Below are 244,354 nucleotides of genomic sequence, written 5' to 3'. Positions count from 1 at the left end.
TCTGCTGCTTTCACATTTAATATATCTTTTTTATTGCATAATCTTTGAATAATGCTAGAAATTCAAGAAAGCTAAAACACTTTTACCTGAGTGTCTGAGTTTATTTGCAGTGGTAGGTCTATGATCAATATTCTATGACTAATGTACAATTAATGTACAATGCTCACTTAAGACTGACACCTCCCAGAAGAGAGCAGCCACAAGGTCATGGGAACATAAATTACAGTTTTCCTTTATGTATAGTCATACAGGTATAATTGCTTAGCGTACTTAGCATGCAAAACACAGTGGGTTTGTTCTGAAGACTAAAAGCTTCTTGTATGATTCATCTTTTGGCAAAGGATGTTCCCTGTAAGTTGATATTTGGAGCAAGACTGCCAGGGTGTAATACAGCTAAACTCAGCATACAGAAAGTTTGTTACAATTGATCCATTTCTGTTGTTTTGATGTTTATCCAGCTGTGTGGGTGCCATTAGAAGCAAGTGACAATGTCATCAGCTTAAAGCCCTTTGCAGTTCTTGAGTTCCCCAATTCAATTCTGAACAAAATTGCAGCTGAATGGTGCATTCCAGTTAATCAGGAGTGAAGTTAGGCTGCACATGGGCTCATTGGTAATTGAAAGTAGCTGACCAACTGTCCACACCCCTGTAGAGGGGCTGAAAGTGTCGCTGTCATTAAGCACAGCCAGTAAAGTTTGGCTTTCTGATATACGTGAAAGCTGCACGCTGCAAGACAAAGCCATTCGCTCATTTGTCTCTTGGACTTGCAGGGGATTAACAGCCCTCCTTTGTGTTTTTCCCCTTTTGGTGGAAAAATAAGGAGACAAGGAAGGAAAAAAATAGTCTTCAACTAATGGAATCTACCATCAACTGAAGAGAAAGACAAATAACTTGTTAGTACTTCTCCAGCAGATGAAATGGGGCAGGTTTTATATTTTAACAGCAAAATTAAATCATCAGAATCACCTTGTTATTCCCTACAAAAATCCCTGATCATGCAATGCTAAGTTATTTTGTTGCTTTTTGCTGGAGTGCGATTAAAAAAAAAATTGGAAATGGGTAAATCTAATTATGATTCCATATGTGGACAGAAATTTTTCTGTCAAAGATCCTAACACAACAAAAGGCTGCAGTTCCTGACTCAGAAAGGTGTGAGATTGCTTTATGGAAAAACAAAAAAAAGGAATTAAAAAAGAAACCCAAAAAAATTTATTAAAGAAAAACCAACGGAAATCACACAGAAAGAAAAGACACAAATAGGATTCAATAGCAATACTGCAGCTAGCACAAGAATCACTGAGGACTGGTTTCAATACAGAGAAAGGAGGACACTTTGAAACTGAAGTATTAAGTCCTCAGAGTTTGAAGGGAAAGCTCTCACATCTGCTTCCCAAATATCCAAGCTATAATAAAAAGCATTTTGCAAGAAGAAAAAAAAAAAAAAGGCTTTTTAAACATTATGTAAATGGAAGTGAAAAAGTCTCCAAATGACCATTATTTAGTTCTGCATCTCAAATTATTCAACAAAATCACAGAGGCTGAATTAGGAGCTGAAGACCAAAGACAGAGGGGAGACAGAAACTCACCTACTGACATGCAGAACAGTCTCACCAAAGTAATCAGGATTCAGGATTTTCTAGAAAGGGTCATGATTTACAGAGCTATCAGAACTTATAACTGACCACTTAAGGTTGCATACAAAAATGTGCCTCTGATCTGATGATTTTGGAGTCATAGCATTCAGTTATAATACCTGTTTGTATCCTCAGGAAGGCATGGAGAGACGTGCTATTTCTACACAGACTTTCCTACCAGTAACGTAACGACCTTAGCAATTTCTGATATTTAGCATAGAAACCAGAATTTTCAGTATCTTTTTTCTTCCCCAGGGGTTGGTTATAAAAAAATAAACCTGAAAAAGAAATCACTCAAGTCATAGCTCTGTGGATGAAGCTTGTGGGGTTTTGTAGCAATGGAACCATGGATGACCAAAGGAAGAGTAAGTTACAGAAGCAATACAAAAAGAGGCCTGAAGTGGGGGTAAAGTGCCACCCACAGAATTCCACACACTGGTCTTCACTTCCTAATTTTGCTCCACTGCTATGAATTCAACCCTTGGAGTCCAGGCTTTTCTGCACCAAATTCTTTACAGCACTTTTAACACAGACCCTTTCATCATGTCTGTGCCATTTTTTGGTACCTGATTTTGTCTATGAACTCTTTGAGCCCAGACAGCCCATACCCGTGCTAGCAGGTATGAGACAGAGCTCTGCACTTCTGCCCAGAAGTTAGGGCAACACCCAGTAAACAAGCTGGGTAATTCCTTCCCCCTAGAGAATACATCATGTTGTCAATGAAGGGGAGTAGATTATGTTCACCTAAACAAAATTAAACCTAATTAATTTTGCTCCTTTAGATACCTTCCTCCTTCAGAGCTTCACCCACAAGCAAGTGACACTTCCCAGATTTGTAGAGATACGAGCAGATTTTTTAAGTTCTAGCAGGTGTTGAAACCAGAAAATAACAGCTTTACAGTCATGAACACCATTTAAAAAACCCAGTATCTCTCAACTCCTCTCTCAAGGGCACCAAAAATACTTCACATTCAAGTTTAAATTAAATTTAAATTAGTGCTTATATTTCTATGATTAAAGGGTACTAAAAGGCAAGGTGTAAATTTATCTGTAAGGCTCTGGTGCCGACAGTGAGAGGACTTCACCTGTACACCCTACACAGTCACATCCCTGAAGTCCACATGGGCCATGTAATAGTGCATAAAAAGCTGAGCAGTCTTCCCCAGCCCACCTGTACCTGTCTCTTCCATGAGGACTCATTATTTTACCAGGCATCTCTGACCTCCATCAAGAGCTCCTGCATCAGGAAAATCTCATTGTGCTGGAAGCCATAGGCAAACACAAGAAGGGGAGGAAAGCACTGCATGTTTCTGCTCCAGAGAAAGTGCTTTAAGTTGAGAGCAGACTGTGTTACCACAATGAATCCTCCTTGGTGGGTAAACTAGAAGCTTGCCCAGTAACAACGTGTAAGGTTCCTCCTGAATAAATAGAGAAAATGGCAAAAGGAGTTCTCTTGAGTCTGATTAAGATGAAGCTAAGTCTAAATGCTAAACAAAAACTTGATATATAGCAGCTGCCTGGGGGTGAGGAAGGTATATCCTGTGGAGATCATAGCTACCCCTAGGGCAAGCAGAGTGACTAAGGTGGAAAGTGGCTTTAACAGGTATCAACACACCTGTGCAATTGTTTCAGCTGGAGGCTCTTAACAAAGGAATTAATTTCAAGTGCAAATCACACTTTCAATTAAAAAGAAAACATATCACAGAGAGTGCTGATTTTAACATTTATTTTTTTTTAAATCTCCAATTACCATTTTTTTTCTACAGACTTTGTTTAACAATAGTTCAAGAGGTATTATAATGCTAACTACAGTTCGAAGGAAACATTTTGGCACAATGCAATAATAAAATAACAGAATAAATAACCTGCTTTACATATGCTGAAGAAAACAAAATAACATACAATAAACTTAATGAAATTCACACTCTATACAGCAGCTCAAGGTAGACATTACTAAACAGTACTCATGTCCTATCAGTAACATACACACATTAGTAAAAATAGAAACTTTAACAACATGCTTAACTCAAGCAAAACAGCGATGCAATATGAATCAACTCAAGAAGTGCAGTTCCAAAGAAGCCGGAGTTGGATGTGAGTGAGCACACAACAGTGTACAAATCATCTCAGCCGAGAGCCTAACCCAGTGCTTCTTCAGCCACTTCTATGTTTAGCTCCTTGCTGGAAACCGAGTCAAGCTGACATCTTCCTCAGCTTGTGGCTGTTAAAAGGAAGAGAGAACACGCATAAATAATGACCTCAATTATAGTTTTCTCTTCTTCCTTGAGAGAATAGCTCAGGTGGAAGAAGGGACATGTGATATGACTGTCCCTCAGAAGACTCCAGAAAGGATTAGTTAAATCTGACAAGAGATGGAAGGACAAATGTGTTCTCCAAGGCTGTCAAAAGTGGCATTCAGGAGATGTACGAGACAGGCTTTCATACATGCCCTGTTTTCATCAGCCTGGAGTTTCAATTCCTACCTCAGGAAAAGGAGATGTTTCTTCACCCAGCCTTCCTTAGGATTTACACAGGCCTTCAGCCCACTGGCAGTGTGGAAACTGGAAAATAAATAATAATAAAGAAATCAGAAATCCCTGCCAATAATTGCTGCAGAGAGTACAGTTACTCTATATAATGGCAAATAGAAACTGCTTTTGTAAACACCAGTTAGACATGGAATGCTCCAAATTCCTCCAATATTACATGAAGAAAAAGAAAGTTAAACATAATAGCTACTTCAGCCTCAGGGAACATTTTTTGCACCATAAATTTTTTTTTCAGTTTATTTGATCTGTTTAGGCAAAGAATTTTGTTAGATGCCAGAAACAGTTTGTAAAGTTAAGGAGAATAGCTGCTATCAAGCTAAGGTGACAGATCAACACCTAGGCCAACATCTTGTAAGAAAAATGTCCGATCCCTGTGAATTAGAAGAAGTCTTGTCACTTATGTGTCTGTTCACAGGTTTTGGCAAGGGAGCACTCTGTGTTGGCCAGAGTGGCCTTTAGCTGGAGACAAAACCTGTCTTTATTTGCACAACTGATTCCTAAAAAGTCAGAATTATTATTTACATTGTATGACTGTCCCTTGGGTTAGAGTCCCCATCAACTAGAGGTTGTGTGTTTTGTTTACAGGTGTGATATACAATTTATTCAGTTAATTTAACATTTTCAAAAGGCAGGAAAAATCACACTTTCAAATCCTTGTTTTAGCCCAAACAGACATCCCCAGGTTAATGCATGTCAGAAAAACCAGTGGAAATTCAGAAAGTAACTTACATGATGGCAGGGATGTCACAGACCTCACTGGAGAGCTGCTCAGTGTAACCCTTCAGAGCCCACCGGGGCAGACGCACTTTGGTGTAGGACAGGCAGCAATCCTGGTTGCTTTGTGCTGGAGTGAAGGACAACAACAAAGTAAATAAACCCCCTTTGGCCCACCCTGCCCTGCTGTCCAACCTCAACCATCCAGCTCCCTCATGACAGAAGAGAGGGATGAGACAGCACATTTTGCTGAAACCATTCCCTTCCAGCTCAATCTCATCCCGCTGCCAGCTGTGAGCAGCACCGGGAGCCCTTCCCAGAGCGGAATGTTCGAGGTCACTCACCTTCAGAGGTGCCCCATAGGAGCAGTGCCAGGAGCGCCAGCACACAAACCAGGACCATGCTCTTGCTGCTGTAGCCAGACATTCCCTCTCCACACACAGCTGTGCTCCAGTGAGTGCCTGGCTGCTGCCTGCTGGTCCTGCCAGCCCTGGCACACCTCCGCCTGCTTATAAAGGGGTGTCAGGAGCCATGGGAATTCACACACGGGCGGGTTCCACTGTCATCAGCGGGTTTCCCCACAGCAAATTCCATCGTGCCTGATTTGGCCCCAGCACTCCTTCCGGGTACTACAACCGGAGATAACAGTGTGCTGGGGAATATTTACATTTTTTTTTAAAGTCGCTTAAAAGATTCAGTCTAAAAGAAAAGGAAATAAAAGGCTATGAGGTAGTGGTTCTGTGGGTGAAGCACGTGTAGTTTTAGGGGTAGGAGTGTGGGTTGTGAAATGAGGAAAGTCAAATGTAGGTAACTTTAAATGTTACCTACAGAAACTGCGTGTCTGCTGTTTAATAAACCCAGCCTGGGGCACAGGGAGGTGGGCTGAGCCATCCAGATTAATTTCAGAGTGGCAAGCTCACAGCAGCTGGGTCATGAGCTGTACCAACACCAAGTACTACTACTATTAATATTTCCTGGTTGGCCAACACAGTAACATCAAGCTTTCCAGATTACTGCTTTCTGAGCTCTGTACAGTAGTATTGGCAGGAGCACATGAGCAACATTGAGTATTCATAAAAATGGGTTTGTTTAGTTTCCTTAACCATATATTCCCTGCCATGACTTCCTGCCAGTTTGTTACATGTCTGAACTATTTAATCTAAAGCAGAGTGAGCTTAAAAGAAACTTAAAATGGGGCCTATATTCTCCAAATCTGTGCTTTCTAGAATGCATTAATGCATTTCATAGACAATAGCTGTAGTTTGTTGCTTTCCCAAACAGTACCACAGTATTGTGACTCCTGAAATTCAGTACAAATACACACAATCTTAAAATTGCCTCGCACAGCTCTAGAGACACCACCAGGGAGAGGCTCTGTCACCAGTCCAAGTACCTTGTTTGAGCTGCTACTGAAGGATGGTACTTTCCCAAGCTTTTTAGGGATCTGTGTGAAAATACTATGATGGCTGCAGGCCATGTCCTGGCCAGCCAGTGTACACAGGAGCTGCTGCCAGCTCCAGGTGCTTGTTGAGTAAATTGAGCTTTAAGTGGCTTCTCTTAAGGTAGAGTTCATGGACAGTCATAGGCAGTGCATAATTACATGCCTTCTATCCTCCACAGAGTGCCAGTACCTCTCTCAAAAGGTGTGTCCCTATTATTACTCTGTAGAAATGGAAACAGCTTGTTTCCAAACAAAGGAGATTGTTATCTTCTTTGTTTAATTAATTTCTCTATGTAATAGGGAGAAATGAGGGAATTTCATATGGCTGAGTATACGTGAGCAGCACATATACGTGCTCAGTATACATATACAGCAGTGTGCATGGCATCACATATACTAGACATGCTTCTCTGCAGAGCCACAGCAACTGCCTAAAAGATGGGGAGGAGACAACAAAGAACCCATGCCCTAATGTATACAGTTTTTGTAACTGTTTTATGGATCACAGTGAAATGCCACAAAAGTACAAAAGTACAAAAATATCAATTCTCTCAGTATGCAGCTATCTCTGCACTGCTTTAAAGACAATCTGTCAGCATTAGGCAGTGCCTCAAAGGAGCTGACTAGAATGGTAGTTTTTTCTTTTGCATACAGATTTCACGGATCCCAAATCTATTACACCTACACCAAATTTTGGTGCTTTGTATGCCATTTCCTAGGCCATACTGTTATCCAGAGGCCTTGCACTTCAAGTCTTCCTCATGACTTTACAGCTCTATTTCTTCTCCATTCAGTGCTTCTTGGACAGAATCATCTCATCTGAGCTTTGACACTTCTACCTAAGCACCAGCAGTATGGATACCACAGCAAGACACTACTCAGGCAGTTCTCACCCTGTAGTCCTGCCCTCAGGCAGTTTTCATCACACCAGTGGTTCCCACAACTGACCATGGTTGGCAATGCGCCTTGTCACAGCTGGGCTCATGTTCATGGTGTTCCTTTTATCTCATGTTTTGTTTGATTTAGGAAATTGGGTCAAGATTTAGATTTAGAACAACAGCCGCAAGAAGGGTCCCAACTTCAGAAGCACTGTCATTTTGTTTGTACTTGTGTACAAAGTACCTTCAGTTTATTTGCACAAAGTAGTTAAAACAATCCAAAAAGGTTTAATGCAAATAGCTGAAGAACGCTCTGCTGGTTTTGATATGACAAATAACTGTATCTTACCAGTCTTTACCTTCACAAACCCCTAATGCAAGCAAAAAGCAAAAAATATCTATAAAAACAGGGAAGTGCTTATATGTTCCAATTAAGTGTTTTTCATTATTCCCTGGCAATGAGGGGACAGTGACTGTTGTCCACCCTGACACAACCAAACTTTCAACCTGGTTTCCTTTGGCACCAGGACCAAGTGGGGCCGTGTGGGCTGACCAGGGACTGCCACACAGCCAAGAGATGAGGCTGTCAGGCCCCAGCATGGCCAGTGGCACCTTCAAACCTGTTCCTGGGTCAGTTACAGGTGCCATATAAACATGTTTAGTGTCTTAACACTACTGCAGTTCACAGGCTTCACACTGAGGGGGCCACCAGGTCAAGGGAAGCTATCATGTCTCTGCCCTGGGCCTTTGTGGGGAGGGCTGTGGCCAGAGTCTCCTCAGAGGGTACAGCCAAAGCATGAGAGGTTTTCATCTCTCAAGTCACAAACTATGAAAAGGGAAATTTCCATCAGACATAAGGAAGTCCCTTCTCCATAGAGGGGGAAGCACTGGGACAGGTTACCCAGGATGGGATGTGAAGCCTAGTTTGAATACCCTTGCAGATACTCAAGTTGGATGTGGCCTTTCCATAAGCATGATCTTAAACTTGGGTTCCTTCCCAATCCACAATCAACCCTACATTATTTATTTTTTTTTCACATTTAGCTGCTTGTTTCTTATTTTAGTTCCCTGACTTATTTGTCTTCCTGACTTTGGTGTAAGCTGCTCAGCTCCCCTCCCTCCTGTTGTCCCTCCTCAGATCCCCTCACAACAACTGCAGCCACAGTAAGGCAGAGCAGCAAAACACAGACTGATAAAGTGTTCATCCTCTCCTAAGCTTCCTCTCCCATTGTTCCAGGGGCCAGAGAAAACAGGCTCAAACCCCTTCTGTGTGTATAACAAAAGATGGGGCAAGGACAGCCAAGGTGCCATTGTGGCAGAGCCATCCAGTCAGACCTAAGGAAGAAGAAGAAGAAATGCATCAGGGAAAACTGAGCCTTTTCCCAAGTAATACTGGGGAACTGACAGTTCTGGGCAGTTTGGGGGTGTTAAAGAGGAGAGCTGGGGTGTCAAACTGCTCTCAGACACCATCTACAAAGCTACAGCCAGAGGCAACTTTCTCTGGTCACTACACTGTTGCATCCTGATATTACACTTCCTCTCTTATATCCCAAAGGACTTTTAGTCACAGAAGTACTTGCTGAAAGTCTGAAGTGTTGAAGAGGACTTAATAGTTAAACCTAGATAAACAACCCCAGACAGGGCAAAAAATTTGGTGGGGCCAGGGAGGAGGGGGCAGGAGGGGCTTGCCACATCATTCTCCTCATCATGGAAAAACACAGGAGCAGTCTACCTGGTTTCCATGCAATGGTTAAAATACTTCATGGATTTTTGAAGAGAAGGGCAGAGAAGGAATTTTATAATCATTAACAATTTAATTATTGCCATTTTATGAATTTAGGTCTAACATTAAAAATGAAAGATTAAAATAAAAAATGTGAATGTCAGGCACCATCATTACCTTTACCTGTGCCCTCCAATAAGATGAGAAACATACAGTTGTTAATAAACTAGCAGTTAACAACAGATTCCATGTTTTGCATCCTCACAAAGAGATATTGTTTTATTGCATATTAGTACCTTTTCTGAATTGATGTAAATAAAGTCTTTAAAGTCTTACAGCAATACAGCTGATCCAGGAAAGCCAGAACCAGACCGGGGAAATTCCCTTCTGTAATTTCCAAAGGTTTAGGACTCCTTTGATAAAGCAAAGGGCATGAGAAGGCAGTAGCGGAAAGGAACGTGGCCAAATACGGGGATTTAATCATGGCATAATCTCTGATGAGTAAATGCATAATTAGTCCTAAGCACAAAAGTTCCAGAGGTAACTTGCTCAGTATCTATGGAGCTTTAGAGTCTGTGATGCAATCCAGTGATTTCAGGCTTGCATGACTGACAAAACTATTTATCTCAGGAAGAAGTCAATTTTCACTAATTATAGTCTGCACTTCATAAGTTACAGATCTAGAAATACCATTTAATGACATTGCTGTGATGCAATTATGGACAAGATATGTGCCTGTTAGGAGAAATAAACGTCCCATCTATCGAAAGTGCAGGTTATGAGGAGACCTGGTGCACCTGCCATGAACATCCTGGCAGCTGTCCCAGCACTGCTGATTGCTTCCTGCTACCTACATATAGAAGCTAAATATCCAGTGTTCTGAGGTCAGATTTCTCTCTGCAGAGTTAACTGTATTCTGTCTACAGTTGCTTGGGGTAGCCAACCACCTTTTCACAGAAATGGACCTCTCAAATGTGATGGCAAAACCTATAATTGGAAAGAAGAATGAAAAAATAGTCTTCATTGGATTTGTGTGGCAGGGTTTTGGAAGTGTGTAGGCACTAGTGGTGGATTCTTTGCTACAATCTTTCCCATGTCTGCAGAGGCAATGCCAGCTGACTCCAAGGAAGGACTCAGTGGACAAGGCTGAGACCATCACTGACAGTGGTATCATCTCTGGAATAATGTATTTAGGAAGGGGGAAAATCCCCTGTACAACTGCAGCCAGAGAGAAGAATGAGTATATGGAGGATGGATATATGAAACCACCCTGCAGACCCCAAAGTCAGTGCAGAAGGAAGGGCAGACCTGCTCCAGGTGCCAGAGCAGAGATTCCCCTGCAGCCCGAGGTGAGGCAGCTGTGCCCCTGCAGCCCATACGAGAGCAGAGATCCACCTGCAGCCCCTGGAGGACCCCACGGCAGAGCAGGTGGATTCCCAAGGGAGGCTGTGACCTGCAGCAGGATCCTGGCAGGACCTGTGGTCCCATGGAGAGAGGGACCCATGCTGGAGGAGGGAGAGTGTGAGGAGTGCTCTCCCTGAGGGGGAAGCAGCAACAGAGGTTACATGTGATGAACTGACCAAAACCTTTATTTTCATACCCCTGAACTGCTGGGGGAAGGAGGTACAGAAAGTCAGGAGTAAAGTCAAGCCCAGGAAGAAGGGAGGTGTGGCAGGAATGTGTTTTAGTATTTGATCTTACCTGTTGTTATCCTACCTTGATTTGATTGCTAAAATTTTAACAAATTTCCTCAAGTTAAATCTGTTTTGCCTGTGTTGGCAATTGGTGAGTAATCTCTCCATGCCCTTATTTTGATCTCTGAGCCTTTCCTTATTTACCTCTCCTCTGCCCAGCTGAGGAGTGGAGTGATAGAGGAGCTTTGGTGCGCACCTGGCATCCAGCCAGGGTCAACACACCATATAGTTAAAAGAAGAAACTAAAAAAAAGTTAAAAGCTGTTTGCCAAGCTGGTGTCTAAGTTACATTATCTTTGCTTTGTTACAGCTCTATTTCTCTTCCAGTTTAAATTTGTATTTGCCATTAGGCATGGTAAACACAAGAGCAGAAATATTTTGATGAATACATTTCTGATCCTTAAAGTAGTTCAGAAGTGTGGATTTTCTGAATAACTTCTACAAAGGTGGGAAGAAAGGAACGAATCACTTGAAAGGATTTTACACTATCTCCAGCAAGGGGCTGAGACCACCAAGTGTCATTTGCAGACAAAAAGAAACCTGATTACAAAAAGCAATGTGATTAATTAATTAATGTAATTAATGAATGTTAAGGATGTTAAACACGTTAGACACAGGTGTGTTTAACATCCCAAAATATTCACCAAGAAAAGCTATCAGCAATGTTTCAGCACTAGAGTGATCATACAACCACGCTGAAACTAAGTCTGACCCTCACCACTTCTACACAAGTCAGTGCTTCTTCACTGCTTCGGTTTGGCTGAGGATTTTCCCAAGATGCAGAGATTCCAAAGAAGATTTGGAAAAGGAAAATTTCTGGAGCCAAAATCCACAGCCTGAACATGAAAATGCCTTACAATACTGAAAAATGAGGGCTTACACTTTAAAAATATTTAATTTGGAAAGAGGATAAAACGATAGTATGCCTTGGCAATTATGAAAGAGAAATATGTGACATTTTCTGAATCTTTAAAGTAAAAGACAAGAATAGAAGTAGGGAGGAAAAAAATCTGTGACTTAAAATTTTCATTAAAGTGCAGTTTCAGGTTGGCTGAAACTGTTTATTAATTCAGTTGAAACATGGTTTTGTAAAAAATTAGAAGAGAACTATTTAGAAAATGGAAAGCTGCTTTTTCATGTGTTCTGTTTGCTTGCTTCCTCAGGAAGTCCTAAAACAAATAATCCAAAACTTATAAAGAAAAGAGAAAAAAGAACTAAATAACATGAAGAGGTGAAGTTTTAAATTGACCCAAGAGAACTCACAAAGCTTTTGCTAAGTCACATTTGACAAACACAACATGTGATTACCTGGACTACTTAGTACATTATTAACTCAGCTGGCGTTTCATCATGTGTTACTGGAAGACCATCTTAAAAATACCCAGAAACTCTTGCTTATTTGGGATTGCCAAACAAAAACCAATCAGGATTGTTTTAATAGCTGTTAATTACTGCTGTGGAGGGGCTGTGTCATGAACTCTGGCAGAGCAGCTGTGGACACAGGCCTTCTCAAGGCAAGTGCTGCAATCACTGCAGCTTTTCAGCACTACACGGTTACATGATAGGGACTTTCCTGTGAGGAGCTTTAAACCACAATTGCCCAAACCAGCTGCCTTGGACTTCCTTCTTTCCAAGAGGCCTGCTCTTTTCCCAGGGAAACCACACGACCACACCATCCCTTCCAGCCTGACTCTTACAGGTTTATTTTACGTAACACAACTGAGATCACTGGCTTTCTTACCCTCCTGTACCCCTTTGCTGGACCTTGGTTATCACCTCTTGATTTCTGTCAGAGGCATCTGAAGGCCTTAGGAAGGGCAGCCTCGCCCTAGCTCCTGTTCAGGAAGCCATCTGCCAGGGTAATTTTTTCCTCTCTTTCTCCAGGGTTCCTTTGGCTGCTTCCACCATTCTCTTGCTTGTCACCATTTTTAGAGTCTTTCTTGTTTATTGCTAGTCCTGACAGCTTCAGCCAGTCCCAAAAATGCCCTGCTGGTTGAGCTCTTGGCTAGGGCTTTGAGGAGGGTGCTGTTTCCAGCCACTCAAGCATGCTCACAACCATCAGGGGCTCCTGTAAACAAAGCAAGAACCAGAGACAGAAAACTGTTTTAAGCCAGAAAAGATGTTTTAAGTGAAGCAATCTGGACTTGACAGAAATCTGCTATTTCAAAGTGACCTGTGTTTTACAAGAACATCTCCTCAAGTAAGTAGGCTCAGCCTTCCTCAGATCAAAGACTGGTCCTTTTTCTATTCATGTTTGTACCTGACCTAGGACACCGAGGGATATGAGCACCAGAGCCTCAGCTCCAGGGTACAACACATACACTGTAACTGCTCTGCCTTTGAAAGAACTCAGAGGAAGGTGAAGGCACATGGAGAAAAAACTTGGACGACATTAAAAAAAATATTCTTCATGAAAGGGATAAAACCTAACACACTGTTGATGAAAAAATCCAAAAACAAACAAAAAAATAAAACCCCTAAGGACTTTAATAATTCTATGATCAAAACTCTTTGGAGCTGGCAAGAAATCAAGGTATTAGAAGAACTCAGGACATTTTAAGGACAAGAATTCTTACATTTAAGCAAACACTGGCAGTATAATGGACTTATTTTAAATCTGTTCCAGTTGCCATTAGAGATTTAGCATTAAATGAAGCAACCAGCTTGTTATGAGCACTTGTGAAAATGTGACAAATGTTCTTCCAGCAGGATTTTACACTGCTTGGGCTGTTACAACTATTGCAATGTCTCTCATGGTGTCTGTAATGGGATGCACCTTGAGGATAAAAAAGTGTAGAGGATGTGCTGGGCTGAAACTTCCTACACATGCAGGTTGTGCAAATGTAAATTTACATCTCTGAAATGAGATGTCTGTCTGTAACAACAGGACAATCTCTGCCACTAGTGGGAGTTCTGTGGTGTAAGTCTACAGGGGAACACACCCTGGAAAGTGATCTTTCAACATGGAAAGTGCCTTAGAAATCGCTTCAGGTCTTTCCTCTCACTTCACTTGGCGAACCACAGTAAGAGAGGATTAGTCACTACAAGTATTAACCAATTTGAATGAGATTCTTTGACCTAAATATCACTTTCCTTTTGTTAATTAACTGGAGATTTTAAAAGTATGCAATCCAAGAAAGACTAAAGCACAGGTATTGAATTGGATTGTATGGCATTATTAGAAAAACTACAAATAAGATGTTAAAGTCACCAGGCCCAATCATCAAGTAGCAAACTTGGAGATGGGGGAGGTTTTTTTGGTGATAAGCATCCTACATACATCTATTTCTAACTGTAGTTAGAAATTCTAAAGGTGAAGCTTAATACAATCTTTTCTATTCTTTCTCATCTCGTAAAAGCAAAGCTTTTTTGCTCATTTTTTATTACTATGTGCCACTTTTTTCTCACCAGAATCATCTTTCCCCACTTCATTGAGAAACAAAAAACTGCTGTTCTTCCTTTAAACACTGAAGGCTTCTATGCCATCAGAAGAGCTGACAGACAGTGTAGGGGACACAGGGACACCAGAGCCCAGTGCACCCAGCCACAGTCAGCACTTGCACAAAAGACAGCTTCAAACCTTCAGCAGTGACCTCATAATATTTTATTAGAAAGGAAAATCCTCAGACAATTCCACTGACAAAGGAGTAGTTCCTGTTCTCTGTTGATGATCCAGAAGAAAAATAAAAGGAAAACTAAAGGACCTGCCTAAGATATAACCTGTTCTCTGTAAGTCTTTCTGTTCTGCTGTTACTTTCATTAAATGCAACAGGAAGATTTTCTCCACCTTCCAGCACCTCACTGCTTTGCTCTCAGTTGGGAAAGCAGAGTGTGCTTTGTGCCAGTAAGAGTGAGAAAGTAAGAGCTTGTTCAACCAACCCAGTCCTCAGACAGTGGGAAACACCTACATTTGGAAACCTCCCAAAGTCTCAGAGATTTGTGAGAGGCACAGAGGAAATCAGAGAGCTGCAATGCAAGTCAGTGCCATGCAAGTAAGGATGCCTGTAAAGCTTTGGAAATGCTTCCAAAGGGATGCCCACTGCAATTGAATGCTCCTTGCCCAGCCTCTGACAACTACATCAGTGATCTGTCACCTAGAGTGAATTCAGCAACTAACCTGTAACCAAAAGGAGACAAACCAGCCAGTGATTTATACTGCAGGAAGGTAATGCAACTTAACTTTCCCTGGCCAACAAGAGGAGATTAAGAGGGTAAATCACGCTCTTCAAACCAGTACTTGCCCAGACTTCATTGTGTAAAAAAGGGACATAAAGCAACAAGTGTCTGGATGATGTGCCATGAATCACCTGGTTCAGTTTGCAGTAGTCCTGTGAGGAGCAGGGAGTAGGACATCATGATCCCTATGGCTTCCACCCAGCTCAAGATGTTCTATGACTTCGTAAGTACACAGCACTGCCCCAGGCAGGAGGAGATGGTTTCATGGGAAAAGGCCAACAAACAAGTTATAAAGGCAAGAAGAAGGGATGGCTTCTCTAACATCACTAATCCTGTAATACTGACTGTTGAGGGGTAGAAGGCAAAGGCTGAAAAATATGGCCAAGAGTTAAGACAAAGGTGGCTGACCTGAGACACTCCTCTGACCCAGCAAGGAATGTCATACCTTTTTCATATTCATGTACACGTCCATAAAGTTACTGTTCCATTTTACTGTGTGTGAACCAAGATGCTGCCTTCCTCTGGTTGGATAATTCACTGTTATTTACAAATATTTACAAATTTTCCTACAGTATTGGTCATACTCCAAAATTATTATTACATCCCTCATTCCAGACCTATATGCTGTAGGACCAGGGTGGGAGTGGATCTAGATTTGTGCACGTACTTTTTGTGAAAATCTGTAAATTTCAGAGTGTATACTCTGCTGTTGTGAGCACTACAGAATCTTCTGAAGCTGGCTATAGGGCAGCTATCCCCATCAGCAGCACTGTGAGAACCTGTCTAAGCAAAAGGTCTGACGATTTTGCCAACAAGTCAAGAGGAAGCAGAGCAGGGTGTTTTACTTTTTACCTTTTAAATTTTTCAGAACAGTTTGAAACCCCATGTAAGTGTTGTGAATACATTCCAGTCTTACAGCAGTGGTATTTGCCTGCCCTCACCCTCAACTACCCACGCACAGCTACTGCTCCCTCTTTAATATAGGCCAGTTTGAGACACAGCTGTCTCCCAAACCATATATCCTGTCAAATAGATCAAAAATTCTTTGGGAACAGAACTATCCCTATTGATTTTGTGCCAGTTAGGCACTAAACTGTAGTTTGTGTCTTGATTCACTGCTGCCTTGGGGCAAAGACAGGCCAGGATTATCTGGCTGTTCCTTTAAGGGTGCTGAAGGCAAGCCAGCTGGGGGCCATTCCAAAGGAGGTGTCAGAGCAAGCTGTAATACCAGAAGAACAGGAAAAGCACAAAACCCAAACAGAGTCCAGTAGTTGCAATACACACAGGATAACCAGAAGACTGGGAATACTAAAAGGAGGCTTTTCTCCTGGAAGTAAGGAAGGAAGAGCTCCAGCACAGAAGGTATGATTATATATAAACTTTAGAAATATGAAATCCTGCAATAACTAGGGAAAGTGGGAGGAAAGAAGAGAGCAGTCCAGTGGGGAACTGGAGGGCTGTGTTAGGCTGTGTGTAGAAGAGCTGACAGCTCTGGCACCAAGAATTGCTGATGGAAAAAAAACCCAGAGGATTGTTTTATTGCAGAACAGCAGCAAGGCATCCTAAAATCTCTTAAGTGAACAAAAACCTAGGTTTGTAAAAGACAAATTGATCACATGGGATGACTGAACCAGGAACAAATTGGATCCTTCCCCCTCAAGCATTAAGGCTTGGTTGGCTAGCTCTGGTTGCTAGAGGTTTGTGGTTATGAATGCAGAAAGGAGGGCTTGTACAGCAGCTGCAGGGGGCTCACTGCTGGCCAAGGGCTGGGCTGTGAGTGGAACAGAGACCCAAGGGCAGGTGAGGTGACACCATCTCCCACTCCCCAGGGGCAGAGTGGGCTGCCCCTGAGAGCCCTCAGCCCACTGCCCTTCTCAGCTCAGCACCAGTGACAGTATATTTTTTCTGCACAGCTCTTTATATCAAATGAGAAATTTCTCACTTCACCTACCAGCCTAACACTGGCACCTCAAAGAGTAAAAGTGCAGATTAGAGGTGCAGGTCTAGCCCAGAACCCTCAACAATGCATGTGCTGGCACTGTAGGGATGCAGTGACCAGGATACACCTGAATTTCTTCCATGTATAGCTGAAACTATGAATTCCTGCACAGGATGGCAAAGCCCTGCCACCCATGGGCAGCATGTGAGGAGCAGCACAAGCACCCTGCGAGCCCTGCGGAGGCAGCAGCTTCCCCCACTCACCTCCCAAGGTGTGGAACATTTAGACAGGCTACATGAGACTTGCTGCCCTTGTGTCACACAGTCTGCTGGAGGGTGAGCAAACGGAAAGACCTGAAACAAACCACAGCAGAAAATCCAAGCTGGGAAAGGAAAAATATGCTCTGGCTACGTCCCAAAGCTGACTTGTACAAATGTTTCTCATTACAGTGCTAGAGATGCTCTCCACCCCGCTCTTCTCGATGCCTTATTGAGAATCACACGAAGCATTCCCATGGCACTGGGGTGCAGTATGGCTGTAATGATTACCCCGTGAGAGGAGAGCCAGGGGATGTTATGGTGACTCAGTGAGCAAGATCCCGGGCAGGGCCCAAACCTGTCCTGCCAAAGCCACGTTTGCAGCAGACTGGTGTTACAAGAGCTGGGGAGGAAGGAAGGGCAGAAATGCTCCCTTCCTGGAGCACTCAGTATCTCACAGTCCTCCCGAGCTCGTTTTGCCTTGCTGGGGTCACCTTGCCATCTAGTGGCTCACAGTGCAGAGCTGACACAGAGCTGGGTTTGTTTCTGCTGCAAATCCTGTAATGCCCATGCTTTTGGGAATGAAATAATTCAAATTTCCTTTGATTTGCACTCGTTTCTTAGTGTGTCAGGCTGTCAGTAAAATGTGCTGTCATAGCATGAAGTTAGAAAAGAAGATGCATAAAGCCTACTGGCTTATACATATCACATCCTATAAAAAAGGATCCTCTGCCCATCCAACCTGGGGGGATGTATTCATCAGGACATGACTGGTTTGGGCTGAATAGACCTTCCTTCAGCTTTTACAAAAATGTTTGTGAAAAAAACACTACTTCATTTTTAAGATTTTTATAAGATTCATTTTTTTGCCTAAAAAAAGAAAGAGTTATCAGGAGGGAAGTAGAAAAGCAGAACAAAAGTCAAAAGCAGAGTGATAGAAATCCCATCTGCTAATATGCAAACTCCAAAAGGCTCCAGAAGATAAACTGCACACATTAAGATTCTTGACATTGCCTATACTAACATGAATATGGATATTAACTTACCATCTATTTCCTTTGCATGTCCCCATTACACCCATTTTGACTTCTGTTTGGGCTCTGTCCAGCAGAGTTGCAAATTTTAATTTATTCCATCACCTCACCTAGTGACAAGAACAAAAATATCTGCTCCATTTCATTTTAGCATGGACTGTTAACCTTCTGTGACCACTTTTGTAAATGAAAAATATGATGTCTGTATCCAAAATGGACTTCTCATGCAGATAATTCCAGATGAGAGTCTGGCTTGACATCCTTTCTGTATTTATTAGCAGCTCCCATCTGCTAGGCTCCAGAGTTATCCTTGTCATTCAACAAGGTGCTTGGCTGTGATCAGTCACAGTGTCAAGAGAGATCTCAGTGCTCAGCTGTCTTCAACCACTTCTATCTAGAAAGGCTTTTCCTGTGTTTATCTTGGTCAGTGCAGATGGAATGACAAGGTAGTTTGTCTCCCAGTCAAGGATCTTCCAATTCATTTTTTATGCACTTTCTACAGAGTGCAGCAGACAAATGTAAGGAGTAGCTGTTTGCTTTAACATTATAAATAAAAATTATTTTGAACTGTCAGCCTCTAAAGAGCACTCCTTGGCATGACAAACCACAAAGTAAAAATAAATTACAAGATCTCTTTGCACTTGCATGGGCAGTATTATTATTATTCTAACTTTCTTCTCAGCTTTGCTGTAGAGGCCATGGGCTGCTGGCAGCAAAAGAAAACCAACACATGGGCTTTTCCCACCCTGATCCTCTGCCTCTATGGATTCTTCTACATGATGAAACCATCAGAACCTTTCTTAACACCCTATCTAACAGGACCAGATAAAAACCTGACCACAGATGAGGTATGATTTTATTCTATGATTTCTTTTAACTGAAGTAGTGAAAATAGAAAGGGAAAACACTGAAGTTTTTTAAAAATATTAAAATAAAATAAAAAAAAAATCACACAATTTTAAACAGCACTAGCAGTTACAATTTTCAGCAGACTGCCTAAACAGAAGATCCATTTAATGGATCCAAGATCCATCTGCCTGCCCAACAGTCCCATGCTGATTCAATGTGATTATATATTTTATGAATTCCTTCAGAGAAAAAACTTCCTCCTACAACACCATCTAAAATACATGAACTTCCTTTCCTCAAAAATAAAAACATTGACATTTCCTCTTCTGTTCTAGGTTACCAATGAGATTCTGCCAGTTTGGACATACTCCTACCTCGCTCTCCTTTTCCCAGTGTTCCTGCTCACAGACTACGTGCGCTACAAGCCCGTGCTCCTCCTGCAGGGCATCAGCCTCATCCTCACGTGGCTCCTGCTGCTCTTCGCACATGGAGTGGTGGCCATGCAGCTGGTGGAATGCTTCTATGGCATGGTCACGGCCACCGAGGTGGCCTATTACGCCTACATCTACAGCGTGGTCAGCACCCAACACTACCAGAGGGTCACCAGCTACTGCAGGAGCGTCACTCTGGTGGCAGCCACCGTGGCCGCCGTGCTGGGACAGCTGCTGGTGTCCTTAGCGCACGTCTCCTACTTCTACCTCAACGCCATCACCTTGGCTTTCGTGTCCCTGGCGCTCCTGTGTGCCTTCTTCCTGCCCATGCCCCAGAGGAGCATGTTCTTCCACAGGAAAGATGCCCCTGAGCCTCTGCCAGGGCCCGATAAAGGGCCGGCTGCGGGCGCTGTCCACGGGCCCTGGAGCTGCCGAGAGGAAAGGAGCCCCGATGCTGCTGCCGGGGGCCCGAGCCCCCAGCCCCAGGCTGGGAACAGCAGGCCCCACAGGCACACGCTCAGCGTGCTGCTGCAGCTGGGCAGGGACCTGAGGGATTGCTATGGCTCCCGCCCGCTCCTCTACTGGTCCTTGTGGTGGGCTCTGGCCACGGCCGGCTTTAACCAGGTCGTGAATTATGTCCAGGTGCTGTGGGACTTCCGAGCCCCCTCCCACAGCTCCCCAGCGTACAACGGAGCTGTCGAAGCAATAGCAACGTTTCTGAGTAAGTCAGTGTTTAAACATTGTTCACAATGACAGTCTCTGAAGTTTCACATTAGTAAACTTTCAAAGTGCCATTCCATTGTAGGCACTCCAGGGAGCCACTGCACCCCCTGTGCATTCCAGACCTACGTCTTTGATGTACTACAGCTCAAATGCAAGTTATGTTGGTTTTTCTTTAGTACCAGACAAATAACTATCTTACCATGATGCAGAAAATGTGCAGGTCACACTGACATTGCATCTAGCTGGTAAATCCATTCGAAGCACCCCTGTTTCTTTGGATGAGGCTATTGGGTGTTTTTTTTCCCCTCAAAACAAGTATTGCGCTGTTCCCCTAACAATGTTATCAGCTTACACAGATGAGAGTTTCCCTAAAAAATTTCACACAAAAAGAATATAATCCTGTCATTAAGATTTTTTTTTCTAGTGAAATACCCTTGTGCACCAGACGAAAAGAAAAAATTTAGTCATTTCAAGATACAAAGATTTTCAGGGAAAAAAAAAAAGACCCTATGAATGCTTATGATACTGATGTTAACTGGTACACTTTTACCAGGAGCAGATGCTCACACCACACAGGCAAAATGAGGTTATCAAAACCAACATCAGAGTATGATACTACCCTACCTTCATTTGCATTGTGCTGCTGTAAAGAACTTGCACAAGCTGTGGGGTGTGTTTTATCAGCACCACACTTCACCATTAAAGAAACCCTTACAGTCATTAAGGAGAAACTGATACTACTCTTGCAGTAGGCAACTAAATAGAGCAAGTGAATCATGAACTAGTATCCTCCTGTAGTATCTACTCCTTGATCTACTCTATCTCATGGACTTGCCTATTTCTCAGTGTAGAAGTATAGAAGTTTTTTAATTGTCTGGGACCCCTAAGATGGGCAGTCGGGTGGCTTAATTTTGCAACAGATACATCTTCTAGGAGGCCCAAAAAAAGCAAACCTATCCTTTCTTTTTCCTTGGATATACTTCCTTGATGCCTCAAAACTCACTTTTTTGACAGTTTGCCCCCTCTATGAGGTGCATAGAGCTAAACTGTTACAATAGAAGGTTTACTGGCCTAGCTGTGCAGTGAGCTGGGAGACAGTGGAAGAATTTCCCTCTTGAACTCCAAACCATGCTCCTAATTCTCTCCCCAGAGTTACATGCTGTGTACAGACACCTAAATAATGAATCCTTCTACATTACAGTTTATCCTGTGAAGTGGAATAAAACACTAAGAACGGAATGTCAGAGACTTGATATATACAGTTGTCTTAAAATGACTAGTCAAATAAAGTAAAATGACTAGGCTGCAGAAGTCATCAGAAATGCTTTCAAACTTCAGACTGCTCTTCATTATTCATCATTGCCTTTCAGCATGTGAGTGTGTCAAGGCTTGGTCATACAGGCTGTGGAACAGATACAATATTTACACGTATTTTTTCTCTTTTTCTAGGCTCAGTAACATCTTTCCTAGTACAATATATAAAGATTAACTGGGACCATTTTGGAGAACTGGCTTTAGGGATCTTCTCTGTAATAGATGCCGGTTGTCTGTTTCTCATGCACTTCTCTACCAACATCTGGGCATGTTATGCTGGATATCTCATTTTCAAGGCATGCTATGTGCTTCTCCTGACAATAGCAACGTAAGTACACAACATCACAATGCTGCCATCACGCACAAAATACTGACCCTACTTTGAGTTTGCTTTGGGCATCCTTTTCCTCAGAGGTAGCTGACCTAATGCTAGACATAACTGTTTAGGTAAGGACAAGGACACTTAAATGTCTGGTTATGTTGTTTTCATTCTTCCAAACAACCAGGAAAGAAAAACTGTCAAAAGGACATCAAACATTTACCTAAGCAGACATTGAACAAGGTACAAGGTAACTTTATTACTAAAGGCAATGTAACAGCAAAATGTAGAAGCTATTTTCCTCCTTCCACGCATGAAGGATGCAAAGTGAGCAATAGGGACAAGCATACCTTGACAGCCATTCTTTAGGAGCACCATATGCCCAGACCCCCTACTGGTGAACCTTTTAGTGTGCCAGGAACTGCATGAATGCAGGAAAAGATTCCACATAAAGTGTTTCCCAACATAATCTTATATATATAATCATTAATGATATTAAGATGTAAAGAAGGAATAAAAGGGAACATCAGACATATAAACTCAGATGAGCTCTCAATAGGAGACCAAGCTATTCTGTTTTCAGAAATAGAAATGTATAAATAATATTAATAACAAATATTTTATCCTGTGTAATAAATATAAAATGTTATTGCTCCAGTCATTTTCTTGCTTGGAATGTCTTTAGACATACCACAGTATTTCATTAACAAAAACACTGAATGCATCTTGTGTCAAACTCCAAAATTAATCAGATACCATTTTGAAAAACTGCTAACATTATAATGCATGGCAAGATTATGCCTATCTTGAAGGAAGCCAAGAGACCTCTTAATTGTCATTTTGGTAGATTGTTACTATATTGTAGTAAATTACACCTGGACTACTTCAATATATTCTAAAAAAAAAAACCCAACAAAGTAAAATCCTGCAAAAACTTCCAAGCTAAAATAATTGAAAATGAGTCCTGAAGGAATAACACCCTTTTGTTTGTATAGAAACTTTGCAGGTATATATTGCAAGGAAAGATGTTGTGATTATTGTCAAAAAAGATATTGCAAGTAAAAATCTACAGGCTCTTGACAGAAATAAGCAGCATGTTACCTCCACTGTCAAATCACAAAGCAAAACTCATCATTACAGAAAGTTTGGTTAGAAGATACCCACAGTGACCTCCTAGCCAGGGCAGAAGTGCTGCCAGTACCAGAGCAGGTCAGAGCTTTGACTGGCCTGGTCTCTGAAAGCTTCCAGCCATGGACTCTTTACAGCCTGTCTGGCACAGTCTGTGCAGGCAGAGAAGGAACAAAGGGGAAGGGTGCAGAGAACTGACATTCTACCTGATCATCTGAAAGCAGGGGTTAGAAAAGCAGCCCATGCAGTTCAAAAAAATACTAAAATACACTATGGTACCCCAGAATTTTTTTTTTTTTTTATTTTCTTTTTTAGAGAAAGCAAGGAAGCAAACACACAAAGGAAGCACTATTTCCTCTGTCCTTCATGCACCATCTCCATGAATAATTTTCTCTTCATCGACTGATAGACAGCAATAACTTTCCTGGTGGGAATGACTGACCTGCCAGTTTCCCGTTAGGTTCCAGATCGCTGTCAACCTGAGCATGGAACGCTATGCCCTGATGTTTGGATTCAACAACTTCATTGCCCTGCTGATTCAGACCATTCTCACAATAGTTGTTGTAGATTCAAGAGGCCTGGGACTGGACATAGTGACTCAAGTAAGTGCAGTTACCTTACTTGCTATTTACTGCTCGGACAACTCATCAGCAAAATTCTTATGCCAAAGGACAACTTAATTATCTTTTTTCTCTATAAATCCAGACATATTGTTCTTCTCTTGTCAATCTTTATCATCATTCATCATTATTTGTCTTCATTCTTCCCTTTTGCCTTTTAATGCATTTAGGATTAGAGATGCTGGTCTGTGACTTTTACAGAGAGATACACCAGAGCATAATTAACCAGGCCCCGCTATCTGACCAGTTTTAGTAGTTAATAGGACACTGAACAACATCCTCTCTTCCCAAAAGACTGGTTTTGTCAGATGCAGAATGGGAGTTCAGGACTGTGAGGCACAGTCTGGATTGAGTTATTTCAGCTCAAGTAACTTCTGATCCCAACTCAGAAGCAAACCTGGTCTGTGTCTCAACATGTACAATAGAGACTTCTGCCCATAGTTTGGGCACTCCATTTGGGATGGGATTATCCTATCTCACAACAGTGTTCCTAACTTCAGTCAACCCAGTGTCACTCATGTTGAAGTCAACTGAAACCTACTGACTTCTGCATTTTCTCAAATGGGCTCTCAGCTCTCTGTTCTAATGGATCTGAAGAAGATTAGAGCTATTCACACTCTGCACAGAGAAGGCAAAAGTGATTTTGAAAGAGTAAAGATTGAATCAAACATAAAATCTTTAAAATTAAGGACAGGAATATGTAAGACTTCATAAATAGCCTTGCCACTATTGTTGTAAATACTGATATAAAATCACAGTGTATTTACTAAAGCCATTGTGGTCACAGTTACTGAAATGTACAAAAGCAAAACAAGGATGAATTTGGGCTCTTCATGCAGATTATTCATGACCATGTGGGTAATGAAGCTACTTCTGCATTTTACACTAATACAAAAAAAAACCTGTTCTTATCCCTCTCCCTATCTGATGTTTATTAAGAGGCGTAAGGAATGGAAGAAAGGGGCAGTTCATTTCACAGTTATCTGCTGTATACTTGAAAAGCTGAGATTTTGCTCAATCACAAAGCAAAAATTCAAGTGTAAAGAAACTGCCAGAATACAAGTAAAGAAAATCAGAATGACTGTCATCTTCAGAAGAAGCAGCATTTCTCTAATGTGTTTTTCATTAATTGTTCTGCCTTTTTCTCCTCCTCTCCCAGTTTTTAATTTATGGCAGCTACTTCGTAGTCATACATGGGATTTTCATGATCAGAAGCATTTGTGTGCTGGTTTCATGCAAATGCCAAAGGAAAATAGCAAGATCTTGCACAGAGCAGCTGAACCAAGCTGAGCACGAGTCAAGAGAGCAGATTGTCACAAACTACATGACACGGCTGTAGGAGGCAGGCAGGCTGGAGAAGGTCTCCTGGGAGAAGGGCTCCCAGCAGGGAAGAAGAACAGAATGCAGGGAACAGCAGTGCAAGAAGGTTCAACTCAGCCCTGGAAAGCTACACTGAATCATTCCAGCACTTCAGCACAACATATGCCAGCAGAGAGCTCACCAGAATGGCACTGTGCCAAGAATAAAAGATAAGTTGCTTTAGATTCTTATTTACATGCGTATAAATAGCTTAAGGGCAGTAATTTATACACAGAAACAGAGCCCTTTACATCCCCCCATGCACGATGGCAGAGAGCAGAGTTCACCCTGCTGTGCTCATTGTAGCTCCTGAATGCGGTGCTGGCAAAGCTGCTTCTGTCACTTTTGCTGATGCAGGGGCTGAAGGGTCTGACTCCCCTTCACACTCCCCTTGTTCTGAACCGAGGAAGAAAAGATCATGGTTGCATCATTCGATTCTGCCATACCCAGTACAGGCAGATGGGGGAAAGGCTCCTCCTGTCTCATCCCACACTTCTGTGCACACAGGCTGCAAAAAGCAGGGCTTGCACAACCCCTCCTGGGAGCTCCACTGGAACACTGCTACCTCACAGTTGTTGCTTGGCCCACATTTGGGAACTACAAACACTGTACTGACTTCACAGCAACCTCTGCCAAGAAGGGAACAACTTAAAGAGTCCAAGCAAAATGCAAGAGCACCACTCCTTTGCTTTTGCTTCCAGAAAAATTAAATTCAGGACTGACTTTAAATTCAGGTCTTCCTCTTTCAGCAGGAAAAGAAATAATATCAAGGGGCTTAAGCAGCACAAACTAAAACCAGAGGAGGACATTGTGGAGAAATGTAGCTGATTCCACACAGGAAAATTCCAGATGAACAGGAATATCCAAGAAGATTTATAACTGAAACAAACAGATAGCATCATGTGTGCTTTTGAGTGCCAAGTGAGGGAGGTCCACTTATCATGGCCAAGAATCAGGCAGGATCAACATCTCAGAGTTTGTCAAGAAGCTTCAAGTCTCCTACAGCTAATTTAGTCCAAAAGACAGTCCAGGAGAAGAAAAAAGAGACTAGAAATGAGTTTGCATAGTGAATGTCTAATTTATTATTAACTATATCCATATGCTGACTTTATTCCTGCATTGCTATTTGCTTCTAGCTTCCAATATCTACATCTAACTAATAAAAACCACTAAGCATTTACAGAATATTTTTTCCAGTAGAGACACAAGCCATCATTTGTATAGACATACCAGCTTTTCATACCACTGTCACACACTGCAACTGGACAAAGTGCCCAGAGGCGAGGGCAGGCAAGGCAGAAGCAATTTGTTTGAAGTCACAAGAAGAATCAGTAGGCTCTGACAAAATGAACCTGGCTAATATTTTTAGGCTTTTTGTTTAGTACTGTGCATTGTGGGGATATTCACTGTTATAAACTGGATCTAAGTAGAACAATTTAACCAATGCAGTCATAAAAGTAGATGTACTTAGTCTCCAGTGAGAGTTCTTTTCTTACTGCAGAACTGCACAATGCTCCTGCCTGAAGAAACAGGTACAGAATCCAGGAGAGAAAGGACTATTTTTGCTATTCTTGCTTGTGAGTAGCCATCTTCTTTTGAGGCATTCAGTTTAGATCTAGGTGTCAGTCCTGGACTAGAAGTTAGAGTTTTTGTTTAAATTAAGAAGAGGAACTTGGTGTTTTCAGCTCCATGGTCTCAAACTGCCTTTGATCCAGAAAGTAAACAAATATTTCCATGCAATATCTGACAAATGGAAAGGAATCAACAACATGTGAAACTTTTTGCTGTTGTTAAAAAACATAACACCAGTAGTAGACTATAGCTAAAACAACCAGGTACAACCAACCGTAGAAATTCTTATGTTCTGGCTAGAGCTCAGCGCTCTCTGTGACTGTAGGATGCCACTGAGGAGCAAAGGAACCAAACAGACACAATGTGTGTGGCTTGCAGCTTTAGAGAACACCAGCTTCAGAAAACAGATAAGACTTCAAATAGAAAAGAATCCATTCCTATTCTCTCTAATCTCCAAAATAATGATTCTGAGATTGGAAGCTGGCAGGAAGTATTATGGGAAAAATAGAGGAGAAAGAAGACAGCTCTTAGGAGTGTTAGGAGGCAAAAGACGAGGCCTTATGTGATCCTGGGTTTTCAGCTGCAGATCAGAGCTCACCCAGCAATCAGAGGTTTCTAAAAGAGTAAGATGGACACGTGTGCCTGTGTGTTTGTGTACCTGCACACACATACTTTAGAGAGGAGATGAGACTTGGCAGGTTACAAGGAATACTGGAACCACAGGCTGTCTAGTCCTGCAGGAAAATGAAATTCTCAACACATCCACCTCTCCTAGCAGCTTTTAGTGTTGTTTGTCTTTCTTCCAGCATGTTCAAGGTTTCCATGCAAACACAGAACTCCAGAGCTGGGCACACCCCTCCCCATAGCTGCAACCACCTCTAAATACACCTTTGAAACATTAGTGGGTTCGGGCACAAATCTTCTGTGAAGATACAGTCCAGCAAGCTGATAAGGCCAGTTTGAGCAAACAAGGAAGGAACAAATAGTGTATTTGTATTCAAAGCATGCCCAAGCACTGTATGGGATACCAGAGAAAAATGAGCCAGCAGCTCCTTTCAGCCCCTGCCCAGTAGCACCTTCCCTTCCCAAGGCTCTTTCCCTGCCTCAGAAGCCCTTGGCCACAGAAGAGGATGAAGGGCAGAGGCAGGCCCAGCTCCCCTGAGCGTTTGCCTGCCTGGTTGCACCACACACTTGAGCACTTGAGAGAACCTTCTGTACCTGCAGGACCAGGCCAGGCTCTGTCAAGCTCACAAAGTTCCCCTTCTGTCAGGGCCTCAGCATCTGCTCCCAGGGTCAATACATGTCCTACCAACAGGCTTCAGGGCAAAATCCAGCCTCTGATGAACCTTGGAAGATGCAGGCAGTACAGTCTAAAAAAAATGGGTAAAGGAAAACAAAGCAGCATTTTTCTAAAGCAAGTCTGTTAATTTTTTAGCTTAGAACCTAGATTTAGCACCTTAATTTCACCCATTTGTTCTTAAATGACAGATCCATCCCTATACAGAAGTAATTCCTTACCAATTAATAGAAGGAAGCATTTATTGTCCTGCCTCCCAAAGCCCCAGCAAAGCCAGGACAGTGAGAGCAAACCCCAGCCCAGAGGCCTCTGTGCTGTGCATGAGACAGGGCCACTGTCAGCTCGAACTGTAAAACTGGTGCTCTGTCTTTCCATGAATCAGAGACCAGAGCTTTTAAAGGTATTTATTAACAGAAAGAATGCAATCATTGCTTTCTTGTCACAACAGGTTTTATTAATCATTAGCTACTGTGAATCTTATAGTTTTATCTTAAAAATAGAACTCAGTTTGCTGACAAAAACCATAAAGAACACTTTCCCTGCAAACTTCATGGACATGCTCTGCAAGAAAGAACAGCTATGAAAAGTTGTTATTATTTAAATTCTGATAACATTTTATCAAGTTTAGAAAGAACTTTTTGGAAAGAGTTACAGAAATTTCTGACTACCACCAGCTCTAAAGGGTGGTTTCTGACTTCTCTGCAAGACAAAGTCATCCTAGGAAGAACTGCACCTGAATCCACAGGGAATGCACCACAGCCAGAGCTTTGACAGGTAATTCATCACCTCTAGAGTTATTTGGGAATGTGCTGGCTACTCACTTGTTCAGTGCATTTGGAGGTGATGCAAGATTTATGCAGATGTTACTGATCAGCCCAGGGCTTAATTTTTATATGTTTATCACATTTCAAATAAGGTCTCGAGTTAAAGATACTAGACACTGTATTTTATTTACAATTACTTGTCAGAGAAAGATTACAGAGGGAATGTTTTTAAATCAAGTTACAAGGTTAGAGCTGCTTTTTCTAACATTCCTCTGAGGTCACAGAGATATTGTCTTTATACCATATGATGTATACTAAGTTTTAATCAATAACATCTCATAGTAAAAGTAGAAGCACTTTTTCAATAGTGCCTGCTATAGAGTGGAATTCAACAATTTAAGATACACAGCTTGTAGCAGCATGATTAAACAGCAGCTAGTGCTTTGCTTTCATATGTTTTTGACCAAAAACACTGTTTCTCTTGTTTTGAGGATCAGTGAAATTGACATTTTAACACAAAACAAGTAAAATAAAATTGAAAGACCCAATCTCTTTAGACTTCTTTTTGCTGCCAACTACACTGAAGAAACAAGCCTCCTTTTTCTTTTGGTCATCGCTTTCAAAAGTGAAGTCAATATTTTTTCTATTCTAAGTCTGAGCAGGTACCATGAGCAGATAGTTTCTGCATCTTTCCTTACCCTCTCCAACGAGTGGAGTGCAAGAAACACAGTGAGTATTAAAGAACTTTGAGGAAACTGAGGTCACAATGGACTGAGCTGCCTGATGGCTTTTATTGCCACCAATAACACTTGTACAGTCATTGTGTCGCTAGGTATTCAGGCTGCAAATCAACAGAAAAAAAACTTGAGCACACAGAATGAGCTTTAATCTCACAGTTCACCCACTCATTTATTCAGAAATGAGATTGTAATGGAACTTTATTCTTCTGCTACAGCACAGCCACTCAGCCCTAAGCACGTCACTATGAACAACCTTTGACAGACAATAGAGAGTTTACCAGGGATGATGCACCTTGATCCCAGTTGCTCATTTACAAGCTGCAGCTGTGATGCCAGGCAGGTTCAAGAGGGAAACACTGGCTTAGTGAGAGGAACATTGGCTTAGGCACATGGCACAGCTGGAGCCACACATTTCACTCACAAGACGGAAGCAACAATTCCCTTTATCTGTATAGCAAAGTTCAGTGGTAAATGTGACAGTGGTTTAACAAGACCCAGCAGGAAGGCGTGCTTGACTTAGTGCAGAGATGACAGGACCAGGTAAAACTGTCAGACCCTCCTGCTAAGTCACTGGGTTTTAAACTCCTCTCAGAGGGAAGTCTGGGTGCAGCTTAAACCCACTCCTAGTCCCAGATTTAGTCAACTGCTTCTGTCTAAAGGATTATGCAATATGTGCAGTAAGTTCTATATATGACTTAGTCAAGGTTTCAAGGCTGAGCACATTTAGTCTCTTACCAAGAATGTGTTGCAGCAAAGAATCTCAGTTTCAGGAGAAACTGTGAGAGGCTCCTGCCTAAGAGGAGATCCAGGTGTGCAGTTCATGCAGGAGAGCTTGAGATCACTAGTTTGGTTCCGTCTGCACACCAGCCAGACATGTGAGTCACCTCTGCGGGCAGCCCTTGGCCACCTGTCCCGCAAAGTCCAGTTACACTGGATGCCACCACCACAGCCCTCACTGGTGGTTAGGGCTTCAGGGGAGCAAGTGTAGGTTTAGTTGAAAAGTAAACTTGAAAATGAATTTTTACCAACTGTGAAGAGCATCTATTCTTCCTTTGCCACCTTTTTATTTTGTTTAGGTAGACTATGGATTGCTGGAAGGGAGCTGCAAGCCATAGCTGGATTTATCCCACGGTGATCATCTGTGCAAATGGATTTTTCACCACAATGAGGCCATCAGAATCTTTTCTCACTCCCTATCTAACGGGACCAGACAAAAACCTAACAATTGAAGAGGTATGTAACTATTCTCTTAAGCAGAAACTAAAATGCTTAAAGCATTAGGCCTGTAGTAACTGAAGGGAAGATGACGTGTGAACATTTTATCTGAAGAACCACATTTAAGATGCTTCTGGAAAAGAGTAAGGAGTCACCTCTTTGGCAGAAGGTCTGAACTTTAAAGTCCCTACATTCTTAGGACTTCGAAACCCCTTTGGTGGTTGATATTTTTAGCAAAATCAGGTCAGCTAGTTCCTCTCTGCATCCCAGAGGAGACATTTATTTTTTACTTACCATGGAATTGATTACACTGGCAGCATTGATTTCAAAACATAAGAAAGCTAAGCAGCCTTCCCCTTATGACCTGTAAAGCTTATTTCCTACATTCCCTATATTTCATGCATTCATTAACCTGTGGAGGTTAGTTCACATTCAGAAAAATTGGAGGTTTTTGACAAAAGCATGCACTCCAAGTTTCCTTGCTGTGCTCCTGTGTTCAGCACTGGCTGCTTCAGGAGTACACCTCCCAACAAAAGGGGACATGGTTAACACGTGGCTGAGTCATGGAGCTAACGGTAAAATTAGAAAACTCAGGCTTGTTACACCCACATACAGCTAATATGGAGAACAGTCATTCCTGATGTGCAGTAGCAAATGTTAAGGCAGAACCTACCAGCACACTGTGAAATCAAGGTTTCTGCTGAAAAAAGGTATTTGTGGTTTAGACTGTCATGGAGATTTTTTTCTCTTCCCTTTTTATTTTTTTTTTTTAACCACACAGGAAAGCATTATTTCCTATATAAATCACACAGCATCATAGAATGCCTTAATTCTGATTTCAGCAAGAATCCTTAACTCAAAAACAAGTCTAGTACAGATACTGTCTCTTTCAGCCAAACTCACCTCCAGCGAGTTAATTCCATGAGGTAATTCTGAGTTCAGAGAAACAAAAGAAGTCACACAGAAAGAAAGATACAATGAACCTGCTGCTCACTATGCAACTCACTCCAGTACTTGTTCAGAAGTAAAAAACATTCCTCCAGCATTTGACACAGTTCCTTTCTGGTCTAATTGCTTAAGCAGAGAACAAGAGATCAGGAATGGATACCTCAGCAGGCCCCACAATTACTGGGCAAGACCTCCCCAAAACAGGCAACTTAGAGTCACAAAGGTCGCTAAAAGGGGGATACCTGCCCCAGGTGTGGCCAAATTACCCAGGCAAGCACTGAGCTTTAAGTGACAACCACAAACAGCACCTTCCAACCCAAATTCAGAACAGTTTTAGAAAAAAGAGAAAGAATTTCTTCACAGGGCATCTATGTTTTGAAGTCCAACTTAAACTTACTGAAAGCCTTCCTTACTTCTTACACTTTAAATCAGAAAAAAAAAAAAAAAAAAAAAAGGTGCAGTACCCTAGTTGCAGCTACACACTATGTGCAGTTCCAGTTCCCCACTGTAAGAGGCACATGCTTTTTTTTTTCTATACCTAACAAGGAAAAGAGGGGACCAAAGGTGTACAATGACTCACATAAAAAGTTGAAACAGGCCTTCCTTTTCAGCTTCTAGGGAATAGGATTTGAAACTAGAGAGACTTGCCTCTGACACATAGTTACAATTGCTTTAAACAGCTGCACATCAAAACCTGCCTTTTTCATAGGCCTTTATTGGAATGAATTTTAAGACAATCCATCTGTTTATTTAGTGGAGCATAGCATCATTGTCTTTGGTCCTTACACAGTGACATTACAGTTATGCAACTTTAAAGCAGTTTAAGCCTGCACTATTCACACACTTCAATGTTTCCTATCATCACAATTACATTGTTTCAGCAGTAACACCATCAAAAACCATCCAGGAGGTATTTTAAACCTTTTGAGGGGTTGGGGCTGTTTTGTTTGTTTCTTTTAATATTTCCTCTTTTATTCTGTTCTAGGTTACCAACGAGATTCTGCCAGTTTGGACATACTCCTACCTCGCTCTCCTTTTCCCAGTGTTCCTGCTCACAGACTACGTGCGCTACAAGCCCGTGCTCCTCCTGCAGGGCATCAGCCTCATCCTCACGTGGCTCCTGCTGCTCTTCGCACATGGAGTGGTGGCCATGCAGCTGGTGGAATTCTTCTATGGCATGGTCACGGCCACCGAGGTGGCCTATTACGCCTACATCTACAGCGTGGTCAGCACCCAACACTACCAGAGGGTCACCAGCTACTGCAGGAGCGCCACTCTGGTGGCAGCCACCGTGGCCGCCGTGCTGGGACAGCTGCTGGTGTCCTTAGCGCACGTCTCCTACTTCTACCTCAACGCCATCACCTTGGCTTCCGTGTCCCTGGCGCTCCTGTGTGCCTTCTTCCTGCCCATGCCCCAGAGGAGCATGTTCTTCCACAGGAAAGATGCCCCTGAGCCTCTGCCAGGGCCCGATAAAGGGCCGGCTGCGGGCGCTGCCCACGGGCCCTGGAGCTGCCGAGAGGAAAGGAGCCCCGATGCTGCTGCCGGGGGCCCGAGCCCCCAGCCCCAGGCTGGGAACAGCAGGCCCCACAGGCACACGCTCAGCGTGCTGCTGCAGCTGGGCAGGGACCTGAGGGATTGCTACGGCTCCCGCCCGCTCCTCTACTGGTCCTTGTGGTGGGCTCTGGCCACGGCCGGCTTTAACCAGGTCGTGAATTATGTCCAGGTGCTGTGGGACTTCCGAGCCCCCTCCCACAGCTCCCCAGTGTACAACGGAGCTGTCGAAGCAATAGCAACTTTTTTGGGTAAGCAATCATTAGCAGGTACTTGTGTGCTGTATCATGTGCTGAGGGATTCTTCAGCAATGTGTTTGGTTCCTTTCCATCTCCTATGAGGACTAAAGTAAACAGAGATAAACAGTGCACAAAGCATGATTTTACTATAAACCTTTACAGTGGGCTCTTCAAAAATAGTCTTACAAAACATATATAAATAAGCTTTTCCTTCTTAGAGGAGACTCATTCTGCCAAAATGTTTTAAGACTTTTAAGTTCACAGCTCTGTTTAGACCACATTATTTAGCCCCAAGTAAGCAAAGCAAAACCCTGTGCAATGATGTCTTGTATATTCCTCCCTCAAATACACCTTAAGCTGGCTGATTTAAGAATTAAAATAATATAATAGTAGATACAGTGCTCTGAATACTACTCAGAGCATACTATGAAATAGTCTATTCAGACACTAGATTAAAAATCATTCCAGTCTAAGTGCTCCTTAAAAAATATTCCATTATTACATTTCTATCTTGATTGGCAAGTTTGCCACAACAAAGGTGTGTTCAACCCCCATATGGGCCATTTACTTCAAAGTTCAACTTGATGATCCATGCAGGTCCCTTCCAACTTAAAATATTTTGTGAAACCATTTGTGTGATGTGACAAGGCTGTGAGCACTGTAATTGTTTACCCTTGAAAAATAAATCTTACTAATGTGCAGAGACTTGAAGGGGAGGAGCAAAGAGAATGGAACCAAGCTCTTCCCAGTGGTGCCCAGTGACATTACAAGAGTCAAGGGGCACAAAATCAAACAAAGTTCCACTTAAACACAGAAGAGCATTTTTATTCCAAGGATGATTTAAAACAGGAACAGGTTAGCCAGAGGTGTGGACTCTCCATCCTAGAGTCAAAACCTAGACACCATCCTGAGCAGCTTCCTTTAGTTGACTGAGCTTTTAGCAGGGCCATGTGATCTCCATCTCCCTTCCAACCTCAGCCATTCTGCCTCTCATTAGTTACCTGGTCCACCCAAATTCCATTTCTCTTTAGCCACAGAAGAAAAGGATATGCGCAAAGTGAAACTTCATTTACCTAGTTGTGCAGCACCAATACAGCTTCTGTTTTGAGCTCCTATTTATACAGCTGTCTCCCCCTACATTCCAGGAGCTGTATCCCACACTTCTACAGGGAATTGTCAGTTTACTTTTCCTCCCTGCAATCAGCATGAAAATCCATTTTACTGAAGCTACTCCAGAACTTCAGACTACTGTTTTGAGCAGCGTTCCCAAAGGCTTTCCTGCACTTACACCCCCTGGCACTTGACACAATTTCAGAGTACAGAAGGCACTCACAGCACTGGGAACCACTGCTCATGGCAGGGATGGACCAAAGGGATTAGTTTGCTCCAATTTCTGGAATTCTGATGAAGAGCACATACAACCAGCAAACAAAGGTTTTGCTACATGTGATGGCCGATAAGGCATTGGTGAATGCAATTCATAAGGCTTTTCACCAGAAACTGAAAATAACACTTCCATTAAAAAAAGCAAGCATGAGGTGCTACAGATTTTCTTTCCATAAGGTAATTCACATGAAATAACCAAAGTCATTATACATATTCTGGCACTAAATGCTTTGTAGGATTGTTCCCTTTGCTCATAGTCATCTAAAAATGGAGCAAAACCACCGCTGCCTCCAGCCTTAGGCATGAGGTACTTTCCCAAATCAGTCAGTGAGGGGTCTAAGCAAGGAGGACAACATCCAAACTAATGGAAGACTCCCACGTCCCTAACAGGAAATATAATCTACACCATTACCAAAGCCCACTGTGACCAAGACTGAAGAGCTCCTGGCATGATCCAATGACAGTTATGCAATGGCTCTCAATTATAATGTTTTCAAGTTTTAATTACTACTTTTCAATTTTTTAGGTTCGGCAACATCCATGGCAGTTGGATATGTCAAAGTAAACTGGGATCTCTCTGGAGAACTGGCTTTGGGAGTTTTCTCTGCACTGGATGCTGGTTCTCTGCTTCTTATGCACTTCACTGACAACATCTGGGCATGTTATGCTGGTTACCTTGCATTTAAAGCTTGCTATATGCTCCTTATAACAATAGCAACGTAAGTACAACACACAACTGTTCTAACTAAACTGATTTAAATCTGTCAAATGATTATATTTATCAAAATTTTACTGGAATTTCCCTAGATATAAATTTAAATAGGTTATGACAGCAGCATATATTGTTTCTAGCCTGCATAAAACTGGGTAAAATTATATGACCTAACCATTACCATAGTACACTCCAAGTCAGAACAAGATAGCTTCAGCACTTGGCTGTTCAATGGTCAATATATGAGTATTCTCAAAGTGATCCAATGAATATACACAGGTATTTAGCAAAAATATTAAGTCATGGGTAAATAAGAATCACAAAAGTCACAGAGCCAGAAACACCCAAGAAATTTCTGTCAAAATGAAGCTGATAAAGTTTAATAGCCAAGACTGAACTGACCATGTCCTTTGAAGAATGCAGTGCGCACATTAAACTGTTCCCATAAGTAAAGTGCATCCACCCATCCTTGCTCTCCAGAGTTTTGTGAACCTTTGCCTTCATTGTCAGGTTTCAAATTGCTGTCAACCTCAGCATGGAGCGTTATGCTTTGATGTTTGGCTTCAACAACTTTGTTGCACTGGTGATTCAGACGATTTTAACTGTTGTTGTAGTAGATTCAAGAGGTCTGGGACTGGATATCAGCACTCAGGTAAGCCACTGAGTCCCACTGCTTAGTTCCTCTACTCTCCTTTGAAGGAGATTACCCCAAGATTAGCCTGTGGTAATGTGCAAACTCAGGTGCAAGCTCAGGACAGTTACTCACCTGGAAAAAATTTAAAGTGAACTGGCTTGAACTGCTCCAACTTGCTTGTCCTCTAGGCCTCCCAATACTGGGATGACTGGAAAATATTCTATGTTCACAGAACAGAGGGGAAAGGTGACCACCTGTTGCTCTGGGTATTCTTTAAATTAAAGGCTTACTATTCATAAGTTTATAGTAAAAAGACCCTAACCAGAAGCAGGAAGCCAGCTGAAAAGACAATCCATGGGTCTATTACTAGCATAATTCTAAATTACATAGTTACAGTGGACTCACCCTTAAAGTTACTGTAATTCTGAAAATTAACTCATTAAAATTCCCCATTAAATTTCTAAAATTAGTTTAAACTTAGACCCTGAATGAGTCCAAGTCCCTATTTTTTTATGTTTTTAGAAAAGAGACAAAGTGCAGGACAGCTGTCCTCCCTTACTGAGGTTGGGAAGGACATAACAGAACATTCTCTCCCCCTTTTACAACCACAGAATTTCTATAGTGTCAAGTCAAGCAGTCCAGACTTCTTGAATCCTTTCAAGATGGGGTCATTCTGGGCACAGGTGACAGGGAAGGGAAGGCAGCAATGGACGGACACCCCTTAGAGTCAAAAAATTGTTTTGCTGTTAGTTAATAACTTTTCTCCTTCCCCACCTCCATTTCCCAGTTTCTCATTTATGGCAGCTACTTCACAGTCATAGCTGGAATTTTCCTGATCAGAAGTATGTACACCATAATTTCTATCAAATGCAGAAATACAAGTGTGGCTGCTGAAAGCACTGCCCTTTAACAACTGAGACAAAAGCAATGATGTTATAAGCAACAATGCACAAGGCTTCATCATCTGGACAACAAATCAGGAGAAAGAAAACTTTCAATCAAGCAAAACTGGTCCAGGTTGAAGCAGGCTGTTTATGAGCCTACTGCACAGAGAGCTTTGTCAACAGGATGATGCATTTGGTCTATCTTCTTCACCAGCAGTTTAATACAAACATTCCTCAGTCTTCTAATTCAAGTTTAGTCATATGACACAAAAACTTCTATTAAGGCTTAATGAGCACAAGGACATCCAGATGCCTGAACCTCGTATCAGTGGAACTCACAGAACAACCTTGGGACTTTCCCTTCTATTGAGTACTTAAATTTAAGGCAATTTAGTTACTGACAAAAGACCATCAGACATGCCCAGAGAATCTAAAACAGTTGTACCAGACAATGACCTGTCCGAAAATTTGTCACAGAGGCCTTTGGAAAACTTAACACATTTTCAACTGGACATCACATTTGCTTTACAGAACTCGGGATGATCCTGCAAGTGTAGCATCTTCTTACACTTGTAACAGCTGATGTTTTAGGATTGAAATCTAATCTAGGAGGTGGCCATATTAATTCCTGTATAAGGGGACTAAAATTATCAAGTGAGGTGCTTTGATGCTAAAGGATAAAAATACAGCTTTTAGGTAACTAGGCTATTTGCATGAACAATTGTGGGAACAACTGCAGAGATTTCCATGATTAAAACATTTAAAATCAGGGTTGAAGAACTAATTTTGTAAATAAAGCTATTTTTAAAACCTAATCAACAAAACACTTACAGTGTCAGTTTATGCTCAATAACATATAGAAGACTCAAACAGAAGACTCAAAGCAATACAAGATCTTCAGCTTATCTGGAATTTGACAAACCTAAAATCGGTGAACACAGACTAAAAAGGTGTGCTTAGCTAAAAGTTGCAAACATTTTATCTGCAGTTAACTCAGTTATGAAAAATAACATATTCCACTACTTCTACAGCATATTCTAAACTACGTGTCTTGCATATTTCAATCAGTTTCAGTATCTCAGCAGTAATACTTGGATTAGAACAATCTCTATAGATGCTGATCTCATTAGCCCTTGCCCAAAGCCTAATTTACACCACCGTAAGTGAAGAGGGCACGTATTGTTGCTCTTTTGTAACATTTTTCATCTCACTGACAAGACATCTCTTTGATTTGGTCCAGTTCTCTGCACGAAGCATTTTCAGGTATTTCACAAGCTCTGTTGAACCCCTGCAGTTCTCAACTCTGTACTGCATTTACCTGTTACTATCCAAAACAGCCAAGGTTGGTGAACAAGGAAGAGTTACAACTATTTACACTGTGCTAAAATACAGTGGTGAGAGTAAGGGTGTCACTAATACCCTGCAAACCTCCAGTTGCTGCGGATTTGTTCAGTGAACTCCCCAGATAATGTTGGGAACTGAACTGAACGCCACACTCTGTCCAGCAGTCTCCATCAGAAACAAAAGAGAGACTTGAAGCCTGTTTTTAAAATGCCAACAGGACAAAACCAGACATTTAAATATGGAAAACTTACAGGCAGCATGTTTTACAAGCTGCCTGTCTCCTGCTTGGTATCTCCAAAGCTTAAAAAACAAAAATAAACAAACAGAAATTACAACCCCCCTAAGCGGGCAACAGAAGTCGAAAGCATAAAAAAATAAAATTAGCATAAATGTTTTTACAAGCAGCGGTCAAACCTTTCAGATGCCCTAGAAAAACATATCTGACATTCAGGCAATTACAAGTAAAATCTCTTACCTTGAAGAATTTTCATGTTTATCTCAAATGGACTTGCATGTGCTTTTTTAAAAAAGTCAATCTCACCTTATTTATTCTTGTTATCCTGTAAGCTGTTAGAATTTATTCTCCAGCTGGTATAGAAACCTTTAAGCTTGCAGTTTATGTATTCACAATATAGTTACATTATTTGCTTAGTTCCAGTACTGAACTTTAGCCAAATTATCTCTGTGTAAAACACCAACTACTTTGATGCAGTTATATTTTTCTTGAATCTTATCAGTACTACAGAGGAAGACAAGCCAGACACTTTTCCCTCTACAAATGTCACTCTAGTATGGCAGGAAATATTTCTGTGAGTTGAAAAAAAAAACAAAAACAAAAAAACAACTGTAATATTCCACAGGAGTTGTAACTGATATGTATCAGTTTTTAATAAAGAGAGGGCTCTTACATCTGTGGTCCCTTGGTCTGCTGTTACACACTCTGTTCAGACCACAACTAAGGCTTGTTCAGAGTCTGTCATTGCTGCAAATCTCTCCAATAAATACCCTTCACAGTGCTTTCAGCATGACAGATATTCTATCCAAACAATCCAAACTTCACCTAACACTCTGCTGTGTGACAGGTCACTTCACTTGAGCTAGAACAGGAAGATTCATCATAAGGACACAAACACATCCAAGTGAGGCATGTGAAAATTTTAAGCTTAACTCAACTTTAAACACATTGCTTTGTACACCTCATCTGTGTACAAGACACAGTGTGTACATTTTCATCCAGTAAATGTTACTGCACAGAAATAATGCTACACAGTTTTTTTTCTAATATTTATTTTTTCACCTGCAAACTGTAGCAAAACATGATCAGCTTTATTATGCAGACAGGTATCCCTCTAACATTAGAGATTTAGGCATGTATAAATAGAAGAGCTCTTAGGAAAGGAAAACATTTTGAGAAATGAACAAACCTTCAATTTAACTTCATGACTTCCAATACCAATGGTTAAAGTGATGCAACTCATTCATTCCAAGAGATACAACAGCACCTTAAAGTGGCTGATCTATTCCCCAGTAACATTTTTTCACATAACAGTGTGTTAAAGTTACAAATACTGATATGCACAAATAGCTATTTTCTAAGAAAAGTATGTACAGTACTGCAGCATAATGAGTGTGGTATCTGCAATAACTTATTAGCCAATTTTAATACACATGATACCGCTACTTTTTACCTGCCACTTCACAGGTTCAAGGATGTTACCACAGCCCTCTGTTTTGCACGTTATTACCTGGTGGGGGGTTTGGTTTTGTTGTTTTTTGTGTCAGGTGTTTTTTTTTTTCTTTTTGAAGTTTTTTAAAGGTACACAATGCAGGCTTTTATTTTTACTTCTTAAAGACTTCTTTTGTGTTTAAAGCTAGTATCAGTGAAACAAGACAACAGTGCAAGAGGCGCAGAGATGTTATGTGACCACATAAGAGTTCTTTTGGGTAAAGTGTCTATAAGGCTATAAGAAAGGATTGGTTGATGAGCTTCCTGTTGGAAATTGTCCTGTTGGCGCACCAGCCTGGGGGAAAAGGAACACAGAAAAGTAAGACAAGTAGTTAAGATATATTTCCCATATTGTAAATCATAAATGCAGAATATATTTTTAAAAAAATAACTTGCTGGGGAATACTTCTCTTTTTTACTGCAATCTGCTTTTTGCTGCTTCTCTGGAATTACACTACTGTGGGAACATGCATGAAAGTACCTCTGCTTTGATCTGAATGTCCTTACAAATGGCGTATCATCAGAGCAGTGAGCAGCAGTTAGGAGAGTCACATGCTGCCTTCCCTTATTAAAAGCAAGAAAACCCCCGAATCTTTGTGTATCTCTAAATTAAGTGTTACAGACTATTCTTCTTTGGACACACAGAAATCATGGACATGAAACAACTCACCATAAAAGGGTTACTAGATACTCCAACAGCTGCAACTTGTCCAAAAGGAGTTACTACAGGCTTTGCTTGCCCAAATGTAGCAAAACCTGCTCCTTGGAAAGAAAAGTAAAAAAAAATTAATACTACTAAACAATGTTCAAAAAGTTCTTTGCTGCAGCTCCCAGCCAAAATTAAGTTTGAACTCCAGAATCAGCAGGACTGATCCTACTTATCCTTATGATCAGGAGCATAAGTGTAAAACACTGTGGCCGAGCTTTTTGTTTGTTTTCAACTGTCCATAACTCATCAATCTCCAATTTCTACAAACACAGTTTTTTCAGCGTTATGATATCATATAAATTCAGGGAGAAAATACTTTCCAATTTTCTCTTGCCTGTGTTCTATGAAGTTAGAGAAAGTGTAATAATGTGTTGCAGACATTCCAATACAGCCCTTCTTGCCTAAAACCCCTTTAAGCCTGGGAATACTTACCATTTTATATGAGATTTTGGTAAAATTTCAGTTTGGTCGTGGCACAACTGCACACAGCCAAATCAGAAGACTCAACTACAGAGCCAAAACAGTGTGGGAACCCATCAACATTACTATCAAGTTCATGTAGACATAAATATCCACCCATTATTGCCAACTTATAGACACCATTTTCTCCATGTTTCCAGTTTAGACAAGGTTATCTAAAACATGCAGACCTACCATTTGGCTGCTGAGCAAAAGCAGTCTGTTGAGGGAAAGCTGCCTGGGTTGGGAACGTGGGCTGCTGGAAGTTGCCACTATAACTAGTAGGAAGACTGTACGAGGCAGGAGTTCCAAATCCTGCTGGCATGCTCATGGATGCAGTACCAAATGTTGCTGCTAGTAGGCAAAAAATAACATGCAATTATTTGTAAGAAATCACTTTTTTCATGAAACAAATTACTATAAGGCCATGTTAAAAGTCTTCTAATGTCCTCTGACTGAACAAAAGTTTGGTTCAACTTCTATAGCACTGAACTGATTTGTTCCCTTCAATCACCAACAGGGTGCATAACTTGCTTTTACACTTTAAAAATGAATGGCATTATTTAAAATTTAGTAGATCCAGCACATTCAGATACACTTTCTGAAGAGGAAATTATTTTTTCTTCTCAGTGTTACATATTTCCCCCTTCTACTCTGGTAGAAGTCTGTACACATAAGAAGCAAGCAGGTTCAGGCAGCCTAAGTCCCTCTGTTTTTCTCCTTCTGAGAAAAGCATAAAAGGGTTTTCCTACTTCAAGCTGCACTACAGGAGGTTATTAATTAAAAAAAAAATAAAAAAATCAAAGGGATACATGCATCCCCTTTTTTCATCCCATCTTTAATGTCTTTAAGGAAATTCTCACCATGCACATTATTTGCACACAAAGTTCCTATTGCAAACCCTCTTACTGTTAAGGTAGAACATAAAACAAAAAGAGCCCAAAACTTTTCATCTGATTCTCTGCTGAACATTTCAAATAAAGAACACACAGCTCATAAGCATTTCCCCATGCCTTCAGCAAATAAACAGGAGCACATTAGGTGCAAAAGTATAGCAACAAAACCATTATTCAGTCTTTTGGGAGTTATTCTTGAAACGAGAAGTGTATAGGAAGATTTTGGGTACAAATACAGACACAAGGTATTCTATGCTAGCTAAACATGACTTCTCTTTTGAAATGTTACAAGCTACATTTTATGCAAGCTCAACTGTTTAAAAAAAGCTGATAAAATAAATTTAATGAATATAGCTTAATTATCAGGTGAAATATTTACCCTAAAAGAATTCAAGGGCAAGACATCATACAGACAAACTGTTGACAAGTGCACGCAAAACTAATGTACTAACACTGTTCTCAAGTTACAGTGAGCAGAGCAGCTAACTCAACAGCAAACTTGGCTAAAACAGCAAACAGAAGCACAACAAAATCAGAAGGGGACTTGGAATATCCCAAAAGGCTTCAGACTACTGTTGCCAGAAACTTCAACAATCACTCATTAGCACTATACGGCGACCATGGAGGGTATCAATAATGGTTTTGTTTTGGTTGCTCAACAGGATGTCTTATGTATGCTCTTCTCTCCCTCTGCCCAGGTGCCAAATACCCACACCCATTCCATTTTTAAGAAGTCTTCCACAATTCTTCGTGCAGAGAACCAGATAGCTGTCAATAAGCTTTTACAAGCAAGAACAATTAGCCACAAGAAACTTGATACCAAATGTGGCCACCTACCAAAATGAGCCTGAGGAAATATGTGAGAGTGCATTGCTCCCGAGAGGCCTTATGGAAGCCACAAAGAGACCAGACAATGTCAAATCATTTATACACTCTTGAACAGTCATTTCTTATATATAAATAGATATACATATGTACCAAACAGTTCATCAATAGCGTGACCAGCAATAGATTAATATTAGAAAACTATCAGAAATAATTTCTACAAAACAGATCTCCTATGTACTAAATAGCAAAGTTCATGCAGGAAGAACACATAAAAGGATAAGCTGTAACTTTACACTTTACACTGAAAGGGGCTGAACATTTACTTATAGACATTATTTCTGTCACCTAGTATGGAACATCAGGATGGCTGCCAAAGGCTTGGAACCTCAGCAAGCCAGGGACAGCTGTATAGAAGGTGGAAAGATAGAGGTGCCATATTCAAAGAAATTTATCTAAAGAGGCTACAAATTCTTAATGATGATCCAAAATAAGCCACCTAGGAATTTTGGGAATCAAATATCTGAACAAGTCTAGCTGCATAATATCTCAAAAGGCACTGAAAAGAGAATTAATTTCAGCAGAAGATACAAATTTATCCAATCAGTTTTTAACTAAGTCCACCTAAATCACTGAGCAAACCACAACTCAATGTCAAAATGCACACATCAGCAGATTTTAATCTGCTGAAGTCCAGCTAACAGATAAAGGTGTCAAAATTTAGCAGTTGCTCTGGAGAGGAAAATCAGCATAACCTGGCAGCCATCTAAATCCAAGTTCATAGTTTTAAAGAAGTATAAGTTTTCTTTCTTAAAAAGCGATTAAGTTTTGCCCATGGAATTATGATTCTACAGACTCCTCCCACAAAACGAGTGTAAAGATTAAAGATATGCTTTAAAAAAGAGACACTAGTGTACTTAATAAATGGACTAGTGAGGAGCTAACATCCCAAGAGCCTTGTTTTTACTGGTTCTGACTTCACCTCTATTTTTTGAGAGCTTTCAACACTTCAAAATAAAGAAAGAAATTAAAAAGAAGGGCTTTCAAGATCATTGATGTCAGGGCTACCTGCTATAAACATGCTCTAAAGCCAAGGTTATAATATTGGAAGCTGGTGATACATAGATTACAAACAGGTAGAGCTCAAACAAATCATTTCAACATTTTTCATGGCCACCATTTGAAATCCTACAATTGCACCTCAACACTGAGCAAACACACAACACATCAAATAGACTAGGGACAGATAATACAGAAAATCTTTAAGAAACTATACAGATACAGGAAAAAAGAATCAATGCAATTCTTTAAAGGAAGTTTCTCAAACACTCAATGTATTTTTTCCTAACCTGTTGCTCCTCGGCTATTGGTCTGGAATGGATTTGTTGAAGGTGCCACAGGGGCAACAGGGGCAGCTACAAATGGATTTGTGGAAGGTGTTGCTGAAAGATTAAAGACATTTTATTAAGTAAGTGTTTCTCTAACAGCCAGTCTGACTCACATGAAGTTTATACAGCTTTTATACAAAAACACATAAATGCTCAAATTTAGATGAAAAATCAGGAATTTGTAAGAAGATACATTAAAAAACACAGTTACTTTGACAGGAGTGCTTTTTTGTTAATAGTACCTTTATTAGCTTCAGTACTAGTGGTATCAAAGAAGAGCATTATCAAGTAAAAATTAGCAGATTGCTTGCTTACAGTCCCCAAAGGTTGTTAGTAACACTTCAATACCTCCAAATGGAGCAGGCACACTTGAAGATGCAGGCTGTGTCTGTGCAGTAGCAGCCACAGGTACTGTTCCAAAAGCATTGCTGGAAATAATTTATACAATTCATTCAGTGAAATCAGAATTGCTTGTTTAATAATTAAATACAATTTACAGTTACTGCTGGCATGTAAAAGAAAGGGGATGAACACTTATGTGCAGCTTGCACACTGCAATGTACCTCCCTGATGCCAGGGTCAGACACTCTCACTAGTGCTGAGAAATGGAAAGTCATCTCCACCACAGCAGCAGAACAATGTTGGGCCAACACAAAGATTGCAAAGTAGAAGCCTTAGGGGCACTTGCAATACCAACCCCCTAACAGGCATTTGGTACTTTCTACTTCAGTGATCTAGAAAAGAAAGGGGTGGCACCATTTATACTAAAAATACCTGAATTATTTTTTCAGGGATGAGCCTATGATTCTGAGCATGCATGCAAGTACTCTGCAAAGTGCCACCATAAAACAGGGTTAGCATGTCATGACTAGAAAGGTGCAGAGAACATTCTGCTGACAGCATTCCTAGAGTATGCTATCCCTCACTACTGCCGAATTTAAAACAAGAGATGCAGTTTCAATTGTACCTCTAAACTCATTCAACGCTTCCCTGTTTAGCTAAGAACAAACAGATTGAGAAATGATTTCAAGCTGTTCCATGCTGCTGCTGCAGCCAGCGTGGGGACAGAACAGCCATGGCAGCGTACCTGCTGACGTTACTGGTGGCAGTGTATGCGTTGCTGGAGGTGGCCGTGGAGCTGAACACACTGTCCAGCTCTGCCAGTGCCGCGTACTTATCTGAAGATGCACTTGACTGGTTGGGGGCTGACAATGCAGGACCTGCTGAGGACACTGCTGTGCTGAAGCCACTTCCCTGCTCACTCCCACCTAGAAAGAAAGAGAGCAGATTAAACATACTGAAAATGGTTTCACTTTCTGTCCTGCTGACATTGAGAACTAAATGAAAGTTCACAGATGGTTGCAGACTTAAAAATTAAATAAGCACTAGGGCATAGAGGAGAAAGTGTTTAACAAGCCATTAGCTATTAGCAAAATGTCCTGCCTCTATAGGTACTCTGCAGCCCCAAAGAGCTTTTGTTTTCCTAGAAAAATAAGCCATTCATCTGCAACTAGAAAATGAACAGAACACCTAACCTCATACAATCCATTTCAGAACAAACCTCTCAGTACAAATGAACGTAAGTTTTAACACACTATTCAAGATGAACATTTGAGTAATAGAATAACTAGCTTTTTCTCCTTAATTTACTATCAACTAAATCTAAGTATCACTGCTAGTATCTTATGAAAAACTAAAGCCAAATGTTTTTGTGGCAGAGAGGTAAGAAAGCTGCTCTGGTACCTCTTTGCAACAGCTGCAGCTCTCCATTCCAGAGCATCCACTATAGGTTTTAGTACAAATTTAAAATATATATTTGTATTTTTATATGTTTTTATTATTGCAGTAATGATTCTTTATATATTTTAATTTAGAATTATTCATCTTGATGGGAAATAGGTTCCCAAAAAGCAGTCTTCTAATGACATCCTTTTGGAATGATGTCTTAAAACTTACATCTTGCACATTAAGGGTACATTGACACAAAATTCTACTGATCACTTAGAGAAGGGAAATTTTTAAATACAGTTACAGCACTTTGACAAGCACAGCCATCCTTGTGGTAACTATACACATATAGAATAACCATGGCAAACAATAAAGTTTAATACCTTGCCCTGCACTGAAGATATTATCTAAATTAGCAAGAGCTGCATATTTGTCAGCTGACTGAAGATTCAGTTTATTCACTGCAGCTTTACTGCCTGCAGTTGCTGTGGCGTTGCTCTGAGAAGCATTGAAGGATCCAAAATCAGCACTGGAGGATTTGGGGAAGTTATCAAAGTGAGCAAAATTAGCATTCACTGATCCAGCACTTCCACCTGTAACAAATTAAGTTAAACATGATCAATGCTCCAAAGTTAGAAAGTCTCTCCAACTGTAACTGATGGCACAATAACCCTCCCTTTGTGGTTATGTGAGGCAATGTGTTTTCCTGCCCCATCCTACACATTTAAGACTGTTTCCCATTTCTTTCAGAGTTCAGTGGGCCATCAGAAAAAAATTATAATGTATTGTTTGGACTGCATATCAGGGATAAACACCCCAAACTTCAACACTTTAGACCACAGTCATAATTTGATCCTGAAAACCATACGCTATTTTTAGCTGTTAAAAGTAATTTCACTAACAAAAGCTTCCTAGAAAAAGATGTCTTAATCTTTAATATTCAAAATACAGAAGCTTCATTTCCCTACCATATGTGGCTAATGAATAGCTACTACTTGTATTTACTTAGTGGTTTAGTCATTTCAGATGTCAGCCATCATCCTAAGCAAAAAGAAGTGCCTGGAAGTCCAAAAGTTGTATGATTTCATGCCCAGGTTTAGAGAGTTTGATTCTCTGTTCTCAGGAGTTTTAGACTGCATCCAATCAGGAAAGAGGTTAGGGGGAAGACACAACACAGCTCTTTTATAACAAATCTCCACTGATGTCAGAGATACATAAATCTACTTTAGAAATCTGATATGGGTCCACACAACTGAATTTCAGATCAAGTATTACACCATGAACTTCCATCTCTTCATTGTCCAGACAATTTAATCTAGGCAGGTCACATTCTTAAATTTAAATTAGTTGTTTCATTAAGTGTATCACATTTTATAACAGTTGGTTGATGATTCCACTCATACTACAGAACTTTCCAAAACAAAAACACAACTTTCTAAAAGCATAAGCAACAAGTTGAAACATATGCAACAGTAGGAATGGAAGTGCTATACTACAATGGCATAAAATGAAGCAAGCTGAGTTTTCCACTGCGTGGAACTTACTGTGTACAGCCTGGAGAGGAAAAGCTGAAGTAAATTCACCAAAACTGCAGCTAGATGAAAGCGTTCTGAACGCTGGACAGCCAGAAATTGTGTGTGGGTTAAAGTTAACATAAGAAGGGAGAAAGAAAATTTGAAAAAAAAGTTTAAAACAACACCACACTCAAAAGAAAAAAAAAAAAGGAAAAGAAAGTCAGTCAGCCAAAGATCTAGACAAACAGCAAGTGTAAACTCAAGCAGAAGTTCTAAAGCATGATCAAATCAAAGGAAAGCAAAATAAATCTTAGCAATAGGCTCTACACATGAATTCAAGCATACTGAAGTGTGCGCATACGCTATACATATGCATAGACACACACTTGGTTTGGTACTGTGACATCCTTTTGGATCTACTGAAGTGCTTCTCTTAGAAGACAGAGTCAATTCAATACTTCTTAAAAGCAGTAAGGAGTTTATTCTTTTCATAGTTATTTCAGGTGTAGAGCTAACAAACACAGTGCCATAAATCAGACTTCTGAGTAGCATTAGGGAAAAAAAAAATCAACACCAAACACAAGGAATTCATTTTGAGTTTCCCCAGAGCTTCAGATGGCTTGATTGCATTAAAGCAGGCAGATGCAAGAAAAACTCAACTTCGGTACCTTCCAACATAAAGGTAAGGATTATTTCAATTAAGTATTAATCAAAAGTGCTAGGAGTTCTACCTGTATTTTGGGGCTGAAAAGGAGACTGACTTGCTGTGGGGAAACCTCCAAAATTACTCGAGCCACTAGACTGTCCAAATGCATCAAAGTTTGCAAAACCTGCATTGGCAGAGTTCTGCGCTGTAAATCGCAAAGGAACAAAACATGTTAATGGATATGGGAAATAAACACAAAAACAGATGTATTAACTGAATTCATGGTCATGACAGCCTCCAAGGGTTATGTACTACCATGTGCTGCTTTTGACATGAAGAAAATTACGTATTATTCTACAATTGGAAATTGTCTTTAAACAAGCTTTCACAAATCACCTTCACAGAGCTGTACCAGTTAATGCCACTTCTGTCCTCACACAAGCTGCTACTCACAACTGCATGACCCAATGCAATCCACTTCAACTTAACCCTAAGTGTTTGCAGTGCTGGCTGCTCAGGAAAAAACAGCCATAAAGTACAGAATCCAAAGCTGCCAAAACTAGAACTTGTGGGCTAACTGAACACTTCTTTGTGAATAAAAATTAGAAGGTATTCTTGTAACATACTGACAATTCAAATTCCTCATACACCAAATGCTTCTTCCTCTGGTGAATTTTGGTTGGCACAATTTGAGTAGTTTTGGCTTGGTTTATAATTTCATTTAACTGGAAAATTTAGTCTCTAAAAGAATAAATCAGAGTACAGAAATATGGAAAATCAGTACCAATGGCAAGAAGATAGTATTTATAGAGAGTATCCACAAAATAAAATCCCAGGAAATTTCAAACAGAATTTCAGTTTTCACTTTCCTTTCCTTGCCATACTATAGGAGAAAATAGAAGTTAACACTACTCTAATTTTGACCAGCTCGACATTCAAGCATCTATAGATTCAACAGGAACTGCATGCCTAACTGGTAAGGTCCACAGAAGCCCTTAAACTCTGTTATAAGCAAGAAATGAAAAAATGTTTTTAATTAAATGCAAACCAAATCTTTTTATAAAGATAACTTGAGCTGCTATCTAAAGAAACCTCACAAAACACCTTCTGGAATAACAGATGGCAATACATTATAATTTTAGGTTAGAATTTGTTTATTCTGGAGAGATTTTACAGATTAAGTATATGCAAAGAGAATACATTATGCTGATTGCTGAAGTACCGTAATTTATTAGTCTGATAGTGCTAATTGAAAGTTGTATTATTCCAGTTAATTTCTCTTAAAAAGAACCTGTACTACAAATTCATAAACTAAAAAGACATTTTAATACAAACTACTGTACCTCACAATGCTGCTAATATAAATGGAAGGGCCTGCATTTGCCTTCCCAGAGTACAGTGGGAGAGAGGGTGAGGTTTGGCTGGACTCGATACCACGTTTAATAAACCATGTGTATAAGAGTTAGATTACAGAGTATGGTTTTGGCAGCAGGGAGCATCCAGGGTGGTCCCTGTGAGGAGAGAACTCCCCTGTGAGGTGAGAAGTTGCCCCCATTGCTGCACAGCTGCTGCAGCTCCACTACTGCCCCACCACTGCCCAAAGCTAAGCTCACCAGCAGTGCTGGCTGGGGCACGGTGTTTAAAAAGGGTTAAAAACCAGTATGCAGCAGCTGTGGAAGAGAGGAGTGAGGAAAATGCAAGAGAAAACACTGCAGACACCAAGGTCGGCTAAGAGGGAGGGAAGGACGCAGAGAAGACCATGGTAAGGAAGGCTGTCCCACTGCAGCCCATGAAGTATCAGGTATAACACTGCAGCCTGTGGGGTCACACCAGAGCAGGTAGGGAGGGCATGAGGAGGCTGGAGCTCATGGAAAGCTGCTGCTGGAGTAGGCTCCCATGGAGAGGAGGCCCCACTGGAGCAGGTTTTCTGGCAGGAGATCTGACCCTGCCTGAAGGACAGCAGCCCATGGAAAGCACCCATGCTAGAGCAGCTCTTGAAGAGCTGACACACATGGAAAGGGCTCACATTCCAATAAGTTTGAGAAGAACCATATCCCACCACATGGGAGGGACCCCACAATGGAGCAGCATGAGGAAGAGTAGCAACAGAGATGAAATCTTAAGACTTAACTGCAATGCTCATTCCCCAGCCCCAACATGAGGAGTAGCTAATAGGGTCAAGAGTGAAATTACGCCTCACAAGAAGGGATGAAGGTGGGTTTGGTTTTATTTTTTTACTATCCTACTCTATTATTAATTGCCAATAAACTAAATCAAGTCTGGATTTCCCAGTAACTTTCTCTTGACTCCCCAGTTTTTTTGTCTTCTCCCGCAACCCTGCTGATGGGAGAGTGAACACACAGTCCCGCAGGCCCCGGAACCAGGCAAAGCCAACCCACCACAGTACGAGAGTCAGCAAGGAGAAAAAAAAAATCAAAGTGAAAGCAAGATCTTGGGAAAGTTATTTTCACCTCTGAAGTGGGCAAAAAGTTGGCACAAACAGACAAAAAATTACTTCTATTATATCCTCTGTATTGGTTCAAACAGCATTTTACACACTCCAACTCCAAATCCTGAAGTTTGAGTTCCTTTGGTTTTTAAACCAGTAGCTTTTTAATAGGAATAGATTAAGAATTTACTTTAAAAATGAAAGTGATACTTTCATCCTAATGCATCAATTGGACAGACAAGAGACCGATATTAAGTAGACCAAAGAGCATTATGTAAATGTTGTCCTAGAATAAGGGAAAGATTATTTATTTTAACCACTCACACCAACAGAAAACTATGTCAAGAATCTTAAATGAAGAATCTTTTGGATCAAAATTAAAAACTGGAGTGTATTACATTACAAAACACTTCATTTTACTACACCAACTGACACACAAAGGATGACTTTCAAGTGAGCCCATGTTCAAACAGTATTGCTGTAAAGCCTCTTCAGCTGAGTATTCTGATATTAATCTTGTTTTATTTTATGTGGTAAAGTTTCAAACTTTGTAAATGTGGCACAAAGGTAAAGACCAGGTAAGACTTGTACTCTCCTGCACCTGGACAATAAGTAGATTGCCAATTCCAAAATTCAGTTCTCCACAGAAAAACCCAAGAACAATCCTAAATTCAGGAACTGCAGGGTGTTGCAGACTGCCATGGATTCACAGCTGCTCTTGCCACAGCAGACCAGTGAGGCAGTACAAAAGCCAGCTGGCTACAGCCAGGGATGACAACACCAGTCATGGCAATGCCAGCTGCTCCTACAATCTCTGCAGTTTCCTCTGTGAGGTTTGCACTACCTGGCATGCAATAAAGGCGTGAAACACTGCAAAACAGAAAAAAAAATCTAAAATAAAATCCACATATATCTAAAGTAAAAAAAACCACCACTTTTTACAAAATAATTCTGATACTGTTTTGCTTTTTCTAGATAAAGCCTCTTCTCCCATGTTATCTGTGATAGAGTTGTGCTGTGTCACTGCACCTTTGTAAAATCTTTTGTACAGGTCATCTAGTCCATTAGCTTTTAAGAAATCTAAATGCCAAAAATTTTGATCCTTGTTGCTATTACCAATCTATAAACTACAGAAAAATCAGTCATGTACAATCTTCAAAATCTCAATTTTGCCCAAATTATGGAACTTTGTAAATTAAATACAGACAATAAACATAAGGTCAGTGTTTCCCTTTCAATAAGCAACAATATCCTGAACCAGTTATTAAATTATATTAAAGAACTTGGAAAGCAGAAACATATCACAAATTGCAGATCCTGCCTAATTTTCAAGATTTGCACCTACACTTCACAGATTACAGCACAAATTTGTTAATATATTCCTATCAGCTGCTGCACTCTGTAACTTATACTGAAGGATCTTAAGTTTGCTGGTCTCCTCAGTGATTTCTTTAGTGAGTATTGTGTACAGGAAGGGAAAAAAGTCCATCCCTTATAAACACAGCTAAAAGCAAGCCCTAAAACAAGAACATCAGACCATAAACTTTGCCTAAGTAGTGCTGGACTAAGTGCAGATTTTCCCATCCTGCACTGCAGTGTGTAATTGCTAACAAAAATTACATGTTTTTACAACTCCTTAATGAGCATTCCAAACTCATTTTTGCCAAAGCTGGCAGACCAATCAACCCTCTTTGTGTTCCAAAGGAAGAGTCTGTAACATTTTGTTACTCATTTCACTAACACTATCCTGTACTTACTGCACACAAGACAAACCTTACAAGCATTGTACTACAGCAAGTCAGAAAACACCCTCAGGTAACAAGTCTGCAAAACATGTCACATGCTCAGAAACAAGTTTCTGCCTTTTAGAAACTGATTTACTAGCCCTGAAACTGCTTTGTGCTCTAAAACTTAAGGTAAATCATGGGAATGACCACAACGGTTAGTTTGTGACCAGAAATTAACACTCTCCCCTCAGATTATATTTATTCTGGAGTGTTCCTATAGCTCTTTATCTTTTAAAAAATTACCCAGTGAATATGCAATGTGTGATTTTGAACACAGTACTGAAATACTGCTTTAATGGAATTTTCATCTCTTAAAAAGCACAAAGAATAATTAAGTGCATATAAATAATCATTCACCAACAAATTTGGAAAGAAATTATTAGAAAGAATTAACCATCTGCAGTCTTTTCAGTAACACTATACAGCACTGGCCAGTCAACACAAGTCCTCCCAGTTGAACACACCCCCAATACGATCATTAACATGAAATCTAATTTTAAGGATTTTACAGAATACACAGAATAACAACTGCTGTTGCAGCATTACTGAATTCTGCCACTTATTTCATAACACTAATTTGGATAAATCCTTGGTATTTTGCTCAGCTCCTCAAGTGTGAACCTTAAGTCCCATCCATGACACTTTATCTTGGCTATTAACAGTTTCAGGACTGATTTGCAAGAAATCTCTCTTATTCTGGGTGGCTTAGCAACATCACAGTTTTTCTCAGAACAACTAGATGAAAAGCCCATTCAGACCAGGCAGGCAAAGGTACTTTCCCACAACTACAAGGCAAGCTAGCTTTAGTGACCACAGAATCGACTTTGTCTTTAGGATACACTTTTATGGCTCTAGGTCTTTGGCTGGGGAAAAACCAAAACCCTGAGGGTTCAATATATTTTACTGAAGTCATCCTCTAAGAATTCAAGGCCTAACCCTTTCCTCAGTCAATACATATGCTCAAGGCTTGTTTATTCTTCCTGGAACTAGAGAATACTGCTCACGTGGGCAGTAGTCAGCTTTCAAATAGACACACACACAAAAGAGGAGATCACTCTAAACTGGGCAAGCCTTGTTTTTTCTTTTGACAAACTGGCAGTTATTATCAATGCATTTGAACTCCTTTAAAGTCTCTTTAAAGACTCTGCTTGCTTTTCATGAATGCTCTTCCTATAATTTTCAGAAAGAAAATTGAAGGTCTAATATCAGCTTCTCCCGACATTTCATTACTCATCCTCTCACTCTCCCCCGAAGAACCTAGAGTTTAGTAGTAGGTAGAAACAGTGTAATCATACACATCCCTACAAGCAACTCCCACTTCCAAAAGCAGAACTGTCAGTCTCTAAGTCGTCAACCTTTCTTTATAAAGACCTGAAAGAAATCTTGAGCAATACAACACTCCTAAGGCACAGAGATTACATACACCTCATGAAGTTTAGTCAAGAGCCATCAAAATTAAAACTACATTTTATACATTTAAAAGGGATGCGGTGGTCCAAGTACCTACCTGTATGACTGTTGAAGTGTGCAAAATTAGCAAAATTTGCTGTAGCAGTTGACTGAGGAGGAGCAGCAGCAAAGATATCTGAGCCAAGATCACTGAGGAGGTCAAATTGTTTCTTTTCTTGTTGCTGCTGTCCTTGAGATCGAACTACAACAGGAGACTACAAACAAGATCTCAATTAATTAGTACAAAAAGGTGATATTTTACCAAACTGACATTTACAAAATATTAGAAGGCAAGACTAAGCTTATTTCTTTAACAAGACATTTATTCCTGAAGTTTAAGATGCTCTATGTAGTACACACCCTCCTCTTATAGTACGAGAAAAAATATTTATGCTACTACTCTGGCTTTTAAAGGAACTCTGCAGCAGATTTACACAGTTTAATAGCACCCAGAATAAAGTAGCAATATATTATTAGCAACTTCAGATTTTGTATTTGAAACTGCAAATATTGTACAAATACAAGCAATAAAACTTAATTTTATAAGACAGAAAATAGTTATTAACTACATTCTGAAAAAATCTTTAGAATTCAGTGTAAGGAGAGAAAAATTTAAAAATATCATAGCAAGGCTTGAAGTTGCAATTTTCTACTGTTTGAGTAAAAAGAGGTCCATTCAAGAGTTGCTTGTATCCTGACTCTAGTTTTCAAACAGTCTTCCCTCCAAAAATCTAAGTACACAGTGTTGTTTGACTTTACATTACAGCATACAGACACCCCCCGAAAGCCACTTAAGAGAGTTTCAGAATGTATAGGAAGCAATAGTAAATATGACATGCTTTCATCCATATATTCACTACTAATTTCTACATTACTAAGTAATTTTCTTATTTTCAAAGAGAAAAAACAAAGATGAAAATATAACACATCAGGTACCTCAGTTTAGAGGTATTTATGCAAAAGACAACCATGTAATCCTATCGCACTGGAAAACTCTGCTCACTGAAAATAACCACTAAAATCAATTTGGTCAATAGAAACAAACTTCATTTAGTAGCTATCTGCAAACATGTATATACTTCAGTAAAATATACTAAATACAGTGATCATATTAGTTCCTACAATCACAGCAGTTGCTATTGCAAGAATTTTTCTGTCACTGAAAGAGTAACAAGGACTGCAGGTAGTTCTGTGCTCCTCAGCAGTCATTACTCACTTGGCTAGGCGTGCCCTTGTTTAAGTGCAGTGCGGGTGCAGCTTCTCCCAAGAGAGATTTGAGTGGCTTCACCTCAGGTGTGCTGCTTGTACTACTGGCAGAAGACCCAGATATGGACGCATGGACTGATGCCACCACCTTTGCTTGCTCTGGAGGAACATACCTACATTCAAGAAGAGCAATGTTTTTTACAAGTTTCACGTGAGAAGTTCTAAGTCTGAAGTTGAGAACTGGCAGATCTCAGCTTTGCTACTGAAACCCCGATCCTGCGACAGATTCTATCAGTAGTTTGCAAAATACCCATTCTTTAAATATGCCAGAGATTTTTTTTTTAAATGGACTAGTATTTAAAGTCATCAATATTTTTAGCACTTACTCAATATAAAGTAAGTCTTTCCCAACTAATAAATAACAGTCAGCAAAACTGTTACTTTACGCTGTTATTGACATCCTCTTAAGCCATTTCTGTTCCATATATGAACATTGAGAAACTTCTTTAATTTGTCTTCTCTGCTTCCTATAGGAGCTCTAAATAAAATTTCTGAACTAAATCATTTCACTTTAGAGAGCTGTGTAATCTAGTCTTAAGAGCACCTCAAAGAAGGAAAGCACACTCAAAATGAGAGCAAACAGTCCATCTTCACATCACAGGGGAAATTTTTTGTAATAGTAAAGGTATCTTACCATCTTTTCTTTTCATATTTTTCCTGTAGAAATTCCTTTACTTTCTGTGGATCCCTGAAGTCTGGAATTGCTGATGATCTATCATCAAATAGGCCTAACCAGATCTGTTTGCACACCTTAACAAAAAAACCACAACAACATAGATTGATCAGAGAAAATACCTTAATTCAAAACCTATTTAAGTTTATTATTGTTAATTTATTAAACCATTAAAGTGTGTGGCTGCATAATTTATATCCCAGACTGAACTGCTGTAACACTGACTGGTGCACCGTGTACTGGGGTCTAAATATCTCAAGCTGCCTGTGACAGCAGGGCAAGCAGATCCCAGCATCCGATTTCACCATCCAACACTCCTTTTACAAAGTATTTGTAGAATGTACTCATGAAATGCAAAGCACCCAATTTCTACTTGTAATCTTGAAGATTTTTCTCCTTCATCTAATTCTACACATTCCCTTACTTTACACTCCAGGGCTTAAACTGTTTCAACAGATTCCATATGCTCTAAGCCCCAAATAGTAGATTTTAAAAGATCCAAGGTTCAGTATTTATATTTTTAATTACTATTTGAGTACAAGAACTGTTTTCCAACCAGCCTTTGTTACCATGATGCAGTTTCTACAATACCATACACATTTGAGTGATGGTATGAGATAAGGGGTAAAAATACTCTTGCTCCGGTTTAATTTTCTAATTGTAGCTGTGAGTCAGTAGAAATTGAACCACTTGCAAAACTGTCAGTATGTTCAAGCTTCAATTCCTGAGCAAAACAAAAGGAAAGGTGTTCTTAAAACTAAACAAGACATAGGAGTTTTAACTTGAAATGTTTTAAGGCCTTCAGGCTATTCTGCAAATGACCTTAATATGTGCACCCAAACAAGAACACCAAACATTAGCTGCCCTCAAAATCACAGTGCCCTTTTAGAACATGTTTCTTCCAGAGAAGCAGAGTCAAAAAATGCTTTGTTTTCATGACACCCTTTCTTCCCACACCTTTTCTGAAATAGCCCTGACCATCCCTCTTACATGCCTACTACAAACCTGCTCTCTATCCCTGCAAGTGTCAGGTTTTTAACACTGTCCCCAGTGACCTTCACGAGAAGCACAGGCTCTAACAACCAAGAGCTGCAAAACTGATTGCTCTGAAAGTTGGGAAATCAAGGTAGAAGCTGTGATACTCCCACTTTAGCATCTTCCCCAAACTAGTTGGTAACCAAGATAAATCTTATAGGTAATTTCAAAGATTGCTCAGGATTTTAAAGATTAGGCAGACTCCAAACTGCAGATTTCATATTTGATGTTACAGTTCTAAATAGCCTGATTGCATATTCAACACCTAACACTCCTTATTACCAACATTATTATCATCTACTGGATAGAGACAAACAACAACAGGAAACAGATCTAATGATCAAAAGATATTTTCAAATGAGTATTTATACAGCTAATTTAGAGCCAAGATCCATAGTTCCTACCTCAAACTCAGCAGTTCTGCATTCATTATGCAATTGTACTATACAAAAGGGTCAAGTTCAACGCACTGATTTGAGTTCTCAAAATTAAACAGCCACAGTATTGTAATAGATAAAATGAAACAATATATTTGTTTATAATTCTTCATACAAACTTAGAGGACAAATTTAGTCAAAAAAGTCACAAGTCTGTTCTAAATTAAAAGCTAATATCAAGAATCACTGTTTTAACAGTACAAATCTTTCACTATTTTTTTGGTAACAAAACATATATAGTCAGAATATTTATGGGTGTAGCTTTAAACTTGCAGTGAATAGTCTGAGGTGAGCCAGCAGTAGTATTTCCATACTTAGATTTGTGTGTATAACTATACAAGCAGCAGTCATATGATTGCTAGGAGGAAGAGAAGTCCTGCTTGTGGCTATTTACAGAATCTCTAGCAGCAGGAGTTGGTGGTGTTCAAATCCACACAGTCCCCTCCCAACCCCAACTGCAATATTGGAAAGAACATCAGGAAACACTGAAGAAAAGAAAAATAGTGATTAATTTCAGGCAAGGAGAAAGACAAATGTTACAGCACAGCCCCTACTTGATTCTGCACCCAGCACCGTAACACTTGGGGCTCTACCATGATCAGTTTGCAGCAAGCCTGAGATGCGCTGGCAAATGATAGAGGAGGGCCCCTTCCCCACCCATATATCAGACCATCCAATTACTCCTCCTTCTCCTGCCACCCAAAACAAGTCAGATAAAAGAAACTCATCACAGTTACCATGTCCCTGGTACCATTGAAACCTGGAGGAGATCAACTCACAGCAACAAACCACAACCCAGTTTTTCACGTTTCTCCCTCCCAGCTTTCTGCTTCATCTTCACCCTGAAATGCCTACACATTAGGAGTGAGGGGGAAAGAAAACAAAACAAAAAGTCCTGAAAACAAAAAGATGAAAACCCCCAACAACAAACAATCCAAACCAAAAAACCCCACCACACCTTCATGTCAATGTCTCAGGCCACTACAAGCCATTTCTGTGAGGACTCAGAAAACAAGGTGCTGTGTGACTTTAGATCATTACCAGCTACAGAGCTATAGTAGATACAGTTCTATGAATATGCAAACAGGAACGGAGGAGGATTATGCTGAACAAACACCTGTTAGTTTAAAATGATGCAAGCTTCTTAAAGGCATCGGCTCTTGCCATTGCATTGCAATTTTTGCAAACCTTCAGAAAGCAGGCTTCCAAAAGTGTTTCCTGGAGCAACTAATTCCTTCTAAATACCTAACTACAAAAGGAGGCAACAAGTGAAATATGACTTAAGTCACTACTGTAATAATTTAAACAAACTGCCAGGCACTTTGTGTTATTGGTAGCACAGAGAACAGTTTTACTAATTTTTACTACTAGTTTTACTAATGGACAACCACCAAGCCAAAGAATATACTTAAGTCACACACACTTCAGCAAAATGTTCTCATTGTACCAGAGTCTGACTGCAGGAGCTGTACAAATGCAGTGTATAACATCCACCACACCAGGATACAAATTAAATTTCACCTAGGTTTCTTTACCTAAAGAGTTACCAGAGAAAGCACAATTTCTTAAAAGTTCTTAAATATGGGCAAGTCTTAGACTAAAACCAGACACACACAATAGATAAGAGTAGTTTGGAATCAGATAGTGGGAATGATGGAAAGGAAACAAGATTGTAAGTTGGTGTACAACATGACTGGAATACAAAGGGTAAATCACATCCTCATAAGGGCACTTGAGACCATATTTATGCCAAAAAAACAGGCTGTTTTATCTTCCTACTACAGTTGGGCTTCATGTTCTTAAAGGTTTTTTCCAACCTACACAATTCTGACTTAAGTCCTTTAGAAAGCCATATTTTATAAAGCTTTAGAACCACACCAGAGACCATGAAAAGGCACATATTTCTGTCTGACGTAGCACACAATGCTTTGAACATCAGCAGCCGTTTCAAGCAGGCATTCAGAGCCCAATAAAAGACCCATTGTCTTCCCTTGTTTGCTGGTGACCTGTGTGCTCTGTCTAGCTATACTTCTGCTACTATTGTCTGACTTGACAAGGATCCACAACACTGCATTGATTATGCTTCAAGTGAGCCTCAAAACACAATTTTCAGCCATCTAAAAAAACACAAATGGCAGAGAGCTGTGCAATACCACAGGATGAAATCAAAATTGAAAAATAAAATTCAAAAAATACTGTTGTCAGAGACAGAACTCACATCATGTTTTCTTGAAGTAGTTATCTTTCCATAGTCAATTTAAAGTAAGTCATCAACAGTCCTGAATCTCATGTGAAGAAAGAAGTTTGCTGTGAGAAATTTTTGGTTTTGCTTTATTTTTATTGATCAGGCCATCACATTTTTGGTTTCAAAGCTATTTTGAAGTTACTCTTGTGATAAGTATCAGGGAAACTTAGGCCCTACAACTTGCTGTTTATGGTGGGGAATGATTACACAGTATTTATAGCCTTGGTACCCTGACTACTCCCCCCTAATTCACCATCTGAATTGGACAGATACCAAAAGATTCACTACAACGACAACAAAAAAATAGCACCAGTATAGAAAGATCAGACTGGCAACTTTAGTTGCCAACACTTCATCATAAGCTTCAGTACTATGTTCTGTCTGGCCCAACAGCTGCCCAGGCAGCACAGTTACTCCCACAGTTACTCAGCACAGTTATCCACAGCATGTGCTGACTCTTGCAGGGCATTACTTGCAGGACATGGAAGCAGGGAGGAACTGCAAAAAGGCATTAAAGGAAATTTAAACCTACACAAACCCAAGCCTTAAGCAAGCAGTTGCTCTACTAAATACAGTTCTCTTCTTATTTAATACAAATTCACTATCTGAAAAAAAAAAAAAAAAATCCAAGGGAGTAATTGCTCTCAATTTTTGGTTATTTTGAAAATGTATGTTTTGAGAAATTTGAATTTGATATCCCAAAGAGCATGTATTTCAAACTACCCCTCTAACTGTTCCATATATGTCACACTTGTAGAGCTCATTCAGAAAATGCTACTGCTCAAGTTGTATGACACATCTTCAGCCCCTTTTTAACAGAATTACTCATTCCTTTGCTTTTACATATAATACATGAAGCATCATACCAAGTCACCACACAATCATTACACAACACTACTATTAAGGTATTATATCTGTAAAACTCTATGGCTTTCTGAAATTCTTCTACATTGCACCATCTCCTTGGGAATACTCTGGTTCAGCCATTTAATATTAATATTAATATTCTTCTTTCTGCAACAGCAGCACAAATAAGCCTGTGCTCAAAAGCTCTGTTTATTCACCAGAAGCTTTGCTATATTCCTGCTTTTGATAATTACAGCTCTATCAAACAAAATGCTCTGCTTAGAGAAGAGCCTGACAAGCTGGAGCCAAGAGTAAACATTCAAGTTATGTGGAAGCCCCTAGAAACAGTGGAACATATCCAACAATCCATAATCATTGTCCACTGTCCCTGAAAAGTATAATTAGTCCATGTCCCACTGGTTCACCAACGGAGCAGGGGAAAAAAAAAGGAGAACATTGAAGTCAGAATGACTAAGCGTATGCAGCATTTGAAAGTCTTACTTTTGTTTTGTACAGAAGCAATATTTTCAAGTTTTGCCCCTGCTACACTCTGAGGGGCTGCAAAAATCAAGACAAAGCAAAGTTTTATCTTGTCAGATAAACAATAAGTAGATAACAAGATTCAACAGTTGTCTTCATGGAATTTAAAAGTTCCTGAGAATCCCTCTACAACCGCTCTGGGAAGGATAGTACCTGTCCTCTGCCAACAAGCTCCAGTCCTGCAAGGGATGTCATTAGACACTTAGCAACCAGATACTGGGACATTCAGAATTAGATCAGTAAGTACAGCATGAAGTAAAGAGGGAAAGAGAATCACAACCAGCATCAACCTACTCACCCTGACCTAGATAAAAACCCAGGAGGTAGCAAAGCAGAAACTGTGAGTTGCCATAACTTAAATATATCATTGAAAGGAAAAATTGGGCCAAGTGAATATTGTATGTTATAATAAAACCTTTACCTATATTTCTCTTCATATCATTGGCTTCCCTGAATCTGCACTCAACAGCTATTCCATGTGAAGGAGAATTGGTTTTCCAATTATATTTACCATACATTAGTGTAATTATATTTACCATACATTAGATTTTCCATACACTATTTACTTAATTTGTAAAAGTTTATTTGTAGTCCTACACTTTGAAGAATCACCTTTGTTTTCAGCTTTGATAGAAAGCAACAAAGAACATATCCCATGCAGTGCACATCTGGCACACCACAAAACAAAGTTAATCAGAAAGGTTTCTGGTTTAAAACTCAGCCTCCAGTAACATTTCATGCTTTCAGGAGTTCCAAGCAGGGCTCAAAGACTAAAAGAAAAATACATGTACCTGTTTTTGACGGAAGTTTAGCTTCTGTTTTGCTTTTATGTTTGTTGACACTTTTGGGGGGATTTTTTTTCTCTGTGTTTTCAGAGATGGACAAGTGGGGAAGAACAGGCCCACTAAATAATTGCTAATTAAGAAAAAAATTAGCATTATCCATAAAATTTTGCAGAAACACTGAGAATCTGAGATTTCAGTTATTTCTATTCTAGTGCTATGTATTTCAACTACCAAATAAAGCTTTGCCATGTCATAACTATTTCACGGACAGAGATCTCCAGTGTGTGTGGGAAGGCGGATATAGGAGAGACAAAGGCCTTCTGCTTACACAACGCATTGAGCCGCCACACTTTAGAAACTCCTGTTAGCATAGCTGAGATAGTTAGGAAGAAAAATTCAGTCAGGCCAGCAAAGTTAGGTTCTTGCTCATTAAGCCTCCTGCTCTTGTATGCGGTGAAGGCAGCACGGCAAGGTAAAGCTCTCACAGGACATGTCCTCCTGGTGATAGAAGCTGCACTTCAACTAGGAAAAAGCACACTACTTGACCTGCAACACTTCGTGAGGCCCAGACATACCACTGCATAGGAAGATTACAAGTGTCAGTCTAGTTTAAAAAGCTCCAACAAGATAATACCTTTCAAGAGGCTGGTAAATGCCAAATTAGATTTCTTCTTCTCCTCCTCTCTGCCAATAAAATATTCTCAGTTATGCACCAAAATGTAATGCTGACAGTGCTAAGAACTGCACATGACTACACAACAAAACTATGTTCCAAAACATAACACCCTACAGGAAGAAAGATTTGGAAACAGTTTCTTTATGTAAGCAAGTTATAACTTTGTTTAGTAATTCTGCACTTCTGATGTCAATATTACTAATTAATCTCTGTAGGATAAAATAATTTCATACTGCCAGAGTACTGATTTCAAAGGCAGTTTGGGCACAGAAGTTAATGGTTTCATAAGCAAAGCCAGTAAATCCTGCTAACAAAGACATTGTTCTACACACAATCAGCTCATGTATCTCTGTATGGTATTAGCAGAACCAGCACTGTACTCCAAGGACACCTGACTGCACGGCTCGTGCTGTCAGCGCTCATCACTACAGTTCAGAACTGCTCCTTCCACTCCAGGGTTTCTAGGCCACATTCCATAGTAAAGGAGATTCTAGAGAAGCATTCTGGTCTGGTCTAACACCAGCTCTGAACCAGACTCAGACTGCTGCCAGTTCTGCAAGAGTGCAGGAAACAGGGACTTGCACAGGTGCTACTGAGAGTCAGGAAAATTGGCAACAAACCAAAATTCAGCACTATTAAAATAACTCCAAGCAGCTGAGCATACCTTTATGTATTCTACTCATTAGCTCAGGTAAACGTGGTCTTTGCCCCAGAGTAACAGAGATGTTCTAAATAAAAGACCATCAAGATCTTTTTCTTCAACCACATGCATATTAGAATGGGTTATTTGGAAAGATTATAAAAATACCTGTCATTTTTCAAACAGGTAGGAGGAAAATTAACTCTGTACCGGTCTGCCTTATAATACTATTCTTCATCTTAGGGGAAAAGTTTCTGAATATTCACAGCTATAATGGCAACAGGAGATTAGCACCACCTCCACTTTCTTCAAACAGCAAATTCACTTCCTACTACCACTGCACAACTGAATCAGAGGCCAAATCAGCACTAGCATCATTTGAGAATGAGTATTCAAACAGACACGTCACTGTCTCCTCAATATTCCTCACAAGAAAATGTGAAAATACCTCGTACTGCTCTTCATGAAGAGAGCAAGGAGACAAAAAACCCTAATCAGTGAGTCAGAACTGCCTTTATCCTTCAAAAGGATTTCAGAAGGCACTTGAGGAATGTCAGCTGGAAGATGCCTCCATTCTTGCTGCGGTGACATAATCCCAAATTAGCAAAACCGGAGACTGGACAGCTGTTTATACCTCCAGATGATGAGTAAGCAACACCAAAATATAGGTGTCTCCTAATACAGTATAAGGATTTAAAACTCTTGTTTGCAGCAGTCAAAATTCATGTTCAAGCTACCTGTGCCAGAAAGACATTTCTTAGAATGTCCATTTATGGGGAGGATGGTGTCTCACCTAAGGAAGAGCTGCTCTGAATAATCTCTCCCTGAAGCAGCTGCTTTGCAGAAGCCTTTTACTAAATGAACGTTTTACCCATGTGTGCCACAAAGAAGATCATTTACAGCAACTGGGGAAAAGTTGGTATTTTAAATATTAGGAAGTGGTTTGGGTTTTTTTCTTTGTTTAGTTTGAGTGGTTGGGTTTTTTTCCTTTTGTTTGTTGTCTGGATGTCTTTAGAGGTCTTCATTCTCATACAATACCGACCTTATAAATACTCTTTGAAGGAGAGTGGAAAACTACTTCCTCTAAGAACAACTCAGCACCTTAACTACTTAATCTAATGAAAGTTTTCTTGCTATTTTACTTTGTATTCAGAACAAGATCCCTATTGTATAACCATGATCTACTCATCTGGAATCAAGAAAGGTTATCGCAGAGGCCTTGGCCATGCTGGAGAGAGACTAGAGCAATAAAACTGGAATGAAAGTATTTTAGAAGGTACAGAAAAATGGAAGTTAAACATGATAGATTGCCAAAAAGTATTTTCTTTTTAAAAGTATTGCTGTAAAATTATTTTAATTGTTGATATTACAACATTGGACAATTCCATGTTTGGAAAGTCTTATTTTAGGAAATTTCCTTTCTTCCTATGAACGTAAGAGACTCCTACACTGAACAGCAAGCTAAGCACAAAAACGTTTTTTTGTGAGTCAGATGAATTTCCTCTGTCCAATATATTATCTTATCTGCAGGTAAGTATTCCAAAGTCCAATACCAACAAGAGAAAGCAAAATGTCTATTTAACTACTGAAATATAAAGTATAACAAAGTGAAAACATGCTTAACTAGGTTTTAAACTTTTAACAGTGTTTAAAACAATAATTTCTGTTCAGTATTTGAGCACACCTTAAATCTACCATTGGCACTTACAAGTGTTTATTCAGTTCTACTTAAGAATTAAAGTACTAATCAACAATCTAAAACTAAACTCAGAAGGGCATCTTCATTTTTATAAGCCAGCTCATTTCATTGCAATTCTCCAATCAGAGTACTACAAGTACGAAGACCCCCACTTTTGAAACAGACTATTACTGCAGAGGTCTGTGAATTTTTTTATGTCAATAATAAATTATATATCAACTAAATCATTATGATTAGCAGACTAGTCATGGCTATAATGAGAAGGACCACCACACTAATCAGATGAGAATGATCACTTAAGGTTCCAGATCTGTGAAAACAAACTCATAGCACTCTCTATACATTGCAAGTTCAGTAAAAAATTAAATTAAAACAAATACAGAGAGTTACAACCACACGTTTTCCTTTACACTTCGTGAAGCTTAAAGCAAAGCTGGAGTTTACAATCTAATCTTATGGAAAGATCCTCCAACACACTCTATATGAATCCACAGAAGATTCTTTATTAAATTTCCCTAGGCAAAAAGTCAGCACTATGCTCTATACATATACACACACATATTCAATGCTCTATAGTTTTAAAAAACCCAACCAACCTTAGCCATCAAGAGTAGTTTATAAAATCTGGGAGAGTTCAGGCCTTGTTCTAGCTCTGTTTAGAGGAATCATCCACTAACAGTCATTTCAACAAATAACGCATGTTTACTGGGGCAGAAAAAGAAATTACTACTTCTGTTTTCATTCTTCAACCTGACAGTTATGAATGGACCAACTTCAAGAAAGTTAAGTATCAGCATTTTGCTGAATGATGGGATTTATCCCCACAAAGCTTCACAAAAGCATACTAATAAAACACTCTCTAGCCTACAATCAATAGTTCTACCAAAAAGGATACAGATGCAATCAACGTGAAGCAGAACCTTATCTAGTTTGAACAGATGGAAAATCTGCCTCTAAAATCCTCAAGGCTATAGCATGGTATTAAAACACAAACTTCACCCTCAAATTGAAGTCAGCAATGGCCACATCTAGGGCTTAAGTGCTCCCACAGAGCCAATCCAACATTTACCTCAGATTTTTTCTTCTATTTAAAAGAACAAAAAGTCAGCATGATAGAACTTGTCCTCTTCAAAGCTGACACAAACCACTCACTAGGTAACAATTTCTTCCTCTCCTTCCTCTCTCCAAGAACATTTAATATGGATATACTTTATTAAGTAAAAAAGAGGCTTTTAAAATTACAAGAAGACTTTCTAGACACCAAGTATGAAGAAATACAGTTACAAGCTCTATTTTTGTATTTTTTTTTGTCACAGTACACTCTTTCAGGAAATACTGCTGCAGTCAGTTTCAAGTTCAGAGCTTACAGGAAAAAAAAAAAAAAAGATGGCTGCATATTGCCTTATGCAAAATAAAAAGAAAACCCAATTCAGAAGTACTGGTCATGTGAATCTGGATTGTCCGGGTTGGGCAATAACATTTTGATGATCAGCTACCCAATGAAACAAGCTCTTCAGAAGCCTCATTTCAACTGATGTTGGCTTCAAAAGACTTCTGTCTAGCTTTTGCCAAAAAAAACAAAAAACCAAACCAAACCAAAAAACCTTAAGCTTTCTTTAAGTAGTGTTTTCAACTTTAGCATTCAAGTGTCAAACCTACTTTATTCTCCAAATAATACTTACTTCATTTCCATGTTTCTGCAGAAATTCTATTTCTTGTTGTGTGAAGGTAGTCATTGAAATCGACTTCACTCTGTGGGGTGGATTCAAGCCCCGCCTGAAAGAAGCAAGAAGTATTCAGCATTTGGGAAATTTGTCATGGTACAATCACCTTTAACACTACAGCTAAAAGTCAGACAATTTTAAAATCAGAAGCCATCTCTGTAAAGCACACTCACTCTTGGTACTGCCATACAATTTAAGGCTGTGTAAACTCTTCTTAAAGTAACACTCAATATACAAAGCTGAATAATAGAACTTCAGGAGACCAATATTTACGATCGCTCATGCAAGGTCACTCCGGCACTTTCTATGCAAATTTAAGAAAACAAAATTAGACCTTTTTTTTTAATCCTAATCTGCTCCACTCTTGCCTCTACCCTTGGTCTCTCACTCTTGGGTTCCTTGGTTGTAGCTTCCTTTTCCTCCAACTCCTTCCTCACTTTGATCTCTTATTACAACTTCACAATAACTAGATTTCTTCAAGCTAAACTGCCCAGCTCAGTCTTTTTCTCTTGCTTTAACCCACATTTCCTGTTTCCTCACAGCATCTTTTTTCTAGTTTACTTCTTGCCCCTGCACTCACAGGGGCTTACTCCTCTTCCTGAACACTACAGAAGCAACCACAACAAAAGCAAAAAGACACTGGTTTCAGCATGCTCTCAAATGGGAGGTACCATGGCTAATGCCACAGCTCCAAACATGAGCAGCTCTGCCTTAAGCCCAGATTGGCACCACTCTCACATCCATGCCACGCAAGGGCCGGCAGGAACACCAGCCACTTGTGCTGCCACAGCCTGACACAGTCAAACCCAGTTCAGTCACAACCTGCAAGCACAGAGAGAAAACCTCCTCAGCAACAGCACCAGGGTAAGAAAAAGCTTATTTTCTTTTCAAACTCCTCCTTTAAATACATGCTAACTACTGCTTTTGCCCACAAACACTTCCAATCAAACCCAAGTTGTGCTTTGCCCAATGGATGCAAGAACATTCTATCCCACATGTGCCAAGCAGTGGAGACACTCACCCAGGCAATACCACAGGGCCAGTTTAACACTCAGGTTAACCAGGCCTGGATTTCTGAAATCCCATCTTAAAAAACAATTAATATACATCAACTATGGGATACCAAAGCACACAAAAAGCTTTCCAAGGATGTAATACGGGCCTAACAAATCACTAAGAAAATTAACTGATAGCTGTATTGCCTGTATTTGTCCCTATACTTTTAATTCCATATTTGGCTCAGATTGCTTTTAAGAACTAAAAAAAAACCAAAAAAACCAAAAAAAAACCACACTGACATCTAATTTAGGACAACTGATGGTTTCCTTTAAGCTCCATAATTAACCCAAGAACATTAACTATAAATTAAATTGTTATCCATAAGAACAGCCCATGACATGACAAAATCTGGTATTTAAAATATTAACATTATATTTAACTTTGACAGAAAAATTTTAGCACTTCAAGTTTTCCAAGTAAGTCTAATGGGAAAATATCATTGCACATTTAGCCTGCAAATTCACCTTCACACCTAAATTCAAGTGTACCTATAAGACAATTCTGATCCTGTGTTAACAGATCTCCACATTTTTAATCTTAAACTGAATACAGGTTAGAACACTAAGCAGTAACATTTTAGCCTAAGTTTCATGAGAAAAGTTTGAGATAATCACTGTTTGAAACACTTGGATAAACCATTAATGGTATTTTGCTACGGAATGCAGTGATTTTGAGTACCTTAAAAGCAGAAGTCATTTACAAACCTACAGGCATACAAAAATTAGTTTTACAGAACACTATCTGTTTCAGCAAATTTTTGAAATCAGAGCAGCTGACATTATATTCCACAGTTCAGCACCTTGACAAGGTAGAAATTTCACTGAAGTTGGTGAGAGAGGTTTTAAGATAGTTGATTAAACTACCTTCTCTCAAAATATTTAAATTTCTTGGTAAATTAAAGTTACCAATTTAACATCTTTCATCTAGCTGTATCACCTACATCGCAAGAAATTACATTTATTAAAATACTATAGTATTAGCTAAGATATTTTTAAAGTAACTTCATTTAGAGATGATGTAATTTAAAAGAAATCTGTAGGAGTTCTATGCAGTTAAAATTAATTGTTTCAGAGCTGATGCTGGGATTAGGTTTTGCTTATTTTTGGGTTTTAAAAGAAACACCTTCTCGGTCTATGCATGCAAGTAATTACATTTCACTAAATGTCACTTGTAGCATCACACATTGAGTGACAGCATAGAAACAAAGTTGGCATCCACCTGGCATTTCACACAGATATGCTCCATCAAATGTTATATGACAATTACTGTCCCCTGCTTTTACAGTAAGTATAAAAGCAGTTCTGTCTGCCTTAGCCTGTTAAATTTACTCTCCTAGTAATTACAATAGCAGCACAGTTAGATAGTTGTAAACTAATGACTGTTTAAAAGCCAGAGCTATTCACTAACACATTCACATGTTTCTCAGCACAGGCAGTATATCTCAACTTTCCTACTAGCTCCTGCTCGAAATTCCTTTTCGCAGTAAGTACAGTTTAAATGCTCTGTTGTACCTGTGTTTGCAATTTCAAGGCACTGTACAAGTTCTTTAAGACAGACTTACTCTACACTGATCTACCAGGGCTTTTCAGAGCATTTACATCAGCAAACTCTGATATCTTCAGTATCTTCAGCTCTGTTAAACAGCAATATTAAACATAGTTGAGGCCTAGATAAGATTTTGTTAAATCTCACCAGATATTTCTGCCATGTCTTTCTCTCCAGTGAAGAGTTCAGCTATATAAGATTTCACAAGGTTTTATAAGGTTTCCTGATATACACATCATATCCATACGGGATAAGATGAATTCACATTTCTCTTACACCATCCTGCTAAAAGAAGGAAGACATCCCCCCTTAAAGATCAGATCACCACACAGAGGTGTCAGATGTCTGACAGCATGAAAGAGAGCACGTCAGTGGTCCAGGAGGACTGGAAATTCTGAACAAAACTTTAAGAGCCATAATCTAAAGTAAACTATAAATTTTAAATTATTGCAGTAAACTGCAATACTGAACAATCAAGTATTTATGTCCATTGAATATGGCAAAGGATGCAGGGAACCTATGTAAAGCTTCCTCTTATGCTAATGCAGCCTAAGTCAGCCCAGAACAAGAATCCAAGACAAGAAGCTGCACACAAACACAGCCCAAACACATGCATTATTATTTGATAAATTACTTTGATTCTACTATTAGAACAGCAAACTCTCTATTTTTTCATGATGTCTAAATAACATTCATGAATTGCCTGGAATTTCCCTTAAACAGAGTGTAAGATTTTTGAAACAGGATTCAAGGTCCAACCCTTCATTACCTGCAGAGATTATTTAATGACCCAAATGATTCACAAACAGCTTATCTACATATGGGGGAAGCTTACTGGTAGACAGCCAAGTACAATTATCCCTTATGAGGAATTAACAAACCTCCTTTTTTGTAGGAAAAATTATTCTTTCCTTGTATTTGACAAGTGTTTCACACAGTTCTAATGCTTTACAGTACTCCCTATTTAACAGGGAATAGAATGGATTACAGTCCCTTAGTGCAAATTATCCATGCCTAAATTTAAATTGACCCTGAACAAGTATTTGCAACTTGCCCCTGTGCAGTGGTACCAGTTACTCCCTTCCCTACAACTGAAGTCCCAGGGAAGGCAGCAACCAAACGCTACCTCAGCACTTAAACCAGACTGCAGCTCTCTCCTCCCAACAGGCCCTGGGGAAATATGACAGAGTAAGACAATTCTGCCATCTGCATTTATCCAGCACACCAGAGCTAGAACAACCCACACAGAGATCCCACTCATCACTGCCAACTTCTTCACGCTCAGCAATGATTACTTCTGTGGAAGAGCACTGTGACCAGAGCTTCCAGCTCGGAGACTCGCCTCCACTGACCCTCACTGAGTCACAGCTTAGTGTAGGGCAGCTTCAGAGAACATGAGACCACTGTTCTCCAGAGGGCATTGTTAAACTGGTGCTCTCACAAACAAAGGAAGCTTTAAGGCCACTGACACAGGATTCTGCAGTCTGGCAATTGAAACATTAAACATTCAAAACACAGTCAACAAGCAGTGGATATTTGTTACTAACGTAATTTAGCGGTAAATTATAGTTGAATTTGTGATTGTTGGCAGAGCAGCTGTCTGCAAAGGCCAGGGCTGGGAGGGGAGGAAAATGTAAAGAGTGAGCTCTGACAGAACAGAGGGTCCCTTTCGTGGGACAAATGGTGGGCAGACGGCTGCTCAACACTGCTAATGTCCCCTGGATCAGATTTTAACACCATCTCCTAACCTAGGAGATGAAAATCTGATCCCCTAAAAAGCAGGAAGTTAATGAGGCAAGTCAAATACCTAGCCACCACAGAGCAAACACCCCACATCCCCAGGTGTCCAGAAAACAAGCATCAGAAAACCCAATGTCACAGCCTTCATTAGTATTTCTGTGCAACTGTAATTAGCAAAAGAGAAGCAGCACTGGCCATTCCTCATACTCGAAGACCTCCCTGGAGACCCTCCGCCATCTCACAAGCTCATTTATTTTTAATTGCAGAAAACTTATACACACATTTTTAAGCAGAGTTGAGGATAATTTAGGTTTTTTCTCAAAAAATACCCAAACATTCTTTCTGAACTGCACAGTGTTCACTGTGGTAGAGAGACATTTCCTTTGCTCTCCTGCCCTGCAACTGAAAACAAGAAATATAGTAACACAGAAAATAGCCTTAAATATATATATATATATACACACACACACACAGAGACACAGAACACAAGGAGTAATTTTCCAAACATGCTCCAAAGGAAAAAAAGGATTGAAAAGTCATGCTAACATAATCACCTTCACTCTAGCACTGTTTATTTAGACTATTTTAATTTTTGCTAAACTTCTAGGGAAAGGACAGTAACTCATCACCACAGCACAGAGATGTTATAGTTTGTTACTAATCTATCTGCCATCAAATACCTCCATCTGGCTAATACAGAAGTCCCTCACTCATGAAAAGTTTAAATTTAAAATTTCAACTAGGAACATTACGAGCAACCAGAAGGCCAACAGCTGTAAAAAAATAGCATGAAAGGGCTTTAGCATTTCTCAAAGTACCTACTATGTTCTAAACATTCCTCGTTGCTGAACAAGAGACTTCCTAAGTAAGATGCGAGGGAGGTAAGAGGACAGTGAGAGAAAGGAGTGCCTTAATTATCACAGCAGATACAGAAAAGAGTCAAGATTAACTATAAAAATTATATAATACAGAACACGTGCAAGTGGACTCTTAAACAGGGATGTTTCCCATTGGTGAACTGAAAAACATGTTCTTTTTATCAAAGTTGGGAGCAGGCTGACTTTGAATGCTACAGAAGTTCTTGAAAGCAAAGATACATAGACAGCTGAGATACAAGACACAGGCATTTGATAAGACAAAGGGAAAGATGTCACTGTCAGCAGGCCACATGGGAGCATCCAGGAAAACAATAGTCATCGCTACCAACAGAATCCTTTGAATCAAAGGACTTCTGTCAAACCAAAATAATCTCCCTGCCAACATTTCCCAAGATGCGGGTTTGCTGTAATAAAGAGAAATCTTCCTGTGGTGTATGACTGTAATCCTTGACCTGAGCACACTCCTCCTCCAGAGCATCTCCTCCGGCTCTCAGGGCAGAAAGTGTATGTATAATTCCAGATATACTATATTATTGTACAACACCAAAAAGTTGAATTACCTTGTGTGATGCTAGCATCCTTTTTTGCCCACATGAAGAATTTAAACACGGGACAAGCGGAAGTATTTTAAGAGGAAGCAGATTCACGCCCCTGTGCATGAACTTTCTCCTGCGTGCACCATTTTGCACAGCAAAACTTCTGCTCTGGTAAACCTGATCTGATCACTTAAACCCCAGGTACTACAGGAAAAGACCTCCTGTCACTCACACTTCGGAACTCACCTTCAACATTTAAGTCAGAAACAGGTCTTTTTAGCAAAGCCACTAGTTCTGTCATTGTTTTCAGCAGTATATGAACAAGGTAGACATATTATTTTGGGAAACAGTAGAGGGAATAGTAAGTTTTTAAAGCTAAATCTAGTAACACATAGCATCATTCTTTTGATACACCTGAAATATTTAAAGGAAATTCAGGATGGATCCAGAATTAAGATTTGTGAATAGACAGGACAATGAATAAACACTTCATAAAACAGTAAAAAAAGTTTACAGTTTTAAAGAGTTTAGTGTTAATTGTATCTAGAGTAACATGCCTATTTAAGATGATACTGATGTTAGCAAGCACTTATCAATTAACTGAGAAACCATTCTGAAGGAGACTTTTTAATCTATTAGTATTTTAATCTTGCATTGAGCACTTCATACTTGAAAAAACTAGTCTACTTGACTCCAAGAATACTTCCTGTACCAGATTAGAAAAAAATTAATTAAAACAAGAAGCAAGTCATTCACATAGTATATAAACAAGATCAAGTACTAAGATTATTAAAGCCTTACAGTAAAGCAAGTACTATGAGGCAGAACGCAAACAGCCATTAAGAACTACAGAAGCAGCAGTACTTTTATATTTGCCATTATGTGGTTTGTTCCCAAGTCATGTCCCTCACCATGGAATTCTACAGTGAAAAGCATTTGGAAATAAACAAGTTATTTGAAGAACTGTTCTGACAGAAGCATTAAAATTAAGTTTCTAGTTATGAAACAGACATGACCTACACCAAGTCCCATCACTAACAAAAACATCCCACTGCCTAGGTTCTAAGGTATTAACTAATGTATATGACCCTGCACAGACAATTTATGGAAGTTTTTCCAAGTTGACATGAAGGAATGAGTCCAAATTTATTTTAGGGAAGTTTTAAGTCCTCTTAACAGTCGTTTAGTCCAGTTTTAAGTGTAGCTGTTACTAGCTTTAAGAACCAAACATGTTGTTTGTGGTTGCTTTTTTTACAGCAAGACAGAAACACTGCATATTTAGAATGAAAAAAAATTTACATGTTATTGGAATACCAATACATTAACCATGTTTTTGCAGATAGTCTTCCTCCTTTAAGCATGGTAACATCCAAATGATTGTCAACTTAACACCAAGTGGCAGCTGTCCCCTGCTTATGAGCTGCTTCACTGCCTGTACATCCTTTTGGTTGCTATGAATTGGACTATCCACCTTAGTAGTCCATACCTCCAAGCCAACAGATAAAAGGAACAGACTCTTCTGAACCCACTCTAAGCATTTCCACAGCATTCACCATATATTTATCTATTAAGGTTAAGAAGCCTGAAAAATAAAGACAAACGCCCTCATGGTGCAGCTTTATCACACTGTCAGTTTAACCCAGCAAGAACATGTGCAACCATTAAAATAAGCTTAGTGCAGTAACTTAAAATAGTTTCACATGCCAGCACAAATAACAGTTTGCTAAGAGAGCAAACAATAGCCAGAGCTGGCTGATTGAGTGGCATGTATGTGTGAGAAACCAGTCTCTCTTCAATTTCACAACCTAAATGTATTTAATGTGTTTTCTGTATTTGCATCAAGTCTGTTCAGAAGCCTAAGTAAAGCAGAAGTAAAAGAACTACAAGTTTAATTTAGCTGTCTATTAGTATAAAAGGCAGTTTGTTCCATGTAAATACAGCAAAGAACTAATGTATTTGCTTTGTTTTGCATTTTAACATAATTACCAACTTTGTTCTAAAACACCAGACCTTACTTGGAAGGGCTGTTCGGGGTAGTAAGGGGACAGAAATTAGTTCAGACTCCTGAACGCCTTTTTTGAACTCAAACCCTTAGAAACACCAATCTGTGTCCTTTGACATACTATTTATTACTTCTTTGGTTACTCTTTGATTCTGCCCCATTCCCTTAGCAAAAAGCTACAGAATCATGTAAAAGCAAACAGCTATGGCTAAGCAGACAGCAGGGTGTTCCCCAAAAATTATGGATATGTGACTGAAATCCACAACTGACTGACTTCAACTCTTAGTTTCACACACACTATCTCCGAGGAGGATGGGTGGAAAAGGGAGGAGTAGTGGGGAGGCCCATACAGGAATGAGGAACAGGAAAAATGCAATCACTTTATCAGAGCCAATCCCTTTCCCAGGTTTATATATATGTAGATTGTAGAAAATAGTCGATATAAAGGGGAAAAAACCCAACCCCCTTCTACTTTTCTTATCAAGTCTCCTCTGAAACCATTGGGGCTGGAGTTTATCGACTGAGACAGAGCTTGAAGAGTTGTCTTACAAACTACCACCAAGCAGAACTCAAAGCACATGAAACTATGCTGGTGGTTTAACTTAACGTTAAAGTAATATTTGTAAACGTATTCACGACAGGGGCTTAGTATCCCCGCATCTTCAAGGCTGTCATGACAGTGAACTGCTCAGCCACGTGCCCCTTCGCTTTCCACAAGTATCGTCGCACACTTGTTTAATTAACCACCCCTCCGACACGTCCGTGGGGTGGTGGTGCTCCAGCTTCCCGTACGCGCTCCCCCTACGTGCCGGAAAAACCTCTCCAGGATCATCTCCGGCCCGCGGGGCTGCCCTCCGCCCCAGCCCCGCACACCCCGCCAGCGGCCGCCACCTCCGCACTGGGGGCTCCGACGGGGATTTCCAGCGAACACGCTCGGGAAGCCTCCCGATGGCCTCCCCTTCCCCTCCCCGGGAGAGCCCGCTGCCCTCCGACGTGGCCAAGCCGGCAGCAGGAAGGGCGGGCGGCGGCGCTGCGAGACCCGCGGCGAGGCTGCCCCGCCCGGCCGCCGCCGCCCTGCGGACGCGTCCCCCGGCGGCCGGGGGCGGAGGTCACCGGTGTCGGGGGGATGGAGCCAGCGGTCCCCGCCCGCACTCACTCACAGGATGCCCGAGCAGGAGGTGCACACGAAGCTGCCCACGGTCATGTCGGTGTAGGTGGGGCCCCGCTGGTCGCAGTCGAAGCACTTGCGGTTGGGCGGGAGGCTGCTCATCTCCCGCAGCAGCTTCAGGTGCTTCTCCTCCTGCTTCCGCTTGGCGCTCGCGGCCATGGCCCCGCCGGCGAGGGACGGCCCGGCACGGCGCCGGGCCCCGCTCACACCCCGGCGGCGGCGGCGCTCCGGGACTCGGCCGGCGGGAGAGGGGCCGGGCGGGCGGCGGGGTGAGGGGAAGACAGGGGAGGAAGGGGCGGGGAGCGCACAACCGGCGCCTGCCTGCGGGCCCGTGCGGGAGCGCGGTGGTCGCTGACGCGGACCGGCGGCCCCGCGAGGGAGGGAGCGGGCGGGGGCCGCGGCTCGGGAGAAGCAGCGGCGACGGCACCGGGCCCGGGGCGGCGGAATGACGAGCCCAGGCGGAACCTGCGCGACACCTTTATGAGCTCAGCGAGGAGATGGCGGCGGCGGCGGAGCCCTGCGCGCCTGACGGCTGCAGCGCCCCCTGGCGCGTGGGAGGACGCACTACATCCCCTCCCTCACACCGCGACCCCCGCCCGGGGCGGCGCCAGCGGCGGGGCCGAGTGACCCCGCGTGACCCGGCTGGGAGCGGGGAGAGGGCCAGGGGGTCAGTCCTGTGGAGAATCCCAATGGAAAAATATCAGTAGAAAGGGAGCACATTTAGACTTGTCTCGGGAAGGAGGGGATCGCGTCCCCGCTCAGCGGGGTGCTCGGGGCGGGCTGTTCCCGCACACAGCGGGGTGGGCGCCTGGCAGTCCCCGCCGCCCCTCAGTGGGCTCAGGCCGGCTGGGGAGAGCGGGAGGTGCTCCGTGAAAGAATGAGCACCTGCCTCGTCCCCGCCCCAGCGCTGCCCGTATCCCTTTATGTCCCAAAAGACTGGAAACTGAGTCACGGAGCGTGGCGAGGGCGGAGGCGCTCCGGTCCCTTCAGGGGCTTTATTCCCGTCCCAGACCGGGTGCCCGGGGGTCCTGGCGGCGGGGATGACCCGGGGGACGGGCTGGTGGCCCAGGTTCCTTGAGGATCGTCAGTGCGGATTGCAGCGAGCAGCGGATTTGTGGGGAGAACACCCCACGGGGTCTGGCTTTCTTGGGACAGAGGTGAGAAATACACAGTTTTCCTTTGGGAAGTTGGTGCCCGGCTGGCCGTTCCCCCAGCAGGGGAGAGAACAGAGCCAGCAGTCACGTACATCTGGTACCCGAGCGGAAACCTCAGTCAGCCCCCTCATCTACAAAATACGTGTTTGTTCCGCACAAAGTTGCCTAAAGGAATACTTTTAAACAGTGTGCGAAATCAATGTGAAAAAAAAAAGTCAGTGCACTTAATATTTTAGTGATTTCATTTACAAAACACTCCAGCAATGCTATGTATGATTAAAAGATTTTAAGGTTTAATGATTCCCAATGCAATGTATTTAGGGTCAAGTTTTGTGCCCCTGACATCAGTACACATAGGAGCAAGATCTGATCCACTGTATTTTCCTCATAGTTGTAGTTAAAAAATCTAGGACTAGGTGTTCAGCATCAGTAATCTGTTCTTCCTCCTCTTACTCCTCTGGATGTGTTAATTTACATGAGCTAACCAACCAGTTCTACGTTTTAAACACAGAAGGCAATGTTCTTATTTTTTTCCTAGTATGGATGGCAGGAGCAGGTCAAAGTGAAAAATAAACATCCCTAAATAATCACCAATGCTTAAGTAGCATTCCTAAGAATAAACAGGAAATATTTCCAGTCTTATAAGGACCAAATTCTCACTGCTTCCTCTAATTTTTCATTTCACTATGAAATGCTGACATTCTTGTTATTCAGAAGGTTTCATTTCTTTTGCCTTTTACGAAACATGCTAACATTGTACCTTTGCCAATGACCTCAATTACCTAAAGCAGATGACCTAAATTTAGGAAAAAAAAAAAACCCTGAAGGTTAAAAAACAAGTTTGTTTGTTTTTTCTTTCCTGGAAAATCCTTTGGAGAGCAGTGATTGGCCACACACCTGCTGCAGCAGAGAGTTGCTTCATGCAGCCAGGTTTTGTTTCAACCAGAGTCAAAGGTGGTTTGTAACTGAAGCTGGAACATGCAGCTTCGACTGCTCGTGTCACGACTGTACTCACGTGAATGTCACACAGGAATAGCTGCTAATAAAAACAACATCACTGTCATTGACATTGTCATTGTCAGTAAAATGTGGAACTGAGCTCTCAGAGAAAATCCTAGCACTGTAAGTCAATCAGAAAAATCAGTAGGAATCTTATGGCTCCAATTTGTTTTGTGATGAAACAGTTATGTTGTTATTTTGGTGCTTGATAAGCCTGTTGAACCAAGATAGGCTCACATTAGTAGATAAATTACCTGTGTTACCATTACTGTGTTTTAGAAACCACTTTTTGTAAATATCAAGCTTCTCCATTCTGTATCTTGTAGAGCAAATTTACCCCAGGAAACTACAAAAATGAGACTTCAGAGATGTGTGAGGATACACTGTATAACAAATGAGATCTGTGAGGTTCAGATTTTCCTAGACTCTGTGGGCACACCTGCTCCAAACCTTGGGCTCCTACAATCAAGTATCTAAATCTTACCCTTGTGTTTCCCATAGGAACCAGTGCCTAAGGAATACAAGGCCCTATGTATAACTGTGTGTAACACTTTTAACACATATAGATCTAAAAACTGGCTACAGTAACTTGCAGCCCTGTTTCGCCTCCCCACAAGCAATAACATAACTTGTGCTCCTCTTCCACTCCCGTTTTTCTACTTTTTGCTGCTCACAGCTAGCATTAATTCCCTCAAAGCAGCTGGCCTGTCCTTCCTCTAAATCACTGAAGGAAAATATCCACAAATAATACACATTAATAAAAATACTTCAGTTTTACTCCTTGATTTTCTTTTTCACTATATGTTTTTCTGTTTCTCTACGCTAGAAGCCAAATTTCCTTTCCTGCAGCTTCTCTGTCCAAATTTGTTCTTCATTCTCTCCTTCTAATGACTTCTGCAGTTGGAAATATATTTGCCAGCTGTTTATTCCAGAAGTGCTTAATCTCTGCTGCACCTGCTACATCTTTTAGCATTAAAATTAATTTCTTAACAAGAGGTAAAACAATTATTTTTTATGCTTGCAACATTTCTCTTTACATAAGAAACAGAATTTAATATTCCAGTCGTGGATAATAATATCTGAAAGATGTTGCTTCAGTAAGCTCTTAAATATGGGCCAATGGGGTATAAATTATAATATACAAAAACATAATCTAGAGGATTTATTGTCAGGACTAAAAGAAACAAGAGTCTAAGAATGTATATTTGGGAGATGAATAAGACATTCTCTGTTTGCCACTAGGATTGAGGTCAATAATACCCACTTTAAAGCAATTAACCCAGCAGGATAAGTGACGTGAAAATTATCATGCTGAAAGGCTAATGGGCTATTAAATCCATCTTGCTTCACCACTGATGGGCATACAGAATTAATCCTGGGATTAGGTATATCGGATTGGTGGTAAACTGCTACCTCAATATTTGTGTATGAAGGGTTTTCTGAAAATGCTAGGAAAGAACACAGACAGAATGTTCACTGATATGATCTATTCAAGGTTCAGTCCACTGAGCATAAATTAGTGTGTCTGTGCCTGGCCTTACTCAAGCAGTAGCTTTTTATTAATGAATAGATACATATTGGTAAGCAATCAGAACAAGGGAAAGTCATAGTAATGGTTATATAAATCATACAGCCTGTTGACAGTTATTTAAATCTGGACAATTCAATGCAAGAATATGGTCAGACAAATATGATTCAATTACAACATTATCTTTACTTGCAATGCCATTTCCCTTGGACATTTCCCACTCACTGCTATGACATTAACATTGTAAAAAAAGGTAAATGATGGAAAGCCCTGCCTTTACCCTTAACAGCTGTGAATAAGAAACTGACCTCCCAATAAAGAGGAAGGCACAGTCACATAAGCTTGGGATGTTTGTAATGAACAAGTTAGTGGTCTGTATTTTTTAATATCATCTTTCATTTGTGTGACATACACCTAATTCATTTGGAGTAATACAGGATAGGAAATTCAGTCACCATATGATTCTCTTCCTGCTTTCTAGATTGGCCAGTGATGTCAAAAGGTTATCAATATTTCAACCTTGCCCCTTTATTTGACACAGTTCTTGAATTTCCATCATGCCTTAAGTGCACAAGATCATGTTCCAGTTTGTAATCACAGACTAGGCAGTGGAAAGAACATGTCTATATACAGTTGCAGTGAAGGCAAAATATCTGTCATAGGAATATCTTGTATGCAAGGCAAATGCATTTAATTTTTAAGTTCATTTTTACATTTATTTTTAGATAATATGCCAATGTTTCTATTACTGTTTTTTGTTTTGTACTGGTTTCTCATTAATCTATAAAACCCTGTAGTTGAATGATGCTTTATAAGCAGTCACAGAAATTTTGGTAAAATGATTGTTTTGTGCATCCTTTCAGAGGAACGTGCCGGAGGAGAGTGGAACGCTTTAAACCAGAGAGTATATTCATATTTGATCCTGTAACAGCAATAGAAATATAATGTTAAGTTATACACTATTTCTCATTTGCTGGAGCATCCTGCAGGAATGTTGGCACTATACAAGGCAGCCCAGAGTCTATGGATAGAAGAAAGAAGTTGTGGAACTGATATGGGCAAAATTTAGGAGACAGATGTGAAAGACAGAACTTGATGGTGACAAGGTAGTTCAAGTCTTCAACTCTTTTGGTTCTAAATCAGAAGAGGGAGAGAAAGAATCTAAACAGACATCTAAACCCCAACAGCTTCTGTAGTATTTGGCTACATAAAGTACTAAACCAGGAAATGTTCTCCCAACTCTCTGAGCAGGAACAACTTAATTTTCACATTAAAGTTTAAACACTTAAGTTATTTCTTGATCTATAAATGAGATTTGTGTTTAAAGCCCAATGTATTTTGAAGTTCAATTCTTCTGTACCTTTTCCACTTGATGGTGAGCATTTCCTGCCTGTTTTCTGTAAAACTCCCATGGGAGTGAGGAGAGGCCTTTGCTGCTTTCCACTAATGAATCTAAATTATTGATTAGTCAGTCTAATTTGTGGAAACTGCTATTGGTTAGTGCTTCTCTTCAAAGTGCCTTAGATTGGACAAAAAGAAATACAGGTAATTTCTCAAAGATCTTCAGTGAGGGAAAGAATATTAAAATAGATAAGAGAAACAGCATATTCAGCCAGTGTTCTTTTATTTGCCCACATTTTAAAAAACTCACATATTCTCCTTCATACTTCCCTAGAATGTTATTTCAATGAACATTACTTGACGTCTGATTTGGGGAACATTAGAGTAGAATTAACTGTTCTGAGCAGATATCTTTTGGTCCTTATGGCAACCCTGAAGCAGTGTCTACAACTGGAGTCTAGAAAACAGTTCTAATTCTCTAAGCTACCTGATTATATAAAGAATGAAAAAGGACAAAAAGAAAAAAGATGCAGAGTCACAGTTCCCAAGACAAGACACAAAATACCTGTCATACACTGCATGATCTGAAGCACTGAGATTGTAAATCTGTGACTCCAATGTAGTAATGTTTGAGTCTTGCCTGATAAAGTTTTGTACACTCCACTGCACAAATCAATGAATATAACAAGTATCAGAATAGCTAAACATCATGAAAACATCCATTTAGACTTGAAATGGGGTGAAAAAAACCACTGGACATTTTTTTATGGACATAAAAAAATAAGGAAATACAGGAAATAGTTTTTAGATGTCAAACATTCAACTAGAAGAATACAGAAGATAATCTATGTCATGTGAATATGGGAAAACTAATTGTTTCAGTCACCCCATTTATGAAAGAGTACAACTACAAATGGAGAACAGATTCTATGAACTTTACCGTAATGTTTCTCACTATTTTATTTAAAAATCTGAGATGTTGTCACCAAGATTTTTTTCCATTAATCTTTAAGAATTTGTCTCATTCAAACTGCAGAGAGAAGGGCTTTATGACTGGTAGCAATAACAGATAAAAGTAAAAGCACTAACAAGATACACTACAGACAAAAAGATCCCCCAGAGAATATAGCACAGGCTCCTGCAGCTGCAGTGAGTGGATATGGATAATCCCTGGTAGCTGCAAATACCCTCATAGGGAAGGTTTGCTGCAGGAGAAGCCTAATCTCAGTCCATACATGGGAAAAATAATGCTAAACCTAGTAATGTTTTAGCACTTTCTCTCCATGTCATTTTCTTCAGAAGCACAAACAAAAACCTTCACATTTTTTGTTTAGAGTAACTGCTTTAACTAGAAAAATGAAACCCCTGACACTCAGGCCTCTTGTACCTTCTCCTGTGCAGCAAGAGCACCTGCAGTGTCTTGCCTTGAACTGGGTTTAACACTGCAAGCCATACTTTTAGTTACAAACAGCTGTAAAAAAATTAAGATTTCTTTCAAGAATGCATTCTCTGTTGAAGTGGCAATGACAGACATGTCTCTTGGAAACAATGTGTGGGAATTTCAGCTGAGAAGGTTGATTTTGAAAGCAGTTGTCAATTAGAAAAACTCTTTTTTAACTAGGAGATAAAAAAAAGAAATGCTTATCTTCATGTGACTTAACCAAAATGTCTTGACATGAAAAAGGAATATTTAATACTTACTAATTACATGTTTAAATAAATTTTAAACAAACTAAAAAACAACACAACAAAAACCCAACAATGAAACAACCAACAGAAACAAACGAATAATCAATGGCATGTTGTGCATAGTAACATTCCATGGACTGTGTTTTGGAAATGGGAAAATTGGTGGGGAGAAGGAACCTGACAGTTAAGAAATCATTACAAATAGGGAAACAAAAATATTACAGAAATTGTTAGGGAAACATAGTATTTCTTATAAAATAGGACTTTTAATGAAGCCTCTTGTAGTTGTTAGAGTTTGTAACCCTGTTAGAATAATTTTTTTTAGATCACTCTTCTCAGTTTACCCCGACTTTCCTAAATTATCAAGATCCACTTTATGACTACACAGAGGTTTAACATCCTGCTTCTCTTTGTATGTGGTTGTTTCAGACCCCAGTGCTTTACTAATGAAGGTCCAGCTTTCCAATTGTTCCAGTTTGATGTATTCATAGACAGCTTATAAATACTTCTCTGAAACCTTCAGGTCCTTGTTCCCCCCTGCACATACCTCTGTGCCCACAGATATCTGCCCTGCTGCCATGGGAACACATGCAGGCAGGAGATAGAGGAGATGGAGGAACTTTGTGCATTGCTGCACACTACAACTTTGCTGATTAGAAATGTAAATGCTCAAAACTGAAGGAATTTAACCAAATGAACAATTAAAGAGAAAGTTTTCATTGATACTGACCTAGGCATTCACCAGGGTAAACTAATTTTACATTCCTGGACAGAGATCACTGTTCAAACCCACCTGCCTAAAGCCTGCCTTAGCTCTTTCTGTATTTTCTTGCTCTGAAGCACCATGTGTTTTGTTTCTTTACTGCAGCCTCTCAGCATTGCCAGGCAATACCTACAATTGCCCTTGGTACTCTAGACAGCCAGTGTCATCCCTTTGTGTAATGAAATCCAAATAAACATTTATCACAGCTTTTTGGAATAACATCTTTATGTTAAATGATGTATTGTTATGCTTCAAAACTGAAAGTTAACTTGAAGCATAAAATTATTCCTTGCAGGTTTCAAAAATTAGCTAGTAAGAGTCAGGTAACTCAGCAGTGTGTACTGTCACTAGCAACAAATCCTTTCTGCAACAAGGGGGATTTTCACTAAAGGAAAAATTTGAAGCTTATTCCAAATTTTATCAAAATTTGGTTTTTTTGTTGTTATAATTTAATCGCTGATGTTTTTGATTACTAGGAAATTATGAGTATAGTACTCCAATTAAGAAAGAAAAATGTTCAAACTTATTTAAAAATACCCTATTTTTATATATGAGATCAACCAAATTCAACCTGATCCATGATCATCTCCTAAACACAATCTTACAGCTGAGCTTGCAGTGGGCAGTTGAAATAACCAAGGAACTAACTGGTTTGAAAGAAAACTTTCAAAGAAATAAATTGTGAAATAAACGACCTAATTCTGAAACCTGGGAATAATCAACCATTTGCTACTGATCTAGATTTCCATGAACTTCAGTAGTCAGGCCTGCTGGTCATGCAGCAGAGAGCCTGAATCAAGGAAATCCTCACAAACCTCTCTTGGACATCATGCCTGCAGCCACAGGACACTGTCAAAGCAGATTCACAGGAGCTGGGAAAAAAATGTGCAAGGCTGTCGGTCTTGAAGTGAAACTGGATGGGTGTGGGCATCTAAGTTCCTTCTAAAGTAATCATAGCAGCAGTAGAAGCAATAATGAATTGCCATGGAGGGATCTGCTATGTGTCAATATGAATGTAATCCTTTTTTTTCTTCTCCAATTGTTGTCTCATTTCCTGATGGCCACAGGTTGTTGAAAACTGCCTGACTGAAAACACACTGAAATAGCATAACATGATATTTGAGACAGAAATTAAATATTTAACATATATATTTACTGCAAAAGAAACATGAAAGAAAACTGAATTATGCTCTCATATTATAAACAGAAAATGACAGAGGAATCATTCAAATCTAAACCAATCATCTCCCTAGCAAAGCAAACCTAATCAAATTATGAAAGTAGCTCTCCCAAGCTCATTGCCACAGTGGTTGCTTGATCAGAAAGTCTGTGTAATGGAATAGGAAACCTTCAGATACACTTTTAGATTAAGCAACTGTGTTTTTCCTGATGGAGTATAAAAAAAAAAAAAATTATAAACATTGCCAGTTCCCATCACTTGAAATTAAAGAGAATAATTTCCATTAACATTCAACTAGCTCAATTAATGAAGCCATTTTCTCTCTGGACTTCTTTCCTTCTTAAACATTCTCTGATATTGGACTCATTTTCACAAATCGTTTAGTTCTGTTGTCAACCCAAACCCTGATATTTTTGCCAGTAACTTAGAGGATAAAGCTGTGCCTCCTAGTGCTACTGAAATAACCACTAAAGTAACTGCATTTCTTTATTTAATCACCGGAACTTTTAGACAAATCCTTGCCCTCTGGTGGTGGGAATGCTTCCCCTGGTTAATCCTCCTGACATGACTAATTCTGGGACGTTTCCTTAGTTTCAACAGTATTTTCTTAATTTTGCAGAATTCCCTCTGTGCAGGAGACACTCCACAAGAACAGGTTTCAGAATGCTATCTCTGAACTCCAATTACTCTGAATTTTCTCTCAGGTTTAGGTCTACTGTGGGCAGTGGTGCTCCACCCATGTGTCTCCTTCAGTCTCGAGGAAAGCACACTGATTTTTCACTCCACTTGGCTTCATTGTTTGAATAGCAATATCCCCTACATTACCTCAGAGATATTAATCCCAAATCTGAATATGCCCCCACAAATCCACTGTCTCAGCATGGCAGTGGGTCTGTCCTCACTACCTGCTGTGTGGCGTCATTCTCTAGAAATGGTCAAATAAGTGAGAGCAGAACATTTTAAAACTTCTTAATTTCAGAAACTCATCTCCTATACCAGTCACAAGTATTTAATTGCTCCCTTCTCTAAGGTTGAAAAATTGCCAGGTGCACTTTTCCTTACCACCCAAGTGCATGGCACGGCCTACAAAAAGCCACACATACACTGGCATTGACAAACTGGAGATTTGATTCAATATTTCGCTAAATATGTGGGAATCATGAAACTATGGAACCTCTTGCCAGAAGCAAAGGACTACAGCTCACCATTGTCTCCTGAAACAACTTGCATTAAACAGTGTTAATTTTCTCTGAAGGTGGATATTGAAACATTGCTTCAGAATGTTTTTGGATTTTTTTGCAAGTTGCAAACTTTTAGCATTCAGAAATGCTACAAAAACATTGGCCAGGTAATTTAAATTACTATTGAAAATAACATTTTTAATAGAAACACCTACCTACTGATTCAACTCATTTTGGTTTCCTATATAAAGTAACAAAATTAGGTGCTTTAAACCAAAATGGTGCCTTCAGGACAAAGAGTACTAAACTAAAAAGGTCAGGTAACAACTAATCTAAAAGTTACTCAAGTTAGAAAAACAAATGTTGCTCTGATTTATACAAGCATCCCAGACTAATTAAGAGAAAACACTGGACTGCAGAGCTATTGAGATGCCCCTTAAAGGGGAGCTCTTAAGCACCTTCAAAACTCAATGAAATTTTAATCTTATTGGAATTAAATGCAAAATTCCTCCAACATCAATACAATCAAGATTTCTTCTGATAAAGAACATTGGTATAAGTGAGTACAACTGGCAATGAACAGTTGCAGAGGTAAAGAATAAATCTTAATTTCCATATCAGAAAAGTAAGGTTCTGTAATTGTCCCCAGATTGAGCAACAGGAGCAAAAGACTTAATGTATCCAAAATAAACATTTGATTATAAACCTGTAAGTTCAAGAGCACAGTGCCCAGCACAGCTGCCACAGACTGGCAGAAACATTACACTTATTACACAGAAATATAAAGGGGTGATAATATTTACCTTCTCCCTAGAGTTATCCTTTTCCCAAAGAAGAGCAGCTGTTTTTATGTGCACCACAAAGAGCTACATTGCAGTGTGCCTGTGATTTACTAATCACAAAACAAGCGCCTTCAATAGTGCTCTGATTCTGTCACACAGAGCAGCTGTTCCCACTCTGCAGCCTCAAACTACCACAGGGGCTATTTACTGACCAACTGGTGAGCACTGGATCTTTAGTTTCTTAGTCAAGCTGAAATGGGAAAAATACAAAACTAGTGTCATTACATCTGGGGAATTGTTTTGGAAAGATAAAACCAATCTGTCCTTATTTTTTTTGTTTGCTTCTTGACACTAAATGCATCTCTCAATATTAAACTTCAAAGCTCTGATGTAAGAGAACCCAAATAGTTCAGAGCCTCTTTAAAGTTATGGAAGCACTCAGTAAAGTTAAGGAGAAGGAAAAGTAGGGCACTTCTTATGTTACTGTACTGCATCATTCCCTCCCTCTGCCCTGTAAAACATAATGACAACACACCTTTTGATGTTTTGAATTCTTCATGGCTTTGTATGGCAGCATAACACCAGAGCACCTAATTTAAATTTTTGATTTATCATAAAACTCAAGAGATTGTTATAAGAAATAAAAAATAAATGTTATAAACCAGTAAAAGCTTTTACTTTTCACCAGCAATTTCAAACTCTGAATTAACACAGAGATAATTGTGAAATGATTGTGTTTTTATCTCCTGCCTTTAAGTCACAGCAACAATTAACACAGTTATTCCTGGACTTTTTTTTTTTTTTTATTAAGAGAAAATTGCAGAAAAACATCTGGTTATTGTAACCAGAAGCTGCAGTTGAAAGCAAGGAGACAGAACAGGGTGATCAGTCACATCACTGAACTGCTGAGACACAGGAGCAAAGGCAAACTGAGAACAGAAGCAACTGAAAACATATTGTGCATGAAAGCATATTAAGAAGTTTTTCTCCAATTACTTAGGTGGTACCAATAGAATAGAACTTCTCCTACCTTTCTCAAAATAAAATTGCTTTTACAACACTTAGAAAAAAAGAAAAAAAACAAAGGATGTAGATGACAGAAACAGAGTAATGTCACTGCTGAAGATGAATAGATCACGCGGACACAGGTTGAGGTGTGGTGAAAAGAAGAGAAAGTTTATTTTTCCTCCCAGGATTTATAGGCTTTTGACCACGGCCAGGGATTGGATGGTCAGGATAACACTTTCTCACTGCACTGGCCATGAGAGATGCCCATCACAAGACGTGTAACAGAAAGAATGTACACATATCTATGTTTACAGTTACTGTCCTGGGAAAGTCCTTAGAAAACTATGTTAGCAAGCTCAGAAGCTGAGTTTTCAGGGCGACAGAGTAATCCAAGACCATTCACACACTGGATTTATCTAACATTTGGAGAAACAGCAAGTCTAGGTTACTAGTGTTTCCTACTGTTTAGTGAGTTTACAAATGTAGTTTTTGTAACAATAATCGAGTTCTTTAATGGGTTGCAAGAATAAACTGTCCTGATTCCTTTCTGTCAGTCATTATTGACACTCTGCTCAGTTGTCTCTCTGAAAGAGAAATAAAACATGATTATGAAAGGAACAACCACAGGGAGACATAAATGCACTCGTACTCAGCACCAGTGCAAGCAGGTCACAAAGCACTTTCAGACAAAACTGCCATGGAATATCATGAACAATGTTTCTGAGCTGCCATTTTCACCACACTTTGTAGGTCAGACAAATCTTTTAATTATGCTATGGTTTATGGCTACTGATTCAAAAAACAAGGCAAAAGGTTAGCAATCCAAAGTATGCAAATCATCCCACTAGTACAGCTGTAAATCCTGAAATATATGATGAGTGTCAGAACATAAAGCACAGATACCACATAAAATGCTTTTCCAACCTTTAGAAACTTGAAAATAGGACACACATTCTTATAAAAACTCCTTTTTCAGTCATACTTCTATCAAAACCTGGTCCTTTCTTTCCATGTCCCCAAAGTGTCTTTTCATTTGATCTCAATATATTCCATACATGTGCCATACAGTAAATTGATTTGTCTTGCATGCATCACTCAGCTTTAACCAGCACAGTATTCAGTAATTCACTTCTCCTAGGATCTACACCCACATTCCAAACTATAAAACCAAAGGAAGCAAATCTTAATTGTTTTTAAAGGTAAACTAACTGAAATTTGCTTCTCCATCTCAAAATACATAAATATGTAAATAAAAGCAGTAGATAACTTCAGCTGTAAAAAACCCACCTTCACTATTGTCCTTTTAAAATAGGTAAAGAGCAACAATCTCTTCTGGAAACTAAAAATAGCATGAGTAATTTTACCATCTTCTCACATTTTGCTCTTATTCCCCTGGAATATAGTGACCTTATTGGCTTTGCTTATGTAAGTGGTAATAGATTGCCTAGATGGAATTTTTCATTTAACACAAGCAATTTGTATGCATATTTTATGCTGGGCTGATCTTTCTGCCCTCCTTTTTGTATCTAGCTCTCACTCGTGTGACTTCTCAGCCAGAGGCAGCAGGAAGGTCTCACTGCTCTCCAGCTACATCAGTGTTTGACACCGGGTGAGATGCAGGGCACTGAGTGCTGGAGACACTCAGGGGTCACACAGACTCCTCCTGCCTAAGAACCCCAATAAATCTGCTTCCACTGACAGAGCTAGCACGCACTGCCACAGCACAGACCTGCCCAGCAGCTTTGGCTGCCAAAGTGTCCTTCCCTAAACGGATCTGGTGGGACAAAGGCAAAGGATGTGTTGCCATGGGCAGCACTATCAAACTTGGATGAATGGCTACTGACCTGATTCTCCCCCTCCTTTTAGTGAAGGCACATTCAGTTACCTGGTGTTTTCCTCTACAATGAGTGCTCATAATGGCATAAAGTGGGAAACACTTCCTGAATAACTGTTCTACATCCAGCCTCTTCCTTGCAGGGTTCAGACAAGCTTGTAATAGACTCTCACTCATTTTTTAAGAAAATTATTTCAAAAGATTGGCAGTTCTCACACATCTGTTGCCCTCTGGTAGGCATGCTGAGTTTCTATGACATTTAACAGAAACGTCATGCAGGTACCCGAGTTATTCTTAAATGTCTGTCCATGCACTTCGAGTTACACTAAAACAGCTACAGATGCTGGAAACAAAACAAACCCTGGTTTCACTGAATCCAATACTCCAGTCACAGGACTGCTTAAATCAAAGTACATGGACTAAACAGGAAAAGTACCAAAAAGAGAAAAAAAGAAAAAGCTTATCTTTCAGCCTATCATGAAATCATGTTCTCAAATTTCTTTAGGTTCAGGCCTTCACGATCCTTATTTTCACTTATTTCTCATTTTGAAATGCAGGCATTTTTATAAATTTTAAAAATCTTTCAGAGTGTGCTCCAACAATAGAAACCAATGTGCATGGCAAACAAAATTTGGATTAAAGCAGTGAGACCTCAGAATTTTGAATCCCCAACAGTGTCAGGATCATCATCACACCTGATGTTTTCACAAGGTGAAGGATACATCAATCCAGATACAATCCAAAGGCTGATGTTACGTACATTAATTCAACTCAGCTTACTAACAATCCTCTCCAAACAATCTCCAAGGAAGTATTCATGAAAGCTGTTTCTCTACAGTGAGACTTTGTCACAGGTCATTAAACATCACTAAAAATGGTCTCCTGTGATGTACAGAAAAAACTTCTCAGCCAAAAGGCAAAAATTCAGATTAAGGGCATTTTTGTTACATTTAGGAAAATGAGCAAACATTAAACATTGTGCAAAAGAAAAATGCTTTATTTAACACCATATATGATTTGGAAGTTTCAAGCACTGAAGACCAAAAAAATGAACTGTATTTTGCTTTTCCAAATACACCTATATTCAGCATGGAAGCCATTGATTTTTAAGATACACCAGAAATGTCTTTTAGCATCTAGTTACTGCTGACTGCCTTTTCAGCTGCCAATTCTTGTTTGGGTTTTGAGTAATCCCAAGGTCTCCTGTTCTCTGTGTATCCATAGAGCTTTCGCAGTGCCACGCGTGCAGCCTCCTCCTCTGCAGCCAGCAGTGTTTCACCAGGGCCTTCAGCTAAAATCTTCTTATCACTTGGGGGAAAAAAAACAAAGTTACAACCATTTCCATCATGAAACCCTGAGCACTGCTGTGTACCATGAATAAAACAGACTGGCTTTTTCTCCAGTGTCTGTGAACACTGATTTCTATATACACACAATGGAAACACTTCTGTTGGCCTTTCCTGCAAAGATAAGTAATCGTATATTCAGCAATGGAAACTCAGATCAGAAATGTGTCCATTACCTGAAAGAACACCACTCTGTTCATTTAGGTTCCTAACAGCACTGATTCTTTACAGCACTTAATTTGCTAGCCCTGATAAAAATGTGCAAATTCGTTAGTCTGGTTAGCTTAAACAGGAACTGAAGTGCTTTTTCTTTTCTCCTATGTGCTATCTTTTCTCCTCCCCTGGTAAGGAAGCATTTCAAACTGCTTCAAAAGGACTGACAGAGAAGCTTTCTCTGTTATGAATGATGTGCCCATGTCTGTTTGGCAAACACCTCTGGGCACTAAATAGGAGCAGTTCATGAAGGAACACCAGGGATTCCAGAAGAGAAACAATTAAAGTTCCTTTCCTTTTTATAAGATACATCTTAGAACACACAGAAACCAAAGCAGGGTAAAGCAGAACAAGTTAAGGCAGCCTTCCCATGAGTTGATCTGCAGCTCCTTTAGGAAAGCAGCAGTGACGTGGATTCTGTCCTGCCCCACAGGAACAATGGGACTGAGACAAGCACTGATCCAACACAAATGCACCAGGGACAACTGGCACTTCCTAAGTCCTGCCTGGACACAGACACTCCTATGGTCCACTGTACAGTGCTGCTGATTTAGAACTTAAAATCTTCTCTGGAACTTAGAATGAGTCTCTCTTCCATCCCACCTCCTCTGGTGTCTCTTTATGCCTACCTATGCCCTGGAAACAGCTGTGGCCTTTCCAAAGCCATGCAGTTATGCTGTTCCCAAAGTTCCTGTGTCAGGTCACTCAGAACGCACCCCGGCTCTTTAGTGCACCCTGTTTAGTCTCTGGAATCCTTAATCAGAGACTGTCTGTGTATCAGCATTGTGAGCTATGGCCAGTGCTTAAATGGCTCATTTTATATGGGAGTTACTATCAGGTTTCTTTTCTGGAACAACTTGACCAAAAACCATGTGTAGAAAAGTAAAAGACCATCTTCCCTCCTTCCCACTCCTCCAATTAAATCCATTTAATTTTAAATTAATATTGCACTAACCAGTACAACCCGACAAAGTAGACTGGCAGAACTGTGCTGACTCCCAGCTGCCTGGTAATTCTTGGTTCTGGAGCAGAGATATTCCTCTTGGTCAGTTCTTCCAGAAGTAAGCCCATGGGATTTACTACTTCCCAGATCTCAAACAGGTCTTTTCCAATCAGCTGGGGAATAAAAAAGTCCTAAACAAGAATATTTAGAAGTTACAATTAATGGAGATTCTGGTGTCTCCTAATGAAAATACAGTATGAAGAGACAATAACTGATGATGAATTACTGAAATTAATGATAAAGCTGCCTCAGTGCCCCATCCCAGTGCTCAGAGTCTCTGATTTTGGTTTAGCCACTGCCAGACTTGTGCCCGGGGCAAAGTCAGCCCCAGAGCCAAAGAAGGGACAGCTCCAGCCTGAGGGATGAGCTGTGACAGCAGAGGAGCTGTGACAATACAAGGGAATGTGCAAACCCACAGGTCGTTCACCTGTTTGGATCACTCTCTTGTCTGTAAACAGCTCCTTGCTCTTACAGACACCTCTCAATGGTCTCCTATCAGGAGGACCATTTTAACAAACATTTCTCTATCACAAAACTAAAAATAAGTGAAAAGGATGACTGAAACAATAATAGCTGTTAAAACTACTTTGTCACAATGAATTTCAATATAACATTTTTTATGAAATATCTCCAGGGGCTTGCACTCCTACATGCAAAACCTATGAAATCACCCATTTATATAGAATGGAGTTTTTTAAACTGAAGATATATGAAACCCTACAAGGAATATTTTCATTACATGATAGTATAGTGCATGGAATATAATGCTTTCCCTTTTCAGAAAATATTAATATCACCATCATAAACCAGAAGTATGTGATTTTATGTACTTGATCAGCCTTCTTAATGAAAAAAACCCACCAAAATCCCCAACCCCCAAAACCCCAGCTGACCACCACCACCAGATCTCATTGTTAAATTGTCTCATCACAGGTATTATGAAACTTCTGCCAACCTCCCTGGATCTCTCCCCATCCAGATACAAACAAACTTTTAATGAACTTACCCTGACAAAGATCCCGGTTCTCTCGGGCCCGCTGCTTTCCAGCAGGGCTCCTATCACAGCCAGGAACGTCCTCTGCAGCACGTCTGGAGGTGCAGGAAAATCCCTGCAAAGCGCTAGGTCCTGTATGGCCAGGTTTTGAGCCACATAAGAGACGAGTTCCTGACTGGTAAGAAAATTAACCAGTGCTTCTATGCCCTTTGCAGGTAGCTCTGGGTAGGCGCCTTCAAAGCACTGCGCCAGGTAAGAGCGGGCGAAGCGCAGCCCTCGCTCCGCCAGTCCGGTGTTGTCCTGGAGCTGAAGAGCGACCGCGTCCTTGTCCAGCCCCAGCTGCCGGCGCCTCGCCTCTTCGCTTCCGATGTAGCAGGGGTTAACAAACGCAGTCTTGAGAAGGTCCAGGGCGAAGTTTTCCTGCACCCGGTGGCTGAAGGCCTGGATCTCCGCGTGGTAATCCCAGTTGGGCTTCTCGGACCTGCGACGCGGAAAGGGAGCCAGCTCAAGCACAGAACGCGTTACCCGCCCCGCGCCTCTCGAAAGGACATTTATTGATCTTGAATACCAAACCAAATATTTAAATCCCTGGGGTCAGACACTGTCGGTTCGTCATTCCCGTCTGCCTGCCCCGTTCAACCCGGGCTACGCCAACCTGCGGAGCTCAACCCATCCTGCTCCAAAGCGTGATCAGTCCGGGCCTAAACGTTCTGACTTCCCCCTTTTTTGGGGCCGTCGCACCCCTTTTTTCTCCGAGCCCCGCCCGCCCCTCCCGCCGCTCACCGCCGCTGTGGAGGCGCCTGCAGCCGCTGCAGCTCCAGGTACGCCCGAAGCCACCGCTTCTTTTCGGGGGGCGGCCCGGTGCTGAGCCCGATGCCGACCCCGGTACCGACCCCGGTGCCCCGCCCGGCCCCGGCCAGGAGCGGCCGCGCCGCCCGCAGGAGCAGCCGCGCGGCCATGGCGGGTGCGGGCAGGGCCGGCTCCGCCCCGCGGCTTCCGGGCGGAAGCGCTCCCGGGGGCCGGGGCGGGAGAACCGGGCCCGGGCTCGGCGGGCGCCGGCGGGCACCCCGGCCCCGGGGACACGGGCAAGCACCGGAGCGGGGCAGCTGCAACGCCGGAGCTGCGGCTTGGGCCGCCGGGGCGTTTCGGGTGAGACCCTCAGGCCGCGGCAACCCCGCGGTGTGACCGGGGAGCTCGCAGCGGTGCTCGCCGAACGTGCGCCACGGGCGGCCCCTCACCTTGCAGCGTTGTAAAATCTTTTTTTTTATTTTATTTTGTTTAGTTCCATTCCCACGTGCACGACAAAGTCGGGTTTTTTGCACTTAGAAGAAGCTTTATTTTTTTTTTCTATCGCCTCTACAGTTCTTTGTACATCTCTCAGCCTTCATTTGTACCATCGGAGTTCTTTCTTACAGTACACTTTCAGTGCAAAGGTCATGGTATAAAACTCATGAAAATGCAGAAAATGTGCAAAGCAGGCCCGGCTCTTTTTATCGTCTTTACTCAAAGACAAAGGCACACGCTTCAACATTCACGGTAAGAAAACATGCACAGCAAACGCCCCGATGTAGTCACAGAACACAGTAAACATAGCTCAGAAAGAACATACGCCACAGCCCTGTGGGAGAAGCCAAGGAAGCAGGTACAGCAGCCTGTACGGCAGCGCAACAGCCACACACTGAGCCCACTCTGACTCCACAGCACAGGAAATGGATGAGAGCAGCATTCCTGCAGGCATTTGCAGCACTTGTATCAAAATCCTCAGGCGTTCTCATGCTGCTGCTCCCGCGATCTCCTGTCCTTACCAGGACACTGCGGCACTGCCCTCATGTGCAGCCCCAGCACCGCCCTGGGTCCCGCTGTGCAGGGGCAGTCCTGGCACTGTGCTGCGTGGCAGCCAGGACAGCGCTGGAACAAACCCCGGCTCCTTGTCCTCTGCAGCCGCTGGGCATCACCATCTCTTCACCCCGCTGTGTCCCTCTACATCCCGAAAGGAGTCCTGCACAGGGCTCGGGGTGCAGCTGCGCTAAGGAAGGTTCCCTCTGAAGCAGCGCTGGGTGTCACTGCCGGTGTCGCACACTGGCACGATGAGTTGTTCGGAACTGCGGGGGAAGGAGCTGCGGCTGCTGCAGCCGTGCCAAGGCCATGAAGGCACGAGCCGCAGGGAGCTCCCTCAGCAGCCCTGTGACACCACCTACCCAACAGGGCGGAGCACGAGGCTGAGCAGGGGATGCATGAACTGACCCCGGTATCAGGGCACCCCAGGCTGACCCCCCATCCCCACCACACAGCCCGACACCAGCGCCACAACCCGCACTGGGCTGTCACATGTCCACGTGCTGCTTTGGAGCTATTCAGGCCACTGCTACTACTTACTTCAAAGACTAATAGTTTACATAAATTCTCTTAAAATTATTTTAAAGAATGGTTTGGGGTTGGGCTTTTTTTGAGAGAGTTTTATTAAAGATACTACACCAAAATCGTGTACTCCATAATATTTTGATCACTCACAGACTAACTTGCTTAAAAATGTAATTTATAGAAAAACATCTGCAAAATTAAACCTAAAAAAAAAAAACAAAAAACGTATTACACACCTCTGGACAATCTGCTTGTTAGCAAAGAATTCCTTTTATTATTCAACCTGAACATGTACTTAAACAAGGAATATACTCATGAAACAGGACACACTCCTTGATTATGGCACACCTCAAACTACTTGGACTAAAGGAAAACTAGTGCAATTGTTTAATTGCATCTAACAACGGAACAATAAAAATGACCTTTTATTCCTTTGCTTTTGTTTTTTTGGTTTTTTTTTTCCAAACCCATTCCATTTGTTCTCTTCACAACAAAACCTCCAGTGGTTAGTCCTGGAGACTACTCAGTGCATGAAGCAGACTCCCCATGGGCTGGTCCATGTTTACACAGAAGCATGCAATGGAGGATACTGCAGCATTTGCAATGCAAATCTATTAAATACGTTATAACTGAACAAGGTGTCCCTTTAACACTGCAATTCTAGAGCCTTTATCTGTGGCAGAAGTTTCCAGTGTATTCATTATAAAACAGCATACAATCAGAAACAGAAACAGGGAATTTTGCAAATTGTTTGTGTTTTCAACTAGTAAATCTGAGAGCTGTGTCTAGCGCCGAAACCAAAGCCAGCTATTGAGTAGCCAGAAAGCTACAGTAATGGAATACATGATCATTTCTCTCTTAGCACGTTCTTTGTTCTCTTCTTCCAGGAGCTGGAGACGGCGATTAAGTTTGATTATCTAAAAACAAATAAAGGCTTTTAATATGTCATTAAAAGTTGCCACACTTTCTAGAAGCTTCCAAATAGCCATGTAAAATTAGTATCTCAAACAGATGGATGTTTAACAGTTGATAATTAGACTTTCTGTCTTCAATCAGCAGTGGTCAGATCCTGCAGTGCCTATTATTTTGGAACAGAAATGGAGTCAGATTCTCCAGACTCCCAGAACAATACATGATATGTGATGGCAGTCTAGCAGGGGCACAGAGAGGAGCCCTTGCCTTTCCTGCTCTGGGTACCTTTGTAGTCATAGAGAAAACCTCCTCCCCCATTTTACCACTACAGCTTTGTCCTAATGTTGTCAACTACCATGTCTTACATACCTGTCTTCTTAAGGAGGCAGCATCTACAACTGTCATGTCATCTGGTGTTCCCTCGAGCGTCGTATCAAAGTTGGAGAGACCATATCTATCGAATGAAGGAGAGGGCTCAGCTGTCTCAGCCATACAGATCAGCAAGTACCATATTTTATCAACATTCTAGTAGATGTAGGTTTTGGTGGTGATGGAGACAAGAATTATTTTTTTTTCAGCTGTTACAGAGTTGCATTTCAATACAATCCTAAAAGCACATGAAGACGTATATGAAGTAGATGCTTGACAAAATTAGGGTTGATTGCTCTCCACACTTATAATTCTCCACAGAGACAAACTTCCTGCTGAAACACAGCTCTTCAAAAGACAATTTCCAGTTAACTGACTGATTCATAAAACCTGAACAATACCTGACCTAAAGTGCCAAAGTTGCAAGAGACCTTGCAAGAGTAAAAATAACCAGAGACTTGCAAAGTGTCTTATGCTCAGTACCTACTTCAAAATCCCAAGGGGATATTTACTGAGATTAAGAACCTCAGTCACATTAATCTCTGTATTTTAGGCAAAGAATCTGGCAAACAAAGCCCAGTGCAGTCACTCAATGCTTGCTGATCTTTGTGTGCATTAGAAAGTTTGTTCCCAGGGCACTCTCAGTTTTCTGAATGCAACAATTCTAAAAGAGCATTATTCCAACCACAGGACAAGTTAAGTAAATACAGAACATTTATTATCAGTTCAAAAGTGGCAGAAAGTCTATATATATATAGGTTTGTATTTTGATCACCCAAGTCCTAGCTCTTAACCAGATTAATTTCCAAAAGCAGGTAAAGCAGTTCCTGATCCTCCACCTACTACTGAGCTTCTCACTTTCTGTCTTATATCCTTAGTTTCCAGTATCAGCTCCCCTTGACAACCCTTCTTATAAGGACCCAACAACAGCTGAACAACACCTGCAAACAGCTTAAATGGAGCAAAATAATGTCAAGGCTACTGAATTCCCAACAAATACACCTAAAAGAATGTTAAGCATTTTATGACTGTTATTTGTCAACTTGAACTAACAAGAATATGAGAATTCCTGGAGCTTGCAGAATCCTCTTAAGTGCAGAAACTACTTTTGCACTGTGGGTTCTTCCATCACTTTCCTGAAACTTCTCTAGAATGCCCTCAGCTCAAGCAGCCCCTCTTCTCCCAACAAACTGTCAAGTTTCCACATATCACTGCCCATCAATACTTTGTTTCTAAATAAGAACTGCTATTTCTACATGAGAGTTGCCCTAGTCTGGATTTCAATAACAGTGAGATCCTTCAGCTTTGCAAAAAAAAAAAAAAAAAAAAAAAAAATTCCTTATTCCACAGGTCTTCTGAAAACCAAAGAGATTTCTGAAGAGGGTATTTTTTTAGCTATTTTTTTGTTAGTATGTTTTTGTTAGTTATGGTAAAAAAAATAGAAAATTCCACCAGATCTACAGTACAGTTGTCCATCACCCTCTCCTGGGAAAGGTAAGGAGGGTTAGCATTTCAGTGAGATGCACAGGCATCCCTCCCAGCTCACATAACAATGTATCACTGCTGCTCTACAATTTCCAAGCCATTCCAAGTATCAAGAGGGTTACCAGCAAAAAACCCCTTGAGATAGCTCTTGGACTATTTCAAAAACTGGATTCCTGATTTAGAGAAGAATCACTTGTTTGAATCCAGTTTCTACTTAAACACAAATCTAAGCTCCATTTCTATGAAAACACTTAAATCTAAATGGCAAATAGGAAAAAATGGATGTGAAAGGACTATTTTTTCCCATCATCCTGACCATACGATTCTGTCAATCTTTTACACAGTTCCACTGAAAGGATGTCAATCTGCCAAGACAACAGCAGTGAAAAGGCCTCCAGTGACAACCAACAAACAATCACAGGCTGAGAGCAACTCCAAATTAGGTGAGGTAAGGCCAAATTTCCGAGCAAGCTCCTTATTAAATAGCACATAATTAAACTATACAGCTCATGTAATGTAAGAGCCCCCCCTCAGGCATTAATCCGAGTCAAAGTTCTGAAGCACATTGTATCTACCAGACAACTGAGATCTGGGCAGGTGACTGGGATGGGGAAGGAATAAAGGCTGAAAATATCTCAAAGAGTTGAGAGGCAGCATAAAAATGAGCATTGTGTTTTAAAATAATGTTGCTGGAAAGAGGGAAGTAAAAATCTGACTTTTAGAATTAGTGGATCATGACTAAAAAAAAAATGGTCTTTACCTGGTGTTGTCATGATGAGGGTTAGAGGAAGTGGTAGCAGCTGACCCACCACGTAACATTGGCCTACAGCAGGATTTTGTAGATTGAAAGCACAAGACAGAAACAGGAAATGACAAACAAGAGATAAGAGATAAAACACAAAGAACAAAGGAACATCAAAATACTTCCAGATATACTCTATGTTTCAATATAACTTCTATAATTTATTGTGTTGTAAATTGTACTTTCATATTTCTCTCATTCAAATTTTATCAACACTGAGTATTTTTGCAGCTAAGACGTGTAAGCAACTTTTTGATGAAGCAGCTTCATTTACAGAAGATAAACTACTGGAGTAGAAATTTAGGTGAATATTATCAGTCTTATAAACATGGGAAACTTCTGGTTTTAAAAAAACCTCCAAATCTAAAACCTCACCCAACAATAACAGGAAATCAATAAATGTACTACACATACTTATAAAAGCTCTTTTAATCATCCTCTGCTCCCTGCAGGGAAAGGGGAGATTTATCTTTCCTGTATTCATCTATGCTGGATGGAATTCAGAAAACCTGGGCTGGCAGCATAAGGGCCACATATAGTCTGAAGAGAGGTAGATTTCTCCAGAGAGAAGTGACTACAGGCTTCAAGCAGATGTCTTGAACATCCTTAGAAGTGTTGCTCTTTTTTCTTTCTGGGCAGGCAAGAAGAAAATGTAGAGCTTTTTGAACTGCTGCAACTTCCTAATACACATGAAGTTTGCAGTGAGAAGTTCCTGAATTGCAGTTCATAGCAGATGTGAGCACCAGCAGTACCCTTTGACAAGCTGGCACTATGTTTCCAGTGCCTCTGGTAATGAGGCAGCAGGGTTCCACATCTCAGGTGTGCAACAAACTCTGCAGGAGCCTGAAATCTCTTCAATCTCTCTCATTTTCCCAATGCCAACTGGCATTGGGACAGATACTTGTACCATGCATTTAACCCACGTATACTGCAGGCTATAAAACTGAAGACAAAGAGAATCTAGATATGAAAACCTTTCCAGCAGGTCTGTGCAGGAGGCAGAGCTTTGGTGTCAAGGTGGGTGGGAGAATGCTGTGGCCTGGCCTGAAACCAGCCAGAACCATGCAAAAATATCACAGCCACCAGCTTCACTTCAAAAGATCAGGATCTAGGAGCCCTGGCAAACTCTGCTACCTGATAACTGTTCATTTGGACCAAGTCCTAGTCTAGTTAGCACCATAAGTGCACACCACAATGTTCTCCTCTCTAGCATTTTGGCCAGCATGATGTATTTTAAAAAACAGAAAGCCCTGTTTCAATACGTGCAATATAAGAATGTTCTTACTTAAACGTACAAAGTCTCACAGAAAGTTATAAAAAAAACCCCAAAATTATTCCTAACCAGAGAAATAATTCAGCTGGTCTAAAATCTTCTGACAGTTGCTACAACTAAATACTTTGAGACAGTGTAAGAAATCAAGCAAACAGCAGCTATGGAGAAGGTCACAGAATTTCTCTGAGAAAGAACTTAAGTCACCTGTAACTAACTGTCAAATAAGTGAATGCCAGTGCCAGTACCCAGCAGGCACTTCCCACGCCATCTGACACAGGACAATATTTGGATTCTGTAGAATGAGAAAAACAGTCTCAAATGGTCTCTAAATTCAACCTCTCTGCTATCTTTTGGCAGTTTTACAGCTGTTGTAGAATTAATCAATCCTAATTCATAAGTACCTTTCCCAAGGAAAACCACAGGCTTGGAGACAGCTGAGGGCTACAGCAAGGCACAAACCCAGAACACTCTGGGATCTGCACAAGTCAGCAACTTAAGTCTTTGATCCCACCTCCCAACACAGCCAGGCTGTTAAAAAGCTGTAGGTGATTTCTTCCTTTTCTTTACAGTTCACATTTTATTTCATTACAGGTGGACCCAAAAGGAATACCACAATATTGCTCCACCTCTTCCACTTGCTTGGCTTTTTATATCAACAGAAAGTTGATTACATAGATCACAGTGGCCTCATAACTGAGAACCTTACACCAAAATTAGAAGCAAGGTTTTTTGGTAAATAATGATGTACAAGTATAATATAGGCAAGCCATTAAATGCATGACCTTCTTTAAAAAAATGTGTACATTAGAATTTTGAATTTTCTGGCTACTTCTGTCAATTCCATCCTAAACATTAGTGCATGATCTGAAGAGGCCATAATGCCAAGATCATGTGTACTCCCTGCAAATACAGCAGCAACCCCAAACTTGAAGGGAATGCTCAGGAATACAATTTAATACCAGTGGGAAAACAGGCAGTAAGGCAAGGAGCAACTGAACCTGGTCTGTCTTCTGCTGCTTCCACAGTGGGGATGCAACCCTAAACACATGGTCTGGGAGGAAAACAACAAGGGGTGGACAATTCAAGAACCTGTGTCCAGTTTCCATTATTGCTGTGCCTGTGAATGGGGCACTGTGGCCAGCACACACTCTGTGCTCAGCAGAGGCAGCAGCTGTGTTCAGCTCTGCAAGTGTCAGCAAGGCCATGAGAATGGGCAGTAGGATAAAGGGATGTGTTCTGGACATGAGCTGGGTGGGCTCCTGAAGTGCAAACAGGACTGTCTGGCTCAAAGTGCTCCCCTTGCCTGTCTCAGGGCTGCCAGCAGATACTCCAGTACAGCAAAGCTGCCTTGCCCAGCCTCCTCCACATCTGCACACCCATCTAATTTCCTTCTGAAATATTACCCCAGGCCAGAGTCAAGTGTAGCCCTCTTTGATGGTCTTAACTCACTTCCTATTTTATTTCTACAATGAAAAACATCATTAACTTTCTCAATATAAAAATGATCTTATAAAACCTCAGGATATGATTATGTGGGTGAAGTTTGGCATTTGAAAAGGACAGTGCCTTTTAGAAAGGGCTATCCTAAAGAAAGGAAATTATAAATTGCCATGCTCTTTCCTCCTAAATAAAATGTACTGACTATCTAAACTGCTCTTCATCTCTTGAAAGTACAGTCTAAAGTCCAAAACAAGTCTGTTTCATACAGTTATGGAATTGTCTGTTTTTCCTGCATTTAAGATATCACTAAAATCCTTAAATGCATGGAGCTTTTCTGGGGCTTGTTTGTTTGGCTGGCTTGTTTTCAGATTGTCTTCTACTGCCAAGAGCATAAAAGATCAGCCTTTAAAGGACACTAGGGGTAGTCCCTACAGTCATTCCAAAGAAATTGAAACAGAAAAATGGTTAGAACTAGAAACCAAAACTGACCTATTGTCCTTGTCCAAGCTGAAGGAAATGCAAGAGTAAACAGTGATCATTAAATTGTTGCTCATTTAAATAACCCTTTATGTGAGCAGTGCTGGCTGAGCTAGGCATAACTCATTATCTGCAGCAGTACCATCAGCACCTACCGTTAGCAGTTTTAGTAGATTGGAAAATGTTGGGAAAAAAAAAAAAAAGACAAGCTATAAAACAAGTTAAAAATATTTCCAGTGAGTAACACACAGCCAGATCTTGTTAGTTTTGAAAGATCTCTTCAAGTATTGAGCATAAAATGTTAAAATAGGTAAGGCTTTGAGATAGAAAGCACATTACACAGAGCAAAAGAACACAGTGCAGGTTTAGAGCAATTTAAAATGAATAATATTTTGCAACCATGCAAGTGGATCATCCAAATTTCACATTCCCATGCCAGCTGTAATGGTGGGTGTCTAAACACCCAGCCACAAAGAATACACTTTCACCTTATTGAAAAGTTCATTATTTTAGCACCTATTTATTCATAGATGACTAGAAACAGGTTTCCCATTCCTTCTAGGAAGGCTAATAAGAACACCTCAAAAATTAACTCAGATCAGGATGAGTAACACAGCCTTTGAAATATTCAGAACCCTAGAATTTTTCTGATAATTGAACTAAGTTGAAAGTGTATGTACGTATATGGATTTGTTTTCCAGAATCCAAAAAAACACGGGCAAGAACATGCGTAAGAGAAACCAGGAATAAAACCTGCTAGCTTCACTGCAGACTGGGAAAAGGGCTACAGTTTCAATCTATATTTTAACAAGGACTCTTGGCACAGGATCCATAAGTGCTACTGTTCATACACAGTACCATTCTGTCTTATCTGGGAGCTTTAATTTGGCAAAACAAATTAATAATTATATAATTTTAATACTAATAAGGGAAAAAAAAGTATTGAATCCCAACTGTTGATAGACAGGCATCAAAATTTTAACAGCTACAGCCTGGCATTTCACAGGAATAAATAATTCATTAGTAATTCATTGAATACTCACAGTATTTCAAGGGACTCTATGCAACTAATTTTGTTTGTTTTTCTGAGTCCCAGTTTAAGAACACAGTTTAAAGACCAGCAAGACTGGAGTTGTTTACAGTTCAGGAATGTTAATATGGGCATTTATGTATTGTCAGGTCAGCAAACATGGTGAGCTACAGGAGGTGCCAGTTTGGAAAGTGACTGCAAACACATAGACATTCACAGTAAGATTGGCTTGATAGTCACATTTCATTACCGGAACAACTAGAAAGCAAATAATTTAAACTTCACACTACACATAGTAAGTGTGCTGCTAAGATATTAGCAGAGGCAGACAGCAAATTTCTAAGAACTTGCTAGCACAGGCCAAACTGAAGGGCTGCAGGAGAAATGAGCAGTTCCTCCCAGTGTTCTTATCAATTATTTCCACTATTCAACCTCCTGGCAAGCCCTGGAGGTCTGAGCTAGTCCTACTCTGGAGACTGTGTGCAATTGTTACCTGAACTTCTGTGCTGGCATACAACTAACCTGGAAATTGCTCTTGCTAAATGAATATTGCCATTATTAGTCTTTAGGAATGCTTCTATGGTGTTAAACATGCCATTCTTGGAACACTTCCAAATCCCAAATCCAGACAGTCCAAGGATACACCAAGTAAAAAAACTCCACTGAAGAGAATGGAAATAACTATACAGGGATTGCTATGAGGCTTGTTCTGGCTCATTACTCGCCAAGTGTCAGGTTATCCATAAAATCAGAGACAGCAATAATCAGAGGAGCAACCAACTCCTCAGCGTCCCCTGCCTTCTTGCTCTCAGCATCCAGGGCAGCCACCATCAGCCATGTGGCCTCAGAGAGAACTATTCCCAGTATAAACCGTAACAGCTTCAAGTCTCAACACATTATCAAAGTAGCCTTGTAATCTTCTACCCTGTTTCTGCACATTTTCAATGCTTTGGGACATCATCAACCCAATCTTATTGATTTGCACCACTGCTCACCAACAGAAAAGCAGAAGACAAGGCTTGTAAATTTGCAGGCTCAGGGTCAAGTATTAATTGCAGAATACACTGAATCTCAGAACAGCACAACCCTTGCAGCCACAGGCTAACCCTTCCTATTAAGATTTTTATTTGGAAGGAAACCAAAACAATCCTGTATTTGAAACAGAAGCATTTTGAAATGTGAATTTTGGACATTTAAATTGCTTATGAGTAGTGAAAGCAAAGGAAAGCAAAAGCAAATAATTTCATCTCATCGTTGTGTAAACAGAAACCAAACTCCACTAAAAAGGAGAAAAGAAAAACAAAGCAGCAGAAGCTGGCAGAATCAGTGACAACCAATCACCTGCAGTTTTCATCCAGCACATCCAAGACCTGCTGGTAAGCCCTACGAGTGGAAGACTGGATAAACGACAAAATGCCACGAGCAGAGTAAAGATTTATTCCATCTTCAGGGAACATATTGGGAGGACAGACACGAGCCTGTTGCAGTGATGGGGTCACACTGTTTGTACAAGCACAGTAAATGGAGAGAGAAATACTAGAGTCAGATTTTAAATGAAAAAAAGCTTTTCAGATAGACCCCATTCCAAAATATTTATTGCTTGCTTTTGGTTTACCCTTCTCCCACCACTTGTAAGGTAACACTCCCAAAAATTTGAGTAGAGTGGGGATTATGAGCTGCATTTACATATGTTCATCAGAAACAAACACAAGTAGTAATAAGGACACAGTTTTGATCTGTTATACCAGTTACTCCTAGAAAATGCTTGTACAGATAAATCTGTACCTGTTGAAGTCAGTGTTCAAGTCTCCACTGACATCAATGAGAAGATTTTTTTTTACAAGCACTGGCATTCTAAAAAAATCCTACAGATTACCTCTTTTCAAAACACAAGCCTTTTTCAATAAGGAGAATCTCACACAGAACCCCTTCAAATTTTTTTGGAAGCTGTGATCAACACAGGATTTTGATTTCCACAGACAATATTTTGATTTGCACATGAAGAAGTTTAAAGGTGAACTCTAACAAATTCCAAAAATAGTACAAAATTCACATCCCAGTGACAACAAATTACATGATCTAACTGGTGCAAAAAGTATTATTTAAAATATTCAGGACTGGACTTCAAACATGGCCATTTGGATTATACCAGACTTGTCTATCAGAGAAAAAACAGTTTTGATAAACTGCCTACAATTCGCTTATGTTTCTTTACATTCCAAGTGACTTTATTCACTTTTCCTACACACAGCAAGTCCTTTTTTTTTTTTTTTTTAAATCTGGAAACTTTATTAGAGGTGAGATGCTTTTTTAATAGGAATTAATTTGTGTTAACTTAATTGTAAATACTAACACACATGCAAACCAAGTGCAAGCCACCATACCCTTTAAATCTTGGGTTAGTTTTTATTTCTACATTAGCACCCATAATTCAACACATTTCCTTGCCACTTGTGCTTTGTTACAACACCTTTGGATTTAAAATATCAATCTTTTTGACCTTGGCATTTTACTATAACATTAATGCTGAGTACTTGGAAGGTGGTTTGATATTCAGCTAATCTCTAGCTGGCTCAGAATGCTGTGGCTCCTCTTCATTTGAACAGAGCTGCTGTGCACGTGGCTGGCAGCAAGATCACAAAACTGAGCAGGACAGAAAGTTCCACTGAACAGACAGAACCAAAGGATGTTACACAAATGTCACCTCACCCACAGCAGAGCTCAACCATCCTGGGCTTCAAGGGACATTCTCAGACTGCAGCAACTGGGGCTTCGCTGATGCTGGTCATTGTTTGTTACCTCAAGGGCAGCTATCTTTTCAGTTTGCCATAGACTACATTTCAATAAATATCTGGGTGCTTCCTTACAGCTTTTATCTTTCTCCCACACTTGTAGAATCCATCTTCCTTCCATATTTATGATGACTTCTACTGTGTAATCAATACACATTTTACTCCAGAATTGCAATAAAAATGCCAATATTCAGCAGAAAAACATCAAACAGCAGGGTCAAATTCAAAATATTGCCACTGAAATGAATTTATCAGAAATTTTACTCCTTGTGGATTTGCTGGATTGAGGTAAATGAGAGACAAGTTAAGGCTTGAACTCACAGTATGTTTAACATTAAAACTAATTTTTCCTGTACATCACCTCAGAGTTGTACAGAAAAGGTGAAAGACAACTTAAAAAAAAAGGTAGCAAATAATATTTGGACATATTGCAAAACAGAAAACATTGTGGAATTCCTGTTGTCCAGAATGGTATTACTAGAATACAGTATTGATATTGGCATACAAAGATTTCTGCATATACTAAAAAGATTCTAAAAAATTAAAAAGCAAAACAAAAAATCCCTAGTTTTAACTAAAACTGTATATAATTCTCTAGAATTAAGTTACATGTGATGATTAATTTCAAAGTTATATAATACAGAAAAATAAAAAAAAAATATAATAATTCTATGAAGGGCACAAAGACCATGACTGAGGGGTGGAAAGAGAAGCAAAATTTTTCTTCTGTTTTCCTTTTTCAGGATTTTAAATTGCTGTCCTGTAAGCATCTGGTAGTTCTTTGGACTATGTCAGAGACCATGGAGAAGAAATATTATGAAGCAATTACCGATACACAAATCACCCCAGATAACATACAAAAAAAAAAAATCTCTGCCATAAGGAAATTCCCTAATATGCAGAATGAGCACTTAGTAGACATTTTGGCTATCCCCCTACCCTCCATTTCTAGTGCAATGGTCTTAGTTGTAGGCATAATTTTGTTTCTCAACTCTGAAAAGAATTCTTATATACAGCTCCAGCCACTTATTTTATTCCTCCCTGGTTACAGACACCAACTAAAACAAGATGAAATTACAGACATTACTATGAAAGAGCACAGTAGCATTCTGCTATATGCAGTTTTTAGCTTAGCAGTAATCTCCCCTAAACCTTCTCAAAGCATTTGTGGTGTACACAGGCTTTATTCCAGGTATTTCTCTGACTTGCAGTTCTGGTAGTATCAAATGAGAGGTAAACAGATTTAACTAACCAAGGTTACTTTAAATTCAAGCACACAGACAGACAGCACACCATCACCTTTTCCTCCATGATTTGCATGAAGAACAGAATTTCTCAAGCTGTGAAATTGAACTCTCTAGAAAGATGTGTTATTCTAAGGAAAAGGCTGGAGAAAAAAAAAATTAAGTCCTGCCCACTTTTTCATGTACTCTTGGTGGTTTGGTGATTTCCAATACAGAAATGGAATCCTTGCATTCAGCATTGGCTGGCAATGACCAACAAAAAGCTTTGTTTCTCCAGCTATTCAAAACTAGCCAAAGAACAAAGAGTCCAAGAGATTAAAGCTATTTTGAAATTTAATTGTCCCTTTCCTTGGCTGTCAGGAATTTTTCCCTATGCTCTTTAGAGAGGGAAGCAATTTGGCCAAGTTTGAGAAATCCTGATGCAAAATTAAAAACCACACATTCAGTGTAGCTGTTTCAAATTTTACATTCTAAACTACAGGTACTTAGTCAGCATATTAGTATTGCAGAGAGCTACAGAATTAAACACAGTCTTGCTTTTCATATACCAGGTAACGTTCAGGCTTACGTGCAATCCTTAGTCGAAAGAGGTGACTGGAACCGTGGCATTTTATTTCTTGGGACAGTATCTGATCTGTGCCACCTTGAATAATAATTGTAATCTCTTAAGTAAGCATCCTTAGAAATAGAGGGATTGTAATTTAGAGAGTTGTCATTATTGCTACACAGACAGTTACTGTACCAGCAGGTACTTGTTAGTCTCAGGATTTCTAAGAGCATTAGAGAATCATAACTTTAGTGAAGCCCAGCTGCCAAACTGAGAACTGTCTCTGCATGCAACTGGATGACAAGAAGAGAAAGACAGTAGAAGAGAAACCACTATTTGTGCATGTCAAGAATGCTGTGATAGGGAGTCCAGCCAACTTTCACAATCTATTCCAGAATGTATAATTTTGTCACTTTGTAAGTCAAGTACTGGAATTTCACACAGTACATCTGAATATTTTGTCCAAGGAGGACAACAGTGTCCTAGACTAAAACTTGAGAACTGCAGTCATATTTTGAAAACCAAGGTTTGAAAAGGCAGTGCTCCAAGTGTCTCTTCAATCCTCATCACAGCCTCTGATCAGCCCAGGTGAACTTCCTTTTCTATTTGAAGATGTGAACCAAACCAAAGCACAAAAAAAAAGAACTGATTTTTGTCAAGATAGAGCACCACAGCATTTGTCAGTGCAGAAGTAAACTATTTTTTCAGCCAACAACACTGGATATAAGAACTTTAAGAGCAGCTAGTTTCTTGTATTTTTGTAATTAACTGGAAAATAATTATTTCCAGATGGTAAAGGTATTTGAAGGTGATATAAATGAGGCAACAGCTGCACAATTACATTTTCTATAATGCAAAGAATAGATTTACATGAAACTTGTCATTTTTTTTTGCTGTTTAATACTATATGTCCTGAGGGCTTAAACTGTGAGAAAACAAGAGCCAAGAGGTTACTTTTTCACCAAGTACAGAAGGCCTGGCCTTCCTGCATTTGTGGGAGCCACACAGGTTCCACTGTGACCATGGTGTTTTTCTCCTGAGAGTTAGCTAGGTAAAATGTCACATTCTTTACTTGGAGAGTGACAAAACCCAGATGAGGGAGAAATGTCAGACTCAGCATCAGAGTGCCATAGCATGTTCAAATTTCTTTCTTTGGATCATACTGAATCAGAAGAAGCAATTATGGCAGAGAAAGAAGCCATTTCTAGGAACATCTGTGATTTCAAAACATTTTAGTGATTTCTAACACTAGACACAGCACAACTTCTGTCATAAGCACCTGGGAGGACAAGAGAAAAATTAAGTTCTACTAAAATACATTATCTGCAGGAAAAAGGGTATCCTCCACAGGGACAACAGAGAATACAGATCAGAAGGCTCAATATCATCTAGCTGTTATTTATCTTACAAGCAGGAGAAGAGAACCTGGATCAATCAAAAAGATACAATAGAAGGTGCTTGGCATTGGAATTATTATTTGACAGACCTTATCAAGCACTAGCGTGGGCATCAAAAGAGAAAAACTACTCTCCAGGTGTGTCACAGTTTCCTGGCTTTTATAAATGATAAACTGAGTCATGCCAGCTGCCAGTTATATGTTCCTTGATCACAGCCTTTTTAACTTTACAGGATTCCAGGTGGTTATTGTATTGCTAAGCCTCTGAAGGATTGATAGTAGATTAAAATACTGTGACAGCAAATAACATTCAGACCATGTAAACTCAGTAATTCTATATATAATTATTGAGTGACAGCAAAACACATGGACGAATTTTACAGATTTAGGATTTTAAGATTTGAGAAGTCCAGACGTGTGAGAAATCTGACAGCAACAACAGGCAGAGCTGTTCTTGCGATTTTCTCAGATGGCTGGCATGGCCCATGACTTTTAGAAGACTAAACTAACACAGGGATCAAATGTAAAGCAATTTCAAAAATTTGCAAGAATTTCTTTACCATCTGTTTTTTCCTTTTAAGTGCAATACATCAAAAACCGGCAAAGTAGAGCTGGCAGCATCAAAGGGAGAAATATTTCCACAGGAAGCTCCCATCACATGGAGACCATGGTACTCCAGCATCTACCGTGTCCAAACTACCAGATGGGCAAGAGAAAGCAATTCTGAAGTGACATTATAGTGTGTGTCCAGCCCAATGGGACATTACTGGATGAGTGACACCACAGGGAACCTGGACACCAAGGAGGCTGACAGAACACCCAGAGACTGAGCTGATCAGGAGCTTAAAGATGGGAATTAAGTTTTGCCAGCTCAGTAAATGTGTGTGACTCTGCAGACATCAGCACCTAGACATGTGCAATCTATAACCTTGTAAGAACCAAAAGTCTGATCAAATAAGAAGGGGAAGATATGAAACAAAATTTCCATGAATATCTGGAAGAGAAGGAGAAGTATAACATGTCTGGAACATGCATCAGAGTACATTTCATTTTAGCCAAATTAACAGGTGGACAGATATGTAGTACACATAGTACCTCCTAGTGCCCCTGATGTAAATAGAAGAAAACAGGCATTTCTAGGGCATAATTCACTTGATCTACTTTAGACTAAAAACAGGTAGATCCTAAGTAGGTTATGCACTTATTTCCCTCTAGTTTCTGAAAATTAAGTTTGATGGTGATTTAGCAATACTGTTATACAGTCTAAATTGGCACAGATGAATCCCATCTTTCAAATCTTAAATCTAAAGCCTTTTCGAAGGCAAGTATTCCTTATGGCAGCTGTATTAAAATTTGTATATAAAAGATTCCTAAGTGTTATATTGCAAAACCAGTTATTTCCAGGTGGAAAGATGCTGTCACTCAGAATAAGCCATGACTAATCCAGGACTATCATATCTAATAAAAGTTTACAGACATGTATGTCTTCAGAAGGCACCCTAAGAACTGCTACCTAGGATGGTAGCAACAGATGGAAGTTTCCAATTCTAAACTCTCCATTTTGGTCAGAAAAGATTAAGATACATATACTCACAGATTCTAATACATGAAGCACAGTGACACCACAGAGAAATTATTTATTCTAATATTTATGAAGAAATAAAAGTATTTCTTCTCCTATGGATGAAAATCATTGTAATGTTAACAGTGAGAGAATTGGGAACATTTTGATTCAGAAAGAACTCCATTTCCTCTGAATTCAGGGGAGAAAAAATATTATACCAATTCAGAAACTGAAAAATCTCCTGAAATAACAATTCCTGATAACTGGTGAAACCAACTGTGAGCCCACAGACACTTCCACCCATCCACTGCAAGAAGTCACCTCCCTAAACAAAACCCATAGAAAAGAAGAAAAAGGCTGGTGTTATAATAGTTAAAATTATGTTCTTGCCACAACAAACAGAACATTAGTTGGGAAAAGCAAGTAAGGAGGAGGTAAGGAGCAAAGGAAGTGTGTCCCAAAGCTGCAGCAGTGGCCCTGCAGGGGGGCTGCACTCACATGGAATCGTTGCGGGCCAGCTGCCCGTTCTGCCGCGTGGCGTTCTCGCTCATGGAACGCTCTCTCTTCAGCCTTCCCACCGAGCGCACCTGCAGCACGGGAGCAAGAGAGACATAAAAGCCAGAGAGTTCCAGGACACAACATTGTGCACTGGAGGTTTGTCAGTCAGATCTGCCCTCAGATACAAAGGCACATTTTCATGGGTTTTGCAGTGATTGGGAGGAAAACACCTGATGACAGATCTGATGCTGGTACATGTAAAATCAAGCCCCAAACCTACTGCAATCCTGTTGTTACCTATCCACGTGACCTGATGTCAAAATTGTGAACCAAAAGAATTGTGAATATTCCCTGGAGATACTCAAAGCCGTGTGGACATGATCCTGAGTAACATGCTCTAGGATGACCCTGCTGAGAGAGGCTGGACTAGATCAACTCCAGTGGTCCCTTCCAGCCTTACCCATTCTAGGATTATTTCCTATTACCAGAGATAAATATATTTCTATTATATTTAATTTGTCTATAGAATATGCAGCTTCATAAATAATTTTCCATTTTTAAAGTATCAGTTTCCATTATTCATCTGGATGCCAAAATTACACCATTCTTTGAAGTCGGTTTTTTCAGAGTTTCATTAAAACTCATTAATTGTGTGGTGTTACATCATCTGGCTATGAATTCCAGAAGTTAAGCACATACATTATAATGTATAACTATACACATGATAAGAAACTTATATTTTTCTGATATTCTATAAATAAAAAAAACCCTCTTTTTTTGTTAGAAGTATTTTGAATAGCTCTAATTACGACTTTAGTTTTGTAAGTAGTGAGTAAGCTTGCTGAGCGTGGCAATCCCAGGCCATCTGCCACTTCAAACCCTACACAGAACTACTATAGTGCTAATAAAAATATTTTTATATTTTCCCAACATGTCAGCACCAAATTGATCTGAACCACAGTAGAGAAATCATTGGTCATTTCACTTCCTTTAGCAGAATGCTTCTCATCTAAGGAAAAAGCAAAATAATACTGGCCTCTTCACTTTGAGGTGTCTGCTGTGGAGGTTTTTCTAGGTCCAAAAAATCTAGCGGTCGATCACTAAGAGAAATAACACGGGGAGGAGTTTTCAATGCCAGTGGTTTGAATGGAGTAGACTGGAGAATGTCAAGGTCTGCTGGTCTGGAAAATGGAATGTCTTCACTATTACCTGCAAGAACATTCGTTGTCAATAGAAAGCAAATTCTTCTGAGGCCTGAAGGCCAGTACTTAAAAGTTCAACAGGACATCATAGCAGTAACTTCTCCTGCCTATGCCAAATGATGAAGTATAATCTTCTTAAACAGGTCTCACGTGTTAAAAACTACTGTTAAAGTGCTCATAAAGACCATATTTACACTTATTTGAGCAGTTTCCCTGAGGACAATGATCCTGAGCAATACTGAACCACATCAACTGTTATGCAAGTGAGAGCACTCAAGACACATTCCTATCAGTGGTATCCTTGACTGGGAACATCAAAGTATAAAATATATGTATACTACACATTCTGCAAACTGTTAGACCTTCAGCAGTTCTGGATCTGCCACTATAAGGCCCATGACCACAAATACTAAAATAATACTGATAGAGTCCACTCATAACAGACAGATTCTTAACAAAATTAGCATTCTGATTAAAATCAAACACATCTTGCATGACAAATATAAAATCTATCTCCAAAATTTGTTATAGTTACTTTAGTTTATGGTTAATTACTAAAAATTGTACGTAAATCAATAAACAGTAATATTTTATCCAAAAATAGCATAGTAAGATGATACATCAGCAATTAAACCTTCTGCTCATAATTAATTCATCAGCTGTCTCCATTATAAGCTACACCAAAACTATTCATGAAACATTTTCAGACCTTAAAAAACTTCCCAAGTTAAAGAGCTTTAACTGTTTAAACACCAGAAAGCATTTTACAGGTTGTTCTTTTAAAAATGATGTATCAATATATATTTTTTCCGTCCAAAAATCTGGGGAACTAATTTAAATTTTCACCTGCACTGCGATGCAGACGTACCTGCCACTACAATCCGCTCTGGAACCTGCATAGTTACACTGGCATTTGGAAATCCTTCCTGGCTGTCCTTGTCCAGGTCAGCATTTTGAGGAGCCACCTTGAGTTTCTCGGGAACCCTCATGCGCTGGCTGATGCCCTCGGTGTATTCCATCTCATACTGCAGCCGGTTCATCTCTGCCATCTCGGCAGCCGGGGACGGGAACGCGGCCCCGCTCATCCTGCCAAAGGGAACCCAACACCCTCAGAGCGGGACAGGAACCCAGCAGAACCATGGAAAGGAGATGCTTTGTTCAGAATACCAGGAGAGTGGGAGATCCTAACTGAAGAGTCTTATTTAATGGAACAAACTACGCAGTAAAATTCATAGGCAGTGTAGTCACAAAGTGCTGAGAGGTGCCAGCAATGAAACAAGAACAAAGTGATACTGTAGACAACGCTCAAATTGAGGGTCCTCAAATTGATCCATAACAAATAAAAATAACCAAAACCAACCTAGAAATTCTGCAGGTAAGGTACTATTCCTGCAATGGCTGGCAGAAATAGAAACATAAACAAACAAACACATCAAAGAATCGGTAGGATTGATAAGAAATCTATTCAGGATCAGTGAGAAATCTGAATTATTGATTTGCATTTATACAAATCCAGTATACTGGTGGTTGATAAAATGGCTGAAGTCTCACAAAACTGCCTGTTGAGGCGGTGGAATGACAGAAAAAACTCAGCCTGGGCAGCAGCCTCCTTCTCACTGTCAGTCACCCAGATCTTACCCCATTTTACAAGGACAAAGTTCTTTATCAACAGCCTGTCAAATAAGCTTGAAAACTGAGAGTATTCATAACCCATCCCAAGTGCAGCAATTCTTTAAACTTCTCACTTCTATATTTTTCTGTAAATTAACATCTTACTTTTGCGGAACTGATACAAGATGGGGAGGAGAGAGAACAAGACTTCATTTAAACTTAGAAGAGTTTGCCAATACTTCGTATATTCCTTAGTGGAGGAGTTTCCTAGAAACTGGGCTGTGAGAAACTTATTAATGCAATTGCTGGGAGTTGTACCAAAGACCAAGGTAACTGGGAGTTTGAAACTAGATTTAAGGTTGAGAGAAAAATAAATCCTAGAGCTGCACCCGGGGGTGGCTGGAATGGGACCTCAGACAGCTGGGAGAAGCTGATCACCTGGGCAGTGGCCAGTGGACCTTGCTGATGGCTCAGACCCATATAATGGTTGTGGGCTCTGTCAAGAGACACCCTGAAGCTGCATTTGGAGAGGGGCTGGAAAGGGGCTCCCAGAGGAAACACTAAGCTGCAAGAACTGGCTGTGGAAAACTTTTCATCTAGGCAACGGCTGGGGGGCTTGTCAACAGCTCACACTGAGATGATGGGGTTTTGTAGGATTAGAATAGGAAAATAAAGTTTCTAGACATATATATATATAACATGTAAATATAGCTTTCCTAGCAAGCCTGCCTATGCAAAGCGTGGCTTACTCTAGCACAAAATCTATGAGTGGTGTTGCTTAAGTAGGTCCCCAAATGAAGTAACCCATTCTGGCAAAAAGGCAGGGTTTGCCACTAAAATTGCAACTACATTCCTTTACTATTTTTGGCAACAAGGCCACGTCTGTCGCTGTGTGTGCACTTTGCTGAGCTGAACGTGCAGAACTCTGAGAGCAAAAGGCCTCAGTGCAGAGCAGCCACAAGGCACGTGAGACAGTCCGCAAAGCCCTCCCTCCCTCCCACCATCTCACACAAGCAATACTTCCACATTTATCAATAAACCTTGAGTAACCTTCACACAATGGACAGAAGCACAGGGAAGGACCTGGATCATGTAACACACAAATGCACACACTATATCCAAGATGTGATCACCTGAAAGTCTGTCCTGTGAGCTGCAGTGTTATTTGTAAGGCTCCTATCACCAGAGATCAAATAAAGTATCTCAATAATCTCCAAGTGTCACTGTAGCACAGTAGGAGAACAGGTGATCAGGGAGCAGGCAAAATGGCCACTGTGTAACCTTAAAAAAAGGTCTGAGTAAACTTTAAAAAAGTTAGTTTTCAAGGAAATACTTGAAATGTTGCACATTTAATCCATCTGTATTAATTCTGTTTGTGTCAAGTGAAAGAAAGTGAACCCATTTAATTAGGAATAAACACTTTATAGCAGTTCAAGAGGTGCTTAAGCATCTGCCACTTCAAAAATTTTAACCTTTTCACATGGAGTTTTTTCATCCCTGCCATTTGATTTTATAAACTAGATTTGTCCCTCTTGCAAGACACCGGCTAGATCAGCCAGTGACATGAACAAAATACACAGCCTTCTGAGATTTCTACATTCCAAAAGGTGCTTTTCATTTTAGACATTGTCTGTAATCAGTAAAGCATTTCCCAATCTCATAAATAATGTCAAGAGAGAGACCAAATTTTAAGAACTTACAGTACCCAGAGTATTGACTGGCAACAGCTTTAAGTGTAAGCACAAACTTACTGCTCATGTGTGACAAAAGGTGTTTCCCTGCTTGCTCACTGTCATTTTGAAACACCTGGCCAGCTCCAATTTTAGTGAACAAGTATCCCTGCCCTGCAGCAGTGTCTGTATCACAGCTTCCCCACAGCTTGGCATGGCTTTTGGACACAAGTCTGCTTGCACAACTGCTTTCCAGCTGCAAGGCAAAACCTACACAAAACCAGACAGCAGTAGCAAGTATTTATAAACTAAATAGCACTGTGTGGGTTTAGCAGCACTTGCCAAGGACCTGCAGATGCAATACCTCAATATCTTCCTACTCTTGTCTACTTCCTGTCTACTTTGTGTCACCGAGAACTGTATTTGCCGTCAAAGTGATTTCAATTTTTACTCCTTTTTACAACAGAACAGCAGAACAAGAAACAGTGAGATCTCAGCAACAGATAAAACATTTTAACAAAGCTTCTGAACAAAACAAAGTTATGTTTTCTGCAGTGTCCTTGTTACACAAAGCATTTTATAGAAAGCATTAATAATAAATCGGGAGACTGAGGATTTTAAAATTGATATTTACAGAACTAAATACCTCTTAAATAGGCATGATAATAGAAGTCTGAGAATAATAAGACAATAAAGATCCAATCACAAATACAGGACAAACAGACAGAAAACAGCTGAAGTGCAAATGAGCATCAGCAGCATTTAATAGAAGAAAGAAAGGAAGGAGGAAATCCAGAGGGCAATAATGCAAGAGAGCAAAAAATAGGTTATAGAAAGTGAGTTACATGTTCAGAAAGACACAGGAGTACCTCCCTCTCCTAAGCAAGAACAGAAGAGATGAGGATGAAGCAATGCATACAAATGTGAGGGATGACTATTTGGCAGCATTTTGGCCATAATCAGACACTGGCCATATCTGTGCTGCAGCTGGGAATGCTCTGCATCGTGTGTGCAGCCCCAGATACAAGGAGATGAGCTCTGGTAACAGTATAGCTCTGGCAGCACGGAGCTCAGAGGGGGATTTTGCAACCCACACCAAACTGTAGCTTCTCCAGCTCCATTACTGTTTGTTCCTGATGTGGTTACTTCACAGAGCCTCTGTTCTGGGGTACATAAGCTACAAAGTGTTCCCTTGGCAAGCGTCCAGATATCCTTGAACAGGTAAGAGGAGGAAGACTCAGAGCAAAGTTAAGAATAGGAGTTAAGGACCCAAAGGGGCCCTGTAACTGTCAGAATACAGATCAGACAGGGTGAATTAACAAAGCACAAACAGAACAACCTGAGGGAGATGAGCACCAGGGGTAGGATAAGCGTTGAAAGCTGTTCTGCAATGTATAGTTACAGGTGCTTATACAGTACACCCGTCCCTCTCCTTAGCACTGGGATGGCATCAACAAAATTTACCTATTACACACGAGCAAGGCTGTATGATCACAAAACACTAAAGACTGCATTCTTTCAAGTCTGTTTTACTCCAGCAGAATGTTTTAGCAAAAAAACTATTCTTTTTTTTAAATAAGAAAAAAAGTACTGGAGAACCTTAGGGAAAAAACGTCCCTCTGACAACCATTTTTTCTGCAACACCCAACTATTCACTGCGCTGTGGCGGCATTAAAAGCATTCGGGAATAGAGGTGGTGTAGGTGCTTCTTTCCCTTTCTGGGGGGCTCGTCGCGGCGGGTCAGCCGCTAATGGCCGAGGGCACCGGGGAGCTCGCGGTCTCGGCGCTTGGCCCCGGGAGCGTCCGCGGGCGGGGGAGCCCCCGGCTCAGCGCCTGCCCCGCTGCCGAGCGCTCCCACGCGAGCCGGCAGTGACCCCGCACCGGGCCGGGGGCGCGGGGCACAGCCCAAAGGGCCCCGGGTCGGGCCGGGGGGCGGTGCTGGCGGCCGGGAGCCGGGGTGGAAGGGGCCCTGAGGGGGCTGGGCGGACACGCGGCCGAGGGGGACACATGGGCTGAAGGGTCTCCGGCTGCGAGCGCGGGGAAGGGCCGGCTGCGGCTCCGCGGGCAGGCCGAGCCTTCCGAGTGGATCTGAGACCGCTGCCTCCGGGCCCCGGCAGTCCGTACTCACCCCGTGCAGCGGGAGGAAGCCGGGGAGCGCTGTCAGCCCGGCCCGGCCGGGAGCGCGTCAGGCACCGCGGCACCGCGCCCGCACCGCGCTCCGCGGGTCAGCCGCCAAACGCGGCCTGCGCGTCCCCATCGGGCTTCCGTACGGGCAGCGCGTCACGTGACCGGAGGCGGGCGGAAGCAGGTCTCGCCGGTGCCTCAGGGGCGCGGGAGGCGGGGGCGGCCATCTTTCTTGCGGGCAGCGGGCGCCGCGCACGCGCGTTGGGGGAGCCGGCAAGGTGACCCGCGGCGCGCCCCGGCTGCAGCGGAGCGGGCTGGTCCCGTCCTGGCCGGGGCTGGGCTGCACCGCACCGCGCTCTGTGCCGACACACGGACGGGTGGCGTGTGCCCCATGCCTGCAGAGCGTGTCCGGGTGCGTGCTGAGCTCTGACACGGGCAGAAGCCGCTGCTCCAGGGCAGCCTCGGCGGCAGAGCCCCGCCGCCCGCTCAGCCTCGGCCCTGCCTGGCCTACACCCAGCACCGCCCCGTTACCAGCACAGGACATTTGTCACCAAACGTGGATGACAGCCGTCCCTTTCCTGCCCCGCTGACCCCCAGCGCACACGCCAGCTCTGCCCAGCAGAGCACGGGGGGACGGAACTGAAACGCTTCCAAGGGCACCATTGCTGACCCTTCCTGAAACTGATTTTCAGAGAACCGAGGAGCAGCTGCTGCTTCATGGTGTAACTCAATTTTCAAACTGCATACAGGAAAATACAATGAAAGATGCTATTATATATAGAAGGTACTTTCTTAAGTACTTTGCCTATCTTTGGATTTATGGTTACAATGTTTTGGAGGTCAGAACGTGTAGCAGTTCCACCACAGAAGCATGTATTGATCAAGGGCTTGCAACTTGCTAACTCAGCTCTTTACAGATATCAACAGCACTGTTGTAGAGGCAAGTGGTCAGAAATATGATCTCCTACCAAATAGAAGTTTGTCTAACATAGAGAATGATACAGTAGTTGCCTTAAGATCTTACATTTGATCCTGCATTTGGCCTCCTTGACACATGAGCTGTGGCACAAGCACATCTTACCTGGCAATCCTCATCATTCTGTATGTGGAGTCCCTAATTTTACTAATTTAACATTTTCTAAACTATCAAGAGGATTTCATCTTTAAAATAAAAACAAAAAAACAAGAAACCCCCCCCAAAAATTATAGTCTAAAAGCTGGTTCTTCAAGCACACTAGAAATATGGTTCCTCTTCTGTGATTCTCCATATATAATTTTGAGATCAGTTATGTAATTGTTTTTATTCCAATGAATATATGACTGTTGTTAATAAGTTCAGTGGTCACAGGCAAGTCACTTGAGTTGTTCCGAGTCTCGGGAAATCCTCCAGAAAAGCTCCGGTGGGGATTTCTAGTGTAGCATCACATTATGAATTACCATTAGAGGGTTGTGACTGCCCATGGCCCCTGTTTTCTGTCCCATCTCAGAAAGAATTGCATCTGGCTGTATCCCTTCCTCTCTCAGGATATTCTTTCCATTTTTTGCATTGTCTACAGGTCCTTGCACAAGTAACTTTCTTTGAGTTTGCAGATTTTGCTGCAGAGATCCTTGATTTTCAGATGAGTGATTTAAAAGGCCATCCTCAAGTATGTTTCATACAATACAGTTCTGGTGGTTTGTCTTCCTTATTTTCGTGCTGAACTCTTGATAATCTTTTAAGCCTTTTTCTTTCTGCTGCACAAAGTTAGATTGTAGCACCACACAGCCACTCACTCACTCCCCACATCCCACCTCACCATGGGGTGGGAGGAGAGTCAAGAAAATAAAATAGAACTCATTATAATTGAAACAAAGTAGTAATAATAATGCTACTACTACTACTAATTGTAATAAAAAGGACAGAAGGAGATAAAACTCAAGTGAGACAAGTGATGACAATACAATTGCTCAGCCCCTGCTGACCAATGCCAAACTGGTCCCCAATGCACCATCAGCCTCCTCTTTCCTAGTATTTTCCCCAGGCCATATAATGGACATGACGTTCTATGGTGTGAAATTGCCTTTTGGCCAGTTCAGGGCACCTGTCCCAACCATGCTTCCTCCCAGCTTTTTGTGCAGCTCCTCACTGGCCGACCATGGGACTGTCTGTGACTTGAAGAGTAAACACTGCTGAGCAACAACCTAACCATCAGCATGTTATCTATATCTGTAATATAAAGTATCAGCAATATAAATTCTCATACTGAGTCCAGAACAGCCCTGAAGCAGCTGATAAGAAGGAAAACCCCCGTTCATCACAGCATCCTATGCAGGAATATATCTAGGAACAAAGCTGGCATGCAGAGACAGCTTGGGTATTTACATTCAAGTGCTAAACTTGGAGTGTGGTCTAGGTCAGAGAGAGTGAGTGTCTTTCTGAGGGCACTCTACCCCCCTGTGTTTCAAACAGATAGCTCCTTTTATTTTGTATGCACAGGCAGTGGACAAGAGCATTAGCACTGGAAGCGGGGAAAAAAAAAAGCCAAAATGGAAATGTACCTTTTATTTAGTCAAAATATTTTTATTTGTCTGTATTTAGCAGAATCAAGCCCCCATTGTTTGCTCATTATTCCCGATTTCTCATGTATCCATTCTTTCAGTACAATATATTAACAGCTTGCACCTCACCAGCACTTTCCAGTTAAGGCTCCCAAAGCATTTACAGACATCAGTTAACTAATCCTCACAACAACCATTAGCAATAGGGAAGTAAAATGATCTGCAGCTGCAGTGAGAAGTTAACATCAACTTTTTCCAAGTTTTTCTTTGATTTCCAGTCTTAGCTTGTATTATGCCAGGCTTGATGAACATGTGTCCCTGCAGTTGTATTTCATGCTTTTGAAAGACTCAGTTTGAGCACTCAAAATCTAGAGCTATTTATCAACATCCTTCTTTAGTAACTTGTTGAAGGCCACACAAAAAGTGAGCAGCAGAATCCAAAACTGGGAACAAGGCATAACTTCCAGTTATATGCTATACTATGAGACAAAATTCTCTGTAACTTACCTTTGGACTCTAAAGCCACAATCCCTTCTCCTTACACATTAGTCTCTACTGGACACACTTCCAGCAGACTTCAGCCTCAGGTACTCACATTTGCATTTTACTAGCAAGTTTTTCATTAGAGTCTCCACAGTCATCAATTCTATGTTATTACAATGCCTTTGGATGACTGCAATGAGCCTTAATGAAAAAAAGAAACCACTAGCACCCCAACCTACCAAGCAACAGGTGTGGTCTTTATCTTTGAGTGTTTAAAGCAAACTTCAGAGTTTATGGAAAAGTCTAGTACGTGGTTGTTTTAAGGAAGATAACCTCAACCCCAGACTTGACTCAAATGAAAGACTAAATATTAACTTGACATTAATACCTTCTTATCAGTAGTGCATCTGCAAAGAGATTCTTCATAAAACCCTGTAAATTCACAATTATGCCTTGCAAACAGAATTACTGTGACTGTTCAAGTAAAAAGTAATTTTAAAATATCAATTCAATTAATGTAAATGGAACCTTCACATTAGCTCCATTGTAAGAAACTAGCATGGGACACCGACAAAACCTTTTCTTAGTTAGGTTAACACTGAAAATTCAAACAGTCTCACAAACACAATGCAAGTATTTTAACAGAAACAATATAAAATTTCACTAGCTTAAAAAAAAATCTAAATGAGAAATCCTGATTATTTCACTGAATTGCTAGACCCTACATTTAAAATGGTGCATTTACAGAACTATTCAGATGAATTAGGCTTCTTCTGTAACGCTAAATACTGAAATTCTGATAAATTGTGCAAGTATTAAAAAATATTAACATTTTAAATGTCAACATTACAATTTTAAATAGCCTTGCAAGTGCAATGTTATAAATATTAAAAAAACTCAGAGCTACAATTTTATATAATTTATATGAGCAAATGAAAGTGCTCTTCAAGTATTTATGTTCATTTACAGCTGGATTCTCTTGTATATAAGTCAGTGCTTAGATGGAACAATTTAAATATCAGTCTTTTTAAAAATTCTGGATGCATACATTTATCTGGATGGAATAAATGGTTTCATTTGCAGATATGCATGCTAAATATTTAAATACAGAATACCATTTGTGATAAATATTTAAATATTAAATACTGTAAAATGGAAATATTGATTTTGTTAAGAATCACATCCTGATGGGTGTGTGATAACCTGATAATGCCATGTGAGCCCTTGAGCCATACAGTAATTGTTAATTCTAAAAAAATCCCAAATTATATGGTAAATAGATTTTTCTTCAGGAGAGATGAAAGCATGTGATCATAACAGAGACCCAATACTGCCAACTTTGAAGAACTGAAAGACCACATGATCAGTGTCAAAAGCCACGGAATCTAAAAAAAGCTTTCCAACACTTTCACTTAGTCAGCCCTTAGCCACAGTCACTCTGGAGCACACAGCCAGCGCCTGTCACCACTGTCCTGCCTGCCCAGTGCCTGCTGTTGCTCCCTCTCTGGCCATTCAAGCACCATTATCATCACAGTGATACAAAAAGCTTTGTATTCCTGGCTGCCAACCAGAGGAAGGGTGAGGTACATGGGGAGATATTTGTTTATTAGACAAGAAAACCAAACCAAACAACTCTTAATGTATGGTTATATAGTTAAAAGTGCACTGAAAATATTTCCTATTGAACCCTATCTCATAAGTGCCAGACTGTCATCTTAAATGATATCCACTTCGAACACTAAACATATGTAAGCTGATACAGGAGCATTTAGTTTGTCTTGCCATTTGAAAAGCACATGACACAAGGCAGCATTAACATCTTTCATTAAAGATCTGGTGATGCCTTAGTTTTATGGTGAAGATGCAGCTCAGAAATGACAAGGTTCAGCAGATGCCCCTGCAGATGCCATTATAAGCTTCCTCCAACAAAGTGCTTTGTCATTTGCCAAAGACAAAAGTCAAACTGTTGCCCTACCTCACCACAGTGCTGCACTGGCAGTTTATAGTTTTCTTTCCAGATGCAGCTGGACTTTAATAAATTATAGCTCTTCAGAGTTAGGCAATTTGTAATATATCAGAGTTTCATGTTCTGTGAAGAGTGGCCACTGTTTAGATTGGTCTCTTCATGCAGACCTGACAACGACTGATGATATTTTCTAGTTGTCCTGCTTTCAAAGTCTGTGGCACAGGTCTCCTAGAAGAAAAAACCCAAACATTCAAATTTTTTATTTAAGAAACAGGGAGAGACAATGAGACTTTGGTTATGGAATTACTGACAACAACCTTGAAATTCTTGGCTCAAACATCTGTGTGCTACAGAATGACCCCACACCTAACCAAGAGGGGTGCCTAACCTGAAGGGAATTACAAAGGAAGCCCCCACAGGTTTTGCAGACATTTATTGTCTCCTTGGGCACTGGGATACAGGGAAGTACAGTTTACCTGAACATTCTTCTTGGATTTAATGATGCCAGCCAGAAACTGTAGGAATTTGTATAGTAGTTGCACGTCCCCCTGCCATGGCACTCTATGAATGGGACGGCCCGAAATTCTTCCAGACAAGATCCAGGAGATGCCAATGCTTGGCCAGAAGCTTCTGAGCCAGCACTTGTGTACTGTAACCACCAAAACATTTTGATGAGAACTTGTCCATCAGCTTTTAGTAAACTGCAGCAAAACACCCCAGTGCTCTCTTTAAAACGTACCATATGTTCTGTGGTAGATCTTGGACAAAATAAAATGAACACAGATTCATTTGATAAAACTTAAAATGAAGCACAGAAGGCTTCTGAAAAGTCAAGTAGTTATGGCATTTCTTAAGTTCCTGCAAAGGGCTTTTTCAGGTTGATGAAATGCATGAAACTAAACAGTACAAAGACTAGAAAGCTGGCTTCTGTCCAGTTGAGTACAATAGTAACTACATTTTAAATAAACCAAATTGGTGGGGGTGTGTTTTCATATTTTTTGTTGCATTGATCACTTCTCCAAACACAAAAAGCAGAATAGGCATTTTCCTTCTCTGATGTTGGTAAATGCTTGTAGAAGTAGCTCTAAAATAACTTATAACATTTTAAAATTGTCTAGAAAATACCATCTTTGGTATTTTCTAGCTTTTAGTATTTGGTAGCTTTGCTAATATTGGAAACAAATTGTTTTAACCAAATGCTAAAAAATTCTCTCATTTTTTTCCCTAAGTTTATTATTCTTACTACTTGGGTCCAAATTGCAGAAGAAACAAAAATTTTCCTCTAGACCTAAAAGGACTTCACATTATGCAAAAAAGAGGGGTTTAAAATTCTTCTACATTCATTTGCTGGCATCCCTATGACATCCCTCAAACATGGGTAACGAAGATGAAATGCTACATGCCCTATTATAAATACACTGTTAGTCCTGTAAGCAGTTCTCAATTTGCAGTTACATTATGAACTTTCTTCACTCATATCTAATTATGGCATCAAAATTGCTGAGGCAGCCTTTTGTAGACAGTGTTCTGCATTTATTTTGATTTAGCTTTCTGTACAGTTCAGCCCCAAACCTGATTTTTAGAAGAACTTCCTGGCATGGAGGTTGTTCACTTATTCTACATTTTTGTGTTCAGGACCAGTTTAAGCATTCCATTCCACAAACCTGTGTCTTAGATCTTAGCATAACATGTAAAAGTGGATGCATGCAGTTATTTTTTTCAGACTAAAGTCCTTTAGTACTTCTTTCATATTTTCCGCTTTTCCTCCTGCCACCTATTTTTTGTGAACAGATTAGAATAGCTGTTTCTATACTTCTGGAATTGAATAAGAATTAATAGAATTAATTTCTACTTCTTGGCAGAGGCAAAAGAAAAATAAAAATTAACAGTTATTAAGAAACATATGAGTTATTAACAGCTGAAAACACCAATGAAAATGAGAGGACATAAAAGGAATAATTCAAGTTGTTATATCCTTACCATAACAAAAGAAAAACCCTTCCAGAGAGACATCCAGCCATCTGGACATGCAGGAACCACAGTTGTTTGGCTGTGAACCGCTATTACCATTGCAGCTCCTTCACAGACAACACACCTGTGAAGGAAAGCACATACATTCGGTGCAGACATGAGAGAAAACATGAAAGCAGAACTTCTGCCTTCTAGGATAGTAGCCACCTCATGGCATAGCATACCTTGCTGTAAATGCTACTACTCACACAGGTTTCTGTGTTGAATGAGGACTAAGTAAATTGAAAGTAACCCATATACTGTACTAGTAGAGATTGCAAAGCTATTGCAAGGTAACAACACATTAAAATTGTTCTAAGATGGAAAGTAATTCCAGAACATTTGAGTTCCTTAATTTTGCCTTTTTCATGTGCTCACTACTTTATATTGTTCTGGTTTAGTTCTTCTGTACTTCTGTACCTTTATTTGCTAAGATAAGAAAAAGTAATCTTTATTTCCTAAGTGAGGAAACTGAAGGTGAGCTACTGGATTGCAATAACTGGGTAGGGCGGGACAGAAGAGTGCAAAGCCTGCCTTCCCACCTTGGATTTTGCTGCTCTAGGTCCTGCTATTAGAACTTTTCTCTTAAATTGCTCTTCATCCTTCTCAGCTATTCTAAGCAACTAGAAAGGGTTACACTTGCAGAAGGGTGTTTCATAGCCAAGAACCTTCAGCTCAGTTTACAATGTTCTTCACCAATTACAGTAAATATATCATCCAGAATTGAAAGCAAAATTTGATTTGTGCTATGATTCTTAATAACAAAGCTGTCTTTATTTAATTTTAGTCTGTCTCTAATATCCATAATGATAGGGATTAAGAAAACAATCCCTGCAATCAGTAGGACAGTGTGCCATTTTGTTATGTAGGCTCTGCAGCAGTAGGCCCTGTGGTAGGACCCTAGCTTTATTCTAACTTTTCTTGAGATTATCACTGAATATTTGACATGCTTAAGTGAGTAATCAAAAACCAGGCTGTTGAAGTCAGTGTTTGTACTGGCTGAGACAGGCAGGTCTTGCCTAAGATTTGCCACTTAAAACAATTTATGATGCCTCTGTGGCTCCAGGGTAGAAGACCTAAAATTCTTACCCTCTTACCTGCTTATCTGGGGCTCTAGTGCCCTGCCAGAAATGGGTGCCATGTCTGGTGGCATCACCACTGCAGTAGACAGCCAGTAGGAGTAGTCATTGCGAGAAGCAAAGCTACAAACATCATTGGGGCTACAGAACAAGAATGGCATGGTGCTGAACCTCTGCAAGCAGCTACCAGCTGTTCCTGGGAGACAAAAGAGGAGAGGTTTGCAACAGATAGGAGATTAAATTTAGTGCAGTGACCAGAAGAGACACATGATGGCACCCAATCTACTATAGGAAAAATTAAAACAGTTGGTAACTATCAGAAGTGTCTGGACAGTAAAATTATCTGAAAGCAAAATGCTTCTGGTTTATACGTAAGTATCTATATAATAAAGAAGGACTAGAAACTAAATCTGTTAAAATAATACAATCTTCTTGAATGGTATTAGTCCTTGACACAGTGCCAGGGATTCAGCTGCTTAAACTAAAGTTTCTGGTGACATTGTTCACACCCTAAAGCATCCCACTTAGGCTCCAAAACCGATAAGATTCTCCTTCACATACTGTGATGTTACTGTCAACCCTGTGCAAATCTTGTGAAGGTTTATACTAGACATCTATCCATAAGTAACTGAATTTCCCCTCAAAAAGCTCAACAAAGGAATACAGGAGTGCAGGAAAGAAAGTTGTCTTTTAAACTATGATTCCTGAATTAATTCCAGGCCGCTCTGGAGACAAATGGTTGAAACTAATGTTTATCTCAGACACTTACTGTAAATTTGGTTTCATGACAACTTAGTATTACTGGATTCTAAGAAAACAATCTGAAATGTTACCAATACAGTACCAAGATCTTGTCCATGAGCTCGTTCATTTCCTTGTACAAAAAGCAGCGAATAGCCAACATAGATTTGGGATGTCCCGTGTGGGCACAAAGGAATCTTTGTTGTCTGACTATGCCGGGTAAAGATAAATCCTTTTCTTGTTGGACCAGCAATGACAGTACCTGGTGATCCAGGTAACCCCTGCAGACCTGGAAAGCCAATCAATCCAGGTGGTCCTGTGGAGGGGAAATAAATATATCTGCAAGTATTATAATTTTTTTTTTATTTTAAATTTATTTTAAATTTGGGAAACTGCTTGAAAACTAACAAAAAAATCACCAATAACAACTTAAAAACTGGTAGTATTAGTTGCAGATATAGGAACTCCTTCAGACCTAGCTCAGGCAGCTTTACACTGCATAGCTTCATGGAACAGTGAGGTATTTTAAAGAACCATGGCTATTTTTACCAAAAAAGCTTAAAGTAAAAACATTTTGTGATGCCTAAATGAAAATGTTTGGTTCTATTTTGATGTAATAAAAAGGCACCCTGGTACCTAGGGATTTGCACTAGTGACAAGTGCTAGTGTCAAGTGACTAAACAGAAGTGATTAATAACAGAAAAACACAGTCAAGGCATATTTCTGTAAATTATTATTTCAATTGTGAACATGCATCTGTTAAAAGCTAAGAATGTGCTTACATGTGTCCCTAAAGCTACTGTGAATGTTCTTTGTTACAGAATCTCAATGCATGTAAGAGGAAGGATTTACAGAAATCAGCAGTACAGTTTATCTGTAAATTCAGTAGTACCAGTGAAATAGAGATTCTGCTTTCCTGTACCTCTTTGTCCTGGAAATCCCCTGTCCCCTTTTGGACCAGGCAATCCTGGATGACCTGGATGACCAAAACGTCCTGGTAGACCTTTTACTCCTTTAGGTCCTAAATTGCAATCAACAAAAAAGGCAACAAAAAGAGGCATACAGCAGTAGTTATTCTAGCATTTAATAACTGGTAAAGAATAAAGTTAAAATCCCCATAGAAATCTAGCTGTGTTAGAATAAAAGTATGAACTTAATAAATTTTCAAACTATCTATAGTACTACTTCATCATCTTTCTGATCAGAAAGATTACAAGGAAATATTGAATGTACTGCAGAAGAATGCCATCAGCAGGCCTGCCCCCCTGAAGAGCTCCCTGCCTGGGTGTAAACCTGTGATACTGGGAAGGGTAGCCAGATACCCACTGCATATCCACATCACCCTACCTTCTCCTTCCTTCCCCACTCCTCACAGCTGTGGCAGGCTTCACTTCTGGTGCCAGTGGAGAAGAAGCCTCCTTCCCACCCCCAGGCTAGGACAAACACAATCACACTGGAGCACATCTAGAATACTTCTATTACAGGTGGTAATTCCTTCCTCCCCAACAATGACAAACATCCTGAGAATGGTTCTGGTTGAATGAAAATGGGGGATGTTTTCATCCACTATATTCCTTAGGCTTATGTTGATGGATGCACTCACTGCAAGGGTGGAGGGGAGATGGAATGGGAGAGTTAAGAAATATTAGGGTGCTAACAAGGTACAAAGAGCTATTTTTAAATATGGTGAGGTTTTTCTTAAAGGCATGTTAATTTTCTATGCAAAAGTTTTTCCACCAAACCAAAATGTTCTACTAAGCAGCACACACAGACGTGCATAAAGCTAAAAACATAAATCACCTTGTACTCCAGGAAACCCTTGAATTCCTTGATCACCTGGTGTTCCTGGGATTCCTGGCAGTCCTGGAGGACCCTTGCTTCCTGGGATGGAGAATATTTTTCCAGAGACTCCAGGTGGCCCTGGAAGCAAAAATATAATGAAAATCTATTTCTGTACATTAAGAGAAAGCAAACAAACTATGAAACAAACCAAAGAAATCAACCTAAGTAAGCTGGTATTGTAAGGAGAAGGGTTGGTTACCATGCTGGCCCTTTGGTCCCCTTGGCCCTTCTGCACCATGTGGTCCTGGGGGTCCTTGATTACCCTTTTCTCCTAAAAGAGAAGATTGAAGATACATGTCTGGTTTAAAATGTGAAAGCAACTGTCAGAGTTTCAGAGGCTTGTTGAAAAGTCCTGCACAACCCATGCAAAGTTCCCAAAGGGTAACGCAGCCTATAGACTCATTTGAAATGGGAAAGTGGGTTTCTTCACCTCTGCTGCAAATGTATCATTTATAGGTCAAGTGCACTCAGTTTATCAGATGATACTGTCATGCCTGTCTATATGAAGGTTGGTCCCTAAACCTAATTTGAATTCTCAATTTAAGACTATATAGGCCTTTCTATCTTACATGTTTGTGTCACTGGATTTGCAGCCTTCAAGTAGAGTTCAGCTCCCTTTAACCCTACTGTCAGTTATGCTGAAGGCTTTAAGAGAGTTGTAGAGTTTTTGATGAGAAATTTGGTGGTTCTTTTCACTGTGCACAATATGAGGTTACATTCAGACTATGGTCCACAGATCTGCTTGAAACAAAAAAAATAACTAAAAAGTAATACCACATTGGGAAATTTGACATGTGAAATGAGAGCCTGTTGTTTAAGAAAGATTACTGTCTGTGTGTTGCCAATTAGAACAAATTTAAAATGCACAATAGTTAGTATGGATTACTAACAGGTGGGTTAAACGGGTAATGACAATTCTGTGTGACTGTAAATCGTGCAATTGAAAAATGAGAATACTGGAGGAATGCAGGCCTACGTCATATTTAAATCACTAGAAAATTGTCTAAATTAAAAGGATTTTTAGCCAGCTACTGATTCAACTTACCCTCAGGAATATGAAATTAATGAATCCAATACATTTAACAGTTTATCTTCTGATAAACTGTAAATTAGATTATAACTGGGACTATGTTTACAGTGAACAGAGGACCCAGTGCTGTAATTATAATTAAATGCTCTTGAGTTCTGTAGCTAAGAGGTTATTGAAAAGTCACATTTGAAAAGTCACATTTTTTAGCAGTGGTGGGATATTTCCAATTGGCAGACTCAATGCCAAAATCATTACAGCTCATCACTCACTAAGGACAAACTTGTTTTGAATTTGCCTGAAATGGAAGCGGTTTATGTGTCAGGCCTTCCTCACCTGAATGTCAGTTTGGACACACCCAGAGCATGTACCTCAGTGAAAACTCTCTTAGTGAATACTTTCATTTAGACCTGATTTACACCCCAATTTTCATGGCAAAACCTCATGTCTCTAGATCCTCTCATACACAAATACTGTCATAACTCAACATGTAAATGATTGTATTTGGCACACAGGAGTGTACATAATAAATATATGAATACCTTTTACACCTGGGAATCCAAGAAATCCAGGGTGCCCTCTAGCACCAGGATAGCCTGATTGACCTTCTATTCCCTGCAAAACAGAGAAAATCAGTAATAATCAGGAGCAGTATCTTCACACAATGAAACACATTTTATTTTCGCTCAGAATATTCAAAGCACTATGCTCACAGACTATGCTGCAACTAGAACTATCTTCTCCACTTTTAAGCATGTTAGAAATAGTCATATTATTGTTCATATTATGCTGTAATACAGAACAGCCAAGGAAATGACATACCAGGAATGAAAAAATCCAATTCTTATTGATCCAGTTAAGTCTATAAAACCTGATTCTATCCATTTTTTTATTTCCTCTATTACAAAGTGTTTTTGTGAAAATGTGTGAGGGAATGCTTGTTTGGGTTGGTTGTTTGTTTTGAGATTTTGGAGTGTTTTTTCATGGTAAGAGCAGACTATCAATGAGAAGAGAAGCAATATTCCTTCCACTAACTTTGGGACCAGGAGGGCCAATGTCGCCAGCTGGGCCCCTTGGCCCTGGTATTCCATCTGCCCCTTGGACACCTTTGCTTCCTTTCATGCTGAAAGTGGAAAGACCAGGAAGGCCTGGAAAACCAGGAGCACCTATACAAAAACATCAGAATAAGTGAAGACTACCGCCAGTAGCTTTTCACATAGATTACACACAACACAGTACAACATTCAATGGCTCCATAATGATACTCATGTTTATCACCTCTATGATTTCCAAGGATATATAAACACTTTTTTTAAAAAAAAATCAACAATTTTTTCCTTAGCCTGATAATTTAACCTTTAATTCAAGATCAGAACTTAACAGTACTCTTTAACACTACAGGTTTTTTATATTCTCTAGCTGTAGTTAAGTTTGGAGTCACAGAATCATTTACCTTGGTAAAGACCTTTAAGATCATTGAGTCCAGCTGTAAATCTAACACTGCCATGTCCTCACTAAAACATGTCCTTAAGTGCCACTCATGCTATCTCACTTTGTTAAAGTTGGATCTCAGCTACCCTACAGACCACATGGGAGGAAAGCAAGATAATGCAATCAGGTGGAATCAAAAGCTTAGAGTTATTTTAATTTAAATACCACCGCACATATCATGTTGTTTGCAATGGTAATACTGCATTAATAATGGTAATACTGCATTAATTGCTAAAGGGACCTGTTTAATTATGAAACTCTCTTGGGGGAATACCTCTTTCAACCTTGAATTCTGGACAGGCTGACTTCTTTCAATTATTGGTATATCCTTTCAGACAAATAAGGAGTTCCAACAACACACCTGGTCTTCCACGTGCACCAGGAATACCTCTGTTCCCTTTCTGGCCAGTAATTGCCATGCCTGTGGTGCCCTGAAATCCAGGTAACCCCACTAAGCCAGGAGGTCCAATGGGTCCTCGATCTCCTTGATGACCTTTCACACCTGGAGGCCCAGGAAAACCAGGCAGTCCCATGTCCCCTTTGATTCCTGCAAAGAGTAAGTATTACATGTGGGGAAGGCTGTCAAGACAGTGAGGTGATGCGACAACTCCAAATATGCGTTTCCTATATGGCAAAGGTGGAATTCAGCTCTTGTTTTTAGTAGAGAAGTTCCCAAAGCCACCTTGCTGCCCTAAAGCAAAATAGTTGTGAGAATACAGGACTCATAGCAAAGTACATACTACTTTATTAAATTACGAAACCCCCTACAAATTAAAAAAAAACCTGACTCTACTGCAGAGATTGCTCATCCCAAGGAATAAACTTGAGAGAACAGACAGACCAGAGAAGGGAATATTTATTGATGAATAAGTAGAAGAAATGCTTTGTTCATCTGAACTAACAAAACCTTTTAAACTAAATCCCAGGTGGAAGCATCAATATGAAAGCAACAAAATGACAGACTATTCCAAAAGGATGTTGTTCTGAAGTTGATCTTAGAGAGATTTAATTTTACTTTTTTAAAGTAAAGCAAATCAATACCAGCACTAGAAATACAGTGTAAAACCTAAAAAATGGAAGAGTCACTTCTGTTTATCAATATAAAAGGGAAGATGAACAAAATTAAAATGCAACCAACTGCAGCTTTCTTAAAGTATGCTTGTTATTCAAAAAGATCTTGTTTTTGTAAAAGCATACTCTGTTAATCAAATTATGTATTGCAATAAAATTTCAAAAACTCTAGGATGTGTATGTCACCTTCACAAGACCACAGAAGTTCAGCTTCTTTATTTCCCTTTTAAAATAATCTAAACTTTATAAGCAAAAACTCTTGACATTTAATATATAGGATCAAACCATGGATCAAAAGTACAGAATCACTCTTGATTTCCTCTGACACTCTTAGGGCCATTTCAAGCATACGAAAACAGAAGGGGACTTGATGGTTCTGGTATTTAAAATTTAAGCTGTTGCTTTTTGAAAAGACCACTCACCTCTACGTCCAGGAATACCTTGAAGACCAGGGATCCCTCTCCCTGGTGGTCCTGTAAAATATTAGGTCACATTACACTCAAAGACCAAAATAATTTTTAGAAAACATGACAGTTTTCTAATATTTCCTACATTTTTTCAGAAATCACTGAATCAAAAGATAGAGTTCAGTTCTACGTAAAATAAAATGTATTATTTCTATTTCTTCTATACAAAAAACACAAATTAACTTTTTAAGTTTTTATTTAAAGGAGAAACTCTCATCGGTCAATCATATTTGAGGTACATTCCACAAAAATAAGCTGCTTCTTTTTTCAGAGAAAAATCAGAAAAAAAATCTGCATTTGAGTTATTAAGAAAAATAAATGTAAATACTTACACAAGAAAATATGTTAACAGTGATTACTTCAAAGTTAATATGAAAAAGCTTTTTAAATACTGTGATTGTCTTCTAAGTATCTTCTTGATACCAACATGCAAAGAAGTATTTTCAGTGTAAAATTCTGTTAGAATTCAGTGTAGGCCTAACTCAATCTGAACATTGATAACATGAGGAGTGACATTTAAATGAAAGCTTTCACAACCCAAGTTCTAGGTCATGGAAACTTCCACTATTAATTCAGGGAAACACTGGTTCCTTTTATTTTATATTCACGTAAGACAGAAGACTCCTTGGAAGGGATTTTGGTTCTTTTAATCACTTTAAAATTAAAACTAGAACAACTGTTAACAGCAGTACGTTTACTCTTGCAGACGTGAACGTTTTTAGGTGACATTACAACAAATCACATGTAGAATAGAGCATTTATAATGCTCTTGGGTTGTTGACAGCATGTACAAAAATTACATAGAAAAACACACATAATCTTCTACTTAAAAACTTAGCTTTGGCTCCACAGAAGCTCCTTAGTAATCCTTTCCAAATAATCCTTGTCACTATAATTACAGAAAAAAAGAATTGTAAAGTAGAACAAAAATATTTCACTGGTGTTACCTGGTTCTCCCTTTACTCCTGGGGGACCAGGCATACCATCCTGACCTTGAGTACCCCTTTCACCAACAAGTCCATGTTTTCCAGGGACTCCAACAGCACCTATGAATTACAGTGGACCACAATATAAGTTTTACTTCTGTAATTTTACAGTGAAAAGACTTTACACCCCTTTATTAAAATTTAATTAGCTCAGCTACTTCAAAGATAGCTGTGTTTGTATAGAACAGCATATAGCTTCTATTGAGCTCACTGGACTTCAGTAGATTTAACACCCTCCACTATCTTCAGAGACATAATAAAGCCTGCAATGCATGCCTCTCTGTTGCTGCTTATACACACTGCCCCTGAGGTATATTTTTAATTCTGTTTTAGTTCTGTTGCTTTAAACACAACTACAACTCTGTCTCTTTCTACTCCAGTTAATTTTCTTCTCTTCATCTACCTATACCTTAGTTTATTATTCTCTTTTTGGAGGCAGAACCTTAAGAACTTAAGCCTTTTTTATAATTCTGTGGATATCATATCTTGAGACCCTTGGATATGTACTTACATAAAAAACAGCAAAAAGCTTTCTGGTAATGAAACAAAATTAAAACTTTTTGCATCAGCTGAACTGGTAACATTGAAAAGTATCTGTTAAAAGGAGGTAAACAAAGCCTCAAACTGAGCTGAAATCCCAAACCCAGGGCAGTGATTTAGGAAAGATGCTAAATACCATACCAGGAGGGCCTGGGACTCCCTGCTGTCCTGGGCGGCCCTGGCATCCTTTAACACCAGTATCTCCAGGGAGTCCATGTTTTCCTGTAAAACAGAAGAGTGTGGCAGAGGGGAAAAGGCATCACCCCTATAGCCAGACTCGCTTTAAGAGCTTTGCTATTGTTTCTGCTTCTGCCACCTGCAAAAGTTCTCCAGGTGACACAAGCAGGCCTGGCTACCCTGACCACAAAGGAGCTGTTGAGGTTTACAGCAGTCAATATAAATCAATGAGCCACCCCCAGGCACCCTGTGCATTTGGAGGAATTATCTTCTACAAGCATGTTGCCAGCTCACCATCCCTCCAAAAGTACCCCATACCTGGGATTCCTGCACCTCCAGTTTCCCCTCTAATCCCATGTGGTCCTGGTACTCCTGTAGGTCCTGGATGACCCTTAGAGCCCTTTTCTCCTTTGCTGCCAAAAGCTCCTGGGGGACCTGGATCTCCCTGAGAAACAGTTGCACGCAGGTAAAGAATCACAGTGAAGAATAGAAAAATGATGTGCAATTTTAAAGGTTAAGTACCTGTAATCATGTTTCATTAGGATTTTGACAAATCCAGACAAAAACCAAAGCAGATTAAATACGAGGTCTTCTCATAATACCACTGATCTTTTAGATATAGCTAAGATCTATTTTTAATCTTTACAAATCAAGTTGTTTTTAAATATTTTCCCTGGCCTGGTTTTCCCTTCAATTTTATTCTACCAGCTCTTTTGATCCAAACATCCATTCCTTAGGTAATATGCAGCTATACAAAATACTGAAATGCGTATTTTTTTCCTTGAATTCCAACTGACTTTTTTGACAGTAATCTCACTGGGACTACCCAGCTGATACTGAAAATAAACATATCATTTAGACAGATTACAGGATTTATAGAGGAATTTACAGCCTCAGCCATGCATTTCAGATAATCTCATAGGTAAAAATACTTCCAGTTATTCAACAACCAGAACATGTGAAGTTAAACTATCCAATTGATCTAACTTAAAAATACTGGTTTGTTCTTAGCAATATATATATATCTAAACATAACTTATACTGAATTATATACACATTAGTAAGAAGAAAAAAAAAAAAAATCTTGTGCAAAGATATTACCAGACTATCAAAACCAAACAGTACAAGTTTAGATTACAAAACTTTTGCATTTGCAAAGATGAGGTTTTGATGTAGTTTTTAACACCCTTGTTCTTTATGAATTAGGAACTTTTACAGAAAGCAAGTTACTTCAAGATATTTCATCTTTATAAATAAGAAATTCTTGCACAAAAGAAGTGAAATATAATGAAATAATGAAATATAATGAAATAAAAAATTTCTCCTGAGTAATGACACAATTGAATTTTTGTATTTCTTACCACTGACAAATCATCTATTTCTGCAAACACTGCAGTTCTTGCTTACATGTTGTTGTTCTGTTTCTATAGTCAAAGGCTCTGCCTAACAGGAAAATTATACCTTTGAACCAGGTTCTCCTGGAGGCCCAGCAGATGGGTACCCAGGATCTCCTTTGTCACCTGGAAAGCCACCATAGCCTGGTGGACCAGGGTCACCTGATGGTCCTGGAAAGCCTGGAGATCCCTTCTGGCCTTTTGGACCTGGAAAAATACCAATACTGATACCATCCTTAAAAGTATCATAATTGCATTTCACACCTCATGTTTTGTGAGATGTTGCTTACATATACAGATGTTAATTCTTCATCAAAGTAATTTAAACTGTGATTTTATTTTTAAAAGGAGGTTCTTACATGTAACAATATAGAAATTAAAGAATTTAGATAGAGAGGGAGAATTGCATTCTGCAAGTCAAGCAAATGCTGGGGTGAAAATAAATCTGTGAACACTACAGAATAAATCCCAGTCTAAATATTGTGTGGTGTCCCTACATTAACAGCCCAGACCTGTGCAAAAGCTTCTAGAGAGCTCTATGAACTTGTAATAGGTCTAGAGAGAAAATGACCTGGAATTCCCATGTCTCCTTTGTCTCCATATGCACCTGGGAATCCTTGTCTGCCAGGAACCCCTGGAAGACCCATAAATCCTTTGTCTCCTGCAAGATGAAGAAATAAATGTCATCTTCACATATTTGTTTTAGACAATGTCTGGATGTTAGACCTGTCATGAATACAAAATCCTCTACCGCACACCTTCTTTTGCTATATTACTATTTTATAGATAATCAACATGGACCCTTTTGCCCCAGACACAGATAAAATTATCATAACTGTTTTCAGAAAAATCAAGGAAATAAGAAACACTTTATGTATCAACATTAAGGTTTGTGACCACAGCACTTAGGAGCAGCCACTGCAATATACTTCAGCTGAATTTGATCAAGATCACAAATTTGTATTTATGCACTGGATTCTTTCATTGCTTGAACTCCAGTTTACTTTTTGTGCACGGAACAATCACATTATTACTTACTCGTTATGGATTTTTCATGACTAGTATATAATAAAAAGCTCTTGAGTGTGACCCTGGCACTTTTCCCCCCTACTCACCTTGAGATTAATTTAGCTAAATTAGCACTCAGTTTAATGACTAAAAGATCCTCATGCACCTAGAACACTCTTGGAACATTCTTTCTAAATTCCAGTGTGCCAATTCCTGACATTTTTAAACCTGCTTTTCACTGGAAACTTGCTAACTTTTGAAATACAAATCAAGTATGTAGGCTTTGCAAAGGGAAATATAATTAATCTGAAATGAAAAAAATCCTAAAATATTTTTGTGCAAATTGGTAATATTTTAGAATTAATTTTTAAATAATACTGCAAATGCAACCTTTTTACTTTTTAGAAACATTAATTTTTATTCACTGGCTTTATCGGGTTTTAGACTTTATTGTTATTCAGGATTTAATATTATTTTTTATTATGTCAACCCAAACAGTGGTCTATATTTGAAAGAAAACAAAGAATCATTTAGTGATAGCTGCTATGACTCAAATAGCAGCTTTTGAAATTGCTCAGTTTCTGAATTCTCAGGAAAGCTTCAGAATTAATACAGAAAATGCAGTGGTACTTCTGGAGCCAAGCTGGTGTGCATTGGAGCAGCAGTATCTCCCTGTCCACATGGCACAGTAATTTTCAATATAAATATTCCATACCTGGTAGACCAGGCATTCCTTCAGGCCCATCAACACCTGGGGGACCTTGCACACCAGCATCTCCTTTTTCTCCCCTTATACCCATTTGGCCTTGAACTCCTGAAATGAAAATTTAAAAAATATTACAAAACAAGATCTTAGAATAAAAGTTTTTGTACAAAGTTTAAAATTTTGTAAGTCTTTAAGCTAATGAAACAAAAGTAGAGCATAGGATTTTCACTCTGAACACAGATAAGCAAAACACAAGCTCCTATCTAACTTCTATATTTTTCATATGCAGACAATAGGAAGTTCCTGAAAGCTTCCATAGGAAAACATGGATACAAAAACCCAGATAGTATTAGTTAAGCACATAGAGCTCATACGGAGAGTTCATATTAACATTGCAAATAACAACATTGCTTTGCAATCCAGCATCTGGTTGGTAAGTGCAGTCATTTCTTTGCTCACAGAATACTAAATGTGTAAAAACATGAATGTATAGCATATTTGTACGTAAGACTCCTGGTACAACTGATATATTATTTAGCATTAAGAGCTTTTTAATGGAATAAGGACTTGTTAAAATTGAACTGAATATTCAATGTAATATCCAAGTGCCCCATAAATAAGAGGGCAGTGTTCTAGTGTTTAGCAATAATTATTTCAAAACCATGTGAATATTCTCAGCAGTAGAGTCAGTTTATTCGATATTTTAGAGTCCACTGGAACTGCAAAGCAGATGACAACCCTGACCAGTTTTAATGACAGAACAATGAATGTGTACCTCTTAAACCTCGTTCTCCTTTGTCCCCAATACCAACCAAGGTCTCAGATGGTCCAGGAAAACCTTTATCACCTGGTTCACCTTTTTCTCCAAGAAATCCTTTTCTTCCCTTTATTCCTGGGAAGCCAGGAGAACCTGCAAGAATATAGAGTGAAATTTTCTGAAGAGGCTTGACTAGATGATATAATAAGGGAAACCAGATAATGCCAATCTTCAAAAGCAATTGTAATTTACATATGTAAATATAAATTGAAATCAACAACCTAAACTAGCTTCTTAACTGCTCCAGTCATCTATAAAACACCTACAAGTACAGATTACTTGTAGCGACTAATGATTGTCTTTCCTGCAAGACATGGAAATTATTTCTTACAGTGAATAAATATACAATCTTGTGTTTGTTAAATAAATACAATAATGGTACCTACACAGGATGGAAAAAAAACAGCAAAACTTCTCTCTGCTCTTTATTGAGCAAATCACCAGCCACTTTAAAAAATAAAAAGAAAAGGTAGCAAGTCAAAACTGCTGAAAAATGATGTTGTCATTCAGTCTGCAGACTGCACATATGCAGAAGACAGATTTACCAAGACTCAAAGAAATTCCAGTACAACATCTGTACTCAGAAGTGATAATACACACAAAAAAAGGACCACAAGACTAACTTAATTCCAGTATTCCAGGTGATAACAAAGGCAGATAAAGTGGTCACTCGCCTCTGATACCAGGGTTGCCTGGTCTTCCAACCATGCCAGGGGGTCCAGGAATTCCTAACAGTCCCATTACACCTGGATCTCCCCTTGCACCTGATTGAAGCAATAGGAACATATTTATTAGTATTAGATCAGTTAAACAGAACATTACTTCAGAAATCTACACATCTCATTTCAGTGTTTAATTGCTTATTTTAGTTTTTGTCCATTTCTGTAACTGTCCAAGCCAGTTTTCCCATCTTTAACCACAGGATCATGACTTATAACCACCAAATTACCTAAATTAGTAGCTGCAACAGCTCCTACAAATGAATATAACTAACAGTAGGGATAATGCATCTGAGATACCCATACAGGGATGAGAGATCAGTCATGAGACATGTGGGAATTACCTTCCTTTCTGGCTCAGGAGTCAAAGACCACCTGGAAATAACTCCCTCAAATGCCACCAGAAGCCTAAGTTTGCATAACTGAGTCAAGTGCTACATGTTTATGTAAAACTTCACAGATCCACAATATAAAAAAAGCATGTACCATCTCCTTACCACAGTGTAATAATTTGATATTAAAGAAAAAATTTTATTAGAAATAAGAAGCATTATATGACTGATTTATTTTATTCTTTGGAACAAATTTCAACATGTTTGTTTCTGAAAGAAAAAACCCAAACAAATCAACCCTACAGGGACCACTTAGCTTACTTAGTTAGCTCTTGGTAATGACAGAGCTTGATCTAACTCAATTCTATCAGACTCTAGATCTGAGCTTTTAAGAAAAAGAAGATGGCATTACAAACTATTTGAAAAGGGATGCTGAGTAAGAACTAAACACTTTGCACCCCCATTGTGAAGGGGGAATTGCTTTGAATATTAATTATTTCATGTCCTACTGCAAAGACGTTACTGTATAAAAAACTATGTAAAATGCTGTTCTCAGGAGATTATCGCAGAAAATTCCACATTGTGTCAAGAGAGCTTCAAGATACGCTCATAATTTAAGGAAGAGTTATTTATTAGTTTTCCATAAAATCTCAACAATAAATAAGTACTGTCGGGGGAAAAATATTTCAGCATCTTCAGTCTGGAAAAATATGACCTTTTTGCACACCTTTTGGCTAAACACCTTTCTGCAAAGACTCACTTAATTGCTACATCAAAACAAACACTTGGGGAATCCTTACCTGGCAAACCAGAGATTCCTGGCCTTCCAGACTCTCCCTTGGGACCAGGTAATCCTGTATATCCCTGAAGACCTGTTAATCCAGGTTCTCCAGGCTTTCCATAAATTCCCGGGATACTCAAACCAGGAGGACCTAGGTTTCCTTTTGAGCCTTGTAAACCTCTTTCTCCTAAAAAAAGTGCAGGACAGTGTAGTATGATAGATCTGTCTGAAAAACAAACCTTCATTGCTGTCTTTACATAATAAGCATGAAACTCTTCTTGAACTCTGCCTGTCTGAGGCTGAACATGAGATCTGTAAGGCCAGTGACACATTCAGAAAATATTACAAGGGCTGTGGATTGGGTTTTATGAAAAGAGGAAAAGAAAAAAAAAGTGAGAGTAGACAAATTTGTTTTTTCTCAGAAAAAAAAAAAAAAACCCAAACCTGAAAACCCCACCAATTTTGCACTCACTCCTTAAAAAAAAATAATTAAAAAATCCTTTTGAGATAATATATAAGAGAAGGAATATTGCTGTATACCTGAGTGTGTTTTTTTAAAAAAGAAAATCATATGCAGTAGAGACAAGTACTTTTGGGACCCTAAATTGTTTTCCTACCTAGCGGAGCTCTTCCTTTCTTTTATTTCTTTATCAATCCCATTGCACCACAGAATCTAAGTTCAGTCCCACAGAGGAGGTATGACTGAAATACCCTTTTTCCTGTGGAATTTGGGTCAGTTTGTGATTATTGTTTATACTGTCTGGTGGAATCAGAATCTTAATCCATCTTCATCAGTGTATGTGCTTCCTCCCATCTACAGAAAGAGCATCTTTTAAATGGACTCATGTTTTCTTGCATACTATTCTATAACCAATATCCAGAAACAATTTCAGCTCCTTCAGGCCATTGGAAGGCAGAAACGAAACCCACACTCACCCAGCCAAATGGCATTTTTTGGGTCAGAAAGTCCTACCTGGTGGGCCTGTAGCTCCCTGGCCACCTGGCAAACCTGGCAGGCCAATAAGACATTCAGCAGGTTTCCCTGGAAAACCCGGGTCTCCAGGAACTCCAGGTGAGCCACGATCTCCTAAAAGACATGAGAGTGGATTCACAGCCAAATTAAGTTTTAGGCTTTGAGTGAACTTTGTTTGACTTGGCTTTTATTAAAATAACTTGCTGTTCTCCCTGAACTTCTATGACAACATTACCTCTTAGGCCATCATCACCATCATAGCCAGGATGCCCTGGTAGGCCTGGGAGTCCTGGAAGACCACTTTCACCTTTTGAGCCAGGACTGCCATGACCTCCTGGTGAACCCATTCTTCCTGGTTCTCCAGGAATAACCATGCCTGGCTCACCCTGCAACACAGACAGAAATGTAAACAGTCCTCTCTGCTTTGCAAATCTGCCAAAAGATTTTCTCCACTGTGGGAATAATGACTTTATTTTATTAGGGTAATTCTCCTATAATTTCTAATGGCCCCAGTTCAGCAGACCATTGGATGTTCCTTATTGGCCAGCTGAGGAATTCATCTAGACAGCTTTTAAACTTCGTCTCCTAACCCTAAGAACTTGCTACTGGGCAATGCAAGACACTTCCCTCCATTTGGTCTTTAATGCATTGGGATTCTTTCTGTAGCTGTGAAAAGCTTTGGATATCTATCTGAAAGTGGGGGTGGAGTTTGTGCAAATATAACTTTTCCTTTTTTTATATAGTAGTCACATTGTTTTTAACAAATTATTTATTTAAATGCTCAAGGTCAGCACCCAGATATGTCTCAGAATACTCAGTCACATGAAAAATCATTCTTCTGAACACTGTTTTGCATGAAGACTGGTTTTATCACAAGGACCCCAAGTGTACTCCCTGATTGAAAAGTTTGAATTAGTAGGTTTTTTAGCTGACTGAACTGCTGGTTGTTTTGAGTACCAGCAAATCAATATGTTCATAAAGCAGGTCAGTAGACCTGAGCTTATACCAGTCACTTGGACCACAGAGGCCACTTCACATCCAGATGTTCTGTGACATCAAATGCACGTTCAATAGTTTAAAAAAAAAAATGAAATTCACAACCTCAACCCCCTTCCTTCATCACATCAAAAAACACACAAAAGAATCAAATATGGACACACACAGACAAAAAGAAATGTAACATTTTCAAATCATTTAGGTGTTAATATTTTGTTCAAAATGGAATCCTAGTTACAGAGTAGTCAAGAATCAGTAGATTAGCTTCTGTTAATCAGCAAAAGTGGCTGCAGTATTACCTCCAACCTACTTTCTTCATGCTTCAATTCAACAGAGCACTTGCTTAAATGAAATAAATACTTACTTGTCAATGACCTCCATCAAATAAATGCTTAATTGGATTTCTGAATGGGCATCTTTTCAGCTGCTGTAGCCTTAATTTATTTGCTATAAGCAATGCAATATCCTCCCTTGTGGTCTGAAAGCTGAAGTAGGAAAACATCCCAAACACTTGGAATTCTGAATCTTGTATTTGGATCTAAAATTTTGGCTTGAGCTCCTTTTTATAGAAAGTATTTAATTTCATTTCTAACTACTAAATTTCAATTTAGTTTGTGTGTAACGACAAGAAATAAAGGAATTCCTATATTCCTTACAATATTTTACTTATTTGCTCAGTATAAAATTTAATGAATAAGACCTATGGAAAAGTCTATATTTCTAACCAAACCTTTTGTCCTGGTTGTCCTAGGTTTCCAGCTCGTCCTGGATCTCCAATCTTTCCTTCGCAACCTGGCGGGCCTCTGCCTCCTGCAAGTCCTTTATCTCCTGCAAAAGGAATTAAATGGCAGTGCAGATGCTCTATTTTACAAAAGGGTATTTGCACGTGTGTGTTCATGAGCCTCTGACACTAATGGAGCTTACATGAGCTGAAGGGAGCATTGGTGAGGCCACACCGTGCATGCTGTGTCCAGTTCTGGCCCCTCAGCTTAGGAAAGACGTTGAGACATTTGAGCACATCCAGAGAAGGGAAACAAGGCTGGTGAAGGGCTTGGCACACAAGCCCTATGAGGAATGACTGAGGGAGCTGGGGTTGTTTAGCCTGGAGAAAAGGAGACTCAGAGGTGACCTCATTACCCTTTACAACCTCCTGAAAGGTGGTTATGGTCAGGTGGGGGTTGGTCTCTTTCTCCAGGCAGCAACTGACAGAAAGGGAGGACACAGCCTTAAGCTGCACCAAGGGAAATAAAGGTTGGATATTAGGAAAAACTTCTTACAGAAAGAGTGATGAAGTATTGGAATGGTCTGCCTGGGGAGGTGGTGGAGTCACTTGCCTGGACATGTTTAAAAAAAAGACAGGATGTGGCACTTGGTGCAATGGTTTAATTGAGATGTTAGAGCTGGGTTGGACTTGATGATCTTAGAGGTCTCTTCCAACCTAGTGATTCTGATCTTGACTTCAGAACTCATCTGACACACAGCATCTTGCTACTTACATATTCACTCAAAATTGACTTTAACACTATTTGTTATTAAATTATTTGAAGCAAGTCACTGTTCTTTTTTTCAAGTGAACCCACTCTGAGCAGCTTGGTACAAATCTTAGTATCTGAGCTTTTTCTGTTAACTCCTGTCCTTACCAGATTATGAGAATTTCCTAGTATTTCTAGTGTTCAAAGCAAATTATAACTTTGCATGAGGAATGACCAAATTTACTGTATTAAAAATGTTTTCTATTACTAGCACAGTAGAGCAGGTATTGCATTGAACATAACCAAAATTGATTAGGAAGTACTGACACTCATACAGCTCTGTCTCTGTAACACATATCCAGGTAAAGAGAATCCCTCTGAATTAAGTGCAGCACTCAGATGAGATAGCTGCACCTGTTTGGGCAGCATTCCAGAAAGCATCAATGTCTTTTAAATTTCCCTACTGTCAGCTTTGATACTTGATACTCTGAAATACCTCATACTCTGAAATACCTTGCAATTTCAAACTTGCAATTTCTAAGACTTAAGGCAGTAAATTACAAGACTGCTAAAAACACTTATCTGTCTGTAATTGATTTATTTTTTTAATTTGCTAATTATTTTAAGGTGTACTTTAAATTTTTTTGTTTGCTGCTTTTTCTTTTTTTTTTTTTAAAGATCAAAAAGAGTATTTTACCTTTTGGACCTGGGTTTCCAGGAAACCCAAGTCCTGGAAAGCCTGTGTCACCTGTTGGTCCTGAATGTCCTGGATCACCTGGCTGACCTCTTGCTCCAACCCTACCTGTACAAAAAAAATAAGTCAACTGTGAATTATCTTACCACAGAACATCAACTTGTAAGATTAGGTGTGTTATAATTTATCATTATCAATAAGGAGACAACTGTAGATTATATTAGAATTTATTTCTCCTCCACTGGAGGTTTTCACAGTTAAAATGTTAATTCCATTCACAGTACCAAAGCATGTATAAGCCTGTGAGTTTAATGCAATCTGGCCAAATTCCAAATTACTAGAAATACCTACATACAGACAAGAATCTTCCACTCTTGAGAGGTTACAAACACATGTTATAGAGGTGAGGTTTAAAACAGAAGCAACTTTAAGAACAGAAGCTACCATAACATTGTCAAAAAACTTCCTGTGCTGTTCAGGACAGTTTTAAGGACTATTTTTCTACAAAGCCCAAGCAAAGATGACTTACAGTTAACCAATCTCTGATTTTAACTGTTTTGCTGATTTAGTGTTGTACTCACCAGGCACTCCTGGGAGTCCAGGTAAACCATGTGGTCCCTGAGGTCCCGGCAATGCAGGTAATGGAATTGCCCTACTGGTCTCTCCTTTCAGACCTTCAGCAAATACATTACAAAATATTACAAAAGCATGTAGATTGGCAATATGTATTCTCAAGCATTTAAAAATATTAGTGATCAATCTACTTGGCTAAAAATGTCTTCTACAATTTCCATATTTCTGAAACTACAACAGATTTTGAAAAGCCTTCACATCTTGGCATCATTAAGTAAAATCATTTTATTGACACCTGCAGTCTATCTCTCAGCCCTCCTGCAGCCTAGTGGAGACCCAGAAAAGGAAGCAGAAAGTCATCAGGAAAATGATGCAACTGAGAAGTGCTTAAATCTTCAGCTCCATGTTATAAAGGCTTCAATGGGCATTATCGTTAAGCAAGCTTGTCCATATCTGCCACTCAGCTGAGTTTTTCCACTGGTATGTTTCCAGCAGTAAAAATTATTATGCTCTTTACACTTAACCCTGATGGTTGCATCTGGATGCATATTTGAATACTTTTTGTTCAGTCAAGCACTGGGACACTGCCCAGAGATGTGCTATTTTCACCCTTTGAGATTTTCAAGGACAAGTGGATAATGCCTTGAGTAACTTTGTCTGATCTCAGAGCTGTCCCTGTGCTGAGATGAAACTCAGACTGTAGAGTCCCTTTCAACCTCGATTATCTTATCACCCTAAGACTTTTGCTACTATCTTCAGGGACCAAAGCTGAGACAATGCTGTGGAAGTCCCATGGCAAGGAGAGGTTTCCCGTTTCATAAATAATGTCTTTGATTTCAATCTATCTCTGCAATTTTAATCAAGTATTTCTTAACAAAGGTAAAACACAGTAAAATAGGGAAGCTACAAACCAGCTTCTCCAGGTAATCCAGGTGGTCCAGGTATTCCTTTAGAGCCTTTAAAACCTCTTACTCCTTGTGGTCCATAACCTGGCAGTCCAGGAAGCCCCATTTCTCCAGGAAGTCCAAGTACACCAGGCAAACCAGGTAGTCCTCTATCTCCTTTTGATCCAGCCAATCCCTAATGATTACACATATATACCAAGTATTACTTGGTTTCCATACCATAGCTTTCTTAACAAAATGCCCATTTCTCTGACGATAATCTTGTATTAATTTAGTAAGAGAGCAATTCTGATAATTTAAGAAAAAATTTTTTCCACTGATTTACTTGTGATTAAATGAATGTAAATTTGAATATCCATGGTTACAAAGAGAGGTCTATTGAGAGGGAAATGCTACAAATAAATAAAATTGCCTGGTTTTTTTCCAATCAGTGTTGTTACGCTGTACACTTTTCTTCTGATTTTAAAACACATTTGGCATAAAAACAAAACCCACCTCATCTCTGACTCTCTTTGAATAATGTGGAGTCAGGTTTAGAGACAGTTATATCTGAATCATGTTAACAGTTTCTCAGCCAACATAACATATTAATAATTGTTAGTTTTTGTTTCTCACTGAAGATTAACCCATAAAGACTGAAGAGGAAGTATTTGAATCATTAAGCATTATAGGTATTCAGGAAAATACTTTTTTAAAATGTTTTATCCATCATAGAAACCCAAGAAAATGCTCCAGTATCAATATCCAAACTAACACCTCACTAGACTGCTGAGGTTTTTCAGCAATGTGTACCTACACTGGCCTCATCTCTCTCTGGTGTTACATGAGAATCTTTCCTTCTTTCACGTGTATTGGTTGTTACAGTTGAGAACAGTACCCTCAGTTAGGTAGGGGATATTCAGCTGAAATATCTGCATAGATTAAACAGACTGTTGTACAAGGCAAAATACTGACTTAGGTTTCCATGACTTCCATACAAATTGCAAAAAGTGCATACCCACCTCTTCACCTTTAGAACCCTTGGATCCTTTAGAACCAGGTCTTCCCAGAAAACCACTTGAACCTCTTCTTCCTTTGTCTCCCCTGGGTCCCGGATCTCCTCGCTCACCTTTTGGCCCCTCTGGATGTATATATCCTGGCTCACCTTTTGATCCTTTACGTCCTTGATCTCCTCTAAAACCTGGAGATCCCTAGAATAGTTATCAAAAGCATTTCAGTGCTAGATGTATGCCATCTGTTTTAAAGTTTTTTGTTTGTTTTTTAATTAAATACCTCAGAGGGGTTCTCCCTATAGTAATTTTTATTCTCTGTAATAGCACACTTCAATGAACAGGTTATTGTGGGTTTTTTCTTTTCTTTTTCTCCTGCCTTTACTTCCTTTGACAAGACTACCATTTCATTTATGCTACTACAAGCAGGAATAACACAGCATAATTTAATAGGTAAGACCATGGCGCAAAAAGGACTTCAAGACCTAGTTAGAGATTTCTCCTCCACATGGGAATATTTCCCCAGAGACACTCTTAAGTGTCACAGCTGGCTCTGTTCACAGTAAACTTCCCTCTCCCTTCTCTCCCCCAAAGGTTACAAAGTGGGTATGCTATCCCAGCTGAAAGCACAGTGGGCTCTAGTGATCTTGGGCTCATAAATTCTTTGGGGGCTCCTGGCAAAGCCTGTTAGCAGACTCATTCTGCATCTGTACAGCAGCCACCACAGCAAATACCTGTGCATGATTTTTTATTGGACAGCGCTGGTTTTACTTTCCCATAAATAATCAATACTACAGGCACAAGTTAGCGCAACCAAGTAACATGTGTGTGGCAGCAGGTGGCAGACTTCCCTCTTTATAATATTTCCCAGGACGGAGTGACTTTGCACCCCTGAAGAGGGTATGATGAGAAACAAGTTTCTCTGCACAGCTGGGGCACTAGCAACTCCAGAGTATGCTGGAAACAAGAAGTCTGACAAAGATCACAGCACACAAAAATCTATACATGCTTTACAGCCACTGCCATGATTATTGAATTATATAAACGAGCAGAAGGTAACTACACACGACCCATACCAGACAGAAAAAGCAGTCTCAACACCATGAAATGCAGCGCAGGTTAATCATACAGGTATTTATTTACCTGCCTCACTTCCTGAGCTAACTTGCTGCACTGAGCAAACAGGCTCATGTAAAGCTGCGTGATCAATACATCACATTCTCTGCCTTGCCTCCCATGCTGACACATTCATTACTACAGGAAGAACCCTGTTGCGATCACCCAGTGTGATAATGCATGTAACACCAGCTATGAGATTTCTCTGAACTAATTCTTGTGGGATCTGAATGTTAATCTGAAAAACCAGTCTTACTTGAGCCCCTGGAAACCCTGGTGTTCCTGGAGAACCTGGAGAACCTTTTGGACCTGTTGTTCCTTCTCTACCTGCAAAAGAAACAGTATATTTTGTAAAGAAAAATGAAAACAAGGACATAGATTTTGACAAGCTCTAATAACTGGACCCAGTATTCAATGTTTCTGTTGTTACATTGACTATTCATCATAGACTGATCTGGCTTCAGTCTGCACCTAAAGCCTATCAGCACTCTGAGTTCTGATGTTTTAGGGCTTGTGCTCATATCAGCAGAGGGAGTTGCACCAGGCTCTCACACTCAACACCACCTCAGGGCTAGTTTAAGGACTGCAGGCTGCAGACACGCCCACATCTGATTCTCATGCTAAAAGCAAAATCATTTGCACTCCTACTATCCTGTTAGGAACTAAATAATTTACCAGGCATGCCATCCTGACCACGAGGCCCAGGAGAACCAGGAAGACCAGGCATTCCTGGAATGTATCTACAATCAGTACACACACGAGCATCATCACCTAGAATGAAAAGAAATCATTAGCTGCTCCACAGCAAGTAATTTTCAAGCTTAACTAATGTGCTACTTAGCTTGTTATAGCTAACATTTTTTGGTCAGAAGTGGTAGAACCATAGCTTTGATTTTGTTGGAAGATCACTTCCAAGACAGTATTAAGTTACCTTTGGTTAGAAAGTCAATCAGAACTGAGTATAACTAATTGAAAGGACAGAAACATTTGGTTTAATACTCTTGATTTTTTCAAGTCAAGTTTTAGCAAATAATTTGGATGCAGTCACTCTACTGACAAGCCAAATTCTCAAAAGAAATAAGGGACATATAACAGAGCTCTGTAACACTCAGGGTCATTGTCATGACAAGCAAAGGGTAAAGAGATTCAGCAGCTCCTGTGGCTGGAAGTTGCAGATTCTTTCAGAGACAAACTGTCTGCAAGAATATAACAGGAGTGTACAAACTGTACAGGAGAGTGCCAAACTGTAGTAACTGTTTGCTCCAGTGAAGATCTACACCCTGCCACAGTTCTGTACAACTAGTGTGCAGCACTGGCACATCAATGCTCTTTTAGTTGATGGAAGGGGAGGAAGACATCTCACTATCCTTAATGAGTGTTCTTAAAACTCTGAACTCAGCAAATGACTTAAGAATTAAATTAAATTTTAAAAAATCTAATGAGGATCCATGAAGATTACTGGATTGTACAATCTACTTCTGAGTGACAGTTATCTGAAACTGACCTCTCATGCCAGTGTCTCCTGGAGGTCCTGGGGGTCCTGTACGCCCTGGCTCTCCAGGAAGTCCTGGTAGGCCAGTTCCAAATGTTATTCTACCTGTTAATGAAATGAGCATGGCACCATTACATCACAGATTATTCAGACAATTCTCTACTTGCTAAGGGAGAAAAAAGTTTCAGGGATGAGCTGGAAGCAGTATTCAGATCCTTATGGGTCCTTTACAACTTCAGATATTCATCAATTCATTTAAAAGAGAGAGCTACCTGGAAAAATCCAAAACACCTGCAACTAGAAGTACCTGGTTCTCCTGGAGGACCTGGTAATCCAACAGAACCAGGCCTGCCAGTAATACCAGGCAGTCCTGGAGGGCCTACAATACACAAGCCAGTTTGTCCTTTCTCTCCTTTTGTTCCTTTTGGCCCAGGAAATCCTGGGGGACCTCTCAGGCCAGGTCTTGACACACCTAACCAAAGGGGAAAATACAAAACCAGAGTCAAACAAGAAATGGCATTTCAAAGCTAAGTAATAATTCAGTAGTATTAGTGACAAACACACCAAAGCCATTCCACAAATCTTTTCTATCTTGAAATATATTAATCAAAGTGAGAATCCACAGACATTTAAAAATGATCTTTAAACTAAGTACTTGACCCATCAAAGCTCCTAGGTGACAATTTTTTAGCACTTTGAGATATTTTTTAAATCATCTGAAATAAATATTTGACAAAGCTGATTCAGTGTAACGGACAGGAAGAACAATGTATTTTATTATTACATATACCTGGTCTACCAGCATTTCCAGGAGGACCCTGTGGCCCTGCAAAAGCAAAATATTAGAAACTTGAGTTAAATCACTCAATACTCTACAAAGTCACTATTCAATTGCTTTGAATACAAACTTTGATCTTTTGCATTTTAAGCTTGAAAGTTAAAATAAACTTGGTTTTGCCTGAGTAGGCATCTACCACTCATGCAACCATTGCATACTGGTAATTATTTTTAAGGGTAAATAATGCTATAAATCAAAGTCTCAGGATACATTTCAAGTCAGCAATTAGATGTGAGTTTAGGAAATATTCTTCTGAAGGCAGAAGAAGGCTGCTCAAAATGTAGTCTGCGAAAAGCCCTTTGAGTGGACTGCCCTTTCTACAGGATTGTAGTTTTGATGTCTCACTCACCAGGCATGCCACGTTGACCTTTTGGTCCTGGAGGTCCAGGGGGTCCTTCATCCCCTTTTTCACCAACCACATAATCGTAATACTCCGTCTCAAGAGAAAGGAGGTAAGAAAAGAAAGGTTTGCAAGAATGAAGAGAGAATCACAGTACCTCGCACTGAATACTTGATTAAAGCGATGTTTTGATCTCGTTCATAATTTTGATATTCTGACACCACAAGACCTTACTAATTACAAGCAACTAGAAATGAAATCATAATTCTTATTAGCAGCAGTGTTTTTTTAGTACTCTGTCAATATCACAAACACTTCAGCTTTTTACAAAGCTATTTCTTCTGAATAATTTAGGCGGAAGGTTTCCATTAGGTGCACATGGGGCCATCAGGAAAGCCACTAGGGAGACAGCAGACTAGACAGTGAAATAGTACTCAAACTCTTGCTTTCTTTATGAAGTGTTTTTAGGAAGTCAGAATTAAGGCCCCCTATTCTGGAAGTGATTAGAAATTGGTTTAAATATTAACTCCTGTGAATTTCTGTAATTGTTCTTTGGCAGTCCAATCTCCTGCCAAAGTTGCTGGATCCAGGTGAGGTCTAACCAGGCACAGACACTGTATGCAATTCCATATGAAGGAAGATCTCATCTGTGTGAGAATCCCAGCAATATCAGTACTTTGTGAAAGCCATGCCTGATTAGAGCATCACAGGACATCCATTATTGCTCATACAAACAATTTAGATTATTCTTATTCTAATAGTTTAGAAAAATGATATAGGAAGGTAATTTACACTTACTCGACCACAAGCTCCATGTGGACCAGGGTTTCCTTTCATCCCCTTCATCAGAGAATAGAGATAGGTTTATTAAAAACAATATATGGAATGACATTTACCCACTGTTACTTCAGTACATTGCTCAAAACATTAAAGAAAAACAACTGTCCCCGACCAGTCCTTCACCACCCATCTCTGTTCCTTACACAACTATTCAGCTGCATACACCAAAACCTACAGGAACTCATCAGCAGACATAGATGGACACCCGTTCAAACACATGGTTTGTTTCAGCTGATTCATTCCATATTCCATGATACCCTTACTTGTCATCTCTTAGGCCAAGTGAAACATATATACACAGTGATAAATAAAATTATAAAATAACCCCTAAACATACCTTATCCTCATCCTCAAAAGCAATAACAAAACCATTGGACAATACCTTAGCTCCTTGCCTTCCAGCCAGTCCTGGCTTGCCCTGTTCACCCTTTTGTCCCTGCAGGTGACAGCACACAATTTTATAAGGATTAATCTTTTAGCACTGACAACAGTAAGATCTAAAATGTAAAGCTTTAATCTTTCATGGTGATGGCAAAGGGAATTCAACTTGGTCAGGAGAAGAAACTGCAGTGAAAGACCCAGTTTGAAGTACAGCTCCATATCTTCAGGAAAAGCTGCAGGTGTCCCATCCAAACCTGCATTTATTACAGCACACTCCAACACTCCCAAGGGGAAGCTGCTCTGCATGGCACAAGTGTAGGAGCCTCTGAACTGTTCACATGTGCAGTGGGCTATTCTGGCTGTAAGAATTTTGGTAAGAAATTTATAAAGTCACTGCGACTCCAGTGATGTTGTGAAAGCAGAGATGAAGTAAATAGAACTGATACCAATTGAATACAGTATTTCAAACACATTTGAACAACTCCAACTTTTAAATTAGTACACAAATGAGACTATTTTGCTTCTAAAATGGCATATTTTAAGGACTATATGTTGACAAAAATGACAGTTTAATAGCTATCAGTCATCTTGTTTCAGGCCAAGACAGCCACGACCCTGAAAACAACTTTTCTTCATAAAACAATGCCTTTGATCACAGTGATTAAAAATGATTCATTTCTCTTCTCAATTTGTGTTAAAGAGAAGCTATAACTCTTTTGCAAATATGTCAGTGTGACTAATCAGAAAAAACTCATTAGAAATAATTTTGCTTAACTTGGAGTATGTCTCAAACTTATTGAACAGTCAGCAGCAAGCAACAGGTCTTTTTATTTGACATAGAAACAATGACAACTATGAACTGAACCTCTGCCTCCTGCACATAGATCTGTGAGGACATGATATGTTCCAAGGCCAGCTGCATGAAGGAAATGTTGCGTATGCAAATCAACATTTTGAAACACATTCCACGAAGAGAGAAAAGTTGTGACAGGAAGGTAGAATTGTCATAAACAGATGATTATCATATAGAAAACATTTAGAAGGCTTCCTTCATTACCGGTAAGCCAGGTGGACCCGGAGCACCTTCTTTTCCAGGCTTCCCCTACAAAGGAAAAATGTAAAATGAAACAAAAAAATTTAGAGTGGGGATATTGCATTCAAAGAGCACAGCAACTCGATGCTGTGCACATAACTGTAAACTGTGTAAACTATAAAAAGTCATTAAAGTTAAATTATTCATTAATCATAACTGAAGTTCATAAAACTCTGAAAAACAGGTAGTAAGATATTCCATTGACATTCCTCCTCCTGTGGAGGCTTATTTGTGCCAGACTCCAGCAGTACAAAGTGCCTGGCAAGTGCAGAAAACTTGGTGGAAAATCAGGTTCTTGCAGAAACAAGACAAATGATAAAGCAATACAGCAGCAAGCATCCCTTCCCATGGTAAGCTTAAAAGGACACTGAAGGAAAACTCTCTGAACCCCATTTCTGTATGGGACAACTTGAGGAGAAATTACTTAATGAGAAGGATTAGGGAATGCACTTCAAAGGTATCTGAAGCAGGGCAGTAGATGGAAAAGTGAAAACAGAAGGAGGAAACATGTCAGAGGTATCTGCTGCTTTCCATGGCCCATGTGGCAGCATCTGCTGGGGTCCTGTATCTTGTGTGGCAACAAGAAACAACTGTTTGAGCAATTCATAATAACAAAATAAGGAGACCAAGGGAAGGGAGGCAAAGGGGAGAAATGGGGAGAGAAACAGAATTAAATGAAAACATGATCATATGGATACCTTGCTTGCCACCTTGAAGACAGAAATGAGGAAAACTTGGTTCATTAAAATCCACAGCAGGAAGGCAGTGAAAAGATAAAATAAGGGTGGGGGGAGATTACAAGCTCAGAAAAACAAGAAAAAAGAAACTTTTTAGATTTTTTTTCCTACAGAATAAATTAATGAAATTTAAAATAATTTTGAAAAGACCAGACCATGACTTAGGATGTAAGCATCAGAAAAAACAGCAAAAATATGTCAGAACTTAAAAGATAAGGAGATTAGAATGATGCATCCACAGGCTCAAAATTCACTTGCACAAAATAGTATTTTTTTCCTAGAATGTAAAATCCACAGCAATTTGATATTTTGTGCTCACTGATGTAATTTCAATTGCAAAAAAATAGTTTTGTTTTCTTTTTAGAACAGTTAATCAATGTCTTAACAATACTTCCTTAGCATTCTTCAAGATCAAAACACAAAAAAAGCAAGGGTGCTTTAGCAGCAAGGTAAGCTTACTGCACAATGAAGAGTCAATTAAGAAGAGTTCTAAAAAAATACTGCATGAAAGGACAAGGTTTTGCAAATGGAAGACAATGTGGAAGAAACACAGAAGAAGGAGGATTAACAACACTCAGTGGATAGCACGAACTTCTAGAGCTTTACACAAGTAACTTAAATTGAAGTTTTTGTTATGTATAGGAATAATAAAAATATCAAGTTGCTCTCTAACATCCTCATTGTTACAGCACCATGCAACTGAAGAAAGAGCAACCCTCAGGTAGCACTGGGGTCTTGTCTTGCTATCTATCTTTCTTGTGGAAGAAAAAGTATTGCAGCCACAAGAAGTATGAGAAAAGTTTCAAAAATACACACATTTACACTGAATGAAATATTTAATTTGAAAATTATTTTTCTTAGTATTGCTTTCATAATGTATTCAAAATCTGTACTCAGAAAATGTCACAAAACATTTTGATTTTTTTGACTATTTTAGGGTTCTCCTCTGATTGTATATCATTAAGTTGTTATGAATTAGTAGTTTTGGTTACTAAGACCTTGCATCTGTCACTGACTAGCTTTTATATGAAAGTTTGAAAGGCATTTAAATGAAAGTAATAGCTTTCCATTAATTATCTTCCAAAAAAAAAATCTAATCAGTTAAATTGTATTTTAATATGCATGGTTTTTTAGATAAATATTTTTTCATATACTGTGCTGTTAACAGAGCAACTCTTAGGCAACTTTCTTCATGTCTCCACACAGCTGCTGGTTGAACATACTAAGTCTGCTGCCTCATGTAAACCCAATGTTTTCTCTTCTACTTATACCCTTGCACTATAAAGCCAGTACATGTCTAGCAGAGTACTTTTTTATTACATTTCAACAGGAGAACCTTTATAGCAAAAAAAATAGTAGTGTACTCACAATCAACTGACCTTCACTCCAAGTACTCATGTAAGTACAGTCACTTGACTTCCAGCTCTTGTCTAGTTTACTGCAGGAAAAAGCTTTTGAATTTAAGCCAATTTGCTCTGAGTAGAGTGAGACAAAAACTGGACAGCAACACTAGTTCAAAACAGTTTTTCAGAAAGGACTAACCCATATGTATTCAACTGTTTGTACACACCTGTGCTCCTGGTTCTCCTCGGTCACCCTTTTCGCTTTGGGAATCACCAACCAGCCCCTGGAACAAAAACACACTGAGGAGGCTCATATTTTGAAACTCACATTTTCTAAGTTAAATATATATTTCATAATTTTTTATATTTCAAATAAATACAGTTGGAATGGCTATTAATAGGTATTTTATTCTATTCATTAGTTCTATTCTTGTCATTAAAGACTGAAATAATTAGTGTAAATACTGGTCTGTAAAGAGAAACATTTATTAGGTGATGCTGCCTGAGCATTTGGATTTAAAGGATTTACTTTTGGTCACTTACTGTAAACCCCATTGGCCCTGGGGGTCCTCTTGATCCTTTTTCTCCTTTTTCTCCTTTCAAGTCCTATTACACAGAAAGGAAGAGCTTACTGTGGTGTCTTGGATTTTTCCATGCTTACCTTTTCAGTCTGGTTGTACAAATAGGAAATTCTTATGTCAGCAGCAGGATTCTTTGAGCAGAGATGGTTCTACTCAAACATTAGACTATGTTTAAGAAACAGAGACTTATCAGTGCTCCTGCCTAAGTCTATGATGTTTGAAAAAGAAACCATTTCTGCACATTTCAGAATAGAGCTAGGTCAAAACAACCTACCTGTGATTGTATGCAAAGGGACTGCAGTAAATATCCCCACAAATATAACAAGAAACAAGCAAAAAACCCAAATAAACCTCAGCTGCTTTACTGGAGCTAGAGTTACTTTCAAAACATAATTGCAGTGGCTACCTATGGCATCCTTATCTCTGTGGGCACAAGATTAAATTACGCTACGGTGTAGCAGCACCAGGCCATATCCTAGGGTCATGGTAAAGTCAAATTTTATGAACTGTCTAATCATTATCTGGTTATACTAATGATCCAAGTGATTTATGTAAGGAGTTTTGAGAGGTTTCTAAACCGTAATGCCCAATGTTGCTGAAAAATTGTCATTATAAGCCACAAAGTGCTCCAAGTGCTGTGTATTTGATTTAAACAGGGAGAGCTGGTGTGCCTAAAAGCTGAACCTTGCTTCTGCAATTTTTCTCTTCCCTCCTAAATTCAGTCTAGATGCAAAATTCACTTTTACTTTAGCACACAATGGAGAGAGACTTTGGATGACTCCATAGATTAGATGCAAATTACGTAAGAAAAATGGAATCGAGAACATGTAGATTTGTCCTGTTAATATATGAATAGTTAAAATTCTATCAACTACTGCTGTTTAATTTCTATATAAGGATACAATGCAAGAACTTTAATTCACAAAGCAATACTTACAGGTGAATCCAACTATTTCCTTCCATATTTATTGTCTTTCCAACACTTTCCATGATTACTCATGTTTCAGTAAAATTAATGAGAAAACAAACTACAAAATATACATGAACATGTAAGCTTCTGTGAAACTCTGGTAGCTCAGAGTCTGACATTCTCAGTACTAAGGCCTAGAGGTCAGCTCAGCTGTGGCTTTGGTAGCCATTCAGAACATCCATGTGGATTTGGTGAAGCAGAAGTGATTTACTCTTCATACTCAGAGATTCCCAGCAGGTGAGGTAATGGTAAGCAAGAAACACTGCATTTGGCATGTGCAGATGTGCACATGAGCACATAGACTCAGCCTAGCTGGCTCTACACACACACTCTAAGAGAGCTTAGAATCTAATTAAACATGTCTGAAAAACATTAGGATGGGTAAAAGGAAAAGTTATCAGAGCAGTGAAGAAGAAAACATCCTCTCAAAGTAAAACCTAGTCTGATGGTATTTAACAATTTCACTACCGTCATGTTGTCTGGTCCGCTTAATGTCACAATAACAGTTCCAGGGGGCCCAGGAGGTCCGGTTAACCCAGTGTCACCCTTGAAAGAAAAAAAAAATAGAGCAAATTACAAGAAGTGTGTTTTTGTTATTTCAAATTACTACTGCTATACTTTAGATATTGTGAGAATTCTTCTGTCATTACACTTAGCCATTAATCCAGTTAACATTTCTCTTTGCTTGCTATTTATATTACAGTAAAAAAGACATATGGAAGATTTAACCTTTCCATAGCTGTTTAATATAGAAATGCATTTGCTGATTTCTGATAAAGTCTCTAGAAACAATTTATATTCTTAATCCTATTTGTTTGTTACATAATTATTTTAACTCTAAATCAAGTAAAAATATCTCCTTGATTACAATATTTCTATTTAATTATGTCAATCACAAAATTACATGAACTGTCTTTGGTGACATTCTCCAAAGTCTGTCTGGTGACAGACTCCATTCTGCAGTCTGGGTATTCCAGGGAGATCATGGAATCATGGTGCTAATAGACAAAACAAGCTTCCACATGTCCTTCACCGACAACATTAGTAGTGAAGTGCACTTTTTCATTAAAGATCTTTCAGAGTAGGGAAAGTCCTCAATGTAATCTTTCCTGTGGAGCGCAACAAAACAACATCCCCAATTTCCAGTGATTTTAGGCCAGTGGAATGCTTTGGCATGAATTTGCATGCTTTGGCATGAATTTGCAGCACAACAGCCAAAAATGTGTTGCTCTTTTGTAAGGAAACAAAATGTTCCATGGTCACCTGGGCTACTGCTAATGAATAAGGAGGTCTATAGGCAAGTTTTTTTCCAGGAAACTCCTAGCACATTCCTGGTAGTGATTACAATGCTTAAACCAATCACAGCTGTATCTGTGCAGGTCAATCAGCATAACTGTGAGATGCTCTGATTTCTTGCAAGGGTATTCAGATTGACTACACTGGTCCTGCAGCTGCAGGCTGGGTGCTGAGAGACAGTGTGGGCATTTGCAGCAATTCCTATCTTAAGGTTACGTGGAATACAAAGTAAGAACATGAAAGAAAAGTTATCCAATTCTTATTCAAAATCTGGAGTTTTTCTCGCATCACAAGGACTAACACTGAAAATACATGGGCCAGAAGTTGTGAGACTACAAATGCTATATATTTACCAAGGTTTATCTGCTTAGGTAATGATTTAGGAGCACTACACAAATTATATATATTAATTTAATGCTACGTGTTAGTAAATATTAATTACTGGCTTCACTTCAGTGTCTAATCCTCTGTCTAGACATTTATATCATTAGCTCTTGTGTGAAAACATTTTGACCTTAGACACCATTGCCATGTTTCCATTTTTCAACAAAAGACTCCCACATGTAGACTGAAAATTTGCATTTCATGTACTTACTTCCCCAGACGTTTCACAATAGCATATCAGAAAATGCAGAAAACAGAAACAGAACTTATAAAATGTTTAAAGCTTCTTATGAAATTACCTTTCTTCCTTTGGCTCCTATTACTTTCAGTCCCATAAGACCCTGAAAAAAAATCCTCTAATGTTATTTATTTTACAAACATTTAAACCTGGATTAATTTATGTTACACATAACAGAAGTCCTCTTTTTTATTACCAATCTGAGACTACCTTAGGTCCAGGAGATCCTGGTTTCCCTGGCATGCCCTACAAAAAAGGAAAAAAAAATCCTCAGCTAAAAAACTTACAATATTTTTCCCTGATACAGGTGTTTTGAACTACCCCATTTTCACAGAATTTATATCACATTTTTACTCTTTCTTCCACCTTTACAACTGCAAGTCATTGCCAGTGGGTGACAGATTGTTTACACAGTCTAGCTGCAAACATACGCATCTCTTAATGTTATGCATATCAGTATTTAAAGTGAATTAATGGGTAATTATTTGAAAATTAAAATTTATGCCTACATAGACAAGAGATGCTTCTGAAAATATAGAATGATCATGCATAAAAAATAATCAAAAGAAACTGAAAAAAAATCAGATGCGTGCAGAAAAACATAGTTTTTACATACACGTGTCTAGACATCAAGTAAGTCTGGGAGAGTCAAGTACTTGTATCTGTGTAATTCCATAGGGATTAGGGAAAATCAAAGGTCAAAGTAACAAGGGAGACATAAATTCATACTAAAGGTCCTGGAGGGCCCTGTGGTCCAAGTTCCCCAGGATATCCTTGAGCACCCTGGGCACCCTGCATATTAAAAAAGAAACAGGAATAAATATCCTGGCAAGATTATTAGCAAAACACAACACTAAATTCAAAGACTAAATTCAAAGAACTGAATAAGAAACAGAGGAGCAGCTCTTCTTCTGAATTTCCTTTTCCTATTTCAGGAGAACATGGAAGTATAATTCTTCCTCACTGCTTTATTGTTTGGTATATGTTTTGAAACATGAGAAAACATCTGTTCTAGAACTAAACTACTCAAGTGAGGATGTAAGTCCTCTGAGAAATGTGGACTCATAATCCATATGGCCCTATTAATGCCTCTAATAAGCCTTCAAACCTTCAAATATTCTATGTAATAAATCATATGCTTTAAAGCTTCTTTTTCAAAGAAATGGAAAATTAAACATTTTTATTTTCTTCTTAATTTAATGCTCTCTATTTATTCCAATAGTCAGAAGAAAAATCAGCCCTGCCTTCCCCTGTTAATGTCCATTATTGAAATATGGACAATTCTGTCCTTTGTTAGTACCCTAGAAGTTGGGCAGGTCCAACCTGTTCAGTCTTAACTTCAATGGGAATTTTAGCAGTTGGACTTGATGGCCATTATAGGTCCCTTCCAACTATTCTATTATTCTATTCTATTCTATTCTATTCTAACCACAACATATTCCTATTCTGTAGGATTCTGTATTCCTATTGTGTAGGGGTAAACTCATGGAGCTGTGACCAGTTTTTCTCCATACCTGAAGTACAGTTTTTCTGCAATCTGACTGGCCTGCAAACTGACTGGTTTTGGTTTAGAAATCAGTGACACAATTATAAAAAATACTGTATCTCTATTAAATAAATAATACACTTAAATTATGCAAAATACAAAATAATTTTAATACATTCTCATGTTATACAGAATGTGTTTATACAGACTACTGTATATTTTTATACATATCTATCTCAGTGCCTTATTTTATTATTTTGAGTTACCTGGAGACCAGGCATTCCTGGTAATCCAGGATCACCTTTTGCACCATATTCTTGGGTATATCCCTCTGCAGGGCACCCCTAGACAATTAGACAAAAAGAAACGTACAAAGTCATGCTGTAGAACTCTGTAGTACAACAAATCTTCTAATACAGTTTGTAGGGAAATAAGCAATATCAGAATTACATAATGTCCACTATGGATAATTCTACCTTTAAAAGAAATTTTATGAAACCAAATGCACCTTTTGCAGGCCTTTCAGCTCTCTGATAGGAGCACAGATACACCTACATTACTTATGCACAGTCTGTGCTTTCTATTTAGTTATTTTTTTATCCCTTTAAAACACTCTCTAGTCCATCTGCAGCTTTTCATACAAATTCATCAACTGTTTGGTGGAGGAGCTTCAAAGTTCTTTGTGTGCTCAAAAGTGTTAAATTCACTACATGCAGTAACAGTAGTAACAGTAATCTCAAAAATTGTAGACCATTTTGCCACCTGAGGTGAATGTAGGACAAAGTAAGCACAAAACTTTGTGGTTGCTTCTTCTGGAATGTAAACCTTCTGTTTCCCATGGAGAGGTTAAGAGCAACAAACAAACAAATTGTTGATAACCAGTAAGATACTGTAATATGATGCAAATAACTGACCTTCTCTCCTTTGATACCAGCAACTCCCTATGAAGAAGAACAATTATATTGAAACAGAAAAATAAGAGTGCTGAAATAACAAATTCTAAATATTGTCTAAGCTTGGTGCTCTTCAGGTGATTTATTTTTATGAAGAAGGTGCATAGCCATGTTTACTGGGCCAGACTTCAATTTCAGAAGAAAGGGCGTATTGTTAAAAAATAGTCAGTCTTTCAGGTATAACTCTACAAGTGCAGGCAGAACAGCTTTGAAGCCTGATCTTAATAAATGAATAAATAAAATCAGCAGAGCTGGTAAAATAAAGATCATGTTTAGAAGTTATTAGATTTGAAGCCACTGGAACTTGAAAGACAACATTCCTTTTCCATTTGTTTAGAAGTTTCTCTTTCAAACACATTTCTACAGTAAAAAAACCCAAATCCTAGGATTAAAGCAATGTGCCCAGAGTGAGTAGTTCTGGATTTAATTCCTGGTTCTTATTGACTTAATTAAGCCACGATTTTCTCAAAGATACTTGTACATGAACTGAAAATGCAATCTACTAAATATATTTTGGACACCTTTAGGGATGTAGGTGGTAAATTTTCATGAGTATCCCATGACAGCCAACTCCAGTCAATGAATTTCATACAGAAATTGAAATACTAAGAAGTTGAGGCCTAACAGCAGACAATAAAGCATTACTTTAAACTTTGGTCTCTTTATCACACAGTTTTCATCCTAATAAGATGGGAATACTTATATATTTCTACTGGTGTCAGTATGAGCTAACATGAGGCTTTACACTCCTTCAGAGACTGACTTTATGTGGTAGGAATGCACACAATAATGAATTTCACACTTACTGGAAGGCCTGGAGAACCTCTTCGACCTGGAGGACCTGGAAATCCTTGGTCACCCTGAAAGTAGTAACAGTGATTGTTAATGCGTATTATGGTTTATTATTTGGCCTGATTTTGGCAAATGTGATTACAGAAGTTTTTTATCCTATCACACAAAACACACTGAGTTCACAACCATCATATTTCCCTAGAAGAGGATCATCCCATTTTATGCAGCTTGACTTCTATCCTAGACTGTTCAGATTAATTCACAGTTTCACTAGAAAACTATGATTTTCTGTAGTAGGCATCATTCTGACTCCCTGTTTTCTAATGCTCATAAAAGAAAAAAAAAACCTGGTAAATCTGTAACTTACCATTGAGCCTTTTCTCTTAATTACTTTCAGGATTTATGAATTGACAACTGCAAGCTAGATACGGGCAAAATAAAATTAATTATCTCCTTTATAACCCATTGTAACAAAAGGACATGCTGGACAAAACTGATTAGGTCTTCTGGATTTAATGAAAAAAGTATTATCTGTCAAAATATCAAATGTTACCATTATCTTTTAGCAAAAGCTAAAATTTATAAATTTAATGTATTGTTTAAGTATTTATCTTGCACAAAAAGGTAGCACTTTTCCTTCCTCTGATCCCATGTCACAAGTTTTTCTAGCTGATAAAGTCACAAACCAAAACAAGTCAAAGTTCTTGTATACTGGGGGAAATTTAGAGCACTTTTTGGCCATTCCGAAGCCCAGCCAATGCAACCTCCAGAACACTCAGCTTGGTTTGTACCTTTGTGCCATTGCATCCTGGAACACCCGGGAGCCCAGGAGGACCAACAGTTCCTGGTTCACCCTAAAAGAAGCACGAAATTGACACAAGCTTTGTTTTTGCACATTCATATTGCCTTACAGAAACACTGAAAGAGTTTATGTTAGAGCAATGTTTCACAAGACTTGACAGATTATAATAAATTCTTAAATCATAACAATGAGTAAGAATTGCTGATGCCAAGATTTTTATCTCTAGGCCAATTGACAGAGACAATGTTGATGTTGAGACTAGAGTGAGCACATTGAGCTGAGGATAACTGCACTGAAGACTGAAGAGAGAAATCAGGTTCATTTTTACTCACCGGAAGGCCTGGAGGACCTGAAAATCCGGGTATTCCTGGGAGTCCCTAATGATATTAACCAAGAGAAATAATATTACGAATATTAAACAAAAGCTCATTAGGCAATTTTTCTTTGATTACAGTCATAATAGGAATGAATGCAAGTTTGATTCCATGAAAAGATCATTACTTCCTTAACTCTTCTGACTGTGAACAAAGCAGAATGCTTACACCACAGGTAGCACACACTGGTTTTGGCCAGAGAAAAAAACCCAAACAATTCCTTGTGGTATTCTAGTCTTTTTCACTGAGCACCCAAATATTGAATACATACACCAATAACCCTGGATGTAAGGTGTAGCAAAAAGGGCAAAAGTTATAAAAATAAATAATACTTGTGCACAGACCATGTCCTAAATTTTAACCGTATTTTGAAATCAAATGTAATGTTTTGCTTTTATTTTCACAAATTATTGAATCAAGCTGGCAATTAGCATGACATTTAATACATATAAGTTTGTTTAAAATATCAACACTTACTCGTACACCTTTGGGTCCAACTAAGCCTGTAAGCCCTGGAGAACCCTATATCACAAATGGAAAGCAATGTTTTTCAATATGTTTCAATTGAGAAAGAGCACATAAATGCCACCAGGACATGCAATATTTTCACTATCAATACTAACGTACACACAAATAAATAAATGATTGGCCTATTACAGTCAATAAAGGAAACAAGCATTTCATACAACTTGTGTAAATTGTGGTGTCTTGCCCTCCCTTTCAGTGTTTGCACGGTATGTACCATAGAATCACAGAATGGTTCAAGTTGGAAGGGACCTTAAAGATGATCTAGTTCCAACCCCCCTGACATGGGCAGGGACCTGTTCCACTTGAACAGGTTGCTCAAAGCCTCATCCAACTTTGCCTTGAACTTCCAGGGATGGGGAACCTGTTCAGTGTCTCACCACCCTCCTACCCTCATAGTGAAAAAAGATTTATATCATAGGTCAAAGCAAATAACGGTGTATGATGAGAAAGCAGTTGCTATCAATTTGGTCAAACTGTGAGACCTGGAAGTGCTTCCCTGTGGCCCAAGAGCTGGAAGGTTCCCAGATATGGGTGCTGTTCATGTAATGATCAGAGTGATGTACTGTCATCTGTACTGTTGAGCATGGAAAGGAAGACTAGGAGCAACCTGGAAGGGGGTTAAGCAGGATGGGAGAGCAAAGCAGAAAGACAGTGAAAAATGTCAATGACACTGCACCATCTGCACAAGACCTGCTGGAATTCTTTCAAGATGCTTAGAACTTTAGTGCTAGCAAGAAAATTTTACCATTCCAAGAAAGGAAATGGAAAATGTGAAGAACAGCATGGCTTCTAAAATCCTAGGCCACATTCCATTTCAGGTAATGTAGAGGCATTGGATAGGAGAGGCTAACTGGCACACACTACAACGCACAGCAATTCAGGCTAACAGAGGTCTTCTTGCTAGGTAAACTAGCCTTACTTTTTGCAGATTCTTGAAGAATTATTATCACTTACTAAAAGGGAAATGCTGTACTAAACACTTCAATGAGTTCAGATAAAAGCCTCATCAACATGTATCAATACATACATGAGTATCACTTCCAGAAAGTATTGTCAAAATAAGATAGGACAGAATAATGCGACAATACGTAAACAAATTAAAATAATAAAACCCGATAAAACGATTTGTTTAAAGGTATAGTTAAGTGCTGTAGCCACAATAGTGCATGTCTTAGACATAATCTGATTGTGGAAATACCTCCCTGATTTACACTGTGGCTGAGTTCACACCATACTTATACACAAATAAGTTATTCACCAGAGCTAATTTATTGATAACAGCAAGATTACTGCTCCTCAAGACACATATGCAGACAACACTTTTAATGCATAATTTTTTGTTTTTTTCTACTCATGCAGGAGTTATTCAAAATTCATATTCAGCCTCAGTTTAGTTATACAGGAAAGAAAGCAAGCAAGCAAGCTCAGGTCACTGAAGCCACTCCCTCCATACTGCAGGCAACCAGAGCAAGATTTATCTTAAAAACCATTTCTCCCTTAAGTTTTCTTAAATCTTTTTTTCATATTTGTCTCAGCAGTAGCTTGTTTACTTTCTCCAGCAACAAATGTCAAGATGTTAATTGATACTAAGGCAAAAACTGAGGGTATGCTGCAAAAATCTGTCTAGACCCATGTTCATTGTCTCTGGCAGTTCAGTCCAGCTGCTTAACACTGGCCAATGGACAACTAACAACAAAAGCCCATGGTCATATCAGCCCTACTCTGATGCTGTCAAAATGACTCTTGCAGCTAGTGACCAAACAACATCCCTACCAATCAGGAAGCTCTGAGACAGGTTTTGGTTTGTTTCAGTTTTGTAAAACAGAATTTTCTACACAGCCATAGCTAACTTAAACTGTCAAGCGCAGTAACTTCTGTGTGTATTTCTCTGTCTCACATACATACCTACCTTTGGTCCCTGTGGCCCTGGAGGCCCTTCTGGACCAGGAAAGCCTCTTTGACCAGGTGGACCTGGAACACCAGGAAAGCCTTTTTCACCCTGTAAACATTAAGATAATGAAACTCTTCAAATAGCCAAGAATTCTCCTTTTAATAGCTTATTGCTAAAGTATTCATTACTTTTACTACCTCTTGGCTTTCTGCTGTGGCAGATCCACTGCCCTTGCCCACACTGACCTGTTTTTGTGGTCCATCTCTGGGCTGCCTCAGCCCCACAGCACCACATGCTCATAAAGTACGGCTGAATTATCAGAGCAAAAGATAGTATTCAGGATTTTGCACAGTATAGACATTAGCTGACAGCATGAAAAGTTTAAGAAAGCAGCTGCTATATATTCCTTGTTCATACTTTTGTATTATGTTTAGCAACACAAATTGAGATACTTAATAGCTGCTGCTGTACAGCAAGGTCAGTTCCAAACCATCAATATAGAAGAAAACAGTGGGAGTCAAATGCAACAAAACCATTCAGACAGAATAAAACCCCCTTGCTTTATGCAACAAATACCTTAATTTTTTCTGAATCTCAGAGATTAGAACACCAAATTACTTTTTCATGCGGTGTTTTTGTTTTGGGCTTTTTTGTTGTTGGTTTTTGGTTTTGTTTTGGTTTTTTTTATAAAATTCAAATAAATAAACTATGTAAAGGAAATAAAATTGAAGCTATGGAAACAATACAGGAGGCTAAGCTAGAGTGAAAGGGGCATTTTCAGTTTTTTTAGTTAAATATAGAAGATGCAAGTCTTAACTTGGTTTAAATGAAATGCTCCAAACATGGAAGCTCACAAAAAAGGTGTTTCAGCCCTTCAGACAGCAGCAATTTAGCATGCTCAGTTTTACATCAGTGAAGAGCTGCCGGTTCAACACCTTTTACATCACAGCATGACGTGGGAAGGAGAGAATTTAACAAATAGTAATTATATATATTTATATCTCTCAAGATAAAATGTAATCCCATACTATTTTAACACATGAAAATAACAATTGCGTTATAAAGTGTCTGTGAGATCCATATAATAAACTGGCATAGCGTTTTATAAAAAATTGATTATTTTATGTAGCAGTATCCCAAATTAGGAGCGTGACTGCTATTCCAGGATGAGCCGCTGGAGGGGGCTCGGTACCAGCTCACAGGAAAACCAAACTCCTAGACCTGCCTGCCCATAGCAAGATCCACGCCTTGCTGTCTGAATCCCGGGCAGCACAGCGCTCTAGTGACAGCTTCACTGCCTTCTCTACAGAAAAGGCAATTTTAGCCACACTTTCTTCTTAGCAGATCACCAAGATCAGAGGATTTTCAGGTTGGAGAATTCTAAACACTGAATAATTATCAAAACATGTTGATTAATGTCGTTATCCTGATTTTCTGCATGAAAGTCTTCATCAGTCTAAATAATTATTTACTCTTACCCACAAATTGCTCAGTTATTTTAATGGAAGTGATAAAGACAAGTTGTGGGTGTCCATTCTTATTAATATTTCTCTTTTAGTGGGCAGCTTATTTTTCCTAGGTTTTCTAGTGGTTTCAATTTCACTGTTTAGGACAAAGTCAGGTTAGACCAATTAGTAATATGAAAAATAAACAGGAAGATATTACTGAAAATATTAGTATTCTCCTTTCCCACTTATATTAATATGTATTTTAATAAAGAGCATATTTACTTCCAGATAAATTTTCTCCAACTTCATAAAAGCAGATGGAATCAATCAGTGGGACTTATCATAATCCTAGATCTTTATAGATGTCTGGAATCTATTGATAAGGTTTAGTACGGCAACTTTTGTGTTTGTGCCTCACCTAAATTGCAACCATGACTTCTTCAATAATGCCCCTTTCATTTGTGAATCAGTTGTTCTTCCAACTGTGAGCAGGAGTTTCAAAGAATTTTTGGTATTTGTGTAATTCTGGTTTGTCTAAAAGCCACTCAGCCTCTGCCAAGCTGCTATTGGCAACAGGCAGAGCTGTGGATCTGTTACTGCTGATGGATTTGCTGTTCTTTCAATGCTGGCAAGGTATTTATGATTAGGACTCAGAAACTCATCCCATGCTTGATCTACAAGAGTTTTATCTGTTGGATGCCTAGTGTGTGCAGCTTTCCTACAGGAACTGGCAAAGGGGGGTGGGCAGGGTCCTGAGATGGAGAGAAGCACTGAACATGAGACTCCTGATGGCGTTGTGAAATCTGTAACAGGAGAGCAGCAGCCAAGGTACTGGCATTAGTTAGGAGTTAGTGAAAGAGACCTGGCACTTTGGACAGTTGCTCTGCTGGTGTCCAAACACCATACAGTGCTGTAAACATGCTAATGCAGTAAATAAATTCAGTTGAAAAGTCTTAGTTAAACTGTTTCCCCAAAGTTAACAGAATTTTTTAAGGTAATCATTCCCTGTAGACTCTGTTGGCAAAAGACCATCACACACCAAATTCACTCACTTTATCAATTGAAGTAATCTATCAACAATTTCCAGGCACATAAAATAATATTAAAAGAGGAAAATGTATCTGTTCTTACCTTACTACCTTTTGTGCTATCACAAAAGCAGGGACTTTTACCTTTGCATACACAGTTCTGAAAAAGAAAAAATACAAACTTTATAATACAATTATTTTTCTCATTGAGCTGTTTGAAGAGATGCAAGTAAGATCGCAGTGGTTTTACTAAGTAATTATTTCACAGGTAATACAGCTTAAAAAATGTTTGTGAAGAGGCAATTCTCAACAGTGGCAAAGAGCTCATTATTCCTCTGTACTGCCTTTTGAGACAAATATGAGCATTAGTGAGATCTTGCAGACAGAATTAACTAACCCCTGTATTTTGTCATATTACAACAGTCACAGTGTTTCCAATTTGTAACTTTTATGTTTCTTTCACGATGGAGGAGAGATGCTGCAAGTAGTTGCTGTTCTCTACAGACTTGAAAATTCCAGACAGTTGCTGATTGTCCTTTAGGTGGCTGAACTTAGGTGACATGATGCCATCTATCAAATTAAAAACAGCTGTAGGGAGCATTCCTCCAGTGTACACATACTTAAACAGTTACTTACAAAATAAAGCAGAAAGTAAAATCAGTTAGCCATGAAAGGCAAATCCTCAAGAAATTATTGTGTCTGCCTCCGATTTATACACACATCAGTAGGTGGCTACTTGATGTTACAAGCCAGATTTTTAAAGAGTTGCAAACATTAAATAGTTTATCCTTTGTCATATTTAGAGAAGACTCACTCTTACCCTGATCTGACAGCTAGAATTCAAGTGGTACTGCATCAGAAATTTGGAAAACAAAGGTATAATGTAAGATAGAAATCGTCTAACTATGGTACTTTTACTATTAGCCAATATGATTATATCACCAGAGACGCAAGAATAAGCACCAGTGCAGAATTAACAACAAACAGTATCCTGATTTCTCCTTGGTGAGGTCAATCAGCCTGGTACCAGATAATCTAAATTCATCAGGTCAGTTATATGACAGATATTTTAAGCCTTTAAACATCAATACAAGAGGATAAAGTGACGTATCTATCCAAATAAATTTGAGATAGCTTATAGGACAACTGATTTTCTTGTTCCTTATTCAATGACAGTACCTTGCATCCCAAAGCATTCTCTTCAAAACAGATTATTGGTAGAGGTCTGCTAGGAAATATAAAAAGGGTAGTTGCTCAAGGCAAGATGAATACATAGATTATATATATATATATATATATAAAATATTATATATATAATATTATATATACATTATAATTCTATAGACCTTAATGGAGTTGTACCTTATTTCTGCCTGTGAAAGCAAACTAGAAGCAGATTCTTTCCAGTATCTGTATGAAAAGCACAGTTTTCAGGACATGTAGAGAAATCAAAAAATTAAATTACTCTCCTGTAAAAGGTATAATCTGCAGAAGATTTGATGTGTACAGATACAGAACAAACCCTTTTATCTTATAATCAAAGAGAATCCAATGTGAAGAGAAATGCATGAACATGTAGAAAATTATGACACTATACAATTAATCTAAGTTAATAAACTATTGAAAGAAAGAGAGCCTTTGCTCTTCAAGAAGTCAGAATGCTTAGAATGTGTTTAATTTGCCATTAGTAAGCTTTCAGACCTATTTAGGTCTTTTTGTGTACACATATCACTTTAAACTAAACTGAAAAGAGCAAAGATGATTTAACATTACACAGTCAGTTAGCTGGATAATACTAAATGTTTTGGCATATGATTTTTTATGTAAGATTAGATTACACCTTCTGTATAGGAGCTTTGAACCAAAAAATCATTGCTCACTTATACTGCTGGATGCTTTTACATCCTTGCAAGATGCCTGCAGCTCTTTTATCAAAGGATCATAAAAAAACAATATGATGTTGCCAGGTCATGAGATAAGGAAACTGAATATTAGTTATTAACAGTTTATTCAAAATTCTCACAATAACATCTACATAAATAAGTGTATTAACCAAAGCCACAGGTTTGCTGCATGTTTTTTGGTTTCATGATTTTCATAATAATAATTTAAATTTCTTTCAAATATTTAGATGAAGAATATTTTTGATCTAAAATCTAGGTCAAAGGATACAACCAGATCACTATATAAATAACAAACTAAATCAATTTACCAATGAACCAAAATAGCACTTGGAGTAATTTACAGAGGAACTCTTCTCCAAAGTGTTTTTAGTGATAGTTACAGTGTTATATTAAACAGATACATAATTCCAATAGTACATGTTGAGGCACATTTATTGCAGCCGTTAATGTTTTGTTCAGTGGGTGCAACCTTATCTGTAACACTGAATTTCCCTTCTTACACTTTGGGATTGGATTCTACAGGGCTCTGACCTCTTCCTGATTCAGAGAGTAACTTAACTGCTTAGAAAGTATTCCAGTCCTCTCCTTCACATAATTCCTCAAAGAAATGACACAAAAAGAAGGAAGAAATAACACACTACAGACTATGTTGTCACCCATTAAAAGGTTAATGCAGATTGAGTATGGCACTGCTACTCCAGCCACTGCAGTGGTGGTAACTTAAATTTGAACAGAATCTGGCACAGTTCTCTGCACTTAGCAAGTAGCACTGGTTACATGAAGACTACCCAAGAACATATTTAGGGATGTTACCAAACCTGAATATGCCAAAGGATGTGACAAAGTCTTAATGTAAGAAGACCAAGCAATGCCAGCCTTCCTATTCTGTCACTAGCACAGGCTCTGAATGCTGTCACTCACATTGGTGGGGCAACACAGTCCTACCAGGAATGGTTTACAGGCAGGAAGATGGAGCACAGACAAATAGAGACAAAGTAAGCATGATCCAATATTTCTCCATTGATCTCTTTTTTGGAATTATATATAAAATGACAGAACTGTCAGAGTATTTCCTTGTTTTTCCAGATCAAGAGAAGATCAGAGTAGCTCAGCTGTAATTTCAAAATACATATTTGTATTAAAAATACTGTAGCCAGGCCAGAGAGGCAGCAAAATGCATTGCTGCAGGAAGCACCGTATTCTTTAAGCATATTTCAGACCAAGACCACACAGGATGAGTAATTCAGTTCAGATGAAACCCGGGATGAAATTAAATGTATTGTGTAGGAATAGAGTAAAGTGGCTGAACCAGGGCTTAAGTTTGCACTTTTGGCCTGACTGGTCTTTAATTTCATGGGTGAACTCCACTGATGCCCGAAGTAAATACTGGTTAACATAAATGAAAGATGACTGTGCAACATGAGGTATTTTAAAATAAATTAAAAGCAGTGCAAGTGATATCCATTAATTACTGTGGACAGTAAAAATAACCCAGGTGTCTTCTCTCAAGTGGGTGATGAAGCTGTCACCTTCCTTCACTGGTTGTTCACAGCTGATCGGACTTTTTAAAAATGCATAACTAATTTTTCATTTACACTTGATACTTATTAGCATCTCACTTATCCTGCCATTAGGTCTTTATCTCCTAACTTACAGAATCACTAAATTAGAACTCTATCACTATGTGGAATAAGACTTACTGGATAATATCTATTTTTCTGTGATGCCACTTTTTTACTCTTTTCCATAATTCTGCTCATTAATGATATTCTGAGCAGCCTAAAAATATGCATATCATCACAGTAGTCCTTTCTAAGTGAACATAACTTATCAGCTAATTTCAAGTTTTCTGTAATTTCTCTTAAATGCCAACACTTATTAAAAATTATGTATCAGTGAGCCAGCTCCTTTAAGTCTTGATTATGAATTTTCAAGGGCTGCTGACACATGGAGATTTTTGAATTCTTCCTGGGCTCTCTCAGTGCAGAGCAATCACTTTACACATCCCAGCTGCATCTATAAATCACTACTGAGCACATAAAATAACCCTGCTCCAACAGTTGATGTTAACATAGTGCTTAAAACTTCAAAAGGCCCATTTCATTCATTCTCTATTACATGTTTTCTATTGCATCTAATAAAAATGGGAGTAATACATTGTGATTACAGGAAGTGGAAAGTTTTGCTCTATCATTTATCTACACTGCAGATTTGTGTTGGGGTAGGTATGCTGCACACATGTGAAATGCTGCACTTTCTGAAGAACATTATGGTGGTAGCTGAAGTTTCTAGCTTGGATACGGTTACAGTTTTGAAAATATATCCTAGCCTGCATGAGAGGATCTGAGAGCAGAGTTTTACAGAAAAAGATTCCCACTGTGAGAAAATATTTTTCTTCTTATACACCTGTATTAAGACACTTATCTAGATTAGCACAGTCAGGAATTCTAGCTAGACAAGGCTAGTGGATACGTGACCCTGGCAGCATATTCCTCATGTTGCACAACTGCAAATCACCATGGAGCGTGCAGGGTCCTGGAGAATGAGGTCCCCTCACTCCAAAACTTTGCTATCAAAACAAAATACCAGTCTCACAATTAGAATCTGTATACTAAAAGTTTTTCATGCATTCTAAGCATCAAACATGAATTCATTAAAATTATCAAAGACCACTAAGAACTTTGTGTTTTTTTAGTGATTGCTGGACCAGTACAACAAAACCAAATTATTAAGCCTTCAATAAGTATAGACAACATAGAGCAGAAATAGGATATGATGAGATGAAGGAAAATATGCCAGTTCCCAAACCCTGAAACATTGTGTAGTCACTTGTGAACTGGAAGGCAGCCAGACATTCCTACCTTAGAAGACTCCTGTTAACAGCCATGTATGCTATCACAATTCACAGCATTTTGCTTACCAGTTGAATACCTAGTACAGGATGAAAACTATTTCATTTAGACTTTCCATTATGAAGTAATACACCTGTAACTTAACTAATAAGCAGCCTGGTCAACAGGACCCAACACAGAGAGCCTGGGTCTGAAAGACACAGGAAGAGGCAACTGTTATGCTGCAGGCAGTGCAGTTGTTGAATAAGCTCCATTAAACACCTGTAATAGGAACCTTGCTCAGGGAATACTATTGAATCAAAATGCCTCATTGGTGACACAGGCCTGGTATTACTGGTTATATGCTGCTTTCAGTGTGAGGTGCAGGAGAGAAGTCCTAAACATTTGTGGTCATAGGAAAATGTAACATTTCACAGAAGCTGGACTTTGTGTTCACTTACAGATACACAATTCATGGTCACATGATGTTAACACACATTTTTATCTGAACTTGGTAAGAATTTCCTTACTTTAAATACTTAATTTTAAACTGACATGCATTCTTTTGGAAGGGATTTGCTCATTCATGTAATATAAAGATATATTTATAATGATATTTCAAACCAACCAAGCTAAATGAAATGTCTAGAGAAATGGAATAAGCTCCTGTATATGAACATTTAAACAACTTTCTACTATGCCAAGGGGAACGTGTATGAATCCCTTTTTTCACTTCAGAGATTGAAACCACTTTGAAAAAATTCTCTTACTTTTTACAGCAAAAATCTGTTGGTTTAGAACAGCAGTTTGGTAGTGTTAGACAAATCTCTCCTAAGTATCCACACTTAGCACAATAAAAAAGCAGTAACATAACCCTTAGGTTAAACAGTATAAGCCAAATGAAAACAAAATTTTCAGAGAACTTCTGGTATCTCTTGCTTCTTTTTTCGTTGACATACTTACTGCACAGCCTATCTCTTTTTTTTTTCTGTGAATGAACCTGTTTGTACAAAAGTTCCAAGAAACCACTGTAATATAGCTGTTCATACAGGAAATACTGTGTCAATGGGAGTGTGTTCCACATGCAACTCCCATAGTGCCAACCATACTCTTCATCAAGCAGATACAGCACAATTAATTCTACTGGTCTTCTCCCTTCTCTCCAATCAGTGAGGAATCCAATCTCACTATCAGTGAGGAAGTGTGAGAACAGTAGGGCTTAGCAATCTTCACTTTGCCCATGTCTTTATCACTGCCTTAGGATAAAACAGATAAAATGTTTTAATGCAGAAAAAACCAAACACATTGAGTTTTCATGAACTCAAATTATTTGTGAGCTCTGTAGTGATGGCCACTAAGGCCTATTTTGTAGACATTGCCTAAAATTAATCAGTATCTATATAAGTAGAGCTGGTATATTGTGTGCAGTTTTGGGAAATTGTATGCTGAGGGTCTATAATCTCCTGTTTTGGGGAGGGTGTGTGTGTGTAAATTACTTTTGGTCTATAAAGAGAAGATACAGAATTTCTCTCTCATTAGACAAAGAGAATGATGCTTTTCCTTCTTCTTCTAAACCACAGAATATTTTGACAATTATGTTTATAATAACCAATACCTTACTTTAAAAATCATCTCACTGGGATGGAAGCCACTGATAAGGACTATCAGAAATGGAACCAAACTTCTCCTGATACATTCAAATGTGTGAAATCTCCAATGATGTAGCCAAAAACTCCATCTCTGTGGCTGGTTTCTTCTCCTGACCTTGAAGAGGACATGGGGACAACAGAAATAAATATTTTTCTTTTCTCCAAGGAAAAAAAGACTAAGCAATTCAGGCCACACAATTTTGTTTTGTGCAGCTAACTCTTAAGAGTGTTTAATCAGCTTATTCAACCGTGCTCTTCCTTCCTACAATCACCTTAAAAGAGCAATCTAATAACAAAGAATACACACCATTTAACTAGTGAATTTTTGCTTACTTACCACAATACGGCTAGCAATAACTCACACACTTTGTATTTCTTCCCAGCTGTTGAGTGTGGGAATGGTACTCACTAAAATTTTTGTCTCCTCAGGCCTGTATATCTGTATATTCATAAAATTCCTGATGTGCATCTTCTGTTAAGCAGTGCAAATAGCAATGAAAGCAACAGTAGCTTGTTCAGAGAAGGCTTATTGCACATGCTTTGGTTTTTTCTTATTTGAAAGGCTCTGTGATTTCACAGATTTTAAAAAAATTAAAGGTCACTTCTTCCTGCAGCTTCCTCCAAAATAATCTGTGGAAAAATGCAGCACAAAGCCTTAGCTAAAAGGTCTTCACTAAACCAGGCAAAACCTGTGAGATTTGTACCCTATCACAAAATTGCTAAGATAAATAATGAAAATGGAACTAAAAATATATAAAATGAAAAAAAGTGGAATTTTTTCAGTGTCACTGTGAGAGACTGGGGCTGCAAACAGTTAAGGGAAAAAGTCTTCTTGTATTTTACCTTCCTTCTATGCTCCTGTAATCCATGCCAACATACTTCTAGTATTACTTTGTCAGGCAGTAAGGTGAGAATGTGACAGTAAAACAGATGACCGGACATCCCATACTAGTTGTACTTAACAGCAAAGTATTTTGTTTCAAAGATCTGCTATATCAAATCAGCTCAAGGTATTGCAGAAGAGACTGCTAGCACAGACCTTAAATAAAATGGTTCTGTCTCTACAAAATTCAGAGAAGTGAAGAAATAACCAGTTTGCCTGCCTAGTCTAACCATTTTAATGGTATTATTCAGGCAGCAAAAAACTGGAATTATAGACTTATACGTACTTGTCCTGTAGGTTTTCCAGAAAAGGCATCAAGTGTCAACAATTCAATTTTTACAGGTGTTTACTTAGGTCACCTAAGAAGGTTCATCTTTCAGTTGTATGATGCAGCACACACATAGGCACACTTCACATTTCTTGGCCATCAGAGCAACGTGCTGCAAACCAGCAGAAGTCCATCAATTTTGATGCACAAACATTAAGGTAACTCTTCTAATTTATGCTACCTCTCCTGGCCCAGTAGGAAAAGCCTAGCTCTGCAGTGCTGTGACACTGGCCTGTTTCTCCATGGAGGTGATGGCTGAATTACAATAAATGCAGAGGCAATCAGGAGCAGAACAGTCTAGCAGAAGTTTGACCCATTCTCAGAGTAACACCCTCCTTGACTTCGGAGCTGGGATCACATTAACCAAATCAGAGGGCACTTCACAAAGGACTTGTTTTTCTAATATGCTCTGTGAACTCTCTTGTGTATTCAGGTGCACATCTTTTCTTCTCAGCTGCTTGTGCAACAAAGAACCTGGGTGCTTCCAAAGGCCGTTAGACAAGGAGCATTCTCACCATGACACTTGGTGCCTCCACTTTGATTCCTGGTCAAACTAAGCCTGCATCTCATTCTTACCAGCCTTGGAGATGGCCATGGGCTGATCTATAACATAATTTTTCCCTTCCAGAGGCATGTATTAAGATCTATTTGTGACAGCAATATAGGTTGCATATAATTAGGAAAAAAACCCCATTGCAATTAGGAAGCAAAGAAGATTCATTTTAAGTACTTGCATGCAAATTCCAAGATTTATAAGAAATGAAATTAGTTGTGAAATATGAACACTTGCATCTAGTCACAGACACTGTAAGTGAAGAAGATGCAAAAAAGTCTTACAGTGACCAAGGTTATTACGTCCCCTCCTTTGCCACCAGCACACAATGAAAAATATGAAATGTCTGATGGAGGCAAAAAACACAAGGTGCACCTTATTTTATCCTGTGAGCTAACAAACATTGCAACAGTATTTACAATACAAATTAAAAAGTGGTAGTAAGGTGAGGTGCAGCTAACTTGCAAGCAAGTATTCTTGCTCAAGTAGAAACTCTCTTTATCCTGTTCTGAACAAATACTAACATGATGCCATCAGAAAAATGATCAATGCCACAATATCAATGGAGTACGAATGAACTTGACCAAGGTATTTTTCCTATCAGGAAAAATTGAAACAACATGTCATTTGAAACAACAAATTTCAGGGAACATTTTTAGATTAGTGTTTAATTTGAAGATATAAGAGAAGTATATAAATGGTTTCAAAAGACAGGACACATTAAGGGAATTAATTGAATTGTACATTTGCATCAAGACACTATCAGTTCCAGGTGCTGTTAGATAAAATTAAGCAATGTAAAAGCAAAAAAAGATGAAGAACAGGAAGAATCTTGTGCCCTGTGAAAACATATTGATGATGATGATGATTCTGAAATATTTAAATGAACAGCAGAAAAATCTGAAGAATCGTAACACCAGTATTTGAAGTCAAGGAAGAAGAAAGCTCATCAAAGAAGCTTCTACTTCTACTGAGTTTTCAGAAGATGTGATTAGAGCATGCCAGTGTACAACAGCAGACAATAATACTCCTTAGCAGGTGCCAGAAAGTTCACCCTCCTAAGGGCAGAGAAGTCTGGACTCCATGAAGAGCTGCGAGGACTAAAAATTGCTGTATAAACAGCAGCAGGCACAAATGAGCAATTTGCTTTCCTGTCTTCAGAAATAAACTACACCTGAAATTTTCTATGTTGGAACACTTTTTAATTGATGCAAACAGCAAAAGTATTGCTGGCTTGTCAAACATCAATTTATTTTCATATGAAAGTGTAGAATGATTTTAGAACATTAATTATACCTACTTCTTTGCAATGAACAGTTTAGTCAAGATGAAACGATTTATTTATCAATTATCTCCTGTCAATTACAGTAGCCACTAATATTTAATTAGGAGTTTAGCTAAAACTGACAAAAGAGAGGCTTAGAAAGTGTGTGTGTGTTGTGGGACGGGCGGAGGCACTCCTGGAACACAGCCTGTGCTTGCTAAAAGCCATCCAGAAGCCCACATGGTAATATCCACCGCTTCACTATCTTCAGGATATGGCAGGATCCACATGGATGGCAGATATCCACAGAGGAAGAGGAGAATGGAACAAAAATCAGAAAACTGGGCAGAAGAGAGAGACAGGTCTTGAGTTAATGATTAAGTGTTAATGATTAAGAGCTAATGATTAAGTGTTAATCTTCCACATCTTGCTTTACAATAAGCATCAGCTCTAGATGGAGCCTGAAAAAACTGCAGAAAACACTTACTTTGCCAATAGATCTGGTACATCTGTTCTACATAAGAACTAAGAGGTACTTAAATTCCATTACAAATAAAACAATTAGATCTTTGTTAAATTACTAAACTTGACTGCCAGTCGAGTTAGAGTGCCATGAAAAAACCCAACATAACGGGTGAGGCACTTATGCTGTTTCCAGACACTCTACCCAGAATGGGTTAGTGAAAGAGCTGCATGAGTTTAGAAGAAACATTATTACTAATTAGACTAGATTCTGATAATTATAGCAAAATGTGGCTCTGCTTTAGCAACAGCGAAGTACAAGATCACATTTATTCCTTATAAAGGTGACGTTCAAAATGTTTTGAAAGGCAGTGAAGATTTTCATGTAGTGTTAGAGCTTTACTCCTGCATGCAAGGAAAAATTAACATTGTTGACTAGTATCGGAGAAAGACCTTGAAATTTACTAAAACTGTCAGTTTCTTGTGTCCTAGGTTTATCAGAAATTTTAAAACTGTCAATTTCGTGTGTCTGATGTCTACCAGAAATTTACCAAAACGGGCAGTTTTCTGTTTGGCAACTTCCAGAAGTGTTGAAAGCTATACCAACCCGTGTACCCTCACAGCTGACTGCTCTTCTCCCAGCTGGGAATGTACAGTCCAAATGTTATAACCAGACACTAGAGAAAGGCACAGAAAAGACTACAATATGATCTAGGAAAATTTATTGACCAAACGGGGAACGACGCTCGTCATTAAGCCTGAAAGACAATCTGTAAGATGATTTTGTCATGAAGGTGGCACAGGTGGTCCAGACGGCAAGCGCTGCTCCGGAGGCGTTTGCCTCAGGGACCAGCCACTCCCACACCGCTCCGTCCTGGCCGTCCGACCCCCTGTGCCGCAGGCCGGGCCTCCGCAGCCGCCTTCCAGGCTGCTGGCGGGACGGAGCCCCCATCCCACCCCGTGCCGTCCCCTCAGCTAGAAGGGTGGGAAGCTCCTGAGGCCAGCGGGGATGCAGTGCCCCGTGCAGGGCCTCCTCTCCCGTCCTCATCCCCGCCCGGCAGCGGTCTCCGGGTAGCGGTGCCCCGCAGCTGGGCGAGACGTACCTCGCCTCGCCTCGCCCTGCCTTGCCTGGGCGTGCATACGAGGCGCATCATTTGAAACACACGCACTCATCTTTCCTTCCCCACCAGCGGCCAACGCAGTGTCCTCGGGGAGCGCGGAGCCGAGCCCGCTCTGCCCCAGGGTCCGCCGCAGCCTCCGCGGGACCCCGCGCCACCGCCCCGTCCCGGCGCTCACTCACCTCGGCCGCGGCGCGGCCCGGCCACAGCAGGGCGAGCAGCAGCACCGGCGCCAGGCGGCCGGGGCAGCCCCCGCCGGCCATCCCCCCCTCGGCGCTGCCTGCGCGGCGTCCCGGGTCTCTTCGACTCTGCCCCCCCCGCCCGTCCTCCCGTGGGTTTTGGCCTGAGGGCTCCTGCGCCGCACCCGCCTCGGCGCGCCCGGGTCGCGGGGCCCCGCCCCGGCCACCCCTCTCCTCCACCCCCTCACCCCCCCCGTGTGTCCTGCCTTGGGCACCGCTGGCAGCCGCAGCCCGTCCGTCCGTCCGTCCTCAGCGGGCATGGAGTGAGCGAGGTGTCGGGGGCTTTCCCGCCTGGGAGCTGAGGTGAGCGCCGCGGACGGGCAGCCCCGGGCGGGGGCACCTGGCGCTCCTCGGGACGGGGCTGGTAGCGCGTTGAGGGGCAGCCCCGTCCCGGGACAGCGGGAGGTGTCCCGGGTTCCCAGCTGGCTCCGTCCCCCGCCCGCGCCGCCGTGAGGGCGCAGGTGGCGGGCCCGCCCGAGCCGCGGGGCTGCGCGGCGGGAGCGGGGCCGCGGCCAGCCCCGGGCACCGTCCGAACGAGGCGCGGGCTGCGCTCCCACGGAGCGGGGTCGGCCCTGGGTCCCGGCGGGGAGGAGGGCACGGTGAAACCGCGCGGGAGCGAGGCGGTACCAGGAAAGGGGGGGGTGGCGGCAGCCGGGGCCCCCAGAGCCATCCCGCCGCTACCGGGGCGCTCCCGAGCACGGGCGGGAGTTCCTTCAGCAGCGCTCTCCTCTCCCCGAGTGTTTTCTTAATGAGAAAGAGGAAACTCCCAGAGGGGGAGTGCTGCCCCGCCGCATAAATGGAAAGCAGTCTCCCCAGGGTTTCCATGTAATATGATAAAAAGCTTTTGCGAATGGAGTTGTGATTTGTAAAGTGTTGGCAATGTGTAAAGTTTATCACATTTATGTTATTGACAGAGCTGCTGCATGCTCAAGGTAACCTTTCACCAATATAGAGTGCTGTTTTGAGAAGGTGCAAACTTAGAAAGCATGTTGGCAGTGCCAGCCACAGAAGCCTTATTTTGTCTGGTGTTCGTGTACGCTATACAGGAAATCCCATGCTACAGGTTTTATTTGCACTAGAAGTGATAGAGTAAAAGCAACTATCTAATACATGTATATGAATTTAGTAGTATTCATGAAATATAAAGCTACAGGCTTTCATGAGCAGAAAAGCAGCCACAGAGCATTGTGAAACAGATTCTCTGACAGGCACAAGAGTAAAGCTGGCTCTCAGTAGACCATACTGTCAAACTCCTATGAAATCTGCTGTGAAAGATGATTACCAGAAGCTCCTTTTCCAAAAAGTTTGGTAGTAGCAATAAGAACATGCCTCTGGAAGAGGTGAGCATTTTCTTCTGTACCAAAGATCTTGTACGTAGCAACATTTTAAAACAACTTGACTTTAAAATATCCAACATCTGTGAGAGAAAGCTGGTACAGACAACAAGTTATGGAGAGAAAGGAAAAGAATTCCCTTGTTTTTAGGTCTGATTGATGGTGACCATGTAGGAGAAATAGTATCTACTACTGGAATTTAACATGAGAAGTACTGGTGTTAGAAATAAGGTAGTAGACACACATTTATACAAAACTACCACAATTACTAATGTAAAAAATCAGTGAGTTAGGAATGCTGTTAGAATATTATTTTTTTAGTAGGGATGTTGTTATTTTTTTTATTTTCTTACAGATGGGGAATTGGGGCAGAGCAAGACTGTAAGAATTTGACAGATGAATGGTGTACTGTACAGTACATATAGGGAGCTATCTGGCAGCATGGATTGGCTGCCTTTAGGCTATTTATTCATCATTCAGTGCACAGCAGCTTCCAAAGTTTCCTCTTAGTACTGTGGGATTTGGATATACTGTGCATACACACAGGAGTCAATATTATTTATAGATTAGTTCTGGTTAGAAAGATGCTAGACTATCCAAATAATAGAAAGCAAAACAGTAATGTTTCAGGAACTGTACCCTCACGTGTTTAACAAACACATGGCTGCTGCCTGAACAGCTATCAGAGAGCAGCCAGTTTGCTGCACTTCACATCCTTACTCCCTGCTCAGGAGCTGAGTGTCTTTGCCTACTCAAGAGACTTCTCCAAAGTAAGCAAACCCCTGTCCATTCACTCTAGTCAGTGTTCAATCTCCTCAAAAGTATTTCCCACATTTGGAATACTAGAGTGCTAAAAAGCAGAAGCCTGTGATAATCTGTGCTAACCTAGGAGATGCCCAGCCCTTAAACCCTCAGTTTGAAATAACCAGTGTGGCTCGTTTGTCAGACATGCCTTATTACAAAGGATTGCAGCTTTTTTTTTTTGTTTGGGGATGTAAAGTTTGCACATGACCTGGCCATGTCTCTGGATTTGTGAAGCTTAAGTTTCCAAAAAGATCAGAGCAACAAATAAAACTGCTGTTGTACCTAAGTCATAGGTCAGGGATGCATTATGGATGCCAATTATCTATTACATATGCAATTTATGTATGCAAAATTTGATTGTGTGGGATAGTGGAGGCCCCTGGTGAGTCCTGCACACAGAGCTTCCAGTTTCCTAAATCCTGTCAAAAGCTATAGAAAAAGAAGTTCTAAAAATAAAGCTAAAAAACTCTAGGTGATGTGTCCAATTTGTCATCTGTCCATTCATAGGGGTAGAACTCTTAGCTGAAATGCATATGTTTTTTTCTGCATTCAGAGTGGTCCTCCTTTGCTCAGATGCTGGCACAGACTGGTCCAGTCCAGTTTGCAAAAGATGCTGCTGCTCAGTCTGGTCTTAAAACCATAGCAAATAATTTCTTGGGTTTGGGTTTTTTTTAAAGTTCATTAGGTTTCTTACTATTTATTGGTGTTGCATCTTTTGTCTTAATGCCTTTAACTAAAATGGTGGCTATGAAAACTTTTTAAGAAATAATGATGCAAGATGCTCTTTGTTCATTATTTTAAACACAAAATGAGGACTACCTTTCTTAGGCTGAAATATTGTACCCCTTTTTATGTTGATCTGCAGTTTCATTATAGTCCCCTTGAAATAATTGGATTGCTGATAAAATAAAATGTGGCCTGAATAGGAAGAATATAATGTAGTACCAACACAAAGTTGTGCAGTTTAACACATACAAATGGTTAAGACTTGTTTTTGGTTATCCAGTAATTATTCGTGTGTACATTAGAGGTATATTTTAATATAAATAGGTTCAGAGGGGAAAACAACACCAGTATGGAACAGTGTTTATAGATCATCCACAAACAGAAGGAAAGAGAAGACCTGCCATTTAAAGAAAAAAAAAAAGTGCTGCATATACAAATCCTCAATCAGCGGGAATGGCATTAACAAAGGATTCATTTGAACGGATTAAGTGGCTTATCACAGCTGCCTGGTGAGTTTTACAGATCACTACGTTTTTTAACCAGATTCACTGAGATATATTCTTATTTATCAATTTAACAGTAATAAGAAATGCCTAGATAATTGCAAAGTTGGAGTAAATTTGAAATTGGCATCAGTGTAGCCTGGAGAATAGTACAAAGCAGTCTGTATGCTATGGCTGTATCTAATTTATCTTTTTATGTAATGAATAAGCACCTTAGTTCTTAGTAAAAATATCAGCACTAATAAGAACTTAAAAGAATGCTTATTTTCTGTATTGCTGTAGAAATTTTGGGCTACCTTTTTATTTTAGTGGGGTTTTTTTTGTAAACTTTACAAGCCATCACTAGCAATGGTTGGCATGGAGCTGGTCTTCCCCAGCAGCTGCTCTGGAATCATGTGGTTATTCTGAATGTGGCTTTCCTCTCTACGTTCTCCTGCCCTCTTTCTCTGAGCAAAAGAAAACAGCATCAGCTAACTGATTTTAAGGTAGATGCAGATCATTCCCATCTCTACTCAATCTTCACCTCATGGTGTCCATGGAGAAATATCTCTGGAATGGTTCTTCTCTGGCCCTTTGTAATTGTGGGATTGAAAATACATTACAAGGGGGAATTATAATGACTTTTAGACAGTCTTTTTCATGCCTGTCTGTCCTCAGTCTCACAAATCCAAAAAGACAAATATTTACAGTGTGGGAGGCCATTTTGATGGTGTGAACCCCTTATAAAAATACTATATAGTCACCCCAAATAGGACTTAATCATGTGCACACTTGATCACTTCTCACTTTCTCCAGGCAAATTTTTGTGAAGGTTTGATGTTGTGAGTGTAGTTCTAATTTAGTTTCCTTCCTTTAAATCAGGTGGCTGCTGATTGTTTTTTCAGCTCAAGGAATTCATGGGGTAAGTGACATTAATATTTACTTTAGGCAGGTGAGAGATAGAATGGCAGAGCTCAAACAAGTAGCACCTCATGCACCAAAATGACAAAAAGTTCTGTGGGAAAACTGTAATTTTCCTTTCCATATTTCTGCCATTCTGACTTTCCTTTTTACTACTCAGCTTATCTATTTTGCAATTCTATGCTCTGGATTTTCCTAGATTCTAATTCTGGCTTCTTGAAGTGCTTTTTGGAAAGCTGCATGTAGAAAACCCTCCCTTGTTCACTGGGTCTGTCTCCTTCCGTGTGAAGTCTCTTTGATGGTTCTGCATTATGCCACATGTCAATTGTAGCTTTCCATCCTGCTCTGTATGCCAGCCTAGATCTTAAACTGGCTTCTGTGGACAGTCCCCTCTCTCTGAAGCCAAAATTTCACATATAATATAGTTCCAATATCTAATTTATTACCCTCTCTATACTGGCCTTCATATTACTCTTATGTTTGCAATGCCCTCACTGAAACTTCTTTGAAGTCCATCCTCTTTGTATGCTTTCAAATATTTAGAAGCTCTTTTTTTTTGTAGAGTTTTGTTGTTTGGGTTTTTTTTTTATCCCCAAACTTATCCTTTTTTATTTGAACTATCAAGGATGGGAATATTTTTTTTAAAAATAACTATTTTATCAGAAGAAAGGGTAATAGTTCTGTTATTGGAAACTTGTATTCTATTGACATTCCAGGAGAGGCAAGATTCTGACAACTCCATGAGAGACTAGTGCGGAGTAGATTAGTAATTTCATGGGAAATGCAGTGTGTGAAAGACAAGTAGTCTGTAAGAGAGACCATCATACCCTCTTGTTCTGAGGTTTGGGAATTCTAGATATTCTAAAAATGTTATAGATAGAACAGAATTTTTCCTCCTTATCTAATATTTGTCAGTGTTTTATCCTTGAAACACTGAAGTAGGAGCCTATAGTGTTCTGTTGGGTAGTAAAACCAGTAACAAAACAATCTTGACCTTGACAATAATAAAAACCCACACTGCAGAAATATTTGTTTTAATACCATTTACTTATTTACTTACATTATTCTTAAATCTTTTACCTCCTTGTTCAAATTATTTTAAAAGTATCTTTGATAATTTACACAGTTTTACTGGAAAGAGTGTTATTTAGTGGACATTCCAACTTAGTTTGTAAGTGCCTATTATGTGTGTTTATTACTATATTTGGAGAAATAGAAAAGAACAATGAAGTCAAGTTAATTTACCTCACAGAAGATCTACTGAATTTATGTTTTGTTGTGTTTTCATTTCCACATGAATATTATTTTTTTTTCTTATTGCTATTTGATGAAAAAAACAGTTAGTTCTTTGCTATTAAAAGGACAATAATATAATTTTTTAATACAAGAAATAAGTAAATTAATAGTAGACAATGCATAATTACACCATGCATAGTCTTCATTTCATTTAAAAGACAAGAATTAAATTCAAAGTCTTATCTCTGAGTGAACTTCTTGCTCCTTCACCTTGTTTTGCCTTTTATTATTTCATTGTAGTTGAACAGTCTCCTAAAACAATGTGATGGATTACGGATTTTACATTACTGCAAACTGAATTCTGATTCTGTTAAAATTTATTTCAGATGCAGCTGGTTTCCTAAGTTATATTTGGCTGTAATATTTAGTATTATGGAACACAACTTGTAATTAAGTTCTTCCACCTTCTACAGCAGCAAGTAATAAGCTTTTACTTACTGCTTCTACCTTGCCAGCATGTTTATGTTGATGAGAGATCTTTTACCTTGAAAGTAATTTAATTAGCTAATATTTGTTATATTAGCTGAAAATATTTGTTGATGTAATTGTCGTCTGTTGTGTATTGATAAATCCATAACCTTTCAATTTCTAGGGAGGATATGCTTACATTGATCCATGTGGGGGACAGGATTGTTCAGTTTGTCGGTGCTTTCCAGAAAAAGGATCAAGGGTGAGTTGTGATTAGAACTAATTAGAACTGTTGTAAATACTGTTCATTTGGGCACATTGTTATTCCTGAAAATCAACATTGTTGATAAATCAATAAATCAATATTCAGATGTAAACACATCTGACAAACTAGCATAATTCTGTCACTGGTATCAAGTACAGCAGTCACAGAAGAAACCTAAGATTGTAAAGAATTTTGTTTCTAATTGGGTTTGTACTAATCATGGTACCTTTCTTGTATTAAGGATTCTTTGAAATTAGTGTAGGAATTAGATGTAATTCCTAATACATGTAAAGTATAGAAATTATGCTTGGTTTCTGCTAAGGGGCTGGTTGAAAGAGAATGTCTTTGCCATTCTCTAATTTGAGAACTTATTTATTTCTTATTTTGGTTAGGTGACTCTAAAAGATGTTTGCAGAATTTTTATCTTATTCAAGATAGTAACTTTAAAAAAAAACAAATTCTCTTTGTCTTAAGAATAATTATAAAACTCTAAGGCATTTTCACATTACATGCTATAGTAACTGTGCATGTTGCTAATTGCTAACAGAAATATGTCCAGTGAGGACTTGTTTATCTTGGCTGTTCTTTCTCAGAACACATCCCTATATAGAGAGATAGCCAATAATTTAAACATTGTGTGAGGAAAATCTTATATATATATATACACAAAAGTTATATATATATATATATATATATGCACACACACACACACATATATATATATATATATATATATATATATATATGTATATATGTCCTGATTGGTGATCAACTGAAAAATTGTCAGTGATGAAGATTGTTTTCTGCCAAAGTACTAATGGTTCAGTTTGGGTTTAAAAGGGTTGAATATGGTAGATGAATTTTGGAAGAGCCACATGCCTCATTTCTTTGTGTACAACCTGAGTTGCCAGAAAAGCAAGACACACCTTTTTCTTCCTGTGCTTCTGCAGTTAGCTGCACGCTTTGCTGTGTCATGATCACTGCCCTGGTGTCCTTGGATCCTATCCTAATCCTCTAGGATTATGTCTATGTGAAAGTCCCCCATGCTGTAGGATTTTCATAATAGAGGCCTAGGATGGGTATATCTCTGTAACACTGTGCTAACAAAAAGGCATCCTAGGAAAAGTATTTTGACTGGTACCACTGCAGTGTCTCTCAGTGCTACTGAACAGACTGTTTTGGATATCAGAAACCTGATCTGAAGTGCCATTTAAAAACAACTGACTTTCAAACTAGGGGGAATTTCCCTGATTTGGTTTCTCACTCAGTAGCCTGGAAGTTCTGAATTACATACCCATAATCAGTCAATAATAAATACCTCCTGCAGTTGTTCTGGTTCTTTCTAGGCTGTCCTCATCACAGGTAAACTGTACTGTGATTTGTGCATTTGCAGTTAGTTTTCTAATTAATCCAAGGAACTGGACCTAAGTGCTAAATAGAAGTGTACTAAACATTTCAAAATTAATTGAATATTGTTGTGCAACTATAAGTCTGAGAATTGTACCTTTTTCTGAAAAAGCTCTGAAGTAAGGATATACATGTACCCTGATGGATAATGGATAAAGTATCTCCAATGTAATATAACTTGATATTTCATGCAGTCATTTATATTAATCAATGTACTAGAAACAGAAGTGCTCTTCAGACCCTCCATGAAACATGGTTTATCTAAACACTGCTTCACATAGATTACTGCACATATTTTCTATACTAAAGTATGGTGATGAATAATTTTCTTTAGGATTATTTAGTCTCTTCTTTCATACTACAATTCTTTTGGTTTTTAAACTTTGCTGTGTTCTGCTTTTACACTCTGACACACTAACTTTGCTCTCTGAGCTTTTGTGGAGACTACCCATTACAAAATAAAAGATTGGCTTATCTTATTGTTAGCTGTCTAGAATGCAAAACATCTGCTTTATCTGCTTTTCTGTCTGGATCCTGCTCTGAGGCTGGTTGCTCAGTTTTGCATCTTCCTCAATCCTGTCTTAAAATTGTAAGAAATAAATGGCTATTAAAAGCCCTTGGCATTGTACAGTACACAAGTCTAAATATTCAGAACTTTTGGTATTAAGACTTTGCTTTCTATGTGCCCATTTGAAAATATTTTAAATTTCAACATCAAAAGCCTTCTTCATTATAAGTAGACAAGTTAATGATAATTGAGGTTTAGCTAGAGAAAAGCTGACCATGGGAATAAGAAAATGAAACTGCCATGGCTGTAGTTGAATGTATTGATACTGGGCAAGTTGAAAAAAAGTAGAAGCAAATAGCTAAACTTTCATTTAATGTTTAAATAAAAACATTATAGCTATGCATCAGTTGCTCTATTGGGTTTTAGAAGAGCTTGTGTACCTGCCATTTTTAATTCTCTCAGCCACATATAATTCTGTGCAATAAATAGATTTGCACTCGTATTCATTAGCAAGAACTCACTGTCTGAAAAAACATTTTAATCACTACTGCTAGTAGTATATCATTACAATTGTTCACATCACAATGAAACTTTGACTTTTGTTCACTTGGGATTACAGTCATGTTGGAGTTAGTCTTACATGATACTGTTTATCTTTTGATCTTATGTCACGACTCAAAAGGACTCTTTCTTCCATAGGACACCATTAGAATGTGTTGCTAAATCTCTTTGCCCATACTGTGTGCTGTTATACCTAAACATTTAATCTGTAGAACAGATAAATGAGGCAAAACATCATTAATGAAAGTAGATATGGCAGTAAGTGTTTTACCTGACTTAGATTGTTTTTCCCCTCTTCCTTTTTGGTAGGCTGTAAAGTCTGTGATTTCAGTTTTCATTAAAGACCTAGTAAAACCTTTCCACCATTTCAGTCTCTTTTTCTACTTTGGAAAGTTGTTTCCTAGAAAACTCTTGCAGTGTTGTATCACCGGCTTCCAAAAATACTGGCTGCTCTAATAGAACTCAGATAGTTAAAAAAATGTTTGCTGTTAGCACTGACTGATTGTAAACCTGTCCTGTGCTGACCCCAGAGTTTGATCCTATTCAATTCCGTTGGCTTTGTTTTTAGTTAAGTAGATTTGGGAAGCAAGCATCTATTCATGACCCAACCTGATCTGGCTTCTATGGGATCATGTGAAATGCCTGGATCAAAGTGAATAATAAATATAACTCAGCAGGACCAATGTTTGTTCTTTTGCAGATGAAGCAAGAGGCTTATTTTTATCCTAGTTTAGGGGAGAATGCAGCAAACAGAAATCTAAGAGGAGGGTTTTACACTTTCTGACACTTCAGATGTAAGGAGTAAGCATTCACAAGAGATGCTGAGTCACTTGGGTGTCACAGGTAGGTTAGGAAGTCAGCTGGTATCAGTCACTGCAGGACAAGAATGCACTGCCCTGGGGTAAGAATGAGCAAAGTTATCCGTAAGTCAATACTCTGGCACTGCTTCTGTTGTAACATCTCCCCAGAACATTTTGTGAGTTGCCAGATTTCCTTAGTAGGTTCCATGGATTATCTGAGTTCAATTTACAGTACAGTGTAAACATACTTAAAATCCACTAACTCTGGAAATTTTGCAAATTCTGTCTGTTTTGGGAAGTAAGAGGCATATATTAAAACACAGATTTTTTGCATGTCAGTATGCAGTGGCAGTCTGTCATTCACATGGAATATCTAGGACTTGTATTTGAATTTTCAAGTTGCACAATCAGGAAATAAGTATGTAAAATCCTTCTGCTTCATCTCAAATCCACCATCAGAGATGTATGTACACTAGCATCTGAGGAAATCCAGATTTCTACCATTATTTTCCTCCTACTTGTTGATCTTTTTTTCCCCAGTACATTTGCTGTAAGTTTTAAAGCAGAAGATTCCTGAGACCAGTTATACATTTCACTTACATTCACTGAGAACCATATTATGTTTTTCTATAAAACAGACCCAGAGAGATGAGACCCCTAAATCTGTATCTGAAGCAGACCACACTTTTTTTTTTTTTTGGTGACTGGGCAGAGGAGTAGGCAGTTCTCTGACTGCAGTAGTTAGGATTTGAACTGGATCTTGCTTACCAGAGTATGGAATAGGAACAGAACCACTGTAATCTCTAAGGAGAATCACACCAATCACTGCAAGGTCTCTGAGGCTGTTCGTCATATAGGATGCCCAGCTACAGCATCTGTAAATTAGCATTATTCATATTAGACATTTTTCAGATTTTCAGAGGTTTTGATCTTGTTACTTATCCCTCCTTTTGTTTTTGAACATCTTTCTTTTCTTAATACTTTTGGTTCACCTATCCTACCATACTGAAAATGGTGTTTTTTCTCAGTTGCTGCAGATTGCCAAGCTTCTCCACATCAAGCAAGATAAAACTCTACAAAACCATTCTTTTTTACAGATTTGAATCAACCAAAAATTGTCAACAGTGACTTGTTTCAATAAAATGGTAGAGAGCAAAACTAAATTTTATTTTATTAGCTATGCTGATGTTAATTATTTGTGGTCTGTTTCTATAACACCTATGCTCTATTTGTAGCTCTCTGCTTTCAGCCATTAGCAGTTAAAAGTTTCAGTGCTAAATTATGATTTGTTGAGTTTGTTTAGCACAATAGTGACACCCACTGGCTTAATGGATAGTTTGTCTTTTCATAGTCCCACAGGGTTAAAACACAAACCTAAGTATACATTGTGAATGATGTTTTCCGTACTTCCCTGTGATTTGTTGTGCTTCTGTGAAGTATTGCTGAACACTAAGCTGCATCATAAGGTGCTTTGTTCTTGTAGCATATTATATCATTGAAAAATATAATAAAAGTTGCTAAGTATGATAAGTTGCCAAATTTTCCAATAGTTTAAAATTCTAAAATAATCTTAAATTCTTTACAAGAAAGATAAACTAATTACAAGGGCTTGTAGTGACAGAACAAGGGATAATGACTTCAGGCTGAAACACAGTTTAGATTAGATATGAGGAAGAAATTATTTACTGTCAGAGTCATGAGGTTGCTCAGGGAAGTTGTGGATGCCTCATCTTTGGAAGTGTTCAAGACCAGATTGAATGAGGTTTTGAGTGACCTGGTCCCAGTGGAAGGTGTTCGTAACCATGGCAGGGGGGTTGGAACTACTTAATCTTTTAGATCCCTTCTATCCCAAATGATTCTACAATTCTATAAAAAGTCAAGTTCTAAGTATTATTATTGCATTTACTTGGCTAAAAATTCATGAAAAGTAAATGATCTAATTTGGTCTATTAAGGACAAGAGACAGAACTTGATGCCAAATTGTGTGATTTCTCAGATTTATCTCATCTTAATCAGGTTTATATTTAGAAGAGGATTTGTTCTGGGTTTTTTGAGCCTTGACTTACAGTGAAAATTAGTTTGGTTCTAGTCTTACACAGTGAGAAGTAGAATCTTCCCAGAATGGACACCCCTCCAAGCCCTGGAAGCTGTGGCTTTGCTGTGTAATTCACCAGCTCTTCCAAAAGGGGAGAGGACATGGGTGGAGCTTAGAGCAGCAGCAGATGCCCCTACCTCACTAAGCAAATTACAAAATAAAGCATCTCTTCAAATGCCTTTGTGAGCACTCCTCTCTTGCCCCCAGACTGCTTTACTTTCCTTCTTGCTCTGTCCTGCTCCTGGTGAAATGAGAAAGACTGGTTAAAAGCCAGAGTCCAGTGCGCAGTGGAAAGGGTTGCTGTATTATTTGCCTACAATCTGTATGGAGTTGCTGGGCATTTTTACTTTTGTTCTTATGAACAGAAGGTAAGTGCATTTCACAAATCACTGGTACATCTCCATAGCCTGCAACATAGGGTACTGTCCTCATTGAAGGTGGTAACTGGGCTTCTTTCAACTTTATTGATAATGAGAAGCAAGACAATTCTCTCGAGTAGCATGAAGTGTTTTTATTTCCAATGAAAACTCCTTTAAAACATCGTGCTTGAGACAGTTAAGTGCTCAAGGCACTCTCAAAATCAGGTGCTCTTCAGTCTCATGCATCAAAAGAAATTAATTCCAGATAACCTTGACCATTGCCTTTCCCAAACAGCATTAAATGTTTTGTTGCATGATTCTGAAGTTTTTGAAGTCTTAGTCTTAGGAAGCATAGTTAATTAAAAAACAATATAGCCTTGTTTTGCTTAAAGTCAATTTCTTACTGCAGGTCAAGCCCAGGATATGCTAAAATAACAGACCGTAGTCTTGGCATGGTAGCTCCTGACCTAGACAATTAACAAGGCACTGAAAACCTAGAAGAATTTATTGGCATCAGATGGCAGAGCGGGCATAATATTCTGTTCATTTTATCTGAGCTAATTTGTCATTTCCACATGAGCATGACTACCTTCATCCTCTTTATTTTTACAGCTGTCCTGAGACTGTAATGCTGTGGTAGTCACATTGGATGGGCACAAATAATAGATGTGATAATAGATGTTATGGCATGGTATCAGTTTGGTCTTAACAAAGCTCCAGTCATTATCAGTCTTTGAGCTGAAAGAAAGAGAGAGAATCCATCGGCTTCACATGGCATGCTAAAGTTGTATCAGCTGCCAAACCCATTGTGAATTCTGAATTCAGTGACTCTGTTCTATGACTTCACTACCTTCTGCTGAAGACCATGGAGTCAATTAAATTCACAGGATAGCAGCAAATGAAGACATTTTATCAACCTAAAGGACTACATGTCCTGGAAGTGTTTATTTATTATAATAACTACCATAGAATGCCTACAGTATCACAGCTTTTTTTTCTGAGTGCAGTAAAAATAATGTTTCTTAACTGTCCAAAGGATATAACATGTTTTGAAAATTTTCAACTCGTGAATGCAGAGCATACTCACTATTAATTAAAAAAAAAATTAGTGCAAAACATCTTATACTTTTACTGTTGATGAATGATGCATTTTGCAAGGTAATAGCTAGTTTAGAGAACTACAAAGCCATACCATTTCCAGTAAAGTTAATGGTTCAAACTGTTGTATTTTATTATTAGTCTAATTTCACTTGTCTCAAAATGATGCTTTAATTAAAATGGTTGTCCAATTATTTTTTTAATAATTTAAAGGGCAGAATACCTGCATTAGAAATACTTCAATTAATAAATTCATTCTAACATAGAATGAGCAAGACACTGCCAGTAGACAGGCTGTAACTGTTCATGCAGCAAACACTCAAAACCCAGAATCCTGACTGTCCATTCACTGTTAACAAGGGTTCAGAATCATCAGCTTTTGATATCAGTAGTCCTTAATTTGCATCATATTTTACACTGCTGAAATTCTGGTATCACAAAAATTTTAACTGTTAGAGAAGACAACATACTGATTCTGCCCTGGATTTTTTGCCAGTGACTTCTCTGGAAGCAGGATCAAGGCTGAAGTGAGAGGAGCGAGTAAAGATATATGGAACATGACTCATATGAGAATTCTTCATGTGGTCCTTTATTCTAAGTGTAGGACTTCTTTTCCCAGCCTCTGGACTAAGTTCCTGTTCATAGCTTAAGGGCCAGTGGTCATCCAGGCCTACTTCCATGTGTCATGAACCTATAGTACATTCTTGTCCAAACAGGTAGTAAATTACCTTCTCTGTTGCTTTGCTGATTTGATTAAATGATGCATACCATGCATTTTTTTCACTGGTCCAACTGTCAAATCACACTGATTTTAAAAAGACAGTTAGAAAATAAATAAAAAGTAAAAGAAGCTTAAGTCCCTGCTTATAATTCAAAAGATTTTGTCCAGACAGATTCAGCCTGATGAAATGTTTACACTGAGAAGCAAGCATTCAGTTCTTTTGCTTCCTGAAGCTACATATCTTACAATCATCTTTCATTTCCATCTTTTTTTTCTTCCTTCAATCCATTCATAAAAGTTAAGATATATTATCTGTTATTTCTGTGAATACTGAAATATCTTTTACTGCCCTCAAGTGGTTCTAAAGCTATATGGTTTTCTCAGGAATGTATGGTGTTCCATTTTGCTCTTTTTTAAAGTACTGGATTATAATTAATTATAATAATTAATTCTATACTACAATAAATTATTGATTGATTACACATACTGTGTAACTAATATAATTAATTATAGTTATTATAATTAATGGATGAAGTCTGAAAAGAAAGCAAAACAGTATTCAGTTTGGAAACAGAACAAGTTACAGGTAAACAAGGATAATGATATAAAATGAAAAATATTTGTAAGAGAAATAAAGACCTGCAAATACACAGATTTTTGTGGGGTGGAAGTGTAGACAGCTCACATGTGAAGCCTGATTAGAAAGCTTGCTTTATTCAGCACTTTGAATCTATGATTGCATAGTTGTTGAGCAGCACAGAAAAACTGCAACACATCTGAAACAGCTCCACACTAGTGTTATAGACTGAAAAGTCCAGTTGGCATGGGAAATAATTTTTCTTCAGGAGAATGTATATTACCTTGGAAACATTAATAGAAGTCTGTGGAGACTGTATAGTAATGAAGTTACAAATACTAATTTTAGAGCCATTTATAAATAAATTACATTCTTCAACCTCCCAACCCCTTTTAACACAATCTGGTAAAACTGGTATTTACTGTAAATATATTAGCTAATAACTATTATTTTTTTTTCTCCAGGAAGCTTCACAGGTTTTAAATGAGGCACTAAGATATGATAGTGATTATGAAAAACATGAGTAGAAAAATTTAAGATAATTGGCATATCATGACTAAAAGAGGGAACTTGTTTGATTTGTTCTAATTGTGTACAAAGTCCCTTTGTCTAAAATGAGTCCTCATTTTTCTGGTGGGAAAACAAATGCTCATTGTTGTTCTAAGCTTGCAAAAGGTGATACTTAAATTGGTGGAGCCAGGAAGACTTGCAGGTTATCGCAGGCATCTCAGAGAGGTGATCTTGGAGACCTGATGAAGGTGAAAAGCAATGTTCACCTTGAGCAAGTTGTTAAACTTTAAGGTTGTGCTCCTACGGCACCTTATGTATGGGACAGTTTTGCAGGCTGTCCAGAATCTGTTCTGAATCATGAATATTTATGCATTGTAAGCCTTGTTTTATCCACAGAGTCATCTCTGAATTGCTGTGGGGGTTACAGCAGTAGTCATTCACTTCTTTGGACTCTTTTCAGGGTCAGCCTGGTGATCTGGGAGCTCAAGGTCCAATTGGGGCCTTGGGATCTACAGGACCAGCTGGTCTGCCAGGGGAGAAAGGACAGAGAGGTGAGAATGGGAGGCCTGGACCAGCTGGAGAAAAAGGTGATAAGGTAGGAAACACCACAGACAGCTCTTTTAGGTGTATACAGTATGCAATGTTAAATGGTGATAAGTGAAACAGAACCTGAATGACCAAAAAGCATTTGCCAAACTATACTCTTGCTCACACAAAATTCTCACAGAAGTTAATTACAGAAAATTAATTCTTGAAAAAATATTTCAGGCAATATTTTGCTGTGGATTGCAAAATTAGAATTGTCAAAAGACATACAATATGATGAACAGACAGACTCTGATTGTCACATACCATGTCATCCTCCTTAACCTCAAAGAAGGTATAGAAATGTGGAGCTGGAGGGAGCAGTATGGTGCTTTTAAAAGTGCTGGACTAAACAGAATTTTATTACCACTTACAGAATATAAATTGCAGATCAGATTCATATCTTTCATATCTGTACAATCCCTGGTTCTTAGTACTTCATATTGGGTTTAGTAGTCCAAATTGACAGATCTCAGAGTGAAATCACTGATGTCAGTATCTAGCACACCTGAAATGTAAATGCTGTAAACAAAAATTGAACTGCTGGTATTATCAAAGCAGGAGCAGGATTGTGAAATTATGTACAGAAATATAAGTTACAGTCAACTTCCCATTCTCTGTCATTTAATGAGACATTGAATGACTATTGAGTATTAGACATTTGTCCTGTACTGTACCACCTGTTACATGGGTAACTGTTGGTATTAGTCTTCTGCTAGGCCTGTAGAAGTTTTTTTCAGATACTTAATTGCTGAAAATTATGACTTTTGATTCATATTTCAAACAAGACCGGTTTTTTGTTTCTTGCTATATAATACCACATATTCTTGGTTTTCATTCTTTTTAAGAGTTAATGACCTCATCAACTTCGTTTTTTCATATTTCACCTGTTTTTAGGGCCCAACTGGAGTCCCAGGATTTCCTGGTTTAGATGGTGTTCCTGTACGTATTGAACAAATATTTCTTTATAAAGATTACAGGTCCTATAAATTCATAGCAAGTCCTCTAGCAGAATAATCCGCTCACTCAATTGTTTGGCTTTATACTTATTGATAAAATTTCTCTCAGAGAGTTACATGTTTTGAAAAAATGTAAAATAAGTATGTTAACTTAAACTGTTTCCTATTGATAACAAATGCCACCAAATCCCAATGACATAAACACAGAATTTTCATGCAGGAGTAGGGCAGTGAAGGCAGAGACTACCCATGGCCATGGAGCATGTGTCAGAGCTAGGTTTAAAAGGAGTGTATTTCTTCTCTCAGGCTCTATAGCAGACTGTAGTCTGCTTGGTTCATTCTTAACATCTCTGAAAATATCTCAAATGATGCACTGTTTTTTGTTCAAACGTTCTGATTTTTGCTTGTAGTCCTTTTGCAGGAAGAAATCCAACCAATGGGTCCAGTAATTTTAAACTGAATAGGGACTGAATAAGGAAAGTGGGCCCAAATTATGTCTTTATAAGCATGTGGTAACATATTTTTATGAATGTCTTCTTCGGTGTGAAAATTGGTATAATAGTATCTTAGATACTGCATTTTTCAAAATACTCTACTAGAACTGAATTCCTGTGATGTTACCAGTTTCATATGGATCAAAGCTAAAATGTTGAATTTTGAAAGTGGAAACAGAACCAAAAGTTGAGTGGGTGTTGTAGCATTTGCTTGTCAGCTGCCCACATTTGACAGTGTGACTGTTGCAAAACTGTCTGGATAATATAGAGGTCACAAGCCCAAAATCTGGCACAAAAAAAAAAAAAAAAGGAAGTGTTCCCAAGAAATGTATATTCTTCTTTGCAAAAAATGTTAATTTAAAAGCAGTGTCCCCAAATTAGACTGAAGTATTCACAGACAAGAGGAAGGTAGAATTGACAAAAGCATTTCAGGCAAATGACCAGGAGGATACTTTCTTGGCAATTTTTCAGATTCCCCTCCCCCCCAAATAATTTTGGGTCAGAACTTATATTTTATCCTTAAGAAAATCTTTAATTCTGTGAAAAATAGTTTTTTTCTCCAACAGGAAGATGATTCCAAGAAAAATCTCATTGTTTCATTGCCCAGTTCCTAATTTTTAGTAGAACTAATCCTTATCTGGACCCTGGTTAGTTATTGCTAGGTTAGAAAAATCACAGTCTCTGTAATTACTGTGTGCCTGAGTCAAGCTGTGAGGCTGTGTCCTCTTTTTACTTGTTTTATCCTAACAATTAAAAAACATGAGGCTGCTTGAGATTACTTTTTTTTTCCCTGTGGGTTTTTTTCAACTTTTTACAAGAAAGACTATAGCTAAAGAGCTGTATTCTCTGAGAAGGCAGAACATTACTTTTTCCCTCAAGTGAGAGCACAGTCTGGTCCTCTTAACCAGTGTTGTCCCTGCTGTATTTGCTATCCATCAAAAAAACCAAATAAACAAAAGACTTACCTAATTTGTTCTGCACCACAAAAAAATCTATTCAGAATAGAAGACATTTGTAATGCAAGAGTATGAAACCAGCACCACTGTGACAGGTCATCTCATTCACATCTGAGATATATTTGGTTCTGAACTGTTCTGTTCATTTAAAAAGTAATTTCCCATTAATCATGGTGTATTTCTAATAAATATTAAACTGTCTTTCAGGGCCTCCCAGGAATGGAAGGACCCAGAGGCAAGCATGGTTTGGATGGCTGCAATGGCTCAAGGGGAGACCCAGGATTTCCAGGAGAAAACGGTTATGTGGGACCAAGAGGTCCTTATGTATGTGAAAGGCATTCCCACTGTGCACGTGCATTTTCCTTCCAAGCTCACAGCTCTTAAAATGCCTCTTAGACTGTGGCATCAGCTTTGCAGTGCTGCACAGGGAATTCCTAGGAATTCTTACTCAAATTAATGGGAGTGAAACACACTGCCTTAACAGATGAAGCTTGAATGTGAAATAAGCTCCTATATCATTGAAGTACATATATGGCTGCCTTGAGAGCTAAATTCTGACCTGTTTCCCCAGAATGAGAAGGAGTAGCTTGAAACCACCATACCATTCATTAGTACTTGACATTTCTTAAAGGCACTACTAGTAGGGACATAGATGAGATGACATAAAAGTAAGAGGAAGGTTCAACAAGTCCTGTTACACTCTAAGATTTGGTACCACTTTTTTACACTTCCGTGCTCTGTGCACTCCTAGTCTTGCCTGGGCATGGATCAGTATATGTAGAGATTGTTCCACAGTTAAAATGTTGGAAATTAGGACTTTAATATTTGTTTACTTTTTCTGTTAAAATGGAAGGCACTTTAAAATTATTTAAGTCTGTGTTAGCAGTACTCAACCACTGAAGAAAAAAAGATTCTTATCATTAAGGGAAATAAATTACTGTAGCTCCAAAGAAATTTTGCTGAACAGTTCTAGTCACCAGTCTTTGACTTTTTATGGAAACAAGTTTTAGTTCTGAATGAATAAGAGCTGATTAGTTGGTCTAACAGCTTCCCTGAAAATTTCTAACACAATAAAAACAACTGCACTTTACTTGAAAAATCAGATGTGTTTAGTGAGAGCTAAGTAAAACACTGAATTCAGCCATTAGAAAAATATGGAGCAGGTGCAAGAGTGTAATGATGTTATCAAAGATAATAGCAATTAGAATAAAATACAGTTTCATGCTATGAAAGACACATCATAAACTTACTAATAACCTCATTTGTTATACCTCTGAAAGTAACTTGTTACTTCTGCTGAAACTCTTATTTCACCTGTATTTTCTTACTTACTATGGCCTTCAAAATAGAATTTTACTCTTTGTAATTAGAGAAGTGACATAAAGGAAAAATGGGACATGAGACAAATTACAGCATAAATCCTACCAATTTCAAGAGCATGCTCTTTAGCAGGCCTAGAAAAGTATTTGCAGCCTACAAAAACAGGGAGACACAATAGGCATGTAGACGTGGATATGCATGCTGAAATTCCAGTGCAAATTCATTTAGCTACCCAGAAAAACAACACACAGTAACCACATTTGCTTGTATGCAAGAATCCAATTCCAACCTTTCTGTGCAGATTGCCTATTTTTAAATTGATTTGTTGTACCAGGTACTAACTTGACTGTACATTACAGCCACCATTTTTTCCTAATTCTTATTTATAACATTGTCCTGTATAATTTTATTTAACACTGTGTACGTTTTTATGTGCTTTACTTCATCAGTCTTGTTGGAAAATAAAGTAACTTCTATCTGTAAGGCCTTACCTAAGTTATATAGAAGATAAAAAACTGAATCTAACAAAGATGTTTTATTTTACAAGAGACCACATATAAAATAACTAAAGATAAATACAAATTTTTGTTTGTTTAATGTGTTCCCTAGCAGCTGTTGTTTACCTGTAATCTGTATCCAATCTACTGTAGCTTTATCCAGCTGCAGACAGCTGTAATTCCTGCCTTTATTGTACCATTCCAGGGAGAAATACCTTCCCTGTTTCATTCTGACTGACCTTGTGATACAGGTGCACCAGAAAGTCACAGCCTGAGAAGTTATCATACAGTCTCCATGAAAATGTAGGATATCAGTAAGTGGGTCATGTTTTAAAAGATTCTTTTTCTTTAAAGGGAATTCCAGGGCAGAAAGGAGAAAAAGGAAATTCAGTGTATATTTCACATTTTGGAAAAGGACTTCCAGTAAGTATCAGATTGTGAAAAAAAATCATCCACTGTAGGAAAACATGTATGGTAAATGTAATTGCTCCATTACTTCTCACTAGTTAATAAAACTTAGCGAAAAAAAAAAAAAAAAAAAAACTGAAATCACTTATGCAACTCTAGAGGATAGTTTATGATCTTAATATCTGTAAAGTGAGAAAGTAAGCACAAGAAAGCTTGAACTGGTTCATTTGCTAAATGATTGTCATTACAGGGAGAGAGAGGTGATCCTGGACCCCCTGGCATGCCTGTAAGTACAGTCAGTGGGTTCTGTAATTGCTTTTTGTCTTGAAGATCTTCAATTTTTTCTCCTTAGTATGGTAAGAAATACTGGGGTTTCTCTGCCTGCCTTAAATAGCAAAATTCCAGAATAAAGTCTGAGAAACATCAAGTCTCAATAGTCTCTTCCCATGGCCAGTTCATGCTGGCTGAAAGGTAGTAGAAACAGACCATTCTCACTGCGTTAGCTGTGTGTGGAGCAGCTGTTGCCCTGGTACTCCAGAATATTTTCTCTCTGCAATTCAAGATGTGAAATCTTCTACTGTATCTGATGGATCTCCCAAGTAGCACTCTATCATATTCCAGCCATAAGAGCATGAAAGAAGGAGAGAATTTAATTTTGTTGCTGAATTACATTCTTGAGGGCTTTGGGTTCGTTTTGTTATACCCTTCAAAAAGGTGATGAATTGTCCCTGCACCATAGCTCAATTGCTGAAAAAATGAACTCTCAGTGCATAAATAACATAGATCTGTGCCTTGTCTGGTATTACCCGGAATCTGGTGCTGGGCTGCTCTAGTCACAGGGAGATTTCAGGCATGGTATAAACTTTGGGCCATGGGTGGAATCCAGTGGCCAGCAGTCTGAGTCCAAGGTGTTTTGGAGGGGCTGTTTGTGTAGAAAAGGGCAAGTTCTTTTCATGTTCATAAAAAGACCTTTTGCCATCTTTTCCAGGGACCTAGAGGGTCAAGAGGTACAACAGGCCCATCTGGATACCCAGGCCATCCAGGCTTGCCTGTAAGATCACCACAGTTATACAGCCTTGCCGTAGGATATGTATTCATTCTTGTCTACCTGTTTTAGAACTTGCCTTAATGTGAATCAAAGTCTAAAAGTAGTTTTTGAGGCAGGTGATAAGTTAGACTTTTGCTTTACCTTATGAGTTTGGAAGTTGAGGAATATGTTGTTCCTTGCCATGTCTGCATGAACATGTTTCATCCTGGTAGTCTGTGGTGATGGAGAAATGCTCCTAGTGCTCTCTCCTTAATCCCTTTTCCCAAGACCACCTGTGGGAGACAAGAAAGGGGGAAACCATAGGTCAGCCCTCCTAAAAGCAGTGACCAAGTGAAGTAAATTGCACTTTGGAATAGGTGCACCCCAAGAGAAAATTCTGACTCTAGGTTCTGTAAGCAAGAGGAAATAATTTTCAAAAGCTGTCTCTAAATCAGACATATTAACTTGTCTTCATTCTCTTTTAAAGGGTATTCCAGGTTACCCTGGTTTACCAGGTGAACAGGTAGGTAATAACTTCTGAAGCTTTTAGTGAAATAATAATTTATACAACTGTTTGAAATGTTCCTTTTGTTCATTTGTTACCAAGTTTTTCAAAAGAGTTACTTGATTAAATGCTAATGTTAGTATTTTCTGATCATGCTGAAACTGTGTACATTCTTTATCAATTAGGGAAATCCAGGGATTGGAGTGGATGGACAAAAGGGGGAGCCGGTAAGAAAATAAATAATAAATATATTATTGCTGTAGAGTTAGAAGAATAATAGTCTTGTTGGGTTCCCTGGAACCCATTCATTGTGGCTTTGTCTCCTGCTAATCATGTTAGAACAGAAGAAGTTATTGAATCAATTCTGAGCAGAAGTGATTCCTTCAGTGAGCTGCATGCTCGGAATCAAGCACATTCTGAAGATTTCAAAAAGCAACTATCAGTGTTACTAAGCATTTACATACATTCTGAACAGACACAGCAAGGCAATTACAACAGTAATTGTGATTATTTAGTGACAAGGGCTGTACCAGATGAGTCCCTGAATCTCATCTCTTGCTAAGTGCAGAACAGATGTCAAGGAAAGGGTGTAAGAAACGCATAATTGTTCCTCTACCGGTCTCCACCTATATTAGCATACTCAGGATATGTAGAACCAATCTGGAATATTTGATATTTCTTCTATGAATTGGTCCAATCAGTTCTTAGAATTTGTGCAAATTTTTCCATAGCGAACCAATAAGTTAATTTCACATTCACAAAGTCTTGTGCTTAAATGCTTTGGTCTAGAACATGAGAGACTGTATGTACACATAAGAGATTTGACAATCCTGTAACTACTATCTCCACAGCAGATTTGGAGTGGGAGCCAGACATTCTCATTTATTTCTTTAGCTGTAAGATTATTTTTAATGACTCAGGAGAATAGGTGGTTAGATTGCCAGCCTGGGATGCTTACTCATCTGGGCAGATGGTAAAGAAGCTTAAAGATCTCAGTGCAAACCTTTATCTGCAGGTAATTGGTACATTTTCAGTGAGAACAGAAATATGTAGTGCTGTGTTACAACAGGAAAACAAGCTGAGAGTCACTGAAATACTGCATGTAACATCTCTGCTGTTGTTTTGGCTTCCACAGGGCGACATTGGACTGCCTGGGCCGCCTGGGTTACCGCTGTTAGTTGGACCTCCTGGAGCTCAGCTGTTCAAAGGACAAAAGGTGTTAATTTGTCATCATATTTAACAGCGCTCAACTTGGCAACTACAATCCTGTGATGGAATTTTTGAAAGGATGGCATAAGACAAACCTATCTTTCTGTGAGAAACTACCAGCTGCAGCAGAATCCTGTGTTCAGCACCCTCCTACAAGCTTTCAGGAGAGGATACCCCACGTGTGCTTTAGTTCATGTTCTGGAGGGAAGGCTGTCTTAATGCAGAAAGGAGATACTGCCCTTGCTTTGGTTTTCTTTATTTTTTGTCATGGGCAGATCATATTTCAGGCATCTTGGCAAATTTGATTACTGTGCTATTGAATCTCTTTGTGGCTCTTCACTAATACTTTAAATTTTGCATATCACTGGCAACTGTACTCCAATCTACAGGTTTGAACCAACCCTAACCCTTCTAGGGTGCCTTTTTTGATATAAAAATTAAGTGTGATTTTGTTGTCAGTTTTATCACAGAATCATGAAATGGTTTGGATTGGAAGAGTCCTTAAAGATCAGCTAGTCCTAATTCCTCTGCCATGGCCAGGGACACTTTTCACTAGACCAGGTTGCTCAAAGCCTCATCCAAACTGGCCTAGACATTTTCAAGAATGGGGCATCCACAACTTTCCTGGACATCCTGTACTTCAACATCACACCTACCATAGCTACAGCTGAGTGACTTAGAACATTAGAATGTTTATAACCCATGGTATTTTTAAGCAAAAACTCTGTTACAGAGCCCTCTATTGTTGCAGAGCCCTCTTTGTCCTCAAGTCTGATTTCCTCAAATACACAAATGAAAAGGTGAACTTGACATTGCCAGCTCCTGCAGCCTCAACTTAGGGAACCAGTAAACATACACAAAAACTTTCTTTTTACGTGTAGGGCCAAAAAGGATTACCTGGGGTGACAGGAGACAGAGGGCCACGTGGACCCAAAGTAAGTAACGGCACTTTTTTTTCCCATGGTGCTGGCAAAGTCCTTCTGTGGTTATTATGTTAAACTTCTAAAGCACAGCATTTTTTGCTGTGAAATTTAATCACCACCTTAATCAGTGTGAAAGCAAAAATATTTCAAAACCCTTTGGAAAATCTTTCTGAGTCTCTTTTATACCTACCTATTGAGTGTTGCCTGGTAGCAAAAGGTCAGTATTTTTGCCAGTTGGGCTGTTGACCTAATGGATTGGAACTGTGAAGAAAATACAAGTACAGATTATTTTTCCTCAATAAGAGAAAAGGGTGATCTGAATGTGTTCTTAATGGGGCATGATGTATATTCATCACAGAAGGTTGAGGAATGACTTTAACTTGACACTGTGGATATCCCCAAGGGTAGAGAAGGCAGAGCCACCTGTTTGGAGAAAGAGTTGCTCTGTCTATTCTACCTTTTCTTTCTGTCAACATGATCAATATAAACACAGAGGTGCCAGAAGAGGAAAATCCATAGGCAGGAAGCTGCCAGATCTCAGAAAAACAGAGGATAATTGGAGACAAAATAATGATTCTGTGTTAAAAACTTAGCTTTGTAGCAGAAGAGAAGAACTGAGAAGCATGAACATAATATTTCTGAGTTTTAAGTCTAACACTTTTTCAGAAGTTCATTTTCCATCATAAAAAGACCACTGTTACTTGGCACTGGAAAAGAGAACAAAGCTAATATTTTTCTATCAGATTTACATTGAAAAAGATGGGCTTTATCTGCATGCTCCAGTACTAGTTGTCTATGTAGATGATAATACATGCACTTGTTAGTCATAAGCAGGAACAGAGAAATCAACTGAAGCAGCTCAAACAATGCCCAGAACTTAAAAAAAAATAATAATAAAAAAGTGTATATATATATATATATATATATATATATATACAAATTCAACTGCTGAAATAATATGAAGCTTAGAGACCCCAGCAGGTTCCTCTAATAACTGGAACTACTTAGGCACTGCTGGTGGTGCTGTGTAAAGTCAGCTGCAGTGATTGAGCCTCTCAAGTGAAACAAGATCCATCGATGCAATGTATACATAATTTAATAAATATGCATAAATACTGAAATTTATAGCATGCTTCACTGAGCATCTTGGTTAAAGAAACTATTTTGACTGCTCTAGGGCATACTTGGGAGAGGAGAAAAGGGTGAAAAAGGCCTTCCTGGATTCCCTGGATTGCGGGTAAGAAAGTTACACAATAAATTATATCACAAATTCACTATAATTGTGCAGTTTAAGTTTGCAATTTCAAAAAAGACTTTAAGGATTTTTTTTTAAACTAATCTGTCATGCTTCCTGTATAGAATATTTAGGAGACTTCCCCTGTGACTTACCCTGTCTCAGACTTAAACATAAGCTCACACAAACTTTCCTTGGAAAGAAAGTAAATCTGTAGGTTTATCCTCTAAATATTTAGACCAGCACAAAGCTGCTCTGGAATAGCACAGTACTAACACAGTAAGTTTAATGTTCTCCATACATGCTGATGGCAGTTTTTTACAGCAGCTTTGCTTGTGCTTGATTTGCCTAACAGTGTTGAAGTGGAGCAGCATTCCACTATGCTTGATGCAATATGGGAAAAAAATTAAGTGCAAACTGGACTGGCTTGCTTTGGTCTATAGCTCTAATTCTTGTCCATTTCTCACAGAAACTATTTGCAAAAGCTTTGCAAAGTTTTTGGAAGATATCCCAAGTAATATTTATCTATGTAACATTAACAGCAGTTCTGGATGGGTTTAATTTTATATAAGTTTTACTGTTTCAGCTTACAGTCTACTTGTTTTTGTTAGGGTCATCCTGGATCTTATGGACCTGCAGGTTTTCCTGGAATGAAGGTATGAAGGCAGAAAGTATAAGCAGCTCCCTGAACAGTGGGATCAGTGAGAATTTGTTTTCTGTGGATTTTTGCAGATTTGGAATTTCCACATACTTCACAGCTCAGATTGCATTCCTTCTTTTCTCTTCTGCTACCTGTTGCCACAGAAGCTGTGTGAACTCTGTGTCTTTGAATTTCTGCCACTCTTTGAAATTTGGCTGAAATTTGCTAATGAAATCTGAAGTTGCAAGGAGGAAAAGTCAGTGGGACACACATACAGCATAATAGAAAAGTTGTGCAGCATGTTAACTTAGTTTTTTATGGTGACATTGTTTATGTAATTTTGTGGTGCATGCATGTTTTGTTCATGTTTCTGGCTTGAGAAATTCCAGTGATGCTAAGTCAGATAAATTTTACTTATGAAATTACGACATCTTACTGGAATAAAGAACAATAGATGTATGTGTATAGATCTATATCTTGCCCAACTCTAGTTAAGGTAGTGATATTGCTGTTCATAAATCACATTAATGTATAAATATTTGCCTATAGAGCTGTGTTCCACGTGACTGTTTTATCTGCAAAAATACTTTTTGTTTTTCACTCCTGCCTACCTAAAGAGTTTGAGTTCTGGCTGGATGAGTATATTAGAAAATCATAAAAAGAGAAGAGAGCTGATGTGCAGCTGCTTTCCATGCAGTAGTTTAAGAGTCATTCAGCAGGCAGCAAAACAATTTCAGCTGTATTAAGCAGACAGTCTGTTAGAGTCTGCTGGTATGGATTCCAGCTAATTCTGCGCCCCAGGTTCGCTAAATCTGCTGAGCACTGTCTGAATAACCTGGCAATACATGCTGTGAATTTTCCAACACAGGAGAGTCTGTGAAACACCACCTCCTGTACAAATCCAGTCAATTCTCTGAAACAAGCTGTGGACACAATTATAACATCACAGTACTATACAACTGCCTTACTGGGTTTTGCTCAATTAATTATGTCTTAACAGATAAATCAAATTGTATTTATGCGATCCTTTCCAGGGTGAAACAGGATTTGCTGGTTTTCCTGGACAGCCTGGCTATCCAGGCATACAGGTAAAAAAATGACCACACATTCACACCCCACTCCCCTTTGTGCCAGTATTTCCTCCCACTTATTAGGCCATTTCCCTTTATACAGTCATAATTTCTTTAAAGATCTACTGTTTTCATGATAATTGTAGTTATTCATCACTGTGGTAATAAATAGCAATGTAAGAAGACATTCCTAGCTGGTGCATGTGAGAATGGGAATTCTATTTCACATACCATAGGAATTGTTAATCCAAATAGTTACCTGAAAGTATAGCAGGATAGCTACCTAATGCATGAATTGTACTCTGCAAGGTATTCGTGGTTGAGCTACTTTCCCTAGGGAGGTAAAGGAAGCTGCTGTTTAGTTACTAGTATGATCCTGTAAACAAGGATGAAAACTGGCCCCAAATGAGGTGGCTAAATTCCATTTAGATGGGCTTGTTTGCATGATTTACCAAAATCCCTTGGCACGTGTTCAATGCATTCACTTAAGTAATTGTTCCAAGATGTTTACCAGAAAGGTAAGGAAGTGGACTTCTTCACACCAGCTGTACTTAAACATTTCCTACTTTGGCTCACTTAGATGACACTAACAGTCTTTTATTTTACAATACCTGCTGCTTTCCATTATGGATTAGAAGTGTAGGTGTCACATCCCGGGGAATAAGCAGTAAAACAGGAAAATATTTAAAGTGTGGAAGAGATGTTTAAAATAATTTCAGAAGACCCAGGTGTCAGTCTAGTCACATTTCTGGACAAAAGTTTATGGAATTTTCTTCTGCAGGCTAGAGAACCAGTGAAATTCTGACTACTGGATTATATTGTAATTCTGAGTAACAACAAAGACTTGAATGAAGGGAACTATTATATTTCCTGTGGAATCTACAATGCTAAAGCACACTTAGAAGAAAAAAGCAGTTCTGGATGCTACCCTAGAGGCAGCAAAGCACCAGTGAGTCTAGCCAGGGGGGAAGGCCTAAGGAGTCCTGGTATAGGGTCCAAGTGGTCAGCAGTGTATGAGCAAGAGGAGAAGTGAAATGCTGCAATGCAGAAGGTGGGTGACAGAATCATCAGCAGAGACACCAAGGTTGAAAAAGCTCATCAAAGTTACTACCACAGTACAGAGGAAAAACATTATTGCAGAAATTGTGATGCTAATGAACTTGGTTTAAATACTCTGCAATACAGAAATCAAGGAGTGTTTATTTCCCTCTGAAGTAACTTTTTTGAAATGTACATATAAGCTAGTAAATTTTCTTCAAGAGATTTGCACAAAAACCACCTCTGTTATAAACTAAATGTTAAGATTGGAACACACTCTTCATAATCTGTGGTGACACATAGAAGTAAACATGGCTGGTGCAAACTTGTCATATAGTAGTATACAGCTAAAGACACAGTAGAAAGCATACAAACATAAAGCAACAAAGAGGTTTTCAAAGCATGTTTACAAATGAGAAATGACAAACACATAAAGTAAGTAAGTAAAATACAATAAAAGCATCTGGCTTAGTCACACACTTACTTTCACAGTTAGGACTGCCAAGAGAATGCTAGATCAGCTTCTTCAGCCAAGATTTTAATTGTGTGGTCATACCCAGGAGAAAAAAAAATTGCCCACACATGTTACTTTTCCTCCCTTTTGGCTATTATCAACTTCACAACACAGTGATATCATTCAGATATTAATTAAACTAAAACACTGCATATCAGATTTAAACAGAAAATTCATTGCAGTTCAATACTCCTAAAATCTGGAATCAAATCTTATGTGCTTTGTTGTTAAAAAGTTCTCACTCTGGTGTACATATTGTTTTCATCCAGGGCCTCATTAACAAACTTGAGACAAGTCATGTTATAGACAGAATAGTGCGTTCCTCAGACTCCACTGATTAGCCCGCAGCCTGAGTAGCCATCAGTTAACACTACAAACAGTAAACAAAAACATGATTAATTGTTGGTAGGTTAGGCTGGGGAAAAGGCTGAAATCCTGCAGTAATGAAACAGAAAGATGAAATTACAATTGCTAGTGCCCAGAGCAAAAGAAATCAAATCAAGTATAGACACAATGTAATAAAAAAAAGGGTAACTAATACAGATATGCAAAATCCTGAGTGATTGCACAGATGCTGTAGTTTTGATTGGGAAACAATTGGAGAAATCTGATTATTCTTGAAAGGAGAGACCTATCCAGACTGCATCAACTGTTCAGCTGGCCTCACCAGCTGCTGTTTATGATTCACTGAAAATCACATGCACCAAAGGAACAGGAATATGATTAAAACTTCTCCTGGGAATAGCCTGTCCTTGTGTAGATTTTTCTGAAACAAACATGTTCATAGAAAATCTAAGATGCATTCAGATTTAAGGTGTAGAGACTCGGGAAAAACCCCAGTTGCACTGAAAGTAGATTTCATCTTTAAAAAATGCTAACTGTTGCTAAAAGCATAAAGTGGACTTCAAGAAATCGTTGCCATAGCTTTTGATGCCTAAGCCTGAATGCTGGCAACACAATTTTTTTTTAAATAAACTCTTGGCAAGTTGAGTCTCCTGAAGTTTTTATGGGAAGAGAAAACAGTGTCAACAAAATAATCCAGACAGATCTATGCCATTATGTAGGAGTATACCAATGGTAAAAACACAGCAAATAGGCATCTGCTAGCCAGAGAGGGTCATTAGCCCTAACAGCCTAAAACCAGATTTTCAGAGACCACAACTGGAATTTATTACTTGAGATACCAAGAACAGACATGTCTGACATTGGCTCATTAATTTTCAGTTCTTTCTTGTGTTCTGGTTGTGTCATTTTAAAATCAGCACAAAAATAATGTAAGACTTAAGCCAAGTACATCTATTATACAAAACTTTGATTGTTTGTCATCATTAAAGCTCAAAATACTTTCTAAATTTATCAGAGGAGAAAAAATGCTAGTTTTACTTTTTCTTCCCTGCCACACAGAAGGCTCTTCTGTGTCACTAGGGAAGACAGATTTATGTTTCTGTTTAAAAGAACCAAAGATGATGACACAAGGATATCTTTTTCATTCTGCAAGATGCAGTCAAAGAAAACAGGCCAGAGATCAAGAGGGCAGCAGTCAGTGATAGAACTGTCTAATTACTGTAGAGTCGCCATTTTAAAAAAAAAAAGCCAAGAAAGAGGCATAGAGGCCTTGTTTTCGCTTGTGTAAGAATGGGTATCCAGTTTTGTGGTCCCAGTTCTCCTTGTCTGTGTCCTAAAAGGCCCTGGAGTCCAGTCCTGGGAATGCAGCCTCACTATGCAGTTCCCACATTGACATTCTTGTTTTCTCACTTCCCACTTGCTGAAAAAGGAGAGCTGATTTCTAATCTACAAAGCAAAAGGTCTAATACAATTTGCCACATAAAAGTCTTCCCTAAAGTCCACTTCACTTGGAATTCTAAGTATCAAAATCCAAGTTAATTTAGAAATCCTCCATGCAGAAGTGATTTTCCTCACCATTAGTAAGTACTTTCATGTTTCCCTAATGCAGATGTTTTACTCATAAGAGCTTTGAGTTTCTCTTACCATTGATAATAGCTGTTAGACTCTGAAACCATTTTTCTTTATGCTTACCTGTCATATAAGTAATTTCCTAATTCTGATACAGAATTTCTATAATTTTAGTTACAGATTCGTTGTTAATAATAACAGCTAATAATAATATTGGTTGTTAAATGGGTACTGATTTACTGTAGTTGAGTCATATTTACAATAAATGAATGAAATCAAATACAATGGTTATGTGTTCAAATAGATATGTATGATGGGTATATTACTGTTTAGCCACTGGCATCCTGAAAGATACTGATTATTTTAAATCTTTTTGCTCTTTTTTAAATGCTGTAAAGTGTGAAAATCAAGTTTCCTGGGTGGTGTGTGTTAAATCCTTACATACCTCCCCATTGTTGAAATATTCAGTTACATTCTAGTACACCGTATATTTGTATATAAAAAGATTATTGTTGGACTCCTACAGGGCGATCCAGGAGAGAAAGGGCCCCCAGGTCCTCCTGGAGCTGTTGGAACTCCACTGCCTCCTGTAAAAGGTTATATCTATTTTTGACTAGTCTTTGTGCTGTATGAAGTGCAGGACCAGGTGTGTGAAAATGCTCACTAGAGGTGCAGGGGACAGAATCCTAAAACATTCCTGGTGGCCACAGGTTGTGTTTGTGGGTTTGGACTCATTTTTTGTGTTTGTCTCGCTGATTTTCCTGGAACTACATTAAACATGCAAGTGTCAGATTAAAGGTTTGTGCGCAAGATCTTCATGCAGACAGTCACAACTAGATCTGAGGGACTGTCTCATTATTGGACCTAAGCATATTTACAAAATATCTATAAAAAATAAGTCCCTTCTGGTTAATGGACAGCAAATAAGAAAACTTGTCTTCCCATTGTAATTTAAGGTTCCTGTTTTCAGTATTGCCACGACACACAGATTTTAGACTACAATCAAACTTCCTGTTGCACAGCAGGGTCAAAGTCCTGGGAATAGTAGCCCCAACAGAATGCCTGTCAATTTATTACCTTCCTCCCTAAACCTCAGGCTGGGTTTTAATGCCCCAGCTTCTTTTATCCCCATCTTACTCATCTAATTGGTGAAAAGATATGTGGAAATTTTTATTTAATAGCAGGAAGCTGCAGGGAACAGCCTGGTCTGCTGCCTGCAAGGTTATGCTTTTGCATCTAATACTTGGAGAGTTTGTCTTACAAGAACATTTCAACAGAGACCTCATTATAAACTATATTTCTAGTGCAGCATTAGAAATTTCTTGTGATCACATAAGTAAGTTACAATAAAACCCCAGTTCAGCAGAACCTCCCCATTAGACAGAAGACTCATCCTAAAATAAATTAAATTTTTTCCACAGATTTCCATGGTTTACATACAATAAACAACCCCATGCTTAATATCTCAAGTAATATTCAGTCATGTGCATGGTGTGAGTGGATACGATCTTGAAAGAAAGAGGCCTTTAGCACAATAGAGAACAGAGTACTGCAAATGTTTTCTTTTTCCAATTTAATGAAGCTGGTTACATCTCATTCAGGTTTTCTTTATCAGTATGTAACTGCAATTTTAAGTTTCATATTTGTAGCAATTTTGAAATTACACTTTTAAAAGTTTGGATAATTTCAGCTAAAGTGATCCTGAAATTACCTCCCTGTGTGTACTGACAACACATGCAACATGAAATCCATATTTATTTTCAATGTTACATGCATCAATTTTGGGCAAACATTTCTCTTAGCATTTTGTAAGACACAGCACAAAGATATTTCCACAAAGGTATGAAGAGTTAAAAATGTGCTTATGAAATGGGCTGGAATCCATAGAAAAGTAACCAAATCCTCCCACCTTAAAATTAAATTGTTACACACTTTAAAATGTTTCATAAATTATTTTACTTCTGTGTAGTTTCCAAATTATAATTTTGGTTGCAGCTTAATTTAGATTTAAGCTGTCAATTCTGTCAGGTGTTCAACTCACATGTTTCTGTAATTCCTTGCAGGCCCACGAGGAGATCCTGGGTTTCCAGGTCCTGTTGGTGAAATGGGGTCAGTTGGACCAATTGGTCCTTCAGGCCTTGTAGGAAGACCAGGATATGATGGAACAAGTAAGAGAAATAGAGGAGAAGTGTGAACTATACACCAGAACGAAAGAAAACAGCTGAAAGAAAACTGTTCTTTATTCTTGCTTGATGCAAGTTACCAACTGTAAAGACTGTTCAGTAAAAATATTAATTCAGCACTTAATAGCCAGAAAAAGAAACAAAACGATCCAAGCAGGACATTAGGAATGACTAGAAAATGAACAGAAGACCAAGGAGAATACTACCATGGTAAACTCCTAGTATAACTGTGTTTGGAGTGCCATGCTTAAAATTTCTGCTCTCCATCTCAAAAAGATATGAAGGGATGTGCTTGGGATGGCTTTGGTCTGTATAAGGAGCTGGAGTAACTGGGATGTCTGGAAAAGAGATAATGAAGGGAAGGAGGAAAAGAAGCATTTGAAGATCTACAGCAGGAACCTCTTTTCTTGTGGATCCTGAAAAACCTAAGGATTTGGATTCAGGCATTAGTTATATAGAAGCTGTTTTTCAGGACAGTCCTGGATGGTCTGGAGTTCCCTCCTTGATTATCTCACATTAATGCTGTTTGAGCTGTTTCCCTTTCTTTTTTTCTTTTTTTTTGTCAGGTCTTCCTGGACTGCCAGGAGTAAGTGGGGAACCAGGACCCCAAGGTTTTCAAGGGGACCCTGGTTTGCCTGGAATAGGTGAATTAATCCCAGGAAGACCAGGATTTCCTGGACCACCAGGCCTCCCAGGGCAGCCAGGAAGACAAGGCTTACCTGGACTACCCAGTAGGTTCAATTTATGTAACAAAAACAGACTTCTACAGATTAATAGATCCATTGCTTTTGTTGGTGCTACAAATGCAGAGAAGTGAAAAGTGTATTTTGACAGCTATTTCAAAGTTTACATGAGATGCTGAAAAGATTTTCCTATTAGCTTTTGATCAGCGAGATTTCAAGATTTTCAGTTTTCTGGGTGATTTAAACCCACAAAAGTAACATACATATTAAAATTCTGTTAAGAATATACTACCTGAAGTTAAAAATACTGAGGAAGAAAACGCCAATCTGCATCCTTCAGAAAAGAAAAAAGTAAAGTTTTAAGTAGAAAAAAATAGCAGTGGCAATGAGAAGCAATGTGTCAACATCAGCTCTAGCCATACTGTCTGTTGCAGTATAATCTATAAGCAACAACTTGTAAAGCATTTAATAAGAACTCTAACTTTTCATGTTAGAGAACAAGAGAATGGAGAGGAGGACACATGACCTAAGCTGTTGAAATAGTAAACCTGATTTATACTGGCTGGAAAATTTGTTTTTTTCAAAGGTGTAATCTGTACTGACAGAGGGATCCCTGGAGAACCTGGAGCAAAAGGTCAGATAGGCCTTCCAGGAAGAAAAGGTGCAAAAGGAGAGAAGGGTAAGTTGGTCTGGATAAAAACAATTTGAGTACAAAACCTTTGCCAGGAGTGTCAAATATAAATATGCAAAAAGTTCATGGTAACTTGAAGGATGAGGCCCATCAATGTACAGAGTTACACGGTCTGTTGGCATTGGGGCATCTGAGTCAGCAGAGTCCTTTTAGTGCAGAGTTACTCAGCAAAGGGAGACTGATAATTCTCTCCAGGTGAGATAATATGAGATAAAATGGTCTGTGCACTACTCACACAGAAAAGAAAAAGGACAGCGTTATTTTTTGTGTATTAATTTTGCAACTTTCAATGTAATTTTGACACTTTCATGTAGGAAGTCAAGGCCTCTGCTCATGTAGTGCTGGTCCTCCTGGTCCCCGTGGTGTGCAAGGACCTCCAGGTACTCAAGGAAGGAAAGGACAAATGGGATACCCTGGAAGACATGGAGAAAAGGGTGACCCAGGCTTATCTGGTGCAGTGGGACCACCAGGGCTCCCTGTGAGTATCATGAGCTTCAGTAAACAACATCAAGTTACCTCTCAACTCAGGAGGCATTTAAACAGAATGGTGGAGAAAGTGCCCCAGAAAACTATCTGGAACTTTTATCTACTTTAGTTTATTACAGTCTAGTGAAACAAGCTTTTGCTTTTGGGAGCAGACTTACTTTTTTTAATGTGCTTCATATAGTTTATCTTAGTCCCCAGAGTGAGCAATAATTCAAAACACCACTTAATCTAACTGCTTTAGGAATACACTATATGGTAATTTATTGGTCTTGCTGTGATTTTGACCTGCTTCTTCTGGTCTAACATATGGAATGTACATCCAGAATCCTGCATGCCAAAATGATGCCAAATAGAAGGGTTTTTTAATATACTCTCTTGTGTGAGAAAGGGTTTTCTTTGAAAATTTAGGTAGATATGCCCTGCTTTATAACTTGAATTATGGTTGGGTTTTTGGGTGGTTCTGAGGGGTGTGTTTAGAGGGGGTTTTGTGCCTTTTTTGTTGTTCTTTGTTGGTTTTTATTTTTTTGTGATTTGGGTTTGTTTTAATAGCGGGTGGAACTGTTTTTTCACATAAGGAATTGCTTAAAAGTTTCCAGAAAATGTTCTTTCCAAAGAAAAAAAACCCAAACAAATGTATTGTGAGTCTGAGAGAAGGAGGTGGAAAGGCTCTCATTCAAGTTCCAATAGTTTCCTTAGAAGGTTTACATTTTCTCTCTTTTTTTTTTTTTCTCTTAAAACCCTATTACCTGAGTGGTGTATGTAAGATTCTGATGTTTTTATTACTTCTGAGAGTATGTTCTAGCTCTTGTGGCTCTGAAGTAAGGCTTGAAGCCTTGTTCCGAGCTTTGCTGTTCTCTTAGGTTACTTGAATTGAGAAACAAGGACAAAGTAATCACTTTGGAAGGAAATAATTCACTTCAGTACAGAAGTGCTTTGGTCTAATAGATCATTTTTCTGCTCTTTTTTCTTCCCAAAAATTTAATAATCTTTTCTGACACTAATAATTGATCACTGCCTACTTGAAGATCTAGACGTTGTACCAAATAGTCACTTCTAGCTTCAGATACACATTTTTCAGAAATCTGCTGCCTGATTTAAAATTGTCAATCATATTATAAACTCCTTTTGCTCCACCTATTTTTAAGGGAAAGATTTTGAGTAACAGAGGAAGCTGCCTAAATAATATCCCAGTTTTTGTACCTTGGTGGCCTTTTACTTCCGTGTAAATTTCACGTGGTTAAATGTACTGATCTACTGTTGCAAGATCAGACCTTGACCAATGATGAAATGAAAAGTGCACCCTGCTTGGACTGCTGAAAGCAAAAATCAGCATAAAAATATAGAAAAGTATTTATTTTCCCCTCTAAGCCTGTCAAAACATATATTGATCTAAGAATATGATGTACCTAACTAGATGAAATTTTTTATTGGTGGCTTTGTGGGTTTTCATTAAGAAAGAAAAGCATTGCTTACTTCCTGCTGTGTTCCGTTCTGGGAGGACAGCCTCATCCAGTAGTCACCACCCTCCAGAGATTCCCTTCCTCAGTGGATTGTGGGTTGACATCTGCAGTGGGAAGAGTTCATGAATTATTTGTCTCTTGATATTCTTATGTTTGCAGTCCCACATCTGTGCAGCCATGGGCCCAGTGCTTCTGGCATTACAATTTCTTTCAGTGTATCTGTGAATGTGGCAGAGTCAGCCTGAAAAGGCCATGTAGCATTCACACTCCTCTTTTTGACCCTCAAAAGAGAAAAGTGCATCCTTTTGGTTACTTTAATTGGTCTTTTTTAGGGAAACCATGCAAGAGATAGATATCTAATTTTCCTTTCAATTCCCACTTCAATTCCTTGCTAGAGATAACTGGCAACTCTTTTCTTTGTCAATGATAAGGGGACTCCTGGTTCTGCTGGACAGCATGGGGAAAAAGGAGAGAGGGGTGATCCAGGAAGAGTTAGAATAAAAGGTAAATACACATTTTACCATTAACCTTTTCTTTTTCCTATATGATGTCTAGGCAATAGTGTGAGAAAAATATTAATTTACTCTTTATTAAATCCATTAGCTCAGTAAGTTACTGAAACTGCTCTCTTGGTACCATCTCTTCTTGCTAAACACAAGATCAACATAGTGTTTTGTGGTTTTTTTCTCTATAGGTAAGCCATAAAACAGTTTTAACAGCATGTTATTAATGCCAACAAATGACTTTTCATGTCATGCAATTGACAATTGGGGTATTCCAGAGGTCTGTACAGCAAAGACTAAGCATACTGTGAAATACTGTGAAAGTATAAAGAAATACTATTGTACAGAAGCCACCTTCTGAAGTGTCATATACCAATAACATAGCTGCTATCTCAAATTAGGCCTCCAACATCCTTCTTGGGAAAACATCAGACCCAATGACTATTCGGATTCCTCTATTTCTAAAAATTGCTCTTGACCAGGCATTGAAGAGAAACAATAGGCCACCAGTTGCACAACTGGAATTCTTGTAATTAAATAGATCAAAACCTCTCCACAGTTATGGTTATGATTTGCAAAAGCAAAAGAAACAGAGAACAATCAATAAATGACAGCAATCTGATGGCAAAGCTTAGTTAGAAAAGCTAAAACAGTTATTCACAGAAGATTGTGCTTCTTATTGTTTATAAAATGTTAGCTTAGCTTTGGATGCCTGTGGTTTTTTTACAGATGTTGGAGCAGGGGAAAACATTTGCTTTTGTTTGCAAAGGATTTCCTGACACAGCAGAATGAATCTTTGTGTTAGAATAGTCTTACTGTCCTTGATGCAAAAGTTACTTTTTCATAAATATTGGTGCAAGAGAAATCCGCAGTGTGGGGGAAAAAAATAAAAGCCTTTGGGGAATAATGATGCAAATGCAAATAAATGATGCATTATAGCATCATTATAGCGTCATATGGTACTGCTATATCCTTACTTCACTAAAATCAAGAGTAAATCTATGACCTGTTTCAATAGTAAATATTTTAACTCTATGTATAGGATGGACAAAAACCACATTCCTGTGGTGTCTGTGAACATGTCCTTTGCAGAGAGACCAAGTTGTTCCATCAGGTATCCAACTACAAACTGCCTTCCTAAACCTGAAATGCCTCATTAAGGAATATGAATTCAAGGATGGGGAATTATCATGAAGATAGAGCACCTAGCATTTCCTTAAGCAGAAATACCTCCTCCCCCTGAAATTACTGCAAATATTATTTTTTCCCAAAAAATTCTTTAAGGATTAAAAGGTGAAAGAGGACCTGCTGGGCTTCCAGGATTTCCAGGCCAAAGAGGTCTTGATGGCAGAGATGGGGAATTAGGATTACCAGGGGAAAAAGGAGCTAAGGTATGTTTGACTTCCCCAGATTTTTTCCATTTCAATTAACATATTATCTTATGAAAGGTTATGAAAGTTTTTATCCATTAAAAAATTAGCTTCTTGTAAGTATTACTGTTTATTTTGGCATTCCTGAATATAATCTCTCCATATACTATGTGCCAATATTAAGGGGTCAGGACACAAAAAATACACAAACCCCTTTGTTCCTATTGCCTTTGAATATTTAAAAATATTAATGTCATCCATGTAGTCTTTGTATTGTGAAGGTGTTTCTCCAGATAATTCTCTAACATGCTTTTTCATGATCAGAGAGAGGAGAGAAATTATCTCTTGTTACTTCTTACCAAGAATTTTTATTTCAGGGTGATTCTGGAGTAGCAATTCCAGGTGAGAAAGGATTCCCTGGGCTCCCAGGACCTCCTGGGGTAAAAGGCCAGATGGGATTGCCTGGTTTGGGGCTTCCTGGGCTTCCAGGAGCCAGAGGTAGCCCCGGAGACTTTGGTGATATGGGTGATGTTGGGCCACCTGGTCCAAAAGGCCAGAAAGGTAATTTTGAATGTTTAAGTTAAGAATGAAATAACAAAATATGTTTGGATGTTTGGTGGCATCCATTATGGTTTAATATGTATTATTCTATATGTATAGCTATGTGTATACATATAGTTCTATTCATTTAGGGTGAAAACAATATTAATTTATAGGAAAACACAATTTATAATTAAAGCTTGGCAAGGTTTTTGTTTATAAAAATGTTTAGCAAAAAAAAATCTACATCAGCTATAGATAGAATTGAAATGGAAATATTTCATTCTTGCAGTAGAGAGTATTGTAAGACAAATTGCCATGACAATTAAAAAAGAGTTTGTCTTTAAAAAATACAACTATATTACAATTCAAAATATTACCAATGTTCTATAGTAAGTATCAAAAAATACATATTTTAAGATTCCCTATCAAAACTTCAGTAATATGGAAATAAAAATGTGCATAAACAGCCACTTCACATTTGCACATTGTGGTTGGGTAGTTCCCCATATATATTACAGATATATTACAGTAAGTGTTCAGACTCCAGCTAATCTAAAATCAAATAAGTTTCTTCTCCCTTTCACTTCAGGTGAAACTGTCTGCATTACATCACCATATCCTGGAAATCCAGGTCCCCCAGGTTTTAAAGGTGTTCAAGGTATGTTCATGCATAGAAGAATTTTTGATTTCTACTGAAATGGAGTTTTAAGTTTCTAATTAAAGAAAAAAGCTATTCTAAAAATCTATTCTAGTTTTTTGACTAATTTTGTTTCAAAATGTAGAACTGCAAACACACAGGAATGTACTCTATTAGAATCAAGGGTCAGACCTCTGCAGTTTGCACCATCAGAAGGTGTGCGGACAGCCTCCATGGAAATAATTAAATCAAGATAGCTTCAAATTCTGTCCTGCCTCAATTAAAATGCATGAGATTGTAAAATATGGCTGGAGTCGGATAAGTCGTAGAGTATGTACATCAGGAGAAAGAGATGTGCAAGGCAAAGATATGCTGCAAGTCTGTAATTTCTAAAACTGTATTGCTCATGGCAACTTGCAATTGAGCCCTAAAATCTCAATACTTATCACCATTACTTCAACTTATTCAACTTAAATTCAAAGAACTCACCCAGGAACTGGTAAAATGTTGCTTGTGATCGCGTCCAAGGTATTTGAAATATCCCAGCAAATTCAGAGGAAATGGAGATAGTGGATTTTCAAGCTGGTATTACACAGCTCCCTGACATCAGTGTTGTGGATGGGAGCAAAAATTTTTACAGACATGAAAGAATAGGGATGAGTGTACTAAACTCATCCACACCATTCCAGAAGCAGGACACAGCACAGGAGAGTATAAGAACTTGAGCTGACACCTGTCATTCACTAGGTTAATACTGTTCATGGCCTGTAACATTAAAATGTTGTAGGAAATATTTTTTTCCTAGTTGACACTGATGATTTGAAGTCTGCTGTTAATGGACTAGAGAACATGTTAATTTAGAAAAACAGCATTTGTTTATGACTTGGGCAGTGGATCTTGCCCAAAAGAAATTAAATCAGCTTGTTTTCAAGGTATATGAATTTGTATGGGATAAAGATAAAATCCTTAGATTACACATTTTAGTGTTCTGACAGCTTTTTTTTTTGTATTTCCTTTTTATTTCCAGGACAAAAGGGTTTAAAAGGACTCCCTGGGCATCCTGGACCAAATGGCTTTGATGGGCAAAAAGGCCATCGAGGAAGGCCAGGAGCAGGAATCCCTGGGCCAGAAGGTGAATTGTGCTTTTCCTGATCTGGGAGAGCTGCTGTAATGCACGTTGTCATGTTGTAATGCATACATGCAGGGAAAGCTAGGGTAGGGTTGGGTAAAGTAGAATTGAATTGAAATGAATAGTTCAGTGTCCAGAAAGCAAAGGCATTGAACTGGACAAAGTGACAGCAGTCAAGACAGATGCTGCCCCAAAGAAAACCCCTCTCACTTCCCACAGGAATTACCTCCTTCAGTCTTCATCTATCATTAACTATAAATAAGAAACATGAAATTTAATTTATTATGTTATTTTTCTTTGAAAGATGACAATTTAAATCTGGCTGAATTTGGACTACAATGTTCCACAGTTTGGGTGGTGGGGGGTGTAACCAAAACAAAAAACCCTGAACACCTCCTGAATTAAGCTTTATTTGAATTTTAAAATCATATTGACAGGCTTTAGAGGCACAGCTGGTGATCCTGGTGATGAAGGTGAAAGAGGAGCTACAATTGATGGCAAAAATGGCCTTCCAGGTCCACCTGGCACAGATGGTCAGAAAGGCCTCCCAGGTGACACCACATATGGCCCTCCAGGAATCCCAGGCAACAGGGGACTGCCAGGACCCCCTGGTGCTCAGGGAGCAAGGGGCAATCCAGGCATTCCTGGACTTCAAGGTATGGGCCAGTTTCTATGAAACACTTCTACATGTTCAAAGGACAGAATCTGAGCAAAAAGTGCTCCTGGTTCAGAGAAAACTTCCTCTCACTCAGATCCGTAATGGTGACTGTGGACTGTACTCCCTGTTTTTACATTTACATTTTGCTGTTCGCTGCAGTGATGTCTCCACAGCACCACGTCCTTCCCACTCCACTGAGGATATTGCTGTTTCCTTTTACAGGTGTTCCTTTTGCCTGGCCCTAAGCAGATACACCCATCCTTCAGTGCAGGGAACACCTCTAGTTCTGACTCAGTGCTGTGCACCTCGTGCAGGCCAGTGAGCTACCCCCATTCTGCTCCTACACATCAGAAACTCTCTTCTGTACCTATATATGAGGGTTGAATTTGTCTTTGTTCCTTAAAGAAAGAAGTTCTCCATAACAGACAATTCTAAACTGCAGAAGATCATCACTTTTCACAAACAATGTAAAAACTACAGGATAAATAATATACTATAGTAACTGAACATGTACATTTCAAAATTAAAACTAGGAATTCTGAGGGACAGTGAGTAATGGAACTAACAATGTTTTTCTTCCAGGACAACCTGGCACCCCAGGATTTCCAGGTGCCAAAGGTTTTAGAGGCCCAGAAGGTGATATAGGAGCACCAGGCTGTCCAGGCTTCCCTGGCTCACCATGTGTCCCAGGCTTACCAGGACCACCTGGACTCAGAGGTGTCATGGGCCTGCCAGGACCTCAAGGTACATGACAGCCAGCCGGTTGCCTCACAGCTCTAAGCTTTGCACATATTTTCTGCCAGATTTAATCACATGGTTTTTGTGGCTGGCATGACAAATGTTTCCATGGGGGCTGCTCATTACTGGGTGTATACACTGTGTTCTGGATATTTTTTAAACTTAAGGAATGTAGACTGTGCATCTCAGGTGTATCCCAACTTCCCTTCTCAAGCTGTTCCTTAACTGGCCAAACCACAGTGGGTTCACTGTAAGTAATAAACAAAGATCTTATCTGTTGTCCTGAGTAACTTAACTGAGCTCCTGTCATTACTCTGGTGCTTTTATCTTCCTTACTCTTCAATGGAAGTGTTATTTAGGGAGAGCTGGGAGACACATCTATCAAAAGTATTTACAAATTAGTAGGGATTTTTCACAGTGCTCTTCTATTGTCTGTCACTAAAGAAATACAAGTAAACAAACATTCCAATTGAAAAATACAGGCAGGGCCAGGACTCCAAAATAGTGATAAAAAGGTTGCAACTTATTTTGCCATGTTTGATGATCTTCAAATTTATACCAAATCTATCACTTTCTACTTTTTATATACAATTGCTTAACTTTTGCCTGCATTTACATACATAGATTAAAGCTTTCTCTCTCAGGCTTGCCGGGCTTTAAAGGTCAGAGGGGAGACAGGGGCCTGGCTGGGCCACCTGGAATCAAAGGTCTCAAAGGCTCTCTGGGCTCACGAGGTCTCCCAGGTCCTCCAGGCACACGAGGTCCCCCAGGACTTCCAGGCAGTAATGGACCCATTGGCTTCCCAGGAGAAACAGGTATGTTAAATATCCTGCAGACCACCTCACCTGTAAGTTCTCTTGTAGAGGGAGCCCTTTCTACTTCAGTCAAGGTTAAGAAGTACTTTGCACCCACCTCCCTTTCCAGCTTCAAGAATAAGACTGCAGCAGGATAGAGTCAATAACCATAGAACTATCCATTGTTCTTTCTCTTAGGATAAAAACAAAGGGATGAATATAGTTTGATGCATCCTGGTACTTTAGTCATTTTACAACAGTGACATATTTCTATATATTATTTCCTGACTATTTGTTATAGGTTGTAATATGCTATAATAAAAGGAATATGTTTAGGGTTAACAGAATCCCTTGGGTGGCAGTCCTGAGGAGCAAATGAGTCCAGGAAGGCTGAACATTCTTCAAGAAAGACATTTTTAAGGCGTGGGAACAAGCCATCCCATGCGCTGAAAGACAAGCCAGCGAGGAAGAGGAGCAGCTGAGCTGAACAGAGTTTTAGCTGAACTCAGGAAAAAAGGGAGAGTGTATCAAGTTTGGAAGAAGGGACAGGCAATTCAGGAGGACAGTGGTGTCTTTGTTTTTCTCCCCCCATAACTCTAAGGGCTCAAAGTGCAACCAGAACTCAATCTGGCTACTGCTGTAAAAGACAATACGAATGCTTCTATAAATACATTAGCAGCAAAAGGAGGAGTAAGAATCTCCATGTTTTAGTGGATGGGAGGTGGGAAACATAGTGACAAAGGATGAGGAAAAGGCTGAGGCCTTCTTTGCCTCAGTCTTCAATGGCAAGCCCAGCTGTTCTATGGGTACCAGCCTCCTGAGCTGGAGGGCAGGGACAGGGAGCAGAATGAAGCCCCCATAATCCAGCAGCCACATGCAAGGTCTGGTGGTGTGTTAGGGATAACTGTTTTAGGAGTTTTAGGAGTAAGGGTAGCCTAAATCTCCAGGGGCTGACTTGCAGGTACAGGGAGGCAATTTGCTTCAGCGGAATTTGGGTTCAAGACCCTTCAAGAGAAGTTTGACCTTGGTGTGAAGCCATGCTCCAACTATTGGTTCTCTAATTCTACTGATTTCTTAATAAGTCCTTCTAAACATCCTGCTTTTGCTTTATAATATTCCTTAGAATATGACATCAACAGTATAAGCAGACTTAACATGTAAATAAAGCATTTTATATTACCAGGAAGCAAAGGCGTTCAGGGACCCCAGGGATTCCCAGGACTTCCAGGAATACAAGGCCCAATGGGAATCCTTGGTGTAAAAGGTGAAGAAGGAAAAATGGGTCTACCTGGGCCTAGTGGAGAATGTGGAGATATGGGAATAAAAGGTTTGTAAAAATACACTTCACTCTGTAGTTATATTGCTGCTATGTTTAGATTTGTTACTACTCTGTTAAAAATATGTTTAATTTTTATAGGAAAGAGAATAATCATCTGCAAGGTGCAGTCACAGGCAGTTCAGAATTGCTGTCTTTCATAATTTCACAATCTTTCCTAATTCTTCTGATTTAACATCACTGGGTTATTATTGAATTAACAAAAAAGCAAGGGAAAGATTGCAAATTCTGTCAGCAGTAAGCCTGCTGAAAAAACTGAGAGCCACATTAGTATTTGAAGTCTTTCTCTATTAGGAAAGTCACCACTCAAACTGATTTTCAGGACACATGACTCATGAAAATATATTTACATTCCATATGTTACTTCCAAGGTGAAAGGGGGCCACCAGGAGACAGCGGCTGTGTTAACCTCCGTCTTGAGAAAGGACAAATGGGGGACCCAGGGTTTCCTGGTGAGCATGGATTGAGAGGTGAAAGAGGTAAGTTCATAAAATAAAGCCCTACATACACACATATTCCCCTGGCATAAATCACTGGTGGTTTTGATAGTGTGGACTCAGGGCTGCAGAAACATCCAGCCAGCATGCCGTGTTTACAGATTCCTAAACTGGCTGCACAGTTTCTTTGGATCATCAGTAAGGCAATACACCACGAGTGAAAGCATTGCTATATTGAAAATCAGTGTCAAACACTGGCTTGACTTGATTGGTCATTATCTTGTTCTTCAATCAACTTCAGGTGAAAAAGGTAATACTGGTTTCAGAGGAACACGAGGATTTCCAGGGAAGAACGGTGTTCCAGGACTGCCAGGTGACCAAGGAGACACTGGAGTGATGGGGTTTCCAGGATCACGGGGTTTGCCTGGACCAAAGGGCCTTCAAGGAATTACAGGTTTTCAAGGAGAACCAGGTGACCAGGTAAACAGAGTGGTAGTGAAGTGTCCTTTATTTTGCAGTTATCTCCTGCCTCTAAGAAATATGATGAGGGGTGCTTGTACTGTACTCCTCATTAGACTCATTACTCACCATGTCTCTGAGGAGAGACAGCCAGTGTAGTAGGAACTGTAAATTCCCTAATGAAACACCTCAGTGCCGTGGTTTCATTTTAGCAGGAACTGTGGTGGGAGTTAGGAAAGGACCTCTCTTAGCTACCTGTTCTGATGTAGTGCTTTGCCATGTAGTTGAAGCCCAGGCTCCACTACACTAAAAAGGGGGGCAAAAAACAGATGCACAATCAAGTCTTTAACATTATTCTTAAGAGCAGATTGACAAACCAATTATCACAGAGATCACAACATAGCAGCAGCACAATTATGCAGTTAATATGTAGCTGTTTCTTCATAGCCTGCTGTGTGAAGTGACCAAGGCAATAGGCAAGACAAAACAAATCATCTTTGCCCCAAGCAGAACCCAGGCAAGCAATGTTGCTCAAGAACAAATACACAAAATTACACAAACATTACATGCAAGGTATAATTCTTACTTCTTTTATGCTGGACAGATTACATGAAGGAAAAAGCACAGTTACTTTCTTGGTAAAGGGACATACTTTTGCTTGGTTTGTTTAATTTATTTCTTTGCTGAACATGCTGGTCATTATTCAAAAGGAAAAACAGGGAAATCTACATTTTTTTATTGTGACATCACAATATTTCTGGTTAATGGTTGTAGTAAATTTTGGGTAACATACAATAATATTTGGATAATATATGGATACATATTTTATGGTGCTTTTTAATTCAAATTATTCAGGCCATCTGTGGGGAAATTAAGCTGTTTGAACCAAGAATGAGAATAAGCTATAAAAACATAAATTCAAAATTATTAGCAAGTCTAACCTACAGTTTCTTGTTGGTAGCCAGTGTAAGACATTTAACAAAGATAGGTTTTTTTAAGCTTAAGATACAGTTTTGCTAAGAGAACCAAACACTCCTGCAGATCATTCCTGCTACATGTATCTTATGTCCAACATTTTTATTTTGTTTTTTTTTTTTAAATCAGGGTGATACTGGCTTACCAGGAAACCCAGGATATCCAGGACTGACTGGCCCCAAAGGATGTAAAGGTAATGAGTTTAAATAGACATGCTCTGAAAAGAGCAATATTGTTAGGATATATGTGGGATAGATGGTGAAGACTCATTAGAACATTATTTTCACTTCTGTCCTTTTTCCCATAAAACATGAACATAATTAGAAACAAGTCTCACTTACCTGAAGGCAAAAGTTGCATTTCAGTATATTTTTAACCAGCTTCTTCCTTTAAAAGTAGGTATTGTTAATTCAGAAGATAAATTCCTGTCAGATTTCAAGGAACTTAAAAATTCCATCAAAACCATGAACAAATCCTTATGGATATGGAAAACTTGTCAAATCAAATAAGAGACCATGCAATCAAAGTGAGTTGTCATAAATTGCATGTGCCAAAGCAATTTTCATTTTGCATTCTCCTAGCCCATTCTGTAGCTGTTTTTATCTATTAATGACTCTCCTGATCTTAAAAAAGTGTCCAACTTTGGTTTTGTGGATGGAAAGGTTGCTTTTGTAAAATGGAAGTCATTGTACCTCAACAGGCAAGAGAGGTGACCCAACTCCTCTGCTTGGCACACATGGTCAGAAAGGGCCTCCGGGAGATCCAGGATTGCCAGGTACCTTTGTCCAATTGAAGACAAAATTAGACTTAAAATTTTATTTTCTCTAAGTTTTGTTAGCAGAGGGAGCCCTGCTCCCTGTGCATTTTGAGCCATTCTGTAGCAATAGTTGTTCTTATTTTTTTTTCTTTAAGGACTCCGTGGATTTCCAGGGGAGAAGGGCTTACCAGGTATCCAAGGACAGCCTGGAAGACCAGGATCCAAGGGTGACCCTGGATATCCAGGGATACCTGGATTACCAGGTAATTAAAAAATAATGCCATGGAATAGCTCAAAAGAGATATGGAACAGGAGAAGGCAGTTGAGGCATCTCTGAGGAGGCTGGAGAAATCAGAGAGCATATAATCAGAGGTGGCGGGCATTGAAAGTTATTTCTGTACTATAGCAGCAATTGTCTGCTCAGTCTCAGAGAGCAAGACCCATCAATTCTTCCTAGATCCCCAAACGCTTTCAGGTACTGTTGTTAACACAATTGCTGCACAGCATGGGAAAAAAATCGACAGTTTAATGGACTTGCATATTCATCTTTCACTCTCAGGAGCTACAGGTCCTCAAGGATTGCCAGGAGAACCTGGAGAAAAAGGGAAACCTGGAATTTTGGGACCTCCAGGATTGCAAGGGTTGCCTGGATTCCAAGGCAGAAAAGGTGAACAGAATATACAGTGTCATTCTAGTGATAATGCGACAGTACCAGACATAAATACTCTTTCAGTAGTGAAAATGGAAAAAGCCTGTGACTGATTTGAACACTGGGGTCTTTTAAACTGCTAGAAGACTTACTCTGAGAAGTAACATAAATGCCACTTTGGAAGACTGAGCTACAATCTAAAATGAGTAAGGAAGAAGGTAGAAACAGAGTCTGGCTTAGCTGATGTAACCAACAGCAGAACTTTAGGAAAGAAAAAGGAGTTTGCAGTAATTAGCTGTTTCACTTCAGTTATGCTGTGTTCTACATTTTCACCATGGAGTGCCACTGTTACTCTATAAACCCAGCAGACTGCTATGACAGCTTTGTTTTTCAAATTTGTTTTAACAAATTGTGATAACTTGAGTTGCATTTTATTGTTGGTTTTCTTGCTGCTTGTCTGATTTTGGAGTAGTTAACATAGAAGTGTTTCCTCCAAATCCTGATTTACACTTCTTGCAATGATTGTTGTGTTTAGATTGAATGTTAGTTCATCTATACAATTGTTTTTGTTGGAGAACATTATTAACTTTTACTATGCTTAGAATTGTAGAAATTGTAAGTTATCAATACTCCATAAAGAAAGTTATCAACTCTTCATCCTGTAATAATAATATATCACTATATTATTATAGTGTGCCTCATAACCAGTTCCCAAACAGGAAGAAGATTAGTGACCCATATCCAGAAACCACAGTAAAGTAACACTTGGGGCTATAAATAATGGTTAGAGAGGACAATAGGTCCACTTTTTCAAGTTGTGCTTAAGGACAAATTGAGAAGGTTTCTTACAAATGACTGAAAATTCAAATGAAAAATGGAAACAATTTATGATTGCTTGCAGTAAATAAGCAGTGCTGATTTAAACTGTCATGACAGACTCCCTGCCAGTACATAATGTGCAAGAGAACATTTCAGTGTTGCAAACAATATTTGCTGTAACAAAGGCAGAGATCTGCTGTGGCAGGGATGTCTGAAAGGGGTCAAAAAAGAAAAAAAAGCATTCTTCTGCTGAAAACTTCATAATTGATGGGCTCTTTCCTTCTTGCAATAAGACACTTCTTTACTGTGCAGAAGTTATCCCAAGTCCTGCACAGGAATATAACATTAAGACATGTCCTGCAGAAGGAAAAGCTCAGTCCCAAATGGAAATTCATTAGAGACAGAGTTTCCCACTAAGCTGAGGATTCTGTGTATTGCCAGCATAGCTGGAAAGAAGGTTAATACCTTTGAAATATACCCAGTAATGAAAACTGACTGATATTTGTATTCCAATTCAACTGGATATATAGATCTTGGTGGTGTTTTCAACAAATGCTGGTGCAAGCATTAGAAATGAAATGGGTGATTTGTAGCTAAGTACATGGCTTCGTTAGTCTCACTGGTTTTCAGTTGCATTAAAAGTCCCGTGCCTTTAGATTTTAAAGAACTTCTAGATTTAAAAAAAAAAAGGAAGTTAAACATCATCTATCAAGGCATAATCCCATTTTCTTTATTACAGTAGTTTTACTAGTTAAGGGCTTAGCCTGGCAAGCCTTACTTGTGTGAGTAATCCTTGATGGAGCAAGTAATACTCAGACCATCACCAGGAGGACTTGTGTGAGTAGGAGCTGAATTGGGCTGTACAACACAGAAACAGTGGTTCATGCTCAGGTCAGCCAATTCAGCTGTACCTAGAAATACGGGACTATAGCAATCCAAAAATCTAGAATTACAAGTGCTGATATTATAATGGATTGTTGGCAAATGTGTCAGAAATTCCCTGGAAAGCAAGTAAAACCAAGCCATCAATCTTGCCTGAATGAGCCAAGGATCAAAAAAGTTTTTAGTGGTGACCTGGGGGGCCAAAATTAGTTAGGAGTTCTTAATAATTTTAAAATACCACTGTTAAATTTCCCAAAAGCAACTCTTACATAAATTTTAAAACGGGAACGTGTCCAAAGCACAAGAAGGCTACAGAAAGCAGGAATGAAAGTTAGAATGTCATGAGAAGTTAAAGAACAGTTAATTGAGGTCATAGAAGATATTATGGGTTGGATTACTATTATTATAATAATAATAATCCATATTATAATGTGGATTACACAGAGAGTATATTATCAATGTTTTGCAGGTTTTCAAACAATTTTCTGGATTTAATTTTTTTCCAGACTGGTGTTTACTACACACTGGATTTTTTCAATTCATCCTTTGTTAAATTTTAACTAAAATAATTCAACAGTTTCTGAGAACAAAGCTATATGAAGATAATTTTTCATGTGCCTGCTAGAGCTTTTTTATTTTTTCATTCTCAGATGACCCATCTTTGTCTAGGAACACTTAAATTTGGCAGATGAAGCAGCTGATGAAGGGCATTTGTGCTGCTGTTCCTACAGCAATTTGTCCTTGCCAAATTTGATCAGTTTATAAATTTTAAAAAATATATCCATTCATATGTGCTTGAGTAATGAATTCTCCCAAGATGCCTGCTCAGCATACATGACAGATTGGTGAGCTGTGGGACATGCTGGGATCAAGCACAGGCACCCAACAGAGAACCTACATCTTCTGTGCCAGGAAGGAGCCAGAGGAAAGGAGACAAGACACACAGATAATTCAGGCTTGTGGGAGAAACCCCCTGCAAGTGGACTGGGAATCCTGACTGGAGAGTCAGGGCGGGGAGAGGGATTGATGGGGAAGAAAAGGAGGCAGAGAAGAGCAGCAGAAGTGGGACAGAGACAGGAACAGGCACTGATAGTATCATTGATGATGATCAGTGTCCCTCTCTGGTGCAAGAGGCATCCCAAGTCTGTTCCTGTTTCTGAAACCCCTCCGAAACCAGTCACAAATGACCCACCAGTTTTGCCAGACCTGTTGCTATCACCAGGTGACAGACTGCTGTCTGCACTGAGGAGAAGTGTTTTCTCTCACATTTGATAGTTTATCTATACAACCTGGGAACTAAAAAGCACTGATGACATGGAGATATTTTACTCTTGACTGCAAACAAACACAACCTTAGATTACTTCAACTTTTGAAAAAATGGGTAATAAGTGCCATCTATGGTTTTATTCATTGTGTTTTAGCAATTTTCAAAAAAGAGCAAATTATAAAGCAAAAGTTATGTCTGACTACCACAAACACTCAGCCAGTGCTAGTGAACATCACTAGTGACAGAGCTGCTCTACATACTACAGTGTTTCACCAGAGGCTTCAATTATAGATTTGTTGTCTTCAAAGGTTTTGTGCTGTTCGGTTCAAAGAGCTTTTTTAGTACAGTGATGCAAAAAACCACATAGTTTTCTGTGTGAAATCTGCAGGACCAGAGAAAAGAAGCCAGGTGGAAGTTCAGCCTCTTTTTGGTGCAGCTGGGTTAAATTGCACTTCTATTTTGAACAGAAGCTGTAAAGAAGTTCTAGCTTTACAGCTATCTTAGGTAGTGTCTGCATCCCCATCAGTGGCCATGAAGCAGTAGCACAGAGAACTTTGGAGTAGCAACCACATGTTGCCATGGCAGTGCAGCCACAGACACAAGGTTCTCTATCGATCAGGCCATAATTTATTAGCTGCAGGATGGAAGTACCTAAAGGATTAAAAGTTATGTTTTCTGATTGCTCTGATGTGAAACTCTATTAAGACTGCTATTTTTAAACTTTTCACATTTGCCTTTCCAAAAAGACAGCACTGCAATGTGATTTCATCTGCAGTTGCCAGTAATCAAATTCAGTAAATACCCCATCTTGATCCAGTATGTGTTGTCAGATTGAAAAAAAAAGGCTTGATTTTAATTGTGACTGTAAAGGATTTTTGTGTAATACCTGTGTAACACCTCTCAGGTCTTCCTGGACTGCCTGGACTGGACGGCTTGGATGGACTAAAAGGTCAAAAGGGTTCTGCAGGAGCTCCAGGTAAAGATGAAAAATAACTGGAACAGAAAATCTTCTCCTACATGACTGAATATGCAAGGAAAGGTGCATGTTATTTTGATGTTTGCTTTGCCCAGAAGATATTATTAATGCTCAGACTAAACTTTCAAACAGAATCTAAAGTATGCTTAATGGCACACCTGCTGTTATTTGTGGGGAAAACTTTCAAACTTCCACTACTTACATAGTTTTGTTGGAATGTTTCAAGGCTGTTTATAAAATTTAAAAGTTCAGTACAGATGACTCAAAGGAGAGCCAAGTCTCTTTTTTTTTTAATATCTGAAAGATAAAACTAACAAATTAAAAGGAGACCTGTGAAATCCCAGCTCCATTTAAAGTCTGTGGGAGTTGTGCCTCAAACATAAGGGGAACATGGATTTCACCCATGCTGATGTATTTGCAACTTTCAAAAGGTGCTTTTGAAGCACTATTAAAAAACAATGTTTATAATCTATCTAAAGATTATAAATATATGCTGATAGAAAATTAAATTTAGAACCATACTGTTTACATTTCAAGTTACAGACAATAATTACACCACATAAAATAACCCCTGAAGAACAGCATTCAAGCAAAAAGATTACTTTCTTTGAAAGTGATGAATTAGGGCCAGATTCAACAAAACTCTATCCAGTTTCCAAGAAAGAACCAGAAAAACAGCACTAGGCAAACCTTGCAAGGAGGAACATCTGCAATTGGTATTTCTGTTCTGCACATCTGTATTTGTATTCGCTGTAAGCTTTATGTACATAATTGTTTTCTTATAAAGGTCAGAGTGAGACAGGGCCCCTAGGATACTCAGGAGAAATTGGACCAAAAGGAGACAGAGGTGAACCTGGATGGCCTGGTATTTCTATTCCAGGCTCCCCTGGAGAAAGGGGATTCCCAGGATTTCCAGGTAAGAAAAGGTTTTCTCCAAAGTGCTGCTCTGCAGAGCTGAAATTAAGCTCATACTTAATTTATTTTTCTAAAGGAACTTACTCTGGTTAATATGAATATTAATAGAAGATTCTTTCCCTAAAAACACTTCTTTTGTAACATGCTGATGTTTCCTGACATACAGAATCTCCAGAATTTCTGGTTTATGTTATAGGAAAGAATGAAAATAGAAAATTATGGACTTGAATAGACTCAGGGAACTGCTAGGTAGGGTTGGCACTTAGGAAGAAATTCCTGAAGAAAAAAAGTGCAGAAGATCTGGCAGTCCCAGAACTATAATAAATCTATCAACTGTTCTGATGTAAGTGCAAGATAGAACTGCCTCACAAGATTGCAATGGTTATTTTAGGGCTTGGTGATATAGGAACTGCACAGAAAAGGGAAAAAGCAAGTGTTTGAGGAAGGGCCACTGGGAAAGTGAAGAGACTGGAGCATCTGTCCTATGAGGAGAGGCTGAGAGAGGGGGAATTGCTTTGGCTGCAGAAGAGAAAGCTCAGGGGGAGTTTATGTGGAAGTACCTGATGGGAAGGACCTGGTTCCTTCATAGTGATATCCAGTGATAGGACAAGAGGGAATAGGCACAAACTGACATTCAGGAAATTCTCCTTAAAAATAAAGAAAAGTTTTAATTTCCCTGTAAAGAGAATTGGGCGTGGGAACAGGTTGCCTGGAGAAGTTATGAAGTGTCTGTCATGGGAGATACTCAAAACCCAGCTGGACAGAGCCTGAGGCAGCCTGCTCCAGCTGATCCTGCTTTGAGGGCAGGGTTAGTCTAGGAAGTCTCCAGAGGCCCACTCAAACCTCAGCAATTCTGTGATTAGAAGTGACAACAACTTTACGCTGCCAGACCTTGCCACAGTCATATAACACACGGAAGAAAAACAGCAGGAGGTGAAATCTGGTGAGGTGAATTATTCTAACATGAAGACACAATCAATTTTTCTTAGTTTGGTTACTAGTTGGTGAACTGGGAGAGCCAACAGAATGGTGCTGTTGAGGAAAAAAGGAGGTTTAATTCTGAGATGTATTAACACTGTTGGACACAGGATAGGCAAGGTCTCCAATGGTTGTGAGCAGCTTTGACAAATAAGAGAAAACTCACCAGGAAGTAAATGGAAGGATGGGGTCAAAAGCAAGACCTTTTGTGGAAAAGAAGGTAACAGAATGCAACCCACTTGTTAACAAGCTGCAACTGTTCAAAAGTGTTGTGCAGAGAGGATGGTAACCTGCAACTCTGCCTGTCACAAGTAAGGGCATAAATGTTTTATTGTGTAAAAATCCAGATTAAAGATTAGGGGAAAAATGCATTTAAGGCTAGTAAATTCATCTTGTTCACTGAGATTTTCAGGAATAATTTTTAGGAATTTTGCTGTGAATACTTATCCTGCCCCAGGCAGAATCATTTCACAGTCCCCACTCACTTCACATCATTACCATTTCTCCCATTACTGGAATTCAGGAAAACTCAGCTATCCGTGTCAATGTGCCAACATGTGATGATGTATTCTTCAGGTTACATAGATTTTATTGGAAGAATTAAAAATGTAAAGAGATAATGAATATTTTCACTTTGACAGGTTGGCCTCATTAGCCTGGGGACTGGTATGTTTGGTATACAAGCAGGAGCATACATTACCTCCATGACTTCTCATGTCAGCATTCTTTTACTTACTAACTTCTGTCTGTAATCTAAAAAAAACCCTCAGATTTGTATTTTAAAATGTGATCCCTTAGGTAGAAGAGGACCTGTTGGACCCACTGGACCTATGGGAAGATCTCCTGATAGTGCTTCCCCTGGTCCTCCAGGTGATCAAGGATTACCTGGTTTAGACGGCATCAGAGGTATTAAAACTAACAATACCAACTTTTATCATGTAAAAAAACTCTGAGACTGCTAGGAATAACAAGGTTACTGTCTGTGAAACAATGTATAGAAGTGCATAGGGAATAAAGAAACCCATCACTACCTCAGTGAATACACAGAGAAGTGAACACTAGGTAGATAACCAGAGCAAGGACAAAATGCAGATCTCCAAATTAAGCAACACAGTAATAAATCTATGAAATATAAATATAGAGAAAATATAGAAATGTTTCAATGAATGTACCAGTAACTTGCTGCCTCTTCTGCTTGCACAGAAGTTAAATAACTTTGGGAACTATTCCTATCACTGTCTTCCTTGGACAAAGGCTAGCACTAGTATTTCCAGAAAAATGCAAGGGCTATCCTATAGCCTAGAGAAAAAAAACCCAAAAAAAACAAACCCAAAACACACTAGAGTAAGATAAAAAAAAACACCAGCAGAACATGGCTATTTTTAGATGTTTGCACTTTGTGTATACAGTAAGAATAAAGTTCTTTTTCATAGGTGATCCTGGAAATCCTGGTCCTCCTGGAGAGACTATCTTTGTGCGCGGAGATCCAGGTGATACCGGCATTCGAGGGGCACCAGGTAATCCTGGGCCACGAGGACAACAGGGAGCCAAAGGCCCTCCAGGGAGCCAAGGAAGAGAAGGCCCAAAGGGTATGGTCAGAGATGTTTTCAAGTTCTGTGTGCACTTATGCCCAGCCCCTGTGACAGCCTTGTGCCCAGGGGGTGGCCATTGGCGATGGAGCTGGGCAGAAGGGGTGGAGGCTGGACATTCCACAGCTCTGCCTGGTTACCTACAGACACAATGGGGTTGGGGTAGAAGGTGAGAATAGAGGCAGACATGCACTGCTTCAGACCAGCTTGTTGGAAGACACCTCTGCAACTCTGAGAATAAGGCAGTAAAACATTTTAGTTTTACGGTAAAAATTAGAGTTTGCCAGATAAGTGAACCGTGACCCCTCTTCAGGGGTCCTGAGAAACTACAGGAAATGAAGATGTGTTAGTTCTAACAGAGTCTCATGTCTGCCCCATATCAATAGCTTAGGGCTTTCAACAGATTCTTTAGTTTGAAAACAGAAATCTACATACTCTGCTCTTTTCACACACTGTAGAGAAATCCCATCTACACCAATCATTTCCAATCTCTACAAAAAGAAAATTTCCAGACCAGGGAAAGAAGAAATGTGTATTTCTTTCTGTGGCACAACAGAGTTGAGGATTCCCAAGGATTTTTTGTTACTCAAGCATCCAGATTGTATTCTATTTTTGTTTGGTTTTATTTCCAGGTCCTATGGGGGTCCATGGCCCACAGGGTCCACCTGGTGCTTCAGGACAACCAGGAGACCAAGGTTTTCCAGGAAGACCTGGTCCCAGAGGTCCCACAGGTACTTATGAACCTGTTGCTCATTGTCATTCAACTGTAACTGTGATCCTTCTATTCATACATAATCATACTAATGTTGACTTGCATGCAAATAATTTAAACAATCTCAGAAAAAAAATCCCTGCAGTTGCCAAATTAAATGATTTCTCATTTGATTAAAATTTTCTGAACTATTTGTTTCTAATGTCACATCATGTAAGTGATTTCAGTTCTCATTCCATTCTTTAATTTACATGCCTGAAACTTGCTTCCACCTGCACCTCAATGGCAACAATCTGCTTTCCATTTTTCAAATACTTCAGGTTTCATAGGTAAGTTCATGACTTTTGATTATTGTTCTTTTCATGGGAGCTCCCTTATATATAGAAACATTCAGCTCTTATTAGGAGATATCCTTGGCATGGTTTCTAGGAATAGTAGGTACTGCTAGCAGGACATAGTTCTAATATATATTTCACATGAACAGCACCAATGTCATGAGAATGCTCTGCTGAGAATCTCATGCTAGGATGTCAATTAGACTTGTGAAACATTTGTTTCTGATTCTTATTTGGGTTTTTTTTTGGTTTTCACACAAGATGCTTTCTAACCAAAATTGTAGCAAAAGCTTGAATCCTAACACTGGACTACTACAAACACTGAACTCCCCATCTGACTAAATGTTGATCCAAAATGCAAACAGGCAAAAGCTGCCAGTAACTTTCACTATATAAAATGTGACTATTCTTTTTTTTCATTATGCATTATAATTACTTTAGATGGCTGTTATGGGCTAGCTTTTTTGGCCTGCCTATTGATAATTAAGCAGAAAAAAAATAGGCAAAATACTGGAAAATGTTCCATGTGCTAAGATGTTTGCACTGAAGCTGGGTAGGTAGACTTTAAGCTTTAACTCAAATCAGTTTGGGGCACATTAAGACTGAAGCTGTACACCAAATATGTGAAACATAGAATCATTGATTTGTTTAAGTTGTAAAAGTCCTCCAAGATATCAAATTCCACCATTAACTCAGTGCTTCCAAGGCCACCCCTACACCACATCCCCAGGTGTGCCACATCTACACTTCCTTTCAGTACCTGCAGGGATGGTGACATTATCACTTCCCTGGGCAGCCTGTTCCAGGGCTTGACAACCTTTCCCATGAAGACATATTTCCTAATATCCAATATTAGGATGAAATTGATGAAACTTAAGGCCATTTCCTCTTGTTACTTGGGAGAAGAGGCTCTCTACAAGCTCCTTTCAAGTAACTGTAATAGAGCAATAAGGTCTCTCTTGACTCTCCTCCAGTTCCCTCAGCTGCTTCTCACCAGACTTGTGCTCCAGACCCTTCCCAGCTCTGTTGCCTCTCCCTGGACACACTCCAGCACCTCAATGTCTCTGATAGCGAGAAGCCCAAAACTGAACACAGGATTCAAGGTGCAGCCTCAGCCGTGCTGAGCACAGGGGCACAGTCACTGCCCTGGTCCTGCTGGCCACACTATTGCTGGTACAGGCCTGGATGCCATTGGCCTTCCTGCCCACCTGGGCAAAGTTCACAGACCAGCTAACATACACTTGCTAACACTGGCTTGCCACACTGTTAATACTGTGCTAAAAGACTAAGAGTAAAATTAAAAACAGTAGGACTCAATAATTCAAGATTTGAAATACTTTAAGTATACTCTTGAACACCCAAATCAGCTAACATTTATGTTGACTTTTTGAATGGAAGTGATTAGCCAGTCTTGCAATTCACTTTCCCATTACACATTCCAGGTGACCCTGGTGAACCAGGAAAGATAGATGATTCATGCCCTACAATCCCAGGGCCTCCTGGGGAAGCAGGGCAAAGAGGAGAGGATGGCTCTGCAGGATTACCAGGGCCAATAGGCCACCCTGGACCCCAAGGTAAGCTCATGTTTTGAAAGCTTGGATGTTCCTCTCAGCCATTTAAACAAGTTGAAAAGGGTCAGGGTGTCAGAGTTACTTCTCTGTTTTACCCTCTCTCTTCTCCTTAGACACTTACTAACAGTCTCCAGAAACACATAGTGGGCTGGTTAATGCTGAGGATGATGGATAAATGTAGCTGGACCAGGCTGTTTGAGCCCGCCTGTACTACATTCCCGTTTCCTAGGCCAGGCAGGGCAAAAGCATAAGGCACTGAATGAGAAAAAAGTTCTTCAAGTGGTATTTTTCCTTTTTCCCCTTGAAATTATAAAGCAATGCTTCAAGCCATCCCTGTGGTTTAGACCTATTTGGAGGATGCTTGAAATATTCATGCTTTAAAATCTAGCAATAATTAATCCCAAAGCTCTGCTAACCAAAGTCCTAAAAGGACACTGAAGTCAGAGAAGTGGCTACAATAGAGGTCTTTATCTATTAGAACATGAAAAAGTTACCACCAAAGAAAACTGACCAAAGAGATCTTAAAAGGAAGTGAGGAAAGACTGAAATGTTCTTCTGACAGATGAAAAAAAAACAAGGGTGATGCTGATACCAGTGACTCCAAAAGAGAGACCACCTTCTTAGAAACACAGCATAGGCTGCATTGCAGAACGTCTTCAGCTTAGATGGTGGAATCTCTTGTGTGGTTTTAGGTATTTCCTACTTAGGAAACCAAAGTTTGTTGTGTTGGTTGCTCTGGAAATCCAGTGTGTCCAGAGAAAAATCCCTGATTGTCTCCCAGGAGATTCACAGCAGCAGTCATTCCCATCACGAAAGGAAACAATGCAGTTTTCAGTTAACTCTCTAGTTTTAGGTATCTTAGTTGATTTGCCAGCTAAAAGGGGTTTCTGGGGTTACATAGCTGTGTTTCCATTATATGCATCATTAAGGGTTTCTGTCAAACCAGGTGCTACAGTGATACACATATTTGAACTGGTTTTATGAAAGAAATAAAGAAATAGTAATGCTTTTTCCTTCATTAAGATAGGAGAATCCAATTTTTTCCTGGCTTGGAAGGTAAATTGGAAGTTTTACTAGCAAAAGCAGTGGATTTTATTAAAAACCTTCAATATGCTTAAGCTTTGGCAGAATAACCCTGCAACCAACATAGAAAAGCTGTTATTTTTTTTGCGTGGTTCAGTCTTTTGTGGTAAAAAGTAACAAGGGGAATTTTGAATGTTGTGAGACAACCTTGAATTACTTAGTCTGCAGATTAAATAGCAAAGTCTGCTAGGAATGAAACACCATTACTGAGAAACAACTGTGATGGGTGCTAGAAAAATACCACTTTAAGTGCAACAATACCTGAGAAGTGTTACATTGTTCAATTCAGGTTATGTTTTAGGTAGCCAGTAAACAGGCCCATCATTATCTGCATCCTACATGAGATGTATCTTTTACTGCCACAGCCACACCTTCCCTGCTAATGTATAAAATGTATGGACATGTGAGAAATACAAAAGGTGAGGCCATCAGGAGCCTAAAAATGTCCAGTTCTGCAGACCCAGCCCCACCCTGTTCTCTAAGTATTCCAGTACATCCACTACTTCAAAGGGAGTTTGCTATGTCTTCTAAGCCTTTGCTGAATGGGGTTCTCAAAGCTGACAGCTTGGCTTTTCTCAGGAGGAGTTACAGCTCATTCCATGGTACAGATCCTGACTTGCATGATAATGTTTGTTGGGGAGTGCTTTGATTTCAACTCAAGATCTCTGGAGAGGATGGAAAACCTTATCAGGAGCTGCTGTTCCTAAGTCCTGCGTCTGAGCTACTGCTGTGGTCACAGTGTGAATAGGTGGTGAAGAGAATTCCCAGCAGAAGCAGTTCTGCACCTCCCTGTCTCAGTGTCCATTTCGCTGACTTGCCCTTTGTGTTTGGACAATGCAGAACCTTAAATGCAGCCCTGTGAAGAAAAAGCACATACTTTTTATTTATCTAGGCATAAAAGGTGAAGAAGGATCATGTGGCCTGCCAGGTCAAGATGGGTTACCTGGGGCACCTGGACCACCAGGTGACCAAGGGAGCCGAGGAGAGCAAGGATATGCTGGGCCACAAGGTAAGAATGGAGCATGACTTCAGGGGGGAGATGCGTGAGATGATGCACAGACTCAGTTTTCTCTCTGCTCCAATTCCCACATGGATACATCCACCTCTTGCCCCTCTTAGTTCAAGCAATGACAGTGACATTTGGAAATTATTTCATTACAAGACCTGTTGGGAAAACATCCGTTATTAAGTGGAAAGGCAATTAAGCACCCATGCTCAGACAGCATATATCAGTAGGCATGCATCTCTGAGCCAGGGCTAATGGGGCAACTGTCTGGCAGTAATTAAAGTTGTATTTTAACTGTGACTGCTCTCTAATAAATTAAGGGTTTAATACATATGTGAGCAAGGGCCATTGACTGTTACTGCAAGGATTCAAATTCAGTCCAGATGTTCTGCTTATCCTAGTGAGTAAGTCTGGGAAATCATTGCCCACTTCAGTTCATTTCTTAATCCATACACCACAAGACAGAGGCACAATAGAAAAGCCAAGTGCCAAGCATTCAGTGGCAATCTAATTAATTTCTCTTCCTGAAGAAGGACAACAGAAGTCTACTTGTGTCTTTATTGCCCATGACAGCCTTGAAGTTGTATTACACTCAGTTGGGAATTTCTTGTTGAATGTTTAACACACGGCTGGTGTAAACTTTTACTGTATGTTATACAAATAAATTTCCTTCACCTTTCTCCAAGGTCCACCTGGCCAGACTGGTGTTCCAGGACAACCAGGCCCCCAGATTAGATCTGCAAGTGGATTCTTGCTTGTCCTTCACAGTCAGTCAGACAGAGAACCACTCTGCCCACAGGGGATGCCAAAGTTATGGACTGGCTATAGTCTGCTGTACCTGGAAGGACAAGAGAAAGCCCATAACCAAGATCTTGGTATGTATTGTACATAACTGCTCTCCAGCTAAGGGATAATATGGTGTTATCTATACAAGGAAAGACAAATCACATGGAGCAAGCTATAGAACTGTCAGTTCCTTATTTTCTACAGACTCAAAACTCATTTACAATGTTGATAATGAACTTGGTTTTGCTGCCATATTGTCACCCATTTAAAATGGCTTTCTGCTGCTCTGCAATTGAACTGAAAAGTATTTCTAAGTAATTTTGACTTGAAGGTGGAGAGATGAGTGGCTTATTTCACTTATCCCAGCTCATTTTAGGCTGTCTTTGAAGTCACTGGAGAGAATTTCCTAGGTCAGAAATCTCATTTGGCCACTCTGAAATAACTCCCTGGAAGATCTGCTCCTTTTTTACAGGAGACACAACTTGGTAAAGAGCTAGTTAAGTTGGGTAAGTACATTTGGGCAGTACAAATAAGCTTTACAGGTAAAGTATGCATCATGTGCACAGCAGAATCCTATGCTTCTCAGAGTCAGAAGCTAATATTTTTGGAAAAGCCAAATTTCTTCCAGAGACAGCTCTTTTTGGTGCCTTGGGTCATTTCTTCTCTGTCTTCTACAATTCTGACTAAAATTATATGTCTAAATAAGCTGCCTGACTTGCAGCCTGAGGAACCGATTCGTGGCAATTTGCACAGCAAAAGTTTCCTAAATTCTTGTTGACTTGTTACAAAAGAGTCAGAGAAGTCTCTGAGGAGGAGAGATCAAGGACCTAATAAGCTGAACAAAAAAATGTTTAGAAGAGCAATAAAAAGAGCTATTTTTAGAATAGCAGTGATGTTTTAGAATGTTTTCACTATTGTGTGTTTGGCATTCCCCAGGAGAGCCAGTTGCTAACGGAATGCCTCATAACAGCAGTGAAAATAAGATTCAAAGAGAGCAGGGTCCTTGTCTCCTGTGTGATTTTGCAGGCATTTTTCCTACTCAGGCTGCTCCAGATCTTTCATTACTACTGGAATAGAATATTACCAGTGATAAACAAAACTGGCTTCTGTACAGAAATGTCACATGTCTTTAATGAAGGTGTTTGGGTTTGGGGGCATTACAGAAATAACACTTCACACACCAAGTTCAAGGCAGAACTTTGTGCAGTGATTATTGCTAACTAAATAGGCCATCATGGAACTATTCTAAATTCAGCCCTGGAAGAAGTTCATCACAGAAGTATGCACTGGTCACTTCTTGGTTCCCACCAATGTCTGCCTGATGAGAATTTTTCAGGAATTTTATTTCACTTTGGGAGTCTGTGAAAGCTTTCTGGAACGCAGTAGGACAGCTGTTGAGATTTCAGCTTAATGCACTGCTAGCAATGGCTTGTCATACTTCACAAAAATGTTTCTATTTATCAGCATTGTCATTTAGTTTCTCACTGCTCCTAATGAGTTTGTAAATAGCTGATCACCTCTTGCCTAATTTATTTTTCAGTGTTGGCACAGCTAAGAAATATGTTATCATAACTGTTTCTCATGGTGACAAACTACATCATGTTTAAATATCAGAATGACACAATTAAATATTACCGGTCAAAGGAAGATACTTACTGGTAATAGGTCTCTGTTTTTCATGTAGACATTTTAGTAAAGGGCTTGGGAGGTTTAACAGGTGTGGATTACCTAAATCCTGCTAAAATACATAATTTTGTAGCACCATTGGTCAGAATACAATTTTCAGTTTACTTAGGAAGTGGAATAATTGGCATCACTTGCTGTTATTTTCAGGTCTGGCAGGATCCTGCCTGCCTGTGTTTAGTACCATGCCATTTGCCTACTGCAACATCAACCAGGTGTGTTACTATGCCAGCCGCAATGACAAGTCCTACTGGCTGTCCAGTGCTGCTCCGCTGCCGATGGCGCCGCTGTCCGAGGAGGAGATCCGGCCGTACATCAGCAGATGTGCTGTGTGCGAGGCCCCAGCACAGGCAGTGGCACTGCACAGCCAGGACCAGTCCATTCCTCCCTGCCCATTCAACTGGAGGAGCCTTTGGATAGGATACTCTTTTTTGATGGTAAGAAAGTGGGTGCATGACTATATAGACATGTTTCTTTCATCCAGCTTTTGTATTCTAAAGGTTCAAAGATTTTTAGCTCTGAAAAGTAAATTATTCAATGTCTAGCAAACATTAAAGAGGAAAAGTCACAAGAAACAAGACAAAGGTTAGTTCCAAATTGCAGAACCTACCTGTAGCTACATATACTGTACTCAGAGACTTAAGATACACATTTCTTAAAATTACAAAGGTTTTGCCTCCTTGTCTATAATAAACAATGGGGTTTTCATATACAAAGACATAGTTTTCAGAATTAGAGCCCCAGGACATTTTAACGCCATCCTCAAGTTACATTTGCAGCAGTTTGGATAATGGCATCGTTCTGAAACAACCCAGACTACTCCTTCCTTCACTTTGATAAATACCTGAAAGTTAAGTGGGCCAGCTCACTTAACTCTCAAAGTGAGACTTTGAGATTAATTTATTACAGAGCAAATTAAGATTTTCTCCAGCAAAAGAATCTTACTCCAATTTAAGATTACAAAAAACTGTACAGTTAAAAGCAAGTAGGGAAAAAGACAGATGAACATAATTTACCTATTTTTCATACATGGTTACCAAGTTGTCTCTTTGCTCTTTCCAGCACACTGGATCTGGTGACCAGGGTGGTGGACAGTCCCTTATGTCGCCCGGAAGCTGCCTGGAAGACTTCAGATCAGCACCATTCATTGAGTGCCAGGGCCAGCGGGGAACGTGTCAGTTCTTTGCTAATGAATACAGTTTCTGGCTGACCACCGTGATGCCTGAGCTGCAGTTTGCATCAGCCCCCCTGTCAGGGACGCTTAAAGAAGGACAGGAGCAGAGGAAAAAAATCAGTCGATGCCAGGTATGCCTGAAGCATGGCTAAGAAACAAACCAAAAGCAGGCAGCTACAGAGGGAGGCTTGCAGGAGGATGAGCAACGTGCTAAAGGTTTAAACAGCAGCTCGTGTTTGAATCTGTGTGAAAAGTGTGCAGCACTGTTCTCTTTGTTGGAGAGGAAAAATGAGACAAAGATGAGGGATCTGTTGAGCCTCATCCACCCATGTACACACATACACAAGCAGCAAAATCTGGTGTAAAATAATTAAGAAAAGACGAAACTCTGTCCCATTGGAGTCCACTGCTGTAATGTACAGGGAACAAGGTGGGTTTGAGGATTGAGTCAAGCTGGGAAGACCAAGGATGCCATACCTGTTGTGCAAGAAAATGGATTTCCTGTTAGAAACGGCATTTACAGCAGGATGAATATTTACATGGCATATTTTAAGTATTTATCTATACCGATAGAAATGTGCAAACATACCAATGTCAAAGCCCTGTAGCTGAATTTCCCAAGCTAAAGAAACCTTGCAGTTGCTGTTTCTGAGGGAAGGTAAAAATGTAATTGTTAAAAAAATAATATAACAATAAAAACAATTAAGATCAAAGTCTTTTACCACTGCAGTACTGAACCAGACTCTAAAAGAACTGTTAATTGGGCTTTCATTTGCAACTAAAAGCTGCAAATCCATTTAACAGCAGATTATGTAAGAAAATAAAATTAGCTGAGATAACAAATCTGTAAAACCCTGTATTTATATTTACAATTAATTTCTAAAAGCTGTTACATTAAATTATTAAACTATAATACAAGTTTCTGAATAAACAAAGCAATTTCTAATATTAATTAAAAAGAAACAGTGACATGGTGATGAAATGGGTGAACTTATCTGAGTGATAAATATAAGAACTGTTAGGACAATAAATTGTGTTCATTTTATGCCTTAGTTTGTAAATACACCAGAAAAAAAAAAAGCCATCACCATTAAGATCCTTGTAGAATAACAACTGAAGTTTTTTTATTTTTTAAAGCACAACTGTAAAAATGTTCATATCCTAAAGCACTAATTACCTTTTGAAAAAATGAAAACACATTTGTAACTCCTTCATTCATCTGTAAAACCAGAACTACTCAATGTTCTATATCATGGGGAAACATCTGAAAACACAGACTGCAAATGGAGAATCCATCATGTGCAGAAAGGCCACAAATGCTCCTTTTACCACTTAAATAAGCTACGTTTTACTAGGATGGAATCAAATGCTTTTTCCAGCACTTTTCATTTCAATTTGTGTTCACTGAGGTGCCCCCAACAAAAGGATTTTCAAGGAAACTGCGATCCTCATCCAAGGGTCCTAATTCAAAGCAAACTCCCTCTGAAGCCATCACGAGTACAAACAGGCTGATCAGCCAATTTAAAAGCTGGATACACAAACTCAAAGAGCAGGAAAGACAGACATTCCAGGCTCAGCCAGAGGAAAATAAAACAGTCAGAGGATAAGTCCAGTCGAGTGTAAATACATCTGACTGTGCAACTTCCTCCTGACACAACCAATCAAACCTCTCTGATGTGCTGTTCCTATGTGGTGGTCGACTGACTGTGCTCTTTCCCCTGGGCAAGGGTCAGGAGCCCTCCTGGGGCATCCCCACTGTGCCAGGGAACATTTCCCTCTGGTCCTGTGCCTGCTGGGACAGGGCACACCTTGGGTCACTCCCAGGTTATCCTGACTGCACCTGTCAGACCTGACACTGGAGCAGGGGCCAATCCCTGCCATTGATCCGTATGCAGGAGTTCCATCCCCTCCTGAGGCAGCATCCCACAAGCAGGGGAGAGCAGCTCTCCAGTCTGACACAAGTCCCAAAGTCTCGACTCTGCCAGGTGCTGAGCAGCTCAGGAGCTTCCTGTGGGAAGAAAGCAGTGGGTGGAGTGGAGCACCAGTGCTTAGGCACCTGTTTTCCAAGGTGTGCATGCTGTGTTTCCAAAAAGGCCTCAGCCAAAGCCCCACAGGGCTGGGAGCTGCAGCTGCTGCTCACGGTCACAGGAACAAACACCCAGGGGCTCAGGTGATGGCCCCATTTCCTGAGTGGATTTAGCTGATTCCACACTGAGGTCTCATTTATGAGCCTCACCTGACAGTGCTCACCAGCTCCTCCATCACTCATCTGCAGCCTCTTTTCAGGTGAGAACCTCTGGGGAGGAGCTGTGGCTTTCCTGAAAAGCAGAGCAGGGCTTTTGGTATAAACTGCACTGAGGTAAACAATAATCAAAACTTTATATACTGTGTTACTGCTAACTAGGTCATAGGGACAAGGTGAAGGCAAGCAAATAAAAAGAGTTTTTGGAATTGTATCTGTGTTCACCTAACTTGAACAAATGCACCAAAAAATCTAAAACATCAACAAAAAGCCTCACCAGTAATTTAAATAGGCCATTTCACAGCATTTTACCATGTTGCGCTTTTGTTTGCTTTAAAAACATCACACAACCCCCCCATATTTGTGTATCATTTTGATACAGGGTTTTTGCAACTGTGCCAGTTCCATTTTACTATGGTTTGTCAGAACATATATAGGAAATGTATTTTTAAGCTACTACTGATTAGTCAGATATTTCATAAGTGTAAATTCCTGTTCCATGTTCAGCTAACTCCATAAGGCATTGGTCAGAAATATTGTACTAATTCAAAATGAAATTGCAGATAAATTGCTTAATATTACACAGCAAGTAAAACAGATCAAAGTATAAAGCAGCAGATACTTTAACTCTGCAATCATCTGTCCAGTGACTATAAACATAAAAATAATTTTTAAATTATTCCTAGGGAACCTATTTTTGAAATTAAGTGTGAAAAGGCATAGCTGAAACTGTTAAGAGTAAAAACACTCCTAACAGCAATGGCCTTGTGCTGGGCCTTGAAGTCCAAATTACTCTTACTATGGCATTCCAGAGTCTGGATCTTGTGCAGGCCTGGTCAAGTGAATTTTATCCTCAACAGCAGGCAGGATATTAAGAGCAACACAGAAAATTATGCTGGCTGCACTTGGAGGTCACTGAAATTGGAGCCATTTGGGGTGAACTGCCTTGGAACTAAACTCAGAACTAGTGATTTTCAATGAGATTTGCTTGTCCATCACCCTGGCAAACCAGGGCCACAGGGAAGGTCCTGGTTCTAACTCAAGGCAAATCCTCAGGGCAGGTGGCAGATTCTTGTCCCTCACATCCCTGTGCATCAGGATTTCTAGAGGATAACAAGTGGAAGAAAAACACTGCATGGCATAAAACCTGATCTGCTCACAAGAAATGTGGCCATTATTATTTCATTTGATGCTTTTCATTACAAGGAAGGAGATGCACAAGTCCAATACTGAAAATGTCTCTTGAATCAAGTCATCTTTTGGAGTATTCAGAGTGTGTCAAAAGGGAGAAACTAAAGCAAAACTTAAAACTGGTATCACTCATTTTATCATAATGGTGCTATGCTGCAAAAATGGTATTTTTAAAGAGTACTTCAAATTCATCTGTGTACAACAGAGCTTCAGTTTTTGAGTCCACAATCCACATGCATAGAACAGGTATCAGAATGAGAGGACAGCAAAGATGCCTCAGCTCCAGACAGAGATGGTGCTAGGCTGGGGCCTGTGAGCTGACACAGGCTCCTCCAGAAGCAGCACAGGGACCAGGGCCAGGCCTTGCTGCCCCAGGTCCCTGCTTGTCCTGTGCTGTGAGCTGTCAAGGGTGGGGAGCTGGTCCTGGCTGGCAGCCACACATCTGCCCAGCTGCTTCACCCTCCAGCAGGACAGGAGAGAAAACAGGGGGAGAAAGAGCAAGAAAACTTACTTGTTGGAATATAGATGGGGAAATCACTTACCAAGTACTGTTGAGGACTGAACAGACACAACTCAGGGAATTC

General features: G+C 39.4%; 8 protein-coding genes across 25 annotated transcripts; 3 read left to right on the top strand and 5 right to left on the bottom strand.

Annotated features, from left to right (window-relative positions):
* Nucleotides 1–3,342: 3,342 nt before the first annotated feature.
* CCL20 (C-C motif chemokine ligand 20) lies at nucleotides 3,343–5,369 on the bottom strand. The gene is made up of 4 exons (XM_005527112.3): nucleotides 5,241–5,369; nucleotides 4,912–5,026; nucleotides 4,117–4,194; nucleotides 3,343–3,854 (listed from the first exon to the last, which is right to left on the bottom strand). Exons 1-4 carry the CDS (start codon nucleotides 5,320–5,322, stop codon nucleotides 3,827–3,829), a joined length of 303 nt encoding a protein of 100 aa, XP_005527169.1. The 5' UTR covers nucleotides 5,323–5,369; the 3' UTR covers nucleotides 3,343–3,826.
* Nucleotides 5,370–16,077: 10,708 nt separating this feature from the next.
* On the top strand, nucleotides 16,078–30,241 carry LOC102106690 (thiamine transporter 2). Of its 3 annotated transcripts, none has more exons than XM_088060760.1 (5): nucleotides 16,078–16,169; nucleotides 18,720–18,885; nucleotides 19,222–20,038; nucleotides 21,490–21,682; nucleotides 23,117–23,256. In XM_088060760.1, the coding sequence occupies exons 2-5, from the start codon at nucleotides 18,736–18,738 to the stop codon at nucleotides 23,205–23,207; spliced, it is 1,251 nt and encodes a 416-aa protein (XP_087916886.1). In that variant the 5' UTR covers nucleotides 16,078–16,169; nucleotides 18,720–18,735; the 3' UTR covers nucleotides 23,208–23,256. The 3 variants fall into 3 exon arrangements, with proteins under 3 accessions (XP_087916886.1, XP_087916887.1, XP_005527103.3); XM_005527046.3 differs by lacking the exons at nucleotides 16,078–16,169; nucleotides 23,117–23,256 and adding exons at nucleotides 23,262–23,403; nucleotides 24,581–30,241 and having other exon boundaries at nucleotides 18,727–18,885; XM_088060761.1 differs by lacking the exon at nucleotides 23,117–23,256 and having other exon boundaries at nucleotides 21,490–21,686.
* Nucleotides 23,276–40,088, top strand: LOC102102452 (thiamine transporter 2-like). Its single transcript, XM_005527111.3, has 6 exons — nucleotides 23,276–23,403; nucleotides 30,230–30,386; nucleotides 32,302–33,118; nucleotides 35,019–35,211; nucleotides 35,715–35,856; nucleotides 36,626–40,088. Exons 2-6 carry the CDS (start codon nucleotides 30,237–30,239, stop codon nucleotides 36,746–36,748), a joined length of 1,425 nt encoding a protein of 474 aa, XP_005527168.2. The 5' UTR covers nucleotides 23,276–23,403; nucleotides 30,230–30,236; the 3' UTR covers nucleotides 36,749–40,088.
* Nucleotides 39,372–75,567, bottom strand: AGFG1 (ArfGAP with FG repeats 1). Of its 9 annotated transcripts, none has more exons than XM_014256185.2 (15): nucleotides 75,129–75,565; nucleotides 66,167–66,260; nucleotides 55,543–55,658; nucleotides 54,859–55,021; nucleotides 53,701–53,857; nucleotides 48,043–48,162; nucleotides 47,342–47,413; nucleotides 46,181–46,390; nucleotides 45,157–45,337; nucleotides 44,418–44,497; nucleotides 44,031–44,123; nucleotides 42,694–42,741; nucleotides 41,156–41,314; nucleotides 40,463–40,554; nucleotides 39,372–40,087 (listed from the first exon to the last, which is right to left on the bottom strand). In XM_014256185.2, exons 1-15 carry the CDS (start codon nucleotides 75,293–75,295, stop codon nucleotides 40,028–40,030), a joined length of 1,812 nt encoding a protein of 603 aa, XP_014111660.1. In that variant the 5' UTR covers nucleotides 75,296–75,565; the 3' UTR covers nucleotides 39,372–40,027. The 9 variants fall into 9 exon arrangements, with proteins under 9 accessions (XP_014111660.1, XP_087916885.1, XP_014111663.1 ...); XM_088060759.1 differs by having other exon boundaries at nucleotides 75,125–75,173; XM_014256188.2 differs by lacking the exon at nucleotides 48,043–48,162 and having other exon boundaries at nucleotides 75,129–75,567.
* A 14,004-nt stretch (nucleotides 75,568–89,571) lies between these two features.
* MRPL44 (mitochondrial ribosomal protein L44) lies at nucleotides 89,572–93,127 on the bottom strand. Its single transcript, XM_005527041.3, has 4 exons — nucleotides 92,935–93,127; nucleotides 92,164–92,632; nucleotides 91,110–91,288; nucleotides 89,572–89,903 (listed from the first exon to the last, which is right to left on the bottom strand). Exons 1-4 carry the CDS (start codon nucleotides 93,108–93,110, stop codon nucleotides 89,732–89,734), a joined length of 996 nt encoding a protein of 331 aa, XP_005527098.1. The 5' UTR covers nucleotides 93,111–93,127; the 3' UTR covers nucleotides 89,572–89,731.
* Nucleotides 93,128–94,763: 1,636 nt separating this feature from the next.
* MFF (mitochondrial fission factor) lies at nucleotides 94,764–117,101 on the bottom strand. Of its 7 annotated transcripts, XM_088060954.1 has the most exons (10): nucleotides 116,953–117,101; nucleotides 112,412–112,629; nucleotides 111,378–111,550; nucleotides 110,342–110,430; nucleotides 106,905–106,979; nucleotides 103,642–103,800; nucleotides 101,283–101,300; nucleotides 98,039–98,101; nucleotides 95,794–95,878; nucleotides 94,764–95,429 (listed from the first exon to the last, which is right to left on the bottom strand). In XM_088060954.1, the coding sequence occupies exons 2-10, from the start codon at nucleotides 112,626–112,628 to the stop codon at nucleotides 95,298–95,300; spliced, it is 1,011 nt and encodes a 336-aa protein (XP_087917080.1). In that variant the 5' UTR covers nucleotide 112,629; nucleotides 116,953–117,101; the 3' UTR covers nucleotides 94,764–95,297. The 7 variants fall into 7 exon arrangements, with proteins under 7 accessions (XP_087917080.1, XP_005527096.1, XP_087917081.1 ...); XM_005527039.3 differs by lacking the exon at nucleotides 101,283–101,300; XM_088060955.1 differs by lacking the exon at nucleotides 106,905–106,979.
* A 2,645-nt stretch (nucleotides 117,102–119,746) lies between these two features.
* On the bottom strand, nucleotides 119,747–177,957 carry COL4A3 (collagen type IV alpha 3 chain). Of its 2 annotated transcripts, none has more exons than XM_088061095.1 (52): nucleotides 177,851–177,957; nucleotides 166,780–166,836; nucleotides 164,219–164,308; nucleotides 162,259–162,303; nucleotides 161,740–161,784; nucleotides 161,397–161,459; nucleotides 160,620–160,673; nucleotides 159,775–159,801; nucleotides 159,127–159,204; nucleotides 158,104–158,166; nucleotides 157,585–157,620; nucleotides 157,436–157,477; nucleotides 155,925–156,002; nucleotides 154,449–154,511; nucleotides 154,133–154,189; nucleotides 151,790–151,834; nucleotides 150,734–150,787; nucleotides 150,310–150,351; nucleotides 149,521–149,608; nucleotides 149,124–149,159; nucleotides 148,641–148,805; nucleotides 148,346–148,438; nucleotides 147,517–147,612; nucleotides 147,098–147,168; nucleotides 145,738–145,926; nucleotides 144,743–144,911; nucleotides 143,840–143,932; nucleotides 143,262–143,366; nucleotides 141,823–141,920; nucleotides 140,332–140,482; nucleotides 140,097–140,210; nucleotides 139,143–139,310; nucleotides 137,966–138,055; nucleotides 137,250–137,384; nucleotides 136,484–136,582; nucleotides 135,332–135,421; nucleotides 134,828–134,967; nucleotides 133,685–133,811; nucleotides 133,331–133,411; nucleotides 132,611–132,709; nucleotides 131,619–131,669; nucleotides 130,487–130,672; nucleotides 129,670–129,800; nucleotides 129,177–129,249; nucleotides 127,807–127,878; nucleotides 127,566–127,685; nucleotides 126,688–126,786; nucleotides 125,869–126,081; nucleotides 125,043–125,220; nucleotides 123,916–124,030; nucleotides 122,412–122,584; nucleotides 119,747–122,163 (listed from the first exon to the last, which is right to left on the bottom strand). In XM_088061095.1, exons 1-52 carry the CDS (start codon nucleotides 177,929–177,931, stop codon nucleotides 122,079–122,081), a joined length of 5,013 nt encoding a protein of 1,670 aa, XP_087917221.1. In that variant the 5' UTR covers nucleotides 177,932–177,957; the 3' UTR covers nucleotides 119,747–122,078. The 2 variants fall into 2 exon arrangements, with proteins under 2 accessions (XP_087917221.1, XP_087917222.1); XM_088061096.1 differs by having other exon boundaries at nucleotides 127,602–127,685.
* A 125-nt stretch (nucleotides 177,958–178,082) lies between these two features.
* Nucleotides 178,083–241,050, top strand: COL4A4 (collagen type IV alpha 4 chain). The gene is made up of 47 exons (XM_005527108.3): nucleotides 178,083–178,210; nucleotides 181,096–181,280; nucleotides 182,136–182,175; nucleotides 184,063–184,140; nucleotides 193,240–193,374; nucleotides 194,262–194,306; nucleotides 195,981–196,097; nucleotides 197,945–198,013; nucleotides 198,249–198,284; nucleotides 198,987–199,049; nucleotides 199,513–199,548; nucleotides 199,716–199,757; nucleotides 200,666–200,746; nucleotides 201,621–201,674; nucleotides 202,840–202,899; nucleotides 203,508–203,552; nucleotides 204,571–204,624; nucleotides 208,599–208,668; nucleotides 210,136–210,240; nucleotides 210,822–210,986; nucleotides 211,525–211,617; nucleotides 211,944–212,107; nucleotides 214,007–214,079; nucleotides 215,363–215,469; nucleotides 215,826–216,009; nucleotides 216,581–216,649; nucleotides 217,656–217,760; nucleotides 218,195–218,413; nucleotides 218,998–219,159; nucleotides 219,798–219,968; nucleotides 221,131–221,274; nucleotides 221,655–221,762; nucleotides 222,022–222,200; nucleotides 223,284–223,347; nucleotides 223,855–223,929; nucleotides 224,067–224,174; nucleotides 224,471–224,578; nucleotides 228,434–228,505; nucleotides 229,293–229,421; nucleotides 231,197–231,304; nucleotides 231,832–231,987; nucleotides 232,620–232,718; nucleotides 234,477–234,608; nucleotides 236,581–236,697; nucleotides 237,381–237,569; nucleotides 239,314–239,600; nucleotides 240,226–241,050. The coding sequence occupies exons 2-47, from the start codon at nucleotides 181,225–181,227 to the stop codon at nucleotides 240,487–240,489; spliced, it is 5,037 nt and encodes a 1,678-aa protein (XP_005527165.3). The 5' UTR covers nucleotides 178,083–178,210; nucleotides 181,096–181,224; the 3' UTR covers nucleotides 240,490–241,050.
* The last annotated feature ends 3,304 nt before the right edge of the window (nucleotides 241,051–244,354 follow it).

This window comes from Pseudopodoces humilis, chromosome 11 (genome assembly GCF_049639895.1).
Source record: "Pseudopodoces humilis isolate 2021_Gansu_Grassland_sample_001 chromosome 11, ASM4963989v1, whole genome shotgun sequence".
NCBI lineage: Eukaryota > Metazoa > Chordata > Aves > Passeriformes > Paridae > Pseudopodoces > Pseudopodoces humilis.
The sequence above is the reverse complement of the archived record's forward strand: the minus strand, read 5'-3'. Positions and strand labels throughout refer to the sequence as shown.

Coding starts and splice junctions, on each gene's coding strand:
- LOC102106690 (XM_005527046.3), top strand. CDS start 18,736: ATGGGCTGCTGGCAGCAAAAGAAAACCAACACATGGGCTTTTCCCACC. Junction 18,886..19,221: donor AAAACCTGACCACAGATGAG/GTATGATTTTAT, acceptor CTTCTGTTCTAG/GTTACCAATGAGATTCTGCC. Junction 20,039..21,489: donor AGCAATAGCAACGTTTCTGA/GTAAGTCAGTGT, acceptor CTCTTTTTCTAG/GCTCAGTAACATCTTTCCTA.
- LOC102102452 (XM_005527111.3), top strand. CDS start 30,237: ATGGATTGCTGGAAGGGAGCTGCAAGCCATAGCTGGATTTATCCCACG. Junction 33,119..35,018: donor AGCAATAGCAACTTTTTTGG/GTAAGCAATCAT, acceptor TCAATTTTTTAG/GTTCGGCAACATCCATGGCA. Junction 35,212..35,714: donor CTCCTTATAACAATAGCAAC/GTAAGTACAACA, acceptor CTTCATTGTCAG/GTTTCAAATTGCTGTCAACC.
- AGFG1 (XM_014256185.2), bottom strand. CDS start 75,295: ATGGCCGCGAGCGCCAAGCGGAAGCAGGAGGAGAAGCACCTGAAGCTG. Junction 55,022..55,542: donor AAATATGAAAAGAAAAGATG/GTAAGATACCTT, acceptor TCTTGAATGTAG/GTATGTTCCTCCAGAGCAAG. Junction 42,742..44,030: donor CAATAGCCGAGGAGCAACAG/GTTAGGAAAAAA, acceptor GGCTTCCATAAG/GCCTCTCGGGAGCAATGCAC.
- COL4A4 (XM_005527108.3), top strand. CDS start 181,225: ATGGCATTAACAAAGGATTCATTTGAACGGATTAAGTGGCTTATCACA. Junction 200,747..201,620: donor AGCTGTTCAAAGGACAAAAG/GTGTTAATTTGT, acceptor TTTTACGTGTAG/GGCCAAAAAGGATTACCTGG. Junction 208,669..210,135: donor TCCACTGCCTCCTGTAAAAG/GTTATATCTATT, acceptor AATTCCTTGCAG/GCCCACGAGGAGATCCTGGG.
- COL4A3 (XM_088061095.1), bottom strand. CDS start 177,931: ATGGCCGGCGGGGGCTGCCCCGGCCGCCTGGCGCCGGTGCTGCTGCTC. Junction 161,785..162,258: donor TTGGACCCAAAGGTGTACGA/GTAAGTGTTGAT, acceptor TAATATCATTAG/GGACTCCCAGGAATACCCGG. Junction 130,673..131,618: donor AGGTATTCCTGGACGTAGAG/GTGAGTGGTCTT, acceptor TACTCTTTGCAG/GAATCAAAGGGGACATGGGA.
- MFF (XM_088060954.1), bottom strand. CDS start 112,628: ATGAGCGGGGCCGCGTTCCCGTCCCCGGCTGCCGAGATGGCAGAGATG. Junction 110,431..111,377: donor AGACACCTCAAAGTGAAGAG/GCCAGTATTATT, acceptor CCCGTGCTGCAG/GTGCGCTCGGTGGGAAGGCT. Junction 106,980..110,341: donor CTGGCCCGCAACGATTCCAT/GTGAGTGCAGCC, acceptor TTATTATTCAAG/GTGGCACAGATCAGATACTG.
- CCL20 (XM_005527112.3), bottom strand. CDS start 5,322: ATGTCTGGCTACAGCAGCAAGAGCATGGTCCTGGTTTGTGTGCTGGCG. Junction 4,195..4,911: donor TGTGACATCCCTGCCATCAT/GTAAGTTACTTT, acceptor TTTATTTTCCAG/TTTCCACACTGCCAGTGGGC. Junction 3,855..4,116: donor AAACATCTCCTTTTCCTGAG/GTAGGAATTGAA, acceptor TCCTTTTAACAG/CCACAAGCTGAGGAAGATGT.
- MRPL44 (XM_005527041.3), bottom strand. CDS start 93,110: ATGGCCGCGCGGCTGCTCCTGCGGGCGGCGCGGCCGCTCCTGGCCGGG. Junction 92,633..92,934: donor CAGGCGCCTCCACAGCGGCG/GTGAGCGGCGGG, acceptor TCCGCGTCGCAG/GTCCGAGAAGCCCAACTGGG. Junction 89,904..91,109: donor TACTTTGTCGGGTTGTACTG/GTTAGTGCAATA, acceptor TTTTCCCCCAAG/TGATAAGAAGATTTTAGCTG.